At 39.4% G+C, this 288358-nt stretch overlaps 1 protein-coding gene across 3 annotated transcripts; it reads left to right on the forward strand.

The window, feature by feature from the left end:
* The first annotated feature begins 16757 nt into the window (after positions 1 to 16757).
* On the forward strand, positions 16758 to 160071 carry GPD2 (glycerol-3-phosphate dehydrogenase 2). 3 transcript variants are annotated; one of them, XM_043576761.1, is made up of 17 exons: positions 16758 to 16959; positions 52781 to 52890; positions 75438 to 75609; positions 88034 to 88158; positions 89478 to 89575; positions 90656 to 90819; positions 121883 to 122047; positions 122877 to 123021; positions 130170 to 130363; positions 143502 to 143636; positions 143929 to 144104; positions 144626 to 144757; positions 145678 to 145836; positions 153142 to 153254; positions 153338 to 153416; positions 153607 to 153705; positions 156709 to 160071. In XM_043576761.1, exons 2-17 carry the CDS (start codon positions 52789 to 52791, stop codon positions 156832 to 156834), a joined length of 2184 nt encoding a protein of 727 aa, XP_043432696.1. In that variant the 5' UTR covers positions 16758 to 16959; positions 52781 to 52788; the 3' UTR covers positions 156835 to 160071. The 3 variants fall into 3 exon arrangements, with proteins under 3 accessions (XP_043432696.1, XP_043432695.1, XP_043432697.1); XM_043576760.1 differs by lacking the exon at positions 16758 to 16959 and adding an exon at positions 17426 to 17608; XM_043576762.1 differs by lacking the exon at positions 16758 to 16959 and adding an exon at positions 50558 to 50636.
* The last annotated feature ends 128287 nt before the right edge of the window (positions 160072 to 288358 follow it).

Genomic DNA, 288358 nt, shown 5'->3' on the forward strand with positions numbered 1-288358 from the left:
AAAGTAAGTTAGATTAAAAAGCAAGTTGCAGAAAAATGTTAATAACAAAGGAAGCAAAAATAGTGACAGGCATGTACAAATATTAAAAGTTTGAAATATTATATCATGAATCATAAAGTGACAACCAGGAGATTTGCACACAGACTTCTTTTCTCCAGTCAACCAAATGGACTGTGAAGTATTAAAGCTGATACTGAAGCTTAGTTTCACGAAGAGGTAGCATTTCTTTCCAGTTTTAAGGAGAGAAGGATCAGCATTCCAGATCTTTCTCTATTACTGTTGGCTTTACATCTCTATGTCTGGGGCAGCCGGGTGGCTCAGCTGAGTGTCTCACCCTTCATTTCAGCTCAGGGTCATGGTGTCGAGCCCCTGCTTTGGGCTCCACACTCAGCTCAGGATTCTCTATCTTTCTCCCTCTCCCTCTGCTCCTCTCCCCACTCATGCTATCTCTCTCTCAAACTAAAAAAAAAAAAAAAAAAAAGAAAAAAAAAGTCTCTATATATGAGTGACATAAAGTCTCCTTACTGATTGATCTGATCTGGATCTCTTTCACTTCTCATATTTTCCCTTCTATTTTTCTTGTTTTCTTTACCTGTTTTGTCTTTTAATATCATGATTGTTCCCCTTATCATCAACAAGTTCAAAGAGATAGAAGAATGTGCATAATTTTGCAATATAAGAAAGGGAGATTAGTCTCCTACCATCGCCTTGAGTTTTACCTAAGTAGTTTTATGGTGAAATGAGCATCAAGACAAGTAATTTTGAGCATCAATCAAAAACTCTTAAGTGCTCTGTGGTTAATTCTGTCTTTTCTTGTTGTTGTTAATCAAAATTGATCATTGCCTTATTTAGAATAAAACTTAGAGGATGAAGACTAGACTTACATTCTATGTTTATTTATTTTATTTAAGTTTATTTATTTGGGGGAGGGGGGCAGAGAGAGAGGAAGAGAGAGAATCCCAATCAGGGTCCGTGCTGTCAGCACAGAGCCCAATGAAGGGCTCCATCCCACAAACCATGAGATCATGACCTGAGCCGAAATCAAGAATTGGACGCTAAACTGACTGAGCCACCCAGGTGCCCCTATGTGTTGCATTTTTAAGGTCTAACAAACTTTGAACCTTTTCTGGAATTATATTTGAAACACAAAGAATTGTGAGATACAAAAATGTTACTTGATCCAACATATATTTTTCCCTTTGGGCTTATTTTAAATCCCATCATAACTATTTGAAATAATTATTTAATTGATGAAACTTTGGACATCCTAACAAATGTTCACATTTGATTGCAATATACTTGCATCCAGCCAGATTCCTATAAGAAACTAACACAATAAAATCTGTAACTCAATAAGATGTATTTCTACCAATTTTGCCCCTCTTAAAATATCAACTAATAATGCTAAATAAAAGCTCCATCATTTTCCCTATTTGCTTTTAGTTTCAGCTGCATAATTTTACAATTTAAAAGGTTGGTCAATAGAAACTGACAAGAGACATAAAACCAAGCCAATTTTATTTCATTTAGCATCTATTGATCATACTTCAAGCTGTTTAAATATTTCTGCAACCTCCCATAAAGTCATTTATACCTAGAAAAGAGTTAGAAATGGATATATAAGCTGAAGGGGATAACTAGGGTACTGTTAATAGATCATTCAGATCTCATTTTTCCTCATTATATTTCCTGGAATGTTAGTGAAGGGGTCTTCTTTGCCACAGGTTTATCCTTTGGGGAATTTGTTTTCCCTCAGATCACTCAAGTAATTCTAGAAGGATCAAGGATTCTTGTTGCATCTTCTCAGTATCCAGTATTATCTGGATTCTAGATCCCCCAAAAAGCCAAGTGGATGGGACTTCTACTTTTTAAGGGAAATTTTTCCTATGTTGGATATACCAGATTATTAACTGACTGTTAACCCATAGAACAAGGTTTATCAACATTAAATGTGCATACCAATTGTCCAGGAAATTTGTTAAAATTCAGATTTTGTATAGTAGGTCTGGAGTGAGGTCTGAGATTCTGCATTTATTTTTCTTTTTTTCTTTTTCTTTTTTTTTTTTTTTTTAACATTTATTTATTTTTGAGAGACAGAGAGAGGCAGAGCATGAGCAGGGGAGAGGGAGAGAGAGAGAGAGATACAGAATCCGAAGCAGGCTCCAGGCTCTGAGCTGTCAGCACAGAGCCCAACGTGGGGCCCAAACTCACGAACTGTGAGACCATGACCTGAGCTGAAGTTGGACGCTTAACCCACTGAGCCACCCAGGTGCCCTGAGATTCTGCATTTCTAACAAGGACCTGGGTGATGCTTTTGCTCCTTATATAGGAACCACCCTTTGAGCAGCAAGGATCTATAGAATAGTTTTTCATCATAACACCGTTGAAGACTACCTTTATTTGAATTAGCCAGGGGTGGTGGTTCTGGTTAGAATGCAGATTCTTAGTCCTCAACCTGTTTTTACAGAGACAAAATCTATGTAGATACCCTTTACTCCTAGGAACAAACGTTTTTAAATAAGTGCTCCAGGTTATTTTTACATACATTCAGGTAAAACAACAGCAAATCTGCATTAAGTATCTTATAGTTCTGTACAAGTCCTGGGAGCAGAGAGAAGGTTGAGTATGGTGGAAGACTAGGCTAAGTGGTAACAATGGTTTGCCTTCCTTGAAGACTTGTCCAGTGTGGATCATGAAAATGTGCATGGTAGTATTTCAGAAGGTGCTCCAACTCCTTAGAGTAGTCTTCAGAGTTGAAAGAAAAAAATCCAACCTTATCCTTTATATCACCTACCTTAGTTAAACAGCAAAGTTCTCTTTTAAAACTAGCTGTCCTTATAATCTATTTAGCCCACAAGATACGTTGCATTAGAGTATAACCTTGAAACAACTTGAAGCCAATGAACTTCTTATAGATGTCTTTCTATCACTTTTCTTCCCATCTCTTTTCTGCTTATTCTTTAATACCCAGCTCTGGTATCCTTTCCATCTACTTGCAAGCTCTCCTTGGGCAAGCTAGTAACAGATGTTAAAAAGTTTTAAAAATGTTCATCATCTTTGACTCAATAATTCCACTTAAAAGATATATCCTTAGAATCAGTTGGACAAGGTTACAAAGATATTCAAAGCAACGTTAACTATAATACAAACTGAAAGTCATCTTTGAACGGGAGGTTGGCTCAATAAATTATAATAGATCTTCCCATCAAAATGCTATGCCACCAGTAAAAATGATGATATAGATTCATGTTTATTGTCATAAAAAGATGTTCTTGATATTTTGTGAAATAAAAGAGGATTTAAAGAACATATGTTAATAGTAGTGATAATACTTAAGATAGCTACCATATATAGTTCATATGACCTGGTCTAAGTGTTCAGTATGGAAAACTCTTAATAAATATTCATTGGTTGAATGCATATGTTCAGTATTTTGTATACACCAGGAATTGCTCTAAGAATTATAGTTCTTTCAAATCATTATTTTTATAATAATCCACTAAGGTAGTATCATTACCCATGTATTATAGAAAAGAAAACTGATGCTCAGTGAGACTAAGTAGATTTTCTGAAGTAATATTTTCTGAAGTAATATTCTGAAGGTAATATTGCAAGATCTGGCTTTGAATGATTTGATTCAACCAATGTCTTCACACATGTTTTGTTTTTTGTTATATTAAAAAGTTGTCCATATATATCCGAGAAAACGTTGTTAAAGTGTTTATAGCAAGCTATCAACAATGGTTCATTATGATCTGTAGGGAGGGTTATGGCGATCTTTTTCTCTTTTGTCTATATATTTTCATGGTTCCAAACTGAACATAATATTTTATTATTTCTGTAATAAACTACCTACATTAACAAGAGCCTGGTGGTTGGTTTCACCACCATCACTAACAAACAGACTTCTTGGAATTTTTCTTTCTGGAAAGGTTTTGCCATGCTATGCCAAAACCTAGTTCTTCTACTTTTTGCTCTTTTCATTCTTTTATAATAATTATTGTTTCAATGCCATTCTTTCCAACGTGACCAAGTTGGAGAATGTAATTTATCTATCTTTGTAATTTAAGGTCCATATGGTGCCTGGGGACCGGACATATATCCAAAGAGATTCATATATTTGAAAAAGAACCTTAAAATAGTAAAATCACTGTTTGTCATTTTATTTTTCATTGCCCCTTTCCTTGTCCAGTAAATATTATGTTTGTTCCTAGTTTCTGCCATGGCAGAGTGAGTCTCCACTGCCCTTAATCTCCTACTGCTAAGAGCAGTAGCCACTAAGTGTGAAAAATCAAAACAAAGCACTTTCCCATCTCCCTGATGGAGTAAAAGCAGTGAAGCCCAAATAATGCTTAGTTACCAAAAGCCACGCCAGGTGTCTAATCGAAAGGGTATTGATTTTAGCTAGTAAATAGCCCTTAATATAGTTGGGACCTGGGATGAATATGCAGCCGGTAATTAGCTAATAAAGCAAACAAGGGCTGGCGAGAACGTGGCGCAGTTGGATAAACAGCAGCCTGTCATCCAGGAAGCTTGGTAGGCCTAATACCTCCTCGTACAGAGGACTCAAGTTACCTTTAGGACTCTGTGCCTCGTGTTTTCAGCCATTAAATAAGGAAAAAACTATAAACCTATCACAGGGTATGAGATATAACTAAAAGCAGTTGTAAATGTTTCGCAAATATTACATGCAATTGAAATGCTTCCTGAAGACAGATGTTGCAATTTAATAATCTTAAGTGGGAAGGTTTAATAACTATTTTAGATCATTAGGATAATGTTTAGTGCCCTAGGATAATTATTAAACAATTCGAGTTTGCTAAATCATCTGATACTCCGGAGAAGCCCATAGCTTGATTAATTCCCACATAATCTGCCAAGTGCTCAGTGAAACTGCAAAGTGGCAGAGGCTAGTTAGGAAAAAAGAAGAGCGAGAGTGAGAAAAGAACTAAGTTAGCCACATCCCACCTTGAGAAAGAGGAAAATCCAGGATGCAGGGTCAGAGGGCTAAGGTGTAAGGAAAAGGGTTAAGGTACAAAGAATCTAAACCAGAGATGGTGGGTCAGAGGCCGAGAGTCAATCCCGGTATCCCGATGCGTTGTAGCAGGCCTGCACAGAGGCGTTGTTTCTTTGTTTCTAGTTATGGTTGCAAATATTTTCCTAAGTGGCAAAAGCATTTTACATAAAGATTCCAGATTTCCAGTGTCTTTTGGAAATTCAGAGTACCTTATCTAGTAACACCGGACTGCATTCCCATGTGACAGTAATGGACAAAAACTGAGTAAAGGCTGCTGCTTTCATTTTTTTCTGAAGATTTTGATTATGAAAATCTCAAGGCCTACTGAAAAGTAAAAAGAAAAATAGATATTTTTTCAAGTACTGCTATATTCACCGATTGTTAATGTTTTGCCATATTTATTATGGAATTAAAAACATATCTAAACATTTATATTTTTGCTGAACCATCTTTTTTTAAGTCTTTTTTTTAATTTTTATTTATTTATTTATTTTTTTATGAAATTTATTGACAAATTGGTTTCCATACAACACCCAGTGCTCATCCCAAAAGGTGCCCTCCTCAATACCCATCACCCACCCTCTCCTCCCTCCCACCCCCCATCAACCCTCAGTTTGTTCTCAGTTTTTAACAGTCTCTTATGCTTTGGCTCTCTCCCATTCTAGCCTCTTTTTTTTTTTTTTTTCCTTCCCCTCCCCCATGGGTTCCTGTTAAGTTTCTCAGGATCCACATAAGAGTGAAACCATATGGTATCTGTCTTTCTCTGTATGGCTTATTTCACTTAGCATCACACTCTCCAGTTCCATCCACGTTGCTACAAAAGGCCATATTTCATTTTTTTCTCATTGCCACGTAATATTCCATTGTGTATATAAACCACAATTTCTTTATCCATTCATCCGTTGATGGACATTTAGGCTCTTTCCATAATTTGGCTATTGTTGAGAGTGCTGCTATGAACATTGGGGTACAAGTGGCCCTATGCATCAGTACTCCTGTATCCCTTGGATAAATTCCTAGCAGTGCTATTGCTGGGTCATAGGGTAGGTCTATTTTTAATTTTCTGAGGAACCTCCACACTGCTTTCCAGAGCGGCTGCACCAATTTGCATTCCCACCAACAGTGCAAGAGGGTTCCCGTTTCTCCACATCCTCTCCAGCATCTATAGTCTCCTGATTTGTTCATTTTGGCCACTCTGACTGGCGTGAGGTGATACCTGAGTGTGGTTTTGATTTGTATTTCCCTGATAAGGAGCGACGCTGAACATCTTTTCATGTGCCTGTTGGCCATCCGGATGTCTTCTTTAGAGAAGTGTCTATTCATGTTTTCTGCCCATTTCTTCACTGGGTTATTTGTTTTTCGGGTGTGGAGTTTGGTGAGCTCTTTATAGATTTTGGATACTAGCCCTTTGTCCGATATGTCATTTGCGAATATCTTTTCCCATTCCGTTGGTTGCCTTTTAGTTTTGTTGGTTGTTTCCTTTGCTGTGCAGAAGCTTTTTATCTTCATAAGGTCCCAGTAATTCACTTTTGCTTTTAATTCCCTTGCCTTTGGGGATGTGTCGAGTAAGAGATTGCTACGGCTGAGGTCAGAGAGGTCTTTTCCTGCTTTCTCCTCTAAGGTTTTGATGGTTTCCTGTCTCACATTCAGGTCCTTTATCCATTTTGAGTTTATTTTTGTGAATGGTGTGAGAAAGTGGTCTAGTTTCAACCTTCTGCATGTTGCTCTCCAGTTCTCCCAGCACCATTTGTTAAAGAGGCTGTCTTTTTTCCATTGGATGTTCTTTCCTGCTTTGTCAAAGATGAGTTGGCCATACGTTTGTGGGTCTAGTTCTGGGGTTTCTATTCTATTCCATTGGTCTATGTGTCTGTTTTTGTGCCATTAAAAGTCTTTTTAATGTTTATTTATTTTTGAGAAAGAGAGGGAGAAAGACAGTACAAGCAGGGGAGGAGCAGAGAGAGAGGGAGACACAGAATCCACAGCAGGCTCCAGGCTCTGAGTTGTCAGCACAGAACCCTATGCAGGGTTTGAACCCGTGAACCATGATTTCATGACCTGAGCCAAAGTCAATCACTTAACCAACTGAGCCACCCAGGTGCCCCTTGCTGAACCATCTTAAAGTGGATATATTACTTCATCCCAAATACTTCAGCGTGCATTTCCAAAAATAAAGACGGTTTCCTACACAACTGCAATATGATTATCATACTGAAAAAAAAAATTCGTAATTCCCTAATGTCATTGTAACTCAGTCAATATTCAAATTTCTTTATTGTCCCCCAAATGTCATTTACACTCATTTTCTTTTCAAGCCAGGATCCAATGAAAAGACAGTCATTGCATTTGGTTATGTCACATTAGTCACTTTTACACTACATCAGGCTCTCCCCCACCTCCATTCTTTTCTTCTATGACATCGTCTGAGTGAAGGTGTCAGTTGCCTTGTGAACTGGAGTTCATATCTAAAGGCTTGGTTAATTCAGGTTAAACATATGGAGCAAAAATAATTCAAAGGTCATGATGTGGTCTTCATATTGCATCACACAGGGGATCACGTAACTTCTCTCGTCCTAGTTGGTAACGCCAAGTTTGAGCACTGGGTTGAGGCAGTGGGCTAACCTCTTTTGATGTGGTTAGCTCTCTCCAAGTTACCACAGACTCCACCACACCTGATTCACCGTGTATCTAGGCCAGATTCATTTCATCTTGCCTGGGAGGTGTATGCAAACTTCGACCTGAAGACTATCAACTGCTACAATCTGGACTGTGATAAGAGCATAGAGCACTTTGCTCCCGGAACAGCAGGCTAGTGCCTGGTGCAAAGGAGACTGAAGCAGCCTGTCATCCAGGAAGCTTTCCTAGGTCTAATGCCTCCTCGTACAGGGCATTCGGGACAAGTATCTGCTAATTGACTAATGCTAGAAACAGTATGAAAAACCTGAAAGGACAAGGAAAAATTCAGCAACACATGCTCTTGTATGGCATGTACTTTGGAGAAGCCTTATGCCTTTTGATAGGGTCCAGCACATTGCAGAGCTTTCCGACCCTCGGGGATGATTCTTTATCTGAACTGGACCGGAATGTACAATTCCAGGGGAGAAATAGGAACAAGCAGAAAGGGTGAATTTAAAATTCTGTGGAACTCAAGGGTTTTGGTTAGCTGGGCATCACATTTATGAAGGGCCCTGGTGCAGGCTGGCTTTTGGAAGCAGTTACTGAGACAGAGTAAGCCATGCAGGTTATTATTTGGGATACTTGTGGAAAGAAGAATACAGAAGCAGGATTGGGCAGAGGGAGAAGTAAATGTTGACGAGAGCCCAACAAAGCCTTAGTCGCCTCCCCCCTCCCCTCTCCCCCTCCCCCTCGCCACTTCTGGCCCCTCGGGTAGTTCTGGAGTGCCAGCAGCCCATCAGAGTTATCTCCCAATTATCCAGCAGAGTCTTTATACCCCTCGTCACTCAGTCACAGGATAAGCACTAGCCCAGGAAAGGAATGACCTTGAATGAGGTAGTTCTCTGCAGTAGAGGCAGATTCTGAACGAGGTGGCCAAAGATGCTTCCAGCGGCTGGCATACTGAGTTTTACTTGGAGGAAGACCTGGATGGTGCAACAATCTGTCACCCACAGACCCCACATTTAAAATGTTGCTCTTATCTCTAAATGAGTTATATGGACAGTTACTGAAGTCCTTTTGCTATGCATGAGTTGGCTAATTGTAACATTCACATTATACTATAATTAAAAAAAAAAAACTTGTTCTGGCAGTTTTTTACTTACTAGACAGCTCAAAAAATATAAAATGGTCCCAGCATCTCTCAAATTTTAGAAGGCTCTGGTATCAGTTGGATGTACCACAGGGTGGAAAATGGAGTCCATTTACATGGTTGTAAATTGCTTTGTCATCCTTTTTTTTTTTTTTAAGTTTATTTATTTTGAGAGAGAGTGAGAGGGAGAGAAAGAAAGAGAAGTTACTCACAAGTGGGGGAGGGGCAGAGAGAAAGGGAGAAAATCCCAAGCAGGCACCTCACTGTCAGCGTGGAGCCAGATGCAGGGCTCAAATTCACAAACTGTAAGATCATGACTTGAACTGAAATCAAAAGCCAGACGCTTAGCCAACTGAGCCATCCAGGGGCCCTTGCTTTGGCATCTTGAATAAAAAACACCCTGAAGGGTCAGCTCCACGAGGATAGATTGGCATTAGTGCCAAAGAGAAATAAATGAAGGAAGCTGTATGAGTTTCCTGTAGCTGCTGTAACAAATTACATAAGCTTGTTGGTTTAAAACAATAGGAATATATTCTTCCACAGTTCTGGAAGCCAGAAGATCAAAATCAGTGTCACTTGACTGAAGTCAGTAGTCAGCAGGGCGTCACTCTCTCCAATGTATCTAAGGGAGAGTTAATTACTTGCTTCTTCTAGCTCTGGTGGCTGCTGGCTTTTCTTAGCGTGTCTGCATTACTCCAGTCGGCATCCATGATCACACTGTGTTTTACTCTTCTATCTCTGTAAAACCTTTCCATTACTCCAATCTTTTTTTTTTAATTTTTTTAGATATTTCTTTCTTTCTTTCTTTTCTTTTCTTTCTTTTCTTTTCTTTCTTTCTTTCTTTCTTTCTTTCTTTCTTTCTTTCTTTCTTTCTTTCTTTCCTTCCTTCCTTCTTCTTCTTTCTTTCTTTCTTTCTTTCTTTCTTTCTTTCTTTCTTTCTTTCTTTCTTTCTTTCTTTCTTTCTTTCTTTCTTTCTTTCTTTTGAGTGCAAGAGGGGAAGGGGCAGAGAGAGAGGGAGACACAGAATCCAAAGCAGCCTCTGGGCTCTGAGCCGTCAGCACAGAGCCTGCCTCAGGGCTTGAACTCATGAACTGATTCTAACCAAAGTCAGACACTTAACAGACTGAGCGACTCAAGCACACCCACCCTTATAAGATTACTTCAATCTTATAGGGATACGCAGGATTGCACTTGGAGTCCGCTCTGATAATTCAGAATAATGTCTCCATCTCAAGATTCTTAATTAAATCTGCAACATCTCCTCACCACACCCTCCACCCCCAGCCCCAGCCTGTAGCATTCACAGGTTCCAGGGAGGCCACTATTCTGTCTACTACAGGATAGCTTTTAATTGTTTGCTTTGGGTCCATAAGCCTCGGAACTATTTGCTTTTCATCTGGCCCAAGAGCAAGCGCGTAGTAAATTGTATCTAGGGTGGGGCACCAGGGTGGCTCAGTTGGTGAGTTCAAGCCTCTCATTGGACCACTCCTAACAGTGCAGAGCCTACTTGGGACCCTCTCCCTCCCTCTCTGTGCACTGCTTGAGAGTGCACTCTTGCTCTCTCTTAAAATGAATAAATAAACTTAAAAAATAAACTGTGTCTAGTGAGTATAATGATGGAGAAGCTAGAATTTCACCCTGCAGCACTTTGAGACTCACTGTGGGAAGGCGATCTTTGTGAGAGCAGGGACTTCTGCTCTGTTTCAAAACCACAAGAGACCCAGGTTGACAATGAAGAGTGCATACTCAGAAAAGATTGTCTTCCTCCACATTTGATTATTGAAAAATATTTCTGGAACACACATACTTTAAATATACCAGAAACATATTTTTTAGATGTCCTAACACCAGTTTCTGGCTTCTTATCACATATCAGGTTATCTCAGTTCTCAGAAACCTGACCAGAGTTAAAAGTTAGAAAGGGAGGGGTGCCTGGGTGGCGCAGTCGGTTAAGCGTCCGACTTCAGCCAGGTCACGATCTCGCGGTCCGGGAGTTCTAGCCACACGTCAGGCTCTGGGCTGATGGCTTGGAGCCTGTTTCCAATTCTGTGTCTCCCTCTCTCTCTGCCCCTCCCCCGTTCATGCTCTGTCTCTCTCTGTCCCACAAATAAATAAAAAAAACGTTGAAAAAAAATTTTAAAAAAAAGTTAGAAAGGGAAAGGGATTATCTGTTTACAGCATGGTCTAGAGAATTTTAAAACAGCAGACTTTCCACCGAATGGGCAAATTTCCTCTTGGTGGGGGTTACGTGGAAACATTCTCTCCTGTTTTATGCCCCCTTGAAGAGCTATTTCAAAAATAAACTTCAGTATGTAACCCAATGATAACAGAAGAAAGGTTCTCTACTTTCCTATCATTCCTTTTTCAGCTTTGCGTGATGCTCTTGCTGATAGAGGAAGAATGGAGATTTGCTTTTGAGGCCAATGTATTTGCTGAGGGAACAGCACCTGTTACTCTCTGGCTGGTACCCTTGTGTGAAGTACCTTCCTCTTGGCTTTACAGAAATTAGGTCATTGCCCACGTGTTTCGGGCTGCTGAATTAAGACACAACATTCTCATTTTAAAGCTAATCATGCACAGACATAAACGCTGTCCACAGCTATGGTTGTTCTACTATTGCTGTTTAGATTGATCCTTTAAAAAAAAAATCACATGACAACATTACAGTGGTTAAATTTATTTGAATCATCTACTGCTGAGATCCAAGCCGCTTCCAGATTATGTAACAGGTATTCAGAATGTGGAACTCAACAAATCTCTGGTTTCTCAGGCTGCTTACCCTTGGCTCAGCTGCCTCTGTCACTGAGTCATCAACAGATTTACTCTGAGGAACCCAGTATTCCATTTTGTTTCAGCTCCCACATCAGAACCTAATACTTATTCATGTTCTCTGCATGAGTTTCTTGGGACATTTCTGTTTACCCACAACCTTCCTGCCGCTATTAAATAGGAGGCTATGTGCCAGAGTCAACATTATTCAATTTACATCATCAACATTTGAAAAAGCTTGTTTTCAGTGCTGCTCTGTCCTAGGAACACAGTGGATGCCTGCCTGAGGAAGGAGTTCACATTTCCTTCACCCTCAAGGCCTTTAAATCTAAGTAAGTTTCCTGGTGCCACTTTATACTGATGCTTTAAAAATTTATTTTAAAAATACTTTCCCAGATTCTTATAAAGCAGAAATAAAACTTCAAGTACCCATTTAAAAGTATATTTAGTATTTTTATTTCATCTTTTCAAGGATCATATATTTTCACCTTATTCTTGATCCTAACTCTTTGAGAATCACTGACATGGGAAGATTTTTTTGTCGGCTATTTTTAGATGTCTATAATTCTGCTTTTAAAAATTCAAATAACAAGTAGGCAGAGATCTGCTAAGTGAGCTGCTCTAATCACAAAGCCCCAACATCACTGCTCTGGTCCTGGCTAAGGATTTGTTTTAAGATTTTTGTGGACAGCATTGTTCATCGTTTAGAAACTCTGTATTAGTTTTGTTTTCTTTGTAAGAGGTAAACTCGTAGTGGTTGTTTAATGCTTGGTTATCTCCTTAATGTTTGTAACTATTGTAACAATGGGTAGGATTATAGGTGCATGCAGTATGTCCCAAATCATGTACATGACAGCTTGTCCCCAATTTATGATGGTTTGATTTAAGGATTTTTTTTTTTTTTTGACTTTGGGGCAAAAGCAAGAAACATTCAGCAGAAACCATACTTTGAATTTTTGAATTTGGATTTTGCCTTGGACTAGAGGTGTGTGGTCCAGCCCTCTTTCTTGATGCTGGACACCAGCGGTGGGCTATCACTCTCCTTTAGCAGCGCCATCTGAAGGGTGAACGACTGATACACCTACCGCCATTCTGTACCCAGAAGACCATTCTGGGTTTCCCTTTCAGTACCATTTTCATTACATTACATGAGATTTTCAACACCTTATTACAAAATAAGCTTTGTGCTGGATGATTCTGCCCACCTATAGGCTAATGTAAGTGTTCTGAGCACCTGTAAAGTAGATTAGGCTAAGCTCTGATGTTTTGTAGGTGAGGTGTATTAAATGCATTTTCAACTTCTGATATTTTCCAGCTGTGTTGGGTTTATCAAGCCATAACTCCATCCTAATTTGGGGAAGATCTGTACTAAAATAATATAACTGAAGAAATATGTGAGCATACAGTGATCAAAGCTCAGAATAAAGGTGTCTTGGCCCAATTTTGAAGCAAGAGTCAGAATGCCTCTGATTTACACCCTTAGGGAAGAGAAGTGAAATTGGTGATACTTTTGTTGGCAACTATACATCAGGCCTTTTGCATAGATTATCCCACTAAATCCCAGTGTGGCCATTTGCTAGCTGTGTTATCTTGGGCATGTTACTTAACAATTTTGTGCCTCAATTTCCCTATTTTATAAAAATAAAACAAAACAAAATCAAGAAGCCAAAAACTCAGACTTATTCCAATTTAATCTTATTAAAGATTACATGGACCTTGTTAAGCCTAGTGCCTGGCACAGAATAAACACCATGTGAATGTTCACTATTAACGTACCCACTGATAAAGAAACTGAGGTTCTGGGAGACCGGAGAACTTAGGTTAAAGAACTTGGAAGAGAGTGGACTTGAAGCCCATGCACTGTTCTGTATACCACGTAGTTTCTCATTTTAATCTTGGCTCTATTGTTTAGCTATTGTTTAGGTAAGTCACTTCATATTGTGGGGCCTTGATTTCATTGTTTGTAAAACAAAAGTGTGAGAGTTAATAACATTTATGGCCCCTTGCAATCCTTATATTCCATAAATGTTATCATAAACTTTGGTGACCTGTGACCACTTGAGGAAAATTTGTTTCTCTGTAGAAATGGGCAGGAACTGAAACAGTTGACCCTCAGCATATAGAGATGGTTGTAAAAGGTGGACAACAGTATCACCAGTGGAAGGTTCCTCCATGTTGGGGAAAGTTCACCCCCAGCGGTTGTGTTTAAGATGTCTTCGCAGCAGATAGGCTACTCTCCAGCGTTGGGAAAGGAAGAACTTGTTCCTTTTGTTACACGTGAATCCAGGAAATAACCTAAATTCATCTGATAACACTAAAATGCAAGATAAATTAATGGGGGGGGGGGCAAACTCAGGCTTTGGTAAAACAGGAACAATTGAAAAAGGGAACGCCTTTCAGACTTTGGTAGCCATGTGAGTGAGACCGAACACCCATGGCAGTCCTGAAGTTTTCTTAGGCACCCAAGAAAAGAGTTAGGTGGCACCAAAGTTATTTGACACCCTTAATCTGAAAGACGGTAAACACAAGTTCCTTCCAAATGCTGAGTCATGCTTGTGATGACACAGAGAAACACCTAAGACTCCCAACTTTCCTGAGATACTGGTCTTTAGTAGATTGCTTCCTGCTGAAATAATTACTTCATGTTTTTAGATTTACATATGGGGAGTGCTTCCCCTCCTACACCCTCACTAAGTTGTTTTTGGTTTTGTTTTTTCCCCCTTTTTTAGCCCTCAACCTGTTTTTTTTGGTTTTGTTTTAATTCCATGAGCAAAAAGAAGATGTGGCAAGTATATATGTGTGTAGGCAAGGTTGTTGTTGTTTTTTTTTTTAACATATATATTGTTGGTGGATCTAATGCAATAATAATTCCTAAATTAATGATTATTCCCCTCCTCCCCAAAAAATTACCTTTATAGTAAAAAGAAATTGCTTAAGCATCTTGAAATTTACACTCCTGTCAGATAACCTAATCAGCAACTGAACTTTCAGTGGAATTCTTGTCCACTGAATTGTCCACTAATAAGTCAGACAAAGGGGCAGACATAGGCAGAAAGCTACTTTGGGTACTCATAACTAGTATATTAAGTTTTAAAGCGATATGTATAAGGCTAAAAGGAACAATTTATTTTAATATTGTATTCGTCTAGAAAATATTGATGGAATAAACAGGATAATTTTGGGTTTTGTAAGTTTCTGTGAGTCTTAAAGCAGAATAGCGTAAACCTCTGCATTTGGAAATTATCTAGTGTTTATCTTTAAAAATGAACAATGTTTTGCCACTTTTGTCGTGAACAAGTGGATGCCTAATTTATGCTGAATACTTACAAATTACCATGTTTTATGCAGTAATTGGAAGAAACTTTTATAACAATTTTCTATTTTGGGGCACCTGGGTGGCTAGGTTGGTTAAGCGTCTGACTCTTGATTTCTGTTCAGGTCCTGATTTCACAGTTTGTAGGATGGAGCCCCTGCATGGGGCTGTGAGCTGACAGTGCAGAGCCTGCTTGGGATTCTCTCTCCCTCTCTCTGCCCCTCCCCTGCTGACATTAATTCTCTCAAATTAAAAAACATTTAAAAAATAACAGTTTTTTTAATTTTAAAATTATTTTTTCAAGGCTGTGGTTGAGATTAGATATATTTAGAGAGGATGGAGATATGGAGCCAGAGGTGGGTTGTTTAGAAAAAGAAGGTCCAGAGTGACCGGTAGGCTCATGATGGTAAGTTTCTTGTCTCTCCTTGCCTAAGCCCTCCCATATCCACCTTTTCCTTTGGTGCTTTTCCTGAAATCCAGCAGATGCCTAGTGTCCTTCTGCTCTCCTTTGGTCACTCTTGGCCCCAGTTTTGGCAAATGAAATTATGTCCGATGCTTCTGACTTTTCTCAGCTCCTCAAAATCCTCTCCCTTCTCCCCTGTTCTATGCCATGAGTTTGACTTTGGTTCTGGCCATTAGGGATGGCCATGGGTTATTGAGAACCGAATCCCCACTGGCTTGTTAGCTAGCAAGGTGACCAGGATTTTGGGGGGGGGAAATAAACAGTAGACATAATAGAGTCTGGAACAAATCGTTCATCTAAACGTTCCTTTCAAATCAGTAAACACTTATCAAACATCTATTGTGTCATAGGCAATGTGGTAGATACAAGGGTACAGAAGGAAATAGGTGGTCTCCATTTTCCAAGAACTGAACTGTTCTGGGAGAATTCGTGGGAAGGAAACACAGGACTGACACTTCAGTTCAACCAGATTATTGCCTTTCTGGGTAACCTGTTGCTTTTCTAGATAAATGATATAGAATTGGGATTTGAACAAAATGTGGAAACAGTGCTTTGTTACACGGGTTCTCTGTAATACCTGAGGGGAATGTTTAAGCAGTTGTTCACAAGCTTTAGTGTGCAAGAGAATCACTGGAAGAGCTTGTTAAATCAGATAGCTAGGTGCCAGCCCCAGAGTTTAGGGATCAAGTAGTTGGGAGTGAAGCCGAGAATTTGTATTTCCATTCAGTTCTTGGATGCTGCTGCTGGCTCCCACCACTGCCCTTTCAGAGCCACAGTTTTAAACGTAAGGATTTCCAGGTTCCATCTACGCTCGGTGTGGGAGTGGGAACCTGGGATTGATCGTTTTATACCCGCCTTCCCATTCTAATATGCATCCAAGGTTGAGAACCATTTGGACAGGCTGGTTTCCTGACATTTACTGTGAGCTTGGGACCCAATGAATCTACACATTACTTTATGCCAATTACTATAGTTATGACTTAATTAAATTATGACTTAAAGAAATTAGTAAATGACTTAATAAGTAATTGGCTTTAAAAAACCCAGCACTGCGATTTGGGTTCAAACTAATTTGGCTGCCTTCCTTTGGAAGGTCTTTCCAACCCTCCCCTGGGTATTTTCCAACACCACGGTAGAAACCTTCTTTGCAAAACTCCCAGAGTTTGTTGGAGGAAAGGTCTTAAGGATATGGGGTCCATTTGAGCCCCATGCGCGTCCTCCCTGGGTCCACTTGGGCTTGCTTAGCTCTGGTGGTTCCAAGTAAGCTGGGCATGCTCAGTGGGCAGGGTCGGTTTTAGGGGGTGCATCTGGGAAGCCTGCTGCTCCGCTGCCGGGGCTCTGCGCCTCCCCCCACCTGTATGAGGCCGGGCCTGAGGCGCCTTCGCTCGGCATCCCCCCCCTCTCCCACCTCCCGGCGCCCGCAGGGGCTTGGCCTTCCCTGCGGGTTCCTGCGCTGACATTCAGCGGGCAGGTCGGGAGGTCGAGAGCGTGCGGAGGGGGTCCGCGCGAGGGCTTTGGGCTCTGACGGCCGGGTCCCAGGGGTCCGCCCGCTTCCTAGAAGCGTTTCTAGGCCCAGGGAAGCCTTTCTGCCGAGGAGGGGAAGCCAGATCCGGGGGCGGACGACGAGAAATCAGGTAAGCCAGCCCGCCGGCGTGCAGGCGGGCTGGTGTCTCCTCTCTCGCGGGCAGGTGGCCAGGGCCGAGGCAACCGGGCACCTCCCCCACCGTCCCCGGGCCTAGCCCAGCCCAGGCTTTCCGGCCCGCGAGCAAGGCGGGGCGCGGGGCGGGAGCCGCAGCCCGGGGCGAGGGCCAACGCCTCGGCGCGCCGCCGCCCCACCCGGCGGGCCCCGCGGCCCCGCGGCCCCGCCAGGTCACGTTCCTCGGGCAGCGGGGACCTCGGTCGCCCGCCGCCCGCTGGTTCGCGACGCTTCCCCCCCTCGCCTCGACCCCGGCTCCCGCCTCCACTTCCGCGTTTCCCTGCAGGGCCGAGCGGCCCGGGCGGGAGGAATCCGGGCGGGACGCGGCCGCCGCGCCACCCCCAGGGGAGGGAGGAGGAGCGGCAGCGGGGCGGGGCGGGGCGGGGGGGGGAGGGGGGGAGGAAGTCGCCGGGGAGGCGGGGCCGCGGCGGGGTGCACTGGCCCGGGCTGCCCGGGAGTGACAGCCACGCGCGCCGCGCCGCGAGGATCAGGGCCGAGTCTCTGATTCGGGGGGAGGCAGAGACTCCGCCCCGCCGGGAGGAACTGGGGGCTCCTGCGCTCCCCTCGCGCGACAGGACCGATCTCAGGTGTGTGCTTCCTGGGAGACCCCCTTCCCGCGCCCCCGGGGTCGTGGCGGAGAGCAATCCCGTTCTGACCCGGGCGAGTCCTCTAGGACTCCGGCGTTGGCTGGGGGGTGGGAGAGAGTTTAGGGTTCCTCCCCAGCAACAGAAGGGGGACTCATTCTCGAGTAGGGGTTAGTATTTACATTTTGGCGGGCGGCGGGGTGTAATACATTTGGGGCGAGGGTTGGTATCTCATGGAAAGTTTGCGGCAAACTTTTGGCTTGTGGATGCCGCTCTCCTCCTGAGGATTGGCGCTCCCTTCTGAAGCAAGGGAGGAAAAGATTCTAGAAGGGGGGCTGAGGCTCCGTTGAGGACCTTAGCTGCTGGAGTGTGACAGTCCCAGGAGGAAATGGAAAGTGTACACCGATGAGCCTAAAACAGCCCCCTCAGCTTCTCTGAGCAAAAATAGATTTGCAGAGTGCTTTGGCAGAAAGGTAGAGAGAGCCCTGTGAATGAAGTGCTGCTCTCAGCAGTTGGTGTCTACGCTGCCTTCAACCTTCTGCACGGGAGCATTCACTTGCTAACAGCCTTCCTTGAGAGTTTCAGAGTAACTTACAACCAAATTCTCACAGCCTTCGTGACACGGGCCAACCCACATTACACATCCCATTATACCTATCATGAGAGGCAGCGGTAGACACAGCTAACAGTTAATTTGGTCAGCTTATAAATAGTTTTGTATAATTAGGTGAGGGAAGGGCTGGTGACTTACACCATTTGTTGCGTAAAACAAAACTGTTAGAATTTTGCATATGTTTCAAGTTTGATGTGCAGTGTATTTTTGGACTGTGGACGGTAATGGCAATTGCCACACTGGGGCCAGGCCCTTCCTGCCTGCTTCTGACTACTGTGGTCCCTGAGTTCTACAGGGTCAGCTGGGTGCCATTGCCCAATGGATACTATGTGCAGCCTGGGGAACTTTATGCTGTGGATGTTGAAACGCCTTTGTGTTCCTCGTAAGGACATGTGTCAAGTTACAATACTGTCTTGATTTTTAAAAATCAACTTTTCAAATAAAGCAGTGTTACCTTAGTAAAAACCGGATAAGAGGTGGTGTTTTGAGTTTGACAAACAACATTGTGGGAGCTGTCCATTCTGGTATCTCACACAGTCATTTTGTAAAGAAACTGAGCATTATTAAAGCTATCCTTTGTTTTCCCTCTCTCTGATTTATTTATTTTTTTATTTTTTTAATGTTTATTTATTTTTGAGAGACAGAGTGTGAGCAAGGGAGGGGCAGAGAGAGAGGGAGACACAGAATCTGAAGCAGGCTCCAGACTCTTAGCTGTCAGCACAGAGCCCCATGTGGGGCTCAAACTCACAGACCACGAGATCATGACCTCAGTCGAAGTCTGACACGTTTAACCGACTGAGCCACCCAGGTGCCCCTCCCTCTCTCTGATGTATTAAAAGATGTATTGAGGGCTTAGTAATGGGCAAGAAGGCCACAGTGTTACCGATTGTCATGGGTTTTATCCCCTCCCCCTTTAGTTCTTGTAACTATTTAATCTCATTATAGCTATTTAAAGAGGTTCAATTATCATTGTAAGTAAATCATATTGGCAAACTATTATAACTTTGAAATTATTCTGTCCAGTTATTTGTTTTCTGTCTCTCATCACGAGAATGTAAATTCCATGAGAAGAGTTGGTCTGCTTCACACAGATTCCTATTTCTAGTGCCTAGAATGGTGACTAACTAGTAACAAGTGCTAAATAAATATTTTCTCAATGAATGACTGAACTGTGGGACAAACTCTAGCTGAGTGTAGTGGGGGGAAGAAAACAAGACTTCGGCCTTTGGTAACCTGCTCAAACCCACGGAGCCTCAATTGTCTCATTGGCACAGTGTGGATAATATATGATATAACATATGTAAAATTGCTAGTGATGTACCTGTTAGGGGGTAGACTTCAAAATATTAGCTTCCTTCCTTCTTACACGTTTTTCTTTTTGTATTCAAAAGGGAAAGAATTGGGCAAAGAATAGAAAATTTAGCTCTTGCTGCTTGTGCTTGAATTATCCAGGCATTATCTCCTTTCCTGTGGTGTGGGTGCTTAAGGGGGAAGGTGGTTAGTGGGAATCCCTTATTACAGAAGGAAACAGTTTTCCAGATAAGTATCCAATTTCTCCTCTTTATTTAAAAAAAATTTTTTTTTAACGTTTATTTATTTTTGAGACAGAGAGAGACAGAGCATGAACGGGGGAGGGGCAGAGAGAGAGGGAGACACAGAATCGGAAGAAGGCTCCAGGCTCTGAGCCATCAGCCCAGAGCCCGACGCAGGGCTGGAACTCACGGACCGCGAGATCGTGACCTGGCTGAAGTCGGACGCTTAACCGACTGAGCCACCCAGGCGCCCCTCCTCTTTATTTTTTTAATGTGATAACGTTTCTGCTTAGGTTTTTCAAAACTTGAGTCTTTCTGCTTGTCAACACCAGAACTCACAAGGGTGTCCCTAAGTGCGGAAACAGCACTTCAGAGAGTACATCGGAAATAAAACACATTTGACCTTGAACAACTTGGGTTTGAATGGTGTATGTCCATTTTTATGCAGATTTTTTCGATAAATACAGTATACTACTGTGAATGGATTTTTTCTTTATGATTTCCTTCTTTGAAAAGTTTATTGATTTTGAGAGCGAGAAAAAGAGTGAGCACACACGCACGTGAACGGAGGAGGGGCAGAGAGAGAGGGAGAGAGAGAAGGCCAAGCAGGCCGCATGCTCAGCACAGAGCCCAGCATGGACTCGATCCCACGACCGTGAGATCGTGACCTGAGCCAAAATCAAGTGTCAGAAGGGTCTGATGCTTAACCAACTGAGCCATCCAGGCACCCCTTTTTTAAAATTTTCTTAATAACATTTTCTTTTCTTTAGCTTACTTTATTATAAGAATACAGTATATATTACATATAACATACAAAATATGTGTTTATCAACTCTGTTATCAGTAAAGCTTCTAGTCAACAGTAGGCTATTAATAGTCAAGGTTTGGGGAAGTCAGAAGTTACATGTGGATTTTCAATTGTGCAGGGGGTCAGCACCCCTGACTCCTGCATTGTTCAGAGGTCAAATGTACATTTAGCTCTTGACTTCTTGAATGCAGTTTTTTGTAGGCTTGTGTAGCATTATTACATAGTAACAAGTGCTAGAAAAAGAAAAACTATGGTTTTCTTGCTTTTGAGTTTGTTTAACAAGGTAAAATATATGGATGTAAAACAGTTAAGGACCAGCATAAGATCTCTTATAATCATATACCCATTGAGAGAATGTTGGCTTTAACTGAGTGGTTATGGAGGGGAGATATTAATGTGGGCTCAAATAGTTGAGACAGTTTTGTGGTGAAGAGAATGTCACTTTAGCTACAGAGAGACCTCAAGTTTCCTGAAGATTACAGCAAAAAAGAGGTCAGCATTGTATCACGAATGTTTGCTATTTTGTATTTCAGCATATTGAAAAAGCCAGCACAACCCTAAGCTTTCAAAAATGAACTTTCTGTGGAAAAGTATTAAAAGCCCACAGTAAAATTCTGTATGTGCACTAAATAACACTTTTCACTGTATCTCTGAAGTTTTAAAGCCTAGGATTGGAGTTAAGAATTGTAACTCGTCATTCTTGCCACTTTTAACCCACTCGCACAAAAATGTATCACGTGGCCTGCCTGTTACTCTTTCCAGTTGTATATAATGGGATATATTTTTTATCTGATGTTTCCAGAGAAAATTACTGGTCATGAGTTGTGGGATCTCCACAACTGGCTAATTTCAGGAGTGTTGTTTAATGAGATAGGGAAGGACTGAATGGAACTAGACTAAGAAGAAGAAGATGATGATGATAATTTAATGTTTTTTATTTAATTTTGAGAGACAGAGAAAGACTGAGTGTGAGCGGGGGAGGGGCAGACAGCGAGGGAGACACAGAAACCAAAGCAGGCTCCAAGCTCTGAGCTGCCAGCACAGAGCCCGATGAGGGGCTTGGACTCATGAATCTTGAGATCATGACCCGAGCTTGAGCCGAAGTCGGACTCTCAACCGACTGAGCCACCCAGGTGCCCCAAGAAGATTGTTATTGATGTGTTTCTAGATGCTCATCCATATACTTAGATAATTCCATCAAAATTCATCACCTTTGAGGTAAGAAGAAAACTCAGAGGTTGTGTTCTAGAGGAAGAAGCAGCTAATAAATTTAGGGCATGGTGTACATTTCCTTGTTGACATGATGGGGGAAAGAAAAGGAGGAGGGAGAGATGATCATATTCAACTTCAGTGAGAAAGACCAGGGCTAAGGCAAGCCAAGACATCTCTAGCAACTTCAGAGTAGACCTCTTCCTGTATTATCTGACCAGGGATTGATCTCTGGAACTTTTCAGGAAAAGGAAACGCGGCAGCCGACGCTTTGAATACCTGAGGATGTTTAGGTAATGATTGTGGTCAGAGTTTGTCCAGAACTCTGATTCTGTGTCCTGACATGAATGAGACCATGTTTTTTGTTTTTTTGCGTTTTTTTTTTTTTTTTTTTTTTTGGTTTGTTTGTTTTTTCTTGTTTTCCAGGATTTTCATCTTTTGTTGCGAGTTCCTACTGCCTCTTTGGGTTAAATATTTCTTCCTAGATCATATCTGTGCTCTTGTTTCCCGTTTTTCAGCTGAAATTTTTATGTTGGTTCTTTCAAAATCAGATTTCTGACTTATGCATCAGACAAAACATGGTTTCCAATTTTAATTAGGTCAAGCTGGCATTTGGTCAGTTCACTAAAATTAGTAGGAGAAAACTAATTAATGGAAAATGTTTCCCCCCTACCTAAAAATTTATTGTGATGTATGTATTAGCAAAATTTTAAATCATTATTTGGGAACATTTATTTATTTTTCTGGCAAAATGAAATTATTACTGATTTACTTTATTTTTTCATGGTGAGATCTGTTAAAGTGTGGGTGCTTTTTAAACAATGACTTAAATTTAGGTTGTTCAAGCTTCATATTCTTTAGTGTTATGTCCTCTGCGGAAGCTCATATTTGATTGCCCACTTATATCCTACTATAAAAAGGTTTTATAATAGAGAGAGGGAAACAAACCCCACAAACTATAACAGAGAAGTTGTTTTCTGAAATGGATTTTCTAGAATTTGCTACTATCAAACGAGATGGCCTCCCAGTATGACTTGGTGACTTATGCTTAGAGAGCTTTATTACTTACCTTGTATCCACAAGTGGCTGCTAAGGCCAGATGGTTATATGAAGATGAACAAAAGTTTCTGTTCAAAGTAAACATTTTAGGAAATTTTTAGCTAAGATTTTATACCACTAGTATTTTAATAAGACACAACACACTTCTAAATGTATTTGATAAGTGATGAAAATAATATAGCTTAGGGTATTAGGTTCTTAGAAGCCATTTTCCTTTTATTTAAACTGGATAAAGAAAGGATGTTTGTTTCATTGTGGTAATGTCAAAACTGTTTGGATCATATCACTTTCTGCTCTACTCTTCCATGGGTTATTCTGACTTATTGGATCAAATTCCAAATATTTGTCTTTGAATTCATAGATCTCTCTAAATGTGTTCCAATATTAAGGTTGTATCCTTACCTTCCCTCTGATCCAGCCACTATGGACTCCTTGGAATTGCCTAAATCTGTCCTACTTCCATTGCTGCCTCCATATGAATGCTCTTCTCTGTACTTCACCATTTTGAAATCTTACCAACCCTTGAATGTCCTGACCACTGGCTACGAGGTTCATGGTGCTTTCCCTCGCTGCCCCAGTCAGAAGTGTTTTGTACATTTCCTAATCCTGCAACTACTTTTTTTTTTTTTTTTATGCCACTGTTAAGTCTTCCGTTTTCTCCTGTATTAGCTAATGATTTGAAAACGTATCATTACCTTTTCTGCAGATCTTACAGACCAAGGACTGGATCTTACACAGTTTTATAGACTTCACAGGCCCAGCCCCAGTGCCTTGCACGTGGGGAATGCCTAGTAAATAGTTGTTAAATAAGTGATTGCCTTATATAATGCACTTATCCTTTAGTTACTTAGGAAACGTGATAGAAATGAGTTGGGTATGATTGGACAGAAGATAACACAGGTAGGTGGAGTTCAGGTAATCAGTTAAACTAGATAGTTTCAACTTTCTCTTCTTCAGGCCTCCTATTTTTTCTTTACACATTTGGCACTTAAAAAAAATTTATTTTTAATGTTTTTATTTATTTTTGAGACAGAAAGAAACAGAGCATGAGCAGGGGAGGGGCAGAGAGAGAGGGAGACACAGAATCCGAAGCAGGCTCCAGGCTCTGAGCTGTCAGCACAGAGCCCGACGCGGGGCTCAAACTCACAGACCGCGAGATCATGACCTGAGCTGAAGTCGGACGCCCAAACGACTGAGCCACCCAGGCGCCCCGGCACTTTTGATATCCCAAAATAACGTATTTAGGAGGAGGAAAGGAAATCACTCTAGGTGAACCAACGTTATAAAAGCAATCCCTGAGGAAAACAAGTGGAGGAATCTGCAAAGGAGGTCATTTAGTATCCACTGAGTGCTCTCTTCTTTTCATCAATCTCCCCCTTCTCTCCCACCTGCTCACCTCATCTAGTTTCTTAAAAAAGAAGCTGGAAAATTAATTTATAAAAAGATGATTGATAAAATTAATTTGTCACCTTATCAAAAGTCTCTGGATTCTAAAGAGACAAAACATTGAGTACCGTTTATGTAAGCTAGGGGAAGGAATCTTTGGGGAGCGCTGTTTACCTGAGCATCCCTGAAATCATTGTATAGCCACTTCAGTGTGGCTTTGGTCAGTTTCTGCCACCTTCAGTTTCTTTCTCTGTAAAAGGAGGTGGGCTGCATGAATTTAAAGCCCATAACAGCATAAAGTATCTTAGTACTCTTCTAAGGTGAGGCCAGTCTTGGCTAGTGGATGCTGTTCACTGCTGGACCCTTGACCTAACTTTTGCTCTTCTCCAAATTTGGGATCTCCTTACTCCCAGCCTCTCCGGCTGTATTTGTTTTGACCTCCAATGCAGCGCTCACATGTGGAGGATGCTGCCCTCTTTGCATCCCGGCCCCTGACTTACCCTCATAGGATTTGTTGCAACACATGTACTTTTACTTCCTTCTTCCATCATGTTTGCTAGTGTTAACCCCTTTCCCTCCTCCTAATGCACCACGAAGTAGCTGGGATATTTATCTAAAAAAACATAGATTTATGGAATTGTAAAATAGGAAAAGGGTTAGAGGTAACCCAACTCTGTCTTTTTATTATGAATAATAAATAGTAGTGTTAGGTATCATTTATTGAGCAATCACCATTTTCTAGGTTCTGGTCTAAGCACTTTGCTTACATTATTTCATATAGCAACAGCAAACTCTTTTAGATCAGTGATGAAGCACAGTTCCAGAGAACTTCAGTGACCCACCCAAAGCCACAGTTTTCTGGCGTGACCGAAACTCCCTTGAAAACTGTGCAAAGAAATAATGAACCCAGGGATAATCCTTCTGGTATTTCTGTAATGTATTTCCTGCTTTTGGCTACTTTGGATTCTGCTGCTTGACTCATTGAACTTTGCCTTTTAACACTTTCCACTTCCTAATATTTTACCCTGTGGTTCAGCAGTTTTCACCAGTGATGCTGAACTTGTTCAAACATTGAAGGCATAGCACCATATGCCTGCCTAAAGTAATATTCCTCTTGATCTGATTTCTAGGAACCCATGACACTGTTAAAATCTTCTTAGTGTTAATGGATGTGGAAACAGCCTGCAACTTGGTGCTCCTCTTCTTTTCCCACTCCTGCACCTGGGTTTGTGAATGCTACTGGGAAAATGAACGCAGTCATGCAAATTGGAGGTCCATACAAACTCACATTCTCCAGTTTTTGCCATGAGGCAAGTTCTTTTACCCGTTTTTAGACCACATCTTTCCCCATTTCCTGCCATGGTTTTACCAAACTTCAGCATCTTCTTTGAGCCTTTTACCCGACCTGTGCATTTCTTTATCAGATGATTGTTGGTGGTTAGGGGCAAACTAAACTGTTGGAAGGATCTGAAAGTAGATAAAAACACAAGCACAACAGATGTTTGTTTCTTGATCGTATCATAGTCTTGATCCGTGAATGGCTTTCCTCCACTTGATTGTTTAGACACCACACCCTGGAATCTTTCGTTGTGTGACTGCCATTCCTTAGGGCTTTGTTTTCAACTGTATCCATTTAGTGGAAGGAGAAAGAGAAGAAGCATATCCACTTTCTAAACACTTAGTCTCGTAATGAATATGTCACTTCACCTCACATACCATTGGCCAGAAATCAGGTGCATGGTCACACCAGCAAAGGGAGATTGGCAAATGTAGTCTAGCTGGGAGCAGAAGAGATTGTGGGCTTTTTGTGAAGTAAGCTGTTTCCTTCACAGTGCTTTGCATCCTATTATACTGAGAAAGCAGAGATATCATGTCAACTCATAATATTTCAGTCTCTCTTCCACATCTTCCCTGTAACTGAATCCATCGACTCCATCATTAACTACCAAGTCAGAGGTAGAGTTATTCAAAGTGGGTTCTTTCGCCAATACTCAGATCACCTGTCCCTTTCACTACCTTCCTCTATAAAATTTGTCTCTGTTCATCTATATTTTAAATATTTACAAGATGGGGCGCCTGGGTGGCTCAGTCAGTTGGGCGTCCGACTTCGGCTCAGGTCATGATCTCGTGGTCTGTGGGTTTGAGCCCCGCGTCGGGCTCTGTGCTGACAGCTCAGAGCCTGGAAACTGCTTTGGATTCTGTGTTTTTCTTTCTCTCTTTGCCCCTCCCCCACTGATGCTCTGTCTGTCTGTCTCTCTCTCTGTCAAAAATAAACATTAAAAATTTTTTTAAATATTCTTGTAAGAATACTCAAGATTCTCCCATCACAAAAACAATTAAGACTAAAACCCAAAACTTCCTTTACTCTGTACTCCCCTCTAGCTACGTGCTCATTTTCTCTTTCAAGCTGTTTTTCCCAACACTATTTTGTATGTGTTGTTTTTCTATCTCTTCACCTTCCATTCACTCCACAGCTGTTGGAAGTTTGGCTTCTACCTTAGATGAATCTGCTATTGTATGATTATTGGTGTCCCTCTTACTAGCAGGTCAACGGGACCTCATTACTTGAAATGTCTGTGATTCTGCTCATTCTCTCCTTTGTGAAGTTGAATTTTGTCTAGGCCAGTATGACAACTTGTTTTTCTTTTGGACGTCTCCTTGATCTCTTTCCAGGTTCTTCCCCTTGACATTGGAGTTTCTAGGGCCTGTCCTCACTTGTAGAAGCTCCCGGAACCACCACATTCATCCATATCCCTGATTTTAGTAATTCTTTAATCAACACATCCAGCCAAACCTCTTCCCTAGATTTAGACTCTAGACATTTCCACTTGGATGCCGCACGGTCAAGCTAGGACTCATCATCTCCCCCCACCTTCATCCTAATGCTGTTTCTCCTCTCATTGAAGAGTACCGCCATCCCTTCCCCCCTCCATATCATCCATTCATTTGTTAAATGTACCCCTCACCTACCACATGCCAGGCATTTTCCCACAAGTTGAGATTACAGTGGCGTACAAAACAGGTACGATCTCTGCTTTGTAGAGTTTCATTTTAGGGTGGGGAGAAGAAGATAATAACGATTAAATATAGAAGAGATGTATGAGATGATGAGAGCTATGTGATTATTTTGAATTTGGATGGCTTGGGAAGGCCTCTCTGAGGAGCTGACATTTGAGCTGGCTCCTGAATGACCAGAAGGAGTTAGCCGTGCAAAGATGAGGCACAGAGCATGCCAGGCTGAGAAGACAGCTGGTGCCCAAACTCTAATTGGATTCTTGATGAATCTGATGGCAGAAGAAGGTAAATAAACCTGAACTGTAATGGGTGAGAGTGAGAGGCGGCCATACGAGTTACCTGTGGCTACTTTTACAAATTATAGCAAATTCATTGGCTAAAAACAACAGAAAATAGATTCTCAGGAGGCCGGAAGTTCAGAATCAGTATCGCCAGTCTGAAATCAGAGTGTTGGCAGGTTGTGCTCTCTTCCAAGGTTCCAGGGGACAGTCTGTTCTTTTCCTCCGGGACGGTGGCTGTAGGCATTCATTCACTTGTGGCTGTATCACTGCAATCTCTGTTTCTAGGGTCACATTGCATTCTCTTCTCCCATGTACCTCACATTTCCCTTTGCTTCTCTCTCTCTCTCTCTCTCTCTCTTTTAAATAATGTTTATTTATTTTTGAGAGGGAAAGACAGAGACAGAGTGCGAGCAGGGCAGTGGCAGAGAGAGAGGGATACACAGAATCTGAAGCAGGCTCCAGGTTCCGAGCCCAATGCAGGGCTCGAACCCACTGAGTGCGAGCGTTGGAGGCTTAACCAGCTGAGCCACCCAAGTGCTCCCCCTTTGGTATCCTCTTATAAAGGTATATATGTCTGCATTTGGGATCTACCCTAATAATTCAGGATAATTTCACTATCTCAAGATCCTTTGTTGTTATTATTTTTTAAAATTTTTTATTTAAGAAGTAACACAGACTTAGTTTAGAGAAATTGGAAAATAACTAAAAATTACAAAGGAAAAAATATAAATCTCTGCCATTCCACAATTCAGAGATAAATACTCACTAGTAACATTTTTTTTTTTTAGTTTTGCCTTTTTAACTTCCAAGACACTTTTTAAAAAAAAAAATATGAAATTTATTGTCAGATTGGTTTCCATACAACATCCAGTGCTCATCCCAACAGGTGCCCTCCTCAATGCCCATCACCCACTTTCCCCTCCCTCCCACCCTCACTAGTAATATTTTATAGTATTTTCTTATACACACACAATGGGTTATGGTTTGTGTATAATTTTGTAGCCTGCTTAAGAATTTGTTATGAAAAATTTCAAGCATATTTTGAAACATATTTAGAGATAAAAATAGTAAGATGAACTCCCACATATGCATCACCTTGATTAAATATCAAAAATTTGCTACCTTTGTTTCGTCCTATCCTGCTTGTTTTTCTTTTCCTTTGCCATAGGACTCCAACACAAATCCTAAATATCATGTTATTTTTACCCTCATTGAGGTCACTATGCATCTCTAACTATATGGATATTTTCTTACTACTACTCACAATGCCATTATTATAGCTAATGAAATTCACAGTAATCCTTCAATATCTAAAACTGATTCAAATAGAGATTTCCCTCATTAGTCTGTTTTTTTACATGTAATGTTTGGGGAAACAGTTAATCTATAAAATAATTATTTTACCTGTATGTTTGAGTCTTTCATTTGGTCACATTTGTAGTCTTTTTTGTTGTGGTTGTTGTATAAGATAACACTCCTAGGTTCCAGGGTCTGAGATATGGGTAGGTTTTGGGCACCACTATTCAACCTCCCATAGTATCCAAAGAGTATCTTTATTTTTTATTTATTTATTTTTATTTTTTATTTTTTTCTGAAATTTATTGACAAATTGGTTTCCATACAACACCCAGTGCTCATCCCAAAAGGTGCCCTCCTCAATACCCATCACCCACCCTCTCCTCCCTCCCACCCCCCATCAACCCTCAGTTTGTTCTCAGTTTTTAACAGTCTCTTGTGCCAAAGAGTATCTTTAAAAAGTAACCAAGGGTCAGGTCTCATAGGGCTTTAGAAGCCAGGATAAGACATTTAGATTTTATTCTGTGGTGAGATAGGTCATTGAAAGGTTATGTGCTGATAAATGAAATAATGTGGTTTTGCTATAAAGCACTGTCTGTCAACTTCCCCCCCCCCCCCATTATATCTCTCCAAGAAGAAAAAATAAATTGAAATTAATTAACTAAAAATTTAAATAAATTGCTCCCTAGCAAGAGAGTATTCCATAATATTAAGGAATAAGAATTTGTTGGAAGGTGCCTGGATGGCTCAATCGGTTAAGTGTCCAACTCTTGATTTAGGCTCAGGTCATGATCTCACAGTTAATGGGATCGAGCCCTGAGTTAGGCCCTCAGCTGACAGCATGGAGCCTGCTTAGGATTATTCTGGGTAGAGCTGAGCTTTGGAGGACCACAAATCACTGTAATGTGAGATTTTTTTTTTTTTTTTAAATTTTCATTCCCAAGACCAGTTTTGTCCCTTTGTGGGTGTTTTTGCTCCCATTGAGAATGCATGTTATTGAAGACTGTTCAGACAGCTAAAGGTAGGTAGACTGGATTGTGGTAGGTGGGGAAGGAGAGGATGGAAGAAGGACTCTAGGTAGGAGTGAATTTTGGTTGTCCAACTGAGAAATTATAGTTGTATGGTCTTTTAGCATTCCTGGACCCAGTTTCAGTTTGTGTGTAGAGGTTTCTTCCAACACAATACCAGGCAATTCTATCACTATCTACCTGGAGATAGCATCAGATTCCATGGGTTAAGGGCTGGGCATACAAGACTGCCCTCCGTGCCTCATTTCAGTACCACTTGTAAATCCCACACTGTTAACTGTGCTTCTGACCGACTGGCTAAAGAGTGGAGGTTCTAACGACCTCCCTGTTAGGTGTGATTAATTTGCTAGAGTGGCTCACAGGTCATATGAATGACCAAATACATATATATTATAAATTATTGTATTGCAAATGGACAAGCATCATGTTAAAGATGGAAAGAAGTGAATGGATTTAGGATTTGTTTTTGAGATAGAGTTAGTTGACTGAACTTGCTGATAGATAATTATCTAGAGACAGGAGACAAGAATCTGGACAAAGGCTTACATTTTTTACTTGTGCACCTGGGCCATAAACTGGGAAGGGACGATTTGGGAGAGAAGAAAGCTTGATGGAAGATACAAAGTATTCTGTTTTGGCTGTGTTAAGTGTGAGGCACTTATTAGACATTCCTTTGGAGGTGTAAGTTAGACAATTGGATAAATGGAGTTTGGATAAATGGAAGGGTTTTGGCCGAAGATACAGAGTTAGGAGTTATTTGCATATAGTTTGTATCAGATACTTGATGGAATTACCTATTAGGAATGTATAGTTAGAGAGAGGGGCCATTGGAGTCCTATGTTATTTAGAAGAGAAGGAGTTGCCAATGGGGTAGGAGGGAAACCAGGAGAGTGTGGTGTCCCTGGCGTTAAGAGTTTAAATTATTTTTATAAGGCAATGTTTCTACTATGTCAGAGAGTTCGCGTTTAGTAAAATTAGGTCATTTGTGATTTTGACCATTTGACATATAGTTTAAGTAGAGAGGCTGGGACAGAAACTCATTGAATTGTGTTGTGGAAGCAGAGTGCTTACAGACAACTCTTCCAAAAATTTCTGTTGCGAAGAGAAGCAGAGGAATGGAAAAGTTCTTTGAAGGAGATATTGGTTAGGGGAAGATTTGTTAGGACCAGAGAGTTGAAATAGAGATGAAATGATGGAATGATGAAGTAGAGAGGAAAAACTGATGAAGGCAGGAGAGAGTGATGGTTAATTGTTGGAGTACAATGCTTGAAGAACCAGGAAGGGAGGAGATCCAAGGCACAAATGTAGAGGTTGGTCCTTACTAGGAACAGAGTCATTTCATTTATAGTAAAAGAATGTGGAAAGAATGGGTACAGAGGCCGATATGTCATGGTTTAGGTAGTGGGAAATTCTTTGTTAATCACTTCTACTTTCCCAAGGGAGTGTGATGATGTTGGAGAAGGGAGGGGTAAGATGGATTTTGGAAAAAAAGGAGAATTGAAATAGCTATATTGAAACATCCTGGGGAAATATAATAGGATTACTGGTCAATGTGGATTGCCCATTAGAGATTTACAGCTGCGATTTTTTTTTTCCAGTCATGAATTTAAATTGAGGCTAGTTGTGGTTGTGTTTTTCTCTAGGCAGTTTCTTTAGCTGTTAGATGGGGGTGTAGAACAGGCAAATAGTTGCGTTTAACCAACTTGGGGATTTGCCAGGCAAGAATCAGAAAGAGAGGAACAAGTACTTGTAAGGGAGAGGTTACAGTCAAGGACCTTGACCCAAAGCTGGACTGAAAGGGAAGTGAGGGTGTAACTGATAGTGGAAAAAACTGAAGGGACCATGGACTGGAAAGCCAGATAATGCCAGGAAGATGTTGGAGTGGAAATAGAGGAGTAGATGAGCTGGAGAAAGAGAAGGTAGCGTTCACAGTGTGAGATTCTTGAAGCTGACATCTCAGAGCTGTTGCAGGTAATCATGATGCCAAAACCAGAGGTTATGGCAGTGTGAGTGGGTGGCTGAGGCAGGGTCAAAGAGAAGATCATCAGAGATGCAGCGATGTAGAAACTAGGGCTTCATGTAGATGTAGAGGACAGCAAGAATGAGCACAGGTATGTTTGGAAAGGAAACAGCCAGGTACTAAGGTCAGGGAATAAAGGGAAACTGCAGTAGATAGGTAAGTGATAGCAAGGGATAATGAGTGGTAAAGTCTCAGGACATGAACTTCAAAACTGATAAGATTTGAAAGAGGATAGAGAAGTTGGAAGGTGACTTGGAGAGACACTTAATCCATCTTCAGGCTGGGGGATGTGATAGGATCAGAGGTGTTACTCAAAGTATTTACAACTTTAATGGAATGGGTCTAACATTTGCAAGCCTTTGGTCTGGAGCAGCCCCATGGGGGGCTTTGGTGAAGACAGACATTAACTTAAATTGTGTAATCATTGCAAGGTCCCAGGGGAGGGGCAGTTATTACCCAGTTCAGAGATGTTTTGGTATTTTAGCCATGGGTGCAGCCATCCCTGTTCATAGTGGTTGAACATCAGACTTAAATGTGAGAGTATTAACAACCTCTTCTTTATGGGATGCTGGGAAAATGGTGTTAATAGGCTTCAGCCTTCAAAATTCAGGTTAAATCTTGCTTTCTGCATGTTTTTAGAACATTCAGAGAAGGAGACATTATGGACTTTGCTAAGGATAGATTTTGAGTTCTAGAGGACAGTATGGAAAGGAGGGAGGGCTGCTGACAAGGTGAGAAATGGGGCAGTCTGGACTTCTGGTAATGACCAAAGTGTAGAGGATTGTGGAGCATGCTGGGATTGGTCCCCTAGTATCTTGGGGGCAGCTGGGTGCAGACCCTGTGGCAAGGGTGAGGAAAAGCCTCCTCAGAGTATCTGTAGCTCAAGGGCATCTCCTGATACTGTGGTAGCCAATTGTAGTACAAAGGCCTCCTTGGGGCCTGAGGACTGCTGACAAATGGCTGGGAGTCACAAATGGCTTTTCAGTCATCTCAGCCAAGATGGAGGTCTAACCCCTGGGGGAGGTGCTTTCCATTATGTGGCAGAAGCTAAGGAGTGCTGCTTCTGAGGGTAATCATCTTAGCAGTCTTTCCTCCAAAATGAATTTAGTCTTGGTGATCTCTGCTCCATTGTCACTGTCTTTGGTTTAATTTGGACCCTTAGGACTTTGTGTCAGGATATTTACATCCAGTCTCCTGATTTCCCTGCTCACAGACTGACATCCTTTTAGTTTATCTCTAAACACTGCTCCAGGGAACTTGGAATGGGAGAATGGTCTTTTAAATTCAAATGTGATTCTGTCTATTCCTACTAGGAATGTTGTTAAGGACTAATATAACCTGTATAAATTGACAAGCACAATCTTTATAACATAGTGTACAGCCAATAAATGTGCTTAAAAGCCTTCCTTGGCAATCTGTTGCCTACTGGACAAAAGCCAAAATCCTTTGAGTGGCATATAAGATCTCTAGAGATGTACCCCTGCTTGTCCATTCAGTCTCCTCACCTCCTCACTTATGACTGCATACCATCCTGTGCTCTCGGCGTATCACATGCCCTTATTCTTGAAAATACAGTATTCATTCACACCATCATGTCTTTGCTCATGTTCACCTAGGACCCGGCGAACCTTCAACATTTGAGCTTATTATTGCTTTCTCTACAGACCTGCCCTGATGATGTTCAGTCTCATGGGCAATTACTCTGTTAGCCCCTTGTCCAAGCTTGATTTGTATCACTTGTATTTGTTTTAGAATCTTCTCTAAGCTCTGAGTTCTTAAAGATGGAAACTATAAATTATTCATCTTTATTTACTCGCAGTTTAATATAGTAGGTGCCCAACGAATGTTGGTTGAATAAATGAAAATTCAATACATACTTGAGTTTACATGTGGCCTTTCTGTTGTGAGATCTACATCATATTTTGTCTGTCCTCTTTTTCTTTACTTCATCAGTGGAGGCAAATTTTCTGCTGGAGCAGAAGATGAATTGGTGACCATGTAGTTGGCTAGGATGGGAAGCAGATGTAATCCTGTATTCTTTTTCTTTTACCCAGTGAATGTTATTTATTTGAGTTGTCCCATGATTCTGTTCACTACTGTCATTGTTTTATGCTGAGTTGCAATTATTGATTTTTTTAACAACACACTCAAAGGAATACAAACATCGAATAAATGTGGTTTTGTGGTTGTGTTACGTATGATTGGTCGGGCAGTTTTCAGTGCCCACTTACAACTGCACGACTGGTGTGTAGAGACTTTTGGAACCTTGGTTAAAATGCCCAGTTCCTTTGAGGTCTCTTCAAACCTTGGTTTCCTTATCCTACATGAACTAGCTGATTAACTATACGTAACAAAGAATAAAGAGAATGTAAACCAGACATGAAGAGTAACAGCCTAGTGAGAGAAGAGTGGGAAGGACACTGTGTGAAGTATGAAATGAGGTGGTAGGAATGAGTCACTCTTTAGTGTAGGTGGGCAGGAATGGTTGGGGGATGGGAAGGGCAAAGGTGTATGGGGGGTGGAGGAGTATGGGGGCAATAGGGGGGGATTCTGGGGGCATGGGTAAAGGTGGTTTGGGGGACACAGTAGATCATTGGGCATGGCTGGCATGCATTGAATGAATGATCAAAAAAGACCCATTTGGGCACTTAAGATGAGATGACTGACCCTTAGTCCCAGATTTGTGCTGCAAGGTTAACCAAAGTCATGGTCTATGTGTTTACATCCTGAGATCCAGGGCATCATGCTGGAAGGGATACATTCTTGAGAAATATCTTTGTTCTTTGAAAAAAATACTGACTCAGAGAGCTGACTGTTTTGATGGCATTTTATTTTATATTAGTATTTTCTCTAAGGTAGGTGGTGTTCAGGGTTTGTGATGGGGCCAGAGAGCAATTTCTCACCCTCTCTGAACTAAAAATAAATACCAAGAAATATTCTAAATAGAGGACCAAAAAAAAAAGAAAAAAAAGACCAAAACAAAACAAAAGCACTCTTGTGGGTCAGAGTTGTCCCAGTGACTTGGGTTAACTTAGGTCACAAACCTTTGATCAAGCCTTTTACAGGGAATGTTTTAAATGCATCAGCTGAACTCTGGAGATAACCGTAAGAACACTGGACTCCACATGATTAGAGCCTGATCTAAAATGAAAGAGCCACTGCCTCCCTGTGGCCTCTGTAATAGGCACCGTTGGCCTGGAGTTAGATCTGTGTTAGATGTTAGGCTTTCTAGGGTTTTATTTATTTATTTATTTTAAAGTTCTGGGTTTTTTTTTGTTTTTTTGTTTTTTTTTTGAGAGAGAGAGACAAAGCATGAATGGGGGAGGGGCAGAGAGAGAGAGAGAGAGAGAGAGAGAGAGAGAGGGAGACACAGAATCCGAAGTAGGCTCCGGCTCTGAGCTATCAGCACAGAGCCCGACGCGGGGCTCAAACTCACAGACTGTGAGATCATGACCTGAGCCGAAGTTGGACACTTAACCGACTGAGTCCCCCAGGCGCCCGTCTAGAGTTTTATTTTTGATAGAATACTCCACAAATAACAGTATATGTTCTGTTCGAGAGAACGTTTATTTGGGGAAGGGATGCTAGAGAGATGCCCGAAGAGGCCTGCCTACAGTGTTTTCAGGGCAGTGATGTGATTCATTTCCCTAGTCGGTGAGTCTTAAGTGCCCTTGCTTGATCAGAGCCAAGTGTCACATAGGCTACACAGGGCTATGACCCCATGTAGATTGGCTGTTTTTGTCCTCTTCTCTAACTAGTCTTTTCTGTCACCGTAATTTGGCCTTGCTCATGTGGGAAACTATAGGTGCTCAGTAATCTTATATATTAGCAAGTGAGAGCTGTTGACCACAGATGTGTTTTTACATCTTATTTACATTATCTCAAATTCTCAGTCTAAATAGATGAGATTTTTATGGATGAGAAGCTCAGGCTCACAATCAGGCACACAGCTCTTAAGTGGCTCAATTCAGACTAGGGCTGTCTGTCTCTGATGGCCCCGACACCAGCTGCCTTCAGAGAATTCAGAGAATGTTCTCCTGCCTGGTCAGTGGTAGCATTTGAATATTCCAGGGACTAGAAGGATCTCAGCCATGCACAGAGCAGTATTCCTGCATGTGGTTACTGAATTGTTACGGGATGGGGAGAGGTGGGAAAGGTTGGCGCTGCCTAGGGTGGTCTGGCCTCTCTCTGTGTCTGTGGCCTTCCTTCAGGGCCTGGCACAGTAGAGATCCTTCAGGTATGTTGTTGGCTGAAGAGATTCCACACTTACAGAATTGAACCCTGGGCCACACCGAGTTCTAGTAAGTCGGATCAGCTCTGCGGTCATTGGTTTGATTAGTTGTTGAGATTTCTGATGTTGTCTTGAACTTTAAATCCCCGAGAGATGTAATATGAAAAAAACTAAAAATTCAAGACTAGTTTAGGTGTGGTTTCACCCAGGCTTAAATAGTTACAGTGTCAGATGCTCAAGGCAAATCCATTCTGGTTAGGATGGAGTCTGTTCTTCAGAGTGAGGCAGACAATTCTGTGACGTTTTCCAGTTCTTGCTTCAAGATTCCTAATAAACTGTAAAGGCAACGTATCCTTTTACTTTCTGTGCATGAGTCTTTCACTCTAATTCATTAAAGATGAGAAAAGTTGTACAACAGGAATCACTCAAGTAATGGTCAGATGATACGGAATTTAGTCAAATGTCAGCTATCTGTTTGCATGGTGCTCTTTCAAGTTGTCTTTCTTTCTTAATTTTTTTTTTTTTTTTTTTTTGCTTCTCTCTTCTCTCACATATACCTGCGTAATTTTTTGTCTTAATACAAGAAAAATACACGCTCATCCTAGAAAATTTAAAAATGATGCACACAAGGAAGAAAATAAAAATGAATTACAACCCTCCCGTTCAAGAATGAGAGTTTAAACATTTTCAGATATATGCTTCTAGCCTTTGTGTGTGTGCACGCACACTTGGGCTTTATTTATTTTTTTGCGCGTATACTTTAAAACAGAAATACATACACAAACAGGTTCTGTTTTATCTACTTTTGTCCTCTTCATAATTAATTTTTACTTGCTCATAACCTCATCTCCATAAGGGGTGTAATTAATCTAGAAATAATTAATTTGTAAGCAGTAAAGAAATTCTAGAATATTTAACTTATTTAGGCTGTCCTCTTGTTTCTAGAACTTTCTTCACTTTATTATAATTATTACCATCATAAACATGTTGCTTTTTCAAGTCGGAATCAGGTAAGGAGATGTTGATGGCAGTCATTAAGTTGGCTTGGTAAATGGCCTACACCCACTGTCTAGTCTAGATGGGGAAAATGGCAGGAGGCCCTGGAGAGCTAAAGGCCAGGGTCATGGGATCTACCAGTGTCATGAGAAAGGAAATGTACAGGCTATGTCAGTCTTTTATATGGGGAAACCAAAGTCCAGGGAAGTCAGGTGGCTTTGTTTATGTGAGATTGTCATAGGGGTTGGCTGCCCCAGAATACAGTCTGGAAAACACCACCGTGCTGCTGGCCGCTGCCACACTATTGACCCAGAGGTTGGCATAAGTACACTGGGTGAGGTCAGGCCTGAAGGTTGCTACATTGATATCAGAACCTGGAGTTTTGACAGCAATCCTATTAGAAATGCTATTTTGAGTTACTTGCCTTCTGACTGCCTCATGGTAAGGACACAGGCTCAACCTGTGGACTGAATTTTTTGGATTAACTTTAAGTTTTACTTAACATTATCTCAAAATTTATGGGTGAGAAGAGGCTGTTGAATATAAATTGCTAATGTGCTCTGCTGATTTCCATCAGCTATGTGATTTGACTGACAACAGTGCGAGCCTAGCCCGCTGGGGTCTGGTGAATTACATCTGCTCAGCCAGAGTGTTTCTTGAGCTGGAATTGAAATGCATGGCCCTTTAGTTTCTAGTGTGATGCCAACACTCAGGCAATTGACTTTTGCTCTTCAGGCTCCAGCAGGGGGAATATTATGAAATAAAATGGGGAGAGGCCAGGCATCCTCAAGATTCAAACCCATAAATATAAATAACTGTAATTAATCATATGCAGTCTCTCTTGTCTATTAAATCTATACTCGGTGGGTCAGTAAGTTTCACAGAGCTCTTTAGCTTCCTGCCTGTGGTTGGTGGCAGATATTCCGGGTGCCTTGGCTTGTTGAGCTGTGACCCAGGGGTCTTTTCCAACATGGGTCCAAAATCAGTTCAAGATATAATGAGTTGTGGGGGGAAAGAGTCACCTGCAAAAATACCCTAGCCCAACGGGGAATAGAAATATAAAAAAAGACGTGTGAGGTTGGCATTTGAGAGGCTCTCTCAGTTGACCCTCTCTGTTCTTTGTTACCAGCTTGTTAGACTGAGTGGAATCGAGCCATCTTTCAAGTGTGTAAATTCAGTAGATATTTATATTCAGTATTATCCCTGAAGTATTTGTTTTCCTTTTGCAGAATACTGTTTTTGATTATGGTTTACATTTTTGACTATTGTCTCATGTGATTTGTTAACTCTTCCTTCCGTTCTCCTGATTTTGTCCTTTTTTCATACTTTATCTACTCATTATGAACATGGCTAGTGGTGTCCCTAAGAGGAAATGACTGTTTTGCTCTTATTGCCCTAAAAAGGCATCCTCTGCAGTGTCGCTAGAATTAGGCTTCCCTCCTCCCTCCCTGTAAATTCCATTGTATCATTGCACTGATTAAGACCCTCCACTGATTTTTTCTATTTGTGTCTTGTCAAAATAAACACCTTGTTAGGAGGAAAGTCATATGTGACTCAGCACACATGGCCTGCTGACCTCATTTGGAACCCATTGCCCACATCATTCACTGTGCTGCAGCCACAGCGGAGTTTCAGTTTCCAGCAGAGGTCAAGCTTGCACATGCTAAGTGTCTTTGCATGCGTGTCCCCTCTGTGCGGAAGGCCCTTCTCTCAGATCCCTGGGTGGTTGGCTCTTCCCCCTCAATTACATTTTTGCTAAATCACCTCCATGAACATTCTATCTAGAATAGATTCCTCCTACCCCAGTCACTCTCTCACCTGATATTCCATCTTCTTTTCTCTACAGCTCTTGTCAGTTTCAAAATACTCAATTTTACTCACATGTTTATTTTTTGTTTCTCCCAATCCCTGAGAATGGAGAAACCACCAGCCCCTAGAGCGCTTCAGAGGATACAGCAGGCATTCAGTCAATCCTGGTTGAATGCATGTTGGAGGAATGAATGCCCCTTTTTTCATCTTTCCTACCTGGGTAGGTCCTTCCGTGGTGCTTTCCTGAAAATTTGCCGAATGCTTGCTTTTGTGTCTTAGAGTGTACAATTTTTTTTTTATGTTTTACTCACCAACAATAAATGTGCTTTTCATAAGCCAATTTCTAACAAGGAATTTTTAAGTTTTTTTAGGAGTGGCAAATAGATTCTTTTTTGGCCCATTTATCTGTAAACTTTTCTGTGAATCCAAGAGAGCACAGAAAAATGTTCTAATTGTTTCCAGAGCAGAAGCCAACAGCTTTGCCACATTTTGTTTTTTCAAGATAATGTGGATTTAATTCAGATGAGGCAGAACTGAAGTAAGAATTTTCTTTTTCTGATCTTGGACTATGTGCTTATATCTGATTGGAAATTCTTAAGTTTTATAACAGACTAGTGCAGTTTGACTCAGTCCATACTGTGCGCAGCAAACTTCAGAAATTATCTGGTGAACAACGCTGACCTAGAACTTAGGAAAGAAGGAGGGGGAAGGGCCCTTGTATAGATAGATGGAGCCAGAATGTTGAAAATCCAAATGTGGAAATGCTTACTGAAGTTGCTCCTTTTCCTTTCTCAGAGATACTTATTGGTATTTTAAGCATAGTTTTAACTAATTCGGCTCTCATTTTTCTGACCACAGTGAAATAACAAGGTAGACGTGAGCTGGAGAGGGGCTCCTGGGTGGTTCAGTCAGTTAAGCGTTTGACTCTTAATTCCGGCTCAGGTCATGATCTCACAGTTCCCGAGATGGAGCCCCGCGTTGGGCTCTGTGCTGACAGCTCAGGGCCTGCTTGGGGTTCTCTTTCTCTCTCCCTCTCTCTCTGCCCCTCCCCTACTCTCTCTCTCTCTCTCTCTCTCTCTCTCTCTCTCTCTCAAAATAAATAAACTTAAAAACAATCAAAACAAACAAGTGAGCTAGAGAGCTCAAAGATCTGTAGGGAAAATTACCATCAGCCTGATAGTTTGGAAGAAGCAGAAAAACTTTATAAACAGAAGAATTCAAATGGGAACAAGTCTGGCTTTGGACGCTTAGTAAAGAGGTTAATGGTGTTGTTCCTTTTACTGTTCCTCAGAGCATCGCCCTTACAGTTTAGTCTAATGTACGTAGGGATGGCTGTAAGTCATCAATAATTGAATTCATGGTTAATACATTTTTTAAGAAGACAAAGTGTGACTTGCATTTTTGAAATATTTTAATTCAAAATAGTTTAGACTTTTTAAATTTTATTTATTAAAAAATTTTTGTTTAATGTTTGTTTATTTTTGAGACAGAGAGAGACAGAGCATGAACGGGGAGGGTCAGAGAGAGAGGGAGACACAGAATCCGAAGCAGGTTCCAGGCTCCTAGCTGTCAGCACAGAGCCTGACGCGAGGCTTGAACTCGCAGACTGTGAGATCATGACGTGAGCCAAAGTTGGACGCTTAACCGACTGAGCCACCCAGGTGCCCCTATTTTATTTTTTTTTTAAACTGTGAACTCCACTCAAAGCTCTTAGAAGACAAGGATTTTCATGTTTGTTCTCAGTTCTATGTTCAGTGCCTGGAACACGTTAGGTGATCGGTCAATAATTACTGAATGGAAGAATGAATGCAAGCCTTAATCATTCCAAGAGAGCTAAATACATAGGAGATTAAACTAGTACCGCCTTTAATGCATGACAGTGTTTTCTTCTCCTGTAGCTATTGAATGAAGAACAGACAAAATAATACACATTTAAAGTTAAAATAGCTCTGCACATTTTCAAAAAGACTTCATTTATAGGTGGAGCGAGGATCAGTAAATTCAAATGACTTGCCTGAAATCACAAAGCAAATTACTGGTAGAGACAGAATAGCAAGGAAAGTCTCCTCAATCTCACCTTCTGGAACATACCTGGTGATTTTCTTTTTTTTTTCTTTTTTTTTTTTTTCTGGTGTTTCTAGGATTAAAAGAGTATAGAGGTTTGTTTTTGTGTTTTTGTTTGTCTATTCTCACTTTTCTTTCTTTCTTTCTTTCTTTCTTTCTTTCTTTCTTTCTTTCTTTCTTTCTTTCTTCTTTCTTAGCAATAGCAACTTTAGAGAGAATACTGAGAAGAACGCTTTATCTTCTCTGGTGCCTTTTATTAAATTTTAGACTGTCAAATGCTAGGGTATTAGCTGAGTAATGTTGGTACACGGTATTTCATGCACAGTGACTACTCTTGTTTATAGTCTAGTACTTGAATGCTTTCCACTTAAGAGTGTGTGCCAGTCCTTTTAAAGAAGAAAAGAAAAAATCTAAAAAGGAGAGGCTTGAAGAGGATGCCTCATTCAAATAGGGAGAATAGAATCTTATGACCAAGACTGTTTTAGCCAAGAAGACTGATGTGGAAATACAGATTGCTTATTCTTTTTGCATAGGTGAAAGAAGACTGACTATTTTGCTTTTCCTTTTTGGGGGGCGAGGGAATGGGCATTTACAAAATGTCATATTACTTGTATTCCATACATTTTAAAGAAATTTTCGTTAGAAATATGAACTCTGCAGTCTGTCTTTCCTGTTGTCCAATTTGTATTTCTTTTATGGTCAGACGTTTCTAGGGAATGTGATCACTAAGCTAAATAATACAATATATAATTATTTTGACTATAGTATATCTTCAGTTTCCTTTGCATCTAAGATTTGTGTGTGTGTAATTTGTTGATAGTTACATTTATACATGTAGTGGATTAGTAGACACACTGGGGAGTGAATTTTAAATGCAAATTTCAGCAGGCTGCAGGGAAAAAATGGCTATAGGATGTAAAAAGTGGTTGGCTTTATTTCCTGGGGATCTTCTCAAGCTTAAGGAAGCAGAATAACTGACTTCCTACCCCAACATTCTTGGTCTCTATTATAACTCCCTGCCATGTCTTGTGCGTTAATAGAGCTGTAATCGAGCTGTAATCAAATTTAGAACTGTTTTTTTTTTACAATGTAAGTAAATTAAATTAACTGAAATTATTGTGCTATAACTAATTATCATAAAAATGATCAGTCATAGTTTTTTTTTTTTTTATGAGCTCAGGGTTTCATAAGCTATCTTCAACAACTACTTCTTAAAATGTGTTTCTCATGACATGCATAATGCAATTGCAACAGGAACTTGTGAAAGAATTGGTACATTTTCTTTCCATTGGGTGATAAAAATAATGAACAAAAGCTAAGTAAATCAATTGGCATCAACACTTTGAAGTAAAAAAAAGTCAACTTTTCAAAGTTTTCCATATCTATGCTATTAAAAAAGAGTTTTCACAGTTAGGATCTTGAGGGTTTTTTTCTTTTTTCTTTTTGGGAGGGGTAATTGGCAATGTTGAGAGAACAGTTTTATTTATTTATTTTTTTAATATAATTTATTGTCAAGTTGGCTAACATACAGTGTTCACAGTGTGCTCTTGGTTTGGGGGTAGATTCCCATGGTCCATCGCTTCCATACAACACTCAGTGCTCATCCCAGCAAGGGCCCTCCCCAATGCCCAGCACCCATTTTTCCCTTCTCCTCCACCTTCCCATCAACCCTCAGTTTGTTCTCTGTATTCAACAGTCTCTTATGGTTTGCCTCCCTCCCTCTCTGTTTGTAACAATTTTTCCCCCTTTTCTTCCCCGATGGTCTTCTGTTAAGTTTCTCAGGATCCACATATGAATGAAAACATGTGATATCTGTCTTTCTCTAATCTTGAGTCTTTAAGATTTTTTGAATCTTCAAAGAAAAGTAACCACACTCAGTGTATAGTTTATCCTAATTCATAATGCTGTATTTAATAAAAAATATAAGATATTGGAGAAACAGCAAAAGAGATCTCTGGTTGAGATCCAGGCAAATAGAAACACAATTATCCGAAGCACTTCTTTCTCTGAACATTCTGTTTCACTGAAATTTTCTTAAGGTGTATTTCTTTTGACTATAGAGTTTAAGTTCATTATCATCTGTATATATTTTTAAAAACTTTTCATTTGAAATAGTGCCATGTACTATTTTATAGCACCTAAGTCCTTTTAATATACATTTATTTATATGGTGAGGTAGATGCTTTTTTATGAAGCATTTTGGTATGTGTATTCAACAGCCATGATTGTGATTACTTTATAAGGCTTTGTTATAGTTACAATAAATCTGAATGAGAGGCGTGATATATTTTAATGTAAAAACAGATATTTTGAACTCTATTGTTTGGCATGCAATTTGTTTCATAACGAAGGGTTGTTTTTTTTTTCTTAATTACTGAAGTAGATTTTATAAGAGCAAATAAAATCTAAAAAAGGGTTTATGCTGCCAAAGGAATTTGAACCATTTTTCTAACTCAACAATAGCATTAGTAAAGGAGCAGAAATACTGAGGGAAGCACAGGACTACTGTGGTCTGTTTGCCGAAAGAACTTTTTTGTTCTTTGATTCACTGGTAACTTTCTTTCTTCCTCAAGGCAGAATTAAAGTGTTTGTAAGTGTCTACTGTACTCTTTTTAAGTGAGGATTTCATATTATTGATATGTAAATGCAAGTTTTTAAATTTCATACTAGGCACGTTATCTACTAAGTTTCTAAACCAGACTTGTGTCTTTGTAAGGGGTGGGCATTTTGGGGGAACTAATTCTCCAGATTTTCACTTAGGAGGGTATTTTATGTTTTTCAAGATTACCTTAAATGACATATAGGGTGAACAAAGAAAATTAAAGATAGGATTTTACAACTATAAACACAAATCCATTGACATGTCTAGGATGGTAAAGAATATAGATTAATTTTAGTTTTCAAATGAATTTAAAAGACAAAACAAGTTCACTTGCATGAGCTAACTATCGTTCTTTATGATTTTTAAAAGGAATTCTATGGAAAGCAAATCATTCCATTATGAATTAAACGAAGATCATTTGCATTTAATGAATATAAGTCTGTTACTGGGTGAGAAGGGCTTTATTGATTTCTTATAATTCTATAGTGAACCTCATGGAAATAAGGGAAAGGGGTCAAATGTGTGACTATATTATTGGTGTGCATTTTTGAATCGGCAGAAAACATAAATACATAATATGGAAGTTGCCTTGGAAACATTTTTTTTTTTTAAACAATTGAGTCTTACATAATAAATGAGGACTAGAGTGCCAGTTTATAATCTTGTGTTGCTCCTCCTTCCTTTCTATATGTTTTCCCCTTTAGACAACTTTGCAAAATAGCTTTAATTGGTATGGCTTTACATATTAAGTTAAACAAAAATTGCAATTGCACACCAGAAGGATTCATGTAAGAATGTTTGAGACAAGTTTTTTTGTAAACAGAGACTTTTCACTGGCTCACTTTAAATGGTTGCTGACCTTGTTTTCTCTCTCTCTCCCTCTCTCTTTTTTTTTTTTTTTTTGTTCTTTTCTTTGTGCCTTTTGCTTACATTTCTTAATCTCTGATCTGAACCCCTGGAGCCAGCCGAACCCTTTTCTGTGCCAGCTCCTCCTTTGTCAAGCCTCCAGGCTCCTGCCCTCCCGTGAGCCTGCGGAATGGTCCTGGGCTAACCTCTTTCTCGGTCATCTGGAGCTGTGTGTTTGCTCCTAGGATGACGTAACTGACCCAGAGGGTCCCAGGGAGACTAGTGGGAAGCGTTTCCAAAGTACTTTCTGGCTGGAAGCGAGGTGAACCAATATAAACATTGCGTTTGCCTTCTTTCAGTTTCTTTTCCCTTTCTGATTTTCTCTTTTGTCTTCATTGAAATAGTCTTCCTTTGTTAAGATTTTCCTCCATCTTTTGGGTTGAGCCCCTCTGGCTTGGGATTTCCTGGGGGAACTGATTGGAAATTGAAAAATTCCCTAAGGCGTTCTAGTGTCAAAGCTGGGGTTTGGATGCTCTGGCAACAATGTGTGATTGTGTTGCTTTAGCTTCCTCATCAGCTATAATCCAAAATTTTGCACATCCAGAATCTGAAGATTCATTATATTTCTAACTTTCATGCTGACTTTTACTTGGTTCTTTCATTTATTTTGTTTTATCAAGAGAATACTGTTCTTAGTGACTTCAGAAAACCCTTTATGTTTGTCCTTTGATATTCTGTTCAGTGTTATGTATTTTTTAAAACTCTAGGGGGTCATTGTTACTCTTGTGTCTGTGGCTTTTAAAATATGTATAAATATAACATAATATTTTACACACACGCACACATATTCACTTATTTCCATTGGGATAGTCTTCTGCGGATAAACTTTGGGTCCATTTCCTATCCAGTCTTGGCCCAAAATCTTTTTTGAAAACCTTGAAAGCAACCAAAAAAGGACCAATTCATTTTCAGCTTACGGACTAAGGCTCCTCTCTGTTTCCAGAGAACAGGCTGATGGGCCTGTGATGTTGATTATTTTGTTCATTTGTGTCTGACAGCTTTCAAAAAGCATGCTTGAGGGCTGACTCTGTTTCTGTGGGGTTCCCACGCCACCATGTAAAAAGTATGTGCCTCCAAAGGCCTCTCGTTTGGCCGGGGAGGATGCCTTTGCAGGCCGAGTGCTGATCTTTATCCGCACTGTCGAGCCCGCCTTGGGGAAAGAGAAGGTAGTGCGTGGTGTGCTTTGATTGTTACTTGTCTGTTAAGCGCTTTATCAACATACACTTGGTGTGCCTGAACCGGGATATACTTTCTTTCTTTCTTCTTTTTTTTTTTTTTTTTTTACCGTTTATTTATTTTTGAGACAGGGAGAGACAGAGCGTGAACGGGGGAAGGTCAGAGAGAGAGGGAGACACAGAATCCGAAGCAGGCTCCAGGCTCCTAGCTGTCAGCACAGAGCCTGACGTGGGGCTCGAACTCACAGACCGTGAGATCATGACCTGAGCCGAAGTCGGATGCTTAACCGACTGAGCCACCCAGGCGCCCCTGGGATATACTTTCTTAAAGGGAATTCTATAAAACATCTGATATATCATTGATCGGAATAATAAAGATTTTGCTTTGTTTGAAACGTGTCCTATTCAAAACACCAAGAAATCTTGGCTTTTATAGTTAGAACTGGACGGCTGGGTGGGAAGGTGCTTTTGTGGTCACTTATTTTGCTGTGGACTTGCTCCCAAGTTCGATGATGATAGACTTCCTCGGATGCGGTCCTACACCCGTATTTTGTAGGATGTATACACCCTTCTCCTGTAAGTCACTGAATTTGTATGCAGGTGGATCTTAAGGCCTGGTCTTCTGAATTGTGCGGTTGTGCCTTCTGTGGGTTTGAAAAAGTGACATGACTCAGAATAGATGGAGTGGTTTTCCATGCACGTGTAGGATAGATGACTGCACAATTCAAGTAGAAGCTTCTTTGCTACCTTTGCTACCTTTGGACCTCCAGATGCTTAGGCTTAGAGAAGTAGCACCTGCCATAGGTGGTCAGAGGGGCATAGAATGCCCTTACATCTTGCAAGGGAGTGCATGTCCCCAGGACTGCACAGCTTGTGGTTGAAATTACTCTTCTGAAAATGATCTTTTCTGTGCATCCGGCCCCCACCCCCACCCATTTAAAAGAAGGGAGAGCATGGAGATAGAAAAGGAAATTGTTATTTCTACACAAGTGGCCAGAGAATAGGAGAATTTTTGTAAAAGTGAAGAGACCCAGGGCTCCTTCCACAGATGAGTGATAAATCCATTTAGATTTTTTTTAAGTTTATTTATTTATTTTAAGAAAGAGAGAGAGAGAGAGAGAGAGAGAGAGAGAGAGAGAGAGCACGCACATGCAGAGGAGGGACAGAGAGAGTGGGAGAGACAGAATCACAACCAGGCTCCAGGCTTTCAGCTTAGAGCCCCACGCAGGGCTCAAACCCGTGAACAGCAAGATCATGACTTGAGTTAAGAGTCAGACGCTTAACCGACTGAGCCACTCAGGTGCCCTTGGATGGATTTTTATTTAAGCTAAATTCAGAAAGAAGCTGTGACAGGGAAAAAGAGTTTGAGAACTCTATTTGGAGAATTCAAGGGCCAAGAAGTGTGGTCTTGTTCCAGAATAACTTTGTGGGTGGTTGCTGAGAGGCTGCCCTCTCAGCCTTTTTCTTTTCTTTTTAAACATTTATTCATTTTTGAGAGACAGAACACAAGCGGGGGAGGGGCAGAGAGAGAGGGAGACAGAATCCGAAGCAGACTCCAGGCTCCGAGCTGTCAGCAAAGAACCCGATGTGGGGCTTGAACTCACAGACCGTGAGATCATGACCTGAGCCAAAGTCAGACGCCTAACCAACTGAGCCACCCAGTCACTCCTACACCTCAGCCTTTTTCAGTGGGTACTTCTTTCTTGTTTTTAAGTCTCAAAGTGTGTGGTGAAATTATTCAAATGCGTGATCCAAGCGGGATAGTAACCTTGCTTCAGAATGGGAGGAGGCAGAAGTGGCGAGCCCCCAAGGACTCAGGATGGTCATCGTTGAAGTCTTTCCATAATGAGAGTCCTGAAGGACAGCTAAGAACTCGCTTGTGCCAGATAAGTTGCAGGGTTAGCTAGAAGGATGGGTCAGGAAACTATGAGAAGTGGCAAACCCGGTTTTTGTTTGGCTAGAAGTCAGCACATTTTATTGTGTCGCAGTGACCTGTTGTCAGGGGTAGGCATAAGGTTCCCTAAGCCATACCTTTAGCTCTGATTACTCTTGTGAGTTTGGGACCATCTGTCAAGTTAGTGTTTTCATTTTCTTCGGATAAATACCGAGAAGTGAAATGGCTGGATCATACGGTAGTCTTAGGTTTAACTTTTTTTCCCTCTATGGTTAATATTTTAAGGAACATCTGTACTGTTTTCTATAGTGGCTGCACCAATTTACATTCTCACCAGTGGTGCATGAGTGTTCCTTTTGTCCACACTGCCAACACTTGTGCTCTCTCTCCCTCTCTCCCTCCTCACCTGTGTGCGTGTGTGTGTTGATATCTAATCCTGGTTTTTATTTGCATTTCCCTGGTGATGAGTGATGTTGAATACCTTTCCGTGTACCTGTTGGCCATCGGTAGGTCTTCTTCAGAAAAATGTCTATTCAGCCCCTTTGCCTGTTTTGTTTTTTGTTTTTCCAGTTGAATTGTTTGTTTTGCAGTCAACTTGCATGACTTCTTCATCTATTTTGCATATCAACCCTTATCAGATATATAATTTGCAAATTTGTATGTTCTCCCATTCTGCTGGATGCCTTTTCATTTTGTTGATGGTTTCTTTTGCTGTGCAGAAGCTTTTTAGTTTGATGTAGTCCCACTTGTTTATGTCTGCTTTTGTTGCCTTTGCTTTTGGTGTCAAATCCAAAAAAATCATTGCCAAGACCAATGCCAAGGAGCTTACCCTCTATGTTTTCTTCTAGGAGTATTACGGATTGAGGTCTTATATTTAGATCTTTAATCCATTTTGAGTTTATTTTGGAGTATGGTGTAGATAGTGGTCCAATTTCTTTCTTTCTTTCTTTCTTTCTTTCTTTCTTTCTTTCTTTCTTTCTTTCTTTCTTTCTTTTTTTGCATGTGGCTGTCCAGTTTTCACAACACTGAAGAGACTATCCTTTCCCCATTGTATATTCTTGGCTCCTTTTGAAAATTAATTGACCATGTATATGTGCATGGGTTTATTTCTGGGCTCCCTATTGATCTATAGGTCTGTTTATAGTGTCAGTACCATACTCTTGATTAATATAGCTTTGAAATATAGTTTGAAATCGGGAATTATGATGATTCCAGTTTTGTTCTTTCTTAAGATTGCTATTCAGGGTCTATCCGAGTATTAATAACACTCAATATAGCGCAACTAGTTGTAATACAGAGTTACAAGACCGACTTTGATATTTAATTCTCCAAATTGACTGTAAGCACCTGAGGGCAGTTCATTAACTCACTGATCTATTTAGTTGACTACCTTTTGTTTAGGGTTTTTTGTTTTTGTTTTGTTTTAATTTTTTTAATGTTTACTTATTTTTGAAAGAGAGAGGGACAGAGCACAGGAGGGAAGGAGCAGAGGCAGAGGGAGGCACAGAATCCGAAGCAGGCTCCAGGCTCTGAGCTGTCAGCACAGAGCCTGATGCGGGGCTCAAACCCACAAACTGTAAGATAGTGACCTGAGCTGAAGTCAGACGCTCAACGGACTGAGCCACCCAGGCATCCCTGTTCAGGGGTTTTTGAGTTGGGTTGCTGTTCTCCTTGCAAGAATTGGAGGACTGGCATTTACTTGTCTGTACAAATGCAAGAGTTGGTCCTGAGTCAATGTATACGCAATTTAATTCATAGGCTATTAAGTATAGACACCAGGCTGCAATAACTGAGTGAATTTTATTTCCGGATGATTTTTCTACCTTTGGTTTCTCACACTTTTGGTCGTGAAAGGTGAAGATTTATCGGTATTTTTGTTCCCTTTCTTTGATGATTTTCTGGTTGGGGCTTTTGCTTGGATGGAAACAATCTTTCCCCTTTGTAATCACTGTGAAAACTTGTCTCCTTATAATGGAATGCAAGTGGGCACAAGTAGTCCACAGCATATGGTTTATATTTATCTGGTTTTAAATTTCTTTTGTTCAACAGTAAAACAAAGTTCTTAACATTATGTGACAGAAGGTTACCATAGATATTTTGCCAAAGCCTTCTTCATTGCCTAGGGAAACTCTAACGCCAAGGACTGTATACATGGGGTGAGTGTTTGAGAAAGAGGGTCTTCTTTTAGGAATAACAGTAAAACACGGTGTGGCCCTTGGGGAGAAGTTGCTTTTCTGAGAGCAAAAGGCAGGGCAGAACCAATCAGTGGTTAAGAGTATAGACTAAGTTGTGGTTTTGTCATTCACTGGTTGGTGACCTTGGGCAAATCCCTTACTCCTTCTGAGCCACAACTGCCTCTTTTATGAAATTAGGGTGTTGTGAGGGTGATATGAGCTGATGTGTGTAAAATTAAAAGCACCGTGCCTATTACCTAGGAGATACTCAATAAATGTCAACTGTTATCATTATAACATTGATGAGGATGAGGAGAATAATCTTAGGAGAGCCAGGTGAAATTGATTTTGTGCTTTTGTTTTTTAATTACATGTAAGTGTGATTTATTCATCACAACTAGCTAGATGATCTGAGGGGGATTTGATCCCAGTAGAAATAATGATCCCCTAAGCATTGGTTATTTTATGAAATTACTGGGAAAAAGAAAATATTGATTATATTCCATATGATCACTAACTCTGAAAAATAGTATATTAATGCAGTTTTCATGAGTATTAGTGGCTCATTGAGAAAACTCATGAAAATATCTCCATTGGTCTGTTTTGGTTTCAGAAGTCAAATTGAAGCTCTCTACGAAGGTGAGCAGGGAATACAGGGACGCACAGAATTGTAAAATCTTACAAACCTACACAGTTTGTAAGACTCCAAACTGAACTGGCTGAGTGAACACCTCCACTGAGACATTTTCTTTGACTGTGTTATATAACATGCCTCTGTTGGCTATGTTGGTGTGTGGTACCCTTTGTGAGGTCATCAATGACATTATCCATTCAGAAGCAATGATACTGAGTTAAAGTCAATCAGCTACAAAACTCACATCCAACGGACCACCAGGCTGCTGTCTCTATGGGGAGGGCACATGCATTGTTTAGGTAAATAGAACTAGGTCTCTATTCTCGGTCCCTCCTTGTCAGGGGAACCCAGTTAGCTTGAGTCCTACCTAGTCTCTCTCTAGGCTGCTGGGGTTTCCATTGTCGTGTGATAGGCACCCATGTGAACATACAAAGGCACTAAGAATCGTGGTGGGCTGTAACAAATGAGTGCCTTCCAAATTGGCTTAGTTGAGGTTTTCAGTTATCAGAGCAACCTTGGATGTAAGGTTTTGCTTAGAGTTGGCTGATGAATGGCGGCCCCTAGCCATCGTGTACAAGTTGTTTGGCATAACTTGGGAAAGAGGGCATGTTTGACAAAGAGAACTCCAGCAGTAGAGAAACATATGCCTGTGAAATATTTTCTCTGATGACAATCTTAATAAAAAAAAGATGGGTCTTAGGATTTATTACTTTGTCAGAAGGAGTGAGATCAGAGGAAAAATAAAATTTTCAGAAATGCCAACTTTCATTTTAGTATGTAATTTATAGTATTCCAAAATAAATTTTCTATAGAATTGCAGTTATCCACTTCACTGAAATTCTTTGATTTAACGTAGTTATGCTAATAGATTCTATTCATCCTATACGGACCCAAACATTTTAACGGTGACATAACTTACGTTGAGATATCTATATGTTCTTTACCATCCCTAGGTTAAAACTGACTTTATATTAAATACTTTCCTGAGTCATAAGATACCTGTAGAGCGTAAGGTATGTTGTCCAGACAGGTCTGACCTCCACCCATTCAGGAAAGTAGGGTGGTGCCTTCCTGTAAGGTGTGGGTTTGCCAGCTACTATGGTGGATGAAAGTCTTAGATCAAATTGCTCACTATCAACTCTAAGTTAGAACTATTACTACCTCTTCTCCTTCTTCCTCTTCTTCTCCTTCTTCTTCTTCTCCTTCTTTTTATGTGATCACACAGTGTTATCTTTTTTTTTTTTTTAGTTTAGCAAAATAAAAGCTGGCAAGAGTTCTTTTAGTGGAATTTTCATTTTTATGCCCTTTTTGTGTGTGTTGTTTCTGACAAAGTTAAAGTATATTGAAGCCCTCAAAAACACTTTAAAAAATTTAATGAGTCCCATGGCACAATATGTGTGTGTGTATGTGTGTGTGTGTATGTATATGTATATACGTACATATGTATATATGTATTTCAAGGTGAGAAGAAAGTCAAGGAGCTAATGCAATATAAGACTTTATTCAGAAATATATAGTAAGCATGAAGACTGCTTCATATGAAGGGGCTCCCCTTGAAATTGTGGTGCCATGCAACCTGGCTAGAAGAAAACTTTTTTTGTTAAGTTCCCATAGTGAAAGGAATTATGGCAATCACTAGCAATGATCTTCTGCCATTTTGTGAAAGGATCAGGCATGGTTTCTTTTCACTTTAAATTTTTTTTTTTTAATTTTTATTTTAGAAGGAGAGAGAGAGCACAAGCCCGGGGGTGGGGGGGGAGCGGAGAGAGAGAGAGAAAATCTTAAGCAGACTCTGTGCTCAGTGTGGAATCCTACACAGGGCTCAATCCTAAGACCCTGGGATCATGACCTGAGCTGAAATCAAGAGGAGGACACTCAACTGACTCAACCACCCAGGGGCCCCTCCGTTGACTTTTTCCCTGTCAGGTGTAGACTCTTTTAGTGACAAGGACTGTGTTGGCTCTTGGCTCTAGTGAGAGCTTCCTTAGGAGGACAAAGCTCAGGAAGGGAGTTGTGCTGCAGTTTGAGTTAAAACCATGCCAAAGAACCTGAAGTAAATGTGAAGCTCACTCTGGACTAGTGTCAGACCTCCCCCAGTTTTCCCTGTGGAGGGGATTAGCAGTGGAACAAATCTGCAAGTACAGATACACAATACCATTTCTTGTCACGGCTCTCTTGACTTTATGCTGTGTAAATATCCTCGGTTGTCTCTTAATTTGCTCTCCTCTTTAATTCCTGTTGGAAGGCCACTCTTACGTGGTCAGTTCCCTGGTCTCCTTTTTTTTGAGTGTTGTTTTTGGCCCATTATAACTTCCTTATTTTCTGTTTTGTTTTCTAGTTTAGCACAGTTTCAGAATTGCAAGTCTCTTTTTATTATGGGGATTGTTATCTAATAAAAATCCTAATTCACTTCTTTCTGTTTCCTTTTTGTTTTTCTTTGTAGGCTAAGAAATGGCATTTCAAAAGGCAGTGAAAGGGACTATTCTTGTTGGAGGAGGTGCTCTTGCAAGTGTTCTAGGCCTCTCTCAGTTTGCTCATTACAGAAGGAAACAAGTAAGTAATTATGCATGTATTGATTACAATATTAAACTTAAATCTGTTAAAGAACTACGTATGGGGCATGTGTATGTTAATGGTTTTGTGTAGAAATTGCGGTCTCAACTTGATCTGAAAGGCACTAATTTGGAACACTACCTTAATGGGCCGTGAGAACTATGGTGTTATCTCATTTTTTAAAAAGTGAATTTCTCTATCAGAAAGCATTATATTATTTAGCCACTGTTGTGGCTCTTTGGTTTTAAAAGAGTGCCTCATTTCCAAGCCCCAGGCTTTGTTCATTTTAGGCTTTCCTTGTCCAATTCATCCAAATGTCTGGATACCTTCTGTGTTCCTGCCAAAAGTTTGTCTTATTAGAAGGCAGGCAGGCATCTGAGACAGGAAATGGAAAAGAGTCTATACAAAGGGCCCAGCTTTGAATCTTGGTTTTACTCCTTAAAGGTTTTCTTACTTAGGTAGTATCACTTGATGGTAGATAAAATTTTTAATGGGAGAAAGCCATGAAATGAGATTGGTGTGAAGTTTCCAAATAATTTGAAGGGTTCAGTTTATTTTCATTTTATTTTTAATTTTTTTTTTCCCTTTGCACTACAACTATGCCAAATTGATGCCAGGAAATAATTTTGATGACTGGTTTTGTTCCTTTTAGGCTTGAAATGCTGGTAGTCACCCTAGTAATTAGTATTAGTCTCCTGTTCTCCCTTCCCCATGTCACCGGGGCATTTTATGATACCAGCTTGGTAGTGCATTCTCGATTCAAAGATGAAGGTAAAAGAATTTGGGAAGCTGTTTGCAGCGAGACTGTTAACTACTCATTTTTTGCATTTTTGCGAGAGCCTTGACGCCATGGATTGTCTTGCCCTTGTCTTTTTCTTTGTGTTCCAAGACAATGGAGCCCGCCACAGTCCTTAGAATCCAGGTCCTGAATGAGAAATACTACTTTAAAAACACATATATATTTTTTTTTAATTTTTTTTCAACGTTTATTTATTTTTGGGACAGAGAGAGACAGAGCATGAACGGGGGAGGGGCAGAGAGAGAGGGAGACACAGAATCGGAAACAGGCTCCAGGCTCTGAGCCATCAGCCCAGAGCCTGACGCGGGGCTCGAACTCCCGGACCGCGAGATCGTGACCTGGCTGAAGTCGGATGCTTAACCGACTGCGCCACCCAGGCGCCCCAAAAACACATATTAAGAAGAATCAACTTGGGATGCCTGGGTGGCTCAGTCGGTTGGACGTCCGACTTCCGCTCAGGTCATGATCTCGCGGCCCGTGAGTTCGAGCCCCGCGTCGGGCTCTGTGCTGACAGCTCAGAGCCTGGAGCCTGTTTCCGATTCTGTGTCTCCCTCTCTCTCTGCCCCTCCCCCATTCATGCTCTGTCTCTCTCTGTCTCAAAAATGAATAAACGTTAAAAAAAAAAAAATTAAAAAAAAAGAAGAATCAACTTGTTGGCTTATAGTTAAAAACAAAAAACAAAACAAAACAGACACAGGCACAAAGGCTCATTTTTAGTGCTTCTTCCTAAAGACAGAATTGAATAGGTTGTGTTAGTCTTTTTCATTCTTACCTGTGAGCACATTGCCCGTGAGGCTTCCCCAGGTGTATGCCTTGCAGGTATTATTGACTGACTTGCTAGGAAGCACGTCGTCACTCATGGATCACGCCTGATGCGCTATTTCTTTAGTTTTTTTTTTTTTTTTTTTTTACTTCTTCTACGTTTATTTATTTTTGGGACAGAGAGAGACAGAGCATGAACGGGGGAGGGGCAGAGAGAGAGGGAGACACAGAATTGGAAACAGGCTCCAGGCTCTGAGCCATCAGCCCAGAGCCTGACGTGGGGCTTGAACTCACGGACCACGAGATCGTGACCTGGCTGAAGTCGGACGCTTAACCGACTGCGCCACCCAGGCGCCCCATTTTTTTTTTACTTCTATAAAGTTTATTTATTTATTTTGAGGGAGACAGAGGCAGCATGAGTGGGGGAGGGGTAGAAAGAGGGAGAGAGAGAGAGAGGATTCCAAAGCAGGCTCCACGCTGCTGGCGCAGAGCCAGATGTGGGGCTTGAACTTATGAAACCGTGAGACCGTGACCTGAGCTGAAACCAAGAGTCAGATGCTTAACTGACTGAGCTACCCAGGCGCCCCCGATGCACTATTTCTTGCATGCAAGGAATGCCCCTCGGATGACTGCCCTGGCTAAGCTCATTACTGTCAACACACCCGACTTGGTGCTGTTTGTGGGGGAGGCCTTAGTAGGCAATGAGGCCGTGGACCAGCTAGGCAAATTCAACAGAGCCTTGGCTGACCATTCTATGGCTCAAACGCCTCGGCTCATTGATGGCATCGTCCTTACCAAATTTGATACCATTGATGAAAAGGTGGGAGCTGCTATTTCTATGACCTACGTCACAAGCAAATCCATCGTCTTTGTGGGCACTGGCCAGTCTCAATGCTGTGACCTACGCAGTCTCAACGCTAAGGCTGTGGTGGCTGCCCTCATGAAGGCTCAGTTGCCTCGGTTGCTTAAAAATAAGTGTGAAAAGATGCTGCTTCTGCTGAAGCTGTTTCAGAAGTGCAGTTCTGTTTGGGACATGGGCTTTAATGGATTGGGTTACTTCTGCCATCTTTACCAGGGCCATCGGAAATGACACTGGCAAATGCCAGCACCAGAGGTCACAATATCTAATATAATGTTGCCAAATTTGTACATGATTTATCTCTGTAACCCACAGCGAGCATGTTCTACTTCAGAGTTTATAACTTAACTTTGTGCTTGGGTAATACTGTCTCATATGTTTTGTTTGTTTGCTTTTTCTTTTTTTTTTAATTTTTTAATGTTTATTTACTTTTGAGAGAGAGAAAGAGACAGAGTACGAGTGGGGTAACGGCACAGAGGGAGGGAGACACAGAATCCGAAGCAGGCTCCAGGCTCTGAGCTGTCAGCACAGAGTCCAAAGCGGGGCTCGAACTCACAAGCCACAAGATCATGACCTGAGTTGAAGTCAGACGCCTAACCGACTGAGCCACCCAGGTGCCCCTGTTTGTTTGCTTTTTCTTAATCTCACAGAGTGAACAGTCGATACTGCCTCTAATCAATCCAGGTAGGAGTGAATTTTAGTCAGTAAAATCAAGGCAAAACAAGGGTCTTTTGATTTCTGGGTCATTTTGCCATTTTCTCCTTCCTAAGTTAGACATCCTGACCACCCTAATAGCGAAATGAAACAGATACCAGCGGTTTCAAGTCATTTATAATTTTAATCTGACAAGTTCTTTTGAGAAGAATCACCATGGGCATATTCAATCAATGAGTTGCATGAGACTTTCACCCAAGCATGTGCATTCTTTTGTGGTGATTCTTGTCCCTTAAAGCCACTACCATGAGCATATTTTTGGGTAGCAGGTTGGTATGTAGCCCTAGGGATTAGGAAAAAAAAAAAGGGAGAGAGAGAGAGGGGAGGGGAGGGGGGAGGGGAGACAACTCATTTGAGCCACTGACATAAAATGACCAGGGGCCTCAGCTGTCCTTTCTCAGAAAATATCTGCCAATCAGAGCCATTCTGGAGGCTTTTCAATGGTCAAGAAAAAATCTGCCCCTTAATACCCATTATTTGGCTACATTGTGTAGAAGCTGTCTCCTTAAAAATGCTCCATTTTTCCGCAGAGCAATAAAATGCTTAAAGTATGGGCTTGTGTTTTTATATTTTTTTCAGTCTTCTAAGATGATTCTAACTGATAAATTGTTCTCCTTTAAGAATAAGTTGGTGTTGAAAGTACAAGATACTGAAGTATAAGAAAGCCATCTGTCGAGTTCAAGTCCAGGCACATTTTGCTGGCATTCCCGCACCTACTGTTGTGTCTCCTCTGACTCCTAACCGGTGCTCATTTGATAGCTGGAGCACGAAGCTTCCTACCTTAAATACCCGTTCTGAAAACAAACGGGTTGATTGTAAAAGTTGGTCAATTGTTAAAGCACATTTGACTAAGACAGTGCTGTGTCTAAGTGTTTACGTGCCAGGCCAGCTCATACAAAGCCTTTGAAATCAATTCTACAGTTAAATACCTTGTATTTGCGAGGGGGATAATAGAAGGAAAGCTCTTATACATTCAGTTTTTGGGTTTTTTTTATTAAACAGAAAACACTATGAAATCAAATAAGATCTTGTTCACTTACCTTTTAGCCACTTACTTGAATAAAAGCTATTGTAGGTGAGGAGATAGAGACCTTTAGGAGACTCTGGCATTTCTGGAGGCAAGTTGAGGGTTAGAGGTGATAGTAATGATTGTTTGATCTCACTTCATAGTATGGCTTTCCCTTATATGAGCATATTGTGAAAATTTATATTTTGTTTTTCAGTGATCAGGTGTATCCATTGTTGACCCAAGGGAAACCTAGAGACTTTTTTCCTTGTGAGATAAATAGGTCAGAGTTAGAAGGGATGAATATCATGACTTAAGGAGATATCATTAATTATTATTATATTATTATTATTATTATTATTATTATTTTCTTTTGAAGGTGGAGCAACCTAAATTTTCCTATTCCAGTGAGGAAGCTGAGGGGGGAAAAGGGATGAACGGTGGTTGACATTTTTTGACCATGTATCCCTGCAGGAAAGGAGTTTTGTGGCCACAAATGGCATCCACTTTTCAGGCTCGCTTCAGTTACGCATGTAGGGTTTTTTTGAGTGGTCTTGGAGAGGCTTCCTATTCGTTTCATTTTCCTCCTTCTATTTCCTCATCCACAAATAGGTGATTAAGTTTCCACAAAGTCTTGGTTTTCCTCTCCCCAGACCAGCTATATTCCAAGGACCAGGAGGCTGAGGAGTGGGTCTAAATCTCTTACCACTTGAATCCCCACCAGGGTGCGGCAAGCAAGCACCTCTGCAGTGGTGTGCTGAGTTTTGAGAGCAAGTTATTTACCATTCACTATTTACTAGAGGTCTGTTTAATAATAAACTTTTGATTGGAAGGGACTTGGAAGACATCCAGTCTTCCTCTGGGGACAGGATGCTCTTCTAGTGATTCCTTTATCTCTAGTGAAGGGAAAGTGTTACTTCATGGGTGAGTCTCCTTTTCTAATTTCAAGCCAATGGGAGACCAGAATGGATGGAGAGGGGAGTTGAAATTAGGAGAGAAGGCCTTGGGTACTTTCAGAGCCAGTAAACCGTAGCGAGGAGCGGAAGTAGAGAGTGTTAAAGTTGGGGCTGCATATGAGGGTTCCTCAGGGAGGTGGGAAGAAGGCGGGTGGCCGGGGAGAATGGGGCAAAAACAGGGTAGGTGTGCAAAGATTTGACTGAGGGTTGCCCCAGGCTTTTGCCTTTCATTATAGACCAAAGGAATTTTTGAAACTTTTTTTTTTTTAAACTCAACGTTTATTTCATACCTTCTAGGTCTAACTGGAAACACTGGTGTGATGGTGTGGGCTTCTTTCTAACCCCAGTGGTGTGGTTGATGTAACAAAGATCTATTTAGGTCTGAGGTCTATTTAGGTCTGGGCCCTCTCACGTAATACATACTCAGTTTGTTCCTTCCATTACCCACTCTGAAGGTGTAGTGGGCTTTGTGAGCCAGCTCTGAGGTGAGGCCTGAAAACCACTGAGAGCTTTCTCAAAGCCCGGATGCGAAAGTTTTCTTTTTTTTCTTTTTTCTTTTTTTTTTTTCCTGTACCTTGCATAGGCAGGGAATGGGCTTCAGGGTATGGAAATCAAGGTCTCTTTTCAGTTTGAGGAATGATTGTATTGGAATCAGGGAACATAGAGATTCTCGTTGATTTTATTTCCTTCCATTCGTGAGCGATATAACATACGGGACGAGAGTACGATCTTGACAAAGATTGCCTGTATCCAACACTTAGCTCTACTGAAAAGCTAAGAGACTATGGACAGTTTTCTTAAGTTCTCTGGACCTCATTTAACTTTGTCTGTAAAATAGGGAGAACAAAGGTACTTTCCTCCCAAGATTGTTGAAGAGCAATAAAGCCTGAAAGAGTTTCTGGAACATAGTAGGCTTTCAAAAAGTGTGAGCTAGTATTGGATTCCCGGGTGATACGAATATGAAGTGTGGCTGTAAGCAGCAAGAACGGTGTTCCTGTTACTGGCGATCCTTGCATTCAGGGCTACCTTGTTAAGACTTCTGAGATCTGCAGCAATGGTGTGTCCTTCCTCTGAGGTTGTAAGCGAATGGCTAGAAAGCAGGTGTACAAATACCTTCTGTTTTCTCTTTGCCTTGCTTCCTGATCTGACAATGAACCAATAACCAGGTGGACAATCCCAGTTATTGACTTAAACTCTTTTTCTTTTTTTTTTTTTTTTTAAATTTTTTTTTTTCAACGTTTATTTATTTTTGGGACAGAGAGAGACAGAGCATGAACGGGGGAGGGGCAGAGAGAGAGGGAGACACAGAATCGGAAACAGGCTCCAGGCTCTGAGCCATCAGCCCAGAGCCTGACGCGGGGCTCGAACTCCCGGACCGTGAGATCGTGACCTGGCTGAAGTCGGACGCTCAACCGACTGCGCCACCCAGGCACCCCGACTTAAACTCTTTTTCTGTTTTCTGTTGTAAGGAACAAATTCCTTGAAGTTCCTGCTGTTTCTTCTCTTTTTTTTTTCCCCTTAGGCTTTTATGAGTTATGACAGGCTTGATTTATATGGCTGATATGTTTCTAAAAAGTTATGTGACTATAGCATTTTTGATAAATTAATTTTACATAGTGCAATGCTATTTTTTGGAATTCTATGGTGAAACATATGAAAAACAATATTTTTAACAAGGTCCATTTTGGGAGGGGGGCGGAGGGACAATTCTCTTGTATCATTTTAGCTTGAAGTGGAATGTAATTAGGCTTATTATTTTCCAAAGTCATTGATGTAGTACTAGTAATTATTGACAGGATCTTTATGCTTTGCAAAATAGCCTCTCACTTTGTAGGAGTTAGTAATTTACTATATACTTGTGAATGGCTTACAAAATACTAGAATTCACTGCTATGTGCATGAATTAAGGGAACATGAAGAAATGATTGTGGCGATGGGTTATGTGAGTTGAATTACAGGTAAAACTATATTACCTCCATTGTTAGTATCATCAAAACTCAGAAGGAAAAATACATGCGCTAATGAGAGGCAAAGTGATGTATGAACAGTTAAAATCCATAGGAATTTTGAGCACATTTTTTTAATTCGTAATTTCGGTCTCTTCTCGATACATTATTTGTAAGAGATTCTAATAAAGCAGAGCCTTTTGACTTATATACCAGCCACTCCAAATATAAAAGATGGGATTGGAGAAGGAGTAAAAATAGAATGATCATCTCTAGTGAAAGCAAGACCAATGTTGGGACTTATTTTAATGGACCCCCTGATTGAACAGATATTTAGCTTCCTGAATTTGTCTGTTACACAAGTGTGGAGGGGTTTTGGTGAGCCTGTTCATGTGCACAGTTTATGCAAGTTTTCAGAACTCCTGTTTCTTCATAAAGTAGGTTAATGTCATTTAATCCTAGGTTTTCTTTTTCCCCCCTGCCAAGCACTAAGTCAGTGTATACAAGCCAGTGATCATGATACCTGTCACAAAGCAGGTCTTTAGTATCTGTCTAGTACTTTCCCTTCCCCTGATATAGGATATGAACATATGAAACAGATCTAGCCCTATTAGGCGTAGCAAGAATGCTGTAACACTAGATTTATTTACATAGCTGAGCTTTTGTTTGGCTTAATGTGGCTTCTATTAACTGCTGGAGAGAGAAGCTGGTAGAGGGTAGAGAAACATGAAGTTCAGATGAATATCTGTTGAAGAGAAATAAAAATCATAAGCAAATGCTGGTGAAGGATGTAGAGCAGTAGGTAGCCTCATCTATTGCTGGTGAGAATACAAAATGGTACAGCTATTTTGGAGGACAGTTTGGCAGTTTCTTACAAAACAAAACATATTCTTCCCGTATGATCCAGCAATCACTGTCATTGATATTTTCCCAAAAGACTTGGAAAGTATGTTCACACAAAAACCTGCACAGGAGTGTGTCTAACAGCTTTATTCATAATTACTAAGACTTGGAAGCAAGCAAGATGTCCTTTAGTAGGTGAAGATCCAGATAAACAAACTGTGGTGCATCCAGACAATGGACTATTATTCAATACTAAAAAGAAATGAACTATTGTGCCACAAAGAGACATGGAAGAAAGAATGATAATGGAAGAGCTCCACTATGGAGTCTCCAAAACTATTGGAGTCAGTTAAAAGATCAGGGATTGCCCCCAGGGTGTGTGGGGAAGATGAATAGGCAGAACACAGAGGATTTTTAGGACAGTGAAACTACTCGGTATGATATTATAATGATGGATATGTGTTATCATGTATTTGTACAACCCCATAAAATGTACAACATTAAGGGTGAACTCTTTTTTTTTTTTTTTTTTTTTTTAGTTTTTAATTTTTTTTTTTTTTTTTTTTGAGACAGAGAGAGAGAGAGGGGGAGAGAGAGAGAATGAGCAGGGGAGGGGCAGAGACAGAGAGGGGGACAGAGGATCCAAAGCAGGCTCTGTGCTGACAACTGAGAACCCTATGTGGAGCTCAAAATCACAAACCATAAGATCATGACCTGAGCACTCAGGCACCCCAAGAGTGAACTCTTAAGTAAACTGTCAACTTCGGATGATTCTAATGTGTCAATGTAAGTTTATTCTTGGAAAAAAAAAAAAAAAAAAAAAAAAAAAGCAAGCACCATTCTGGTGAATGTTGTTGATAAAGGCAAAGTATGTATGAGGGCAGAAGGTATATGGAAAACCCTTGGATCTTTTTCTCAATTTTGTTGTAATTCTAAAACTGCTGTACAGAATAAAGCCTATAAAATAAACAAACACACAGATAAAATTTAAAATCATAAGCACAGTACTTAAGATGTGATGTCAGCTAAGAAATTTTGAATTATAAAAAATTCCACTCACATTACTTTTCAGTAGCATCTTTGGATGTAACAGTTTATTTACTTTTTGAGCATGCTTAATATCTTTAAGAATCTAACCTCAGTTATAAATATTCTTCTGGTTCCTAAGCTAAAGAGTATCTGTGGCTTTGAAATCAGTATAATCTTCCTGAGCACTGATGTAGCTGAAATTATTACATGACACGTTTGCTATATGCTTACCAGATTGATCTTAACTTAGTCAATTCTAGCTACAAGACTTGTTTGTTCTAATAACCATCTCCAGAGGCATTTTCATGGGTTCATAAACAGCCTTTTTCTTAAAAAGATCTTACGGAGTTCTGTAATGGCAACTGTTCTTTAAACAGTCTTCATTTTTGTTGACTTTAATGTTTAGGTGGGGAACGATAGTGTTAGATACCGAATGAAAAATGCATATTAAGGAGGAGAATGGATTAGTGGTTAAGTAACAGGCTCCTTGGTCCCATCTGCCTGCTTAAAGAGCTATGGCTTCAGCATTATATCAAACATAAAGGTAGAAATGTCTTTGCACTGTGGCTTAGTGGGGCTTGTGTTTGATGATCTGTCCTTCCAGCTTCATTTTTTCTTTTATTGTTTTAAAATATGATTCATTGTCAAAGTGACTAACATACAGTGTATGCAGTGTGCTCTTGGTTTTGGGGGTAGATTCCCGTGATTCACTGCTTACATACAACACCCAGTCCTCATCCCAACAAGTGCCCCCCTCAATGCCCATCACTCATTTTCCTCTCTGCCCGACCCCTCCATCCACCCTCAGTTTGTTCTCTGTATTTAAGAGTCTCTTATCATTTGCCTCCCACCCTCTCTGTTTGTAACTGTTTTTTCCCCTTCCCTTCCCCCATGGTCTTCCGTTAAGTTTCTCAGGATCCACATATGAGTGAAAACATATGGTATCTGTCTTTCTCTGATTGAGTTATTTCACTCAGCATAATACCCTCCGGTTCCATCCACGTTGCTACAAATGGCATGATTTCATTCTTTCTCATTGCCAAGTAGTATTCCATTGTATATATACACCACATCTTCTTTATCCATTCATCAGTTGATTGTCCTTCGAGCTTTATATGTACGGACTTATTTTTCTGTAAACGATGGGTCTTTATCCACGAGGGGAGTATTCTGAACTATGTATAGACTGTATGCAGGGTAGGTGAGTTGTGAATCTTGGGTTGTAATGCTAAACATATCTCATAGTTGTGTATTAATTTGAGCAAGCTAATGATGTAATAAACAACTGCCGGAGCTCACTGGGTTATCACCATGAGGGTTTATTTCTTCCTCATAGTACAGTTCAGTGAAGACAGATGGGGGACCTGCTTGTGGCAATCATTCAGAGATCTATGTGGCTCTGGCATATTATAGTACTTTTTGACCCACTGGATCATTTCCACCCAATGCTAAGGGAGGGTGGGAGGGAAATGCAATCCAGCAGTGTTCTCTGGAGGAAGAGAAAAAATTTTAAGCATCTAGCCATTACATCTGTGTCCTGACTTTAGCTTCTAATTTGATTGACAAGCAAGCTGCATTTCTTTTGATGAGAGTTTTATTGTTAGAGTATAGGCCAAAGACTCTACCGTTCACTTGCTTCTCTTATTGAGAACTCTGTGTATAGATTCCTGGAAGAACTGTTTTTCTCCTAGAAACACAATGAAATGTGTTGGGGTTGCCTCTGATAGCTAAAGCGTGATGAGGACTATGAGTACACTGTATCTTCCATAAGGCCAGTTTGAACTATTCTTACCTCCTCTATATGGTTAACCGTTTCTTCAGAGGCATGTTTCATCAGAGCACTAAAATTATGCAGACAGAGCTGGAAATGTTCTTTGAAGAGCATCCTATCATCTTCCTTATAATTTTGGTTTTTATTTAACACTTAGCTCTCAACACGGGGCCATGGCAATATCTCTGAGTTATAACTCACATCAGGCCTTCGAGGAGTTTGCAATGCTATTTTATTGCTGGCATACAAAATCAGCGAGGTTAACTGTACTGCTAGAGGTCACACAGTGAGTCAACGACTGAGCTATGATTAGCGTTGACAGCTGGTGAGCTTCTAGGCTGTTGCTAACTGAGCAACATTGACATTCATTCTGATTTGACTTTGCATTTCATTTTCAACTATTTATTCATTTTGAGGCCTCTTTAAGAAACTTTTTAGGATATTGTGGAACTGAGGAAACTTTCTATAAATGCTTTGGGGAGAGTCCCTTCACTCCCTTTCCTTCTCCCTATATTCTAGCTTAATAGTTAAATTATGTTTGTGTTAGGACAGCTTCCTCTAGGTAGAGTTTGGGCAGATTAAGAAGAAAATCGGCGATGTTGATTTTACTCGCTTCCCTTATTTTGCAATTTGTGGTTTTTCAACAAAGACATTCTTAGATCTAATTATATGCTTGTGAGTAGAAACTAGAAATGTTATAAAAAAGTGTATATTTGAAGAACTAATCCACAAGAGAAATGGAAAGTGTGCATCACAAATTTGACCCAGAACTATTTTGAACATCAAGGTAAAATGTAGCTGAGGGCCATCTGGGTTGTAAAGCTGAGAAATGATCATTTGTCTCATTGGGTCAGAGTTTGATTCACCTGAGGGATTGGGGAAGGATGAACCCCCTGTCCACTTCCAGATGTATGTGTTGGGGAGCTTTTTAAGAAAAAGTGCTATTTCATGGAACCCTGGATGTCAACTTGACTGCCCAGTGCAGCTGGCCACGGGCTAGGCAGACTCTCTAAGACTTCTGATTTCACTGATGGTCATTGATGGCTCCCTGCTCTATGGTGCCCAAGAGGCTGGTGGATCAAGGGACCCAGATAAGCTACACGTACAAAGAGAGCCTAGCACAGCTGAGGTCATGGAATATGGAGTCAAACCTGGGATCAAATTCTGATTCTCTCCGTTACCTGCACAAGGAATAACTAACCTCACTTTCCTTAGTGGTCAAAGGATGCCTCTGTTCTGTGGTAATTGTTAGACCTGTAGAAGCTAGCTCATTAGAGTGTGAGGACCGGTAGCAGCCGGGCAGACCCCAGGACTGGCTCTTCCCCCTCTGTCCAGCCTGAGCCCAGGCTTTCTCTCCAAATCCTCTGGTTCTTAGCACAGCTGTTAGAATTGAAGAGCAGTATCAAGTTGAGACAACTTCAAATACATTTTTTCTGAAATATTTATTTGAAAACCAGTAACACATATCCCCCCAAAACCTCAGATCATGTAATCAGTTATGATGTGAGTTTACCTGAAGTAGATTCAGACAGAGCCAAAGGGTTTTCCCGCTTTTTCAGCTGTAAAAAAGTTATACAGCTTGAGGTGCCTGGGTGGCTCAGTCAGTGAAACGTCCGATTTGATTTTGGCTCAGGTCGTGATCTCACGGTTCCTGAGTTTGAGCCCCCTGTTGGGCTGTGTGCTGATAGTGCTGAGCCTACTAGGGATTCGGGCTCACTCTCTCTCTGCCCCTTCCCCATTTGCTCTCTCTCTCTCTCTCTCTCTCAAAATAAATAAAAATAAACTTAAGAAAAAGTTTTGCAATTTAATAGTTTGGATATATCATGAGCTGTTCAGAGAGCTTCTCTGTGATATCTCAAATGAATGGCAGCCACTTAAAGGCGGGGTAACACCTTGCAGGTGCACTACCACTCCCATCTCAGCCATCCCCAGAAGGAAGGACTTGTTTTTTCTTCTCTGGTCCCCAGTGGAGAGGACAGTCTACCCATTAGCAACTGTTCCCACAGAGTAATCATGAGTCCCTCACTGAGTATGCTCACAGTGAGAAATGCTGCTCACTGTCATGTAAGTACAAGAAAAGACATCACTGTTCGCAGTCCCAAAGTGAATCAGGAGGTGAAGGCCATTAAAACATGTTATGATTCCCCGTAAGGAGATGCAGGTTGTGTTTCCTTTCCAGGAAAATACAAATATTGTTGGTCTTTTTCAGTGACAACAAAAGGCCAGGCAGTTTCCCTTAACTCTAACAGTTCCGTTACCAAGATGTGATTGAATCACACGATACGGGGGGGGGGGGGGGGGGGGGGGGGGGAGAGAGAGAGAGAGATAGTTGCCGTATAAAGTGATTTGCATGAAACCCTACTTTATACTCCAATTATTACTGCACGTGATTACAGGACAGCCTGGTTGTTAATTGCGTGTGGTCTTTGAATATGCACTTCTTTCAGAAATAGACACTAATTATTAGATCTTGTTTTCGGTCTCACCTGAAGTTGCAAATGTCTAGGATTTTTTTTTTTTTTTAATTTGCAAGTCTAATGGTGCACAGACATAGTAAAACTGATCGCGTTTTGAATCCTGTTCTGTTCTGTGGGATATAAACTCTCAAAGATGATGAACTTAACTTTCAGTTCTCTGTTCACAGGTGCCAATCTCTTGACAAAAACTATGTGTTTGCTATCAAAATTCTGGAGGAATTTCATCTTTTTACAGTGTAGATGAAAATTTGCTTATAAATTTTAAAAAAGTCCACTTCCCCATAGATGATCATGATTAAATATCAGAAATAACAATATCAGAGTAATAGTAAATATTTTCCCAGTTCCACTAGGGTAAGAATTTTTTGTTTGGGAGCTGTGGTTAGAATTCTACTGGGCAAAAGGAAGTTTGTTTTGTGTCTTGGACTCTCCTTTCTTCTGGATTCAGTGGCTGAATTAGGCATTCGATCTTGAATCAAATTATTGGCCTATCCTATCTTTAGACCAGGGTCGGCAAACTTCTATGTGTACGGGGGCCAGATTGGTGAGATAAAAGCATGAAATCAGTGAGTGGGGGGCCCTGGACTAATAAGAACACACAATCCCTGCCTGAGGGCAGCAGCTGCTGTGCAGTTTTGGCAGCTTCATCTCAGAAATCCTCATTTATGTATAAAATACAGGAACTTTTAAATATTGGATGTGTAATACATGTTTTTAAGAAAGCAGTGTGCTGAGCAAAGAAATGCATTAGCATGACTTCTGGTTTTAGCACGTGCCGTTCTCACTTCGTTTCCTGGCATTGTAATCCAACTAATGCCCATTAGCCATTCTTGACTTGATGTAGCTATGATTTCCAGAAAACCTCGGGTCTGGATTAGGCATGCCTCCTGTGGCTCTTGTAGCCTCTTCTCTACTTAAATCTGCCTGTTCAGCAATATTATGATTGCCTCTTTACCTTTTTGTTTTGGCCTCCATTCTATAGAATCTCTGAAGACCTCTATTACATATTGACTGCATGAGTAAGTGGTGTGGCTGAGGTGTCCTGTGGGAGTTTTGGTCTCTCAGATAACTTAGGGCATGTTGCCATTCCGAGATTTCTCCCAGAATCTCTGAGTCAGTCTTTTAGTGGAGCTTATCCTCCAGATTCCTGCTCAAACAAATTGCCTTCGAAAGAGCTGGTCTGGGAAGATGTGGAGCACAAATACAGTAAAACCTTGGTTTTTGTTCTGTAAACACACTTGTAATCCAAAGCACTTGTATATCAAAGTGAATTTCCCCATAAGAAATAATGGAAACTCAGATGATTCATTTGCACAACCCAAAAATATTCATGTAAAAGTGATTACAGTACTGGAATCTAATACAAAATAATAAAATACAAAATATAAAGAAAAATGAACACAGTACCCTATACTTACCTTTGAAAACCTTCCTGGCTGGTGTGACGGGGACAAGAGAGGAGGGTTATTGTGTAGGATGACTTTCATGTCACTAACGGTATTAATAAACTCTTGTCATATACTGTATTTAATGTAACTGGCAATAAGGTAGCCAAGGAAAGGGTCTATATCTGCAGGCAGCCTGACCTAGAATGAAGCAAAGCATTCCTAAGCTACTCGTGTATGGAAAAGCAAAGGACTGTCGCTAGGTGCTTTGAAGTGACAAAAAATATGCTAGTGACAGTTGTGGGCACCTTCCAGCGTTCTGAAAAATCACTGATTTCTGCCAAGCATTGCACAGCCTGAGACCCAGACTCTGAGCATGGGAGACAATCACCCACAATCCCACAGAGGGGGAGAGAGAGAGAGGGAGAGAGAGAAAGAACCATTGGCTCAGTTGTGATCATGTGACATTCGGAGGCATGTGCTACTCGTATCGCAAGTTAAAATGTATTAGAAATGTTTGCTTATCAAGTTAAAAATGTATTAGAGGGGCGCCTGGGTGGCGCAGTCGGTTAAGCGTCCGACTTCAGCCAGGTCACGATCTCGCGGTCCGTGAGTTTGAGCCCCGCGTCGGGCTCTGGGCTGATGGCTCGGAGCCTGGAGCCTGTTTCCGATTCTGTGTCTCCCTCTCTTTCTGCCCCTCCCCCGTTCATGCTCTGTCTCTCTCTGTCCCAAAAATAAATAAAAAATGTTGAAAAAAAAAATTAAAAAAAAAAAAAGTAAATAGAGACGCCTGGGTGGTTCAGTCGGTTGAGCGTCCGACTTCAGCTCAGGTCACGATCTCACAGTCTGTGGGTTCGAGCCCCGCATCAGGCTCTGGGCTGATGGCTCAGAGCCTGGAGCACACTTCCGATTCTGTGTCTCCCTCTCTCTCCGCCCCTCCCCCGTTCATGCTCTGTCTCTCTCTGTCCCAAAAATAAATAAACGTTGAAAAAAAAGTTTAAAAAAAAATGTATTAGAAATGTTTGCTTATCTTGTGGAACACTCTCAGAACAACGTCTTTGCAGTCCAAGGTTTTACTGTACCTCTGTTCTTAAAGGGTGTTGTGACTTACACTGCTGTTTTATTCTGGCTGCTTTTCTCTTCTTTATTTCCCCTCAGTCCAGATATTCTAGAGAAGGTGGAGTGCGGATGTGTTTTTGAGACTCAACGCCATGTGAAGCCATATGAGTCTTTCTCTTGTCATAATTATGACAAGTAGGGCCTTAGGCTATGTTTACTGCCTCTGAAATAAACTTGGTGCTTCACTTCTCAGTTGCAACACTTCCCAGCTTTTATGGGAAAAAAAAAAATCAACAAAAATAAAATGTTGCTTTAAATGTAGTGTCAGAAATTAAATAAATTCCCCTCAATAGTGCTGTATCTTTAACAAAAATGTTTTTGGAAGAACTCTTCAGGAACACATCCACGAAAAAATCATACCATAAAACCAAAAACTTCCTGCATTTGGCAACTGGTGGTATCTCATCCTATTACAACTAACAAGTCTGTTTATTTTTTTTTCTCACATTATATGCTGTCAGTGTGGTGTAGCAATATAAAACTTGGTCTGTGGGCACACTGCGGGGGCTGGTTCCCAGCCCTTCTGTATACGAGCTGTATTAATCCTGGGCCGATGACTTAACTTTTCTTTGTCTAGTTACTTCTTCTGTAAAATGGCCATCACAAGAGTACTTAACTCATAGGGTTAATAGAGGATTAAATGAATAGAAAAAAAGCAAAACGCTTATAATAGTGCCTGGCATAAATACTATATACATACTCACTTTTTCTTTAATTGAAGAATAATTGACATATAGTATGATATCAGTTTCAGGTGTACAACATAGTGATTCAGTATTTATATACATTACAAAATGGTCACCACAGTAAGTCTAGTTATCATCCATCACCATACAAAGTTGTTACAAATTATTGACTATATTCCCTATGCTGTATGTTACATCCCTGTGTCTTATTTATTTGATAACTGGAAGATTGTACTTCTTAATCCCCTTCACCTCTTTTTGCCCATATCTCCTATACCCCTCCCCTCTGGCAACCATCAGTTTTTTCTCTGTATCTAGGAGTCGTTTTTCTGTTTTGTTTGTTCCTTTGTTTTGTTTTTTAGATTCCACATGTAAGTGATGTTCTATAGTACATAAGTCTTTGACTTATTTCTCTTACTATGATATTCTCAAGGCCCATCTGTTTTGTCATAAATGGCAAGATTTTGTCTTTTCTATGGCTGAGTACTATATATATATATATATATATATATATATATATATATGTAATCGAATGTATAATGTATGTAATGGAATATTATGTATATTTTACATATATGAAATATATGTAATGTAATATTACACATATTACATATGTATGTGTAATGAAATATTTAACATATATGTAATATGATATTACATATATATATACACACACATGCAATACATCTCCTTTATCCATTCAATTAATGTTTTCATTTTCTTCAGATGGATACCCAGAAGTGGAAATTGCTGTATCATGTGATATTCCTATTTTTAATATTTTGAGGAATCTCTTTACTGTTTTCCATAGTGGCTGCACTAATTTACGTTCCCACCAGCAGTGTATGAGGGTTCCCTTCCCCCACATCCTTGCCAACAGTTGTTATTTCTTGTCTTTTTTGATACTAGGCATTCTGACAGGTATTGTGGTATCTCATTGTGGTTTTGATTTACATTTCCCTGATGGTTAGTGATGTTGAGCATCTTTTCATGTGTCTGTTGGCTATGTACATGTCTACTTACTTTTTTTGAAGGTCAAGTTTATTGAGATATTGTTTGGGGCATAACTTACATTATGCATTATAATTCACCCTTTATAATATACACTTCTAATAGTTTTGGCAAGCACATAGAATCATATAACCACGACATTTCTAGCCTCAAAACTTCTGTCATGCTCTTTGGAGTTGGTGTATCACTGCACCAGCCCCACACCCTGACAGTCACTGAACTATTTTCTGACCCTATCCTTTTGCTTTTACAGAAGGTCATGTAAATGGAATCATGTCAGCTGTAGACTTCTGAGTCTAACTTCTTTCACTTACACAGGGATGGGAAGACTCTCCTGTAAAGGCCCAGGTAGTCAGTGTTTCAGGTCTGCAGGCCATACTGTCTCTGTTTCAACTTCTCTACTTTGCTACTGTAGTCATGGACTATACACGAGTGATTGGGTGTGGCTGGGTTCCAGTAAAACTTTGTTTATTAAAACAGATGGCAGACACGTTTGGGTGGAAAACCATGATCTGCCGACTCCTAACCAGCAGAATGCATCTGAGATTAATGTTGTTAGGTCTATCAGTAGTTTGTTCTTTTGACTGGCAGTTATTACTCATTGCATAGACACATCGCAATTTGTTTAGCCATTCACCAGTTGTGAATAAAGGCACTGTAAGCATTCGCTGCAGGTTTTTGTGTGAACACAGACTTTGATTTCTCTTGAGTAATTACCTAGGAGAGGATTGCTGGGTTGTATGGTAAGTGTGCGTTTACTTTTATGAGAAACTCAAGTTTCCCAAAATGGCTGTCTCATTTTCTATTTCCTCCAGCAATATAAGAGAGTTCCAATCATGTTGTACATTCACCTGCACTTGGTATTGTCCGCGTTTTTCCTTTTTTTGGTTAAGTTCAACCTACTTTAAAAGACTGTGAAGAATCTTAGAAACTACAAGTTGCTTACATATAACCTAAATGAAATTGGAAGCTCTTGAGGGCTTTTAATGTCATGGAAATGACATTATTTGGGCTTTAAAATGACTACACCAGCTGCAGTATGGAGACTGACTTGGAAGGCTTGGTGAATATGTGAAGACCTGTGGGAGGATATCATATTAGTATAGAGGAAACGGAAGATACCTTGACTTGAAAAGTGGTAGTGAAGGGGCACCTGGGTGGCTCAGTCGGTTAATTGTCCTACTCTGACTCAGGTCATGATCTCACGATTCGTGAGTTCGAACCCCACATCAGCTGTCTGCTGTCAAACCCTCTGTCTCCCTCTCTCTCTGACGCTGCCTGCTTGCTCTCTCTTTCTCTCTCTCCCTCTCACACACACACAAATAAATAAACATTAAAAAAAAAAAGAGGGGTACCTGGGTGGCTCAGTCGGTTGAGTGTCCGACTTCGGCTCAGGTCATGATCTCATGGTCTGTGAGTTCGAGCCTCGTGTCGGGCTCTGTGCTGACAGCTCAGAGCCTGGAACCTGTTTCAGATTCTGTGTCTCCCTCTCTCTCTGATCCTCCCCTGCTCATGCTCTGTCTCTCTGTCAAAAATAAATAAAAACATTAAAAAAACTTAAAAAAATAAAAAGAAGAAGACAAGTGGAAGTGAAGATGAAGTGACTGGGCCTGAGAATTTTTTTAGGAGGCGAAAGTGACAGTACTCAGTGATTGATCAAAAACGGGACTGAAGAGAGTGGCACAAACAACTAGATGCAAAATGGTTCCTTCTGATGAACACTGACAGGAAAGAGGGTTTGGGGAGATAAAATCATCAGTTCAAACTTGAGATATATGTGAGGCATCCAAATGGAGGTACCGGATAGGTAGTTTGATATCTGGGTTCTGGGATAGGGGAGTATAATTGGAAGTCATATGACTGTATGGAGGCAGAAGAAATTCTCTAGAGATTCTCTAGAGAAAGGCCTAAGGGGAACGTCAGTATTTAATGTTAGGGAGTACAGGGACCTCCAGAGGAAACTAGGAGAGAGTGGTTGAGAGAGGCTGGAGAGAGAGCTCAGTTCAGTTCGTTGTCTCCCAGTGAACAGAAAATTGTGTGCCGAGGTGACAGCTAACACGAGGGATAAAATGTGCTCACTGGATTTCACAGCAAAGTGGACATGAGTCAGTCTTTGGTGGTGGTGGTATGTGTGTGAAAATGCAGATTAGAATGAATAGAGGAGTTGGCTGAGAGAGTAGGAGGTGAGGCGGTAGAAAAAGCAAGGGTATACGGGTCTTTCCAGAATTTTTAGGGTGGTAAAAGCATATGTAAGAAACTTTTTTTTTTTTTTTTAACTTTTAAGGTGAGGCAGGATAGAGCCTACTGGGGGGAAGGATGAGACAAGGGACAAAATGGAGCAACAGTGCAGTTTGAGGAGTGCAAAGGCCACAAAACAGGTGGAGTGCCCATCAGAGCTGGCTTGCTTGCTGAGGAAATTCAGTTGAGTTTAATATTCATAGTTATGACTTGTTGGCAGAGTAAACAGGGGGCTTTTAGTATTACCAAGTTCTAATGACTTATATCATGATATAGTCCTTAAATTTATTTCTCGAGTATTTCTATAAAACTTACCAAGCAGAAAATGTCAGGAATTTTTTTGTTGTTGTTGTTGATGTTTTTGATGTGTGAAAATGCTCTGGCAGTTTAGTTACTTGTCAGTCTTATGTCCACGTCCTACCCATCTGCCATGGCCCAGTTGAATCCTCAAATGAAAGACCCTCCCTCCCTCATCAGGATGGTTATGGCCTGGTGCTTCTTTGCTTTACTTTGGCATTTGTTCTTCCTACATACTTTTATATATGTATATCGTGCATATATATATATATATATATATATATATATATATATATTTCTTCTCTTTCTTCCTTTTTCTTGCTCTTCTCTTGTTCTTGTCTTTCCTCCTCCTTCTTTGATGATAGAAGGCAAAGCCCATGACAGAAAGATATCGTGTTCCCCACAGAACCATAGCGGTTACATTTCTTTAGTTACCTTAAATGTACGGAAATGTGACATGGGGAAATGGCTATTAGTAGATAATAAGAGGAGTTATATAAAGGAGAGTAAGATTTTTGCGACTTGCATCTGAATTATGGCCTGAAAATTATGACACCTGGTTATAATCTTTTGTTTTCATGATACTTCGCAAAATATGTTTTGAAAGCTCCCTTTTATATGCCATTAAAGGATTAAATTATTTAATGACAGTAATAACAACAACCTTATGGTGGTACTTTATAGTTTACCAACTACGCTCATATCATTAATCCATTCAGACTGAGGACAACTCAGAGATACAGAGCTAGAGACATCACAGGAGTTTTATCCCATTCTACAAATGAAGAAACCAAGGCCCAGAGAGATAATGTGTCGAAAGTCACATACTGGTACACAAGAGTGCTAAGACCTGAGCTAGGACCCTCTGAGCCAGGTTTCCTTCAATGTACCCTGTGGCTTCTAGCTTTATTTTTGTAGAAATCCAATCAGCCCGACAATAACTAAATTCAAGTTTAAGCCCGACAGTAACTAAATTCAAGTTTAAAAGAAACAGCTTGGTTTATTTTATTTAAATGAATTAAAAAAATCGTCTATCAGAACAATATCTTGGGTGGAATTAGGATCACCTTCTCTTGAACAAGCTCGGGCCTTGTGGTTCCGAGCTTCGTATGTGGTCCCTTCAGCAGAATCGGGAAGACATTGCCAGCATCACACTGATGCTGTGATTTAGAGGAAGGAAAAATACAAATCACATACCTGTGGATAAGTAACTGTTAACAGCAGCACTGGCCAGCACTATTCATTATAGTGATCAAACCTAGTATTCACATTTTACTTATCTATTTTTCTAGGCTTTTCACTGTAACTTCTGGTAGCTACTTTTTTTTTTTTTTAAGACCATCATTTTTTATTAAGGATAACAACGTTCATTCTAATGAAAGAAAAACTAGAAAAAGGGAAGGTCATTATCTTTCGCGGGGAGGTTAGAGCTGACACTAATTATTTTATTGTTAAAGCTTTCAAAAATTGAAATAGTGTATATTAAATATATACAATCTATAATTTTATATTAAAACATTTTAAGGGGAAACCTCTGACTAAAATCCTTAAAAAATATTATTTCCATTGACCATAGCTGATTATTATTATTTTTTTTTAACACTTATTCATTTTTAAGAGACAGAGAGAGACAGAGCATAAGTCGGGGAGGAGCAGAGAGAGAGGGAGACACAGAATCTGAAGCAGGCTCCAGGCTCTGAGCTGTCAGCACAGGGACTGATGCGGGATTGAACTCATGGACCGCAAGATCATGACCTGTGCCGAAGTCGGATGCTTAACCGACTGAGTCAGCCAGGCACCCCAGCCATAACTGATTATTTAAACATGACAACAACTTCTATTAAACAGAAGTTTAATTAAAACTGTTAATTAAAAACAGTTCGTTTTTAATTATAGTGACCTAAACTCATAGACGTCCAAGCTCTAGAATTTATTTTTGTCAGAGGAATCCAGGAATAAAGAACATATACTTTTAAGAAATTGCAGAAGGGCATAAAGTGCTTTTTTCCTCCTCCTTTCAACACTTTTAAATGTTATCTGAATGAATTATTGCTACGGGATAAAACATTTCCTTATGTTCTCCTATAAATTATCTTAGACTAGGTATTTGGGAATTGTTGTACAGTGTAGGGGAATAGTTGAACTTGGCTAGTTATAAAACCAAAACAAGCAGTTGAGATATTGAGTCTGGAATCAGGTGTTCCATGCCGGGGACTTATTTAAAAAAATACCACCTTGGGGCGCCTGGGTGGCTCAGTCGGTTAAGCGTCCGACTTCCGCTCAGGTCATGATCTCACAGTTCGTGGGTTCGAGCTCCACATCTGGCTCTGTGCTGACAGCTCAGAGCCTGGAGCCTGCTTTGGGTTCTGTAATTCCCCCTCTCTCTGCCCCTCCTCCACTTGCACTCTGTCTCTCTCTGTCTCTCAAAAATGAATAAAAGTTGAAAAAATTTAAAAAAAATACCGCCTGGATTTTAAGGACTTTTCTATAAGGCAGTTGGTCCTGTAACTCCACGTGGACTGTGGACTATGGTCTTGCTTTGGTGTTGCTTGTCTCCATTACAAATCTCTTCTTTTAGTATACCGTGGGGTGTATTACATTGGCTTTGCACATGAAAAACTCACAGTGGGCTGTGGACTTTTACACCAGGTGAACCTGGCCTACGTGCAAGCAGCAGAGTGCGTTTCAGAACCTGTTAACAGGGAGCCTCCCTCCCGAGAAGCTCAGCTACTGAGTTTGCAGAACACGGCGGAATTTGATATCCTCGTCATCGGAGGTGGAGCAACGGGATGTGGCTGTGCCCTGGATGCTGTCACCAGAGGTGAGTCCCAGCGTGGATGGGTATATTACAGGTAAAGGTTTCGTCTGCCTCCACTCTCGCCCCCCTACAGGCAAGCCTGCGGCACGCGGTGCATGCTAGTAAAGTCCCATTTCTGCTGTACTTCCTGATTTTCCATCTTTTGTGAGGCACCTTTGTATTTTTTGAATATAGGCACTTGCACAATTTGAAAATTAAACATAGCTTGTGCTTTACACGTAAATGAATTTATTTAAAAAGAAGACTTTAAGTTCCTTTGAATTCATTAATTTGATGTTCTGGCTATTTCTTTCTAATCACGTAAAGTAAATACATTTTAATGAAATAAAAATATTCGTATATCATCCGAAATCACATGTATGTCAGTGAAGGGTAGAAAAGATTTATTAAAATGAGTTAATCTATTAAAATAATTCTTCTTATTCTTGTATCTCTTAAAAGTGTTTTTTCCAGTGAAATATGGACTTCAGTTTGGGAGACTCGAGTTTATGTGACTTTATGATGGAAAAGACTTGCTAACCTGTAGTTCTCTTAGGTATCTTATTAGTCAGCATTAGGAAAGACATGATGAAATGTTCTTTAAAATGGAAGCATGGGGTGCCTGGGTGGCTCATTCATTGGTTAAGCATCTGACTCTTGATTTCGGCTGAGGTCACGATCTCACGGTTGGTGAGATCGAGCCCCGTGTCAGGCCCTGCACTGAGAGCATGGAGCCCGCTTGGGATTCTCCCCTTCTCTCTGCCCCTCCCCTGCTAGTGTGCATGCACAGGCTCTCTCTCTCACACTAAATAAAGAAACTTAAAAAAAAAAAAAATGGAAACATGACATATAAAGAGTGAAATTTTAGTATGGAACACCAATGCTGTTCCATATGATATATTTAATAAAATAATTTGATTTTTGCCTGTGGGTATTATTAGTGTGGAGTTTTGGGTCACGGAAATCTGGGCACATATCCTGGCTCAGCAGCTTTATCAGATGTATTTATAGATGTGACTACACGCATGCATTTACTTGGGCAAATTCCTTCATTTCTGGAGGGTTCCTTGTCTTCCAAATAAGGAAAAAATACCTTCTTTGAATGATTGTTGGGAGCATTAAATGTGTAATCATGAAGATGCCTTAAAATAGTGCTTGTCACACAAAATAGAAGCTCAATAAATTATAGGTAGTACTTATAGCTGCCATCATCATCATCATCATCATTATTTTAAGCAGGCTCCACATCCAATGTGGGATTGAATTCATGACCTGAGGTTAAGAGTTGCATGCTCTACCCACCGAGCCATCCAGGCACCCCCTATAGCTGCCCTTATTAACATGGAGGCAAAAGACTTTTAGAACCAGTCCTCCTGGAGAAAGTTCTTTGTGGCATCCTTAGATGTATCCAATTGGGCTGGGCACTGCTGCAAGGAATTTTGAGTCTGGATTTTTTTAGTTACTGTGTAAGGCTCAATATTTATTGCAGTTTCGTACTCGATGGTAATAATTTATAACATGGAATAATTCTTCTCAGCTTAAGTTACTGCCATAGCCATCTTAGACTTAGTTACCTTTCATACCTGGTGGAATTTACTCTTACGTGTATGGTATTCATTGTACTTAATGGCTGAAGAATTCATCCCAAAGATAGTCTAGTTAATTATTCTTTAGGTTTCAAGTTTTTTGTTTGTTGTTGTTTTATTTTGTGTTTCTATTTAAAGTAAAACCGTTTGAGTCAAATACTGACCAAGCTCTGAGAATAAAAAGATTCATACGCCGTGGTTTTGTCCGCCAGGAGCATATGATTTGTTAGTATTTGCTGAACAGTTAACATTTTCTCTTTGGTCAGGGAAGGATATTCGGTAGTGATCTGGACATGAACTGGTGCATTAATAGATGACGTGGGTAATGGTGATGATGGTGATGATGGTGAGGAGGATGATTTGGAGAAGAGAAGGATCCCTAGAGCCTGAATGTTGACCAGATTTTAAATTTTTGTAGTTAGTAGCAGCTAAGAATTACTGTCTTTAAAAACAATTGAGTATCTTATTATATGTATATGAAATTTTGTAGCTGTGGAATATTCCTTATAAAAGAGGTGGAGAAACCTTAGTTTGTATTTCTTTTATTATGCTGGTAGCCGTTGGGGGGTAGGATTTATAATTAAACTGTATAGACATACTGAAGTTAATCTGTATTTATCCTTTTACTACAATTCCTGATCATATCAGTAGCCCTCTGAAGTGTGAAATAATCATGGGCATTTGGTTAATGAATTGTGCATTGTTGCTGTTCATTCATGGAATTTGCTCTTTTATTATATTTGATGCTTCACTTAACAACAAATTTTGCTTTCTCTGCATTTGATATGTTTTTACCAAATTATTCCTGATTGTATCCATTAATCTTTAGTCACATTTGACAAAAATAAATTACTGTGATCTTTTAAAGTTACCAGTAATAATTAGATTTTTCAGGACATCAAAGTTTTGGGGAACCACTGGATGTTAAAGGGCTTGTATAGAAATGTTTGCACAAGCTTTGTGATAAAATACTGTGCCCAAATGCAATTTTGGTAATGGATAAAAGACTATAGAAGGCAGAGAAGAAGTCATGAAGTCTTCCTAATGAACATTTATTTGCATTCTTACCCTCTGCATTTTCTGGGGAATCGATTTTCAGTTGTTGCATTTGGGAATATGATTTTATAAACATAATATGCACAGTTCTTGTCACGTTCTGCTGTCAGTCTCTAGGAGCAATAGAAATCACTTCTCTGTTTAACACCGTGTCTAGTATCTGGGCAGGTGAAGGCCCTCTGCCCCCAGACAGAGCTGGAACCAGAAGAATCTGATAAATAGAATCACTCCTTTGGGTTTTTCAAGTTTTTTTTTTTCCCCCAGTTCTTTTTGTTCTTTTATGTGACTTTACCTACATGTATCAGGGATCACCTAGTACATTTCTGGTTTAAAATCGAATTTATAAAGTTAGCCTTTATGGCTTTTAATTAAAATTCCAGAGAAGGCTGCCTCTTGCTGGAGGGAAACATTAATTGTAGTTCTCTTTTTCAGAACTGTGTATTTACTTTTAGTTTACGAATGGTATCTGGCTGGTAGTTCCTGAATTCTCACTACGGTTCTTGCACGTCTAGCACAGGATAGCCCTGTGATTAAGGACACAGGTTATGCAATTAGAATGAAGTGGGATTGAGTTCTTGGCTTCATCACTTGCTAGTTTTGTGAGCTTTGACAAGTGTCTCAACCTTATAGAGAGCCACAAGGTTCTCAGACATTAATGAAAGACACCAGTAACACTTTTCCGTACAAGTGAAGGTTTGTGAAAGGGAGGAAGTGTGTACATTGTAGAGAAAGTACACAAGAGGCAGGGCCTGGGAAGACAGTGCATTCTGGGAATTACACGTTGGCCACCCTCACCCTTTCTGCTTCTACCCCCTTCTACTGCCACGAGGGAAGAGGAAATCCTATTTTAGGACAGTAGATTTGTGACCTATGGAAGTTTGCTGTTTCCTGAACACTACTGGTTGGACCAGATTGCACATTCCTACTAAAATTTGTTGGTAATTTAGTGTAATTTTAATTAATGTACTGATTTTCTTTGACAGGAGTTGGGGGCGGGACTTGAAAAACTGGGCTAAAGTTTGTCTGGAAAAATAATAAGCCTATGAGATTCACCAGATTAATTCTGAAAAAAGAATAATGATAAAGGATTAGATAGAGATCTATCAGATATTAAAGTGTATTATAAAGCTACTTTAATTAAAATAGTTTGCCAAAGGGCTAGAGAGATAAGTGGAACCAAGCGCCTAGAAATAGATCTAAATACATAAAATTTAGAATATGATAAGGGCAGAATTTCAAATCTGTCATTATTGGTTATTTAATAAGTGGTGTGAGAGTATCCATTTCCCCTGATTTTTATACATATTTAAATATATATATGTATTTATGTATATACACGCATACATATATACGCACACATATACATATATGTATATATATTCTATTTGTCATATTCCATGTGGGCCAAGGATTTAACAATAAAATGCCATAAAACTATTAGAAGAAAGTATATGTAAATATTTTTAAAAATGCCGTAAGGAAGGTATTTTTAAGCAGGACACCAAAAAGGCCATTTTCCTTTTGGAAAATCTTGCTAAATCTGATTTCATAAAAATTAAAATTTATCTATGGCAAAAATCTAAAGAACACATGTGAGTTTGGGAAAATATAACCTATGAGACAGAGTTTGTTTCATATTGTGTTGAACTTTTCCATATCCTTTTGCTCTAGTATGCCTATAATAAGCAGCATGTATCTGGATTCTTTTAGTTTTTTTTTTTTTTTTTAAGGTTTATTTACATAATCTCTACACCCAAAATGGGACTCTAACTCACAACCCCAAGATCAGGAGTCACATGCTTTTCTGAATGAGCCAGCCAGGCACCCCTGGATTTTTTTTTTTTTTTAATGCTTAATAGGTAGAATCTACCTTTATTTTTTATTAAGTTTTTTAATTTTAATTCCTGTTAGAATCTATCTTTAACCAGGTGAATTTAGTCCATTGAAAGAGTCTATCTATTTAAGCATAGATAAAAAAGTGGAATTTGATTCAGTTCCATTTACTGGGATACCATGTGCATTTATTTTGTACTTTTGACTTACATTTTTTAACTTTGCTTCTTTTCCTCCCTTCCTTTCCTTCACATTAAATCATTTTGGTATCGCTGTGTGTTTCTGCACCTTAAACTGTATACATAAAGTTGTTTCTACCCTCGAGTCCCATCAGAGAGACTTTTCCCAGGGCCCTGTTGAGGCTCCTGCTCTGTGCTGATGCTGGACGTCCTGCAGACCAACTGCTGAGCCAGCTGGGGGTGCTTTGGCTTGGGTGATGCTCTCTGCATCCGACTTCCTGCCTCCCAGATAACTCCCTGCAGGTAGTCCACAGCCCCGGGCAGTGGTCACTGAAGCCTCTCCACCGCTCTTCATAATGGATAAAGCCCTTCTTCAGTTCTCAGCATTCAGCTGGTTCGTCTGGCTTCCTTACCTCTCCCTGCAAGGGAGACCTGTATTCCTCTTGCCCTTCAGGAACTGAAATCTGGGTGGCCTTTTCCTGTTTCTAGACCCAGAGCCCAGCAAGGCAGGGGCTTTTGGCCTAACTACTCTGCTCTGAGTTTCTGTTATGTTTCTGATCCATAGTGTGTTTATTTTTGAGTCAACCACATTCTTTAAAAATATATATAGAGAAATTATTTTTGCTGTATTTAGAGAAGAGGAGGAGTTCAAAGCTGAACTCATAATGCCATATTGATTAAAATTTTACTTACAGCAATTTATAACAACAAAAACCTGAGGTCTGGTTTAATAAATTGGGTACATTCAGTTATCCAAGAAGTTTATAAGTATTTACAGAGAAGATGGCTAATATGTATCATAAATTGGAAAACAAGTTGTGAAGAATGAGTTTGTTAATTGTATTTGTGTTTAAAGCAAAAAGATACATAGCTTGTATACTTTCATAAGCATACAAAGTTTCTGGTAGTATGGATGGGACATGTTTATAGTTAACACTGGTTACATCTGGATTGTGTAACTAGGAAACCATTGGTATATTAGTTTCTCTTTTCATCCCTCTAAATTGTTTGGATATACCTCCTCTCTCTCTCTTTTTTTTAAAAACTTTTTTTTAATGTTTATTTATTTTTGAGAGAGAGAGAGAGAGACAGAGCATGAGTTGGGGAGGGGCAGAGAGAGAGAGGGAGACACAGAATCCGAAGCAGGCTCCAGGCTCTGAGCTGTCAGCACAGAGCCCGACGCGGGGCTTGAACTCACGGACCGTGAGATCATGACCTGAGCCGAAGTCGGACGCTCAACCGACTGAGCCACCCATGCGCCCCTATACCTCCTCTCTTTGAACATTGGCGGTTTTTATAATAAAAAAGTAAAAAGAAGAAGCAACCAGGCAACTCACATATTCCCTCATAACTGTATTATTCTGATTAATGTTATGGCTGAATGCATTTTTGTGACCCTACAATCTGTGTGTACTTAAGGAACACACATGTTATCCCCATTAATAGTTTATGTTTCCTGATGTAAAAATAGCAATAAGTATTAAATAATCAATCCAGTATTCTTTAATTCTGTAAAATGCTAACGTTCATTGTTGGAAAAAAACTAGGCCAAAAGCATAGTATTCAGACTATAAGGATTAAGAAGTCAGGATTACTTTGTAACTGTAGAGGGGAGTGTTATTTATTTATTTTTTTTTTTTGGAAATTGATCCTTCATATGAAATGTTCAGCCTTTGGGATAGTCCTTTGTCTTATTAGTGGCATTGGCTTTCTGAAGTCCAGAGGTAAATGCCCAAAGCTTTTCTAAAGAAAGAGAAACTTTCCTTTCCTTAAATGACATCATTTTATCCTTCATGGGGCATGTGGCTTTAATACATATGCTCTGGTACTAACGTACAGATGTCTAAATTTTTTGACTGGTGTGTTGTGTTGGTGCTTCTGCTATGCATTTCACAGGGATTAATCTCTCCTTTCTATTTAAAAATATCTAAATAATGCCATATCTGAAAATGTATTCTAATGAAATAATTAAAAATGCAGAGTTTAAATGAAAATATGTCGCAGTACTATCTGTGATAATGTAGGTATAAAATAACCCAAATGTTCAAAAATAGGGAATTGGATATAAATCATTGTAAATATTTAATGCAATACTATTCATACATTAAAAATGAAACGATAGAAAAATACATATTGACATGAAGAGATGTTTACAATAAATAACATTGAATGAAAAAAATGGAATATGTCCTATTTTTGTAAAAATGTACATATGTGATTATAGACATGCATAGAAAATGTGAACGTTTAAATGTTCACAAATGTCAACTGTGGTTATCTCTAAGCCGTGCGATTACAGGAGAGTTTTATTTTGTTCTCTTTACTTCTCCGCACTTATTATACTGAGCATGTTTTCATGCATAATAAGATAATCAGTAAAAGGTATTAAAGTATACTTCTGTTCTATATCATGTTGTGAAAGTTAAATGTCGCACCATTCTTCCCCTTAGAAGGTAATTACTCCTCTGTTCATCCAACTGTCTTGGGCCACAAACTGGTTTAGTTAGAAGTGGTTGGTAGCTAGACATTCTCACTCAGGTCGGAAAAGGCAAAGCTGTAAAGAGCCTTCTTTAGTTCAAGTCCCCTGCCCCGTGTCCCCTGTAATTTGAACTTGCTCAGGGATGGGCTGAAGATGACAGAAAGGCAGATTTCAGTTGCCTTTATTCTTCCACTGTGGCTAATCTTGTTAGTCCACCTGAGATTCTCAGAGTAATTTCATCCCAAATATTAATACTTCACCACTGTCATGAAATCCCTGTGAATATGTATTAAAAGCAATCAATGTTAAAACAAAAAACAAAATAACAGTACCACTCGTAAGTGTTCTGGTTTATCTCCTCAGGGATAGAGCTCACTGCTGTCCTTAACAAGTAACTGCCAAAAAGAAAAGAAACGAACAAACAAACAAAAAACAAAGACTATTTTCATAAAACCTTGAACTAGTTTAGTTGAATGACTGTAAATGCATAGAGAGGTCTGCCCTCCATCGCACTGGCATGTGGGGAGGTCATTCTTTCTACTTGGAGGAAAGATCTTCCCGAGCTCCTCAAATCCGCAGCCAGCAGTTGATTGAAGCGTGGGTACATTATTTTGGATGTCCTTCAAACTTAGTTATCTTACCTGAGAACACTAAATGTTAGCATTGAATATCACTTAAAAATACTGTTCGTTCACCTTAAGAAAGTACAAAAGTACTCTCTTTTCACTTCCTTGCTTTAAAGTATCAGAAAACTAAGCCCTTAAAAGTTCAGATCCATAATTTTTGAGGGGAGGAAAATTTTGGAGTTTTGAGAGGTGCACAGAAAGGAACATATTAGATAACAGGACTGTGTAAGACTGTAAGGCTTTTTAAAATTCCATGATCTTTGCTGTAGTCAGTCAGTTAAAAATATATTTATGGGAAGCTGTTAGAACTTCTAATAATGTCTTGAGTTTGCATCAGTTTCCTCCTCCCTCATTCCATTGTTCTCATCCCACAAAAATGAGAAAACATTTAGTGTATAATAGCAGTTGAAAATCTAAAAATTTTTTCTTTTTTTCTTTTTTTTCCCAAATATCTGAGGGTTTGTATGTGTGTGTGTGGTTCTGAAAACTTTTGGTAATACTTTTAGGTTACATGGTGCTTTAATACATCAATATAGCTGGAACTTTAGGGGTTAAATTTTTCTGGGATTTTTTTTTTTCTTTTTTTTTTCCTCTGGAAGAAGCTGTATCATTTCACTCCAGAAATTCTGGTGGGTTGATGGTATGACACTAGAAATAATAGGACAAGCAAAACAGCCTGGTTTGACAGAGAAGCCCGTTTTAACTTTTGTTGGTATTCACTAGGGTTTCTCACATAAATACATGTGAATAACTTTTTTAAAATGTCCAATACTTGCAAAAGCAGTTTTGAGGCTTTAAAGTGTTAGCTCTCACTTACATATCCTGAAATATCCTCCTGAGATGGCTTGCTAATTCCTAGAGTAGCTTCCCTGCCTCACACTCTGTCAGTTTGGGAAAGAAAAAAAAAAAAATCCAGCCTGATGACACAAGCCCATAAAATTCTCTCTTCACATCGCTCTCCGCTACCATTTCTGCCTTGTGAGGCTGGCCTCTTCATTGCCCTGCTCCTCCTCTATGACACATGTCCCCTAAGTGGTCTACCTCCAGTTCTTCTCTCCCTCCAGACCGACCCTCCACCCCCACAGAGAGATCTTTCTAGAACATTAATCTGATAGCTTAGCTTCAAACACTTTGATGGTTCCCCTGATAGATAGCACAATGGTATTTCTCAAAAGACTATCTGAGAATTTCTGGAAAAAAAAATTAACTATTATTCTTTTTTTATGATAAGAAAAAAAGAATCAACCAGCATGCTTTTCCTCAAAATGCATAATTTGTGACTGAGTACAGCCATCCGGTTCATTGTTCTGTGGCATTGATGCCAAATCTCGTACCTTCTAACAAAGCATTTGCTTCTCAAACCAATATGTGACTTGAAGCCATGTTCTCAGAGGCATTTTCCTTTCGAGGAGACTCAGATAATACTTTGCTTGTGAGAAAGAGTGGCCCAGAGGACAGAGTCCAAATCTCCAGTGTAGACGAAAGGCCCTTTTACTATTCCTGCCTTTTACTGTTCCTCCCGCTGGATCTCCTTCCCGTTGTCCACAGCCCCTGAGTGACAAGCAGCCTCAAACTTAGCGGGTCATCTCAAGCGCTTGTCTTTCTCTGGCTTAGGCCATTTCTCGCCGGTGATAATTCCCTCTCCTCTATCCATGTACCGTAAACTTGGCTTTTCCTGAAGACCCCAGGCCCAGGGACAATTAAAAACTTACACTGAGGCTACAGTTATTATACACACAGGGAATCGTGCCATCAATGAACTACCCCAAAATTTAGTGGCTTAAAGCAATATTTGCTATCACACAATTTCAGTGGGTCAGGGATCTGGGGGTGTGCCTTCACCTGAGTTCTCTGGCTCTGTGTCTCAAACAGGTTGCTGTCCTTCCTAGCAACTCATGTAGTTGTTGGCATGATTCAGTTCCTCCCTGGCTGTTGGACCGAGGCCTCGATTTCTTGTGACCTGTTGCCGGCGGGGGGCTCCTTTCGTCTGTGGTCTCAAAACACGACGGCTTGTTTCATCCTAGTTAGCCAGAGAGGGGAAGAGAGAGCGTGGGCAAGAGAGAGAACAGAAATCACAGTCTTTTGTAACCTAATCACAGAAGTGGTATGCCATTATTGCTGCATTTTTCTTCGCTAGAAGCAAGGCACCAGGTCCAGCCCACACTCCAGGGCATTCCATGCTAGGAAGTGGGGATTACTGCGGACTGTCTATGATGTCGTCTCCCACAGTCTACAGGATACCTTTGGGCACGCCCAAATGGGAAGCATGGCTGATGGGAAGGTTCCCTCTGTATTACGTCCCTGTGTGCCATGGTGTGGGCATCTTGGTGTCATGACTGGGATTCCAAGGTTAAGTGGGAGCGATAGTGTAAAGAATCTGGCTCTTAAATGCCATTTAAAAGTGAACTCCCTTGGGGCGCCTGGGTGGCTCAGTCCGTTGAGCGTCCGACTTCGGCTCAGGTCATGATCTCGCGGTTCGTGAGTTCAAGCCCCGTGTCGGGCTCTGTGCTGACAGCTCAGAGCCTGGAGCCTGCTTCGGATTCTGTGTCTCCCTCTCTCTCTCTGACCCTCCCCCGTTCATGCTCTGTCTCTCTCTGTCTCAGAAATAAATAAACGTTAAAAAATAAAAATAAAAAAAAAAGTGAACTCCCTCATCTAATCTTCAGTTGAAGGAAAAAACAGTCTATTTTAGTGCTGGAAGAAGATCTCTCCGTTGGACTTACTAAGGAAAGGTGAAAAATCTCACCAAGGGAGAGCATTCTTAAGAGATTACAAATGGAATCTTGACTATGCAGTTTTAGGTTTATGTCCCGATTTTAACTTCTAACCCAGAGTAAGATAAGAGTCCTCTGTATTTTCAAATCTAGCACCTATAAAACTGCTACACTTTATTTACCTCTCTCTGGGCTGGGAGCTGCTTGACAGCTTGGTCCATGCCTAATTCATTTCATTTTTAAAAAATGTTTGTTTATTTATTTGAGAGAGAGAGAGAGAGAGAGAGAGAGAGAGAGAGAGAGAGAGAGAGAAGGAGCAGGGGAGCGGCAGAGAGAGGGAAACAGAATCCCAAGCAGGCTCCACACTGTCAGCACAGAGCCCGATGTGGGGCTCAAACTCACGAACCATGAGATCGTGACCTGAGCTTAAATCAAGTGTCAGATGCTTAACCTACTGAGCCAGCCAGGTGCCCCCACACCTAATTATTTCTAATGCCAACACTTCAACTGGCACTTAGGATCTCAGTATTCTTTTAAAATGCATGTACTAACTTGATATATTTTTCTGTTGTTGTTTTTTAATACATCCAGTACTGAATTTACTAAGCATATTGGATAGAGTTTCCATGGTTGAGAAGTTGACAGATCTTTGTCTGGCATAATGCTTCACAAAGATGAAGTCTGTAATCTCTACTAATTTCTGTGTTATTTTGCTAGTTAGTTAGAGCATTAGCAGTTTTGCCCTTGAATCAAAGTTCTCTACTTTCCCTCCGTGGTTTCCAAATATTTTGTCCTTTTGAGTCAAGGGAATTGCCCTGATTTTATGATGACATTTGGGTAAGATATTTAAACTGTTAAAAGTTATAAAAACGACCCTTTGGTATTAAATGTAATAAATGGCTCTGAATTGAATACATGCACAGATTCTCTTATCTGAGCTTCGTGAGCCCACACTGCTCCATTACATATTCTCATTGTAATTGAATTCTATGACATTCTCTCAACTCCTAAGAGTATGCCAGGCCAGGAGAACTCCTCATGGCTTGGTGCTGATGTATACTTTGGGCCTTTTGAAGTGTGGGGGTTTCATCTCTACCTGTATGTGGCACCTGTAGTACTGTTGGTCTTACCCAATGTGGAAGAAGCAGGGGAGTCTCTGTAAGAAAAGAAAAGAAAACAAACAAAAGCTAGTTTCATCCCTCAGATATTTATCACAACTCTCAAAGAAAGGGGCAGAGACATGACTCCTAGAACCCAACCTATCTTTGCTCAGCCTCACCTTTACCAAGAATATTGTCTTTTCTTTCCTCGTGGATACTCTGCACTGGGTATATTTGTCCTGGGTGTATTTGTATTTTTCTTTGTAATTCCATAATACTGTGCTTGCATGTCTTAGACCATAAATCCCTCAAGGCCAGAGGTTATTCTCTTCCCTCCTTTTCTCTTTTGATACCTTTGGTCTCTTTTCCCATTTTATACCCACTCGAACAGCATTCCAGAAATAGTAGCCAACACATAAGAGGTCTGGTCTAGACTTATGCATGATGTGTTAGAGTAGAGTGGAGATGACGGGCTGGAACATGTGAAAGGCTTGGAGTGAGGCACGAAGGTGAGTTCCTCAAGGCTTCCAAACAGCACTGCCTTAACTCCACGTGGGTCAGGATGGGTGCCCGGCTCTCCTCTGACCCTCTCAGTGCCCCAGAGTATGTTACTGCCATGAAATTGTATCGTCATATTTTCTAGTTGTGATTCCTTCACAGTTTAATATGCTTCTAGTTCTGGCTTGACTTTTCCCCCAGGACGAGGCTAAAATCTCTTCATTATAATATAGACAGTGTACTGCACTTTGAATACAAATTTATCCATGTTCAGAGTAATTTTTCTTGTGATTGTCTCTACCCTGGAGAAGTGCCTTTAATGAATTACATACAAATTGTGTAATTTAAGAAGTTAATTTGGTTTTCTGGTTACACAGGACTAAAAACAGCCCTTGTAGAAAGAGATGATTTCTCATCAGGGACCAGCAGCAGAAGCACTAAATTGATCCATGGTGGTGTGAGATATCTTCAGAAGGCTATCATGAAGTTGGATATTGAGCAGGTAATTGTGTATGCTGGTTGTTAAACAAAAAATTGCGACTATGCTTTTTTTCTACCCAATTAAATCAGGGTGTTTTTTTGTTTTTTTTTTTTTTTTGTTTTTTTTTTTTTTTATGGCTTTTAACATTTCTTCCTGTTGGAAATACCTATTTAGTGTGTATTCTGCTGGAGTATCTTTCAGGAGGGGTGTGTCATTTCTTTCCTGTAGCATCATGTTTATGGGTGATCAGGGGCTTTTTCTACACAGGCATGTCAAAATAGCAGATTTACAAAATCACTTTTGGATATGTTGCCTCTTAACAATTGCGATTGTTTCTTTGTTCTTTCATTTGTTTGTTTTGCCAATGGCTACCAAATTGCTACTTTCTGGGCAGTGTTGTAATACAGGAGTGTTCAGCTGGTCCTCTTAACTGTAATTGCAATCACACGCTCGTATTGTCACTGACATATTCCTAAGGAGAAGATGTTCTGAGTCATGCTTTTCTTATGTCACACTTTATTGTGTCCAGTCTGCCACCATTTGAAAACTGCCAAGGCAGTGTGGAAGATGACATTTCCCAGAGGGGTAAAAAAAAAAAAAAAAAAAAATCAGCTGAACTCCCTATCTGCTTCTGGTACATGAAAAACAGAGCAGTGCTAACTTGACATTGTCAGTTTTGAATGTGTCCTCTATTCTTACGTGTCTCTTCGGCATCATGATGGATGCAAAGAAAAGAGCATAAGACTTCGAATCAGATGACTTGTGATGTGTTCCAGATTATTTATTCCATTTCTATGAGCCTCAGTTTTCTCATTTTTAAGTTAGTGTTATAGTAATAATAATGCTAGCTCTTTAGAGACGCATAACGAGGACGGAAGGAGTAAAGACAAACGCTTTTCTGTAATCTGTGAAATACTGTGCAACTCCTAAGTATTATTTCTGCTTGTGTTAGTGGAGGCAGGAAGGGAATATTTAGCATGAATTTGAACAATCTGTTATTTCTTACATGGGGAAATATTATAGAGGACTGAGAAAGCGGACAATACAGAGAATGCAAGATAAATTGTTACAATAATCTTGTAACTCAAGTCGGGAAAATATCTTACACCTGGGAACTCTGACAGCATGTTTTTCTCCTATGCAAATACAGTTAAGGTTTCTAAAAAATCTTTCAGGTTGACAGCATGATGTATTATTAGAACTTTGATTAGGAGGGAGCGATCCTCACTCAGAGGTAGAGAGGTTTCTGTGTATCAATCAGTTGGCAGGGTGTCTATTTGCCATTTGAAAATATTATGATCTGTTACTGCCAAACTAATTTTCTCTGTTTTGCTTTTCAGTATAGGATGGTAAAAGAAGCCCTTCACGAGCGTGCCAACCTACTAGAAATTGCTCCCCATTTATCAGCTCCGTTGCCTATAATGCTTCCTGTTTACAAGTAAGCCTTTTGATATCACCTATATACTATTTGCTTAATTGAGGTCAATAGAAGAACACAGTTTTAATGGAAATAGTTCCTCAGTGTGTATTTCTTAATGTACTTTTAATTGGTCCTAATCTTTAATCCTTTTCAAACATTTGCCTTTGTTGTGTTTAAAAGTGTGGCTTTTCCTAAATTGCCCTTTTCTGACCCAACTCTAAGGGCTAGATCTTGAAGGCCAAGGCGGTTGTCCTCTATATTTATAATTAGTATTTCTTCCCCCAGTTTACTGAGAGTCTAAAGACGAGCGACTGCGTTTGTACCAGGGAACAGAAGAGGGTCATTTGCACACTAAAATGCGCAGCTAAAAAGTACCTTGCTGCAAAATCTGAACCTAATATGTACCAACTCCAAGCCTAAACCGTTTTGGCTCATTTTAAATTTCCAAGTTAGCCAAAACCGAAGTTTGGTTCAGAGGTGTCGGATGGTAAGCTATAACACCCAATTTTCCTGATTTTGTTAGAGCTCGTCCATTAAGTCACCTTAAATTGGAATATAGGTAATATGAGACAGTGGATTATGTAACTGCTAGCCACATGAGGGTTGGGGTGCCTAGAAACAGATTTTATCATTTTCATCCATATTTTGTCATAGATTGCTTAGGACATCTCAAGCCAGTGATTCTCTCCCCTGGTTGAACATTAGAGTCACCCAGACCCCCAACTCTCATCTCTAGACCCGTGAGGTCCCGGTATCTGTATGTATGTTTATGTTTGTGTTATGTTTATGAGGCCCAGGTATCTGTATGTATGTTTATGTTGATGAGAATTCTCCCCAGAGAATTCTCATCTGCAGCCAGGTCGAGAAGCACTGTCTTAGGGATGATTCATTTAGAGTCTCACTGATTCATTTCCTTATATAATTCAGCTTGGTTGGTGTCAAAAACAGTTTTGTAGTTCCTCCTGTTTCCTTTGCAGCAAATACACCTCTAGATATACTTTGCTTTTCTTAAATGCAAAGTATATTGTAACTTACAGTGACATTCTAGAATGTTCTACCCTGTGTCTCAAGAAACCTTTCCCTCTATTTATGCCATAGGTGGTGGCAACTACCTTATTACTGGGTAGGAATCAAGCTATATGATCTGGTTGCAGGAAGCAATTGCCTGAAAAGCAGTTATGTCCTCAGCAAATCGAGAGCCCTTGAACATTTTCCAATGCTCCAGAAGGACAAACTGGTAGGAGCAATCGTCTATTACGACGGTATGTGATTTTTCTTTTTACAAGGCACTTCTCTCTTACTCATGACCCTTACAGTATGTTCTTAATGAGATAGTTTCGCATTATTAATTTTAATGCTGGTCTTCTACAACATACAAACACATATGCGTGTGGGCACACACACACACACAAACACACACCCACCACTTTGTCTAATATTAGCTGAAACACTACTCGTGGTGTTTTGATTTTAACATTTTTCAGTTTTTGAGTATTCTTTTTCTTCTTCGATTTCTACTTTGTCTCATGGTTGGTTTGGTTCATTTTCCATCATTATGAATTTGGGCCGCACCCTCATGCCATTTAATTTGTTCCACGTTTGCCAGTGAATACTTGCCTTATGAATATATTATAATGTTGAAAGCAGCTGAATATCTGTTAGGTTTTCTAGATGAAACCTCTATTTTCAAGGGGTTATAAACCTAGAGAAAAATGCCCTCTGGGCTGAAATTGACATGTTTGTATTTTGCACAGGACACAATTCTTGAACATATAATTTATGTGATGAGGTAGATGAACATTGCATCTGTTAAACCAAAGCCTCAGTTTTTATTGCTTATTTTTTTGTTGTTAAATGTTTTCTAACAGAAACATTATCTAATATCCATTTGCCATGTGTTCCTTGTTCATTCTTTGTGTGTGTGGGTGGGTATGGGTATATGTGAACAATATAATTTTATACACTTTTATTTGAAGGACTTAACCACTTAATATGTCTCCAGATGGACCACAATGCAACACAAAACAAAACAGGAAAAGCCATTTGTGAAATGGTACTATGATTTTAAAGGGTGTATGGAATCGCAGAATAGTCCAGGGATGGATGTCTATTTATAAAATAAATAGCTGGACACAGATAATTGTACACGTTCAAAAAGTCTTGGAAAGTTTGTGTCACAAAAGACAGCTTGGGCTCTATAGCTCAGTGGGTTGGTTTTTTTTTTTTTTTTTTTTAACCCCATTATGTGACCTTTGTATTTCATCTTACATATCTAAACTCTTAGCATGAAGAAATGTTCATTGTTGTTGTTTTCTGTTCTTTTTGTTTGTATGTTTTCAGGGGACTTTGATATTTACACTTTATATTATAGGATATCCTCAAGCCTACCCCCACCTTTTTCCTTCTTCTCAGTGTTAGATTTCTGAATCAATTTAGCTGTCTGTCATGCTTCATGTATGAATGCAGAATGTATATGTGCAGAGGGGGCAACAGGGACAAACTCAAGAAAATGTCCTAGGAGCAACAATATTGGAAAAATGTTAAGGGTCTTAGACAAACATTAAAAGCTAGAGAATTCACAATTTACAGTGCCTTCCAGCATCTAAGCACCACGGGGGGGTGGCACTTAACTACTTTTTGGTGCCCTTGTTGAGCCTACATGTTAAAGGACAACCTTAACTGTGAATTTGCTTTCTCTACATCAGACGCTTAACGCTAATCCATTGTAGTTTAGTGGGTGATTATATTAAAGAGGTTTTGGGTCCAGGAGGAGTAAGAAGGCATTCTGCAAATGGCATCCTTCCCATCCTGACAAGGAAGTGTTTGTGCCCTTTGCCTCTTATTACCCATCCCTCCTGGCTAAACCCTCTCAAATACTTGGTCATTTTCTTTACCATGTGATGTATCAAACACTAACTAGTTTTATTTTTTAGCCTGTGCATATCTGAATCTCCTTGAGAGGACTATAAGTGGATGTCACATCTGAATTTGTGGCATCCTGTTTTTCGTTGGTTTGATATTGTTATGATTTTTACAGATTCTTATTGATTCTACATAGAGGAACCAAGGGAAATTTATGTCACATGTGCAGAAGAAACATCATCTAATTAGAAGCAAGAGAAGAATTTCTTTAATCTAAAATTGGGTTTTAGGGCACCTGGGTGGCTCAGTCAGTTAAGTGCCTGGCTCTTGATTTCTACTCAGGTCATGCTCTCATGGTTCGTGAGATCGAGCCCCTGTGTTGAGAAGCCTTCTTGGGATTCTCTCTTTCCCTCCCTTGCACTTTCTGTCACTCTCTCAAAATAAATAAATAAACAAATAAAATAAAATAAAATAAAATAATAAAATATAATAAAATTGGATTTCATACCTTGTTTATAGGTTGCAAAATTATGAGTTTGGCAAGAATTATTGAAAAATATAAAAATTATTATTTAAAATAATTTCAAATTGGTATTTGAAAGTTGACTATAAAAATCTTAAATCTTGAAGGGATAAAATAATTATATTCTAGTCATTTGAGATTATTTATATTTATATTTATATTTATATTTATATTTATATTTATATCCTTGTTCTGAAATAATACAGGTCCAGCTATGTCCTGTATTTGAGGTGAGGCAAAACAAGAATGTGCAACAAAGTATAGTTTTATGGTTTCACAACTGTATTCACTGACAGAGCAACTCCTGTTTTACCTAATGGTGTGATGAGCAAATTAAATATCAATGAGGAAGTAAGGTAGAAAGGAGCATATAAGTAAGGGCATTACATGTAGTAAGTGTGTGCTCAGAGAAAGGAAGGAATGCCCTACCCCTTGACCAAAAAGGAACATCATCATCCTGTCACCAAAGTATTTCAGAGAGGAAAAGGTACCGGAACATTTACTATTGCAAATGAGGTCTATACATTGTAATTTATAAGGTAAAACTTTCTTAACAAGAAAAGAAAAAATCTTCTTTATAACTGACCATTGTGAGAATGTAATAAGTTACCCAAATAACGTCAAAATGAATTTGGGCTGCTGGAAATAACTTTTTTTTTTCTTTTTTACTGAAAAATAATTTATTGCAGTGCAATTCACATAACATAAAATTAACCACTTTAAAGTGAGCAGAAATAATAATTTTTATAACTCCCAACTTGGGAGAATCTTGATTATGAAAAAGTGGCAAAAGTAATTAAATTGAACTTCTCAATGCTACAAGAAGTTAGGCTAACTAAACACTCTTATTAGTAATTCATTATACAGTTATTTCAGCACCAATGAAAAGTAAAATATAACAGTACGAAAATATAGTCAAACCAGTAAACATTGCCATTACCTTAGACCAGTGGCTGAGAAAGTCTTTAAAGTTCCTACAAGGCTGGATGTTAGAGCCTTGAGGTGTTCCCTCTGACATACAAAATGTACAAAGATCAACATAGTTTTTCTTAATTATTCGTAGGAATAGTTCATCCTAAATAAATAGTGATGGCCATTGCATTTGAGTAAGGCAAAATGTATTCCTCCACAAAAGTCAATACGGGTAATAAAATAAATTCCACATACTTTCAAATGTAGTAATTATAGCGGTTATTATGTGCTTGGCATAGGTATGATCCATTGCCATATTTTGTTGTTAAGTGCTGAAAAACAAACTCACCCATATGGAGGAATAAGTACCATCTTTTTCAGTGCAAAGTAAATGTCAAATTTCTCAGTGAAATTTATATGAAATGAAAGTTGGGATTGGAAGGGACAGATCAGGTTATATTTTCTTCATCTATTCTGTTAGAGAAAACACACAGTCAACTCACTGGTTTTATGACTGAGACATAATCCTGGTGGTGCTTACCTGTTTCTTGCCTTCTGCTACCAGAGAGCCATCGGCTGATGCCGGCCATGGTCATTACCTCTAGTAAGGGGGTACCAGGTAGTATGGCGGCTGCTCCAACTCTCCTAAGTCAGCCAGAAGTATTTAAGGCATGACACTCGTGAGCAACTCGGCATGCCATGAGATAGGAATCAGCGCAGGAGGGGGTGCCGGTTTCTTCAGGAACTTATTTTGCCTTCCTCTGTCAACTTTACTTCAGTCTATCTGTTTCCAGAGTATGTTCTTTGCTGCCATTCTAGTTGGACTCCAGTTATCCAATCCAGTGCACAGAACATGAGATATAATTAAAAAATCATTAAATATTTAAAACCATTAAATACAGCCATTAAGCTTCTATAAGATGAGACTGGAGAACAAAATTATGGCTTTAAATTCTTCCTTGTGAGCATCAAGGCACTGACAGAGAGAGATGTCTGTTATTTCATACCCAATGATGCCCTTAAGTATTCCTTATGCACATATGAAAATCGCAACCTACAGGAAATTACATTAGCTTTCCTAATGTAAATAAAAGTCGGTTATATCCATGTTTCAAAGGGGGAATTAAAGCCCAGGTTTCACTAGAATATTCATTTTTATTCCAGCCTAAAACTCAACAGCATACAAATAGATGAATTCAGCTCGTGAGAGAGCAAAGCCAATTTAATCTCTGGCTCCCCTGAGGTAAATGTAGTTCACGGTCCTGCCCCCACCCCAACCTCAGCTATAATCCCTGGCTCCTGGAGGTAAAAATGCACTGAAGTGAGGAAAATTCTGCAGCAGGATATAATGATCCAAAATGACAGGGACAATAATGACAATGAATTTCATGTCTCCCAGTCATGAGCTGGAGATGCTTGACTAGGCTGACTTCTACAATTAAATTGTTACAGGTACAGCAGGAGATGCAGTTAGCTGTGCGCTTTGGGGAACGATGCCTCTGGCAAAAGGCATATTGTGGAATCCAGACTCTTTTGTTAGGAACAAACTATTACTCCTCTAGGCAGGCACCCTCAGTTGTATGCTTAAATAAAAGAAATCCTGGGTTAAAGGCAAGTCTTTTAAGGTGTTGATTTTATCTACTTGGAAACCTTAAAAAAAAAAAAATCAATTACCCAATAACACAAAGGTGATTTGTTTCTTCTTTTTTGGTCTTATGCTTTTGTTTTTGTTTTTCCTTTGAGTCCCTGGAACATAAGTCAAACCTAAAGATGGTGCCTTTAATTCTCATTTACCCTATTTGCAAATACAGCTGTTGAACCGATTGGGTGTTACCAACTTTAATCTGACAGACACATTAATTTCTTCAGAGTAATAGAAATAGGTTGAATAAATAACCAAATAATGGGATTTACAAACAAAATAGAGTCCTGTTCTGTGAGTTTGGGCTATGTGCTCCTTAATATAATCCTTGTAGGGTTTCTCCGATGACCTCTAAAGTTGATGGTGTGAGACTTCTGGGGCGCACAAGACCATCTCCTGGGTGTAGAAGAACATATTAGAACGTCTGCTTGGATATTTTGCTATCAAATGCCTTATAAATGTCTGTCTTTACATATGGTCCGAATGTCTGTAATATGTAAGTTCAAGTACTTCTATATATAAGTACAATATTGCAGGTATTTAATTTATCAATAAATTACTTACTGGGGCTACATGCTGATGTTTACTTTGGGTGGGGAATACTGGACTTAATTTTTCTTCTTTGAACCACTGGGTTAGTAATTTGTCATCATTTTAAGTCTTTGATAACTGAGTAATTTGAATGTTTTCAAGATAGATGTATCAGCTAGAGGAAAAATTCCCCCAGAAGAGGAAACATCACCAAATCCATTCCTTCATTTCTCAAGGTCCAATTTCTGTGAACTTTGATTGAGGGTTCTAAAAACTATTGACAAAAAGGGAGTATTCTCTTGGGAACCTCAACATTATCAAAATTTGGCATGATACATTAAAACTTGTTTCTTGCTTTTATTTTTATTTCCATCTTAAAAAAATATAATAAATTTATTTAAAAATGTAAAGTAGTTGTATTTGCCAATAATTCTCAAGGCTCCTAACCTCTTTTTAAGATCCTTATTATTGTACACACTGAGGTATAAAATTATGTAAATATTATGTAAATATTGATGCATATAAAAGAATATAGTTAACACATATACGTATGTGTATGTGTATACGTATATATGTATATATATGTATACACATGTATTCATATATATACATCTCTCTATATATGTATATGTACACACCTATATGTATATACACATCTATATATACTAACTTTCACACCCTTATAGATGTGTAATATATATATATACATATATATATATAGAGAGAGAGAGAGAGAGAGAGAGATGTATACACACACACACACACACACACACACACACACCCGGGAATCCACAAGTGACCTTAAAACCAAGAATATTATCAATACATTGAGGCTATTTGTGACTTCGAATTGTGAATACACCCCATTTCATCCTCTTGGCTCTTTCCTAGAAATTACTGCTATTATGAATTTTATTATTGGAAGTCTTTTTTTTTTTATTACCCTCTGTCATCTTTTTTTGTCTTATGCAAATGTATTTGAAAATAATCTGTTGGTTAGTTTTGCTTTTAGTATAAGATGATGTATTTTGTAAGTTGATATAAACACTTTGGAAAACAAACACTTCTAATAAAGTTAAGCATACACACACCTTGTGATTCAGTAATTCTGTTATTAAATGTGTGCCCCAGAGAAACTCTGACACATGTCCACAGGGAGATATGTACAGAAAAGTTCACTGAAGCACAGGGTACAATTTCAAAAGGGAAATAATTCAAATATCCGTCAAGAGACCAATGAATAAATAACCTGTGTATTCACATAATGGAGTAAAACAGCATTGGAAGTGAATGAACTCAGCTAAACTGAACAACGTGGATGAGTCTTAGAAAACTAATGTCGAAAAGGGCATGATAACTTGTCCCACAAATATAAGAATCACAGTTATACTTGAAAACTGCTTTCCAAAGTGTCATAGTGTAGTTGAAACACTCAGCAATATGTAAGTACATGACTTAGGTTTACAAACTTTATTGAGCTTTGAGTCCCACCTTACAAATCTATGAATTTAGGCTTATAATACCTCATTCACAGTGTGTTTTGAGATCTAAATGAATTAATAAATATAACATAACTTCATAAGTATAAAACATTATTTAAATATTGCTTTATTTGGGTCGATTTTATGGATATTCTACAATATCCATAGTCTATAATATCCATAAAATTCACCAAATTTCTACTTTTCATGTCATAAAGTGAAGCATCAGTTGTACCAATATCTCTTTATATATATATAAATTTGGAGATTCTTCCAGAAAAAAATTTGCAAAACATTCTTAGGAGAAAGGAAAACTTTATGCAAATAGATATGTACCAGGTGAGTATATAACCTTTGAAATTCAAGGGTTAAAAAGCACAACATTTTAAAAGAACTTACTCTACAATTATCCATCTCTTAGACATTGATCTAAAACATATTTCATATTTCTTCTTGTGCATATGTAGTTTATGCTTACAGGTTAAATAATTTTTATCCTGATTTTCTGTTGCCATCTTTTCCATTGTACTTCTCCTCTTGTTATCTGTGAGTTAGATAAACGAAACTGGCATCATTGCTCATATAGCAGGCATATTATTTTGCCCCTGAATTCTGCCTTTTTGCTATTCAGTGTATCTGGATACCAACCAATGCTAAATGAAGTTTGACATGTACCCCTAAGAAACAAAAGTTATAAATTGTGGCTTCAAAGGAAACCTTGAATAAATAGGACACATTTGTGTCCACCCAGGCTAACATCTAACATATGCTTTAGCTTCCTGATGATGAGACAGAGCAAAATAGCCCCGAGGAAAGTTTGCAATTGTTTATTGCTCACTTGACCAGCATGTATTAAATACCAAGCTTTCGTCCCCTTATAATTAGTTTTTAAGAAAATCAGAAGCACACAAAAGTAGATTTAATCAGGTGTAGCATACTGAGACAGTAATCATCCCTTTTCTACTTTGTATATACAAGCTTGAAAACAGTGCTAAAATTTATAATAATAGGCTATGTATGCATATAACTTGTTTGAGCAGATAGTTCTGGTGGGTTCATGGTAAGCTATCTGCCCCACACTCTGTTGCCCAACTGACCCTTTGTCTTCTACATGGAAGTATTGTTGACACACAACGTTACATTCATTTCAAGTGTATCTTAGTTGGCTTTTTTTTAGAAAAGATGTAGGATCAATGGCAAAAGCTAATGTATCAAAAATCTCCATGCCCTCTTCCTCCCTGTTTACTCGTTCATCCAAAAAAAAAAATATATTATATATGTAATATATATAATATATATATATGTTATATAAGTTATATAACTTATCATTTATATATAATTTTTCTACTATTTTCCAGACATTATATCTGGCATTAGGGCCAAATGCATTAAAGACAAAAGAGTTCTGAGATTTCAGGTTTTGAGAGAGTTCACTGCATATATGCCAAATATTGTGCCCAACACATGGTTTCTACGGCCAACAGTGTTTTACATTTGTGTAGCAGAATATGGTTTTCAGAACATTTTTTTTTTTTCTCATAAATGATCTTGGTTGACCCAGCTCAGTTATGTATGCTAGAATGGGATATCATGGTTCCTATTTTGTGGGGGAAAGGGAATCATTGATAAGTATCTGGATCAGTATTTTAAATATGTGAGGATGTGAAAGTTTGTTTTGTTTTGTTTATTTGTTTGGAAGAAACAGAAAAGAAAAGAAAAAGAACTTTCCAAAATGTAGATTGATAACATTATGGCTTTTTAAAAGTTTTTTTTTTAATGTTCATTATTTTTGAGACAGAGAGAGACAGGGCATGAACGGGGGAGGGGCAGAGAGAGAGGGAGACACAGAATCTGAAGCAGGCTCCAGGCTCTGAGCTGTCAGCACAGAGCCCGACGCGGGGCTCGAACTCACGGACCATGAAATCATGACCTGAGCCGAAGTCGGACGCCCAACCAACTGAGCCACCCAGGCGCCCCACATTATGGCTTTTTTACCTACCATTAGGTGTTAAGTATGTCACACACTTTAACAAAAAACTTTGACAAAAAGTTAGGAGGGTTTTCTGCTTTTGCTTTAGAGACATTAGTAAAACATATGCCAAGAAATGTATAGTTCAGTTTGTAGTTCAACAAAGCATACACAGTTTTGTTAAGAGTTCTAACATAATGTAGAAGTAATAAGCATGATAAAATGGACTTCCAGTTTGGACCTTTACAAACTCATGGCTAAACTTCATCTGTACTCTTATATACTCTCCCCTGCCCTCCAGAGAACAAATATTTTTCATCCATGAATATTTTAGTCCGTATCCTTTTGTAAAAAAAAAAAAAAGATTGAAGTATAATTGATATACAGTGTTGTATTAGTTTCAGGTGTACAACATATTGATTCAACAATTCTGTACCTTATTCAGCGCTCACCACTGGTAACTGTAGTCACCATCTGTCACATGCAACATAATTATAACATTATTGACTATGTTGCTGTAAGTACAGCATTTCATCTCCATGACTCGTTTCATAACCCCAAGTGTGCACCTCTTAAATCCGTTGTTAAAGACTTTAAAAAAAATACAACCACATCTAAAATGTTTTAAAAATAATTTCTTAATATCTGATATCCGTTCATGTTCACATGTTCCCTATAGTCTTATAACTTTAATCGGCTCCTGATTTAAAAATCAACCCATAAAACAAACAAAATCCTAGTTAAGGTTCACGTATGCCAATAAAGAAAGTCCTCTTATAACTAATAGGTTTCCCCTCCATTCCTTTGTTTTCTCCTTCATTTAATGGTACTTCTGTATTTTCTGTACAGGTAGCAGTTAGGCTTGTTCCAGTCATCTGTTGCTGCATAAGAAACAACACCCAAACTTAGTGGCTTAAAATGTTAATGGACCCTCTCACAGTTGTGAGGATGGGGAACTCAGCTGGGTGTTTCCCACTTGGGATCCCTCATATAGTTGCAATGAGATGGTCGTTGAGGCAGGAGCACTAAGAGCTTTCTTACTTACACGTCTGGCTCCTGGGCTGAGAAGACTGGTCAGCTGAGAGCTGGCCCAGCATCTCTCTCTCACCGTGGCTTTTCCATGTGGCTAGCTTGGACTTTCTCATGGGGTAGTGACACTTCTTCCATGGTGACTGGCTTACCGCAGTGAGCATACCAAGGGACCAATGCATAAATGCAAGACTCTTCAGACCTAGCCTTGGAAATCACACAGTGTCGCTTCCACCACACTCTGCTATTAAAGTGAATCACAGGGACAGCCCAGATTTAAGGGATAGGACATTACAAAAGTAATAGCAGCATAATTTATTGGGGAGAGGAGAGCCATCTTTGATGACTAGCTACAAAGAAGCTGGATCAGATTGTTTTGTCAAAAATACTTTTTAAGCAGCGGTGTGAATTTCCATGACACGTCTTCCTGCTGCTTCTTTTGTTGTTGTTGTTGTTGTTGTTGTTGTTGTTTAATTCGGTCATTATCATCATTGCCTAGGTCAGCACCAGTATCTTATTAGAGGTTCAGGGTACTTTTCCAGCTGCCTTTCCAACTTCATTTATTATTATTTGGATTACTTATAATTTCCCTGCCTTACCTCTTTGCCTACCTTGAGGCACATTTTGTATAAAACGTCTATGTTTAATGTGTGTCAATTGATTAGTGATGCCCAGATTCCCTATCTCTGGCCTATGGGCACCTTCTCAAGTTGGCTCCTAAGCTGTTTTAACATGCTGTCAGTGGCCTATGATGACTTCTCTGCCATCTGCTATGACAAGATATTTCAGACTCATCCTGAAGCTTTTCTGCCCTAGACCCCAGGAAGCATAAAGTTTTGAAAAGATGAATTTAAAATGCTTCTCGGACCCACATTTGATGGAATTAAATTTTATACCCACGTTAGCTCTTAGAACCAAATACATCCGTCAGTACGGCCTTAGCCATCAGTAAGCCATATTTTCAAGTTGTTTTTCTTTTGTGAAAGAAAAGTGAAATCTTATTTCCTTTCTTTGGACACCACAAAACAATGCCATATCCATTAGTTTTATCTGCATGGAGAGCTTAAAATTAGGCTGTCTCAAATGCTATCATTATCATTATGTAAAATATGCTCTATTTGTTTAAATTCGCTAAAACCTAGTTCATATCATCTGCTTGTGTTGAATGCCAATCTGTTTGGTCAGGCTAAATGTTCATGTTAATTATAGTCTTTTAAGTAGATGGGACTGTTTGATCCTAAACATGAAATTATATATTTCTCAGTAAAATTTTACTGTTATATTCTTTATATTGATGGGACACTTTAAAATGCTTGGGCACGGAACTAATTACTTGTAGCTTACAGTTAAGATGTAAAAGTTAGGAGGGTTTTCTGCTTTTGCTTTAGAGACATTAGCAAAACATATGCCAAGAAATGTATAGTTCAGTGTGCTATATATTGAAGCTTACAGTAACTGTCCAGTGCAGTTGTCTCGAACAATTCTTCAGAAATACAATCCAATAGATCACATCTGGAAAGAAGGGGCGGGGGGAGAGAAATAACCATCATTGGCACTTGGAGAAATAAATAGGAAATAAAAAGCTGAAATGATTGGTCTTCAGGAACTGATTTTCCTGCTATTTGATTGCATGACAGTGTAATGTCTCACATGGCTGTTGGCAGAGCCCCTAGATGCCCACTGATCTACCCACTTACCGTGTTTTGTAGCATTCTTTCAAGGGGATCCAAAGTCTTTGCCAACATAAATGTTTAGAAAAAGAAAGAGAGAGAAACAGCAGTCAAGTCCGTTTTGGAGCTGTTCTGCACCCAACACACACAGCTTTCTTAGTGTAGTGGAAAGCCAAGCTTATGTCCAGCTTACAAGAAATAGCAGTAATAAAAACGTCTCTGCAATAAAAAAAGTCCCACAGTTTAGTTTCAACTGCCAATTCTATAGCCAAGCCCTGGTGACATAATATAGAAAAACTGAAAAAAAAAAAGTCAATGGTACATAGTTTTTATAAATAAAACTAACACCTTAGTAGATTATATTCTCTGGAACCAAATAGAACACTATATTAGAATGTGAATTTCAAATGGGTTTCATTATTACTATTAATACTTACTCATATCACACTCTATATTAGTAAAGCACCCCTTAGATCATTATACCCGCCCACAGAAAACATGAACCACACAACACCTACTTTTCTTTTTATACTTAGCTCTGCACATTAAACACACACACACACACACACACACACACACACACACACACACACACAACTGACTTCCCATGCAGTTCTATAACTACTGCTCCTTTACTATCCAAAACCAAAGAGGTATCCTTGCATTCATTGGAAAAGTAGTACCAATATGCAATTTGCTATCCATTCAGAAGAATAAGGCTTTGGGAAGAAAATGATGAAAGAACACAATAAGCAGGTGAACAACTAGCAGATTAAGAACAAAATCGAATAACTTGTACTTCATGTATTTTGCTTTTTGTACTTTATGTCAGAGATGATTAATATATAACTCTCAATTCACTTGGGATAGGTAATCACAAAGCCTCTCAGTAAACCAGAAACTTCATCATATTTTTCAGGAGTTTTAAATCCTTCTACATTTTAACCTGAGAGATACAATAATGAACACACTTGGTGATTCATGCAGGGTTACTTAACTTCAGAAAGGACAAAGTTTGAAAGATACCTGAGAAGAGGCTTCAGAAAGTTCTCTTGATAATATTCTGTATACAGAACCCTGTGAGCTACCTCAAATCTGTTTTGGTAAAAGATGAGGTGCAAATACATTATTGTTGAAAAAAGTAATCTGAATAACTCAGGAGAAATTCACTATTTCTACCCCCTTAAAGGAATAAAATAAACCCAAATTCTCTTTTTCAACAGCAGCCTCTGCAAACAGTATGTTAAAAAGTAAGTAATAGTACATGCTAGTTATTAGAAATACATAAAGCAAGATTAATGTATATTTTTATGTTTACCCTCTATCTTCAACTTGCATGTTTCTTTTTTCATTCACATCTTTTGGTAAGACTAGTGTCTTCATGATCCTTAAGCATGAATAAAGAGAGAAAAACATTTCTCCACTGAGTCATGTCTGGTTTCTTTTCAGTAGCAAAAGACCCTATTTAAAAGAAGCTCCGTGTAAAAATTATCAATAAACATACTGAAATATATACTTTAGAATGATATTTAAAACACATAAATACGTAAATGATATTAAATACCTCACTCAGTAGGCTTTGATTCTTTTAATTTGCTACATTTGTTGCTTAATGTAACCTTGGTCCTTCTCCTCACCCCTCCCCAAATGTGAATAGAATTGATTCACCCCCCAAATTTTAATTTAGAAAACACTTACCTACATTCCTCCCCTTTGTGTTATTAAGTGTCTTTTGTTCAGCAAGCCTGTGGCTGTATCCAGGTGCTATTGGGGGCTCTCTGTGTGCTGGGTGGGTCTATGCTTGACGCCCCCCACCTCTACTCTAGTGCTCCCCAAGCAGCAGATTTTGAGTGGGTACTTTTCCCTCATTATTTGTACTTTTTGAGGTACAAGTTTCAGACTATTTCCCTCTCTTTAAAAAAAAAAAAAACTTTTCATGTTTTATTTTTGAGAGAGTCAGAGTGCAAGAGAGGGAGGGGCAGAGAGAGAGGGAGACACAGAATCTCAAGCAGGCTTCAGGCTTTGAGCTGTCATTACAGAGCCCGATGCGGGACTCGAACCCAGGAAGAGTGAGGTCATGACCTGAACCGAAGTTGGACACTTAACTGACTGAGCCACCTAGGCACCCCAGACTATTTCCCCCTCTTAATTCACTTTGAATTTTGGCATTTTAACTATTTTTCACAGATACTGAACTGGAAATTTTAGAAACAGCGGAAAAACCAGATCCTATCAGCTCTTTTATTGAAATTATTCTGCTGGCTGCAGATATTAGAGAGCAGTGCTGCCCAGAAACCAGAGGAAACCAAGTCACAGAAATTCCAAGCATAACCATCCAAGTGATAGGAACTTAGAAGGCTATTGAGCGGTAGAGAGCTTGCAGGAAGAAAATCTTCCCTAATTTCCACCTCTACCACCTGCATTTGATATAGAAATGTGTTTTGTATTGAATTGGACAGAGTCACACATTAAAACAAGTTGCCATCAAGGTTTTCCGGACTCACACTAAGGGACGGCTCTAGCACTTGGGAAGGGAGGTGTCCGTGTGTGATGGCAGGGCTCTAGTAGCACGTGGGACCTGAAGTTGTCCCCAGACCTTCAGATCGCTCCTGTCTCCACAAGAAGGGAGGTCTCTGCTTGCGTCCTTCAGCCACTGAGCAAAGAGTGCTTCCTTCCTGGTCAGTAGGTTTGTGACCGCTCCATGGGTTTGTGATTGCTTTCAGTTTTCTTTGTGTCCAGATCGAACCAGGAGTCCTCTAGAAAATTCCGTACTATCGCAACACCAAGGAGCACTTGGATTGATTGCGGCGGTCTCTGTAGGTATGGTTGGTTAATCTACTAAAGGGAAATAAGAGCTGAGCAGTCAGATTTTCCTCCATCAGCTCCTGAGCTATGATATCTTGTGAGGGAATGTTGGAGAATGGCGCGAGAGCTGCAGTTGAATTTGAGTCTCCGGCTCCCAGATTGCTGGCCTTCTTGCCCAGCCTACATCTCACCATTCAGCCTTTTAATCCGTTACAGAATCTGATTCTGTCAGGAGGGCTTCAGGTCTAGATCTTTACCTGGTGTGGATAACTCTGCTCTCGAGAAGTTAGTGACAAGCCCCAGGATGTGAAAAAATGGTTTCCATGTAAATACTGCTGAACTTCCTGATGATTCTTGGGAAGAGCCTGACTGAATGTTAACATGTTACTTCTGAGTTGAAATGTGCCTACTGTAGATCTAGGCTTGCATCATATTACTGCCATGTCTGTGTAGACTCCAAAAATCAGTGTCAGTACTTTCCAAGGTTTTCTTTTCTTTACTTCTGTACTCTCTTCTTCCTTAAGTTTGGCCTTAACATTTTGGTCTTGGGATGTTTTCAATGACTGTAAGGGAAGCAATACCTTGCATGGCAAGTTGAAATAATGTGACTCGTTATTAAGACTCGTATCTTTCTAGACAGGATAGTATTCTTCATTGCATTCTTTATATGACTAGCAATTTTATTTATTTATTTATTTATCTATCTATTCAGCATATCATATATTAGCACCATGTCTATAGGTAATATGATAGGTACTAGAGATACAAGAATTACAGGAAATGCTTCGTTTCCTCAAAAAGCTCTTTGACTGTTAGAGGATACAGACAAGTCAATGGTGATTTCTAGTACTGCGTGAGAAGTTCTGTGAGAGGCATATACCTAAGGTGGGTGTGTGGGGGGGGATCTAGAAAAGCTTCCTTAAGTAATAATTTGCTGAACTTTAAGAATGAGTAGTATAGCCAGGTAAACTCGGTGGGGGAGGCTGTATAAGGGAACATTGTGGCCAAAGGCATGAAGGAATGTGGAATGCAGGAAGCAGTTGAATAGAGCGTGAGCTTCTGTAGGGTGAGTAGAGGTGTGGAGGCGCAAAAAGGGCCTGGATCGTGGAGGACTGGGTATGCCATGCTAAGGAGTTTATTTTGAATTCGTCAGGCAGTGGGCATGCAGTGAATGAAAGCAACATTTGATGCAGGGAACTCAGGGTCTAGGGATGTATCGGAGTGATTTATGGGAAAGTCTTGGGTAAGATTTTATGCTGATGTGAAGGAAAGGAACCCAGGCTGAGAGAGGGTAGAGACACAGGAAAGAGAAAGTATAATACATTGAACAATATTCATCTTTTTGCTCATACTTCCTGGATAACTGCAGTATCCACTGACTAGATTTTCTTATTTATTTATTTATTTATTTATTTATTTATTTATTTATTTTTGATAGCTGTTTTTATGGCTTGGCTTTTTTATTTATAGGTCTACCCTTTTTGGTCTTTTGTTAAATCTTCCTCAATTTGAAAGTGAAATAGTAAACTAATGTCAAATGTTTTCCAAATTCTGTCTTAAGAATAATCCAGGTCTTTCAAAACTTCAGTAATGTGGGCTGTAAAAAAAAAAAAAAAAAAAAAAATCTGTAACTGCCCAACTGGTTTATGTCAACATTTTGGAAAGAATATCAGTCTTTAAAATGGCGTTAGAGATACAAACCCCCATGGGAGTGAAGAATGCCTGGTGCATGCTAATTTTGTACTTATCCAGGTGGAAGAGAGAGAGGAATAGCCAAAGCTATAGATAGAACACAGGGATGTCAATTGCAACCTGGTGTCAGTTTGGGCTTGGCTCTCTTCACTAATCCCATATCAAAATGTTAGTGGTTTACTTATTTATTTCGAACCTGAGTCATATTAAGATCTTATTTGACAAATCTCATTTTGATTTATAGTCTGCGCTTTTGGCATGTGCTTTAATGGCATTAGCCAACTCTAGACACATACTGAATTCATTATGTACCTTATGTATGTAAGTAGTAATACTTCCTTTTAATGAACATACGGTCACATCAAAGTGCTGTGGAGTGGTTTTACAAAAGCGTCTTTGTGCAGCATTCCTCAGAAGTTCGAGACGTGTGTTAAGTGGAAGACTAATATGCTGTATTTCAAGTTATATTTTAATGGAGTAATATATTATAATTTTGCCCTCTCCTTCAGGTGAACAGACTGTTAGAGTCTGTTTGGGTCTTTGATTCTTAGGCTTAAGTGTTTAATTAGAATTCAGCATTTTTGATGTACAAATTTTTGCAAACAGATGAATTAAAAACTCATCAAATAAAATCAACTTTGAATATGTATCTTGAACTAGGATATTGATAAAGGTAGATGAGTGACTCTTTTTCTTATTTGCTCTAAGTGGTAAGAGATTCACAGAACCTGCTTTTATAGCTAGCTCTGTATGTGGCAGCTACACCTTGGCCATGTCTGCTGAAACGTTTCTTGTCCTTGCAGTATGGACTGCCTTCAATGACTTTGAAGAGCAGGGCTTTCCCAAGGCAAGCTGGTAGGAGAAGTGAACCAGGAACGATCTGGCCTGACTATGAGCAGTCTTCCAAAAGGGAGTGACTGTCTGCTGTCTTAGTACTCCTCATCTCAGTCCTTATCAGTGGAGGAGGCAGACTGAGCAGGGAAGCAGTGTTCTCAGTGAAGTGATGACCTGTGGAGTCAAGTGCATAACAGCATCTTGGGGATTCTTTAGGAGAAAGCACAGCATGTGTGCGTTTGTGTGTTTGTTGTGGGGGGAGGGTGGTCTATGGCAGACACTAGGCATCCTCCTGAAATGGAGAGACAGAGGCCAGTTCTTGAGGGAAGAGCTAGGCAGAACGTCAGAGTTCTGGCCATGTAAGTTTGAGATGAGAGCAGAGTTCTAGTCCAGGTAGGAACCTAGGGGTGCAAAGCAGATATTGTGCAGACTTCTTATGCTTGCTGTGTCTGGCAGGGGACACTATAGCCTGCTAAGCACCAGAGATTCCTTGTCTAGGGGTTCCCTGAAGGTAGGTAACAGTTTGTAGGTAGATTCTAATGCTGGAGGGATGAGACTCCTATATTGCCAAGTATGATCAAGACTGACTCAGGATTGACTCAGGGGCTGCTTAAGTCTGAGCCAGGATCTGTCTTTGACAATAGCCACTGACGAGCATTTCCAGGAAGACTTTGAGAATTGCTGGGAATATGGGCAAGAAACCCAACTCACTGAAGTATGGTATTTGACTATTTTTTTCATTATAAAATAAAAGGGAAAACATTAGTAATAGTCTTGATATATCCCAGCCTTGTATTTAAAAGTTGTAAGTAAAGGTAAAAATATATTTTTTCAATGTGACGTGCCATTGTATGATATCTAAATTTATCATTACTATTTTTATATTATACGAGATGACTAGAAGTGTGAGGGTGTGGGTAGTTTTTGTTGGTTGGTTTCATTGGGGTTTTTTGTTTGTTTGTTTTTTCCATTTGAACCTTGCTGTATCTTACCATTCTGTAGCATTTCAGAGACAAGGAGAAGATTTTTTGACATTCGTTGAGGTCTTTTATGGTGAAACAACTGTTTTAATGGTACTATTTAATATTAAATTATGTAATAGTTTGTCAAAAGTGAGCCTGTAACCTATTTTTGAATCATTCATTTTTTAATTTTCTTACATATTTATTGAGTGCAGATTTGAATAAAACTCTCTAGAATATTAGAAATGTCTTCTCAAGTACAGGGTGGCATTGATTAGCTCTGTAGTCATTTTTTTCCCCCTTGAAGGGGACTTTCTGAACAACTTGGTGTGAAAATGTGGACAACACATGACAGGGTAAAGGAAACTTCACCTGAACCAAATGAACCATACATTTGTTATTGGGAGACTAGCTCAGCATAATGGTGGTGCTGGCAGCAAAAATAAACCAACTTCCCTCACTCCCTTCCTTCTATCCTTTCTTTCTCTTCCTCTTTTAAAAATTTACATTTTTTCCAGCTTTATTGAGGTATAAGTAAGAAAATTATAAGGTATTTAAAGTATACAGTGTGATGATTTGATATATGTATACATTGTGAAAGGATACTCATTGTATTGAGTTACAAAATTTTAACTTTTTATTCTCAAAATGTGCAAAGGTATACAAAAGGAGAAGAGAATTTTGGACTTAAACGTACTGTCTCCACCTAGAACAATTGTCAACTCATGGGTAATCTTAACCTATTTTTTTTTCCTTTCCCCTTCTCTCTCTCTCTCTCTCTCTCTCTCTCTCTCTTCTTCTCTCTCTCTCTCTCTCATATTTTTTTCCCTCTAGAGCAGAGGTCAAATCCCTGCCTGCCTCTTATTTTGTGGGCTGAGAATGATTTTTACATTTATAATGGTTAAATTATGTGGCACAAAATTGTATAAAATTTACATTTTAGCATGTTCATTTGTTTGGGTAATGTCCACAACAGAGTTGAGTACATCAATAGAGATCATATAGCCTTTACATAAAAAGCACACCATCCCCAACTTAGAACATTTTAAAGTACAGTTAACTTATAAGGGCATTCTTCTTTTTTTTTAAACATTTATTTAAAAAAAATAAAAAGCCGTTATTACAGCCAACCTAATCAAAGACAATTTTCAGTATCCTCCAGTATATCCATGTTCAAGTTTTATATGAGATGTAGTTTGGCCAGCTAGAAGTTGAAGTATCATTGAAGGACAGAATAATGAAATAAAATGTGTGTGTGTGTGTGTGTGTGTGTGTGTGTGTGTAAAGGGATTTTTTTTAAACTCAGAAATGTGCATTTTCTTTTTTTTTTTTTAACTTTTTTAATGCTTATTTATTCTAAAGAAAGAGAGAGAGAGAGACCGAGTGTGAGTGGAGGAGGGACAGAGAGAGAGGGAGACACAGAATCCGAAGCAGGCTCCAGGCTCTGAGCTGTCAGCACAGAGCCCGACGCCAGGCTTAAACTCACGAACTGTGAGATCGTGACCTGAGCTGAAGTTGGACGCTTAACCCACTGAGCCATCCAGGCGCCCCTGAAATGTGCATTTTCAAATGAGATAATAGAATGCAATTATCTAAGTTATTTTTCTTTTTTTTTTCTTTTTGTTTAATGTTTGTTTATTTTTTGAGACAGAGAGAGAAAGAGCATGAACAGGGAGGGTCAGAGAGAGAGGGAAGTGGGAGACACAGAATCTGAAACAGGCTCCGGGCTCCGAGCTGTCAGCACAGAGCCCGATGCGGGGCTCGAACCTACGGACCGCGAGATCATGACCTGGGCCGAAGTCGGACGCTCAACCGACTGAGCCACCCAGGCGCCCCAGTCTAATTTATTTTTCTAGCCTTTTTAAAAGTATGGGTAGTCATACTGAGTCATTGGCAATTTACAACTCAAGCTATTTTCTCAAAGCAGAATATCTTTTTTCTTACTATGGCTAGTTTATTTTTTCTCCTCCGTGTTTAACTTTACAGAAGAACAAATCTGTTGGCTTTAAAAATATGGCTAGAGCATCTGGCATAGTATTTGATGATTGTATTTGCAATATTGACATCATTTCATTGATAACTGCATTGTGCATAAACTTTGTCTTTTCATCTATCTATTCTACTAGCTGTTAGGAGGTAGTTAAGTGGCAGCAAAGTGAGGGCTATGTCAAGCTCATTCTCACAGCCTTTACACCTCAGTCTTCTGCCTCAGCATATGATCGTGATTGTAAAGGTTGAGAGTATCTATTATTTTCATTTCTCTCAGGGTGGTCAGGCTCTGCTAAGTTGATGATTACTAGCCAAACTCACAGGCTATTGAATTATAAATGGATTATTTTAGACAACAAATAGGTTAGCACCTTCCAACATACCAAGTACCAATTGTCCTTGATGCAGGTAAATTGGTGGTGGTGATAGTTGGGGTGGATAGAATTAAGTCCCTGGTCTTCATTTATTGATTCTTATGGGAAACCAAATACCCCTTGTAGATCAGATGAGTCATAATTAGTGTTGGAAAAAAAAAAATCCAGTAGGGCAAACTTATTTGAATAACCAAACTAAGATCAGAATTTTGCTTAGTAAATACCAAGTTCAAGTAGAAGCTGTTGGATATTCTTACTACAGTTTGAAACAATGCCTGTTAGATATATTTGTCAAATGAGTCTGAGGGTTTGTTTTTATAGTTAAAAAGAGTTCAATTCTTACTTGTCTTCCTCTTTTAGAGTTTCAAGCCCCAAATAAAGTTTCTCAGTAAACACTGAATGTGGGTTACTAAGAGATATTCTGAAAACTGAGGAATATTTATGATTTGGATAACAAATAAAAGACTATCTCAAACAAAAGGGAAGGGAAGGTAAATTTAGTAGAAGGGAATGTTTTTTAACAGTAATAGCTTCATTCTTAGAAGGCTTCCCGGTTGACAAATGCTTCCGCTTATGGATTAATTGGATCATTGCAGTTACTTTAGAAGGTCGGCACAGAGCTTGGTGTTAACCTTATTTTGCAGATGAAAAAACAGATTCTGAGGGGCAAAAGGACCAGGCCCAGAATCAAGTCAGTCTGTGGCACGTGGGTCCTGAACGCAGGTATTCTGAGTCTCCAGCCCCCGGGTTCTCCCTGGGCGCCTAGAATTAGCCTGCTTTTCATGTTAATGTGACAGTGCGCATTCTCTTCAATCAGTACATTGGGGTCTGCTCAGACTGATTTGATAACAATTTGATAAGGTGTGGAATCTTCCTGTGATTAGAGAGAGAAATCTGATAAGATACAGGACTCGCCATGCAACAGATAAAGGTTCTCAAAAGGCTGCTTCCAGTTAGAATTCCCCAGCCGGCCCTCAGCACACGGTTGCATGTATTTATTATGTAGCTCACACTCAGAATGGCCCCTGGGGCCGGTTGAACTATTTCAGCCGGTTTGTAAAAAGTTGTGTGCATAAACTCACACACAAATGAGGAGACGGGCACTGAAAGGTGGCTCCATGTAAGTGAAAGGATTCTTTCACTCACTTTTGCCTGTCCCGTTTCCCATTAAAGGGCTTCTGCTTTGTTACAGAATTAGATTCTCAAGTTTCCAGTTCGTTTCTTTGAAGTTTTATGAGCGCTATGTAGAAAATTGCTAGAGCTGGCAGGAACCTGAGAGATCTCAAAGTTCCATTCTGTGGCTCAAGCGATGAGGAAACTGAGGCAGGGGTTGGGACTTGCCTCGAGTTTTAGGCACAGGCCTCGAGCAAGAGGCAGAAATGCTGGGAAGGCTGAAGACATAGCCTGAAAAATGAGGGACCCAAAATTATTTGTGGCAGCCAACGCCACAGATGCCATCCTGTGCCTGCACTGGTCCACCGAAGACTTTTAGTGCTGATTATTGTGTGTCACATCTTGTTCTGCCATCACCGCAGGCGTCTCTGCCACTGCCACCCCCTAGAAAGGGGTGATGCTGCTGCTGTTTGCCTCCCCCTTCATACTGGATTTCTCATGGTCCCATGCTCTGGGTCACTAGCTCTAGGTTGAAGTCTGTCGAGAGCCTCTGATTGGAGCCAGTTCGGAAGCCTGAGTCTCAGCGGACCTTCTTTCTCTCCTGTGGGAGGTGGAGCCTTGAGCCCCTCTGTGAAACTTACATGGTGGAGAGAAGGGAGTTAGTTGCTGGGAAGCAAAAGCAAACAATATCCAGACGATTAGCTGTAATAGTGGCTAATCGATTAGTGGCTGCTGGAGGAATTAGAACTTGGTTCTTTTGATTTTTCCCAATTTGTAGCAAGTGTTGATCTCCTTTATAAAGACTGGCAGAGACTCCCTACTTTTAAGAGAAAGTGAAGTCAGCTGCATTAAGATTTGGTTATTCTGATATTTTGAAATGCTTATCCTGTCAATGCTGTTTTCCACTGGATTGAAAACCATTTCCCTGTCTTTCTACCCACTGTGGCATACGAAAAAGAATAGTTGTTCCTCAGTGGTAAAAACTGATGAGAGAGAAAAAGAGCAAACCGTATTCACGAAGTGCAGAGATTAGAGATCAGTTGTTACACATTTCAAGGAAAGTTTGTCACAATGAGTGGTAAACCATTTCGAACTAGAAAGTAAACACAGCGTTTTTGTTTTTATTTTTGAAGTATTTTAGGTTGTAGCCATATCTTCCAATTAAGGTGTAAAGCCATCTTGACTTTCCAGGAAATTTTTTTTTTTGTTTTAACCTTTTAATAATAGTTAATATTTGTTGAGAGCCATTATGTTGTAACATACATTAGTTATCTTACTTATTCCTCACATTAACCCCGTGTCAACCCCATTGTCATTCCCCTTGTGTAGATGACCGAATAGAACCTTAGATAAAGCAACTAGCATGAGGTCTCATCGTTGGTAGGGAATGGACTTGACCAGAAGCACACGTTCCTATGAAATACACCTTGCAATCTTCTTAGAACATAGGAGAGACAAGAAGATGTGTGTGGAGTGCTATTCTTGGTGATATGTTAGGAAAACGGCAGAGGAAAGAGAAAGGAAATATGGTTAAGTATTGAAGGGCTTTTTTGGAACTTGTGACTTTTCCAAGTTAGACTGAAAATTTGCTCTTGTGTCTCAGAACCCTGGAGCGGCCGGACCAATCTGTTTTAATTTCTGCTCCCCACAGTGATCCTGAGCTCCATGCCTGCCTGGCACATAGTAGGTGTTTGTGAAACATTGGTAAGAGAAATAAGTCTCAAGCATCCTCAGGACAGTTATTTTGGGTTAATAACTCCCAGACCATAGGGCTCAGGAAATGAAGGCCCTCACCGTCAAAGCTAGATATGCTAAGATAGTGAATCAGTGGCTTTAGTGCATTTCACAAACAACCGAGGAAGATTACCTCTGGTTTTAGGCCACGTATTGTAAGGTCTATAAAAGCCTCTCTATAGTGTGTCTGGCTGACTGACTTTACAACTTCATTTCAATTAATTTTTGTCTCATTACTTCTTTTCTCTTTTTCTCCCTTCAAAGTACAAAAGCCTGTTTTTGGCTTGTCCTAGAGAGAGAATTAATTGCCCTGGGGAGGCACCCAAGGGGAGGGGTCTTCACTGTAAATTGGACGTATAGCGCATTTTTGCACATATATGGATAATGCACACCCAGAGCATTCCGTTTGCAGTTACATGTGGTTATATTTTTGTTCAACTCTAGCTAGATTCCCAAGTGTCTGAAAAGTAGAAAACTTACTCTTCATTAGGTTCCTTTAAAACTTTTTTCAAGAAAGGAAAGTCCTGAGGGTATAGAAACTTTACGTACTTCAATATGTCACGTTAAGGCACTTCACAATGTTTCGTTTACAGGAGGCCAAAGACCACAGATCCACGCTGATTGCTAATTATTCAGATTGTAAATAGCTTGTTCAAGAACTTAGGGTGAGACAAAAGAAACAGGAAGGAACAAAAGGCCCACAATAATGAAAAGGATATTGTGAAGAGAAAGGCTGGGTAGAATTATGATGCAGGTCACATCCTGTGCCTGTATTTAATTGTACCTTTGTATTTAATAATAAAAATGATTACATGCTCCGTGCTAACAGGTGTCCCTTCCGGAGAACGGTAGTGTGGATAAGTGACAGCAAATTACTCCAATTCATAAACTTTGAATATGATGCTTTTATTTTGAGTTTTTCCGGTCTATACTAGAAGACATTTTCTGCAGAAGTATATATCAAACCAAGATGATTTTAACACTTAATTCCTGATAAGTATGTGTAAAATATAGATGAATACTTTGAAGTACGCATGAGAAAAAAAGTTACTTTACAGGCCCTATTTAATGAAACAGGGTTGTGCTAATGCCACATCGCATTTCTGATAGTTTATGCTTCATATAAGCTTTGGATATAATTGCAAATTAGCAGTGATTAAAGTTTATAGTTGGTGGTCTTGCTGTTAGGGCTTAATTGCCTTGTCTGCATGTTCTCTACTTCTTGTTAATCTGGGCTGCCTCTCCTGACTGCCCTGCCTAAAATATAACTCCTGCACCAAGGATTTGCTCTCCCTGCCCCAGATTTTTCCCTCCATTGCCATTGTTGTGATTTCTAATCATCTTATCAGTTGATTTTAGTTGATTTCATCCGTCTTCCCATTAGAGCGTAGTTCCATAATGCAAAAGACTAGGGTAATCCTATTCTCCCTACTCAGTGGACCCCTAAGCCTAGCATCGTGTCTGGCTCACAGTATGTACTCAGTAGTTGTTAAAGGGATCTGCCACCTGCTGTCCTAATCACATACATCAAACCCTCGCTTGCTTTAACTTTACCACTGGCCTTCTCCTTTTGCTTGTGTTTTCACCAGAGATCTTGCGATAGAAGACATCCTGTTTCCACTGTCTGCTGGGCAGCTAGGTAGAGAGACAGTAGTTCCTTGGTTTAGTGGAGACCACAGCTATGGAGGGTAGAGTTGAGTGGTCAGCAGCTGTTCCTAGAATCTCTTGGTCTTGAGCACATTTCCCTTATTTGGGCAGTCTCTGACCTGTGATTTCTATAATCATGTACATTTACTCATTTATTCACTCAGCGCATTTTTGAATATCTACCAGGCAGCAAATGCTGTGATAGGTACTAGGAAAGCAAAATGGAATAAGGTGCACTCTGTTCTTTTAGGAACATGTTATTAGAACCAAGGTTCTCTAGACCTGAAACGGTGCCTCTTTAGGGGTCTGTTGGAGACCTGATTTCTAGCACAGTTTCTGACACATTAAAAGCATTAGTACATATTTGCTCAATAAATGAGTGAGCGTTGAATGCAAATATTTAGAAAATAGTTTGTGGTGTAAAAAGTGTAGGTTCAAAGTGTCACGGAAGCAGAGAGTAGAGAAGGCTATTGGGCCTGAGAGGAGTCAGGGAAGGTTTCATGAAGAAAAGATGAAAGTTGAATAGGCTACCAGGTAGGATAGGATGTCTCATGGAGTAGGGGCAACATAAGCAAAAAGAACAGCAGAGGCGTTTGAAAATGGCACTAGAGTCAGCCCAGAGATTTAGAGTCCGTGTGAGGAGGTCATGGGCTTTGAGGCTCTTGGAACCATTAATTCCCTTATTCAGGTACCTCTTGCTCTAACTAGCTCTGTGGCACAGCCTAATCACCTTACTGCCATTTATTTTATACCATTTCTATGGGAAAATGAGTTGTGTTCAAAAATCACCATCTTAGAAGGCAGTTTTGAAGATAGAACCTATTTTTAATCAGGATTAATTTTATTAGAAAATTGCCTACACTGCCTGTATAAATTATCTATTGCCACAATTCCACATAACAAACAACCATAAACCCCCAAGAGTATAAAAACAGTTAGGATTTATTGTTCATTCACTGGGGTGGACCTCTAGGTGGTTCTTCTGATCTTGTCTGGGGTTGGCTCAGGGATTCTTCTGGTTTCCCCAGAATTTGCACTAGTGTCTAGAGGTGTTGACTGCCAACCGATGCAGAATGGCCTTGGCTGAGATGATTGGGGGCAACTTGCCACATGCCTCTCATCGCCCTCCTGGTACCAGCAGCCTAGCCTGGGTGTGTCTTTTGGCTTTGTAGAGCCTCCTTTTTAAAATCACATCGATTAGTATCCCATTGACCGAAACAATTTCACGTGGCTGAGTCCAGGGTTAGAGTGGGAGATGACACTGAAGATTCATAGCAAAGGGTTACAGGGAGGTATGAGGAATTTTTTGCAATATACTGCATAGCCCACAAAAGCCATTCGAATCAAGATTTTACTGTAATTCTAGAACTAATGGAAGAATATAATTTCCAGTTTTATTTTTCTGATTTCCTTTATAAAGTACCTGCCGTTTGGTCTTCATTCATGCCCTTTCTCCTTTTCGACATGCTGGGCCAAAGTGAGAGAGGCCAGAAATGAGGAGTAGGTTGAAGTGAAATCTTGAAAGGGGTAGGTAGCTATTGAGGACTAGCCATTACATGCACTGTATAATTTCAGAGGTGCTACCCAGCTCCTCTCCTTGTCTAGGACCCTGAAGCCCTGAGGAGTCCCCCTAAACATATGACCTTGTCCTTACAAGTCCAGAGCCATTCTCCACCATATGTGGTAAGGTGCATCCTCCCTTAGCTGCTTCACGAGCCTCCCTGATCCCTGCCATGCCCCACACAAATAATCACTTTTATAAATAACGCACTTTTGGAAATTGCATTGTTGCCACAATTGACTGTCAAAAGTATGTTCTCATGTTGAGTTTTCCTTTTCAATTTTATTCATCATATGAATTTAAGCCAGATTTTGTAATCCCCTCACACACACCCACCCACACATGCACGCACACACACACACACGCACACACACACACACACACACCCCTTTTCTACTCTGCTTCTACCTGCACTCTTCCCATCAGAAAGGGAAATTTTAAGTATAATCATTATATTAAATCAGCTCAAGTTTAGTAGGTTAGCCTTTGAATTGTCTTTGGCAGACTGCTAAGGAGAAGGTGCCCAAGAGGTCATTGTGACACCGTCAGTCTGAGAGAATGAATCAGGCTCTGTGGATTTTGTTAGGAATGGGATTTGAGCTTTAAAGAAGTGTTCTTTCTTTCAAGCATCCTTTCTCCTCCTGCCAGAAGTAGTCATATGATTGCCCAAGACCCAGATCAGGCATAGGGAGATGGAAGGAAATATTCTCAACATTTCAACAGTGGCAGGTTTTATTGATGTTGAAGTCATGGACAGGTGTTATTTTAGTCAAGAGCTTTTTTTTTTTTTTTTTTTTTTTCCCTAAAGGCTAGACTTTCTATACAGATTTCTGGGTCCATAGTTAGGTCTGTGCGTTGTAAACGGCCATTTTAAACAGACGCTGTATTAAAAGAAGATTATATGTAGAATTTCAGGACATCATAGAATTTTAGATCTGAACAACCAGGAAAATGCCAGGAAATTTGTTACCTAGGGTTTTTGCGTATTTATTCATTCTTCACATCCTTTACACATTCAGGGATTATATCTTTTTTTTTTTTTTCCAGCTATTTTGCATGTTCACTTAGTTGCTAAAGTCTGAAGCCCTCTGAGGAGAGCGATGTTGCTAGTCTCCAAAATATTTACATTTGAGGTCTATCTTTTCCATGATCACATTCTAAAACACTTTTCACGTAAAATACCTCTCACTATCCCGTATGCAGGGCCATGGAGAATTAAGGCAAAATCATTCTCTGCCGCCACTGACCTTCATTCTTTGGGGTAGGTTGATTTAATATTGTGTTTTTCTAAACAAGGGAAAACAGTTACACCTTCCACCTCTTAGGAGCTTCCTCTCATACGAGTTGTAAGTTCAGTATGTGCACATATGTGAGATTTCAAGCGCAAAAGGAGAATAGAGTAGGAAACAGATTTTCACAGTCCCCGTCTGGGCCCTTGCGTCAGTGCCAATGTAAAGCTATTCACTGATCCGTGAGTAGTATCATGTTGCCTGGCTCTCAGGAAGCGGATTGGAAAATCCAAGCTTAATAAGCAGATCAATGGGGTGGGGGAGTTGAGATGATTGTATCACATTCCAGTGACATGCAGTGTTGTCAAAAACGTTGTCTCCAGACACAAAATTACAGGAGGCATATAGATACCTTTCAAAATGTCAGCAAAGGGGGTTGGAGGGGGAATTTAGTTAAGAATAGTGGAAATTTACCATTTCTTCCAGGAAGCATACACTGAGAGCATCTGGGTATCTCAGGATAAAGGGTGAATTGAATGTGCGTTGGGGAGGAGAGCTACCAGGAATCCAAGGAGGTACATGAATTAACTGAATGTCTGCAGAGAAGGGAACTTCTGGGTGGAGATGTGAGCTCCCGGGGCCCGGAGGAAAGTCCAACTGCTGACTCCTCGGTTTTTAAGAACTTACAGTAGCTGTGTTTGCACTCCCCTGCAGAGCCAGGGGAAATATGTGGGGTCAGTCTTAAGGGAATCATTCATCACCATTTCTCCTCCTGTCACACTTATTCAACTTAAATATAAGGACTAGTTTGGGTTGAAGTTCAGATTTTCCACATTTCTGGGGTTTATCTGCTCTCAAATTTCTTGCCACCAACTTATTGATGTCTGAAGTTTCTTTAACACGAGACAAAAACAATCCATTGTTAGATACACAACTATAACTCTCTAAAGAATATTTATATATATATATATATACACATATATATAAAGACTATTTTCTTTATTTTTAAAGACTATTTATATAAATCTATGAGACTGTAAATCTAAGGCTATAAATTAACCTGTTTATTTAACTCACAGAATGGAATTTGGCTAAACTTAATACTTACTGGATACCTGTTCTGTGCTTGGCACTAACGAGGGGAAAAAAAAAGAAAACAAGATGAATGAGAAAGGCTTTCTTCCTTGCCGTGAGTGGGATGAAGAGGTGGGAAATTGTCTGGTGACTACAGTGGGAAGTGAGCTCTGGGAGAAGAGCGACCACCCTGTGTCTCTTCACCAGTGTGTTCTCTGCATTTATGTCAGTCCCTGACTCATAATCAAGGCTTATTATTTCTTTAAGTTGGTGGATACATGGCTGAACATAATATCATAAGGGCTACTAAAAATGTATATACAAGATATGATATTGACTCAGAATAAGGGATGAACAACTTTGCCTTGGAGGGACTCAGATATGGTGAGACTTCAGGGGGATATTTGAACCAGGTCACAAGGGATGAAGAGGAGTTTTCCAGAGCTTCCAGAATAGAATTTCAGCCAGAAGAATTAGTGTGGACAAACGCAAGAAGGTGTTAAATGGCATGAATGTTGAGGGAGTTGCAAAAATGTAACAATCCTAAGTAGTAAGTATAATGGGAGTGGAAGAATTATGGCAGGTGAGGATCATCCCAGGAAGGGCCGTCCTTCATAAGTAAGTGCCATGCTGATTTGGGGCAGGGGCTACTGGGTAGCAGGGTGGATGGGCATGGGAGATAAGGACCAAAGAAGCTTCTTTCCTCCTCACACTTTGAACGGACGATCTTGTTTACCTTAAAAGTCTCAGGATTTGGAAATTAATTGAGGCATTTCTTAGTATAGAAGCAACAGAGCTTGATCAAGTATACCAATGCTGTTCCAGTGAGACTTTATATTTTGATAAGGTATTAAAAGAGAGATTTTGTGTGTTCAAAGCTTAGAGTTTTGTTACTGGATGATTGTGTAATAGATACACTGCTTTATGAAGTAATCTGTCAGTTAACAAATGGGTTTTCTGCCTGGTCCCTTTCAATAGTGACTTCTGTGTAGGATTTAAGAGAGTTAATATACACATGGCTTTCCAGAGACTTGTCCAGTGTGTAAATCAAGGCACACCTGGTGGGGTGTGAGGCTTGCTACCTTACAAACAGGGCTTGGATTTCTTGTACTGCCCATAGGGTGTTTCACTGTTAGGTACATAAATCTCCCAGAAGGATTGGATAGGATGGGTACTCTCTTTAATTTAGAGAGAAGATCTATAATGGAATTCTCAGTGTCTTTGGTCTGTTTGCATGCATTTAACTTGGTGGAACATATTCCAATTTTCAATGAGCCCTACATTAATAGAAGTTGGTTTCTTAGACTTAACTTTAAATGTGTCTGCTATTTTAATAGCAACTTTAGAGTCAAACTGAGTTGAAATTGATACAAATGCTACCAGTCTTTCTTCCCACTGAATTCAGCTACCGCTGCTGTTGTTTTCCTTTCTTCCTCTACTTTCATTTTTTAATTTTGGGATGAAATAGCCCCTTATTCTGCATGTTGAAGTTTAATGTATGTTCTCTACTGATAGAGGACTTAATGGAGAGGGAAAGGCTCTTGGCTGATTGTATTAGTTCAGCAGTTTTAGAATAAGATGTTTGTGGGGAGGGGTGGCAGAATCTTCAGTCATTGATTCTCTCTTTATAACTTTGCCCTTTTAGCTGGAACAGATTACCTGTGCAGGGCTTCTGGCCCTGCACAGGCGGAATCACAAGGAAGAAACTTTACATAAACCATTTATACTAAATGTTTGGTATGCTGGCAACATAAATCAACAACAATATCCATTACAAATTCATCCCTTTATCAGTATTATCTTGATAGAACTGATCCCAGTGTGTGGGAATTTGAACCCTGATTCAATACATCTAGCCCTGAGTAATTAATTATTCAGGGCACAGAGAACCTGGCCCCTGCAATGTAGAGTAATTCTTCCTGGTCAGCGTGAACTCCACTGGCAATAATAAATAGAAAACGTCTCTAGTGATGCCAGTATTTTAAAGTGATTAATCATCTTCCCCCACCCCCCCCCTTCACCTCCCTCTTAGTTTTCTTTAACTAGGATTTTTCAGCAATAAATCTTTAACAATACAGGTAGGAATTGTTCCGTAATTAAATTTTGCCCTGCTTAATTTCTTACCTTTTATGTGTGATTAAAAAAAAAAATGTTACATTTTAAGGAGCTCTGATCAAGAGTCAAACCAAGAAAAATCCTTTTATAGAATGCATAGAGATGCTCTATGGGGGATTAAGCTCTTGATTTTGAATATTAGATAGAGCACATACTCATAAAAATTGTTAATCAACACCAGTTGGGGTGTCAAATATTCTGAGGTTTTGAATTGCTTCACTTTCGTGCATACGGGTTGTCTGTATTAGGAAAAGTCTGACATGTACATATGTTCCCGAGCTGCGAGAATAATTACTTACTTCTTAACTTTCAGCTAATTGATGTGAGCTCCGTACGAAAGGGGTATTTTTTGCCCTTTCGGCGGTATACAAAAGTGCACTTGGTGAAATGGCAGGTAAATGCCTGGCCGAGAACGACCATGTATTTTTAAATCATGCCCTATAGAGCTGACCAGCCATCATGTAGATTCTGGGTGACAGGGACAGATGTGACATATCTGTTGTGACACACTTCTGTTCCACCAGTCTGTGGCTCGAGGTGACTCCTGTCCCTCCTCTGATGCTTTCCCCTGCTGTAGGACAACACAACGATGCACGGATGAACCTTGCCATTGCCCTCACTGCTGCCAGGTACGGGGCTGCCACAGCCAATTACATGGAGGTCGTGAGCTTGCTCAAGAAGACAGACCCGCACACGGGGAAAGAGCGAGTGAGCGGTGCACGGTGTAAGGACGTGCTCACAGGTACGCCGAGGCCCTAGCGGGAAGGTCTTTCTTAGCATCTTGCCTCGCCGATGTAATGGCTGAATCATAATTTTTCTGTCACTTCTCTTTTATTTAAGCCAGATTTCAGAGTCATATTAATTATATTCCTTATTGTCAACAATGACTGGTTTAACATGAAAATTTTCCCTTGTGGTACTTGGCAATTTTTCCCCTTTGTGTTAAATAACAATAATGATAATGATAATAATAAATGCCCACAAAATTCCCACAGCTAGGAAGGTATTCTGTTTTCTGGACAAAAACATGTTATTAATAAAATTAAATAAGCGTGCCAAGTTTCAAAGTAAGTGACACAGGCAGTGCATTTATACATTGTTAGAGTCAATCACTTTACCTTTGGTTGGATTTTCCATTCTTGTCCTGGTTCTGTGGCCACGTAGGCAGAGCTTCACAATCACCTCGTTTCCTTGAACAAAACCAACACTGAGACCTATGTTGTCTCACGGCAGCGCTGTTGACACATTTGAGTTTTAGGGAGAAAGCGGATTATTTACTCACCCAGCTTTCTTCACGTTTGGCGCTCAGATGCTGGGCACTTCGCAAAATAGACTGAGAACCGAGATGACGAAGCGGCACGTTCTTTCTTCGATTTGGACTTGTGTTGGGTAGACCGACTCGGATGCAAGCCCTTTCTGTGGCTTTTCAGTAACTCTGGCTGCTCGTGTCCCTTCGTGTGGTGCACAGTGTACTTCGCCATAGGTTAAGTTTATAGGTAAATTAATAACCCAAAGCATCGGTGAGCAGGGAAACAAATGGGGTGTGTGATTGATGCTGCTTTCTTTCACAGGGCAGGAATTTGATGTGAGAGCCAAATGCGTTATCAATGCTACCGGACCTTTCACAGACACCGTGCGCAAAATGGATGATAAGAACGCCGCAGCTATCTGCCAGCCGAGCGCTGGTGTCCACATTGTGATGCCTGGTTATTACAGGTAACTGTGTGCCAACTCGGCACCCTTGCAAGGGGGACAGGAAATCGGCTGCATTTATTCTTTCAGCACACTTTTTTTTTTTTTTTTAAGCTTCTTCATTTATTTTTGAGAGAGAGAGAATGAGAGTGAGAGAGAGAGAGCACGAGCTGGGAAGGGGCAGAGAGAGAGAGGGAGACACAGAATCCGAAGCAGGCTCCAGGCTCCAAGCTGCCAGCACAGAGCCCGATGCGGGGCTTGAACCCACAAACCATGAGATCGTGACCTGAGCTGAATTCCAAAGCTTAGCCAACAGAGCCACCCAGGTGCCCCTCAGCCCACTTTTCTTACTGGATGGGCTAGCTTGCTGTTCAAAATGAGAAATAAACAAAGGAACTCTTCCAAAACACAAAATACAATCCAGACTTGGGAATTTCTTAGCTTTTACGGCAATACTCACTTCTAGGGGTTAATGATTTGGGATCTATTGTACTTTCTTCAGTGTACTCACCTTCAGAAAATACGCCTTAGTACTTTTGAATGTTAATTAAAATATTAAGGGTAAATTTTGTAAAAAAAAAAAAAAAATTCCACGAAGGGCATATTTTAATTAAAACACTAAAAAAATAATTTTATAAATACTCAAATTGGCTTATGGAGAATCTGAACATGAGGACCTCTCGTGTACTCTTATGTTTATGACTTTTGAAATGCTTTGTGAAAACTGTCACAGCAAGTCAAATTGGATGTGATTTCTGATCTCTCATATTAACAAAGATAATTGTCAGTGGAGAAATGGGTAGGGAGAGAGATGAAACAAAGATACCTATTCACTGAAATTCATTGAACTTGACTGATGGGCACATTGCACTATTCTTTTTTATTATATTTTTGAAATTCTTAACAAATTAAAAAAGAAACATTTAGAGGGTTTTAGTTAAGAAATTAATTGTAATTGGATCTCATGGACATTTCAAGACTTCTTTGGAAAAAAAATCATGTAACCATGACGAGAGTATGGAATATGTGTACCCTTTTTATCTCCATATGTGGTAAATCCAGTAGGCAAACTAGTAATTTTGTATGGAGTAATGATCTATGCTCCTGGTATTCACTATGATATTTATCTATAGTTGAGAAATATTAGAAACTCCTTAAGTGCTAACCTTAATAGAATGGATAAGTTAATTGTGGCATATCTGCACAAGGGAATATTATATAGTCATTAAAAATTGTAATTATAAATAACTTTAATGTTTTAGGAAAACATTAACGATACCCTGTTAGTTTAGAATGAAGGATGTAAGATTAAATGTGTAATGTGATCTCAACACTGCGTAAATATAGAAAAAAGACTACAAGGAATTACATCAAATACTAATGGTGATTATCTCTAGGTAATACGATTATGGGTAACAGTTAAAGGTGGTAATTTCTAGGTAACGTGGTTAGGATGAGAGTTATCTCTTCCATGTTGTAATACATTTCTGTAAAGTTATATCAGTCTTTTAATATTTGATTAAATGGATGAACAGAATCTGTATTTTGTTTAATATCTACATTCTTCTGGGATGCTATCCTGCTATGTTGTGTGATGCTGCTGTTTCATCAGTTTTTCAATAACCAAATCTTCCCCAAAAGACTCCAGGATACACCTAATTTGTACCAAATTCACTTTTCCCAAGAAAAATATTACACTTCTATTAAAAAAAACATGAAAGTCCATTTTTTATCCACCAACTTCCAAGATTTCTGTCTCATTTTTAAATGTCTATGTGTGATAAGTAGACCATCATTAGTATTTTAATTGAGGACTAAAGAAACCAAGGTGTTTCAGTCTTGATAATAAAACTTTATGTAGCAGTACTTAATAGAGTTTTAAAATCTGGAACCGGAGTTTTGTTAAATGAAAAGGAGAGAAGTAAATACATGTGAATATGCAAATGTTTCTTGTATATAGAGAAGTTTTCAACAATAGTTTCATTCATAATCATATGCATCTATTTTGTATTAGATTAAAAATATGCGAAGACAGCTAGTTTATAAGGGTTTTTTTGGAGGGGTTTTTTTCTTTAATACTTTTAGGCTATGGATATAAGACCTACGCTACAGACACACACATTTGCATATTTGTTTAGATCCTAGTAGATTCAATATATCCTCATGTGTTATTATGTTTCGTGTTTTCTTCACTATTGTCCTGTGATGTCAGAGGATTCATTATTCCCTAATTTAATTCTGCCACTTAATAGATATCATTTGGGGCAGGCCATTTGAATTTTGTAAACCTTAGTTTGCCCATCGTTAAAATGGGGAGCCAGGGGGTAAATTAAGGTGATACCTTGATGTAGTACTTGATGTTCACCACTTTACCTCTTACAGACTATTTGGCCTTGGCAAGCTACTTCTTTCAGCTTCTGGTTCCTTATCTCAAGGTAGTACCTGATTTGTATACATTTTGACAATGATCCTGCGATCCTTTGTATCTATTTTGTTGACTGCTCTTCATGCAGTGTCTAATAGTGACCAGTAAATATTCCTGAATGAATCCTACTAACTTTTTTGTGTTAACTTGACCAAATAGAGATTGTTGCTTTTTTTTAAGTTAAAATTCAATGTAACACCTATAAGGGATATTTTTGATATAGAAAAGTGAAACTATGAAAACAAAACATGATTCTTCATTTTATTGCTCTGCTAACCCATGTATATAAAAATAAATGCGTTCAAGTAATCGCTGTAGAAAATAGAAGGACACAAAAGGAAAAGTGAGAGCCTCTCTCTTCTTCCTCATGCCCCCCTGCCTTATTCCCCATTTCAGTTGTTCTCTGGTAATCAGTAACACTTCCTAGGATTCCTTCTGTAAAACCGTGTGTTCGTACTTGCACAAACGTCTATCCTTTTAAACATTTTACATGAAAGAGGTAATGCTACACCATATAGTTCTGTACTAAACGTTATAATACGCTAATAACAGAGTAGATAGGTGCTTTTAAAGAAATATAAATATATGTCACCTGGATGTAATATTTTCAAAACAGGATGCCTTTCTTAATCCCCAGAATTTGTCATTAGCTTCAGGGCACCTCTCCATAAAGCGTGAAAGTGTGAGTTACAGCTGGGCCTGCTTCAGATGCAGTAAGTGATCTCATGCTACTTTGGGAGGAATTAATGTCCCCATTTTTAGCACCTTGAACTATAACCGCTATACCTCCTGTCAGAAACCTTCCGGGAGTGGTTTGCAGCCCAATTCCTGCTCAGGGTCTGCCGCAGATGAGCTCCTTAGTTTTGGATACTGGCCTGGATTAAGGGTTTATTCCCTTCTAGCCCTGACCTTCAGGCATCCCAGAGGGCTGGTTTTGCTCTCCATATCAATTCACTTCCTTGGGTGGGGCTGGGAGATGTCAGACTGAAATGGCTGCCTGGGCTCATCAGTCAGTCATACTCAGTTATAGCTCGAGGGTTCCACTTGGCCCTCAGGGATGAGTCAGACCTCCTGGGGCTGCCCCATACACTGGGTGGTGGCACCTGAAGGTCTAACATTTCCACTAGAACCTGATCAGTTTAGATATGTAGTGAGTCCTGTAGCCACTGATTTGTTGAGTGTAGGCTGCTACATGTAAGGCAAGGACCATGTGTATGTCGTGTTGGGCTGTTTTGGGAGTATCTTTAAGGCATTTGTTAACCTTGTTATGACCCATGGTAGCAGACTTTTTTGTTTGCATTATTTCAGTTTCCAAAAACCCAGAACACAGAAATCATTTAATTTTAAAGGTGCTGTTTAGTTTACATGAAGAACAAACCTGAAATTTCCATCAGAGTTGCGGTGAGATGCTCTTTTTAAAGCAGCCACAATGCACGATGACTTTACACACATGAAAATAATCATCTCCTCCTTCTACCTATAGGTGTTTTTTTACCCCTGACAAGAAGTCAGGTTTCTGGGGGGTGTTGTTGTGGTGGGGGTGGTGGTTGTTGTTTCTGTATTGCTGTGTGCGTACTGTTAGCTCTAACACTGGTTGCTAAGTAGTTAACAATGAATTGATTTCAGTTGAAATAAGGGTACTTGAGGAAGCCAGTGGTCTGCGTGAGAAAAATGTTCATTATGTTTAATCCTAGACGCACACGTAAATTAGCAGCGTGGTTTTCCTCCTGATGTCAGTGAATCAGACATATTGAGGAAAGACCTACGTGTCCCTGTCCCGTATAGACCATCACTACAGGTGCTCTCCATTTCAAACTTTAGTGTGACCTTGCAGAATTAATCCTTCATAAGAAAACAAACGTTTCCCTAAGGGAGAGTATGAATTAGGTAATTTAGAACTGATGAAAGGTATTTCCAAGTGGATTCTTAAATTTTTATACCATTCATTACTAGCTTTGTCTTCCCTCTGTGCTTGTTAATTTTATGTTTGACACATATGTCTTCACTTAAGCAGTTGATTCTCTACAGGATCCAGTTATGCGTGTGTTGGTAACCATCACCTTCACCCTTTAAACTGCTTTTATTGCATTGGAAGGTTTTAAAGGATTCAGTAGTTGTGCTTTCCTAATAGCATTTCATGTCTAGGTTGTTGAATATAATAATTTTATGCAAAATTTTGTCAGGTTTATTGAGTTACTTAAGTACCTCATATGATATCTGCTCTATAAAATGATCATGCATAAAATATACCAACATATAATTTGTTCCTTAAATGTGAGGAGATGCAGTTTATTCTTTTGTTTCAACATGGTACTGTTTATCAGATTGAAAGCTTGAACTCTGAATGAGTTAATTCCCAGCCCCAAAGTGACTGATTTAATGTAAGGGCATATTAACCCAGGATCAAATCAGTTGCTTACAAACTACGTAATTAACTAGTGTCTTTTAAGATTTTTTTTTAAGAGAGTCTTAGGAGAAACACAAAGAAAAAAATATGAAATATTCGATACTTACAGTTTTCAATATATAAAAATAAAAGTAAAATTATTTCCTTCAACCCTGAATGAAGATGAAATCTTAGCTGAAGGTTTAAATGATTGACCCACTTCTGTGATGCATTTTGCGTATGTTAAGTAGGACTGTGGCCCACTCTCTCCGTGTCTCTCAAGGATCCTGTAGAGAGTGGTTCTTTCCACAAAGGCTCTGTAGAAATGGCAGCATCTCCGGTACTCAGTCACGGCTCAGTCAGTTAAGCATCTGACTTCAGCTTAGGTCACGACCCCACGGTTGGTGAGTTCGAGCCCCATGTCGGGCCCTGTGCTGACAGCTCAGAGCCTGGAGCCTGCTTTGGATTCTGTGTCTCCCCCTCTCTCTGCCCCTCCCCTGCGTGCTTGCTCTCTCTCCCTCACAAAAAATAAACATTAAAAAAAAAAAAAAGAAATGGCAGCATTTCATGGGACTCATGGGTCTTTGCAACAAAAGCCTTACACTCTTTGTGGTTTACATAAAGAAGATGCACATGCTAAGCTGACTATAGATTTCTTTTTTTTTTTTTTCAAGTAATTTTGTAGCTCTTTTTTTTTTTTTTGAACAAGTTGTATGCCCAACATGAGGTTTAACTAAAGACCCCAAGATCAAGAGTCACGTGCTCTACCCACTGAGCCAGCCAGGTATCCCTAGATTTCTTTTTCATGAAATAAATTATTGTTGTTTACTTTTAAGCACTTGTTAGGCCCTCACCCTTATACAATTGAATCAATATGAGTTTTTTTTTTTTAAGTTTTTTCAGAGCAATGATAAACATAAAAAGTTTACGCTTTTTTAAAATTTACGGGTATAGGAGGGACTTCTTGAAATTTATTTAAACCAAATGGAATTGTGTTTTCTATTTAAGAAATTTCAGGGGCGCCTGGGTGGCGCAGTTGGTTAAGCGTCCGACTTCAGCCAGGTCACGATCTCGCGGTCCGTGAGTTCGAGCCCCGCGTCGGGCTCTGGGCTGATGGCTCAGAGCCTGGAGCCTGTTTCCGATTCTGTGTCTCCCTCTCTCTCTGACCCTCCCCTGTTCATGCTCTGTCTCTCTCTGTCCCAAAAATAAATAAACGTTGAAAAAAAAATTTTAAAAAGAAATTTCATTAATAGAAGCTGAAAATGCCTTTAACATTGGCTTGCTATGAGAATTCAGTCATACTGAAACAGCTCTCTGAAGATTGGTAGGGCCTAACTGTTTGAACATGACACTTTAAGATCATCCCACCCCTTTTTCAACTTCTCCAAATTTCTTTGAATGGTTCATGAATGCATGAAAACAATAGTTTCTGATTTAATGAGACAACTGGACAGGTTTTGTTAATATTTCTAGTTGCTTATTATTTCTGGTGTGTTTTATAATTTGGTTTTAAAATATTAAGTATGTGTTAGTGAAAATTATTGACTCATTATTTGGGAAGATTTTATGTAATCTGTCAAAAGAGGCATCTTCGAACCTTGATTTAATAGCATAATACATTAGCCTCCTATGTCTGTTTAAAGATTGTCGTTGCTAAGATATTCCTCTCCCTTTTTTGACCTTGCCCTCATTCACTGTTATTTATGTAATAGTAGAAAACCCAGCCCTTTTCTCATTGATGCACTTCTTGAGATTTCTATCAAATTGAAGTAAAGTAAGAAATTTCATATTTGGTGAAGTGGTGTAAGTTCATCTAGGTACAAAGAAGTAAAGAACTTTTCTGATCACATTTTAGTTGCTAGAAACTTAGAGCCTTCACTTTTCTCACGTACTTCTGAGACCTTCCACTGAAAGATGTGTCAAATGTCAAATGTCCAAGGAAAATACTTTTCATTGACTTGAAAAAAGGTTGAAGAGCAATCCTTAATTCACCATCACAAAAAGAATTATAGACACTTATCCCCACTGACATTATCTGATGTGAATGGTCCAAAGAATATAAAAACGCAAACAATTGGAAAGTGAAGTCCACTTTCTTAATTAACCTTGCGTTGTTGAGATGGGGAGGGCTGGTTGCGCTGTGAGTTTTATTATCACACGTGCTCCCTTCTTTTTCTGTTACCAATATTATTTTTTTTTTTCTTTTAGGAATTTCTAGGCTAGAGTATTGGCAGTTAAAGTAATAGTTCATGTGTTTCTTGTTTGCTTCTATGAGAACTAGTGAATAGTTCTCATAGACTGCAGATTAAGGATTAAACTTCTGCTAATTTCAGAAATCTGTAACCCTTCTTTTTACATCAGCCCAGAGAGCATGGGACTGCTTGACCCAGCAACCAGCGATGGGCGAGTAATTTTCTTCTTACCCTGGCAAAAGATGACAATAGCCGGCACTACCGACACTCCAACGGATGTTACACACCATCCCATCCCTTCGGAAGAAGATATCAATTTCATTTTGAACGAAGTGCGTAACTACCTGAGTTGTGATGTTGAAGGTAACTTATGCATTCCTTTGAGTTTGTTTTCCTTCTTTTCTATCTCCCGGCCCATCCCAGCTCTTACTGGTAACTGCCACATCTAAGGTCTGAGTCCTCTTCACACCTGACTCTTCTGTACTGATCACTTCTTCTGGAAGATTTATGGGGACCAAATTATACCACAATGCGAAGCAGCTGCTTGGTCCCCCCCTGCTTTCTACATCCACACGAACCTCACACAGTCATTTTCTGACCATCTCTGATGGCTGTACACAAGCCATATGTGAGCTCTAAACACTCGTGCTCTCTGAGAAGAGCATGAAATGTTTGCATTGCAATTTAATTTCTAGAGTTCAGGAAGATCTGATTTACAGATACAGGATATCCTTAGGAAATAATGAATCAAAAAATGAGAGGATAGAGCTATATAATCTGAGAGCTTCGTGAGCTTTTCTATATGAAAAGTAGTGTTGACAGTGGATTTAACTAAGTAGGATAGGTATGCTTTTTAATTTTTTTTAATTTATTTTTTAATTTTTTTAAATGTGTATTTATTTTTGAGAGAGAGAGAGACAGATGTGAGCAGGGGAGGGGCAGAGAGAGAGAGGGAGACACAAGAATCCAAAGCAGGCTCCAGGCTCTGAGCTGTCAGCACAGAGCCCGATGCGGGGCTCGGACTCACAGACCATGGGATCACGACCTGAGGAGAATTTGGAAGATTAACTGACTGAGCCACCCAGGTGCCCCAGTATGCTTTTTTTTTTAATTGAAAGAGCCAAAGTTAACTTCTTTTTCATGCTAACCAGGGCATACTTACTTTAATTTGGATGTTAATAGTATTTTCTCCACTGCATATATATAATGAATATGTTTTATCCCAGCTAGTTCCTGAAGTTTCCTAACATTGTCCTTCTCTATTTCCTATCTCAGTTAATAGCCTTATCATCCAGTCACCCAAGCCAGAAATAGCATGCTGGCCTTTTTTTTTTTTTTTTTTTAATAGTCTTAATTTATTTTAAATGCTTATTTATTTTGAGAGAGAGCAAGGGAGAGGCAGAGAGAGAGGAGAGAGAGAATCCCAAGGAGGCTCCACCCTGTCAGCACAGATCCCAATGCAGGGCGTCAACTCACCAACCGTGAGATCATGACCTTAGCCAAAATCAAGAGTTGGACACTTAATGGACTGAGCCACCCAGGCGCCCCTCTCGTCTTCGGGGATCCTTCTCTTTGCACATTCAGTCCAGTTCCTATCTGTGCTCACTCTGCAGTACCCTGTAAATCCCCTCTCACTTCATTGTCCTGGTCACGCCTGTGTCACTTCTCAAGCAGCTGCACTGGCCTTCTAACTGGCTTCCCAAGGTCAGGTCCCCGTTCCCACCCTGTCTCACCCTTCCATCAGCACCCTCTTTCTGAAACACCATTCTCACCATCACTTCCCTGCTCAAAAACATCCCTTGGATGTTCCTCATTGACTTTCAGAGAAATTCTAAGCTATCTGGCTTGGCTCTAAACTATCTCTAAGGCTCTCCACAACTTGTCTTTGCAGGTTTATATTCAGTACTCCACCTTTGTGCCTTCTGTGGTCTTATCACCTCCAAATCAGTTCGTGCACTTTGCAACCTCATGCTTTGTTTAGGATGAAACCTTGCTCTGGGATGCCCTTTTCCCCACCTTCTCATTTTGACAAAATACTATTTCCACTTTGGAAACCACCAAACTTTTGTAGAACGGTGGTCTAGTATATCACAATGTTATATATAGGCAGGAGTCTAAGGTGTATTCTCACTTGCAGTTCCTTGAGGGTAAGGATTCTTTATTCAGCCGCAAAGCTTGTTGTCTATCTGGTATGCCCCTCAATACGGGGTTGAAATGAAATAAATTAGTAATAGGTGTTTTCAGGGTTTTTGATGCTGGTAGCAGTTTGAAAATCTTTTTATATTCAGGTAGAAATTTTTAGATTTTGAAAAATATATAGTCTTCATCTTTTTGTGTCAGGAATCTTCTATAATGTTGGCTTCAGTGGAGGACATACAAAGCCACAATTTTCTTCTTGATGTGACTCACTAAAGTCCATGAATCCTTTTTCCCCAAGGGATTTTTTATCATCATGCGATCACACATTTATAAACAAGCAAACTTCCTTTAAAAAAAAAAAAATTGTTCAGGGGACTCTCCTGGTTTAATTGAATGATCCATATTGTATAGAGGTAGTTTCTTCTGATTTCAAGTAATGGATACATTTTAATTTTGAGTGACGTCTCTTTGGGATCTACAATAATGGTACAGGTATATTACACACTCATAACTGAAATTTGTGTGACTGATGTCTGTATTCTCACACACTCATATACACGCACACAGTTATTTGGGAAATGGTCATGCCTTATTTAATATCCATATTTAAGTATTCAAAATGCAATGTAATTTTAGCTAGATACTTTCTGTTGAAATCTAGGAGGACTTTCATCTGGATATGATTGTATTTTTTTTTTTTTAACGTTTATTCATTTTTGAAAGACAGAGACGGAGCATGAGCGGGGTAGGAGCAGAGAGAGAGGGAAACACAGAATCTGAGGCAGGCTCCAGGCTCTGAACTGTCAGCACAGAGCCCAAGGCGGGGCTCTAATTCACAAACCGTAAGATCTTGACCTGAACCGAAGTCAAGACGCTTAACCGACTGAGCCATCCAGGTGCCGCTGTATATGATTGTATTTTAATGTATAAATGATTATTGTTAACGAATCCTGCTACATTTTGCATTCACCTGAGTACCATATTAGCTAAAAGTGGATTGATATTGGGCCCTAAGAGCAGGAAGTTTGGGTTGTTGGAGCAAGAAATAAAATTAATTCAAGAGCAGAGAGCTCTTTGTTGACAGTTTCCAGCTTCTTAAAGTTCAAATGCAGTAAGATGAGAAATCTAACTGCTTATATGTGCTGTGAGGCTGAATATACTGGAAACAGGTGCAGATTCCAAAAGGCCGCTGTGCCCGTTTTGTAGGTGGGGATTTCCACCAGTGAAATGAGCCTTTGGGCTGTAGCAGAGACTGAATCGTGTACCCCCTCCACCCCCCACTTTCTTCTGTGAATGGACAGAGGACTTAGCAATACCTTCCGGGGCTTCGTTGGTCTGTAACTTCTTATCACTTAGCATGCCTTTTGTTAGTCAGGGTACTTGGTAAAAGTAACAAAGAGGGTTTTTTTTGCCAGTTGTGATTTTTGGTAAAAGTGGCTGAAATTAATATCTAAACGGTGTACATCCGGCCTTTTCTTCTAGCAGCCTGGGGACTCTTGAGATTAAAAATTCTCTAAGCAGCAAATACCTGGTGTGAAAGCAAAGGTGACAGCCGTTTCACATACTTCATTTATTTCCCTGTGCACACCATCTATCACACCTTTCCGACTTACCAACTTATTCTTTTTAAAACAATTAATTCATAATGATTCCTTATAGTTTGTTTTCATCTTTGTTTCTAGTTGACCGAAGGTCTCATATGTGAGGCGTTACCCTCAGTCTGGATAGAACGCAGTTTGCTAATATATGTCTATGTCTTGAAGTGGAGACGTTCAAGTTTGTTATTTTTTCCAAGGAATTCTGGTGCAATTCGATGTCTCTTCCATCCTGATGAAATGGAAGAGAGAAACTCAGCTTCAGACACTACCCAGTTATTTGGCCACAGGCTGGTGCTGTGCACATATTTTGATCCCTCCGTTTGTCTGTAATGGGTAATGCATGCTTTATTTTTTAAAACTCTGCAATTCCTGAGCACTTTTCTACATGCAAGACACTCTACTGAGCACGCCGCCCTCATTTTTCCTTTGGTTCCTCATGACAACCTTACGAGATGTACCCTGCAGGTCCTGTTTTACAGACGCAGAAACCGAGGCCCCATGACTTGAGGCTTCCTAGCCCCCAGTTTGTTCGTGTTGGAGCCACGATGAGGCCAAGTCAGTCCAGCTGCAATGCTTGCACTGCTAAGTACCGCACGGTACTCTCGCTGGTAGTCCCGGGTTTTATGATGTGGTATTATATCCACCAGGGAGTGGATTAAGTCTCTCAATTCATTTCCTGGAAGCTGCTAGACACTTGCAGAATGATAATGACCTTTGCTCTAGACTGGCCTTATTTGGATCTGAATGTTAAGCTAGAAGAGGAGTCATATCTCATAACTAATCCCTTGGGCCAAGCGGTCTTCTCTACAGACCTAAAAAATAAAAAAAGTTTGTTTAGATCCTAGAGCCGTGGTTGTGACATGTTTTGCAGTCACCAGGGTTGACATAATCAGCTTAAAAGGATTTATTAAATGGATGAATAAGTAAACTTCTGACAACGGTTTCCGAGCCTCCCCAAATGGCTATATCCTTAAGGAAGGGGGAAAAAAAAAGTGTCAAATCTTAACACTCCGTGCTGTTCTCAGCAGCTGCCACATTTCTGCAAAACGCGTCGCAACAATTCTGAAAAGCATTTTGCCTGTTGGGAATAAGACCATGTCTTCTTTTACAATTTCGAGAGCTTTCCATTCACAGGCTGAATTTTCTAGATGACTTGTTTGTTCTTTTCTGAAATGGGGCATTGACAGTTGTGCGGTGCCTAGCGGGGTTAGGAAGAAAAACGATCTTTTGAAAAATGTATCATTAAGTCTGCCATGTAGAGGTTAATCAGAAGGATGCAGTGGGGGAACCAAGCTCTGACTCAAAGGGATCGAGCGAGACAGAAGATTTGCCGAGCGCTTTATTCACGTAGTCTTTCTGGAGTGCTCCTTCAGGCAGCGTCTTTAGTTGTACACAGGTTCCCACACACGCAATTAGTAGTGTTTATAGATTGCCGGTTATTCAATTAACAACCAAGCTGGCCGTATCAACTCGCTGCAGACCTGCCTTTTCACTGCCAGAGATTGTACCAGGGTTATCAACTTACACAGGCTTGGACGTCTTCCAGCTGTTTAATTATAGTGTCACACGCTTTGCTTTTTCTAGTTTCATTAGTTTATAAATGTAATATGGTATCTTATTTCTGTGATTAACACTTCATTTCAGCAGGTTAAACATGCTGGTAGAGACGTATTGATTTCTGACACTATTTCCCCTGTGTTCATTTAGATATTTTCACATGCTTTTTATTGATTCTTTTGGAAAGCGGCAAACATGAGAAAGAACGCCCCAGAACGTGTGGCTAAATAACTCACGTGAAGCAAAACCACACATTTAGCTCTTAATGGTCACATCCTGTGGGCTTCATTGTCTATTAATTTTTAAAACAAACCCTTGTCTTGCCAAGGTTTTAAGAGTAAAAATATTCATTATAATTTGAAGCAATTACACAGCACTTAGTCGTTTCAGCCAGCTGTGAAAAATGTCTATTTAACTTTATTACTGAGAGTTTACTCTTTATATATTATACATGCTAAAACCTGCATTGGGATTGCAATAAAAATAATTCTCAAACACGATGGTAAAAGGACTATTTTATTTTGACAACACCTTTTTTGAAAATAGTGCCAAGTACTTTTATACACCGTGGAGGTACGTGGGTTTTGTAACATCTGGGCATTTGGCACTTAAAAAATCAACCGAGTGCCATCTGGGTGAATCGGTCTAACAAGTGGTGTTTAATGAGGACTTTTCCCAACTTTAACAGTAGTGTTGTTTCCTGTCATCTTGTTTTATTAAAGCACTCATTTATGTTAAAAGAGACTACCCGATTGTTTAAATATATAGTCATTAGGTACTTTATTTACAGCCTGGGATATTGGCTCCGAGGCCCAAATATATTATTTCTTTTGATTTTTGTAACGTCACCTGTTCTTGCTTGACATGAGAAGTTCAGAATGTTTTAATATGCCGCTTCATATTTATTGATCACTATACGTGACCCATACTTGATGGAGTATTTGGGGTGCTGGGAAATACTAGAATTGACATTGCTGAAGACTTTCAACCTGGTGGCAAAAATGAAACAGTAATGAAATATGGTCTAGCTCTCCTGGTAGTAGGAGAACAAAAAAAATCAAGATGAATTTGTGAGCTCTGACGCATAAAGGCCTTGGTTCGAGTTATCTTCTTCACATATCATACCTTGGAGAATTTAAAGTAGGGTGATATCCACTGCTTACTCTTGGCTGCAACCTGAATGACAAAAAGGATTTCTGGGTAAGAACTTGAGGGTAGGAATGCTTAATTTAGTAAAAATATTTTTCATTTCTCATTAACTCATGAAATGAGTAGGAGAGAAGGATACTCTGAAAGGATAAACGTGGAACATGTTGGGACAGTAAAGTATTTGCGGGGAAAGCACACTATTATAGCAGATTGTATTCTCCTGAGCCAAGGAAATGCAGTCACATTTCACCGAAAGGATGCTCAATTAGAGTTGTGGGCAAGGTGGCCCTGTGGAAGGTCCCCAGCTTGATGATCTCCCAGGACCAGGCTGAGATCTACTTATTACTTGGGGATTTTTATTCTAGAGCCGCCTTGTGTAATGGCATGGCCTGTGCATATGCATATCATGTGGAAATTTCATTTTTAATTAGTTAAAATTAAATAAAATTTGAAATTCAGTTCCTCAGTCACACGAGCCACATTTCAGGTGCTTAATAGCCTCATGCAGCTGGTGGCTAGCGAATTGGACCTTGTGGATAGAGGACCTTTCCAGCACTGCAGAAAGTCTAAGGAACAGTGCTGCTGTACAGAATCTAGAAGTATTTATATACACTTTTAGAGAAGGAAATACTCGATTTAAGAGAGTTGCTGAGTCTGTATTTTTTTGTTATATAAAATAAATTTATCATCTTGTTAAAAAAAAAAAACCCAAAAAACCTCCAGCAGTAAGAAGGCTCAAGAGGTGATGAACTCAGTGATTCTGCGATGTCTAAGGCACAGGGCCCTTATTTCTCTTCACCCTCCCACCCTCCAAGTTGGCTTTATCCTGCGGTTGTTTCCTCTATGGTTACAATATGGCTGTAGCAGTTTCAGGCAGAATTAAAAGGTATCTTAACGATTCTCTATTCTGTCTACTGCTTGTGAATCTCTTTCATCAGACAACTTTAATTAGGGTTTGTTTAACAAAGTGCAAGGTTTCCACTGTGGGTGAATAGGTGATAAGGAGAGAAATATGTTAGTTCAGTTGGTTGCTGTCTTTTATACAAGAGGTTAGAATTCATGTTTTGTGTGTTTAACTATGCTCTGCCCTATGGACATAGATTATACCGATGTCCCTGACCAGTCATTACTTAATTCCAGTGGTGGAGAGGTACAACCACTTTATCCTTCAGCAGGAAATAGCATTTTGCATAATCCACAAAAATCATTAGATCTTAAGTTTGGGAGAAAACTTGGGGCACCTGGGTGGCTTAGTCAGTTGAACATCTGACTTTGGTTCACGCCATGATCTCACAGTTTGTGGGTTCGAGTCCCACGTTGGGCTCTGTGCTGATGGCTTGGAGCCTGGAGCCTGCTTTGGATTCTGTGTCTCCCTCTCTCTCTGCCCCTCCCTGCCTTTCTCTCCCTCTCTCAAAACTAAATAAACATTACAAAAATTTAAAAAAATAATAAAATAAAAAGCTTGGGAGAAAACTGATAGATAGCCTGATCCAACCACTCTCTGGTCTAATACTGTAAAAATCCTGCAGCCATAAAGACTGATTCATATTTTAAATATGATTTAAAATTTGATTATTTATCTTACATGTATCTTTTAAAATAAAATTAATCCTGGGGCGCCTAGGTGGCTCAATCAGTTAAGCATCTGACTTCGGCTTGGGTCATGATCTCAAGGTTTGTGGGTTTGAGCCTCGCGTCAGGCTCTGTGCTGACAACTCAGAGCCTGGAGCCTGCTTTCGATTCTGTGTCTCCCTCTCTCTCTGCCCCTCCCCCACTCTCCCTCTGTCTCTCTCTCTCTCCTTCAAAAATAAACATTAAAAAAATCTTTTTAAATCAATTTAATCCCAACTTTATCTGATATAAGTCTGAGGTTAAAAAGCTGAACGCTAAGATATAAAGTAAATTAAGTTTCCTAACACATTATGAACTCCTTTGGTAGTGTTTTCTTTTTTTGAGTATCAACATCAAGAGTAAGGATTAAAAATGATGTCAGTATACACATTGTTTTATTTAATATTCCTCTATGAATGAAAACTTGGATATTTTAGTTTGGCCTTTTTGTTTTCAACAACGCAATTTTACAGATGTGTTTTCCTGGCTGATATACCAGAAAAGGCAAAGAAAAAAGAAAAAAAAAAGGTAAAGCATTTGCACAAAGAAGATTTGCATATGTTACAGATTTACTCTAGAGAGTCTCATTTTCCATCAAATAATTTTAAAACCAGTCAGAGGACTTTAAAAGTTGGAGCCAAATTCCTGATCAGTGTGGCTACCTAAGGAATTTCACAGACACACGCTGCAGACTTTGTGGTGACCACAGTGACGTTGTATGTGGTTGGCTAAGGTTTATTTTTGACTCAGAGGGCTATTTGAACTCTAATGGAAAATAGCGGTAATTTCCTAGTTAGGGTTTTTGTAAAGATTAAAACATTGCATGATTTGTGTTGAGGTTACACAAGACTTTTGTGGAATTGCGTGAAGCAAGAATTAACCCTCATTCCATGGAAGTCATCAGGATTAAACCTAATGAAGAAATTACATATATCAGAGGAGCAGGTTTAGAAATGGAATCCCAGCATTCAGACTCCCTTAGGTCTCCAGTTAACAAGATTGGAAGCCTTGGGCTTTCTGCATCAGTATGTATGTATGTATGATGTATGTGTGTATGTATGTATGTATGTATGTATGTATGATGTTTCTTCTTTCTTTTGCATCCCATGTTTAGCTATGGATTTGATTAACCACCACTGTAGACGTGTACGGGTGCCTCTTCTTTCAGATTATAGTCGTGTTAAGATTGTGACCCTCAAAAAATAAAAAAAATGAAATAAAAAAAAAAAAGAGAGTGTGGCCCTCAAGGAGCTGTATTAAATCATGCCAAATTTACCTAGTTGAATTTGTCTTTACCAGAAATCTGTTTTTTTCCATTTGAGATAAATATGGAGGGATTATCTGTCATTCAGTATAACTTGTTTTTAATTTTTTTAATGTTTATTCTTGAGAGAGAGAGAGAGAGGAGGGGCAGAGAGAGAGGGAGACACAGAATCCAAAGCAGGCTCTAGGCTCCGAGCTGTCAGCACAGAGCCTGATGGGGGGCTTGAACTCATGGACTGTGAGATCATGACCTGAGCCGAAGTTGGACGCTTAACTGACTGAGCCACCCAGTTGCCGCTCAGTAGAACTTGTTTTTAGGGTCTTTCTCCTGTACTTGGTTAGGCACTTTGTAAACAATAATAATAATAATAATAATAATAATAATAATAATAAAATAATAATTAGACTATTCCAATCATTTCAAGGAGTCTTTGTAGCTCTTTACATAAAGAGTCTGCTGGATATTTTCTAAATACTTTTCAGGTAGTGCTGTGTATCAACACAGGAGGTTCACTGTACAAGGGCACGCTACCAAGCATTGAGTGGGATCTAAAATCACACTGTCCAGTGCTCATAAAAATATGCTCCCCTGAATGAGAGATTTTAATTTGAACTAAGGCTGGGGATGGCATGGGCTGTAGGGGCCCTGAGACTTCTGTATTATATGTAAAATTCTGTCTTAATCTTCTGAGACTTGAAGTTTGTCAATTTTTCCTTTTGTCTTGATTTTTTTAAAAAATATGATTAAATATAAGCATCTGACTTCGGCTTGGGTCATGATCTCAAGGTTTGTGGGTTTGAGCCTCGCGTCAGGCTCTGTGCTGACAACTCAGAGCCTGGATATATATATATATATTATATTACAAAATTATATTACAAAATATATATTTTATATATATATATATATATATATATTACAAAATTTGTCAGTTTGACCATTTTTAAGTATACAGTTCTGTGGCATTAAATATATGCATCTTTTTGTGCAGTTATCACCTCATCAATCTCCAGAACTTTTTTATCCTCCCTAACTCTGTACCCATTAAACGTTCACTCCCCATATACAACCTCCCCACCCCCTGCTAATCACCATTCTACTTACTGTCTGTATGAGTTCAACTACTCTAGGTATCTCATATGAATGGAAGCATACAATATTTGTTCTTTTGTGAATGACTTATTATACTTAGCATGTCTTCAAGGTAGCATGTGTCAGGATTTCCTTACTTTTTAAAACTTAATAATATTGCACTGCATGTCCAGACCACATGTTATTAGCATTTTTTAAATGCTTACTTACTTTTGAGAGAGGGAGAGAGAGAGTGGGTGCACAAATGGGGTTGGGGCAGAGAGAGAGGGGGATAGAGTTTCTGAAGTGGGCTCTGTGCTGACAGCAGTTTCTGATGTGGGGCTCGAACTCACGAACCATAAGATCATGACCTGAACTGAAGTTGGACACTTAACCAGCTGAGCCACCCAGGTGCCCCTAGACCACATGTTATTTATCCATTCATCTATTAGTGGTCACTTGGGTTACTTCCATATTTCAATAATTATGAATGATGCTGCTATGAATGTGGAGGTGTACAAATTTTCCCTGCTTTCAGTTCCCTGGGGTATGTATGTACCCAGAATTATAATTGCTAGATCATGTGGTGATTGTATGTTGAACTTTTTGAGGAAATGCCATGCACTTACTCTTAGTTGACTGCAGCATCTTACCTTCTCATCGGCAATGCCCAAGGCTATCCCACTTTCTCCCACAATTCTCACCAACATTTGTTATTTTCTGTTTTTTGTTATTGGTTACAATAGCCATCCCCATGGACGTGAAGTTGTGTCTCCTTGTGGTTTTCATTTGCATTTCTAGTGGTTGGTGATGTTGAGCATCATTTTATGTGTTCATTGGCCAGTTGGAGATCTTTGGAGAAATATGTTTGAACATCCTTTGCCCAGATTTCATCACATTGTCTTTTTTAGTTATTGAGTTTTAAGAGTTCTTATATATTCTGATTACTAACACCTTGACAGAGATAGAATTTACAAAATTTTTTTTTCCTATTACATGGGTTACCCTTTCATTCTGTTGATAATGTCTTTTGATGCACAAAAGTTTTTAATTTTGAGAAATCTGTTTTATCTCTCTCTTTTATTTTCTTTTTTAGCCTGTGCCTTTGGGATCATATACAAGAAATCATTGCTAAGCTCCCTGTCATGTAGACCTGTATATATATTTTTTTCTAAATGCTGTATCATTCTAGCTTTTATGTATAGATCTTAGATCCATTTTGAGCTTATCCTTCTGCACGTGGATACCCAGTTTTCCCATTGTCTTGATGTTTGAAAGTCAACTTTTCAATAGCTAGGAATTAGATGAAGGAGGTAACACCTGATCCCAAGTCATGGTAGAAGTAAAATTGCACTTACTCTTCTTAAAGCATTTTTGTTGTTGTTGTTGTTAAGTTTATTTATTATTTTGAGAGAGAGAGAGCACGGGGAAGGGACAGAGAGAGTGGGAGAGAGAGAATCCCAAGCAGACTCCACACTGTTAGTGCAGAGCCCAATGGGGGGCTCAATACAGTGGCTCAGTGTGATACCATGAATCATGAGGTCATTGAGAGAGAGAGAGAGAGAGAGAGAGAGAGAGAGAGAGAGAGAGGAAGGGGCAGAGAGAATGGGAGAGAGAGAATCCCAAGCAGACTCTGCACTGTTAGTGCAGAGCCCAATGGGGGGCTCAATATGGTGGCTCGATGTGATCCCATGAACCTTGAGATCATGACCTGAGCCAAAACCAAGAGTCAGACACTTAATCAACTGAGCCACCCAGGAACCTCCACCCCCCCCCCCCCCACTTACTCTTCCATTATCCAGGAATAATTTAAGTGGTTTATGAAAGTAAGTGCAGAAGGACCAGGTAAGCATTCACTCCCTCATAGTCTATATCATTTGGCAGCTGTTGGACTGGTACATGAAGTCATCTCCTTGATGTGTAGAGTGGAGAAGAAAGGGGCTAAGCCCTTCCTAAAGCTGATCTGGGTAAAGAAGAGTGGATTCTGAAAACTCTGCCCTTGGGTCTCTGCCCATGCCCCTCACGGTGCATGAGAACCACAACTAGGCTACTCTCCTTAGCCATCTTTAAGTTCAGTAATGAGTGCTCTGCAACAGCTGTCTAATTCTATTGTAAATTCCATGAATTCTTGGTACAGAGTGGTGATTGTATTTTGATAGAGACAGTAAGAGAAATTCCATGGTATCTTGAATATTTAAAGACCTTCCATACACTGTAACACAAATATTGCGTGCCTATACTGGGAGGAGCCAGTATACCTGTTTTTGTGACAGTTAAAAAGATAATGGGATGAGAGAAGAAAAAGGGCATGAAGACTGTCAAAAGTTGAAAGATGGTGGGTACATTTAGTGGGTAAGAATATGAACTTTATAATCGGGAAGAACTGGGTTCTGATGTTCTACCATTTATAAAATGTTTGCTTTGGGCAAAGTTTAACAACTTTTTCAGGTTCTTTTTTTGTTTGTTTTTTGTTTTTCTCATCTGTATGGTGAGAATAATAATAACTGATGTTATGGGTCTTTGTGAGATGAAATGAAATGAAAAGTACATATCAAGTGCTTTGACAAGGCTAAGCCTACTCTAAATGCTCAATAAGAAGTTAGCATTGATGAGGGGAGATAATATCCTGTTACAGGCTTGTTTGTTTACTAAGGATCTTTGTCCTGAGAAGAGATAGCTAGATATATTCTAGGAGGAAATGTAACAAGTCATAAATCTACTGGTTTGTCTTTGTTTCTACTTTGTTGTTGTTTCTTTCAGCTATTTTAGATTGCCCCCCCCCCCACCCCGCTGAGGGCTGCTAACGTGTTTCTTTTGTTTCCTTTTTGGTACCAGTGTCCCCCCTCCGTCCCTCCCCAACTCCCCCCCCCCCCCCCACCGTGATTTCAGGTTCTTCGCTTTTTTTTTTCATGGAGATTATCTTTGTCACAAAATAATTCTTCGAGTTTTTGCCGTACTTATCCACTCACTCAGTTGTTATCTTTAAGGGCTACTTCTCCCAGTGTATATCCCTGTGTTCCTTTTACTGAATTCTGCCCTGCTTATTAACTATGCCATAGCTTTGTTGAGCTATCTTTGAGGAATCCTATCAACCTTTACCATTGATTCTTCCCAGTGAGAAGAGGGGATGTCCTGGCAGCATGGAGTGGTATCCGTCCCCTTGTCACAGATCCCAAGTCTGCAGACACTCAGTCCATCTCCAGAAATCATGTTGTGGATATCAGTGAGAGCGGCCTCATCACTATAGCAGGTATGGGATATTACCTTTGTTTGGGATGTGCTTCAGATAGGATCACGAGTTAAATTGTCACACCAGAATCTCCCTTGATGCTAATGAACAGGGATATATATATATATATATATATATATATATATATATATATATATTTTATGATTCTGAGTAAAGTCTTACACATTGCTGCGCCATATTGGTTATAAACAACAGGTGAATCTTGAATCTTGGTGGTAATAAGTTGGTAAATGGGTAAGTCTGAGGAAAATAAGGGGTGGTAGCCTAATGAATTCTTCATCGAATTATGTAGGTGGGAAGTGGACAACATATCGCTCTATGGCAGAAGATACCATAAATGCTGCTATCAAGACTCACAATCTGAAAGCAGGGCCAAGCAGAACAGTTGGGCTTTTCCTTCAAGGAGGCAAAGATTGGAGCCCCACACTCTATATTCGGCTTGTCCAGGATTACGGCCTTGAAAGTGAGGTGGGTGTGCATCGTCCTACCCTTTACCTGCGCTCACCGTTGCCACTAACAGAACTGGCAACCAGGAGGCCTCCCGGATTTAGAATTTCCTTTTGCTGGGTCTGTTTCTGTCTGCGTAACGATGGAAGTGAACTAAGGAAAAGAGCTGAAAAGGCAGTGCCCATACGAGTTTCTATTTTAAAATCCGGAGTTTCTTTGGTTTGTTCTCCACAGACAGAGCCTCCCACATTTTTCTGTCTCGAGCCTGAGGAAGGCGGTTCTTCACAAGTGATATTGCGGGCAGAGTGAAGCCGAAGCTTCATCTGTCACTGATACAGTGATACATGTGTGGCAGAGTTAGTGCTGGCCTAAGCATTCAGAGCCCAAGTGGTTTCCTCCCACAAAATCAAAACCTAATACCCTCCTGGAACTATTAGTTACCGGCTGTGAAAAACTGACAGGATAAGCGTGTGCAGTTTTTGCTCTGTGCCGAGAAGTATTGGTATTCAAGGTACCCGCCTGTTGGGGTTTTGTTTCCCTAGGTTGCACAGCATCTGGCCGCCACCTATGGGGACAAGGCTTTTGAGGTGGCCAAAATGGCAAGTGTAACCGGAAAAAGGTGGCCTATAGTGGGAGTGCGTCTTGTGTCAGAATTTCCATACATTGAAGCAGAGGTACGTGAATGGCCGTGTGGGAATTTCTGGTCTGCCCTGGGATCCCCCTCACCTGCTCATTTTCCATCTCCTTTAAAACTTCTGTGTAGCTACGTTTTAATCCCCACTTGCCAGCCCAAACCGTTATAGCGACGTGTCTTCCTGGCACAGATCCTTTCATTTATAAACTTAAATTCTGAACTGATACTGAAATGGTAACAATCAAAAGAATAATAGACAACACGGTATGGATTTGTTCCTCCTCCACAGACCCATCCCACCCGAGCCTTCTTACCTCACAGCTGTTTGCCCCATCTGTAAATCTGTAACTCTTCGAGTTGTTTCCACTCGTGTGCTGCCTGATGACATATCCTGATATGGCCCTTCACTTCTCAAAGATTGAAGCTTCGTTTCTCATCAGATTTTTACAGTTTGTGAAGCCAGAGGCCGCGCCTTATTTATGATTCATTGTACTTTAAAACATGAATGTCCAGTAAGCCTTTGCTTGTTGATTGGATGCAGGCCTTCCATCATCTGCATACTCTGAGGCAGAAAACTTTGGACAGCTAAGGAGAGGAGACCATACTGTTTAATATTCTTTGCCTTGCTGGTGACATAAATTAGCATCCATATTAAGCACTAGCAAAGAGGAGAGTGATTACTGTGGATGGTAAATGAGAAAGGATGCAGTCTGCATGTTTGGGCCAGGTTCAATTCGGTAGGAAGGCATTAAGTCTTTTCCACTTTGTCCCAATTTGTGAACCTCCTTTGGCAGGATGGGGAACCTGTATGATGTCGTCATTTGTCTCATGCCTGCTAGAGAACCAGAGTATATAAAGAGCAACGTCACTTCTCTAAGTGTGAATTTTCTTAAGTGAAATTTTATGTCTTCTTTTTAAGAAAAAGCCTAAACTAATAATTTTGCTTTAATTTAAATTCAGGTGAAATACGGGATTAAGGAGTATGCCTGCACGGCAGTGGATATGATTTCACGGCGTACTCGCCTGGCTTTCCTAAATGTCCAGGCCGCAGAGGAAGCCCTTCCCAGGATTGTCGAACTGATGGGCAGAGAACTGAATTGGGATGATTATAAAAAAGAGGTATTATATAGTGGTTTTTAAAACCCTAGTTCCTATTATAAAGATTTTTATTTTGGGGTGCCTGGGTGGTTCGGTGGATTAAGCATCCCACTTTGGCTCAGGTCACGGCCTCACGGTTCATGAGTTCAAGCCCTGCATTGGGCTTTGTGCTCAGAGCCTGGAGCCTGCTTCGGACTCTGTGTCTCCCTGTCTTTCGCGCCCCCCCCCCTCCCCACTCACTCTCTGTCTGTCTGTCTCTCTCTCAAAATTAAATAAACATTAAAATTTTTTTTAATAAAGACTTTTTTTTTATTTTATTATTTTATTTTAGAAAGAGGGAGAAGAGTGCAAGTAGGGGAAAGGGACAGAGAGAGAGACAGAATCTCAGGCAGGTTCCATGCTCAGCACAGAGCCTGACACGCACCTGGGATCATGACCTGAGCCAAGATCAAGAGTTGGATGCTCAACGGACTGAGCCACCCAGGTGCCCCACCACAGCCCCTGTTATAGCATGTGATGTCTTGGTCTGTTCATAGAGGCTAACATGGTTTTCAATGGTAACTTTAGATTTCTTGCCAATTAATATGTGGGAGTGTGTTTTAATATTGCTAGGTCTTAGGAAATGGCAAAGATATTCTGGTTTCAAAATGTGTTGGTTGATTCTGGAAAATCCCTTACAGAGAAAAATACTCTTAAATTTGGTGGTCATAATTCCTGAAGAAGTAGGATAATAATGATTGTGGGTAGAACTTTTTCTGGTTTCCACTGAAAACACTTTTAGAATGTATTCTATAGTGAAATTCACACTTTTGCAAATTGGCCTTTGGTAGGAAATAGCGGTTTTACTGCCTGACCACTAAATACTTATTGATTTGTGTCATTTGGAATTTTATATCCAGATTGAAGAAAGAAAGCCAGTGATGCTCACACGCCCCCATGTACTACCCTGGACTTGTTGTGATAAATGGAAGATTATCAGGTGTTTTAGTTAAACCCAGCTAGTATAATATGCAGAGGCATTTTTGTGTATTTAATAAAAAAATACACTTTCTGTACTCATTGGTTCAGTCCCTTTCCCCTAAGCCTTCCTTGAACCCATTTCATTTAAGCTTGTTGTTGCAACTTTGCTGTAGTAGCTGTGATCACACTTCCCTATGGTTTCCATGTTGTTGCTCAGTACAATATACTCGTGAGTTCTCGGTCCTCCTGTTACCCATGCAGTTAGTGACATTGACAGAGTTGATTCCTCCCTCCTTCCCAAACTACTTTCTGGAACCCTATCTGTCTTAGTCTGTAATAGTCTGCTTTTACAGAATACCACCCCCTGGGAGGACTAAACAATGGGCATTTATTTCTCTCGATTCTGAAGGCTGGAAGTCTGGTTTGGAGTGCTCTTCCTGGCCTTCGGAGAGCTGCCTTCTTGCTGTGTCCTCACATGGAGGACAAGGAGGGAGAAAGGGGAACCCCATCCTCAAGACTCATCTAAACCTAATCACCTCCCCCAAACCCCATCTCCGAGCACCATCACATTTGGAATTAGGCTTTCAACCTATGGCTTTTGGGGTAACTGTTTAGTACATAACCCCATCTCTTGGATCTCTTCCTACCTCCCCCAAACCACGACCACCACTACTACTAACCTCTCCATGTCAAAAAAGCTATTCCACATTCTGGTTGCATAAGCCTAAATCTTAGTATCACACTTGATCTAAATCCATCAGCAAACCATATCATATTTATCTTTAAGTAATGGCTTGAATTCAGTGCCCCCTTAACCCGTTCAGTTGCTAGAACCCTGATTCCAGCCACTAGCATTTCTTCCATGGTTTATTATAATTGCTTCCCTCCCACAAAACGGTGTTCTTACTTTAGCAACTCCTGTGCTTCTATTAAAATATACGCCAGATCATTGGCTGTGTCAGTCCAAATGAAGTTCAGAGGGGAGGTCTGAACTGAAGATATAAAAAGATATAAATTGGAGTTGGCATTTAAGCCATCATGCTGGATGAGATCAAATAGGGAGTTTGTGTAGTTAGATAACAGCAAGCTGTCCAGAGATGGCCCTGGAGCTCTCCAGAGTTTCAAAGTTGGGTAGATTGGGGCACCCGGGTGGCTCAGTCAGTTAAACATCTGACACTTGATTTTGGCCGATGTCATGATTTCACAGTTTGTGGCCTCGAGCCCTGCATGAGGCTCTGTGCTGACTGCATGGAACTTGTTTTGGATTTTCTGTCTCCCTTTCTCTCTGCCCCTCTCCCACTCTCTCTCTCAAAAACAAATAAACATTAAAAAAAATTATAAAGAGGTGCCTGGGTGGGTCAGTCAGTTAAGTATCTAGTTTCGGCTCAGGTCATGATCTTATAGTTCATGAATTTGACCCCGAGTCGGCTCTGTGTTGGTGGTGCGGAGTCTGTTTGGGATTCTCTCTCTCTCTCTCTCTCTCTCTCTCTCTCTCTCTCTCTCTCTCTTTCTCTGCCCTTTCCCCACTGGTCCTCTCTCTCTCTGTCTCTTTCAAACTAAATAAATAAAAAAAGGTAAAAAAAAAGAAAAAGTGGGGCGCCTGGGTGGCGCAGTCGGTTAAGCATCCGACTTCAGCCAGGTCACGATCTCGCGGTCCATGAGTTCGAGCCCCGCATCGGGCTCTGGGCTGATGGCTCAGAGCCTGGAGCCTGTTTCCGATTCTGTGTCTCCCTCGCTCTCTGCCCCTCCCCCGTTCATGCTCTGTCTCTCTCTGTCTCAAAAATAAATAAACGTTAAAAAAAAAAAAATTAAAAAAAAAAAAAAAGAAAAAGTTGGGCAGATATGGAAGACTCCCTAAGAAAGGGAAAGTGATAGCTAGCAAGGTTGGAGAAGGTGCGAAAAGACTAAAAACAGAGTTGCGGCCCAGAAGGAAGGGAAGAAAATATTTCAAAAAGAGAAAAGTAATCCACTATATCAAATGATGCTGATAGACTAAGATGAGGACCAATCATTAACAATTCCTGTGCTGAAACACCCTCTCTTTTACTAAGGGTAAAGCCAAAGTCATTACAGCAGTTTACAAGATCATTGTGATCTGGCCACCACCTCTCTGAACCCTCTGGTCTCATCATTCATTTGCTCGCCTGCAACCCACAAATTAAGTTGCTTTTCCTTATTCACGCCCTGCTGATCCCTCTCCGTGCAATGTTCCTTCCTAGATACTCTCATGGTCTATCCCTGTACTTCCTGCTGGTCTCTGCTACAAAGAGGCCTTCCTTAACTGGCTTCAATGAAAGAGTACTACCTACCCTTCTGAATGGCATTTTCTCTCCCTCTCCCTATTTTATCTTTCTCTTGGGCACCTATTCCCATTTGAAATACCACGTATTTAGTTTATTTATTTGTTGTCTGCCTCTCATCCAGGAAATAAGCTTTCCAAAGGAGAGGAACTGATCTGCTTTGTTTCTGTAACCTCAGTAACCAGCCACGGTAGGGCCTGAATAAATAACTGTTGAGTGAATGAACATAACAGAGCATCTGTGTCATAGGCCACAGGTGTAAGAAAGGATTGGACATAGGTGCTGTCCTTAAAGTGTTCTCATTCTGGGCCGCCCGGGTGGCTCAGTTGGTTAAGCGCCTGACTTCAGCTCAGGGCATGATCTCACGGTTCGTGGGGTTTGAGCCCCACGTCTCACTGTGTGCTGACATCTCAGAGCCTGGAGCCTGCTTCAGATTCTGTGTCTCCTTCTCTCTCTGCCCCTTCCCTGCTCACTCTCTCTGTCTCTCTCTCTCTCTCAAAAATAAATAAACATTAAAAAAAAAAAAAAAGCATTCTCATTCTGGTGTATATTCCCAAAGGTGGTTACATATCACAATCCCCTGGGAATGTAGCAAAAAAGAACAGATTCTGAGACTTGACTAGACTCTCAGAGTCAAGGTCTCCAGGGGGGAAGCTGTGGCCCTACATTTAAAAAATTTCCCATAGTAAATTTTTTAATAATAAATGTTTTCTTTTAAATTCGTTTTGTTTCATTTTTCTTAATGTTTATTTTTGAGAGAGAGAGAGAGAGTAGTGGAGGGGCAGAGAGAGAGGGAGACAGAGGATCTGAAGCAGGCTCTGTGCTGTCAGCGTGGATGTGGGGCTTGCACTCACGCACCATGAGATTGTGACCTGAGCCAACTTTTAACCAACTGAGCCACCCGGGCACCCCATTTCCTGTCATTTAAATGCGATGTCTCTAGCGTACTGATGGTGGAAATCAGTGGCTGAAGAGTTCCTGAACTCGAGTGCAAGTCGGCCAGAGATAACCTTTACCCCCATTTTGTAGTTGAGAAAACAGGCTCAGGGAGCAAGTTCAGTCAGAGTTCATACAACTAGTAAGTCGCGGAACTGGGACCGAAACCAGGCGTACACTCTCTCTCCACCTTGTTCTGTTGCCTCTGCATTGGCAGGACTGATTGTAGCTCTTCCAGTTTTGAGTTTTAATTTGTTCGACTAAAGCTACATGCAGAGACGATGCAAGACTGAAACTTGCTCCTTTGCTAATGCCAATCATTTTTACCGTATAGGAGGACTGAGGATAATGTGTTCCTGTAAAAATTATGGTTGGAAAGATTTGAATATGCAGGAAGATATCTTGTGCCAGGAATTCAGGCTGTAGGAGGTAGGAAGGAGGAAGAAAATTCTGTAAACTGGTTGTGTTTGGCCTTCCCTCCTGAGGAAACTAGATTTAACTTCAGTTCAAGTTTTATGTGTAAATTCGTGTACTCAGAGATATTCTCCCATCCCCCTCAATAAAGTAACAGAAATAAAAGACCTAAAGTTATTGTCTAGTATCTGAGCCGTAGGAGTATTAATGAGACCTGTAGACAGTCTAGAGAGAACAAAAGAGAGGGAGAAAAAGAATTAAAGGTTAGAAAGCTGGACTTCTGAGAAAAGGTTAAAAGCATTGGGATTATTTAACCTGCAAAAGTGAAAGTGGAACAAGGTGATAAATAACTCTCTGTAGATGAATTGTGGTTGTTTTTATCAGTCAATACTTAATGAGTGACTCATATACTGAGCATGATACCAAATACTTTAGGGGAATAATAAATAGCTCATAGTTTCAAGGATCTTGGGATCTAACTGAGTGGTTGCAACAAATATATACATCAGAAATGTGCCTTTCTTCCAAAATGTAGAGAACACGGTCATTCAAGATCAAATCCAAACAAATTGGAAGAATGGGTTAGGGAAGAAGACATTGTCTAGGGGAGTTAAGGATTGGTAGAGGAACTGGTGGGGACATTTGGAAAATGGGACATGGCCAAATGTGTTCCACAAGGTATGAATCAAAAGATGACCAAGTGGGCAAAAGAGTTTGGGAAATTCTGAGTTAAACCCATGAAAGCATTTTCATTAGTGCAGATAATTTGGTGCCTTCAGAATGCTTCTATGCCTTGCCACTTTCCAAAAGGGAACTTATCCAGAGACAGACCCAACTCTCGCCCTTTGGAAGGGCCGGTGGGAGGGATACTAGTACTACTTAGGATGTGTTTTGGGAAACGCTGACCTACTATTTGGTAAGGTAGATTTTATACCTTCAGAGAAAACACACATTACATCGAGAGACTTTGAAGAGAAGGCCAGTTAAGTCAATGGAGAGTGCCTCACAAAAAGAAATTCTTTCAAATTTGATCCTAATGAGGAGGAAAAAGGGGAAGTCAATGAAGAAATGGAGTGATGCAGAACAAAGGCAGCTGATAAACACCAGATTTAAAACAGATGGAAGACAAGTGCTCTGCAGTGAGAGGGTATCCAGGACTAATGCAGACGTATGAATAGTGTCAGGAATTGGCTAAATGTTGGGAAAAAATGCTAAGGACACCCGAAATGAATTTTACAAATGGAAAAGAATGCATGTAAGACCTAAGCTAGACCATTGTTTCAATATAAAAACAATGCACAGAAATCAATTGCATTCCTATACACCAATAATGAAGCGACAGAAAGAGAAATCCAGGAATCGATCCCATTTACAGTTGCACCAAAAACCATAAAATACCTAGGAATAAATCTAACCAAAGAGGGGAAAAATCTATATGCTGAAAACCATAGAAAGCTTATGAAAGAAATTGGAGAAGACACAAAAAAATGGAAAAAGATTCCATGCCCCTGGATAGGAAGAACAAATATTGTTAAAATGTCGATACTACCCAAAGCGATCGTTGTTTCAAGTGCCCAGCACCATATTCTTGACTGCTGGAGAAAAGGGAGAACAGTTCAACTCATAGTTTAATACCAAATTCCTTTCCTTCTTTTTTTTGTCAAGGAGAATGATTTTCAGTGTGAAGAGAGCAAAATAAATATTGGTAAGAGGAAATAGATATTCAAATAGGAGGCTGCTCTAAATGAGTTTACATGCCAGGCCAGAAAAAATTCTATCTCTGGGTACTCAGAGAATTTGCAGATGGGATTATTTAACTAGCGTTGAGCTGTAAAATATTGTGGCAGATAAGAACAGAACCAGAAGACAGAAGGTGGGCAAATGTAGTACAAAATCCAAAAAGGGAAAGGAAAGAAAAAGACGGTTTGTAAGCTGGAAGCCAGCAGGAGAATGACATGACAAAGTAAGAAAGACAGCATTCTCGACAATTGTTCCTATCTGCTGAGGCTAGGGACATTGCAAAGTGTCAGAGCAACCGTTCCAAGAGCTTGTTTGTTGTCATGACTCTAACTTCCACCCAACTATCAGCCTCCTTGTTAACAAACCTTCAGAGGAGCTGATCCCATGATGCCCGTCGGTGACGCTGTGTGCCACATTATAGTAGTTGTTTGTCACTTGGATAGCGTTTTCACTTTTAATTGCTTTAGTTGTCATCAAATCACAAGGAGTTGGTTCTATAGATTTTGTTAGACAATACTGTGTAAGAATATCCTGCAGTAAGAAGAAACAAAATAGTAAAACAAAATAGTAACAGCATGAGTGATTCTCGGAATTATTATGCTATGTGAAAGCAGTCAAGCACAAAAAAACTGCATACTATTTGGACCCTTTTACGTGAAATTCTAGAAAAGGCGAAAAGAACTCTGGAGACAGAAAGCAGATCAGTGATTGCCTGAGGCTTGCAGGTCAACTGAAAAAGGGCCTGAGAGGCTTCCTAGGGGGATAGAAATGTTCTGTACCTTGATCGTGGTAGAGTATACACCAAACTGTATATGTAAAATAGGTACACTTTATTGAATATAAATTATACTTCAGTAACACTGGCAGAAATAAAAAAAAAAATTGTGCCGGTCAGAAAAGTGAGAAAGAAACAAAAACGAAAAAATCAATAATTCTTTCCATAAATCTTTGAACTTCGTGTATGTCTGTGTTTTAGGAGGAACTTGAAACAGCCAGGAAGTTTCTGTATTATGAAATGGGCTATAAATCTCGATCAGAACAGTTAACAGATCGCTCTGAAATTAGCCTACTGCCTTCAGACATCGACAGGTACTTCTAATAAGTTTCTATATCTCTCTACTTGACTTGACCTACGTGGGTATATTTTTCCAATGTTCAGTGTTGTGTTCCAGGTACAAGAAGAGATTTCATAAGTTTGATGCAGACCAAAAGGGCTTTATTACTATTGTTGATGTTCAGCGTGTGTTAGAGGTAATATGTTTTTGTTTCCATATCCTTGCTAGCAGAAAAACGTAAATGTTATATTAGATTATTTTTTCCTCATCTAGTGCTTTCTGTAAGTAATTTTGTCTTATAGTTTTTGAAAAGTTGATAGTATTAATAAAAGGGTATGCATAATTTTTAACTAAACCTCATCACGTCATGCTTTCTTTTTATTTAGAGTATCAATGTCCAAATGGATGAAAATACACTACATGAAATTCTGAATGAAGTAGATTTAAACAAAAATGGACAGGTTGAACTCAATGAGTTTTTGCAGGTGAGCTGTGGTGAAGGGAAACAAGTTTATTTGCTTTTTATATTTTGGTTGTGAGTGGCTGTTCGAGAAAGGATTCTTAAGTTCACACAGTTGTCACTTCATTCTGAAAAAAGGAAAGCTTGAAGCCAGCAAAGGCTGCTATGTCTGCCCTCAAGGATCCAGCTCTTTCTTTCTTTCTTTCTTTCTTTCTTTCTTTCTTTCTTTCTTTCTTTCTCTCTTCCTCTAAGAAAGTCTGTTGTGTTAAGCAATTTAGATTCAATCCAAGTTAATTACGGCTTAAAGGACTAAATAAAAAGTATGCTTTTTAGAGAAATATACCATGGAACACCACTGACAAACCATTCGTTACCTGCTTCAAAAGAGGCAAACGCAATATTTCTAATGTGGAAAGTAATTTTTTTTATGAAGTTAAAAAAAAACAACTCATAGTTGTATTGATTTGAGAATGCTCACTAGAGCACTGGAAATGTAATTATCATATTCTTACATTATATAGAGAACCTGAAAAGAAAAGAAAGGAAACCTGTATTCTGGGGTCAGGACCACATAATTCAAACATTTCTATTTCCAGCGTTCCACCTTCTCAAGGCTCAATTATTCAATCGTAGCCATGAAGGAAGTAAATTTTGTTATTCTAATTTCAAACCCGATGCTACACATCATTCCTTAAAAGTTCTTTAAAAGAGAGAAATTTAACAAACCCATGCATTATTTGTAGCTGTCCATAGGACTCTGATCATATGAAGAATACATTGTTTTCCAAGCAGCCAGGTTTTTTTCTGCAGTGCTTCTTGGGCAGGTATTTCAAATGAATGCCAGGTCTTGCTCGCACCCTGGCAATGATGAATGCTGAACATGAAATAAATTAATGCTGGGGATTTTGGTCAATGTCAGCCCTTTCTTCACTGTGTCAAGTTAAACAAACAATATCAAGGCAAAGGAAATGGTAATTGTCTCTCTGGAGATGAGCTGCAGATAAGAGCATTGTTGAATCTAAATGCAGAAAATTTTCACAGGTTGTGTCCAGCATTACAAAAAAGAATGTTTAGTTTTTTAGCTTACTATTTAACTAAGTGCACATTTGAAATGGAGTTTAAAATATAACCTGGGGAATTAGAAACCATATAATATATTTTTTGTCTGTTTTTTTTTTTCCTTGAGAATATTGTATTGTTTGTCTCAGAATTTTAGAAAACTTTTCTTCAAAGAAATAGCTTATGCTTCAATTCATGTGTGTTGTAAATAAACAACAGCATTTAGGGTTGAAAGATCTGGAGTTTTAGAAACAATGAGAATCTAATTTTATGGATATGCTATGTGGTTTGGGTTTTAAGTAATTTTCTTGAGTGCAATAGAGTCAAACACATAGAAAATAATTTAAACCATCTGCAGGTTTCCTTGTAGAGTTTTTAAATAATTATTTCTTGTCCAATTCTAAATGAAAGAGACTATTCATGCTTCTACTAAGTACAAATACACAGTGTAATTTTCAACTTAAAAAATGCTGACCGTATTTCTCATGAAATATATTCACACCCAAATGTTATTTTTTTCTCATAGTATGGTTTCAAGATACTTGTAATGTTTAAAGAAAACTTTGAATTTTTAAAGGTTCGTACATCATATAATATTTATGGGTAAAGAAAAAACCAACTCTATCAGTTTTATTAGCTCCGATAAACTTAGAAGGTCTTCATGGAACCAGAGACAAAACAATAAACAATAAATTGTTCTGTCTTTAGATGTCAGCATTCTTTATGCTATATACCATTTGTCAAATGTAAAGTATGTTTTTCAGGGTTTTGTTTTGAATAAAATATTTTCTTTTCTGATGATAAAGAACCCATGTTTGTCCCATTAAACATCTTTTTGAATATAGATATGTTTTTCAATAATCCCCTAGGAAGGATCACTATAGATATTCCATGGCTACATGACTTTATTTTTGGGTTTTGGGCTCTAATGACGCTCTACATGTAGGAGTCCATTTCTAATAAGCAATGGCTTGTGAAACAGCTTTTAATAAGGTCATGAAATTCTGATCCAGCCCCTTGGCAGATGCCTCTGACTCTTATTCAGAGCCATTTTTAAGAAATGTATCTCTGTAGGCTAAAGACTATAAACCCTAAAAATATTTGAGAATATATATATATATATATATATACACATATATATATATGTATATGTGTGTATACACACACACACACACACATATATATATTCATTTCCTGATGAATGGCTAAATCCATTCTTTTTCAAATAAATAAATAAAAAAGATTGGGGAAGTGAGATCAAGAAAAGCAAATAGTTAAAACCACATCAACTTGAAAAGGAAAAAAAAAATCCCCGTGCTCATAATTGCAAAGTGCCTTCCAGATTAAAGGCCTTTGCCCGCTGACTGCATGTAATTTCAAGACTAATTCTGATTTTATCCATTGGATAAAAATGAATTAACTAAAATCTGGGCTGTGGAGTGCTTTTAATTCTTAAGGTAGATCTCTGGGTCCATTTCAAGGACTTAAATGTAAATTACTTTAAAAAGTCTATAAGGAATTTGGATTTAAGGGACTTGAAGTTGTCAAGTACAGTAACACTAAAAAAGAGTAGTTAAATATAGGTCATGGTTTGTCTTTGTTCAATCGCTGAGATTCCTTTTTAAGATTTTTAAATGAAATTAAAGATCCAATATTTGAGTTGTTCAAAAAAATATGGGCCCTGACCACATTAAAGGGGCAAAAAGTGATGCATTTGATTTGCATTTTAAAGGCAGCCCGATTTGCCAGATAGGCATAGTGTTTGCAGCGGTGGTGAAATACCTTCCCCTTTCCTCCTGTTTGAAATGTTCAAGAATTGTATTCTTGTGATTTGAGCTGTAATACCTACTATGGTTTTGGACGGAGCACTTAGTCACGTCTGCCTGCTGCAAAGGGAACCATTAAAATGCTGTGAAGAAGGGAGTAAGCGTGCCTGCCTCCTGAATCTGTTGCATGTTTTGTCTTTAAGCTGATGAGTGCTATTCAGAAAGGAAGGGTGTCTGGAAGCCGGCTTGCTATACTCATGAAAACTGCAGAAGAGAACCTCGATAGAAGAGTCCCCATTCCAGTGGACCGAAGTTGTGGAGGATTGTGAGTCTGGGCAGTAAATCCACAGCCAACAAACACGGGAGCAACAAATCATCATGTAAAACCAGAGATGACTTAACACCACTCCAAAATAGTGGATATGGATAGCTGCCTTTTTTTTTTTTTTTTTTTTTTTAACACTGGGAAACATTCCAATGCTTTAGGATGTTGGTGTATACCCTTTATTTGTATTCGCCATTCAATATAGCTTCTAAAGAGTGCATTTTATCTTTTTTCTCATTTTCAACGCACATGGATTTAGTGTTTTGCATCCATTTTGTAACCTCTTAGACCAGACATACTCCCTTTTTTGTTTGTCTACTCATTTATTCTGAATCACTCCTAGAGGCCAAATATTTTGGCAGAACTTGAAAAAAAGAAGCTGGAAAAATTTTGCGATGTGCACAAAGCTCTGGACATTAAGCACGTAGATAGTATTTGTTCCTAAAAGAAATCGAGCAGGGAGTGACCTATTGAAACAATAGTGTTTCTGGAGACTGCTCAGCTCCTCCTTCCTCGAGACCGTCTGCCTTCCTCATCCGAACAGTATCGTGCAACTTTATATCTAGAGTATGACTGGCAAAACTGGAGAGGGGAGACAGCGTTTAGATCTGGTTACAGGAGCAAGTCTCAAAGAGAAACTCTGAAAGCTTCCAGAATCACAGGTGTCAGATAAGGATAGCACTGACATTTGCTGGGAGTTACAGTGATAGTTTCGTGTCAGCAATTCGCTTTTTCTCCCCAGTCACTGCTGGTTTTTCTTTGACTCTTAGAGTTGCCAGCAAGATTCTTGCTTTTCTTATTTTAAAACCAGCATTTAAGTGGCAAGTTGGATGTAATGGGATGAGACTAAATTTCTCAACTCTTTACAGTGGTAATCAAGTTAAGGATTAAAAATCTGCGTTTGTATATCCACGTATGACAGCACAGTTTTCAATCCCCAAATCCTAGGCTGTGGAGCATGTGCTGTTGTCAAACATGGCCAAGTTTGCTTAATTTATTGCATCATTTTGGGGGAGTAATTTTAAACAGAGAGCAAAAGAGGATAGAAATAGCCTTTAGTTAACTTTAATTATAATTATTTGTAAAAAGGCACAGCGCTGCAATATTCAAGGTCATTTTGGTTGCTTAAAACCTTTCTCTTTCAGTACGCAATGGGAAAGTCCTCAACCAAAAAGAAAAATAAAAGGAATAAAACCACGCACAACACACGCCCACACACACATACCCCGCACGCATAGAGACACAAAACAAAAACAAAACTAAATCTGCGTTGAATTTAACAAAAAAAAATGCATTGAATTTAAAGGGCCAATTTGGTATGCTTTTGCAATACTTCAGTAGCATTTTAACCAATCATCTGAATATTTATCCTCTTGTGAAGCTAACGATCTTCTTTTTTATTTTCTAAGATCAGGTTGTGTATACGATCGGGAATATAACCCTTTATTTAATGGCAGACTTCAGTTGCGCAGACTTCAGGTCTTAGTTTTTTTTTTAACTGGTACACAAAACACTTTCGTGCTGTCATTTCTGTCAACGTCGTAGAAAACCTTTATGCCTCATTCAAGTCGGGTATGAGCCTGGATGTCATAATACAAACACTGGAGTTTCGCTCACCTAAGCCCCCGCCCCACTTCAAACCATTCATTTATTTTTAAATGAAGTTTAGACTTGCCACAAGCAAACCTCAAATAAAACCCAAAGCAAGGGATGCTTCCAGGTATCACTGTGAACATTTTTCTTTCAAGGTGTGAGTTTTTTACACTACCTTAAAAAACATAATAATGATGGGAGCACATGGTTTTGTAACGTAGTGTCTTTGTTTTTGTTTTTGTTTTGTTTTTTTACCAAGAGAATAAACTTCACTGTTTAGAACCCGCTGACACTCGATAGAAAAGCTGTCTGTCCTTCAAAACACGGCCGATGATGTACCACAATACAGTACATTCGTGCTCTCTCTCTCTCTTTCTCTCTTTCTAGTTAGATCAAGATAGCAATGACTTGTGCCCTCCCCGAATCCATTACAGTAGGACCGGCTCTCTAGCCTGACTGGCCTGGGAAGAGCTGTATCTGTAAAACAGGCCTGGTGTGTGCACGCTTTGCTCTGAGTGAAGTTCCTTTAAGGACAAAGAAAAGCGCACTTTGCTTCCTTGGAGCGTGTCTGCTTTTGCTTAAAATCTGCTAATTCTAAAACATACGCTCCTTCACCAATCCCAGAGTCTCGTCTTGGAAGTGAACTGGTTCCAAGTCTTTACTGTGAATAAAGCAGCCCCGCATTTTTGTGTCAGTTCTTAATTAAACCTGGGTAGCTTCTTTACCTGATCTCAGGAAAGGGGAAAAGAAATGGAGAAAAAAGCCCTTTCAAAACCTGTTCCGAGCACAAAAGAATGTTCCTTTTCTTTTCGTGGTATTAGATGATTCTGTTGGGGCGGGGATGGGGTGTGCAGAGACTGTCTTTGTCAAATGATTTATTTCAGCCTTTAAGGGGATTCAGGTGAAGGAACCCCCCATCTGTGGTGGAGAGCTGGACGCTCCTTTAAGTAGCCCCATTCCACAGTCATAACAATAGTGATGATGCTGCATTATTTGTGACGGCAAGGTTGCCTCACATCTGCCGTGCTGTTTGCAGTATTCTCGCTTTCAATCAGTTTATACTAAGTGTAACTTTACGATTTCTACTCTTAAATGCACGCTCCCTATTCTGCTTCCGTTTCTAGCTCTGTTTCGTCTTTTCCAAAATATGCAGCTTACTCTTTTGTACAACAACGAAACTTTCATTCTGACTTTTAGTGAACGTCCTGTAGGGATAATCATTGGTCTTGTTTCCTTTTCTATGTGTATTCCTAAAGATTTTTGGCCTACGAATGTAATAATATTGAAATCAGTGACGCTGTAACTTGCACTGCTCGCATTACGTCAGCCCCTTTCAGGGAACGAAGCAGCCGTACCGTCAAGTGTAAGCCCCTTGCTGGAGTGGATACACGCACTGCATGCTTCCGATGTGGCATTTTCATGTCCTGTGTTGGGTCGTTGTTCTAGACTGGACTGTTAAATACTATGTTTGAGGCTGGGTTGTCATTTTTATAACTGTCTGGGTGTTTTATCGCCATTATTTATTACTTTTGATATCCAGAAAGAGCTGCATGCATTTGTAGAGCAATAAGAGGATGTATGCAACGTGCCTTGTTTTTAACCGAATAAGAACCGAAAGCATGAATCAATAAAACTGATTAAAATGGTCCATTTGCTGGCGTCTGCGTGTCACTTACAGTCAGAGAAATAACTTTGATGGGCGTTGAAGTTTAAAAAAAAGTTTGAAAATATTTCCACAAACCAATTTTTTAACGGCACATACACATTAATTCTCCTAGCTTAGACTTTGGTTATTTTATCTCAAAACTGAATCCCTGCATAGACAGATATAATTTTATGAGACTGCCAGAATTATTTGTATTAATTTGTTGCTGGAGCCCTTAGGGCACAACTTCTGTATTTGTGCAAGCCCATTCTAAAATTGCATTCATCCCATTACAACTCTGTTGAATTCTTTTCTTTTTTTTTTGTTCCTTTCTTCCCCCCTCCCCACCCCCCTTTTTTTGGGTCAACCAGAGCTTTTCAGCCTGAGCGTTCCCAGGCACACTGATGAATTTTATCATAACGAAAATCAATAGAAATGAATGGGAAAGATTACATAATCCATTTTGATCATCTTACATGTCAAGTTCGTGCAGTGCTGCCCAGTGTTGATAAATGCTCTGACAGAAAAAATGCTATATATTTTCATTGTCAGTAAATCAGTAAAGCTGTTATCAGTTTTAGCACAAATTTTATAATGCCCGTGTTATTTTATAGGTTTTAATTTACACGTGGATATGGAGCATATTCCCCATTTGTGGTTTAGATGCACTGCCTCCTGGTTTTACATGCTCAAAGGCATGTGAGTTTCTGAAGGTTCTTTGAAATTGTACGGAATACCCGAAAGCGATGGCTCCCAGACAGACTTGTAACAATGACCTGTTTGTTCAGTGCCTGGAAAAAAAGATATATATATATTGCAGCTCAAAACATTGTTCAGTGATGCAGCTTATCAAATTTTATAGCACTTTAAAATTTGTCAACATAAAATTTGTCAAAATACATTGCTCCCAGTTTTCAAAATGTATAAAATTTATGGTAATCAAAAAAAAAAAAAGGGAAACAGATACTAGCATCAACATTTGCAATCTTTGTCAACACCGCATTATCACCGGTGTCAGATTTCACCTGATGCCATTTGACTTGTAAAGGAAGGAGAAACATAAGTTTTTAAATTGATGTGGCACCCTCATAATCGATGTGGCATTCTCATACAGAGAATTTCTGTATAGGAGATGGAGTTGATGACCCTTTTGTGCCTGTATGTTGTATCTTAGGTCTCTAGCCACCAACCTTGTGAAATGCACGCATATAACATGAGGCGTGTGAGCTAGTATGATGCCAGAGATAGTCCCGCAAGGTCCCGTGCTAAGAAATTTTTGGACCCTTTGCAAAAAAGGGTCCAAACAAACCAAAAACTACCAAACCAAAAAACAAACAAAAAACCAAAAACAAACAAAAAACAAAACAAAAAACTACAAACAAAAAACAAACCAAAAACTACCTTTGCGTTTCGTTTAATACCCGATCCAGAATAGTGAGATTTATTTGATCTGAGCAAAATACTGCTTTAGCAAAATCATCGGGGCCGCGTTCATCCTCCGCATTTGGCACTGAGTCACGTTGCTCGGTAAACCCTACTACCATCGGTTCCCCTGTTAGTTTCCCGAATTCACATTGGAGTTGGATGTTAAGGTATGTATCCTGGAGTTGTAGATGGTATATCATGTTTCAGCGAAGAGAGAGGAGGGTTGAGTCTCATAGTATTATTAGACTGGATATTATTAGAGCCCGGCACATGCCACAACTGGTTCCACCAGCTTCTAAGCCATTCAAGCCCATTGTTGCATGTCTGTAAGCAGAATATGTCTGTTCTCATTTTCCAGGTACAGCGGCTCCTGTACAGCCCAGGTTCACCTCCTCATGGCTGCAGCTAGCTTTCCTTCAGTGTGGTGTCCCAAGGAGTGGGAGGCGTGAAAAAAAAAATTTTTTTTTTGGCCCTGATGCCTATAAAAAATAGTTTTGATTAAGGAGACCCTTGAATTGGGAAGCCGCTTTTCCCTGGTCACCAGGTTTATTTGTTATAACCTTATAAAACTGGGTCTGACTTTTTCATAATCTTGAAAAAATTCAACTTCGGCATATCTGATTCTGCTTCAAAGGCCACTTTCCTCTGTTTGTCTAAGTGATCTAAACGTAACGAGCTTGATCAACATATCACTTTTCTTTAACCTGACCTTAATGCCCTCCTCTGAGCACCCAGTTCCCTCTTTGCTACCTCCTTCCTTCCAGGGTCTTAGAGTAAACAGCTGCTGCTCCCTCTTAATTTGTTGCCTGTTAGATTTTTCTCTGCTTAAAATAATTTTTTGTTGTTGTTGTTCATCCTCAGCATTAATTGATTTACAATTCATTTTTATGCATCCAGAGTTTTTCCTATCCAAGTTAAGAAGCTGTAAATCTTAGATCCATTGAAATGACAGTGAGAAATATTTCATTTTATCCCATGAATCATTTGCCATCCTTATTGCAGAAAAATGGCAAAATTATGGTGTACCATGTTTTCATAAATTACTCTGCCTCCCCCCACCCCAATTCATTTCATTATTTGTTTGGAAAGACTGTAAGAGTCAGAATCCCGATACTTGTGGTAAACAATTCTGATTTTACAGCGGGCTAATCAAAATTTCATAACAGCACAAATTATTTCCTCTGGCACCGCGAAGAATTTAATTCATGTACAAAATATATCATCTATTTTATAACTAAAAAATAGCTTGATATTAAAGTACACTCTGTGATCTGCTAGTATAACAAAAGGGAAAGAGTACTGAATTCCTTAAATAATGTATATAATTTTCCTTGGGTTTCATATGTCAAAGTAGTCATTTATGTCCTGAAAGGTGTGTGCTTTGCACTATGTGTTTGAACACTATTAAAAAATCATAGCTTCTTCCCAAAAGGACAAATCATAGATTTGCATTTCACTTATGACCTGGAATGAAATATCTTATATGGAGACTCACTCCCCCTGCCCTTAGGAACAGCCTCAAAAGTAAAGATTGAAAATATTTCTAAAGGTAAATATTTTTTAAACGCAATAAAGGAAATCAGTTACCATCATGTTATACCATGGCCAAACAGACAGATTTGTCTGCTGTCCTTAATCTCTATTTATTATCAGATCTTTTAAGGAACTCCAGTCAGTTATTTATACAGTTGAAAAAGTCAAGTTTATCCTGATAAATATATTCGTCATAGCGAGCTGCTTAACTGTTTTCAAAATGGGCCATTTTTTAAATGGAGCTTATCCAGCTTGATCCATGCTTTAAGCAGCACTGAACCATTAAATAAAAACCTGGGACAAAATGCCTTTGAAAAGGGTTAATTAGCTTTAATATTGATTTATTCCATATAGGACGCTAATAGACTAGAACATTTATTTCTGTTTTGGATCATTAAAAACTGGCTTTAGTTCTTGAACAATTTGTTTCTAATAAATAAAAATTAGGCCAATTAGGGAAGTTTTAGTGTAACCTACAATACATGATGCACTTTTTAAGAAAACAAAAATCTGATCACCGTTTCACAATTTATTGCAATTCCGTCAGAAACACCATCCTCAAGATGCTCATGAGATCATTAAGCTCAAGACCGAAGTATTTCTACCTGAACCCTAAAAAGGGTGAGGTGTAGAGGGAGTTAATGTGTGGACTGAAAGTCTCCCGAAAGCTAAATTGGCATGTGCTATTGGGTGTCATTTTTCTCTGACAGTAGTATTTGTTCTCATCTTTTCCATTACTTACTTAGCTTCCTCCATTCGTTGGCTTTACCCTTGGAAAATATTACTACATCGCAGAAGTTTACCTCCGCAAAGGTACTCCTCTATCTGCAGGGGATACCTCCCCTGCTGGGCTTAGTTTTTGTTCTAATGCTGCCCTCTAATGGATACCAAATTATTTCATTAGACCCGGAACAAAAGTAAATTTTCAGCTTCATAGAGCTCTTCCTGCCCTAGCCCATCACTCTCTGAGATTGTGGTCTCTTCGGTCCCCCTGTGCTGGTGTTGGTATAGAAGACACTCCAGTCAACGGGGAGGACTCGCCTTGGCCAAGGTTGCCTCCCTCGTCCGGGCAGCAGAGGGCCAGTGATGCTGATGTGTGTGCCCTATCGAACTTTCCTTTTTTCCTGGCCAGCAATGGGAAAGAATTGATGTTCTGGGGGACTTAAAAATGAGGAATAAAAACAGTGTAAGTGCTGTATTAAGATGATATGCTGTATGTTTTATCAGCCACTGGCACCTAGTTCAAAAGACAAAAAAATTAGCAGCAGTGGTTTGGGAATAGGCCTGTGCATGGGGTGGATATCAAATCCATACATGAAGAATATCACCACTTTTCACATGCTGCTTTCTGACACCCATTGCTAGAGCTGAAAACTATCTCTATTGTCCAGTTTGATTGCTTGAATCAAACTGATTTACAGCAAATCCATCTGAGCTTTGATAAATCTATTACAGTTTCATTTCACTGATTTCATTAACGTGAATAAAACCAGCCATGCTTTCTGCATAACTGCCTTTTAATGGCTTGGCCCTGTCACCTGCCTGAATATTAATCCCCCTGACTTATTGCTCCACAGAGGGAATGAGTAATGGGTATTTGAATGTGATCAGCACAGTACAATGCAATTAAGGAAGCAGTACTGTTCTGTGCCTTTAATCCTGAACTAATTTGAATTGCAGTTTGATAGCACAGTGAATCCTGCATAATTATGTAGGGTGCATATTAAACTCTGTGACAAACCGGAGAAGCTTTTAACCATCACAGCTATGGTAGACAGGGGAAGGCCAGAGGCAGAGAGCCCACTATGGGACTGCGAGCTCAATTAATAGAAAACCTTCAGCAGGGAAAGCTTGGAGAGCAACAGATCTCGGAACAAAAATACAAAGTATTGACCTGTTTCAAGTCAATTTTATTTTACCGGTATTTGGACTTTCAGGGCTTCTTTTGAGTTTGCAAGGTAGGAAAAGGAAAAACTATTACTTAACAAAACTTTGTATTCTCTCAGTGCTTTGAGCAGTTAGAAAAACAGCGGCGGTAATAATAATTCACAGCTTCTTAGCTATTCACTTACTTGGTCCTCTACAGTTCCGCAAAGGGTGCAGGCAGTCAAACCAGGAACAAAACATAGAATCGGCCGGTTAGAAAAAGAAAAAAAATACATTCACAGGTGCACGCACACACACACACACAAATAGAACCGTTTAGAATATTCCCACTTAACATAGCCTCTTTCCCCAAAAGTTTAGAAATCATTTTATCAAAAGTCAGATTCCCTGGGATGTATATATTGTATGGTGGTAGAGTATTTGCTATATAGGTGCTTATATTACTCTATATGTGTGCTAAGGGTTAAAAAAAAAAAAACACCTCACTTTGGATCTTTTGTGAATATATTGGTAACTAATTTGCACAATTTCTTAGGAGTTTTTTGTTTGTTTTTGTTTTATTCCAAAAATATATCAACTTCTGGCTGTTGCAGAAAATGAAGTGTCAGAAATAAAGACAGTGTTACCCTGTTCGTTTCACACCTGAGCAGAAATAAGAAAATGAGATATATTAACTTATGTCCTGGGTTGGGCCTGCAGTGGGAAATGACCATAAAAGGTCAGAAATGACTAATTTGCTGCTGTTAGGGCATTTAGGGTAAACAATCGATACCATACTTTTAATGCACATTATTATCTAAATAAAAATAAGATCTTGATTCTGTTGAGCTATTTTTGTATAGCACTCTAACGTCACTTTGCCAAAGAGCTCTGTGGATGGAATAGAAGATAATAAATTAGAAGACGCTTTCACTTAAATAGCAGGAGATGGGACAATTACATTCAGAGAAGATATGTGCTAGAGAAACCCCATCACTGTTACTACAATGCATTCAATACTTGTTTAAACTTAGGAATGTATTTTTGTTTCACCTACTTATTTATTAATGATACAGGTGATGGTAGGTCAACTTACTGATGGGTTAGAAAATTTAGGCACATGGAGACATATGTTAGAGGAAAATATCCAGCACTATGTATTCAAAAATAATGAGTAAATCAGAAGGTGTTTTGTTGTGTTGTGTTGTGTTGTGTTTTTTGGTGTTTTTTTTTTTGTTTTTTTGTTGTTTTTTGTTTTTTTGTGGTTTTTTTTTGCTACTCGATCGGGAATGTGGGTTGAATCCGACAAATTGTTGTTCAAAATAGACTAAATGCAAAACGCATCAACCAAAATGGAGTTGGGGGAGGGAGTGACTTCCCTAAGGGTGTACAATAATATTAGCAGGATTACAGACCTTTAATTTTTTCAATCTAATTGAATCCAATAGAATTACTGTAGGTTCTTAAGAGTCACCGAATCCTGCTGGGCTACTCTAATCTAAATATTGCTAGTTAACCTTGTTTTTCAAAAATACATTGGAAAAAGCTAAATGGAGCCTCTTTCCATAATCAGTTTACATTATGTTGCACACTAACTGTTGATTACATTTTCCAGAGATGGATTATTTCCCTTATGCTACCTGAAATGATTTTTTCAACAAGAGTATTCAACTCTGACTTAAATAAAATAATTTGGTTTTTAAAGCCTCAAAAATACATCATAAGTGAGAATAGATACGAGTATAAAGAAACTTGGAAAAAAACACCCAGAATGAATACAGGAACACTCTCTAATAGACTGTTTTTCTAAACCAAGCCAAGTAATTGAATATATGGCACTCTAGAAAAATGAAGTATTTGCAAGGCTACACGGCACACAGCATACGCTCTGTTATTGAAACTGCTGTAAATCAATAAAAAAAATACAAATTATGTTTGAAGTCACTCTTTTAAGAGTTTAACATTCGATTTGCCACATCTTAATAGGTTATCTTTGCGAAGACTTCTGCGATTCTTACTTTATTTCCCCCATTTGGGCTAAAAGTATAACAATGGCATTAAGAACCTGTTGTTGCTGTTGGCCGAATCAAATATGTCCTGATAATCTTTGTTCACTTATCTGTTTAGAGGTTTTATGTGTTTTGTTTTTTTTTTTAAGAAATGTTAATTATGGCTTCTCCTTCGTAACGTGACAGGTACTTTTTATTAATCCAGCACTATAAAAATAATCATAAAAACCCCCTACTTTACCCTTCCCTCCACGTTCCCCCACCCTCATTATTGTTGTTGTTGTTGTTTTTAATCATAAAACAATTCTAGGCAGCAAGAGTAGTATGTTGCTTGGGCTGAGGCTGGGCTGTTAGCTAAATTAAGCCATTGTGACTCAAAATCCTCCTTTAATAAGGTTCATGCTGTCTACAACTTCATCATTTTCTGCTGAATGATAATTACTTTATTCAATCATGTTCAAGGTTTTAGTGAAAGCTAGCATTGATTGATTAACTTCAATTACCATGCTTACATTTGCATAGATAAAAACTGCTTTTCAATTTGTGAGTGGCACGCCAGTGGAAACCCTGCGCTGATATTTGCATTTCAATGTGAACAGTGAAGAATAAAGGTGGAAGAGAGGTCTGATCAGTGCTAAGCCCTTTCTGCTTCAGTGCTTAAGCATTTTTCCATAAACACTCTTGTTATGATGTTAGTTTGTTCAAACCACTCTGAGGTAACTGATGGAGGCTCCTGTTTACAAGCTTTCGTGACAATTGAACAGTATGGATTAGGGGAAGGGACTCCCACAGTAGCTTGAATGCCGGCCACCAAGTTAAAGAGAGTGAAACCCCTTCCTGCAGCCTGTCACGGAAGCTCCCAGATGCTGGCAATGCTTTGATCAACCTCCTCCGTGACCTGTGGGCTCGAACTTGGGTCTGACTTACAATGGCTGGTACTTTTTGCCTTGAGTAGCCTGCCGGTCTAGGACCAAATGTTGAGTTTTTATCAGTTGGGTTTTCTGTTTAAAGGCAAGGGAGGGTCCGAAGTGAAATGAATAAGTCCTTTTCATTCTTACCAAATAGGCCCCACAACAAATATTTACTTATACTGGATTCACTGAATGTTATCACCACGTGTAGTTTAGTAGCCTGACTTCTAGCATGTGTATAAGACAAGGCCTGCCCTGTTTTCCTTACCCTTTGATGGCTCAGAGATATACAGGTTTCGTGTCTTTTTTTTTTTTTTTTTCTGCATGTCACTGTTTAATAAAGGCTATATTATCCTTACGCCAATCCTGGGTAGTTCAGCCTTTATAAGACCACAGAACTCATAACCAGAGAGCCTTTTCTTCAACCAATATGACTTTCTCTTTTTCCGTTTCAAGACGGGCAATTAAGTGGACCACTTTGCCAGTATAAAGTTCAATAACTTTTTGTGTGGGTTAATATTTTGATTCTAAACAGTTTTGACACATAGCGACCCTCAGTAAGTGTTTTGGTTTGTAGTCTCTTTGAAAGCTAAAACTCCTACACAGCCCAGGATGTTTCTACTCAAGGACTAGATAGATTTCCCTAAAAGAATAATCTCAATCTTTAGATCATTAGGACAAGGAAATAAATGTCATTGAAAATATATCATCAGATCTGGCGTGCCTAGCTGGCTCAGTCAGAAGAGCATGTGATTCTTGATCTTGAGGTCATGTTCTGAGTTTGAGCCCCACATTGGGTGTAGAGATTACTAAAAATAAATAAATAAATGTATATCTCATCATCTACCTGCAGAGTTGACATGGGCATGCAGACTTCCATCAAGTAAAACTTAAAGTGCATAGGAAATTGCTTACACAGTTTACATACTAACGCATGTATTGTTTCTATGATCAAGTTTACAATAATATAAAGGCCAGGAGCACCTGGGTGGCTCAGTTGGTTAAGTGTCTGACTTTGGCTCAGGTCATGATTTCATAGTTCGTGGGTTCAAGCCATGTGCTGTCAGCACAGAGCCTGGAGCCAGTTTGGGATTCTGTGTCTCCCTCTCTACTCTCTGCTCTTCCCCCGCTCATGCTCTGTTTCTCTCTCTCTCTCAAACATACAATAAACATTAAAAAAATAAAATAATTTGAAGGCCAAATCTCATGTTTTACCAAGGTTTATCTTTGCGATATGAAAAACAAAACAAAACAGAACAACAACATCAACAAAAACAAAAAACAACCCTGGTGGCTTCATATAAAATTTAAGGAATATTCAAAGAGAGGATGAAATATGTCTTGCCCAAATCTTACTTGTTACTTTCATTTTGATCTGAAATTATATTATAATTATGCTATGTGTTATAATGTTGCACCGGTCTCCCGTGCCCCAGCCTAAGTACTGGGATGTGCTGCCCTATGCAATGTGTTGATCGCTGGTCCTGCCCTTTTTGACAGTGGCCCATGATTCCAACCCAAAGTTTAGCACCAGGCAAATAGGCAACTGCACCAACTGGGCCTCCCCAAGTGTAGAACCCAGGACCATTGCCATTAATGTTGGCCTCTGTATAATATCAAAGGGAAGCCAGATGGTAAATTCTGCCAAATGTATAAATATTGTTTGTGAGCTCCTGGGCTGGTATAGTGAATGGATACGTCAAATAGGTGATTTCTCAATAGATATGGCGATTAATAAATTTTTAAACAGAACTTCTTCAGGAAAGGAGTTCTTTAGATCATAAAGGGAATCAAGTAGAGATTAACAAAGCAATATTTGGATTGGCATTTGTGACAAGCAAGGGATTCGTGTTCCAACTGAAGTTGTTTTGTCCCATTTCCTGGGAAGGGAGGGTAAAAATGACATAGGACTAAACAGGTTGATTTTCATTAAGGATAAAGGATTCATGACAAGAAAACAAATTGAAAAAAAAATCTCAGATTCTTAAATATAATGGTAAAGAGGTTCTATCAATTCAAACAGTTCAGCCTGAAATATTATCCACCAAAATGTATAGAGTTCTCTTTATAGTCAGTTTTGTAACTGGCATGTAAAAGAATGCTATTTTGGAAAGTTAATTTTAGTTGGGATGGATAATTAAGTGCAGAAAAATGAAGCCGCCTTGGAAGTTAGTGAGAGTGTGTTATCAAACGAGCACATGATACATACGGGCATAATAGAAGTTGACAAACCCATACCTGTCAGAATGTAAATGGGTGAAATAAACCACTACCAATAGTTTAAAAGACCTTAAACAGTAGATAGGAGTGAGCAAATCACAAGAGATTGTCGTCAAATGTTTGTGGGTTAAACAAATATGAATTAGATTCTGTGAACACGTATTTGAGGAAATAGTGCCAAAAATGAGTGAATGATCTAGAATGCAGTGTATTATTTTCATCCCGAAGAAAATATTCAATATTTTGCCTCATAAAGAACTACCCATTTTTCCATTTTTAAAACTAATTAGTGATCGTTCAACATTTAAAATTTGAAATGCGTCTGCTTTTAAATTAAGGGAGCTTAACACAACATTCCAGAAAGAGAGCACATCTTTCTGTTTAGTTTGGCCACGTGACCGCATTCATTTTTTCATCTCCCCTCCTCAGCGCCTTCTGGGCCTCAAAGTCTGGTCTCATAAAACCCTTAGTCTTGTGGGTCACCCCATGACATGCTCCTCCATCCGGAACACTCTGGAGAAGTTTTTCCAGCATTGAGAATCGGAGACGTGAATTCCAGTGTGTTTGTATACCCACTGTCTGAATTTTGGCAGCTCTTTCCAGAAACTAGAAGTGGGATTAACCAGAATCGTGCTCATTCTGCCCTGCTCTTCAGTTGCTAGGTCCCCTCTTGTTTTCCATCTCTAGCGCTCTCTTCCTTCTCCTTTGTTTCCATTTTCTTACACCAGTACCTTCCTCTTTCTCTCCAGAAGTTACTTTTTTTTATCTGGCTGATATTTGGTAACAGGAACCCACTGCATTGCTACTGAGCAATTGTTCTTTCTATAGTGTCCCCGCTTAAAAAAAGTCCATAAAAGCCAGACAGTTCCAGTTCCCTTCTAAACATTTAAAATTTTATGATTATTCATGCACAGCAATGTTACATTTAGAGGCTAATATTTTCAAAATCTTAAAGAAAATTAATAACTCTCATAGTTGAAACAAGTTAAAGCTTAAGAATATCTTGGTGATCCCCTGGTGGTGGATGTAACTCCTCCTATAAATTGTTCGACATGTGGGCGTACTAAGTAGTCGTTGCGGATTGCGGTCACCCTGGAAATGCTTCAGAACTCAAAGTCCAGTTATGTGGAAATGGAATGAAAATTTCTTTTTTTTTTTCTTTTTAAATTTTATTTGAATCCAACTTAGTTACCATACAGTGCAATAATGGTTTCAGGAGTAGAATTTAGTGATTCATCCCTGACGTGACACCCAGTGCTCATCCCAACAAGTGCCTCCTTAATGCCCACCATCCATCTAGCCCAGCCCCACCCACTTCCCCTCTAACAACACTCAGTTTGTTCTCTGTATTAATGGTATCAAAATCCTTAACGTACGCATACTTACTGACATCTAACAAAAGAAACCAAAAGCAGCAGCGAAACACCGCAGATGAAACTTCAGAAAAATTTGTGTTTAACTTTTTTTTTTTTTTCCTGGTTGTCCCCGGTCCCCCAGATGAAAGCGGTGTGATCTCTTGAAGTGATTTCAGTAGAAATTCAAATAGTCGTTCGTTTTAGCCAGGACTTAGGGGGAAACAGTTACAACTCCCCCTCCCACCTTTCAACCCTATTCTTTGGTTTTTCCTTCTCCAGTCTAGACTCAACTTTGTGAGGAGGGAAAGTGGGATGGATATCTAAAGCAATTGCTCAGAGCAAGGGAAATAGGTTTGAAAGTGATAGGGTAGTAGACGTGCTTCCTCCCGATTTATGAACATCAATATATTAAATGGAAAAACTCAGCATCAGGAAATCTGATTTCTCTCTCTTTTTTGGCATTGCCCTCCCATGCTCTCCACCTTAACAGCCTCACTATCTACCCATAAAATCACGGGAAGACTGAAAAGTTATACTTGGGGTTTATACAACTGTTTTTGAAAACTCCCTGATCCCTTCCACCTGTAGTATGGAAAGGTCATTTTCTGGTCTGGCCACTTGCTTTTCAGGGTCACTGTTACAATTCATCAGATACCGTAAAGCGAATTTTTCCTGACATTCGAATGATTTTGAAAGAGAGAGAACGCACTTTTTTGTTCATTTACCCAGCATTAAGATAATTATTTTCCTCTTATCCTTGGAAGAATGTAAGCTTTTAAGAAAGAAATCCAAAAACCACGGGATAGTCAAATGAAGGAATTTTTATGGCAGTGCCAGAAAAAAATTTCCTCCTTCTGTCCATATACCAGATCATTTTTTAAAAATGACATTCAAATGACAATCACATGGCACTGTCTTTGCTCGAGTTGCTATGCACGATGGTGCTAAACTCTGTATTATAATATATGTTGCAGATGGTACCTACAGTGCATTTATGTAGAGATTTTGTCCACCCCTCCAAAAAGATATATTTACTTAAATGATTCAAAACAGATGGATAGACAAATCTGTCTTCGATATTTAATACTAATATATTAATGTGCAAATGACTTATAACAATAGGTTTGTTTTCTAGAGCCTAATGCAATGGTTGCCATAAGAACACAAATTATGTGTACATTTTAATGCATCTATGCTTCATAATTATGCATGGTTGTGTGCTGTTATAATTGACATAAAATATAAAACAGGTCAAAGAGCAGCTATTAAAACTATTTTTCATTTTGCTTCTTGACAGCCGGCAACATTGGTGCCTGGTACATTTAATAGGACCATACATGGAATGTACAGATAGTTATAGAACCGCAGCCACATTAAAGGGCTCCAGAATTTGTAACCTAATTATTTCAAACATTGTTTTAAGGCCAATGATTTTATTTGGAAGTTTCCTATTTTGAGACCACATAAGAGAAGGACTTTCAAATAGAAATAAATGAGGGAATGAGGGAAGGGTATTGTGTATGTGTGTGTGTGTGTGTGTGAGAGAGAGAGAGAGAGAGAGAGGGAGAGAAGGAGGAGAGTAGGACTTTTATTTGAATATAACATGGCCTGAAATATTTTTTTTTCCCTGCTTCGGCACAATGAAGAGGTAGTCGGCACCCATCTTTTGTACTGATAACGAAACTTCTATTCTGTGGAGCTCTAGAGTTTTCTTTGTTGCTTTCATTTTCTAGCATATTTAAGAATCATTTGGCTAAATTCTCATCTCTGAAAGCATTGCATAGGAATAGACTCCAGTTTTCTCATTACTTCATCTACTTGCCACCCTGTGAGGGAACTGAGCATTAATATCCTCACCTTAGCGGCGAGGGAAGAGAGGCGAAGGGAGGTTAAGTGACTTGCCCAAGGGCACTCAGCACGCCTTCAGAAGGCTGGAATTGGAACTCTGAACACCTGCGTCTCAGGCATGAGCTCAGGCCCTGCTCCCGCTGCCTCAAAAATTTGTAATTCTTCTGAGGGCCAATACCATCTTCATTTTCCTGTCATAAAACTCCAGGGAGCTGTGGGTGAAAGAAATATAACCTGCACAAGATCAACCAATGGCAATGCAAATTTGACTTCTAAAGAGTTTCTGATACTGTACTTCTCACATGCATAGATGTTCGGAAGTGTAAAACACCATGTGGAATTTACGCTCAAAGAATAAGGATTCCTTCCTGCCATTGTGATCTGTCAACAGAGCTGGTATACAGTTCTCCCTTGTGTCAGAATTGTCCATGTGGAGAGGTTATTTTTTTATTTTTTTAATTTTTTTTAACAATTTTTTTTAATGTTTATTTACTTTTGAGAGAAAGAGAGAGAGAGAGAGCTGGGGAAGGGGCAGAGAGAGGGAGACACAGAATCAAAGCAGGCTCCAGGCTCTGAGCCATCAGCCCAGAGCATGACGCGGGGCTCGAACTCACGGACTGTGAGATCGTGACCTGAGCTGAAGTCGGACGCCCAACCGACTGAGCCACCCAGGCGCCCCGAGATTATTTTTTTTTAAACAGGTGGGGAAGGACACTTGTTCCTCAGTTACAGTAACCAAGACCTCATACTTTTTTTATTGTGTGTTTTAAGGATGTTTCTTTTCTAGAAGCATTTTGAATAGTTACAATATTAAATAATGAAGTTAATAGGAGATTGAGAGAAACTGGAATGGAATGAGGGATAGGGAGGAAATACAGGCTACAAGAAACTCTTCGTATGGGTTGCCATGTTTTTCCATCCCAGTCTCCTCTGGTTCTACCCCAGTCCATTCATGCACCGGCCCCGGCCCCCACTCCCCTGGAAGGCCTGCAGCTCTTAAAAGACGTTGTAAGCACTCAGTTCCCTTGGACTGCCAGACCCTATGGATTTCCAAAGCCCTAATGCCCATCAGATCTTTGCTGTTTTGTTTATTTAGGCTGCTTCAAAGTGCTTCTCTGTATGTTAAGTTCATGTCTCCTCTGAGGGCAGGGGCAAGGTGCATGCAGATAGAAACCGCATACCAGGGGCGCCTGGGTGGCGCAGTCGGTTAAGCATCCAACTTCAGCCAGGTCATGATCTCACGGTCCATGAGTTCGAGCCCCGCGTCAGGCTCTGGGCTGATGGCTCAGAGCCTGGAGCCTGTTTCCGATTCTGTGTCTCCCTCTCTCTCTGCCCCTCCCCCGTTCATGCTCTGTCTCTCTCTGTCCCAAAAATAAGTAAACGTTGAAAAAAAAAAAATTTTAAAGAAACCGCATACCAATGGATGGGATTAAAAACTGGGGGAGGGCGTTACCTTTTTGAAAAAGATTTGTGAATAATTTATTCTTTAATTTTTCCAAATCAATAAAATCCCATGTTGCAGTAAAAAAAAAAATTTCTTTCTTAGTGTTTGTTTATTTTTGAGACAGAGAGAGACAGAGCATGAACGGGGGAGGGTCAGAGAGAGAGGAAGACACAGAATCGGAAACAGGCTCCAGGCACCAAGCTGTCAGCAAAGAGCCCGACACGGGGCTGGAACTCACAGACCGCGAGATCATGACCTGAGCCGAGGTCGGCCGCTCAACCGACTGAACCACCCAGGCGCTCCCCATGTTCATTTAAAGGCACCTGATCATATTGCCCACATCAGGGAGGAAAGTACAGAATAAACAAGCACCACCAATAAGGGTCACAGTAGCAACCTCTGTTCTTTGTGGCTTAATATGGGTCAGTGTTTTACCTAGATTAACTCATTTTATCTTCATAAACATTCTGCAGTTAGGGACTGTCACTACCCCTTTTTACAGGTGAAGAAGCTGAGGCACAAGGAGATTGAGACCTTTGCTCAAGGTCACAAATGTGGTAAGTGGCAGAGCTAGGGTGCATGTGTGTCTTTTGTTCTCCTCGGTCTAGAGAGACGAGAAATGGTGGGCAGTCGTCCACAGGCCGCCGGATCCAAGGCATGAAAAGTCTAGTCTTCAGTAATATTTGCTTAGCATACCCCAAACAACTCACACTAATTTACCGGAGAACACCAACTAATAAAAAATGGTAAGTGTCAGCAAGGCATAGGATGAAAATGAAAGCAGAACTACTGTGACCTTCCATATGAAGCATCTGTGCATCTTCCAAAGGCACGTACTTGGTTGTACTGGAAATATAAGCACTTATGACCTGATGCTGTTCTTCCGTTAGGAATATCTAGGCCTTATTTTTATTTGTAAAGAGGCCCATCCCGATACCTGTTTTTAAAAAAAAAAAAAAAAATCCATGTTTTAATTTACATCCAAGTTAGCACACAGGGCAATAATGATTTCAGGAGTAGATTCCAGTGATTCATCCCCTACATGTAACACCCAGCGTCCATCCCAACAAGCGTCCTCCTTAATGCCCCTGGCCCATTTAGCCATCCCCCCCCCCACAACCCCTCCAGCAACCCTCAGGTTGTTCTCTATATTTAAGAGTCTCTTAGGTTTTGTCCTCCTCCCTGTTTTAAATGTTTATTTATTTTTGAGAGATAGAAAGACAAAGTACGAGTGGGGGAGGGGCAGAGAGAGAGGGAGACACAGAATCCGAAGCAGGTTCCTGGCTCCGAGCTGTCAGCACAGAGCCCCATTTGGGGGCTCCAACTAACGAGCAGAGAGATCATGACCTGAGCTGAAGTCAGATGCTTAACCAACTGAACCACTTAGGCACCCCATTATTTTTGCTTCCCTTCCCTTATGATCATCTGTTTTGTAGATACCCTTTTGACTATGAAGGTCACAGGAATGAGGAAGCAATGTCTGGTTTATTTTTGGAGGGTAATTGGGTTCTTTCCTCCTCCTCTTTTTTTTTTTTTTTTTAAGAGAGAGAAGACTCAAGTGAGTGAGAGGCAAAGAGGGGGAGAAAGAGAGAACTCATAAGGGCAGAAAGAGAGAGAGAGAAGGAGAGAAACAGGGCTCATCTGAAACGGGGTCTGAGCTCACCCTATGTGGGACTCAAAATCACGAACCATGAGATCATGACCTGAGCCAAAGTCAGATGCTTAACGACTGAGCCACCCAGGTACCCACATTCTTTCCCCTTTTGATAAGTTGCTGTTACGGGAAGGACTGTGTCAGAGCTCTGCATTTATTGTGGAGGTGTTGCTCTGGTCCTATGCCTGTTGTGTTTATCTTGACGTGTGATAGTGACCTTTGTGTCTTATTTCCATATGAGGTAGCTGAATCTTGATACAACATTTCACGCAGTCCTGGAAATGTATTTTACTGCTTGGAAACCTCCTACTTGGGAAGTCCGTGCAGTTGTGCCAATGGGACATTGCCATTTTCCCAGGGGGGGCCAATTTTCCATAAAATAGTCCTAGTCATTGTAATACGAAATGCCAAAAGTTATAAATATTGTCTGCATCAACTAAAGAGTCAAGGGTTCATGACTGAATCATCAAAATTAATGTAACTCTGTATGAAAGTCTCCCAAGTCCCAAAGGTATATACAACCAAAACCTTGCTGTGTATCTAGAGCTGGAGAAATCGTTATAGTGTTTTTCAAACACTGGCAACCCAACAAGGGGAATAAAACTGCTTTCTCCCTCCATCTCCTTTTTACCCTTGGTCATTCGCCAAGTTCAAACAACTCTATTTACATATATTTTCCCCATCTGTCCCATCATCTTCACTCAGGTTTGGTTCCGGCTTCCATTGTTTCCACCTGATGGAATTCTGCTGTCTCCTACATTATTTTCTCTGACTCCCAACAGCCACGAATACCTCAGCACCACACCCCCGCTGTCATTCTGATTGGATCCTCCCCATTGTGGCCATTCCTTTATTTCTAAAAATCTACTTATGTCTCTTTCGTCCTAAGAAGCTATGGTGACTCAAGGTGAGAAGACCTCTCATGACGTGGAGCTATGATTCCAAGCACTTGTCACCTTTGCCCTCCCCCTTTGTGACACAGAATTGCTCACCACTGGGTCATGCTCTTGCCTGGAGAGCGGCTTATCTCTATGCATGTGATGTCCTTACAGCTGTAAAGACAGCCCCCTTTTCACTCTACTTCTCTGCTACATAAACTCCTGCATTTTAAACCTGACTTTAATGTTATGTCTCTCTAAAGTTCTCCACTTTTCCTCAACTTCCTGTCCTGGGAAGAATAACTAAATTCTCCCTTCTCTGGACCCCCATCAAGCCCTGATTACGCCTCCATTAAAATAATTATCATGTATTATTACTTTTTTGTTTCTCTGACCACGCCAATGGAAAACCATCCCCTTCTGGTCAGGGATTTGGCTTATTCATCTACTTATGCCCAGTGAAGAGCCTTGCATGCAGTGGACAGGCAATAAATATGCACAAAACTAAGACAAATTCTGGTAGCCTCCTGGATTACCAGGTGCCTGTTTAGCAGTATGACTGAGCACAGTCCTGGCTGTTGTATGCACAGGCTTCTTTTCTGTGCAGCAATGGTGAGAGAGGCCAGTGGGTCACATTCTGGGCATGGTGAAGGGTATCCATGGAGACCAGAGGGATTTGCCCTTGGGAACATTTGGCTTGGGAAGGGGCATGCTTCCTGGCTCTCTGTGTTCTTTCAACACTCCTCAGAACTCTAAACTCCTTTGGAATTTGCACACAGGAGGTTCTGGAGGATCTGTATAGTGTTTCTACTTCTCAGCTTTTCATGACGAGACTGCGGGGGCAAGGTTGGAAAGAAGGCAAACATCCCTTTTCTTGCATAAGCATATGCTGGGAACCCTCCCTGGCCTCTAGACAAGGGAAAGAGCCAGGCTAAATGTGTAACGCTAAATGACTTGAGGGAAAAGAAAGAAAATAGATGGCACATTTTATAAAACTGAAACTCGTAGGATGTCTAGGAATTCAAAACACTTTTATTGCCTTACAAAACTTAACATGGCATTGGTTCTATGTATGTCTATTTTTCCGGTAATGTAAATGGGAATAAAGGGCACTTCTTGTCTCGCAGTGCTGGGCATCCCACTTGTTATTAGTAACACAGGCTTACATTGTAGCCCACATTGTGCCTAATTACAACTAGTCTTTATAAGCAACTAAGGAAGTCGGAGGGATGTTGTCAGATCAGATTTCTACTTGAGAACAGTACTGGGGTGCAGTGGGGGGCCCATAAATTTCGTTTCTCCAAATGTCAAAGTCACTCACATAAGAAAGAGAAGGAATGAAATGGAAGCTTCTGGGTGCTGTATGATGTCATTCTACCTGACTCTCACTTGGGGACATTCATTCACCCTTGTTCCTTGGTGAGCACGTTTTCTCATTCCCAATCTCTCTCCCCCATTAAAATAAAGCCAAGCCAACCTCACTTGAGTTAGAAATGAAAGCAGGGAAGGAAAGGTTGAAAGAAGTGCGCATTCGGATGGTTTTTGAATTTTATAAGAATTATCTTGTCACAAATTTTAATGATTTATCATTAAAATATTATTTAAAAAATGTTATCCAAAAAGCCTAAGAAGAATGCTACAGTCATCTGAAATACCACTGTTTGGAGATAACCACATCTAATATTTTGGTGACCATCTCTTCAATATATCACTTTTCTATATATATATATATAGAAGGGTATACTATATTTTCCATATGTATATATATACACATACACATATATATGTATATATATACACATATGGAAAATATAGTATACCCTTGTGCCAAACATGCTGTTTTTATCATGGGTACTTATCATTTACTTTATTATTTTTCTCTACGTTTTACATGTTCACTGCAATGTGTACGGCTACCTATTACAATACATTCTCATGAATTACTTGTTCCTACTCTTTGACACTAGGCAAGTAGTAGCTACTGGTTCTTTAGCTTGAATGTTAAATGTTTCTCATGCATTTATTGACCATTTGGATTAAATCCCATTTGAATTATCTATTTTTATTCTTTGTCCAGTGTGGTGTTTTTTCATGTTTATTTTTGAGAGAGAGAGAGAGAGAGTGCATGTGCAAGTGGGGAGGGTGGCAGAGAGAGAGGGGGACAGAGGATCTGAAGCAGGCTCTGTGCTGACAGCAGAGAGTCCGATGTGAGGCTCAAAGTCATGAGCCAGGAGATCATGACCCAAGTCAAAGTCGGACGCTTAACTGACTGAGCCACCCAGGGGCCCCTATCCTTTGCCCATTTCTTCTTTTCTTTCTTTTTTTTTTTTTAAGTTTATTTATTTATTTTGAGAGAGAGAGAGAGAGAGTGAGCAGCATGAGCAGAGGAGGGGCAGAGAGAAGGAGAGAGAGAATCCCAAGCAGGCTCCATGCTGTCAGCACGTGGAGCCCAACTTGGGACTTGATCTTAAGAACTGTGAGACCGTGACCTCAGCCAAAATCAAGAGTCCCACACTTAACCAACTGAACCACCCAGGCACTCCTGCCTTTTTTTTAAATTGGGGTTAATAATTAAAAAATATTAACTTGAAACAGATTAGCTTTTTTATACTGGAGGAGTGTTGGCAACACTGACTCCATCTTTGCCCCTCCAGCGCGCCTCAGGGCCGTGTGACCCAGGCCCCTTGGAAGTTAACGTACACCCTGACCTGATGTGGGAGGGCGTGTTCTTATCCTCCCTTCCCACAGGAGGCTCTACTTTAGTTAACTAATGGACTTAACCGGCACACAGATGGTGCCAATTTAGATAACTACCATTTGCCCTCACAGCAGCGATCCCCTCACTCTATAAAAGCGGTGTGTGAAGGTGCAGCCAGGGCTGGAGTTTAGCCGCAAGTCACCTGGGTTGTCCGTCCCACCTCTCCCACCTCCATCCGTAAGTTACTCTGAACAAAACTCTGTAAATGTGTGGAGTCTCACGAGCATCTTGGTTTGCTTTTTGGTCTCAAAGTGCCTTCTCAGTCTGGAGGATACTTTCCTGACCCACGTCCACCTTCTTACAAATGCATTTGAGAATTGTCTTTTCTTTTTTTTTTTTATTAGAAGTATATTTTAGTTTTATGAAATTGAATATATCTTTCACAGTTGGTAGGCCCCGTGTCCTTGTGATATGGCTCTTCAACCCTTAGTTAATAGATACATTAATTTTCTCTAAGCGTGTTCTTGTTTTCTGCTTTACATCTTAGTCTTTAATTCATCTGGAGTTTATTTTTGTGTATGTGGTGAGGTAGGGATCCATCTCTATTTTTTTTCAGATGAGTAGCCAGTCATGACAGTACTATTTATCAACTTAAAACACATATCTCACAGTGAAATAAAATATACTGGGATGTTTTGTACATTGGGATTTATTTCTTCACTCTCTATTCAATTCCAGTGATCTATTTTTCTGTTCTGAAGAAAATACTCATTTGGATATAATGGCTTTATATGTTTTATTATCTAGAAAAGTGGGTCCTCCTTCACTACTCTTTTTCATAATTAACTCTAGCATTCTCAAGGTATCTACTCTTCCAAAGAAATTTAGTTAGAAGAAGCTCTTTTGGGATTCTAACTGGAATTGCATGAGATGTATAAATTAACTTTGGGAAAATTAACATTTTGGTGGTACGTTCTTCCCTTCAAAATAATTTTAATGATGTGAGCCCTTCATGTGAAGTTATATAACCTTTCTCTGGCCCATCTTTGTAATTTTCTATGAAAGAATTAAAACCAGAAAACTAAATACGCTTCTTTCCAAAGCCATTGAACATTTGAGAAAAAACCCTGACCCCTGTACCTCTCAGCTACGACAACAGTCTGGTCAGAGGAAATTATATCAGGTAGAGGAGAAAAGCGATATGCTCAAGAATTAAGCATAAATCTTGTCTACTTTTAAATCTTTTAAATCTAATTCTAAACTTCTACTCAAAAACCTTAACTTCGTTTAGCAAAAGCCACATTCCCCTCAAAACTATTTTGGGTCTGATGACTTTCTGACTTTAGCATTCATAGCATGGAAAAGTTAAGTTTCAGATACTCTGCTTTGTATGGTTTCTTCATTGGACAGCTTGAAACATAACATTTTTATGATTCTTTTCCATTATAGAAGTATTATATGGTCATTGCAAAAATCTAAACATTATGGAAATACCCTAGTCATGGAAAAAATAACCACAGCTTGATCATTTTTCTAGATTTTTTAACTCAATATGGGATTAGACAGTATTTTCTATATCTAGCATTTCAATTACCTACATACTTCATATATATTTTATGTCGATACAAATAGATATTTCTGATTTTTAATGGCTATATGCTATTCCACTATGTGCTAGAAGCCGTAACTTATTTGCTCAATCTTCTCATGTTGTATATTAGATTCTTTCCAAATATATGCTAAAATAAATATTTTTATGTGCTTGTGTAAATATTTTTAGAAAAATTAGTGGAAGTGAAAATATTTTACCAAGGACGGACATGTTTAAAAAATTTTTTTTAAATGTTTATTTATTTTTGAGAGAAAGAGAGAGACAGAGCTCAAGAGGGGAAGAGCCAGAGAGAGAGAGGGAGACACAGTTTATTTATTTTTGAGAGAGAGAGAGAGAGAGAGAGGGAGGGAGAGCCAGAGAAAGAGGGAGACAAAGAATCTGAAGTAGGCTCCAGGCTTTGAGCTGTCAGCACAGAGCCCGATGCTGGGCTCGAACTCACGAACTGTGGGATCATGACCTGAGCCGAAGTTGGACACTTAACTGACTGAGCCACCCACGCACCACAGAATGGACACATTTAAATTTTAATTTAATTTGTATTACCATTTGATGGGCACCCCCAGCAACAGTGTATTATAATGCTGTTTTACAGCATCATTATTTCTTGGAGGTTTTTTTTAAAACTCCAGAACTTTTTACTCATCCATCCTTCACATAGTTGGAAATGTTTGCCACAGATGATAGGACAAGGGCATGGCTGAGTCCATTCCCTTCTCAGTCACTCCTTCTAGAGGTTACACTCTTAGGAATTCCCCAGGATGGTACTGGAAACATCCTTGTTGATATTCAAAATTCTGTCCTCATTACTCAAAGAAAATACAATGGCCCCTCCATTTTCAGGCTTAAGCTTGAGGTTGTTTTTCTACCTGGGTGATGATTTTGAGCTTTTTCAAGTCCTACTACTTTGTTTGTTGAGGTCAAATATTTTCATTCGTGAGATGGCTGAAAGATAGCTCAAACTCTGTCTGTCCATAAGGAATTCCTGTTCCCCTCAAATTTGTTAATCTTCCAAATCTCCTCCCTTTTGGTGAATGACCCCGTTATCACTACCAGCATCAGCTGCTGTAGCCTGAAATAAAGCAGTTTTTTTTGTTTCCTCTTTTCCTTCTTCTCCACCATTCGACCAGGCCATAGCTGATCAGGTCTGCCCCCAAGTAGGTCTCAAGTTTGTCTTCTCTCCATCTGCATTAGCCCTTCCCTCAAACCCTCTGATAGCTTGCCATTCTGTTTAGAATCAAATTCATAGACTTTAAAATGCCCTCTGTGATTTTTTTCCTTATACAATTTCCCCCCTCGCTCCCTGGCCTTGTTTGTATTTATCAACCATGTCAAGTTTTTTCTCTCCTCGGGGCTGACTTGCTGTTCCCTCTACCTGGTTCACAGTTTCTCTGCTTTCTGCATGACTGGCTCCGCCTCAGCATTCAGGTCACTGATCAAATGTCACATCTTCAGAGAGGCCTTGTCTGACCACTCCATCTAGAATGGCCCCTCCCCATCCTGCACTTACCACCAGCTGAGAGTTTTTTGTGCATTTATGTTTAAATTGCTTGTGTCCTTTTTTTCCCTAATCCCTGATTGTAAGGTCTATGGTATCGGGACCTCGTCTTAGTTGTTCACCCGTGTATGTGTCCTGTGCCTGTAATAGCATCTGGCTCCCAGAAAGCATCCTCCAAATAGTGATTTCATGACTGAATTCCTGAGGCCAGGCTAGGGGTCATGGCTCTAACGGAAGACTTGTCTTCCCTACGTCTCTGCTTGAAACTCCTCCGATACAATGAGGCACAGGGACTCGAATATGCTAAGTCTGTCTGATGGCCGGGGCCTTGATGCCATTGTTGGGTTGGTTTGTGTGGCAGAGAAAGTAAGCTAGATCCAGGATCTAGACCTCCTACCCCAAACAGTAGTCTAATAGTCTCATGACAGCATTGTGAAGATGAGACTATTTCAGGTCTTTATAGAAAAATCTGGACTTTTTGTATTTTTAAGGGGGTTAAACTTAACTTGGGTATTTTTGCCTAATTCTTTTGGTTGTTTTCATCAAGACATAATGTTCATACAGTGAAATGAGCCAAGTACACAATTCAGTGAGATTTTATAGATCTATACCCCAAGGTACCATTCTAGATCAAGATACAGGAAACTTCCGCTATTCTAGAAGGTATCCTCATGCCCCTGCTCTGTCAATACCCATTTACCAGAGGTAACCAATACTCAGACTTCTATCACCAAAGATTAAAATGGAAGTTCAAATAAATAGAATCGTAGGTACCTACTGTGTGTGTGTCTTACTTCTTTCACTTAACTTCATGTCTGTAAGATTCATCCAGGTGGCTACCTGCTGCAAGGTGCATACTCTTCTTTATTTGCTAATGGTAGCCTGGGATTACTTTGAGTTCATTCCAAAGCACAACTTTAACTTTTGCAGTTCAAGCTTCTTAAAAACCTGAAGTGGATGTTTGGTAGCAGTCTCAGTTAAGGGCTTTGCGTGCCATTCTTATGGAACGTACCAGGATAGAGTTGAGCTAGGCAATTATCTTCATCCAACTGAAAGAGTTGGTCACAGATACATTAGATGAGCATCTTGAGTCAAACTTGAACATGCAGTCAACCTGAACAAAACGAGCTCAGTCACAGAGGGCCAGATTTCTTAATTAGTTCTCAGTGGCAAGAACATTTTATGTTTCCAAAAGTCAAGTACGAATTCTACAAGTGACACAATTCAAGAAGACTTCATAAGGGTGAATTAAACCTGGCCTCCCACTGTTATCTTCGGCATCTGAAGGCATATTCATTTATTTCGCACTGTTAGTGCTCTTAGAAGCACCTACACGCCATAATAAAAAAGCAATGGCTAACTTTATTGCGGTATTATTGAATTAAGTGATACAGTGCCGCCCCTCTGCTTGACCTTTATCAGGTTGCTGCCTCCTCTCTTTCTTTATCTTTTTCTCCATCCTCCCTTTCCTCTGGTTTCTGTCAAAAGGAAAATATTAATTACATGAATCCACCTTAACACATCTTCTTCAAAAAATCCTTTTACACAAACATATTTTTTAAAGTAGGAAGAATGTTAAAAAGGCAAGAAATAAAATATAAATATATTTTTGTTTTTATTTGTTTGGTTTAGTTTCATTTGATGTAGGGTAAATTATTTGTAGTTTGGAGACTGTATTTATAAACGTTAGGAACAGAATGTGGTGGTACAATGTGTTGACACTTCTTTTTTTTATTACTATTGCTGTTAATAATGAATGCAAGCCGCCTCTTCCAAAGTGCCAACACACATCTCCTGAAACTTTGCTGAGGAGATAATCATCCATTGATGGTTCGCGTTGTAAGGGACCAAACCTTTCCGTCTCCAGTTATACCTATGGGGTCTCCATAGTCTCAGATTTCCTTCAGCCCAAGCTCATTTCGATAAATTGAAAAATTGCTATTATTTGTTGTAGTAGGGTTATCCTAATAGCCGTGGCATCTCCTGTGCATGATAAAGGAAGAATCACAGATAAAGAAAATTTAAGGAGCATTACATGTTGCTCCCAATTTCCTATTTTTTCTCAAGATTGGAATATCTTAGTACTTGGTTTTCAGATGATTGGGGTTTAGCTTCAGTTTGGAGTCTCATAATTTAATTGAATTATGCAGACAAGTTACATTTCTCTGCATTGAAAATATCAATTCCTCTAAAGCTGATAGGTCAGATGACCCAAATAGTTTGATTTCCTCTTAAGTATTGAAACCCAGTCATTCTTGTAGAGGGTTTGAGACCAAAGACAAATAAAATTTTTAGGGAGAAGCAAAAGTCGTAGTTATATTTTTCATTAGTACTTATTTGACAATAAATTCAGAAAAGACTTTGGCATTTATTGAAAAAACCGTTAACATTATCTTGAGATATTTTTCCATTGCAAAGCATCTCACTTTGAGACACCAAAGAGCTCATAAGATTGCTTAAACATCTTTTGTCAACCCAGGTGGAAATGTGAATGAAAAAGTTGAGCTCGAGGGAGCTCTTCCCCACTTAGCGGGTTGCAGAACAAAATAATTATAGGTATCCATTACAAATCCTACTTTGCATCTAGAAAAGAAAGTAGCATGTCAAAATAAAGCTGCATATTTCCCTTCTGGTTTCATCTCAGCTTTCTCTCCTTGCCATCTGTTTGGTAAATGTGACTGTGTTTGATATCCCTCTACCTCCAAGCCTTAACTGTGTGCTCGATTTCCTGCTCCTTGTAAATACAATTCTTCCCAGCAGATCGTGCCTTCCACCCCATGAGAATCAGATAAGCAAGCCAGAAGAAGGCTGGTGGGCTTCTAGTGCCCCAAACTGGACAAGTTGAACATCACACAAGAATAACTGCAATTGATTAATGTAATTTGATGTATAAAAATCTATGAACCTATGGTGATGCTTTAAGAAAAGCAAACAACAACAGCAACAATAACAACAAATCCCCCCAATGCTACTGTTAGAAATGACTTTAACATCAACTCTTTACTCTGACTTGCAGTAATTCAAGGGAATGAGTCAAGCATTTACCTTCCCTTTCCACTAGGCTTTGTCTCTCACGGTAACCAAGTAGCTACAGCTAATGAGGGAATCTCTTCCTTACAAAACAACACAAGCTAACAAGTTTAGAAGAAATGATATAAAACATGTCAACAGTAAGAAAAGCAGAATATTAGTAATTTTAAAACCTAGAACACATTGAATTATGGATATATGGGTGTTCATTATACAGTTCTCATATTTTCCATGCATATGAAAATTTTCATAATTAAAAAGCAACATTGCCTTTATGCCAATAAGCAGAAAATTAAATGATAAAGATGGTAACTTGGATTAAAGAGACATATACATTTTTTTAATTTTTTTTTTGTTTGTTTGTTTGTTTGAGAGAGAGACAGAATGAGAGTGGGTTAGGGGCAGAGAGAGAGGGAGACACAGAATCCGAAGCAGGCTCCGGGCTCTGAGCTGTCAGCACAGAGCCCGACGCGGGGCTCGAATTCATGAGCTGTGAGATCATGACCTGAGCGGAAGTCAGACGCTCAACTGACTGAGCCACCTAGGCACCCCGAGAGATATAATTTTATAAAACATCCTCCTGATACTCAGAAACCACAATTAAAACGACCAGCCCGATTTTAAAAAGTTTCTTCAGGGGAAGAAGGAGGGATAAAGGCTGAGACAAAACCCGCTTTCCCCCAATCCAGTAAATCAAGGAAACACTATTCATGATTGCAATCGCTTCAAAACACTATTTCAGCAGCAAAGGACAAATATGTCTGGACAGGCATTTCTCCACGGGTTAACAAACTCAACAGAATCCACAGAAATAAAGGATCTCTCAATGATATCTTAGACTTGTACCCCTCTTTTATGAGGATAAGACCAAACTGAAGGCCTGTATTTTTAATCCTCTGTTTGGTCTGTATCTGTAGCAGGAACCACAGATACAGCCAAGGGTCTAGTGCCTTGCAAAATGTTTGCTGGAAGGTAGCTACAGTTCAACATTGTTAACATCTCACTTTTAGACTTTATATTGAGTGTAAAATACATGTATAGTATGTATACAAGTTTTAAAAACTGTTGCAAATGAAAAAGAGTATAACATAGTCTCAAAAAAGACAACCTAATTCTTATATATGCAACGTTGCTTAGTGAGTCCAAAATTTATGCAGAATTCTAGATTAAGGGCACGAGGGGGGATTTTGTTACAAAGGAAAGCATAGAGTTATAATCTTTCCTTAAAAATTTAATCAACTCTGTGATTATCTTAAGCATGTTTTGACCGCCTTTCAGAGCTCTTATATTAGTAGTTTTTGAGTTCTCTAACCTGTTTAAATCTTTACAAATGCAACAGTTTAAGTTTGTTGTTTCCCCCCCACCCCCAATATTCTATTTCCTCTGTATTATTTAATAACCGATCCAGGTCTTTTCCATTGGTAGATGGTATTTTTGAATCACATTGTGGGCACATCAGTGACTGTTGCTTTACTGTTTTTTTCCCATTGGTCCATCTTATAGTGTTTTAATGATTTAAGCGTCTAACATTTTAACGTCTAATAAAGCAAGTAAGCTCCTTCTCTTTATTTGCCCAGATGAATTTTTAAGTCCTTTTGATGATGTCTCTCAAAATGATGTTAGTGTTTTCAAATTTGGTTTGCACTAAATCTGTTCATTGATTTGGGGAATGACAGATACTAAAGATGTAAAACCTTTTTTTTTTTTTTTTTTTTTTTAGATAGAAATGTATGTGTTGACCTGTAAGGACTGACATGTATGTATGTAACTATATCCACATATATTTAGATACATTTGTTTGAAAACGTATGTAGACATGTATTTAGATATTTATATGCTCCTATGACATTTGCCAAGGCTGAAATCCCATCTCAATATCTTCATTAGGGAAAATGAATGTGGGGAAAAAAATACAAAATATCGTTCTGCTCACATCATACACATTTAACTATTTGTTTAATTAGGAGTTTGTACTTTAATTGAATCAACTGGTGATTATTAACAAATGAAATTTGCACTTGGATTTCAAAGGCATATTTGAATGTCACTAATCTTGCAGTGTCTCCCTGGCTGAGAGATTTAAGAGCTCTGAATTTAAAGAAACATGAGCCTTAGGTTTTTCCTCTGACACTTCAACTAGCTACATGACTCTCCTGTGATAGGTAAACTTAAGGTAGCATCTCTAAGCCCCAGTTGCCTAACCATAAAATAGGGATAATAACATTGCCCACCTCTTAGAGTACTCATGGGGATGAAGATGGGGTGATGTGTGTAAAATACTGATCCCAGCTCCTGGCTCACAGTATGTGCCCCCGAACTGTTAGTGATAACCCCAGTCTGGAATAAGCAACCACCAGAACTTGAAGGTAAATCACAGGCCTTCTCCTAAAGAACACACATTAGTGAAATACAACTAGAAGAAAAACAGCTTCAATTAGTTTCACTTCTTTCCTACTTTGAATCTTCACTAGGAATAACTGTCAAATTCTCTGTGTTCCCTTTGTGCTCCTTCTGTGCCTTTGCTTAAATCTTCCTGTACCACTGTCCTTCCCCTCCGCCCCCCGCCACCCCCCCCCCCCCCCAAGACTCAGGCTCTTGTTTTCTTCTGGTCTTGTATTCATCTTTGGCCCCATCCAATGTTGCCTACCCAGGGGACAGAAGGATAACGCCTCATGAAATTGGTTGAAGCCTGGGTGATAGGAATCATAAAACTACCACTGTTGCCATTCTGGCTTCTCTTCCTGTACTCCACCTTTTGTTTTCATTTTATAAACTCTAGTAGCGTGAATGCACTTGAAACTATACCTCTAGCATCTACTAAATGTCATAGCCTCATTTTAAATGCATATATGACAGCTCTAGACGAAATAGGCTAATGACTAGAGGAAACGTAATTTATTAATTTTTTTTAATTGGGAGAATAGCATGTACCAGGCATGTGATTCAGGAAATAACAGACATATGAAACAGGGTTCCACTTATATACCTACTTGGGAAATACTGTGTGAGCTTTTGTTAATCCCATATCTTTATCACTATTATTATGAATGGAACATACTGACTGAGCCGGAGTTCTTGTCTGTTAATGTAATAGCTATTTAATTCACACGTTAAGAAATTAAAACACATTATTGTCTTCTGATTGACATTAGAAAACTTCAGTTTGGACAGTGAATAAGCCTACAAGATCAACATTAAGAGGATTCTCTTTAGCAAATGTATAAAAGTGGACGGATGTGGAGAGATTTTCCGTGATTACACAGGTATTTGTTTTCCTTACCACTGAAAACAGACTCTTTTCTTTTTAAACATATTGCATTATTTCATTTAGGATGCTAGAGTCAATAAAGTTTTAATTTGACTATTTTAAAATAAGATCTATTCCTGATTGCAAAAATTAAAAAAAAAACCTTAAGAATTACTTTAACTTCTTAATTTACATTAGAGTTTTCAGTTCCTTAAATCAAATTGGTCAAAACTGCACCATTTTCTATAAACTGACAGAAACATCTAAGTGCCATAAAACTCAGAATTCTCAACCACTCTTTTATTGAGCAGTGCTCCTTAAGCGGTGACATCCATTGTCAAAGGCCTCTTCCAAAAAGTACAGCAATTTTTGAAAGAGAAACAAGATTGTCTTTTTAAGCAATGTAACCCCTGTGCAATTTTCTTTTTTCTTTTTTTTTTTTTTGACCCTTTTTATTTCCTGAAGGTTTTAAGTAAAGACCTCCAATTTAAAACCTATTATTCCTTAGGAGCCACTTTCCCCCCTCCCCCAATGCTAACCTTGCTGTAATCTCTGCCCTGTTATTTTCTGACTTTTTCACTTTGCTTAGCACTGAGCTGTACTTAGGATATCACCAGAATATGTGTGTGTGTGACATACATGCAACAGTTAGAGCAGACAAGTAATTTAAAATATATTAAATATCAACCCTTTTTTTGTTTTTATACCATCACAATCCAAAAGATTCTTTCTTTCTTTCTTTTTTTTTTAACTGTATAGAGTTTCACAAAGCTAAGTTTAAATGATGAGGTTATCTCAGAAATCATTATTAACTGTTATTTTATATCCTCAAGTGCATGGCCTTGTATTAATAGTGTAAGAGGATCATAACAACGGAGAGAAGAGTTGTTTCTTGTTCTTGGAGAGCGTGTTTAGTTTTATTCAAATAGATACATGCAGTCCGGAAAGTAAACTCCGACCACGCCGCATTCTGGTCATCGTTGCCTTGTTGGGAAGGCTTATTGGAGGGGAAGACTATCAGTGTTTGAAAGCAGTTATCTTCTGCACAAAAACTCTCCAAGGGGAACATAGCTGTACATAGTTTTAAGGGAATCAATTTTCAGTTCTTAATATTCCATATGCTCTTTTCCCCAGACTTCCTGACCAATTGCCGATGGTCTAGTTGGTCCTTGCTTGCATCCCTCTTGCCCTTATTCATACTTCCCAAAGGAAAGCTTATTGCCTGTCTGGAATTTTACAATGGTGCTCTGTCATAAGTACAAACCCCGATACCAAATGAGGGTCGAGGGGACAATTTCTTTAACAAAGGCCTCATAAGCAACCACGTTAACATTTTTTATTAAGTTTTTATTTAATTCCAGTATAGGTAACGTATGATGTTATAATCGTCTCAGGCATACAGTACAGTGATTCAACACCTCCATACATCACCTGGATGTAGATCATGACAAGTGCCCTCCTTAATCTTCATTACCCATTTCACCCGTCCCGCCCCGAACCATCAGTTTGTTTTTGAGAGTTAAAAGTCTGTTTCTTGCTGTCTCTCTCTCTCTCTCTCTCTTTTCCCCTTTCTTTGTTTTGATTCTTAAATTCCACATATAAGTGAAATAATTCGGTATTTGTCTTTCTCTGACTGACTTATTTCACGTAGCATAATACTCTCTAGCTCCATCTATGTCGTTACAGCAATGCACATTAATTACTTAGATGGATCTAAAATAAAATTGTACTTCTTAGGATTAGTGTATCAACATTTATACTGTATTTTTGAGGTTTTGATAAATTACTTACTAATAACAAAAATAATAGCAAATAAACCCAGAAGAAATATTTCAACCATATGCATTATGTGCATTATAATATTATTTTAACCTGAGTGTTGTGATCACAGGAAATTTTTTTAAAACTGTATTATTTTATGTATATAGATAGATAAAATTGCAGAGAATCATGATAAGACAATCAATAAGAGATTTTCAATCATAAAATATGTTACTTTAGGATAACATTTCATAAGGAAAGTGAAATGTAAATGCTTTCCACTAAAAATGTCTTAGGAAATGTTTTAGGAAAAAAAGAAACAACATACAATTTCCAACTATTTATTTTTTAGTGGATAATTATGGGTAACTGATTGTTATGATATTTGTATTTCATCAGAAACATCTGAAAGAATAGAATATTTTATCTTTAAAATATCAATATTCAGCACATGCCAGAAATGACATCTTTTGCAATTAATTAATCATATGAAAAAATATTATATGTCAAAAGTGTTCTAGAGTGTGCATAATTAAATTTCCTTTGGCAACACTAGAATGAAATGTTTGAAAACCTCTGTCCTTAAAAAAACAAAAATGTTTCTGCTCGGTAGTGAACTCATGTCTCCTAATACTAAGAACGACTGGCTCTAGCAATATATTACCATAACCTCATGATAAAACAAGAGAAAGGTCTTGTCATGGAATGTTTCAGGGGTCCACAGCTGATCTAAGTGCGTATCTAAAGATTTGGGAGAATAATTCATCAATGGGTTTGGAGGACATGGATTACTTTTCTACTTTTAGTAATTTCAGCAGGATGTAATAAACCGCTTTCTGTATAAATACAGATTTATCCTGCTGGTTCTTGCCAGTTGTGGGTTGCTAGTTTCCTGTTGCCACTTTTAGTTTTAGAGTGACAGCCTCGCTCAATTTGTCCATCACAACAATACCACTTTTGGGGGTCAAATGAGCTGGCACTGTGGACAAGCCTGAAAGCAGGGTGTTACTGGAGTCCGGTTGTGGACTAGAAAATGCAACTTTCCAAATCTCTCCACTGAAAACAAAAGTCATGGTCAGCCTGCTGCTCAACATCCTATCATGTCAATTTGTAGAAACAAATCAAAACCACAGATGCTTGCTGAGAAGGAAATCAACAATAAATGGCATCTCTAAAGAAATGGGAATATATATATTATATATAATATATATACATATACACACATACACACACATATGCACACATATACACATATATACATATATATATACATATATATACATATACACATATATATATTCATGTATATGCACACACACATTTACTTCTTAGCCATCTTGGACAATAGGTGTAATTCTAAAGTTTCAGAAGAAGAATGAAAACTCTTGCCTTTGTGCAAAAGTTACAAGATAAATGGGTAATCCTTTAAGATTAACAATACTCTTTAAAGTTCAAGGGGAAAAAAAATCTGGCTCAACACGAAAGGTAGAGAGTCAGTTGCCAGAGTTAATATTTCTCACAAAATGGAAGAACCAGAAAAGAGAAGTTTCTGGAATTTGGAACCATATGATATACTTTTTTTGAGGCTTGAACTGGCTACCTGCATGAAAACATCCACGATTTTGTTTGGCAATGTGGGAGCGAGAAAGGTTAAATATTGACAATTGTTAAATATTTCAAAAGAAATGAAGACCTCTTATTGTAGAAAGAATACAAGAAGTTACTTATGTCACAAGGAATGATGCTAGCTGCAAGATGGCAAATGGGCCAGAAGAGGCCACAGAAAGAACAGGAAGGCTGTCTAGGAGGGGTGACAGTAGGTTCGTCTAGGGTGGTGGTGATGGTAGAGAATGGGAGACATGGAAAAACTCCAAAGCTATTTGGGAGCTAAAATTGAAAGAAATTGATGATGAGTAGTGAAAGGGGTGTTAGAAGGAAGGATGTGTCAGAAGTTACTTTTAGGATTTTGGCTTGAGAATCTTTAAGGTAGTCAAGAATGCTTTAAAAAGATGTCTTCCCTGAGAGGTAGCCTAAACATTCTTGTAAACGTGGTTAAATCAGTAGATGCATCAGTAAGTCTTCCGAGTAAAGATACCTTCAAGGGGTGTGCATCTGAATGTTTGCAAATGATGTCCCATCCTCTCAATAGGAGGCTTTACAGTGAAGCGTTCTTTTCTGTTGTGGTGGTTTATTTATTTATTTTGAGAGGGAGGGAGAGAATCCCAAGCAGGCTCCACGCTGCCAGCAGAGAGCACAATGTAGGGCTTGAACTCCTGAAACTGTGAGGTCATGACCTGAGCTGAAACCAAGAGTTTGATGCTTAACTGACTGAGCCACCCAGACGCCCCTAGAGCGTAGAGCTCTAAGGGCACTGCATAAGGAAGTAGAAAGAGGAGGGAATTGTGAAATGAACAAACGCGAGTTGCAACGTAGTTTCTGCAGTATGACCTTATTTAAATGAGGCCCTGCAGCACTGTATTTGCGCATGAACATCTATCACGTCTGTAACTGTCTAGAAAAATTCTTAAAGGAGACCTCTTTACGAACTTTTAAGACTTGTGACCTCTTAAAGGTGTTAAGAGCGGTCCTATAGGGGAGGAGAGAGGAATGGGGTTTAGTGAAAAGAACTTATTTTTGTTATCCTTTATGCCTCTGTACTGTTTGATTTTTTTTTTTTTAATCACGTAAACATATAAATCTGCAGTTAAGAAAGGAAGAAGTTGGAGGTGAAGGTGAATGTTGGCTGAACCTACTGTGGCCATCGTTTCACAATCTATGTAAATCCAACTATAATGCTGTACCACCCCACACCTGTACCGGTGTCAAAAGTCAGTTTTTCTCAGTGAAACTGGAAAAAAAAAATAGTGATATAAAGTTGCCTTATTCTTTGTGGTGAAAGACATTATGCTAAATGCCTTGGATAACTAGTAGAAGTAAGTAGCCATGCACGCTGGGAATGTCAGAGGAGGTGTGCAAACAAATCATATCATTCCTTCTTACCAGCATCTTGGGGGAGTGGGAAAAGGTCTGTAATCAGGCAGCAGATGTGGATGCTGGATATCACAGGATTTGGGCCAACTGGTCCCCCAGGTTCTCAGTTTCTTCTCTGCAACATTAAGAGGTTAGGCAAAATCAGAATGGTGAGCAATTAGCAATGGCCCTTATTCTCCAAACCTTCACTTTTTGTAGGTTTTTTTTTTTTTTTTTTTTTTAACTCATCATGCCTTTCTTTCTGCTAAGACCACATCTACTGACAATCAGACCTGGCTCCCAAATAAACAGATACTTGTCATCACAGATTACCGGCAAAGGCATTATAGATTGTTCAAAAGAGACTTGGTGATTCATTGGAACCATGGGCCTTGACAAATTTGAACTAAATCCCTGTACCGCCAGTAACTAAACTGAGTACTCTTAGGCAAGGGAATTAATCTCTCTGAGATTCTAGTCCTTCCTCTGTAAAATGGGGACAATAAGTCCTATACCTGCCCTCTGCTGGTCCGTAGTCAGCACGCAGTCAATCTTGTCATTTCCCTTAAAATTTTGCACCTCCAATATTGTATGACTTGAATCGGAGATTAAACGATGAGAAGCCTTCCACTAATTTGCGTATCGTTCTTTACCTATTTTTGTTCTCACTTTTAGCCTTGCGAGGAGCTGCCTCCCCTCAGCGCCTCAGACCGAAGATGCTTACATGGGCCCAAATCTACTTCTCCAAGGCGGTTAGTTTGGCAAAAAAATGGACTCTCCTGAGCAAAGCGTGAGTCTGGTTGCATCAGGCAAAGCCTGTAGACGCGGCCGTGGAGATAACCTTCTCGGTGCGCTCAGTTTCAGGGGTGTGGTTCTTCGTATTCAACGAGGGAATCACGGTGGGGTGGTTTTTGGCCCGAAGTGCAATTTAACTCCTCTGCTGATCTTTAGCGCTGAACGGGCGTGGTCTTTTGCAGGAATTGAGAAGCCGATTAAGCGGCTGGGTCTCTGCTCCCGTTCCCACTTCGGTAACCCTGTGAGCACGAGGAGGTGGTTTGTGTGATGTAATTTGATTTGTTAGAGTGTGAGTGGTTTATAACCATCATTTGCGAGTAAATTACTTAGCCGTATTCTTCTTTATGACTGGCTGAAGAAACTTACTTGATGGTATAATATAATTTATTCCTGCGAATAAGTGAGTGACCTTCACATCTCAGTCTGTCTCCTGTGACTTATGGGTCTTTTTTCACGCAGGGAAATGGTCTGTGTTTTACCACCGCCCACCATTTTCCACATTCTGTTTCACTAATTGTGTACATAAATAAGCTAGCCTTCTGAGATGCTGACGAAAATTATATTAACATACTAAATATCCAAATAATGCTGCTTGGTGTATATAACAAAACATCTTTCTTCTAGAGGCCTGCAAGGGACATGCAAACTTTTTTTTTTTTTTCCCCTGTGTTGACCATCTTCTTATGTGGATTGAATCAAACGATACTAGTCCTATCCTACAGATGGGAAAACGAAGGCTCCAAAAATAAAAGATAAAAAAAAAAAAAAAAAAAAAAAAAAAAAAAAAGAAGGAAAGAAAAAAGAAGCTAGAGATGACCAGTGATGCAGGGGCAAATCACAGAACGCGGAGCAGGAAAGGAATCAGCGAGAGCGACATCTGCAATGTTTGCCATATCGGATTTAAGTGTGCGGGCAGATTGCGTCATGTTTGACACACAGTGAGCACTGGTATTTGCTGAGCTTCAAACAGGCTCCAGGCGTTGTTCTAAGTATTTCGCGTGAACTTTAGCACTTAGTCCTGGTGACGATCCTTTGAGGTGGGCATTATTATGAATGCCTTCATTTTGCACGTGAGCACAGAAAAAGTGAAGTAATTTGCCCAGGGTCACGTGGGGCAGATACAAAGTGTACAATGAGGGTATGCTCCGTCTTTCTTGGCTTCTTACTGAAAGGGGCATAAAGAAACTTCACATTCGCTCGGTTTAGTGTTCCTGTAGCTGTGGTCATTGTACCCTTCTATATCCCGGATCCTCAATAAAAATGGTAGATGGCAACTTCCTAGACTCTTTATTTTTTTGAGGGGGGGGGGCGGATTTGCACAGTAATTTGCTATGTTAGCAAGTGCCCACGTGATTTCCGGGCCCAGTGAATTTTGAGAACGTCTGACTTGTTTTCCAGATGTACGGTGTGCAGTCAGAGGTGATGTCACCGGACAGCGGTGAAGTGTGATGGGGTCGGGAGAAAGATCAGCACCTGGTAGGGGAGGTTCACCTGCCTACTCCAAACCTCAGTCCTTCTCATCTGATCTTTTATGTTTTAGAGATTTTCAATATGATTTCATATGAAGGGTCATGCAGATTGGAAAAAAAAAAAGATTTGGAAAGTCAGCCTGGTGCAATCTCCTCTCACTCCTTGCTCCCACTTCACAGATGCAGAAGCTGACTCTCAGGTGCTGGAGGGGGTTTTTCAAGATAATCCAGTTGAAAGGGAATGGTGGGACCCGAACCCTTGGCTTCCTAACATTGGGCTAATGCCTCGTCCACTATAGACACTAACTAGTACTAGTTGCTAACTCTCAGAATAATAACACGTCTTAAAAATCAAGATAAGGAACGTGTACATGTATATTCGGTAAATTTCCCGGAAAGACCCAATGCAACCAGGACATAAAGGTTTTGCAGGTGGTCAACGTGTGTACGGTCAGCAAGGGGTGGGGCACAGTTTGCTTGAGAAGCCACAAGTGTTCTTTTGGAGCCCTGAAGGAATTTGTACTCTAAGGGAATCGTTCTGTGATTTCTGGGTTTGACAGAAGAAAAAAGAATTTGGGAGAAGAAGGAAAAAAGCCAGTATAAAATGGATTTTGAGGATGTAAACGTGGATCAAAACGGGAGTCTCACAGTTTGCAAATGTAGGTGTGAGAAAGAAAAAGAAAATGTGGGGCACCTGGGTGGCTCAGCTGGGTAAACATCCGACTCTTGATACTGGCTCAGGTCATGATCTCATAGTTGGTGAGATAGAACCCCACGTCGGGCTCCACACTGACAACGCACAGCCTGCTTGGGATTCTCTCTCTTTCTCTCTGACCCTCTCCCCTGCTTGTGCGTGTTCTCTCTCTTTCAAAATAAACATTTTTTTAAAATGTGAGCACCATTTTAAATATCAGGTTAGAAGATCTGCTAAGGAGGAAAGTGAGACCTTCAGAAGAAAAAAGCAGTAACCCAAATCCAACTGGATAGTGAGGGTGATAGCCACTCCCAAGGACGAAATCTCCTCACTAGTTTGAGAACCTCACTGTGTTGGTAACAACCTCATAGCGTCGGTGCCTTAGCAGGGGCTCATCAGGAAGTGTATTGCTTTCCTACCTGGAAGAAAATCTGCTCAGACTCATGCAATCAATCAAGCATGCCTCATTTCTGCCCCTTCACAGGGAAATCAATAAGAGAACCACAATGGATATTGAGGATGGATTTCTAAGGACTTTGCAGAACCCTGAAGGATTTTGAGTTATTCTTCCATTTGGTGCTCCTGGCTTTAAAGAGAAAAGCAGACATGTTATATGAACAGTTGGCTGTATTGATGGTGTCAAGAAAAGGGTGGGGTTTTCTGGACTATAGCTTAAATTTTCAGATGGACAGCCTCCTGAGAAAGTGTAAAATATTTCTAAAAATTATATGCACAATTGAGTGAAAAAGAATTCAACATGAAATTCTAGAATCTTGCCCAGACAGAACTGCAGAACAAAATACGGAGGTAATCACATACTTGAATATACTTTATAAATTCCAGCCCAACCTATGGAGCCTTCCAATTGTACAAGCAACACTCAGCAACTCTTAAAGAGAGAAAGCAGTAAAGAGAATTAGAGATAATGTGTGTGGAGTAGGATGCTATATGGCAGTGCTAGAGAATAGATACACAGTGAACTTACATTTGTAACACAGGAAGGAAAAGATAATACCACCGTTGTCACTGACATTTTCTTGAACAATGACTGATTTATAGCAAAGGAATTTCCTTGCTAAGTATGGAATCTATAAAACCAGAAGTAGAATCATGGCAGATAACAACTGGGTGAGATTAAAGGAAAAAAAAAAAGAGCGAGAGAAAGAAGCCATGTGATTTTTAAAAACCTATCAGAATTGTTTTATTTAACAGAGATTTGAAAAAGATGTTAATAACTGTTTTAACTTCTGTTGTTAATCAAAGGGCCCGGAAAGCATAGGCTATCACTGAGGCTTAGGTGAACAAGTGATCAAAAGGAAGTAAAACTGTTTAGCTCAGATTTTACTTTTCTCTTCGGAATTTTGGTGACGGACTTTTAGTGAGAAAATGAAGAACAGAGAAATTGAAGCCCATGGAAAGGGAATAGATGGTAAAGGAACATGTAAGTGTTTAAAATGAATTTAAGCCAAGCCGAGATCACTGCTTCTTAACCCTCGCTTCATGTTGTAATTGCAAGAGAAGTCTTTAGAAATACTTCCAGAGACTCTGATTTAATTGGTATGAGGTGTGGACCCAGGCACGGGAATTTTTTTAGAAACCTCCTTGGGGGATTCTAGTATGCAGCCATCTTTGAGAGCCATTGCCCTGGGTAAATTAATTATACACAAGAATTCATAAACAACTTACAGGTGTTACAGGTGGAGAACAGAAGAGGTGTCAGAGACTGGAGATGTTATTTTTAAAAATGCAGAAAATGTGGACTCTGGAAACTATAGAAAAACAAGCCTGACACTCTTCCTCAATATACTCTGGAAAAAATGTTCTGTGAGCACCTAGGAAAGTAATGATTACTTGGAATCAGCATGGGCTTCCCAGGGACAAATCATAAGAAACTTATCGTGTGTGTGTGTGTGTGTGTGTATTATAGGGGTGAATCGGTGCCTTGATTTCAGCAAGGCATTTGACAACATGCCTTACAATACATTTGCACAGAAGTTTTCCCGGTGCAACCTGCAAAGCCCTAGGTGTCCGTGGAGATACCTCAGGAGTTTCTCAAAAGCACTTGCTACAGAGAAGGCAGAGCAGTTGCTAAAGGAGCCTGGGCCCCTCATTCCACCACCCACTTGAACCAGAGAAACTCTGCTTCTATCCATTTGGTATTTCATTATTTGGGGGCAGATTTTATGTAAACAAAGCTTTATTGCTAAGAAACAATTTGGACACTACTATTTTAGATGACAAATGCAGACACTAAAGTCACATGTCATAAGGTAATATTCATTCATTAAACAGATATGATGCTAGCTTGTTGGCAACCCGAAGGAGGATCATCATAATCTGCTCTCTTTTCAATAAAAACGCTGCCAAAACATTGAAGGTGGGCTTACAAAAGTGTGCTTGGAATGCAGGTAGGAATCATAGGTAATCATCTAGATATTAGAATCAAGAATAAAATAATCTTATCAGGTGAGGACAAAAGACCAAAACTACGAAATGATAATTTTTTAGGGATGTCTTACAAATGTATAACAAAACACTAGAGACTGGGTGACTTAAACAACAGACATTTATTTCTCATAGTTTTGGAGGTTACAAAGTCCAAGATCAAGGTGCCAGTAGATTTGGTTCTTGGTGTGGGCTGTCGTCCCGTCTTGCAGTCAGTTGCCTTCTTGCCACATGGTCACATAGTGTGCTTGGGTGTCTCTCCCTCTTCTAGTAAGTGCACTAATTCTACCATAAGGGTCTCATCCCACGACCTCAACTAAACCTCATTATCTCCCAAGGGCTGGCTCAGTTGGTTAAGCGTCTGACTTCGGCTCTGGTCATGATATCCCTGTTCATGGGTTCGAGTCCTGCATCTGGCTCTGTGCTGACAGCTCAGAGCCCAGAGCCTGCTTTGGATTCTGTGTCTCCCTCTCTCTCTACCCCTCCCCCACTCACACTCTTTCTCTCAAAAATAAATAAAACACTAAAAAAAAAAAAAAATGTAAACCTCATTACGTCCCAAAGGCCCTGCCTCCAAATACCATTACATTGGAAATTAGGGCTTCAACATATGGATTTGGGGAGATACAAATTTACCATCCTTAACAAGGCACAAATATAAACATTCTTGGTAGATCATAGAAAAAATATAATTTGCATAAACACAGGACTTCACAGCTATTCAGATGTAAAAGTCCTGGAGTTTTAAATGATCATAATCTAAAATGAATAAGAGGAATGAGGTGGCTACTGAAGAAAGTGAGTACAATATCATTTAATCCAGTTTTTTTTTCCATGTTACAACAGCCATAATGATTGACAGATTATCCTCAGCTCACCCAGCATGCAATTGTAAGAATCCAACTCATCCTCTACATCTCTGGACTTACAATTTAATTTTTCCCTAGTTCTGGGATCCCCCAGGGGACACCTTACATATACTTGCAAAACTCACTTGCAATAGCTCACATTTTCCAGGATTACTGTCTGGATTAAGGGGGTTAGGTTGTGTGAAAGCATTTAGTAAGCAGTAAAGTTTTATACAAAAAAAAATAATAAGGGTGGTAGAGAGTGGGCAGTCTCTTTGTGCAGGAGATGCTCAGCTGCCCTGCCCTCACAGCACTAAATTGCTCCTTCCCCCGGTGACTGTCCCCTAGCTGCCATCCCTCTCTGGGGATTGCCTTTGGAGAGCCTCACCCAAGGTCACCTTCCTTTCTTGTGGGCAGCCCTCGTCCAATGGCCGCTCTGTATGGGAAGGTGGGAGGAGGGTATAAATGCTTCAATCCTTGGTCCACTTGGGACCATTCTAAGCATCATTTCAGTTCTAGGCCTTTCCTTGGGGTTGGCTGAGTCCTCTGTTGTGACTCTAGCACACCTCCTTTCTCCCTCTGCCTCATCCTACTTCCTTCTACCCAAGGTTATTAATCTGAAGAGCATATTCTCAGATGCTTTCTTCATGCTAATCATTGTCTCAAACTCTACTTCCTGGGGACCCAGTGACATTTTCCAATGAGATAAAAGGGAAGGCAGCTTTCGGATGTAATTTTCCCTTTCCTTTATCTTTAAGTATTTAGTGCATGTGGACGCGAGAGAATGTAGTAATTCATTGATTCATTTCTCAAATGAACATTCATTTGACATGCATTATTACATCCTCTGGACAAATAGAACACTTGACCCTGAGGGTTAGTTTCAGATCAAGTTGGGAAGAAAGGATCCAGTGAAGACATTCAGATGTCAGTAAAGATCAGCTTCCTGGTAAATTGCAAGTTGCCGATAGTAAGTGCTTGGAAAGCTTAACAGGAGGCAGCAATAATGTGACCTGGAATGTTTTGTGACGTTTTTGCATCAGAGACTCAGAGAGTTTTGGAGTTGGAGATGATGGTAGAAATGTTCTAGTTTTAGAACTCTGTTAAAAATGACATAATTGAGTCCCAGAAAGACCAAGGGACTTTCCCCCAAATCACAACACTAAAGTCATAGCTGAACCTTGAAGAAGGGGGTGAGATTTAGACAACAGATCAGTCACCCTGGGTTTTCATGGTCTTAGACTTCTTTAGAATAGTCGCTAATTTTGGAGCTGTCCACACTCTGCAAAGTTCTGATCTTCTTTGTCCCAAGATGTCAGCAATTACTGGTGTATGCTCAACATTGTCCACGTAGACATTCTGGGATCTGTGTGTGTTTGACCAAAGCATGGTACCCCAGGAATGGGTCTGAGGGCCCTAGCCCTGCTTTTTATATTCACTGACCATGACTGCCATGTCTGGTGCATCCTGCCCATGAACCTGCCATCTGTCCCTCAGTTTCCAGTTTGTGGGGGCTCAGCTAAAACTGCTCTGAAGCAAAAGTCACAAATCACCTCTTTACGTGATCCTGATGTCATTTGAAACATTATATTATAGTTCCTCTCTTCTGCATTCCTTCCTTCCTTTGATGTAGTGTGATTTAAGTATCTCCAACAGCTCGGTGATATAGTTTACAACAGTAGTATTTCAGACTGACTTTTCATGAGAAACTTAGAAGGTGACTCATAATTATAGCGATCATTCCATTCTAGCTGAGATTCAGAGATATCAGACAAAGGCCATGGAAGAAGACCTGTGTGTCTTCTTATTGACCAAGGGCCCTAGCCAATCTTGTGGAATAGTGTACAATTGGAAAAGCTGAGAAACTCTGCAGGGCACTTGAGAGACACTCAGCCAGACTTCAGTGATGCTATGTTAGAAGCAATTAGAACTTTTTATAACAGTTGGTGATTTGAAGTTGTTGATGACTGTACCGGCTTTGGGCTACAGAGGTTAACTCTTAATGTGGGAAGGTATGTGATCGCTTTAATTGAAAAAGTCCTAAGCGGTCATTTATTAAGGTATCCTTTACCTTATCTTGCAGTCATGATTTACAACGTGAAACAGCAACTCCACAAAGCTAAAATTAGAGAAAAAAATCTTTTCCTACAACCCTATCATTATAACAAATGCAATTTTGGGGCGCCTGGGTGGCTTAGTCGGTTGAGTGTCCGACTATGGCTCAGGTCATGATCTCACAGCCTGTGAGTTCGAGCCCCGCATTGGGCTCTGTGCTGACAGCTCAGAGACTGGAGCCTGCTTGGGATTCTGTGTCTCCCTTTCTCTGTGCCCCTAACCCACTCGCATTCTGTCTCTGTCTCTCTCAAAAACAAATAAACATTAAAAAAATGATAACAAATGTAATTTTTATGTATCCCTTCTAAGCTTTTTACATATTCAGTTAGACAATAATGGAGAGATGCCATTCTTTTCCCTTTACTCGCAAATGTGCATTTTCTATACTTGTTTTCTATTGAGTGGTTATGGCATGATTAGCTTAATCATTCCCTCAGAATTAATATAATCATTCTCCTGGTTTTGAGAATTGAGTTGTTTTTACTTTTCACAATTCTAAACTATACTGTAAATGAACATCCTCATTATACAACCTTTTCCCCATATTGCATTATGTCTTGAAGAATAATTCTCCAAAGTGGAATTACTGGTTTAAGAACTACAAATGCTGTGATTCTGTCTTTGTTTGTTTCTTTCTTTATTTTTGAGAGAGCGACAGAGAGAGCACGAGTGGCAGAGGGATAGAAAGAGAGAGACGCAGAATTCGAAGCAGGCTCCAGGCTCTGAGCTGTTGGCGCAGAGCCGAGGCGGGGCTTGAACCCATGAATTGTGAGATCATCACCTGAGCCGAAGTTGGACACTTAACTAACTGAGCCACCCGGGCACCCCTCAAACGTTGTGATTCTTAAAATATATTTGGGCTCTCAGTGAGCTGCATCCATTTACAATTCCACTGAGTATTACTTTATCAGGTAGGAAAATTCTCATTGTAGTTTTTATTTGCATTTCCCATTAATCCCACAGAGAATTGAACACTAGTAAAAGTTCTCCTAGTGAAAGCTCTACAGTCTGTTGAATGTATAAGTCAGGGTGGTGTGAATAATTTAATAGCGTAGTGAAAGGTTGTAGGGAGGGGTTCGTACAACATCTGTCCAGCGTGGTGCTGGTGCCCTGTGACCCAAGGCAGGAGCACTGCCAGCACTGGGCAACAACGTCCCCAGCATCGAGTGTGGAGACACTGAGGCAATGCCCAAGTCTACTGAGAGACACTTTCAGGTCCAAGTGCAGGAGGCCAAGCTATAGCGTGAGGCCGGTCCACAACCAACTGGTCCACCATGGATACAACCAATTGACGGGGAGACCTTGATAGACACTGAAACCTAATGTGCACATATGCACACAGTTGGAAGGGGTATGGGAACTTTTGATGGGAGAGGAGGTAAAACATTAGGATGGGAAGAAGCAAAGAATGTGCTTGTTACTATAAATATGACCCACTTTTGTTTTATCATCCCAGGCCAGTTGTGTTTAAGTTAATGTACATTAAAGAAGAAATGCCTCTAGAAATTTTCTATTAAATCTGATGACAATTTTTCTTTAAAACATGTTTCAAATTACAATATTGGGAAGTCATTTCCTCTCCAATTTTACATTTAACCAAAATAAGAAATGTGTATTTTTCAAGGGATTTCTCAGCATGTATTGAAAAATCATTTCCTGTATCAAATTAAAATAATAAACACATTGATTTAAAAATATTTATGGAAGGGGCACCTGGCTAGCTCATTCAGTTGAACATTCGACTCTTGATTTCGGCTCAGGTCATGATCTCACAATTTGGGAGATCGAACCTCCTGTCCAGCTTTGGGCTGACAGCACGGAGCCTGCTTGGGATTCTCTCTCTCCCTCTACCTCTGCCCCTCCCCGGCTCATGCTCTTTCTCTCTTTCAAAATAAATAAATAAACATTAAAAAATCTTTTTTGAAGATTTATTCTGTGTAAGGCATTAAGTGGGTCAGAGAATAGTAAAGAATAATTCATTTCTACTCTTCGATAATAAAAAATGATCAAGTTGCTGACATGATTGTAATTAGGGAGACAACTTCTTTCATTTTAGAGAGATGAGATACCACATGAGCTCTTTGTTTTTGCATGTACATTTTAGTTATTTAAATAACTGGTTTGAATAAAATTCTTAATTTTCTACCATGCTTATATAGAAAGAGTTATGGTATTGACGACTTTCTGGGGTTTCGGTTCTGTTCAAGTTGCTGGAGTCCTACTTCTTAGGAATACTCACCAGATAATTTCTACTTTTCATGTGTGCTGATAATGCTGGGCTGGGTATTGATGTATTCTTGTTTCAATAACTGCCATCCTTATTAAAATTACTAAGTGGAATCTAGTCACCAGAAGACTCAGCTATCAAAGCAATTACACCAAAGGAATCACAGCAGAATCTGGACTCAGTTTTAACCAATTTATTTTTCTAGTCTCTTTTTAATCTGGATGCCTAACTTCCAGAGGCAGTCTCTCCAAGAAAGAGGGTTGAAATCAGGAACGATCTAATATTGAATTAAATGACTTAGATCTCATTTCTAGAATACGGGCCTCCCCAGAATAAGGATTGTAGAGGGCCCCTTCACTCAGATGCTGAAATGTGTTCACCTCAGAGTTTTCTCCTACAGGATATGGAAAACATCCACATATACCTTTACCTATATTACCTGGTATTAACAACCCCGAGAGCAAATTCAGCTTAATGTTTTAATTTAGATCGTGTAACATAGTTGGCACACGGATATTACTTCTTATGAATTAGTAATTAAAATTTTCTTCTAAAATGTATACTATTGTGACTTTTAATATTCTGCTTTCTGAAGAGAGAAAAATGTAAATCAGATGAGGAGCAGTTACAATGCCATGTTCAGCTACTGGCTGGGAGAGGAATGAAGAGGGAAATGAAAAAAAGATGTACCAAGACTTCTAGTCCTTAGATTTAATTAAAAGCTGCTCTTTTTGTTTGCCTTTTTGGCATGGCTGCAGATTAATATTTTTTTTTCATTTTTCTATAAAATTAAAAATGCCCATTGTTGCTTTTTTTAGTGGATGGAAAAAAAGTTTTTACATCAGTCTCTGAAATAATACCTCAAACCAATAACCAAACCAATAACCAGTCACTTTGAAAAAGAAAAAAAGAAACCTTCAGCAAACTAAAATTAAAATTCCTAAAAAGCTGTCATTTGACTTATCTTCGTTATTGAGAATATTTCCAGTGACCAATTCTTTCATTTTACAAATACCCAATTTATTTATTAGCAGGAAAGGTTTAGATAAAGTGAGTAGAGACTTTTATTCTTTTTAAAAAACATTTATTTATTTTTAAGAGACAGACACAGTGTGAGGGGGGAGGTGCAGAGAGAGACGGGGACAGAATCTGAAGCAGGCTCCAGGCTCTGAGCTGTCGTGCAGAGCCCGACGCGGGGCTCGAACCCACCAACAGTGAGATCATGACCTGAACTGAAGTCGGACGCTTAACCGACTGAACCAGCCAGGCACCCCTGAGTAGAAACTTTTCTTATGCAAGCCTCCAGTTAAAATGCTGGTTTTCTTAACCTCATTTTCACGTCCATTCATTTCTACCCAATATGAAGCTCCCTGCACTTTGGTTTGCTCATTATTGTGTTTGTTGCTGCAGTAGCTGTCGAGCTTCCACTCTTAGATATGCACACGATAGGGCCCAGGAACAGGAGACTTAATAAAACAAGTAAGTACTGGCAACGTTGGCAACAGACAAAATAACATCCTCATGATGTTTAGCTTGTTGAAGTGATGCTAATGGAGGGGATTTTTGTTAATACAAATATATTAAAAGAAACACTAAGAGATTATACCATACATCTAGAAGGATTTATAGAGATTACCTGGTTCAAGGCTCTCGTTTTACAAACAAGGACATTGAAGCTCAGACCTCACAGACAATGATAGCTCAACTGGGAGAGGATCCACATTTTACCGCCTTCTAATCTTTTGTTACAACAAGAGTTACTTGTATAAAGGGGCTACTCTGACCACCCTCCATAGACGCAGGCATCACCCTCTGTCATTTCTAGGCATTCTGAACTGGCAAATAAACAACTTCATGTGTCCACCAATTGGCTTGAGTTTAAGGTTTTTTTTTGTTTTAAAATATAGGACTTCTTATTATTCAGGTACAATGAGACCAACAGTTCAGAGGATGACGGCCACTGAAGAGATAGTTTGTTATAATTCCCTGGGGAGCAGGGCCACTTGGGGGAAGTACCAGGATCCATCAGCAGGCAGGGGGAGCAGGGGGAGAGCATGGGCAAGAGACTTTATCGTGGTTTCTGTGGGAAGGAGTGAGTGAGGCAGGGCAAGCAGGGTTAGGACTGGCTAGTTGGAATAATTTCAGCAGGCTTTGGGGTATAGGGGCTCTCTTGAGTTATCTGGTACCTGGCCCCCACGTGATTAGGACAGGAATATTGATGTGGAATGTAAAAAACTCTATAGAGAAGGCGTGGGGAGGATGTGGGCTCCACACTTGTTGGTTTACATGTGAAAGTCTTGCTTGTAGGCGATTCCTTTGCTATCTCTAGCAATTAACTCACCCTGGGGAGGGCAGTAGTTCCCTGGCCAGCAAGGCTGTAGATGCCAAGGTATCCAGAATGCAGAAAATAAGAAAACATGTTTAATACAGTCTCTCTTTTGGGGCACCTGGGTGGCTCAGTTGGTTGAGGGTCCGACTCTTGATTTCAGCTCAGGTCATGATCGCAGGTCCTGGGATTGAGCCCCGTGTCAGGCTCTGTGCTGAGCGTGGAGCCTGTTTAAGATTCTCTCTCTCTCTCTCTCTCTCTCTCTCTCTCTCTCTCTCTTTCCCTCCCTCTCTCTCTCTCTCCATCTCTGTCCCTCTTCCTTGCTTGTGCTGCCTCTCATAAATAAATGAATGAATGAATGAATGAATAAATTCTCTTATTTTAATGCTTATTTATCTTTGAGAGAGAGAGAGAGAGCACGAGCAGGGGAGGGGCAGAGAGAGAGGGAGACACAGAATCGGAAGCAGGCTCCAGGTTCCGAGCTGTCAGCACAGAGACCAACGTGGGGCTCGAACTCACGACTGTGAGATCATGACCTGAGCCAAAGCCAGACCCTCAACCGACGGAGCCACCCAGGAGTCCCAATTCCCTCTTTCAAAGAACATGCATTTTATTCTTTTTGGGGATAGGGCCGCCATTTAAGAGAACCAGTTTTGATTATCAACATTATAACTGTCTGTGACAAAGTTTTTAGTTTAGTTTGTTTTTACATAAGCCAGAGTTTCATCATATAATCTTGTCTCTCTTTAGACAAGATAACTAAATATTTCCGGAGTTGCATGTCATTTGAACCGTGGCAATAACTTGAGCTCTCCAAATGAAAAGTGATAATATAAATCTCCAAAATACACATATTTCCGTGACTAGTAATTACATTCTCACCCTTAGGAGGATGAATTTGTTAATTTACTTGAAGAAAAATAGTTCTCTGTGTGGGAAAACCCCTAAGTATACTACATATTACAACAGGTTATATTTAAAAAGTATACTTCTAAGTTCATGTTTTCAAAGTCAGAAAAATCTTTGTTTTGGAAACAGTTTCAACAAATGGAAGGTGGGGTCCTGGTTATCCACCTTTACCATATTTAACCCAGATGTAGCTCAACTTTTAATTCAAGGGTCCCAGAATATAATTAGCTAAAATTTTGAGAGTGGGAATAGCTTTTAGTGTGGGAGAAAGATGAATGTACTTGTGGAAAATATGCCTCTTTGTGAAACGGGCATCGTTAGGTTTTATACTCTCTTACCACCTCCGCCGCAAGCCCCGACTCACCCTAATGCAAACCCCAACTCAAGCTAATCCACACAGCATGAGCACAACCACATACGTCGTTCTCTCACATCCCTAGGCATCCGGTCCCTCCTGTTCCTCCTCCCCCAGAAACGTATGCATTCATCTGCACAGTGCTACAAAAACGCATTTTACTTTTCCTTCTAAATCAATACCAGCGTGGTTTAGCACAGCTAGATGCTAGCGGGAAAGCAACCTTCTCAAACTAGATCACATTAGGATATAAAACACTGCTAATCATCTCCTCACGTTCCCAAAGTATTTGAGTTTTAAAAAGAGGATACTTGTGTCCTAGGTGGAACTATAATGGAGGGCAGGAGTGAGGTCTGTATCTTTGGCAATATGACAATGTCAAATGTATATGGGGGTGATAATATTTTTGGCAGAGAGCTATCAGGTGGGCATATCAGCTCAGTGTGCACAGGTCCTCTCCTGAGGCCCCCCTCTTAAAATAACACTGCAGCATTCATTGTTAAAGGTACTGAGAAGTTCTGTAGTAAAGACCAGTTTAACTATGATTGGGTCAGCTCCCTAATACCATTTGTCTTTCTCACAGTCTCTTCCCTTCTACTAATTCTAAAAATACACATGAGCGAGCTCATTGTTTGGACTTGCTTTAAAGAAAGACTGTACAAAATTTCATCAAATGATTCATTAAACTGACAATTATTATTTTCCTCTCTTCTTAATATTCACACTTTACCTTTTGCTGGTGTTTTTATAAACTTCTTGTACTGAAGAAACAACCAAAAACCTAAAACCAAAAACAAAACAAAACAAAACAAAAAAAACACAAAAAACCAAAACCCTCAAAACCAGAAAAAAACAAACAAACCACCTTTGCATTCAGAAACATAAGATTTCTACCTAATTTGAAATTTCTGCCAATAATTTCACCAGATGAATGCGCCAAATACGTGAATATTTTTAGTTCTATGAGCTAAACAGCAGATACAGATCTGTGATTGAAGATAAACAATCTGTCAGCTAAATATTTTAAAATCACAAATATGCTTTCCTCCTAATATACAGCATTAAATCGTTTTTGAAACTCAGGTTGATTTTGTCCCTAAAGTCTTTTTTTTTTTTTTTTCCCTCCCTCCATGGATAGTTAACTAGTTTGTTTAAAAGGATGTTAACCTTTTCAAGTAGCCACTGCATATTGTGGTGGGAAATGCTGGCTTCTGTGGACATCCTCCTGACGGCTAGTTTACAATAGCCTGTCATTTTGACCTGGGTCTCGGGCGCTTATCATACGTATCTCGGCTCTTGTCAAAGGAATGCATTTTAAAAGGAAGCCATTTATAACTCCAAAACAATATTAATTCCTTCTCCTCATCATTGTCATTCTCTACGTGATGAGTAAAGATCTTAGCGATGCTTCCTTAATTTGACACAGGATCATTCTAAAATCCTAAATCACATCATGGGAACTGGAACTATATTGTATTGAGTCACTTTATACTTTTTTTTTTAAATATTTGTTTGACAAGATGGGCCATTGATTAAATACTATGGTTCAGTTATTTCTAAAACAATAAGAAAATAAAATAGCCTCTCTTTGCCAGGTCTGTTTAATAAGAGTCATTTAAATTGCAAAAGAGCTGCCCTCAAGAGACTCCTGCCAGTTCTATTTTAACGAGAGCACAAGACAACGCTAAAGAAAACTAGGACAAATTTTGGGAAGTTTTGTACAAAATCACAAAAATCAGATGTTGTCTTAGTCGGCTTGGGCTGCTATAACAAAATAGCATAGATTGGGTGGCCCATAAACAAAAATTTATTTCTCACAGTTCTGGTGGCCGGGAAGTCCAAGGTCAAGGCACCAGCATATCAAGTGCCTGGTGAAGGCCTGCTTGCGGGTGCATAGACAGCCATCTTCTCCCTGTGTCCTCGTGTGGCGCATGGCGGAGGGGATGAGGGGCCTCTCTGGGGTCTCTCTTATAAGGGCATTAATCCCATTCAGCAGGGCTCCCCCCTCATGACCTAGTCACCTCTCAAAGGCCCCACCTCTACATACCCTGCCACTGAGAATCAGGTTTCAACATACAAATATTGAGGGACACAGACATCCAGTCTACAGCAAATGCAAAATTAAAAGTTGTATAAATCGAACTGTCAATCTTTTCTGCAAAGCCATCTACAGCTTTTTATTTCATTTAAAAGTAATTTTTTATTAAAAAAAATTTTTTTTAATGTTTTTACTTATTTTTGAGATGGACACAGAGCATGAGCAGGGGAGGGGTGGAGAGAGAGGGAGACACAGAATCGAGGCAGTCTCCAGGCTCTGAGCTGTCAGCACAGAGCCCGATGTGGGGCTTGAACTCACGACTGTGAGATCATGACCTGAGCTGAAGTCGGACGCCCAACCGACTGAGCCACCCAGGTGCCCCTAAAAGTAATTTTTAAGCTCTTTGTCACTGAGACTGAAAGTGTACTTTACTGGGATCTTTGAATTTAAGAAATTTATAATTTGTTTTTATTTTTACCAAAATTTCATTGTATGTTTGTTTTTAGCTCCACAAATTCTTACCCTGAAAGTGAGAAATTCTTATCTTAAAGTTGATTCTATTATCTGTTCTAGATTGTGGGTTGGTAGTTTGACCTGGTCTTTGGGATTCACACCACAAATCTATGATCTTAGGGCTGGAGACAATGTGATAATATGGGCATTCCCATCATCTTGCTGTACCACACGTTCACTTTATACTCAGTTTGTGTAAAGAATTTGTGAGTGCAACCATTTTTAGGTGTGCCCTTACCTGCACTTTGGCCTCTTGGACTCAACCTCTATGTAAAAACCGCCTATGCCCAAAGGAGATATGTGGCTGAGGTTAAGAATTCAGGATATGTAGTCGGTGTACCTGGGCTCAAACCCCAATTTTTCAGCGGTCCAGGCATGTGCTGAGGCAGGTTATTTAACCTGTCTGTGTTTGAGATCTTTCATCTGCAAAAATGAAGTAATAATAAGGCAAAGCCTCCTCCACTACTGTAAGTTGAGTCTAAAAATGTAACCCCGTGGGGGGGCACCTGGGTGGCTCAGTCAGTTGAGCGCCACTTGGGTTCAGGTCATGATCTCACGGTTCGTGAGCACCTCCTGGGGCTGTGCTGACAGCTCAGAGCCTGGAGCCTGCTTCGAATCCTGTGTCTCCCTCTCTCTCTGCCCCTTCCCCACTCGTGCTCTGTGTGTGTGTGTGTGTGTGTGTGTGTGTGTGTCTCTCAAAAATAAAATAAACATAAAAAAATGAAAAATGTAACCCAGTGAAATGCAAGGGCTCATTTTTTGTGAGATCAAGAACATGAGGAGGAGGGCAGATGCATGAAGAGTTCCTGGAACAGGCAGAATGGGGCCGATTTTTCCTTCAGGCTTACCGCCCTCCTCCGTCTCTTGGTATATGCCCTCTCATTCGCCCATGTCGAGAACACAATCAGACGTGTACCATGGATCTCTGAGGACTGGGCGACTGTTCACAGCCTGTTGAATTAACAGCTTCTCAGAGAAGCAGAAACATATTTTACTACCAGTCTCCTGGTTGCCTTTTGTGTCCTCAAGCATGGCTGCATGAAATAGATTGAATAAGGGGTAACCAAGAGTGGAGGTTTTCTTTTTACACATCATTGACTATTTCCTTCTCTTCCCCCTCTGTCCTTTCAGGGAGAAATGATAGGCCTTGGCGCTTTAATTATTATGTAGATTAGAATAATCTAGCCTGCCCCGGTGCACACCAATTTAAAAACTTCTTTCTTAATTGTCCTATTTCTTTCTTTATCTCTAAAATTATTTTTGTCAAAGTTCAGATCTATTGTAATGGCAGGTCTGTATTGAAAACATCCCGAGTTAACATAAATCCTTAAAATGCTAGTAGCAATCATAATAAAATGAAAACTGTAATTTGATTAACACCCATATCCTGGAATGTAACATATTTATATTTCATTTGATATTCCCAATGATCCTCATAGACATTAATGCATTTTAGTGAACAAATTGAGTTTCAAAACGTTGCATCAGCATCTCAATTTGCACAAGGATATTTGACCCCATGCTCGCATTCTTCTCGTTACAGACATTGGATGGTGGTGCAGTCATAAATTCTCACCTTCTTGTTTCTTCATGTGAGGCTGATTTGAAGACATCCTTGCAAATATCTCTCAAAACATTATGACTGGTGTCTTTTGTTTACCTGTTCTCAAGGCTTCCAGATAGAGGTCAACGTTGTCTCAATCCAAGGTATAGTGATTTTCCAAATGTGATTTCAGACACACATTTATAGACTCTTGAAGATTTTGCAAATGTGCTTGGTTGTTTAGCTGCAAGATGGTAACTTGTTGACTCATACTACTGAACAGTCCCTTGAAGCCAAAAGAAGGGCAACAATTTGCTGTGACTGTTTGGACATGTTTTTGCCAAACCAGAAATTTTTTTGGATCTTGCCTGGTAGGAATCTGATTGGGTTGTAGAATCATCAGAGCTAATCCATTGACAAATTTTTCTCTTTTGCAATAAAAATAAAATACTTCCTCGGGAGACGTTTTATGTAGTCATTCATCGTTGGGCTACAGTCTTCTCTCCACTCCCCTATTTCCTGCTGTTCAAGCTTTGTGGACAATAAGTGCAGATGAGAGGGTACAGCAACATCCGCCTTGGGTGATAATTCTGTGGGATGCACTTGTACTGATGTTGGTAGGAAGAGGAATCCATTTTTCATGATTGAAAATAGCTGTTTTTTCTCTTCATCGAAAATGACAATTGTGCGTCACAGGAAAGTGGGAGCTTGGAATGAAGAAAGTGTCAGGATAAATTTAGCTTTTGTCTTTCTTCCGATCTCAATTTGGATATCATTTGCAAGATGAGCACTGTTCAACCCTCAGGACCAAGGAGATTGTGAAAGGGGTGGGAAGCAGCCCAGGTGCACTGGGCAGTGAACAATCAGATGCAATTCAATCAACGGCTGTTTTTGTCTATCCTTGCAGGAGGGCTTTTTATTCTCTTTCTTCCCTGCCCCTATTTTTTTTTTTTTTTTTTTTTTTTTGGTCATGCTGTGTGATAAATAATAAGAACAACGGACTGGACACCAAGATTCTGGCCTCTCAGTTCAACCTGATAAATTACTGCTCTAATCATACCATTTCTTGTCCTCCTGCTGTGTTTTTTTAAACTTCTTTTTGGCAGTTATAATGCATAGAAAGCAAACATGCAATCTATCTGGGGTCTAACAGAGTACTTAATACATATGTATATGCATATACATACATATGTGTGTAGATACATATATACACATACACACATACACACAAAAAATTACTGACATTTGTGCAGGAGATCTGAATATCTAGGGACAGATTCTTTGCACTTTGTAGGATAGATTGAGATCAAATACTTAATCATCAATAAGCTACTGAGTTTGGAGAAAGTTTAGTACAGATAAAGATAGCCTCGATATATGCATTCCAATGCTCTGAATTTCTTTTTAAATTTCTAGTCTTTTCTCAGGAAGGTGAGAAACAGTGGTAATGCTGGCTGCAGAGGGTAAAGAATGATGTGTGTTTGTGTAAGTAATGCTGGGGGTGAGAATGAGCACGCAGTTGAATGATGGGTTGATGGCTGGTGGTTAGCAACTATTAATCTTTTACACGACTTAATATCATAAAATGTGCAGGCTTGTCAGAGACTTGGGAAAAAATGGGGGTATTACAGTTCTAGCCCATTATCACATCAGTGGTGACTTAAACATAGGGCTACTAGTAAATATTTTAACAATTATATCCGCATGGGTATCCTTCAGAAATCATTGCGATGCTAATACTTCTATATCGTTCTAAAAAGTAGCCGACTTGGTTATTGACTATTCTTTCAGGTTTGCCCAGAATCTCTTTTAAGTGAACAACATCTTCACTTTTTAAAAAATGTCTAATGTTTGTTTTTAATGTCTTTCTAAGTTAAGGATGGCATACTATGTTACACATTGCAAATGCACAAAAATGGATCATTTGAATAAAAATAATTATGATTTCTTCAGTAAGAATCTTCTAGAGATTTAATAACGATTTTCATTTGAAGAGTTCTTTTGATTAGTGTGCATACCCAACAATCTGCTAAGGCAGATAGGATGTTTCATTTTCCAGGGGGAAGCCTGTGGTTTGGGGAAGTGACTAAGGTTCTAGAGTGAGTCAGAGTCAGGACACAAGGCCAGGAACCCACGAATTCCCTCCAGACTTAGCTCCACCCTACAAGTGAACAAAAGGATATTCACCCTTGAATAATGACCTTCCAATTAACTTCACAAACATCAGTTCATTGAACATTCACAGCTGCTCAGTGAGAGAAATATTATCTCCATTTTACAGATAAAGAAACACGAGCTCAGGAATGAAGTTTCCAGGTTTGTTGGCTTGGAAAGTATTGGCAGGCAAAACTGTGAAGGGTAGTTTCTGACTCCTAGCTTTTGGAATACTATGGCATAATAGAGACTTGCCACCTTTCAAAGAAGACTGCTTTACCCCCCCTTTTACTCCTTGTGACAGGATATTATACGATTCATGTTTTGGCCCAAGGCATGCGGAAATAAAGGTCAAATTCTGGTCAAGCCATCCAGCTTCTCTACTGAGGAGATTAAAAAGAAGGTAAACTTCCGATTGCTAAGAAGATAATATTACTGAAGCTGGAGTTGGCAGAGAGCGTGGGTAAGGGAATGCGGGAAATGGATATTGTAATCAAGTCAAAGTGTGTCGTCGGATGAATGTAGCTACTATTAATGATGCAAGAAAATCGGCATGTGACTTGTGTCAGAAGATTTGAGAAGAAAGTGTCTTTTCTCCTCACTTACTGAGTTGCAGTCTCGTGCATACCTTTCATAGGAGGTAGCTAAATTTATTTTTGTTTCAATTCCATGTATCTTCAGAGTGGTTCGTTCCTAATTTCCTTGCATTTGAAAAAAAAAAAATAAAAGAACCATCTGCTAAAGTTTTAGCTTGTTCATTGGATTTATTCATTCCTTTCCCCTTTTTAGATGGTATTTGAGTAGATAAATAAGACCAAGGAAAATGGAAGATTACAAGTATGCAAACTCAGAATAAACCGGCTTTATGATGAAGTTCATCTTTGGCTTTGAGCTTCTTTACAGCCTGGGCAAAAAGTGACAAGTTCATTGAATTTTAATGGAAATACTTTCCAGAGCTTTCTAAAAGGAACTCTCAGTGCTCTAATGGAAATGATATTCAAAAACATTCTTCCGAGGTACAACCGTATCCCTGACTCTCCTAGCCATCTTTAATGAAATCGGAGGGCTTAATATTAAAGTATGACTCAATGCAAGCACATCTGGGGGCCTAAGTAAGTGATCAAAACATCTGGTGGTCTGTGATAGTCCAAGGCCAGAATTGGAGGGAGTACCGGTCGAGAGGAGTGTAAGCTAGGATGTCTTTAAGACAACCTTACCTCAAGTTCATGCATCTCAGGCAAGCTTTTGTAAGGAAAAAGCAGAGATGGAGGCCATGCTCTCTAAGTGTGGACGGGTTGAGAGATACCACTGAGATGCAGTGAGGAAAGAGCCAGAACACAAAGCTCCTGGCCTCGTGACAGCAGGTCTGGGCAGAGAGGTTATCCAGCAGCACAGGCCAGCTGACCCCATGGCCTGCAGCCACAGTTCCAGTTATTGGACCAACTTTCCACATCCCCAGTCCTTGGCTGTCACATTCTGTATCTCTGGCACCCCCGCTCCACCGCTCCACCGCTCCACCAGCTTTTTTGGCCCTTGCTGTCCTTCCCAGCGCTGCCTCTTGGATCACAGACTGAACCAAGAGCCAACTCCTATCTTTCCAGGACCAACTCTCACTTGCACTTGGCTGATTCGATCTTGCCAAGCTTTGTGAAGGGCCAGACAGGACAAAAGTCAGGTCTGGTGCTGGTCTAGCGTATCATCTTGGCCACTGATCAAACTTGTATGCTGTAGAAACCAAACAAGTTATTTAGCCCTGAAGTGATCTCATAAAAGGCAAGAAGGCCGTCTTCTGGGGAAAATGTCTCGGCAGAACTGACTCATTTTGCGTATACACGGCTGATCCAGATCTCAAATCCATGCCACGATTCCCTAGCTCAGGGTTGTATTTTCAACTAACCCACCCCAGGCTATTAGCCTTTTGCCGTTTGAAATTCACACTGTCATAAATCCATAGGATGTTAGAGCATCTTCATGGTAATACAGACTAAAGGCTGTTAATATGTACAGAAAGCCTGTGATTGAGACATGCTCCCCCAAATGTGCCCAGAGTGCTTAAAAAATAATAATAATAAAGCAAAACTTAATGAGTAACTTGTAAAATTCTTAAGATTTTATTCTCGGCTCTGTAATCTGGATTTCTAGGTTTTCTTTTAAAATTAGATGTGCCACATTTGGACTCTCCTTCCCATATTCTGCAAACAGCTTGGAATGTGAATGGCTTTGACCCCTTTTAGACCAGCCATTCATTCTCTAGTTCCCTCTGCCGATGATCTCCTACTGTCTTCCTGACAAAGGGTCCAAGTGTCAGTTGCTGTTCATCATACCGCCTCCAGTATCAGTTAGCCCGGCCTTCACTTATATCACCTTCCCAGTCCTTGCAACCACTGGGTGTGGGCTACTCACACATCACTTGCCACGTACACGTTACCACTGAGGGATCGAAGGCCCACGAAATGGTCCTAAACTTAGTAGTGAGGATTAGATCTGCTAGGCCCAGCTTTAAGTTCAGGAGTATTTCTTTCTGTTCTCGTTTTTCTTACTTTCCACATCATGTTTTAAAACCAAGGAGTATAATAATGAACATTATGTGTTAGATAGTTACCTGTTACCTCAAATCAAATGTACTTATATGCCTGATTTTCTTCATAATTGGTTATCTGTAGACAATTTCAGGATTCTTAATATGTACATTGTTTTCCTTATAACATCATCCTTCAGAATTCTACCTTTCCTTCCCCCTCCCCCCCCCCCCCCCCCACGGATGTTAGAAATTTCCTCCCCAGTTACAACTCTTAGGTGTTATTTTTGGCCACAGGATTTATAAAGTTCCATTGCATCTCTTGAACTAATGTGTTTTGATGAGATGGAGTTTTATCTCTAAAGTCCATATGATTTTAAAACAAGCCAGACGTTTCATTTAAAATTCGTAACTTCATTTAAAAAACCCAGGAGAATAGATTTCTTAACATCATTCACACAAAATGTACAGAGTATTACATGTATGGATTCTTTTGCCAGTGTTGCTCAAGTGCCTATTTGTCTATGCCTGCCCTGTGTAGTAGCCTTGAACGTGTTGTTACTCAAAGACAATCTGAAATTTACCTGAAGGGAAGAAGCATGCAATTCAGCATATAGAGTTGAGGTTGGGGATTGAAATGAGGTTTCAAGAAATTCATGGACATGGGGACAAGAGCTTGAGTGCCTCAGGTGAAGAAGACTGTAGGTAGACTTTGAATGACTCCGGTCCATACTTCCCTTGCCCTCCCTTCCTCTTTTTCTTCTTTCCCCTTCTCTCTCTCTCTCTCTCTCTCTTCTCTCTGTGCCCCTACTTTCTCTCTCTCTCTCTCTCTCTCTCTCTCTCTCTCTTTCTCCCATACACACACACACACACACACACACACACACATACACGCAGGAACTAAGAAAGAAGGTGCAGACTCTTTCAAATATATAAAGCAAGGGAAGGCTCATTCATGAAAAATACTCCATTACCCATTTCTGTATTTTTCTCTTTCATGTTTTTGTTTGCTAAGTAGACACAGCCCTAGCTCCTTCCAAAGTGGCCCCAAGCAACAGAGAGAATGTATTTTAAGCTCTTTTTCGTTATGCATTAACTTTTATATTTTGTCTTTTTTTGAAATAGTATTTTTTAAATAGAATACTTAGGAAAGAAGAAATGGTAAAGAAAATTATTATTGGAAAAAAAAAGCCTGCAAAAATATCTAAATCGTACATTATCTTGCTGGTGCAATCCGAGTCCTGCCGCAGACTTCCCAAAGCATATTGGCTCCGGCTTTCTGGGGAAGGTGCTCTGGGTGTCTTTTAAAAAGCACACATGCTGCTCCATGTGGTGTGGCAGCTGCTAAGGTAATGATGCATTTTTAGTGAAAAAAAATACCATAAATAAACATACAAAAAATCATATGAAACCCTCTCCAACTAAGCATGAAATTTGGCAGCAAGTTAAGAATGTAAAAAAAAAAAAAAATCATAACCGATAAGATAATATACCAGTCCAACCAGCCATTTCCAAATTGTAGTTCTACCTACATTTTTATGCACATATTTATATAACACATATCACTATTATATTTACCTTTCCAATGTGCCCAAGAATTTAATCCATGATTTCCAATGCTAATATATTCCAAGGGTGTGTGGAGGACTGAAGATTAAATGCCTCTGCCACTATGTAAAATTAATAATGAATCAACTAATTTTATAATTTACTACTTTTTTTTGTTTCATTAAATTAAATGAAGGCTTCACTCTTTTTTTCCTGATAACTACAAGACATCATTAAAAAATAAATACATTTTCCTATTTTCTTCTGATGACTAGCTGTTTGTAAGGTATACATTAAAAAGATCTGAGGTGCTTTATTTGTATGGAGGAGTCTGAATCTCTGTACTGATTCCTCTTTATCTGAAATGACTCAACTAAAGTTGGTAATTGATTCATAAGGGAGTTCAAAGCCATACTGAATGTCTATTAGCAAAGGAAAAAGACGAAGAACTTACTGTTTGAATATAAGCACTGAAAAGATCTCACAACTGACCAGGTACACAAAAATTAATACCACACAAAAGAAAGCACATCTAGATTGAAAGGATCAACACACCAAGTTTAACAAGTAGGACTAGCAAGGTGAAATGACTCAAACAATAAAGTGAATACATTTGAAAGCCATATATCAATCAATTACTTTAACAGAACTTCAGGCGGTAGAACAACTAAATTGACTTCAAAACTGGGTAATCTATACGAGGCCTAAGAGGGTTACTTGGAACTTTGACAACAATTATTTATTTCTGAATCTATCTTGCCATCTTTGTGAAACTGTTTTAGTAAGTACAGTGGCAAATCATCAACTTGGGGAGTTACTAGGAATATTTATCAAGAAGAAGGATGAACAGATGAATGAAAGAGGAGAAGGTAAGTGAACAGGAGGAATGGGTTGGAGAATTAGGAATAAAAAAGAAGAACAAATTCTATTTGGCTTAATTCCAATGGCCTTCCTTCCTTCCTTCCTTCCTTCCTTCCTTCCTTCTTTGTACTTTGATATTCCCCCTCCTCACCTTCCCATTGGCTATGAGGTGTGCCAGATATAAAGTCTGCAAAAATATACACCCACTAATATTGCATGTGTACATATGGGAATGAATTGCATAGTGAAATGATATAGTGATATATAGTGATAGGATACTTAATTGGCTGGCTGACATGTATTAGAGACACCAACATTTGAGAAAAGTTAATCAAGTTATCCAAAATTTTATAGGCAGAACATTTGGAAAAATATATTTTATATCAGCTTATATGAAAGATTTTGTTTAATGACTTAATATGGTGTTTACTTTGAATTACATTTGGAGGTTCACCATAATCTTTTCAGTGTTAGGGCTTGTGCAAGTCTGAATGTAATCTTATTTTGTGTTTCTTTATGATGCATCCTGAAATAAATATCTCATTTAAATAATACTGGGCTATAATAGTGAAGCTTTTCAGTGTTTCTGGTAACAAGGCAATTGTTACCAGATTGCATAGCTCCTAGATCAGACTTACTGAAAAGGAGTCAAAGTATAGTATGTGTGTGAATTCACATATATGGGCATACACATATATGGAAAAATCTTTTGGGGGGACAGTTCTAAAATAGTTCTCTCTGATTTTTTAGGTTTTGACTTTCTCATATTTGACTGTGATTATAACAGGTCTATTAAAGAGAAATAAAACTATGTCCCATATAATAAGATGATATTCCTGTGGTGAAATAAATACTTAGAAATCCTCCCCCTGCCCCCAAATTCTCTTTGTAGCTCTGGACTAATTGAGAAACAACAAGAAAGTAATTTTCATTCTGACGATGTGAAGTGGAAAACCCAAACCAAGATCTTGATCATAATGTCTTTAAATATAGTTTTTTCCCCCCTCCCGACTCTAATTTCATTTCATAAGTGTGGATATATTGGAATTTATTCTTTGAAAACTTCATATTGCCTAAGTCTCACCTTCAGAGAACTTAATTAGTCTGAGCGGGACCTGAACATCGGGGTTTTTAAAAAGTTCCACAGGTGATTTTTATGTGCGGCCAGTGTTGAAAACCACTGCGTTGGTTGGAATCTGAGCATCAACCTTGAGGTCAATTACACTCTGACCAGGTTCAATATTAAACAATGGCATGTATGAGTCAAGTCTAAGGTTCATCTTTCTGGTATTTCCCTGTCCCTCAACCATTCTTCACGTTTAATTATTTGTTGCGGTTCAAACTTTAAACTGGAGAAGATCATTAATCATAGATATAATTTAGTGACAGCAGGGTCATGTCCCACTAACTAAGTACACCTTGTTCGCCTCAAAATGCTAATCGCTTCTCTGCAACATTAATGAGGGACAATTGATATTGAGCCTAACAATCGCGTATGGTCTAGTTGCTGTTCTATTGAAATAAAGTACTTTATTAGGTTACGGCAAAATACAGCAAACTATAATTACGCAAGTTCCTGAATTATATAACACCATATTCATGAAACTTTGGCAATAGAGCAACAGGGGAATTTTCCTGATTTTCAAGATTTTCTGGAAAAGTGATTACAATTATAAGAGTTATTGCCTTGTATCTTTCCTGCAATCAGACATCCCATTCTTAGAAGGGACTGATACTTCAGTTACCTCTGCTGTCAGCTACGAGGTCATCGAAGGAGAGGACCCTCATTCTTTTTCTCTGGACCTCAGCTGCTGCTTTCCATTCATTCATTTATTCATTTAGCATTGCCAAGTTTGAAAGAAAAGTCCTCACATTCTCAAAGCCAAGTGAAAAGAGTGGAGTAAGTTTGTATTGAATGTCATCATGCTTAAACATAGCTTCTCTAAATCACCATTAGAATTGACAACTTACAAAGAGTACTATTATTGGGATTTTTTCTACATGCAATTACTAAACATGTTATTGGCACAGGTTTTCAGACTTTCTGGGACACCAGGGTCCTTTTCATTTCTCCTGCTTGCCCTCCTTGTCTCTCTATAGGCACCTGTTTCAACCCTGATAGAAATGATGTCTAATTTTTGCATGATTTACCAAGATTGTTCATGGATAACAAAGATGAGTCCCTTAGTACATTTCAGTTCCAGGAAACATGATTGCCTTTAAGAAGACAGCACAAAATGTATTGATTCAGTTCAGTCTTAAAGATCAATTGATAAATAATAGATGATAAAAATCCACTTGAGAGTAAGTAAAAGGGTCAGGTCATAATTTATTGAGAAATTCCCCATTCCCCAACTGAGATGAACTTGAATCATCTTAATTGTAGAAATAGCTTTCAATTGGCATCTATTATTAGTTGGTGGGCGTGTGTGGGGGTTGTGTAATTGTGAAATTGGCTGGTAAAGTAGATTATGAACATTTTATAAGCAGAGACTGCATCCTATTTATGTATGTGTACCCAGTGCCAACTACTGAACCTGGTACACGACAGTAGATATCTAGTAGAATTCTATTAAATTATTTATAATAGAATGAATGAAAGCATGCGCAGTTGAAATGCTTTTATAATAGCTAGCAAAACATGATATTTGCTCTCTAAAATACTCCTTGGCTCAAGTGAGAAAGGACGGTCGTAGGTTTTAAATTTTCTCTAAAGTTCTAATTAACTTCAAAATATCCAAAAAAGGAATGTATTTTTTAAAATTTAAAAATAAATTGGGGAATAAAATAAGTTAGGTTTGGGGAATCTGGGAAGGAGATAAGTATATGTTTTTAGTACATTTAGTCAGGAAAGAAATGATTGGAATATACAAAAATCTAAGTAGACTATTAAACTGAATTATCCCTCCTTTCTGAGTTGATCGATTCTGTAGGAAAATTTTCAAGAGGAAGAGAAAGGGATGGAGTCAAATATACAGGGGGAGGGAGAGGAGAAGAGCTTTCTGAAGTGTTCTGAATGATGGCTGTGTTTGAAAGGCCCACTTTCAAACGAGACAAGACCATCTTTTTAGCCCCACAGGATGCCACTGTCAGTTGCGATTGAAAACCCGTTTGAAACCAGTGGATCAATCTGGTGTTTTTCAGCTCTGGTTTGAATGAAGCTATTTATTTCTGAGTGTGTTTCATCATCTTCACTGAAGACTAGATGTTGTGGGGGCAGCATTCAGCATCTTTTTTGATGGCCAGAATGTCTTACAGGAAAATGCAGAATCTGTGTTTTGACATCAACTCAGGCTTAACACAAATGCACCGCAAAAAAATCTCCTAAGAAGAGAAACACCATGTTCAAGAGGTTCAGATGGGAGCAGGCACCGTGAGTTATGCAAGACCCGAAGTCTACAAGAATATTTCTTGTTTTCAGGAGGCTGGGAGTCTGCAGCCAATTGTCTCTTATGTTGACATGCAATTAAGTAAAAGCTCATCACAAAACAAGTCTGCTTTCCATTCCGTGGTGGATATGACAATAGCACATACGTAAGACCAAACCTAGGGACAGTTTGGGGGAACTATGGAGTTTGTCCTCTATACCTGTGATCCTGGTAGTCTTTGAGATTCTTTCCAGCAGGATGAATTTCATGGTGGCATCTCATTCCATTGTTTTCTTGATTTTAGCTAGTTAGGAAAAACTTCTGATTTTTCTCCCTCCAGTGTACAGTTACAAAAACAGAATATTGAAAATGCCATATTGGTTTATTTATACCAGCCCCTAATAGATCCTAATTTTTTTTCTAAAGAATTCTAGGCTTTCTGAATGCACAGGCACATGAGCTATTTAGAAAATGATATAATAGGCAACATTCCCAAAGTAAATCATTTTGGTTTGCTTAATCACTGAAGGAACATGATCTCTTCCCGAGTTCATTAATGCATTGTCTTATACTGAGTCATGTCTGAACTAGGGCATTCATGTACAGAAACATAAAGAGAATTGTTTTAGAAGGATAAGTCACAGACTTTGTTCTCAATGAAATGTGAGGCGAATATGATATTTGGATGTTTTACCTTTTATATAAGTTTTAGTTTTTTATTGCTGCCGTAACAAAGTACTATAAAGTTAGTGACTTAAAGCAACATCCATTTATTATCCCACAGTTTTGTAGTTCACAAGTCTGGAGAAAGATTTCACTGGCTTTCTTTTCTAGGTTTCACAGGCTGAAATCAAGGTGGCAGGATTATGTTCCTTTCTGAAGGTTCTGCAGAAGAATCTGCTTCTTTTTTTTTTTCATTTTAATTTTTTTAATGTTTATTTATTTTTGAGACAGAGAGAGAGCATGAGCGGGGGGGGGGGGGGGGACGGAGAGAGGGAAACAAAGAATCCAAAGCAGGTTCCAGACTCTGAGCTGTCAGCACAGAGCCCGAAACAGAGCTCGAACTCACGAACCTTGAGATCATGAAATGAGCCGAAGTTGGAAGTCTAACCAACTGAGCCACCCAGGAGCCCCAGGAGAATCTGCTTCTAAGCAGTGACAGGTTTTTGGCAGAATTTCGTATCATGTGGTTGCAAGTAAGGACTGAGGTCTCTGTTTTCCTAACTGGCTGCTGTCCTGGGATTGTTCTCAGCTTCCAAACATTGCCTGCATTCGTTATCTCGTGGCCCCCTTTTTCCATGCTTAAACACAGCAATGGCAGGTAGAATCCTCTTCTTGCATCGAATCACTGATCTTGCCCTCTGCACTCTTTTGTCTTCATTTTTGCTTTTATTTCTTTAAAAAAAATAGCATTTATTTATTTTGGGGGGGGGGAGGGGCAGAGAGAGAGAGAGGTGAGACACAGAATCCGAAGCAGGTTCCAGGCTCTGAGCTGTCAGCACAGAGCCTGACTTGGGGATCTAACTCAAACTCACCAAAAGCGACATGACCTGAGCTGAAGTTGAATGGTTAACCCACGGATCCACCCAGTGGCCCGTCCCTGCTTTTATTTTTTTTTTTTTTAATTTTTTTTAATGTTTTTTTTTATTTATTTTTGGGACAGAGAGAGACAGAGCATGAACGGGGTAGGGGCACAGAGAGAGGGAGACACAGAATCGGAAACAGGCTCCAGGCTCCGAGCCATCAGCCCAGAGCCTGACGCGGGGCTCGAACTCACGGACCGCGAGATCGTGACCTGGCTGAAGTCGGACGCTCAACCGACTGCGCCACCCAGGCGCCCCCCGTCCCTGCTTTTAAAGGCTTGTGTTGTTGCATTGGATCCTCCCAGGTAATCTTAGAGAATCTCCTTATTTTTATATCAACTGATAGTAACCTTAATTCCATCTGCAAAGTCCTTTCATAGTAGTACCTAGATTACCTGTGGGAGTGGGGGTGGGGGATGGGATGGGCATCTTGGAGAACTTCCTTAGACTTTTGCCTACTAGAGTACATACATACAAAAAGCAAGAGAGTGATTTTCTGTAACAAAGCCAACCATAGAAATTATGCCAGTACCTTATTCCATTGCCACATACAACTAGAATTCTTCCAACTCTGCTTAAAAGCCAACTTTGGCATCTCACTCGGAAGGAAAGGCAAAGTCCTCATGATGGTCTATAGAGCTGTGCAGGAAGGATCTGACCAGCACTGCCTCTCACCTGTGCTCTGCCTCTGTTCTCTCACCCAATACTCTAGTCCAGTCCAGACTCCCAGGACTCCCTGCTGTTGTCCCAGGCTTGGCTGCCACCTCTTGGCTTTGTACTTGCTATAATCTCTCCTTCCCATGTCAATATCACTTTCTCTCTACCCTAACTGAAGTCATGATTCAAATGTGACTTTCTCAGTATGGGTATTCCTGGCCATCCTTCTTACAACTGAAAGCATTGTTCACCCCATACGCTTTCTGTCCCTCTTCCCCACCATTGCCTCCCCTTCCCTCCAGCAGTTATCAACTGCTAATCAGTTAGTTATTTATTTGACAGGCTTTATAAGGCAGGAATTTTCGGCTGTCTTGTTCTCTGGTATATCCCAGTCTTTAGAATAGTATTTGGCATATGGTAAGCACTCAGTAATAATTTGTTAAAATAATGCTGAATTAATTAAAATAATGAGCCAGATTCTCATTCTCTGAATTGCTAATTCTTTATCCAGTGAGAAAGTGTATATCTTTGTGAGTTGCTTAAGTTCATTATCTGCTCTGTTCCCTGCCCTATTTTATCAATAAAATAACGAAATAAACTTCTTCACCTCCTCCTATTTCTAAATATTTTCTTCTGTGTATATTTTTCCTCTCAGTTTATCATGAATAATTTTTTTATGCTTATTTATTTATTTTTTGAGAGAGAGAGAGCGTGCACAAGCAGGGGAGGGACAGAGAGAGAGAGAGGGAGACACAGAATCTGAAGCTGGCTTCAGACTCTGATCTGTCAGCTTAGAGCCCGATGCTGGGCTCGAACCCACGAACCATGAGATCATGACATAAGATGAAGCTGGATGCCTAACCGACTGAGCCACCCAAGCACCTCAATCATGAATAATTCTTAACTTCAAGTTGTAGAAAACTTATAAAAGATTTAATAAGTGGCCCCCAAAAGGTAATGGCATATCTGTTTCTATATTCAATATACTCCAATTGTCACCCGTTTCTCTTTCTTTTAATTTAATAATATCAATGTGCTACATTAAATGCACTTTATATGCTTAAAAAGAATTTTTTTTTAACGTTTATTCATTTTTGAGAGACAGAGACAGGGCAGGAGCGAGGAAGGGGCAGAGAGAGGGAGACACAGAATCTGAAACAGGCTCCAGGCTCTGAGCTGTCAGCACAGAGCCCGACGTGGGGCTTGAACTACTGTCAGATCCTGACCTGAGCCCAAGTCGGATGCTCAACCGACTGAGCCACCCAGGCGCCCCTACATACTTTTTATAAAACCTTCCTTAGCATGTAATACATCTGGTCCAATGTGAAGAAAGAAATGTTACAAAGCAATCGATGGCTGCTTTAAGCATTGGCAGTTCAGGCAGTTCGGTGCCTTTCTGTAACTGCGGCACTTTGTTTTGTCCTGGTAACTAGCTGCATGCATTCTGTCTCATTCGTCCTGGGTTTTCTCCCATGATGTCTGCCGGTATGCAGTAACAGTTAAATGTAGATGTTCTGCAGTTTCTGTCTGTCACTGTCTTGTGCTCTCATGCTGACTTCTCGCTTGGCAGCCTCGTGAAGTCCAGTGACGTCAGCTATTCACTCTATACTGTCTTCTTCCAAACCTGTATGTCCAGGCCCACACCATCATGAGCTCCAGATCTGTGCATTAGTGAAAGCACTTCGAACTCCATGTGTCAAAAAGAAGCTCACCTACCCCACTCTGCTCCTATTCCTTTGTTATTCTATCTCTCGTAATCCTACCTCCAGCCTTTCAGTCACCAAATTTAGAAACCACAAAAACGTGTTTGACATCTCCTCTGGGCCCTTTCTTCCCACACATCTGATCACATACGAACCCCCTGGGATTCTGCTGAAATAACTTTCCAATCGATTCCCTTCTTTCCATTGCGATAGCTTCTTTACTAATGCAGGTACTTACCTAGACGACTACTATACCAGTCTCCTAACCAATCTATTAGCTGCTAGTTTCTACCTCATTCTCTACTTTTCGTATTTGTGCTATAGAATTTTTCCAAAACATAGATCAAAGCATGGCAGCACGCTGAATTAAAAAAGCATCGTAAGTTTTAGCATGGTACTCAAGACCTTCCCAATTGGAGCCCAAACTCATTGAAAACCAAACCCACCCCTCAATCCCAGAAAAGATCCAGAATCTCTGTATCCTCAACTCTGCTGCATGTTTGTTCGTTTCCTTTGCTTCTCTGGTCAATCTGTATGCACAGAATCTTTGACATCACAGAACATCCACACTACCCCTCATAATCACAGCTAACACCATCAACTTACTTTCCTATCAGCACAGCGCAGCTGTGCAATGCGACGGGTTTCTTAAACGACTAAATAGGTACATCCAACAATGTTGGAGGTGTGGAAAAAGCTTTCACTCTCCTTTTGGGCTTTGTTAATGATGACAGCTCAGCTGATCGTGTTTTCTGAGAACAAGGAGAATCCTGATAGAGGGAACCCTCTCCCTCCCGGCAGATCATCACAAGAGGTAATTTGGGACAGCTTTCCTTGCTGGGGATAGTTAGGGTAGAAGGGCTTCTGACCCTGTCACTGCTGCTAATTTTAAGCATCATTCTCTCCCCTTTATGTTCATGACAGCCTAAGTGTCATCACTGTCTCCTGCGCTGAGCCCTCTGAACTCATGTTATGATGGGGTTGTTCCTAAGAGGTCATTGTCCCAACCAACATCTTTCATTCCGTTTCTTCTTCTCATCTTCAAAATAAACACTATGGACTGGTTTATTATATACACATTATTTTATTGATTCAGGTTAAGTCCTTCAAATATACAGATGAGTGTGGCAGCAAAGAGAACAAACAGTCACGCATCCAACTCTAAATAAAATCTGGACATTTTGCCAATAGTTGCTTCAGAATTGAAGAAGTGAAACATTACAGATATAGTGGAAGCTCCTTGTATAACCTTATCCAGTCCTTTTTCCCCTTCTTCCCTGAGGTAACCCCTTCCACAGAACTTGGTATTTATTATTTCTAGTCATGTTTTTATTCTATTTCTACATATGTATGAATCCTAAATAAAAACTTTGCATGTTTTCAAACATGACTCTCTACATATAATTCTGCTTTTTTTTTTACTCAGTGCTGTTCTCGGATTTTATTCCTATGAACACATATAGCTCCGGGTTATTCATAGAAATCCAATGTACTATTTCATTGTATGTATTTCATTAGTCATTTTTTAAAATTTATTTTTTTTAATTTTTTAATAATTATTTATTTTTGAGGGAGAGAGAGAGACAGAGTGTGGGTGGGGGAGGGGCAGAGAGAGAGGGAGACATAGAATCGGAAGCAGGCTCCAGGCTCTAAGCTGTCAGTACAGACCCCGACGTGGGGCTCAAACCCATGAACCGTGAGATCATGACCTGAGCCGAGGTTGGATGCTTAACCAACTGAGCCACCCAGGTGCCCCAGTCATTCTTTTTTTTTAAGTCAATTGCATAGTTTTAATATTACCAGCTATATTATAATTAATATTTTTGCCTATGTCTCATTTTGTGCATGTATCAGACTTCCTCTTCGATGTATTTTATGGGAGCAGTTGTTATGTTGCATGATTTGTACAAAATCTAACCACCTAGATCCCAAAAGACAGCACCCCCAAAATGGTGGGCGTGAGTTCTTCACACTCTACAGTCTCATCACCACTTAAAATTGTCCAACTTCTAAATTGTGGTCAATGAGAACTATATCAACTTTACTGTTGTTTTAAGTATTGCAGTTGAGTTCAGTAGATGGATTGGCCATTTTGGTTTCTTTTCTGTGAATTTCCTGTTCATCTCCTCTCCCTTAAAAAAGTTTTTTTTTCCATTTATTTTTTTTTGCATTTTCTAATTTTTTGGATATTAATCTTTTATCAGTTACATGAAAGGTAAATATATTCTCATAGGTTGGGCTTGCCCTTTCATTTTTAAAATACTACCTTTTCAAGCAGTTTTAAGTTGATAGAAAAATAGCACAGAAAATACAGAGTTCCTATATACCCCATCTCTACCAGCATAGTTTCTCCTAGTATTAACAGGTTGCTTTATTGTGGAATATTTGTTACGTTTGATGAGCCAATATTGATAAATTATTATCGACCAAAATCTATAGTGTACATCAGGGTTCACTCTCTGTGATGTAAAATTCTATGCATTTTGACAACTGCATAATCTCACGTGTCTCCCATTGTAGTAGCATACAGAATGGTTTTCCTGCCCTAAAATGCCCTGTGTTTCTCCTCCCTTTATCCCTCCCTTCTTCCTCACCACTGAATCCCTGGCAATCACCGGGCTTTTTACCATCTCCACAGTTTGGCCTTTCCAGAATGTCATATTGTTAGAGTGATACAATATGTTGTCTTGTCAGATTAGCTTTTCCACTTAGCAATATGCTTTTAAGAGTCCTCTGTATTTCTGTGGCTTGGTAGCTCATTTCTTTTTATCACGGAACAATATTCCGTTTTACAAATGTACCATATTTTGTTTATCAATTTAGCCATTAAAGGACATCTTGGTTGCTTTGATTTGGGGCAGTTTTGAATGTGTGTTAGAAATATTGCTGTGTAGGGCGCCTGGGTGGCGCAGTCGGTTAAGCGTCCGACTTCAGCCAGGTCACGATCTCGAGGTCTGTGAGTTCGAGCCCCGCGTCAGGCTCTGCGCTGATGGCTCGGAGCCTGGAGCCTGTTTCCGATTCTGTGTCTCCCTCTCTCTGCCCCTCCCCCGTTCATGCTCTGTCTCTCTCTGTCCCAAAAATAAATAAAAATGTTGAAAAAAAAATTAAAAAAAAAAAAGAAATATTGCTGTGTAAACTTTTGCATGGTTCTGAATTTTCAGGCGATTTGGTTAAATATCTAGGAGTGCAATCGCTGAATCGTATGGCCCATCTATGGTTAATTTTGTAAGGGCTGCCAAACTATCTTCCAAACAATGAATGAGAGTTCCTGCTGCTCCACTTTGCCCTTCCACATTTGATGTCAGTGTTTTTGGCTTCTGACAGGTGTTTTGCATTAACCTTGTTTCTTATTTTCTGCATTTTATAATGCTTTAGACCTTGAGGCCTTACTGACAGGGAGAGACTTCTCCTCCCAGGACTAGCTAACTCCTAGAGGCAGCAAATAATTGCCTTGTGATCACATCTTTCATATGCAAACCAACCAATCCGAAAGCCATAACCCCGACCATCTTTATAAAACTTTCACATGCCAAATCAATATTCTTCTGACATCATCAACCCAGGGCCCTGGTACCAGACCACTCATGACAGCCTCTACACCCCAAGCCTGCTGAAATCATTCAAACTAACCAATCCTGCCCCTGATTATCTTGCCACACCAGTTTTTTCCTGTGAGAACCATGATAAAGGCTCCTGCCCATGCTTTTCTCTGGCCCTCTCTGCCTCGTGCTTGAAAATATGCACCCCCTGCATGGCCCTCGGTAGTGTGCTGTGCCTCCTGCTTCTAGGGATCTGTGAGTATAGAAACTTCTTTCACGGAAGTCATCTCTGTGTCTACTTGTCCTACCATAGCTAATTAAACAAATCCTAGGTACATTTAAAACATATGTAGTGGTGTCTCATTATTGTTTTAATTTGCACTTCCCTGATGATATATAATGTTGAACATATTTCCACATGCTTATTTGCCATCTGTATATTTACTTTGGTGAGTTATCTGTTCGGATATTTCACCCATTTTAAAAACTCAGTTGTTTTCTTATAGGTGAGTTTGAGTTTTTTTGTTTTGTTTTGTTTTGTTTTATATAGTTTGATTATAAGTCCTTTATCAGTTATGTGCTTTGCACAGAATTTTTTCCCAGTCTGTGGCTTGTCTTTTCATTTTCTCAACAGAACCTGTGGTAGCACAGAAGTTTTTTTTAACTTTAATGAAGTTCAGTTTTTTCTTTCATGCATTGTGTTTTTGGTGTTGTATCTAAAATGTCATTGTCAAACCTGGATTTTCTTTTCCAAATTCTCGACATTTTATAGTTTTGCATTTACATTTAGACTTATGATCCATTTGTGTTAATTTTTATGAGAGGTGTAAGGTCTGTATCTAGATGATGATGATGATGATGATGATGATTTTCTTGCACATGGATGTTCAGTTGCCCCAGAACCATTGGCAGAAAAGACTATCCTTTCTCCATTGAAATGCCTTTGCTCCTCTGTCAAAGATATGTTGGCAATATCTGTGTAGGTTTACTTCTGGACTCTCTATTTTGTTCCATTAAAATGTTTGTTTATTCTTCACTAACACCATACTGTCTTGGGCACTGTTGCTTTATAGTAAGTTTTAAAATTGGATAGTGTCAATCCTTCAATTTTTATTTTTCAGAGTTATGTTGGCAATTCTGGCTCTTTTGACTTTCTATGTAAACTTTAGAATTGGCTTTTCAATATCTACAAAATATCTGCATGGGATTTTTATTGTGGTTGCATTTAATCTGTAAATCAAGGTAGGAATAATTAACATTCAATAAATTTGGGTCTTCCTATCCATAAACATGGAATATGTATTTATTTAGATCCTCTTTGTTTGGGCTTTTTTTTCCCTCAGAGTTTTATAATTTTTCTTATATAGATCTGGTTCATATTCTGTTAGATTTATACGTAAGTATTTAATTTGGGGTGGTGCTAATGTAAATGCTGTTATGTTTTGATTCCAAATTCCAATTGTCCATTGCTGGTATATAGGACATATAAGAAATAGTTGCCTTTTGTATATGAACTTTGTATTCTGAAACTTTGCAATAATTGTTTATTAGTTCCAACCATATTTGTTGTTGTTGTTGTTGAATCCTTTGGATTTTCTGCATAGACAATCAAGTCATCTGCAAAAAAAGATGGTTTTCTTTCTCCCATCTCAATTTGTATGCCTTTTTTTTTTTTTTTTCATTTCTCGACTCTGAATTAGCAAAGATTTCCAGTATGATGTTGAATAGGAATGACTCAGGAAATTGTATCATGAATTAGTATTGGATTTTGTCAAGTGCTTTTTCGGCATCTGTTGATAATTATCATATGATTTTTCTTCTTTATACTGTTCTTTAGATCACATCAATTGAGTTTTTGAATGTTGAACGAGACTTGCACACCTGGAATTAATATGACTTGGTCATGGTATCTAGTTCTTTTTACATATTGTTGGATTAAATTTGCCATTATTTAATGTTTATTTATTTATTTTGAGAGAGAGAGAGAGGGAGAGAGAGCATGTGAGCATGGGAGAGGCAGAGAGAGAGAGGGGGAGAGAGAATCTCAAGCAGGCTCAGTGCTGTCAGCACAGAGCCTGATGCAGGGTTCAGTCTCATGACTATGCATCATGATCTGAGCCAAAATCAAGAGTCCAATGCTTAACTGACTGAGCCACCCAGACACCTCTGCTCTTTTTTTTTTTTTAAGAATTTCTGCATATATGTGCACGATGTCATGAGAGACATTGGTCTGTAATTTTGCTCCTTTTTATTGTATTTTAACATTAGAGTAATTCAGGCCTCATAAAATGAGTTAGGGTGTTTTCTCTGCTTTGTTTTCTGGAAGAGTTTGTAGAGAATTGGTATTGTTTCTTCTTTAAATGATTGAATTCACCAGTGAAACCATCTGGGCCTGGTGCCTTCTGTTTTGGAATATTATTAATTGTTGCTTCAACTTCTTTAATAGATACAGGTTTATTCAGAATATTTATTTATCTTTGTATGAGTTTTTGTAGACTTTGTCTTTCATGGAATTTGTCCATTTCATTTAAGTTATTAAATTTGTGAGACATAGACTTGTTCATAATATTCTTTATCATCCTTTTTAATGTCCATGGAATCAGTGGTGATGGCTCCTTTTTCATTTGTGATATTAGCAATTTGTGTTTTCTCGCTTTGTAACCTTGTTTCATGTGGCTAGAAATTTACCAATGCTATTGATTTGAACGTAAGTATTTAATTTTCAAATCTTTTCAGTAGGAGTGTATTGGTAAGTATATTGGCTTTTATCATTCAATTAAAATTACTTCTTAATATCCTGTACATAAAAACTAAATTGTAAAAATAACTAGATCCTACACACCTTCCATAAAATAGTATGGGAAAGGGTGAAGGGAAGGAGAGGAAACATTTATATACATACAAATACTTTTATAAGAAGCTATTACTATTCTCATTTTTCAACTAGTCATGAGGCCTTAAATAGTATTTCAGACTTCATTTCTCCTCTTCATGTTTTCCTTGTTTTCATTCACTGCTTCAGCCGGTTTGTATTCTTTACCTGATGATTGTACTTAGCTATTCATTCTTAAAATTGTTTTTGCCATTAGAGGTTTCAGCACTATTTAATTGAAGTAAACATCCATTAATTTCCTTCCTTGCTATGAAAGTATAAATAGATACCTCGAAGATTTGTGTGGCAGCTACTAGATATTTCCTTGATAATCCCAATCAATCTTCCCATCCCTAGTGGTTTTAAAATGTCTGCAAATTCTTCCTTTAGCAAATATAATTCTTTGCTCCTTGAATATGGGCTGGCTTTAGTGACTCACTTTTATGAATATAATGTTGCAGAAATGACAGAGATCAAAGAAGGTGACACTTCTTCCATCTGAATTTCAGCCCTCAGTTTTTGAGCCACATTAACTGAAGCTGAATAGAACAGAGACAGATGTCCCAGCTAAGCTCTGCCCAAATTTCAGATTTGTAAACAAAACAAATATTGTCATTTTATAGCACTGTATTTTGAGATGGTTTATTACTCAGTAATAGAAGACATGTTTTCGTACTTGGAAGTAGGTTGTTGTCATAACATAAACTTAAAATATGTTGCAGTGACCGTGGAATTGGGTTATAAATGGTATCTGGAGGGGTCAGGAGGATAATGTTAGTGAAAGCTTAAACCCCTTGAAGGGATTGTTAGCAGAAGACTGATGACCCATGGAAGGGCTATGGGTGAGGCTTAGCAGAAAGTGAGGAAAATATTATTGTAAGCCAGGAAAAATGAGGCTCCTGCTTTGTGGTGGTGGAAAGTTTAGCAATATTTTTGCCTGCAGTAATATGGAAAAGAGAAAATACACTCAATGAAGTGGATGATCTAGCTAAGGATAATTTTAAGCACAGTATTGAAGGTATTTCCTGTTTTTTTTTTTCTAGCCGCTTACAGTAAAATATTAGAAGAAAGAGAGATTAGCCAAAGGAAGAAATGTTAAGGATCCAAAATTTACTTTATTTAAAAAATAAAAACAAGCTGTTTTTTTATTCTCGTCTTTCCAGATGGCAAACAATGCTAAATGAAAAGAAATAGCTTCTGGGTAGATATGAAATATAAGTTCCTGTCAGGAATATAGTCTAAAGATTAAGCATGGGGCAGAAGTTTAAAACCCTTCGATAGAACCTGAAAAAGATTTAATCTGGTACCTCAAACAGACCAACGTCTCTATAATAATAGAGGCGTAACATCATGGAAAGGCCACATACAGCTCTCCCAATTCCAGACCCATTCGATGTACCAGGATGCAACCAGCTTCAACCACCAGCCATATAAGTGATTGAGCTCTGAGTTGATTCCAGCCTAGGCTTTGAACCATCTTAGCGGACTCCGCAGAGCAGAGGTAATGTTTCCCTAAGCCTGCCCAGTTGAAGATTTTTGGGCAAACTAGATGTTATTATTTCTTGAAGTCCCTGATTTGGGAGTAGCTTGCTACATAGTGATACACAATCAGAGCACCAGGAAGTATAGCAGCCCTGTGCTTTGCTTGTTGATTCCCTGGCATGACATGCCTCAGCTTTCAGTTCAACGGAGGAATTATTACTCAAGATTACGATTATTATTATTATTATTATGCATTCTGGTGGAAACATTCTTTGTTGGTAACTATGACTTCTAAACTAGCAGCAGCAAAGGTGTAGAGATGTGAAGCGACTTGCTCTCTAGTGGACTATTTAGGGTTATCAGTGCTATTTCTATTTCTGTCCCTTGGTTATTGGTCTCATGCATGCTGGTAATGTGAGAAATGGCAACTTTTTGTGGCACAGAACATGAAGTGCCTCTTGTGGGACCCAGTTTGCCAGATTTAGCAAATAATAATATAGGATTCCAAGTTTCATCCGAATTTCCCATAAGCAAAGAATATGTTTTTAGTATAAGGATGTTTCATGCAACATTTGGGTTATACTATACTAAAACAATTTATTCATGACCTGATATTCAAATTTAACTGAGTGTCCTGTATTTTATCTCAAAATCCTATGTAGAATAAACAAATTTCTTTATTCAGCCTAACTTCACAAAACGTTACCCCCAGCTGGCTATTCCACCATTCTATAAAGCCAACTGCTCTGGACAATGAGGTACATGCTAAATTTAGTGAAATCTATCAATATATCCTCGTTACCTCACTTCTTTTACTGTAAGATTATTCATCAAAATAATATTACAAAATACATTTGGCAGAGAATAAGACATTCTTTGAGTAGATGGATGGAGACAAGCTCAGAAGAATTCTGAATAGTCAACAAAAATCTTTATTTGGGAATGTTTATTCCAAGAAAGGTAACTAACTTCCTTTTGAGAATCACTCTTGTCCAATATGGTAAGTCTGCCTCTAGCCTGGGTGATCTCCCTGGGCTATGGCTCCATATCAGCAGCTCAAACAGGACCCACAAAGTATAAGTAAATTGAAAGAAGAAATGGCTCAGACTCATTGTGTCCACTTATGCTGCACTGTCTTCTCCTCTTCAAATAAATCCTATGCCCTAATGGGTGTTTTTCTACAAAGTGTTCACTGAAGAAAAAAAAATTTTAGCCTACTTTAAAGATGCTGAATGGGCGCCTGGGTGGCTCAGCCAGTTAAGCATCTGACTTCGGCTCAGCTAATGATCTCATGGTTTGTGAGTTTGAGCCCCGAGTTGTGTTCTGTGGTGTCAGTTCAGAGCCTGGAGCCTGCTTTGGATTCTGTGTCTCCCTCTCTGCCCTTCCCCCACTCACGCTCGCTCTCTCTGTCTCTCAAACTATGAATAAATGTTAAAAAAAAAAATTAAAAAAAAGATACTGCTGTCCATTGTGGACTATGGTGACCTCACGGCCCCACAGAGGATTGCTCTGAAGGACAGTGGGAAAGGCAGAGACTCTCAGGTCCAGAGTTAGAAGCAGTTCTTCTGGCTGTCCTATTTTTCTGGAGGAATACATGGTCAAGAGGTATGGATCTACGCTGTTTAGGAAACAGTAGGTAATGATCTGTATATAGGGTCAGGGACCTCAACTGAACACGACCGTAGATGGGGAAGTTATTGTCAAGGTGGCGTGAGGAAGAAGTATGTGGATGTTTCTATGAGTAAGGCTTTTAATGATTAGGTAGAGACTTGTTTTGTATATCTTATTTACCTCTGCCATATGACCCCTCAGTGCTTACTTGAATAAAGATAAATAAATTAGCAAAAATGTGGGGATAAGGGGTTATGAATGTTGTCTTAGCTAGAGTAGGTTCAGCAGTGTTAGCAAACAGACCCTCAAATTTACAATGGCCCAAACATAATGAAGATGTACTTGTCATACTCATCACCATCCAAGGCACATTTTTTTTTGGTAGGTAAGTGGCTCAGTCCCATAAAAGACTTCCATGTTTACTGGAATGTATGCTAACTTTTTCTAGTGAATATGTAAAAGAATATGGTCAGGGCAGTCTATTTAAACAGCAACAGAATGCTATAGTTACCAAGCAAATAGAGAGAGAATCAAATGTTGCCTAGAGTCCTACAAAATTTTTATTCAGTAGTAGCGACACTCTGGAAATTATTTCTGATGTTTTGAATTTTTTAATCTTTTCAAATATCCCATTAGTATAGTATTGGAAAGTATTTCTAGAACACCGAGAGACACTGAAACCATTCATAGACATTGGTAGAATGATTTGTTAATACACCCATCTTATCGGCTAGACTGTGCATTCCCCTAGGACAAAGACCATTTTATTTGTCTTTGATTATCATTCTTCAGATAGTGCCCCGTGGAGTGAAGGTTCAATGAAATTAAGTGCATTCATCCCAAAGAAATGATGTATTCCTTTTAGGGAATGTATGTAAATGGACTCAATGACAAAGCATCAGACTGAGAAGATTCGAGCTAATATTGAAAACAGAATCTTGAAGTCTTGACTTTTGTGTCCTCAACACCTGCCACAAAAGCAGTGCTGCGTTTGTTTCTTAGCTGAGTTAAATCTGGTCAGGGTTTAGGAGATTTTGCTTCCTGATGGATATCTAGTTCACGATAGAAAAGCACCCCGTGTCCAGGTGGGGTGTATGAAGAGTAACATGAAAAACAAAGAAAATAAAATCTACTTGGTACAACTGTCTTTTTATAAGATGCGGAAAAAGTGCTTTAAACCACACTGTATTAGGAAACTGCTAAAAAAAAAAATGGAAAGAAAAAAGAGCTTACCATATGCATTAGGCAAATTCAATTTGCACATAAATTAGAAACTTGAGTAGCAACAATTTGAAGAGTGGGAAAGAAAAGCTACTGTATCAGCAGGTTTACCATCTAGGCAGTTTGGTATCTTGACTGAGTTATAAATAATGAAACCTCAATCTGTTCTTCAAATATATTTTATGAATAGTTTAGAATTTTTAGAGCACGCGTCATAGGTTCAGAAATAAAGTCTAATTAACTAAAGGGGAATGTACTAGCACAAAAACATTCTGACTTCATAAAAAAAATTCTTCGATGTGCTGATTAAAATGGGTCACGCTCACACCTACAAAATACTGCTAATTTTTAAAGATGTATTTAGCTTCAGGTTACAGGCTTGTCATGAACTACGCATGCCATTCTGAGAGAGGCTTTTCTTTTATGGCTTTCATATGACATGGTCAATATTTTCTTAGTTCCTGTTTATTTGTCAGAAGTACAGACAGACAGATTTTACACTTTTCAGAAACAGATTCTAATCTCTTCTCTGATGTTATTTCTGAGAGAAATCCTGTATAAAGTGTGACTTAAAAATCCCTGACATTTAAAATTCTTATAGAGAGGGCCGCATGGGGATCAAGCCACCGCTGGGCTAAGTGACTTACTATTGTTCTAGAGGAGTAGTAAATAGCATGAGTCACATTTCTGTTTTCAGTTATCTTCCATTGAGAGAATTGCAACTTCCTATGCTGAAGAAAATGCTAGAAGAGAATTATGATGATTTATGCCCGAGGCGACATGGAGACTCTGGCTACGGGAGATATTGCTGGCTGTTCACCAAAATCTTTTGTTCTTCTTCCTAAACACGTGGCTAGACTATATTTCCCAGCCTTTCTTGCAGTTAGATGTGGGCATTTGTCTTCATCTAACCAATGGAATGTGAGTGGCATCTCCAAGTGAGACACCTAAAAACTCCCTTGTGGGCCCTGTTTTCTTTCCCCTTCTGCCTGCTCAGTGTAGATGACAAGACTGTAGGAGATAGGGGTGCCACAAGATGGAAAGATTATTCTAAGTGAATCACCATCTGGAGGACAATTCTCAGTTGGTAAAGGGTATGTATTTCTTGGGCTCTAAGGGAATGAAAAATAAATTTCCATTGTGTTTGAGTATGTATATAGTGTTTGAACATATATTATTAATAACATATATTAATATGTGAGGGGCGCCTGGGTGGCTCAGTGGGTTAAGCATCCAGCTCTTGATTTTGGCTCAGTTCATGATCTCAGGGTTCACAGGTTCGAGCCCCGAGTCACGCTCTGCACTGACAGTGCAGAGCCTGTTTGGAATTCTCTCTCCTTCTCCCTCTTCTTCTGCCCCTCCCCCTCTCCCACTTGGGCACATACTCGCTCTCTTTCTCAAAACAAATAAGTAAATTAAAAAAAAATAATATACATACGTGTTACATATGTATATATATTTATACCATTTTTAGTATGAGCCTATCCTAATATACCTAGTTACAATAATTTTCTCATGTCTTAATTCATTGGCGGATAGGGAGTAAACATAGACTGGAAAAAAACCCACCCTTACAGGCTGGGTGACACCATGTCCTTGCTTGTAAAGCAAACTCTGCAGGTTTAACTGGGGGTTCTTTACTAAATGCATAACAAGGGCAAACGTGAGCTTTGGTCAGGTAGCGGATGCCGTTCGGGGCACTGGGAGGTTGGGATGTGCCCTGGAACACACTGTGACTTAGTAGCAATGGTTTCTAGATTCCTAGGTTCCAGTGGTCTGTTTTATGTCCTAGGATTTCCAGGTTTTTAAAGCTTTGGCTCCGTCATACCGTAATGTAAAAACCCATTCCAAAAGCAACAAGGAGAACAGTTTCTCTTTTGTGGAAAACTCTTACACATCTCCATTTGTAGGCAATGTTTTTGTTTTAGTGTATTTTTTTTGTTGCTGTCACTGATATGCTAATGATATGCTATTGCTATCTGGAACGCATTCAGCTACACACCAGTGATTTCATTTTTGTGCAGAGAAGCAAAAACCTGAGACTTTAGCAATGATTCCAGTCTTTTGCTCAGTGAAGAAAGGCCGGGAGGCACAGATTTAGATACGCATATACAAAAAAAAAAAAAAAAAAGAAAGAAAAGAAAAGAAAAAAAAAAGGAGACGAAAAGAATGGTGATAATCTTATTAACCTTGAGTTTTTCATCTCCTTTGAGTCTTCGTGTTGCAGAGTGAGAATTCTGGCAGGTGGTGGCCAAACTTTAATTCTGTTAATTTCCTACCACCCCAGTACTCTTTAAGGAAACTAAAGACAGACACCACCGATATGGATACAAATAAGAAACTGAAATTTAAAAAAAAAAATGTTTAAAACAGTGTGCTGTTAACCAAAATGAAAATTATTCTGTATTGCTACTAATACTTGTTAAAGAGTTAAAATGCATGACCATGTGACAGACATATATGTGTGTGTGCATATATGGTTGTGTGTGTGTGTATGGGATTCCCCTGCTTTCTGAAATTTCACACTACACTACTTTACTTTTAGGGAAGACCTACATCAGTAACTGCTAACCAAAAGAAACCCAAAAAGTATTCTTGCTTTTAGGAAAAATTCCATTACTATTCTAATGTAGGTCTACTATAGAAACGAAGCGGCTAATGCCTGCATCCTTCATCCTTTAACATCTAATTTCTAAAATAATCCTCAGAGGGGCGCCTGGGTGGCTCAGGTCATGATCTCACGGTTCATGGGTTTGAGCTCCGCATTGGGCTCTGTGCTGAACGCTTGCCCAGAGCCTAGAGCCTCCTTCGGATTCTGTGTCTCCTTCCCTCTCTGCCCCTCCTCCGCTTGCATTCTGTCTCTCAAAAATAAATAAATGTAAAAAATAAATAAATAAAATAATCCTCAGAGAAAATTCCATATTTTGGAAGAATAAGACACTGCACATATTCGTGTGTTCCACTAATCATCCCTCAAGAAGCAGCTGAAAATATTTTCATATCAATCTGAGAGACATTTCATGAGGGGCGCCTCGGTGGCTCAGTCGGTTAAGCTTCCGACCCTTTTTAAAATTTTTCTTTTTTAATGTTTATTTACTTTTTGAGAGAGAGACAGAGTGAGAGCAGAGGAGGGGCAGAGAGAGAGGGAGACACCAAATCTGAAAACAGGCTCTAGGCTCTGAGCTGTCAGCACAGAGCCTGATGCAAGGCGCAAACTTACGAATCATGAGATCATGACCTAAGCCAAAGTCGGGTGCTTAATCAACTGAGCCACCAAGGCGCCCCTAAACTTCCCACTATTGATTTCGGCTCAGGTCATCATCTCACAGTCTGTGGGTTTGAGCTCTGTGCTGAAGGCATGGAGACTGCTTCGGATTCTCTGTCTTCCTCTCTCTCTACCCCTCCCCTCTTTTACAATAAATATGTAACCTTAAAAAAAAAAAAGACTTTGCTTGAAAGCCAACCATATGCCTCAAAGACACTGTGCTAACTGGTGGAGAAACAGGTGTGAATAAGACATACAGCATGTCTTCAACCCGTAGAGAGGCTCTCTTTGATTAATCACAAGTGAATGTTAATTGCATTCTACCTTATTGAGGACAAGTGATAGCTTTCCTGTGATTTTCCTTGCACATCTGTAAACTAAATACTGCTATTCATACAACTATCGGGAAGTTGTACAAACCACGTTTTTGGAATTAGAAAGTTGGGTTCAGATTCCTGGTGTCAACACATATAGCTCTATGTTGGGCGAGTTCCGGGCAGGCATGTTAATTTTACTTGTCTCAGGTTCCTCATCTGCAAATGTATACAATACCTGAAACTAACATACATAAGTGACTTAGCAAGCACTGCATACATGGAAAGTGATTGTAAACAGTAGTGCTAGAGGAAGGAGGAATACTATCCACAAACAACGTTGGAGCATTGGGCAAATAGCGGAAAAAATTACTTCAGTTTTAGTACAAGTTGTACATGTCGCATTTTCAACATATGTAATTTCATTTACTCTTCACAGATCTCCTTTGGGGGTCAAAGAACTCAGCGTTTCCAGAGAGGAAGCTGAGTTTCAGAGTGGTTACCCAAGATCATCCAATCAATAAATGGCAGGCACGGAGATTTTGACCCAAATGTGTGTGATCCCACCACACCCCAGAGCCCTACTGAAAAGTTAAATTGTTAAGCAATGGCAAAGGTTATCAGGAGTGAAAACACACAAATCAGTCTGAAAAAAAGAAAAGACAGATATCAATGAACCATCCAAGTTAAGACGGAAACTGCATCTTTAAAGTCAGCTTCTTTAAAGGTCAGTTTCCACTTAAGGACCATATTACGTATATTCCCCGGCAAGCAGAGCTGAAGACCTAGAGACTCTCTGAAAGTGTGTGCGCCGTCCAACCTGTATCATCGTGTGTGTGGTCCTCAGTAGAGCTTTCCTCTAGTCTTTGACACGACACAGCTCTTCGATGCAGATAGCGTATGCTGCTATTCATGGGTGCTATTTGCACGTAAGTATCCGACCACATGGTGACTGGGGGTTAATAATCCCACTACTTACAGTTTGCAAGTGTATTGCTTTGCAAGACTTCGAGTGAAAGAGGGCATAGTTGTGGGTGGGGACCATGGCTGGGAATATGCCTTGGGGGAAAATGGCTTCCTTTGGGTGATCTACAAGCAGCTTTGCCATATGATCAGAAAGCCTTCTTTCCCTTCTTATCTTTCTATTGTCCCTGAATTAAAATATTCCCCTTAACTGGTCACCAGTCTGTTCCCCAACACCAACCCCTCACACCATTTCACTCAGGACTGAGAAAACTCCACTCACCCCCTCGATGAAAGAAAGGGTTTCTGCATTTAATAAAGAGGGTCAATTATTCTTTAGGAGATGGTTTTCAGATCGAGGAAGGGACCTAACACTCAAATAATTAAGAAATGGTGTTAGGTGAATGGAGCATGATGTTTTAGGTTTTTACTCCCTGAGATTTTAGTAATATTTAAAGTCCTTTGGAATATTTTATAGGAAAACAAATTTACTGCTTACTGCCTGCATTCACTGAAATTGCGAAAAACAAAGACAAGAGTATATAACAATTGTCTAAAAGGGATTATTAGATCTTTTCTAAAGGATATTTGGGAATCCCTAAACTGTGAAAGTGGTCCTTATGTTTCATAAGGCAGCCACTCACTAGTTATTTACCTCAAGCTAGAGATTTCTTAAAATTCCTTGTAAAATTGGACAGGTGCAAGTTGAGACAAGTGGCATTTAGCAATTTGACTGTGGAGCACATTTCCAAGACTAAAACTGATGGCAAATGTGTATACGTGATGTTTTAGAGAGTGCTATCCAACTGAGCTTTTCGGGATGAAGCAAATATTTTCTACCTACACCATCCAACATGGCGGCCACTAGCCTCATGTGGCTGGCATGATTTTAATTAAACTTAATTCAAATATTCAGCTTTTGGCTACTGTGTTGGATACTGCAGCCCGAGACTACTGGTGCTATTTTATCATTGCTTTTCAGTGATTTAAGGAGATTAATATGATTGAGGGATCAGGGCTTTAAACTCTAGGAGACGATGCTAGCAGCCATTTTACCCTGCAGTTAGTGGCACCTACTCTGTGGATTTCCTTTTAGATCGAGACTTATTAATAATTCTGTAGTAGGCCAAGAAACTGTTCTTTGTTTAAATATGGCCATTTAAGAAAATTGTTGCTACATTTTCTAGCTGACTTAAATACTTTAACCTATCATTCATTTTTTTTTTTTTTCAGGGATAAATTTGTTTTCAGATATATCCAATGATGGGGAGTCATGCCTCATGGGTCTGACAGGTTTCACATGAGAGCATGTTGACATATTTATTGGCTACCAATGGGTATAATAAAATGGGCAAAATGAACAGAGGATAAGGTAGTTCATGTAGCATGTAGTCCCATTATTTTGCAATATAAAAAACCCTCATCTTATTGCGGATCAAAGAGCATTTCACAAATTCCCCAAACAAACATAAATAAGAAAAGAACCATAAAACTACATAACTCCATGAAATAATGTTCAGCAGCATTGGGAAATGTAATGGTTCAGCATTAAGTCATTAGATTGAACAGAATCAGTGCATGAAGAAGTCAAAAGTTTTAAGAACCCAATCGTCTGCCTGTATTTGTAATTCTTTTTCATCCCTACACGGAGAGACCTGTCTGCCCAAGAAGCAGCAAACTGTACATATTCTGGAGACACCAAAGGCTGTACTTGAGAAATGTGCCAGTCCCACTGCTCTGAGAAAATTCCTGCCTCGAAGGGGATTTGGATCTGAATCGCCTGAATCACTGTTAACAATCTGAGATGAATAGAAGAAGAAAAATCAAGGAAACAAATTTCTTGGGAATGGAGTAATCCACACACAGATGTGGATCCATATCCAGCAAAGAATTCAACAATGACAACAACAGCAACACACACACACACACACACACACACACACACAGAGGAGTATTAAATTGAGAAAAATAGTTTCTTAGACTTCTCATAACAATTGAATTTGATGGTATAATCAAAAGAATGGAGACAATTATTTCTCACATTTTGACAGAAATTTATTAGTTGATTTCCCCCAATAAGACTTTTCTTTTTTGTCTTTAAAAAAAATTTTAATATTGATTTATTTTTGAGAGAGAGAAAGAGACAGAGCATGAGTGGGGGAGGAGCAGGGAGAGAGGGAGACACAGAATCCAAAGCAGGGTCCTGACTCTGAGCTGTCAGCACAGAGCCTGATGCGGGGCTCAAACCCACGAACTGTGAGATCATGACCTGAGCTGAAGTCGGACACTTACCAACTGAGCCACCCAGGCGCCACACCTGCCCCCACCCCCTGCCATAAGACTTTTCTAAAACCTTTTTTAAAAGGTACTTGGGAATAAATCATAAATAGGTGGAATTAATTAGCGTATGTTATATGAGGGGCGCCTGGGTGGCTCAGTCGGTTGAGCGGCCGACTTTGGCTCAGGTCATGATCTCATGGTCCGTGAGTTCGAGCCCCGCGTCCGGCTCTCTGCTGACAGCTCAGAGCCTGGAGCCTGTTTCGGATTCTGTGTCTCCCCCTCTCTCTGACCCTCCCCCGTTCATGCTCTCTCTCTGTCTCCAAAATAAATAAACGTTAAAAAAAAATTAAAAAAAAATAAAGCATGTTATATGAAATACAAAATGGAAAGAAATATCTGAATAATTCAGTTCATGAGCAGTTTTTTCTGCAATCTCTACATAGTCACCTTTATTTATTTCATTAACATTAGGCGTTCACGCACCATCACATACATACAGCAACCTTACAGATATACTGGTGAGTATGGCTGTGGCATCTCAGCATAGGAATCAACGTTACCTTATATTTTCATCTTTGTTTCCTTGTAATTTGTATTTGAACTCATCCATCTTGCAAACTTGCAACTCCATACCCATTATATACTAATAGTCCCTCCTCTCTTCTCTTAGCCAACCTTTTTATTTTTTGTTTCTATACTTTCAACTACTTTACATATTTCATATGAATGGAATCATACAGCCTTTGTGCTTTTGTGACTGGCTTATCTCACTTAACATTAATGTCCTAGCATGGACGAATTTCCTTTTTTAAGGCTTCGTAAAAATATTCCATTGTATACCATTGTATTCCAAATGTATACCACATTTTCTTTATACATTCATCTGTTCATGAGTATCTGGGGTGCTTACACCTCTTGGTTATTGTGAATATTATTATATTCACAATATATTATATTATATTATATATATTGTATATTATATAATATATATTATATATTATATAATATTATATATGATATATTATATATGATATATTATATGATATATACAATATATCATATGTATATATCATACATATGATACATACATATCATATTGTATATATCATATAATATATCATATATATTATATATATATAATGAATATATTATAATGCCACAATGAATGTGGATGTGCAAATATCTTTTTGAGAGCCTGCTTTGAATAGTCTTGGATATATACCCAGAAGTGGATGATTTGATCATATGGTAATTCTATGCTTCATTTTCTGAGGGATTGTCATACTGTTTTCCATAAAGAATGCACCATTTTACATGTTCACCAACAGTGCACGAGGGCTCCAATTTCTCCACGTCCTTGCCAACACTTATTATTTTCTGTTCTTTTGCTAGTGGCCAACATAATGGGTGTGACATGATATTTTATTGTGATTTTGATTTGTATTCCTCTTATGATTAATGATGTTGAACATCTTTTTTTAAAGAATGACTTATTTTATTGTTATTATTATTTAGAGAGAGTGCAAGCAAAGGAGAGGGAATGAAGGAGAAAGAGAGAGAGAGAGACAGAGAGAGAGAGACTCTTAAGCAGGCTCCATGCTCAGCATGGAACCCAATGTGGGGCTTGATCTTGATATTACGACCCTATGATTATGACCTGAGCTAACAACAAGAGTGCGATGCTCAACTGACTGAGCCACCCGAACATTTTTTCATATGTACCATTTATTTATCTTCTTTGGAGAAATGTCTATTCAATTCATTTGCCCATTTTTTAATCAGTTTATTCTTTTGCATTTGAGTTGTAGGAAGTCCTCATATACTCTAGATATTAATCCCTTATCAGATATGTGATTTGCAAATATTCTCTCTTATCCTAAAAGTTGTCTTTTTGCTTTGTTGATTGTTTCCTTTGATGTGCAGAAGTTGTAAGTTCGATATCTCATTTGTCTATTTTTGCTTTGTTTCCAGTGCCTTTGCTGTCAGGCCCAAGAAATCATTGCCAACCCCAATGTCTTGAAGCTCTATTTTCTTCGGGAGTTTTGGGTCTTACATTTGGGTCTTGAATCTGTTGTGAGTTAATTTTTGTATATGATGTAAGGGTCCAAATAAATTTTTTGCCTGTGGATATCCGGTTTTACCAATATTATTGGTTGAAGACACTGTTCTTTTGCCATTGTGTAGTTTTGGAACCCATCTCAAAAATCATTTGGTCATGTATGCAAGGGTTTATTTCTGTGCTTTCTCTTCTGTTTCCCTGGTTTATGTAGCTGTCATGACGCCAATACCACATCATCTTGATTATTGTTGCTTGTGGTATGTTTTGAAATAAGGAAGTATGGGTCTTCCAAGTTGTTCTTTTTCAAGATTGTTTTAGCTATTTAAAGACCCTTGAGTTTCCTTATAAACTTTAGGATTTTTTTTCTAGTTCTACAAAAAAAAATGTTATGATTGTGATATGTCTATGTCTACAAAAAAATGTCTATGATTGCAGTGAATCATAGATCACTTTAGGTAGTACGGGTCTTTAAACAATATTTAACTATGTTAAGTCTTTCCATCCAGAGGCATAGGATATCTTCCCATTTATTTGCATCTTCTTCAGTTCCTTTCAGCAATGTTTTACTGTTTTCAATGTGTAAGTCTTTTGCCTCCTTGGTTAACTGTTTTCCTGAGTATTTTACCCTTTGATGCTATAGTAAATGGGATTGTTTTCTTAACTTCCTTTTGAATCGTCCTCCTCTGAATTCTTATGTAAGCCACTTAGTGTTCTAACATAAAAACAAGAACTGACCACCTTAGTTCTTTATCACCAAGGCAAGAAGTCAGAACAAAGCACATTATTTTATCGCCTGTTGGTCTCCTGCTCCTGCAGTACTGGATACTTTGACTTTAACAAGGGAAAGACATTTAAAAAAATATTCCATGGAGGTTGTTGCATACTGGAAGGCAAACACTAATATCATCACTTTCTGTTAAAAACTGTATTAAGAGTCAGGAATCTAATTAGAAAATTGGTTTTCATTATAACATGGGGAAAACATAAACTTTCTGAAAAACATGATATTGAATCAACCATGCTATAGCAACAAAAATTATAAACGAATATGTAAAATAGTGAAACATATAAATGTATACTTCACACTCATGCTGCATCTATGCATATCAAACTGTTATGTTAACTTTTTTTGAACTAAGACTGCAAGCTTATTTTAAATGCATACAGAAATTTCTAACAAGAAACACATCCCAGGATTTATATATATATATTTATATAAGTCCTTACTGAGTTTCTACTACATTCCACTGAATAAGATAGACTACGTATCTATTTCTAGTGCAGTTTGTTCAGTATTGATGGCAGAGAGAGAAAAATAACCAGCAAATAAATTATCTGAATAAGACAGATTATAACTTCAGATTGTAAATTCCGTGACAGAAATAATGTAGGGGTTTTAGATAAAGAGAGACTGCAGGAGGGGGAGGTAATTGGTTTGGGTGGATAGCAACTGTTTTTCTTAGAATCCTAGAGGAGACAGGAAGTAAAGAAAGGAATGGTCATGCCAAGATCTGGGGACAGGATGGTCATCTGTATAGGGGAATGAAAAAAATTGCAAATCTCTAGGCATCATGACATTGACATGCTCTGAGCCCAAATGAGTTCAGTGTTGAGCAGGAGTTAAGTAAGGGAAAATAATGGTAGGAGTTGAGATTAGAATGAAAGGCAGCAGTCATTTTTTCCAGGGATTTGTAGACCATAATGAAGAGATTGAATTTTAAGTGTCATCAGAAGCCACTGAAATATTCCCTTCCTTGGGAATGAAATAATAGGAGCTCTATGTTCAAAAGAGATGTTGGTTACTGAACAGAGAATAAAGACATGAAAGTAAGAGAGGAAGCAGTTAGACTGGTCCAGTAATCCAGGCAAGAGCTGATCGTGGCTTGGATGAGGCTGGGCCATAGATCTCACAAGATGGCAGCCTGTCCAAATAACATATGGCAAAATCAATGAATAGAAAAAGTCAGAAACATATGTGATTTATTGGGCATCACAGTGCTTTACTAAATGAACCTCATGACTTTCCTTTGAGTTAAACTTTTACATATTGCATCCTAAAAATGATTACCAAATAATTATCAAACCTGTGTTTATAGGGAAATAAGAGAAAATCCACTTAGAACAGACAACTTAAAAAGACTTCTATTGCTTTGTGAGCAGACAAGTTATTCTTTCCACCTAAACCAACGGAAACAAATATTTTTACAGGAAATTGATTTAATTGATGCTATTGTTAGCCATCGCAAATACATTTGGTTCATGCCACAGTTCCCAGAAATGTATAAATGGGTTCAGAATGTTGTGCAGGCACCAGAAAATAAACCTCCAAGCTATTTACTACCTCCATGATATATAAAGTTTGCAGTTTTGATTTTGTGTGATTATGTTCAGCAATGGTGACCTTTAGAGGCAACAATATTGAAGTGTAATGAGGAGATGTTTGATCACTGATATACAATGAAGAGTTGGTGCTACTTTCCCATTTCTTCCTGGAATTCGTGAAATTCAACTGACAGGCTTTAACCTTTAGACTGCTGAAGTTATAAAATGTATAGGGATTTAGGCTGTTTATACAACACGTTAGATATATGAAATTTTTAGACACTGCAGCTCCTCTTATCATCTGGTAAAGTGGTTTTGTATATTTAATAATATCAGTCACTGGTAACCACAACAGGCTGCACTCAGGTATATCACAAAGTATATGAAGTACAAGCTGATGAAAGTACGAGTGGGGGGCCCACGAGTAAAATAAATAGGAAGTGGGTCTTCTCCCCAGATCCGGTGTTTTCAAAACTGATGAACAAGCCTCCTCTACTCTTTCCTTCCCATCTAGACTAGCAGAGACGTTAATAAAAGATAACCCTGGGCTTGCTTGCTAAAAATTCACTGAACTCAAAAATGCTTTAAGTGAAAGAAGGGCAAGTGTGAGTTGCTAATGGATTAGAGGCTCTGATTAGCCAGATGAAGTCCCCTTCGGAGGTGTCATCGGTGATGAGAATCTTGGCGAGGCAGAAAGGAAACCAATGAGAACAGAAGCTCGGGATCTGTGGCCCCAAAACTGTTTGAGTTAATTTATAATAGCCAAGCAGTGTCCCCCAAGGAAGTTATTCCTAATTCTTGTTTAGAAAACCTGTTACTAAATCATTTGTTTCTTGGCTGATGCTACAAACATTAATAATACAATCAGTCTTTCCTGAATAACTATAGGGTTTTAGTTTTCTGGTTAGGAATTTATAGAGTATAGAATATATATGTGCCACTTCTAAGTAAGCTCATGTTTAGAAGCCTGTGTATTAGTGATTGGGACTTAATTCGTAAGGGGAAATAACTTACCCTAGGTATTAGTTTAATAACTCATATATAAAAGAAGCAAATGATTAGAAAATTAAATACAGAAATTATTCTGGAAATTTATGAGGATAAGAAATTTTCACCAAAATGAAATTATTCTGGACATTTATGAGAATAAGAAATTTTCACCAAGACTCAGTGTTCACGAGTCTTGCCTAGATGATGGCTCTATGGCAACAGAACACATTTATTAAATACTGGCTACATTTAAAGATTCCAGAGGTAAGTCAACCAGCATGGTCATCAATTTCTAGGACAGTTTTTGTTTTGTTTTGTTTTTTGTTTTTTGTTTTGTTTTGGTTTGGTTTTTTGAGGACAATTTCTAATCTTATTCCTTTTATACTCTTAGTTTCTGTACAGAATCTGGCAGATAGACACTGAATAAATTTTTACTGAACGAGTGGAGGGATGACAAAAGATTAAGACTAGCAAAGAAGAATTAAACACCTTAACAAATGACATGATTAAAGAACTGACAGTTTGTATTTCACGTATAAAAAAAGAGGCAATGTGAATAATGTAGCATGTTTCCAAAAGAAAATCAAGCTCATTGAGTGTTTAGAAGAAATGGAGCCACAAAGATGCCTTTGAAATCTCATTCAGTTGGATCGAGAGATGTTTGCAAAGGAGGTGAAATTAGAAGTAAGACTTCAGTGTAATTAGAAGAAAGACTTAGTGATTTGCAGGGCATGGAGGGAATTTCCTTGGGGTGTTTTTCATATCCTGGGATTGGCAGCCTTTTAAAACATATAAGATTTTAGGATCCCATATTAAAAAAAAAAGAACTCACCTACTGAAACCTGAACAACATGTGCTTCCATATATTTCCGATACCCGGTAAGAAGTCAAAACCAATTGCTGACCATTGGGAATGTAAATGTCTCTGAAAGTAGTTATTCCTGTCTTATCCCAAGGGACCTGAGAATCAACTGGCAAGGAAGAGCCTTGAAAATGTATCTTCCACTGTCCTCCCATGACTCCAGCAAAAATGTACCTCACCCATGGGAAAAATGCTTGTTTGTCCTATGGGAATGAATATCTTACAGTCTTAACTTGGTAGAAAGCCATTATGCTTCCAATTACATCCACCGTGAATGACTGTCTGGAGAAGTGGTTTTCAAACTGTGCTGTAAGGGGAAAACCCATCGGTTCCTTGAGAGGTGCTGCAGTGGGGGTTGGGGTTGAGGGGGTGAGTGAGAAGAATTGCTCCTGACTTTCTTTGGCTAGAGAGTTTCCACTTCATAAAGTTGCATTTGACAACATAGTTCTGGTGCTGAAATGAAAGTTGGAACGGGGCTCCTGGATGGCTCAGCTGGTTGAACATGGGACTGTTGATCTCAGCTCAGGTCATGATCTCCTGATTCATGGGATGGAGCCCGACATCAGGCTCTGTGCTTCCAGCATGGAGCCTGCTTGGGATTCTTTCTCTCTCTCTTTCTGCCCCTCTCCCACTTACACTCTCTCTCTCTCTCTCTCTGTGTCTCTCAAAATAAATAAATAACCCTAAAAAAACAAAGAACATGTTAGTATATAAAGAAGTATCTATTTGGATTCAATTTGGGGGCGGAGGGGTATATGCAAGGCTATTTCGGTACAGATTATTCCCCATAGCCTGATTTCTGTTTAACATTTCACATTTCAGATGACGCTTGAAGTATCAGAATCTGCAAGTTCAGAAAATACAGCAAGAGCAAGGTTTGATCCTGGTTTTGGGGATTGCGTATAATCTGGAAGGCCCTCTTAGGAATATAATACAGAATTATAAAAACAGAATTCCTAGGGCCAGATCATTGGAAGGGCCCATGCAACTGAGAGGGCCTGAATCCTCATCAGCTTTATGGTAAAACCTCCCCCGACTGAGATCCATAGAAAGAAAGAGTGGTAATAGGAGTCTGTGTGTTTTCACATACTTTATTTATGGCAATTCCAGGGAAGCACAACAGCTCTACAAAAGCTACCAGCTTTAATTTTTTTTTTTTTAATCTAAAGATTAGAGGAAGAAATTCACTAAACACGAAATATATTTTTAAATGACCACAAATCATAAGTCATAGCTCTTTAGCAAGGAATTACACGAAAGAGGAGGGAAATGTCCACATGATACCGCATACTAATGACAACAGGAGCAGATTTAAGGGCTTTGGGGCCGTATGATGATGTCCTGAGGTCTGTCTCAAGGTCTGACACTGTTAGAATTCACTAAAGTCAGGCCAGGGCAAAAAAGCAACCCACTTCATGACGCTCTGATTTGATGAAACTATCTAAATTCAGTGTCTTTGGAGCTTCCAGTTTCTGAGCCTTCTATAATATTACTAGCTATTACTTTATAAAAATTGAGATTTTGGCTATCTGAATGAGGTATAAAGTAGAAATGCTCAAAGTGACATCATAATTATTTTACAGCTCATGATGGTTTATTTTACTCATAAGTATGGTAGGTGAAATCACCTTGATCCTTTATTATTTGAATTAAGGTGTATTGAGGACTTAGTTTCTACCAAACACTTTACATATATTATCTCAATAGGTACTTCTATTGTCCCACTTTACAGATGAGGAAACTGAGGGATTAAGAGGTTAAATATTCACCTGTGGTGGTTCAGGGTTTTGAACAGTCTGACTTCAGTGCCTACTTTCTCTCTCATTCATATTGTTGTTTTTTTTTTGTGCTTTATGAAATTTATTGAAAAATTGGTTTCCATACAACACCCAGTGCTCGTCCCAAAAGGTGCCCTCCTCAATACCCATCACCCACCCTTCATTCATATTGTTTTTAAGTTTATTTATTTTAAGAGAGAGAGAGAACATGAGTGGGGTAGAGGCAGAGAGAGAGACACACACACAGAATCCCAAGCAGGCTCCTCACTGTCAGCACAGAGCCTGATGTGGGGCTCGAACCCACGAACTGCAAGATCATGACCTGAGCCAGAACCAAGAGTCAGATGCTTAACCAACTGTCACCCAGGCTCGCCCAGTATGCTATATTATTAACAAGGCAATTGATAGTATATTAATTTCACTCTCTCTCTCTCTCTCTCTCTCTGTGGTGGTTCAGGGTTTTGAACAGTCTGACTTCAGTGCCTACCTTCTCTCTCATTCGTATTGTTTTATAGTTTTATTCATATTGTTTTATAGTAATTAATTGATAGCATATTAGTCAGCAAAGGCTGCCATGACAAAATACTATAGACTGAGTGGCTTGAGTCCTAAGTTTGTTTTCTCACAGTTCTGGAGACCAGAAATCCAAAATCAAGGTGTTGGCAGGGTTGGTGAAGGAGTCTGGTGATCTTGGGTTGCAGATGGCTGCTTTTCTAGTGTGTGCTCACATGACCTCTCCTTTGTGCTTACACAAAGAGAGAGAGAACCCTCCTGTCTCTCCCCTTGTAAGGACATTAATCCTATCAGAACTGGCTCTATCCATATGACTCCATTTAACCATGATCACTTCCTTAGAGGCCCCATCTCGAAATATAGCAGCACTTATGGTTGGAGCTTCAAAATATATGTTTTGAGGGGACACAAACACTCATCCCTAACAGATAATATCACCTTAGTTTTACAAAACAGCTGTTCTCCAAATTAATTACATCCTGGTCAACTGTATAAGAATGATCATCTGCACACTGCGTTCTTTCTTCAACTCACATGGAGGCTACTTCTAACTTTCATCCATCCCACTCTTCCCTCCAGAGCATCTCCACTGTCCTGGACATAAGTCTCCAACTGCTGACTGCTGGGGATACCATGACCACGTGATCTCAACCCATTCAGCTTCTTATGCCTTTTGTAGCAGGGAGCAGAAAGAGATATAGAGGGGCGCCTGGGTGGCGCAGTCGGTTAAGCTGCCGACTTCAGCCAGGTCACGATCTCGCGGTCTGTGAGTTCGAGCCCCGCGTCGGGCTCTGGGCTGATGGCTCAGAGCCTGGAGCCTGTTTCCGATTCTGTGTCTCCCTCTCTCTCTGCCCCTCCCCCGTTCATGCTCTGTCTCTCTCTGTCCCAAAAATAAATAAAAAACGTTGAAAAAAAAATTAAAAAAAAAAAAAGAGATATAGAGTCCTCAAGGACACTCTTTCCCCCTATTTTCCTTTATCTTTGATGTCTCATGGTTCAGATAGTTCCACTTCAGATTAATGTGTCTCATATGTACTCACCCTCTACCACATTTTCTACTTCCTTGTGCTCTTTTTTATATCTTTAGCTGATTTTTTTTAAATAGAAAAAGAATGAGAGCACAAGTGGAAGAAAGGGCGGAAGGGAGTGAATGTTAAGCAGGCTCCACGTTCAGCACAAAGCTCAACTTGAGGCTCGATCCCATGACCATGGGCTTATGACCTCAGCTGAAATCAAGAGCCAGATTCTCAACCTGCTGAGCCACCCAGGTGTCCCTCTTTAGCTTCTTTTTTTAATGAAAAATATCATTTCCTATATTCCTTTTACCTGCAACTCATAAAACAAGGAAAGCAAATCAAAACAAAATGCAACATGGATACTAATTATGATGGACAAGGGGATAGTCTTTGCTAAGGATAGACTACTTCAAGGAAAAGTAAGGCCTTAGATCCAGACCAAAGGTCTCAAAACAGAATGACTCAAAATTCTTCTTCAACTACATTTCCTGTGGTTCGCACTAGCTAAGGTAGCCGTTAGTGGAGATGCTGATTAGATAACCAATAAGCTAAGTCCCAAGGTCCTGAGATTTGGGGACCCTGAGCAAGTCACATAATCTGGTGGTAGTCTCACATTTTTTATCTGTGAAATGAAAGGTTGCATTAAATGACCCTGAAGATTCTTCTAGGGTTAAAATCCAATGTTTCTCAGCTATGTAGATCTCAGGGCAGGCTTTTGTGACTCTATTTGTTCTCTCTTGTTCATTTGTATAGAAAAAGTTTGGGGAGCAAATACTACTTGCCCCGGGAGCAGATTCAAAGTTTGGGAGTTGGAACAGATGAAGAGTCAAGGATGAAGCTGAAACTCTCAACATTTTTTCTTATATTGGAGCATCTTGGCCTTGGGGCCATTCATTTCCCTCTTGAAAGAGTCTCCTTTCTTGTCTCCTATGAAACCCAGCTTCTTGGTTGTATGTGAGCATTCTGTCTGTTTTCTCAGGGGCTTATCTTTTTCCTCTTGCCCCTTGAATAAGATATGCTTTAGAACTTTTCCTTAGGTTTATATTACCTGCCCCGCATACTTGCACAGCAAACTCCGTTCCTTCACATTCTCAAGTCAGAGGATTAATATGAGGGTTTATCAGTGGGGTGATAACAGCCTCTTCTAGTTGAGTCCCCTCCCAGTCACTGGGCTGGTAGACCTCACCCATCTTCCTAGAAGATATCTCTAGATCCAGTCAGGTAATAAATCCCCATGATCTCAATTCTGTAAAGCCTTTTAAATCTCTTTCTTCCTAGCCTAATTCTTATTAGGTCTATGGAACTTCTCAAGGGAACTTTGCAAACAGTTTCTGAATCATTCCCTTGCTTCCAATTAGTATCATAGGCTACTATGAAGAGACCGTCCCTCAAACTGCTATGGTCACATGAGTCCCTTTCTCATGAGCTGTCAGTGGATTTTGCTCCCTGTCCCTCTGTCCCTCTAGTAGACTACAATCCTTAGCATGGCTTTGAAGGCGACTCATAACCTGATTCCAAAGTAACTTGCCAGAGTCCCATCTCACACTGCTCCCTTAACCCAGCCCAAGCGCCAGCCACAGACTCCATGCCAGTCCTCGGAAGCCCCCTGTTCTGCCATCTGGATGCCATTCATTCTGTTCCCTGCACCCAGAACCACTTTCACTTTTTTATCAGAGTTAGAACAAATATTATTTTCTTCACGGATTTTCTTCAACTGCAGAATTGCAGAATTCTTCAACTGTCCATCTTTTGAATTTCTTATAACTTTCAGCATTTTCCCCCAGTTAAGAGAGTGATTTATGTCCAGTGCAGAATTTCTAGAAAACACAGAAAAACAATGGATAAGACCAACACCTTTTGAGAGACAATAATGTTTACACTTGGATGAGCATATGTACTTTCCATATTTTCCTAAGCAAGTTTGTGTGCAAAAGTAATATACAGTCTCATTTTTAATCTGTGTAGATTACTTTTGTATATATCTGGAAACTTTTCTTAAAAGATGTTTTTGGTAATATTATATTCAATAACACTTTAGCTTTTAAAAATCTTCTTAATGTAAACATTTACAACATTCTGCTTTAAATTATTTTTGGCTCCAGGCCTATTTTATGTACTAAAATTTTACCTAGGTACCTATAATACCTATACCCTACATAATTATTTGTGTTTTGGACATTGATTAAATTAAGTAATTCAGTCCCAGAGAGAGAATATGGAAATGTTCACCCTTGCGCTCAGTAAATGAGCATAAGTGTTCTAGAAATCTAAGTTCTTAGAGAAGTTACCTCTACTGATCTACCCTCCCATGTACCTTGCTCCTCTCTCTGGCATAAAAGTTTTGGTCTCAATATTGTGCTAAGGCTTCTTCCCTGACACTTCCAATTTCAAATTTTTATAGAGTCAAAATGGCACAAGGGAAAGCCAAGATATAAACAAAATCTCCTGGCAAAGAATGGAAAATTTTCATATTTATTTGTTCACTCATATTGATTTGAATAAGGATTTTCTTTCTTATTGGGCCATTTTCTTTTACCAGTAAAGATGCCCAATAGTCGTGTAATAACTGAGATGAGAGCTGAGACCTCATTCACTTTAAGTTTTGGTTTTAGCCATTTCAAAACTATTGCTTAATTCCTGCTTTTATTCCTGCTTTTACAACCAATGCATTACAGGAAAAAGGTTACCTTTGTATAGCAAGCTAAATCAAATATTGCAATGTGGACTTTAATATTGCTGATTTCTATTGCTGGTGAGGGCTATTTAGTGTTTTATCAGATGAGATTCTGCATTTTAGTTTTGTACTAAATTTGTACTTGTTTTAAGGGGGAAAAATTCTCTTTATTGTGACACTTATCTACTTTAACTGGGACACCTTTTTCAACTGAAGTGACCTTACATGAGATGGACTTTGATTTTGGGAACTATAAGTTAATGTCTCATAAAACTTCATGAACAATAAAAATTAACATTTACATATTTTCAAAACATTTAAAAACTTGCCTATACAGGTGACTTTAAAAAAATAATGTTTATTTGTTTTTAAATGTTCTTTCTAACATTTATTTATTTTTGAGAGAGACAGAGACAGAGTGCGAGATGGAGAGGGGCAGAGAGAGAGGGAGACATAGAATCTGAAGCAGGTTCCAGGCTCTGACATGTCAGCAAAGGGCCTGACGTGGGACTCAAACTCATGAATTGAGAGATCATGACCTGAGCTGAAGTTGGCCGCCTAACCAACTGAGCCACCCAGGCGCCCCAATGTTTATTTATTTTTGAGAAAGAGAGAAAATGCACAAGCAGGGGAGTGGGACAGAGGATCCACATCAGGCTCTGAGTTGACATCAGAGAGCCCGATGCAGGGCTCAAACTCACGAACCGTAAGATCATGACCTGAACCGAAGTCAAATGTCTAACTGACTGAGCCACCCAGGCGCCCCTACTGGTGACTTTTTAAAAGAACTTACAAATTTTGCCGTATTTGATATGTATTAAAAATTATATTTTATGTATTATAAATATGATATTATGCATTTGAAGTCATACAACCACTCAAAGCATGAGCACATCTTTATTTTAGTTAGTGAAAATGGTATTGGTAACTTTTTGAGGAACTCAGTCCTGGCTAAATAGATTTTGCTCAAATTACCTTCAAACTCAGACACATTTAAAAAACCAGAAATGAAACACGATGAAAAGAACTTGATGGAAATTAAGATAAATCTATTTCAAACTACTTTAATAGGATACTTGACATTATAATTTCCTAAGGCCTTTTACCTGACACCATTTTTTTTTTTTTACCGGATTAGGAAAAAAAAAAGATGTAAGATACATTTATGTTTGCCATTGTGATTAATTTCTTCTACTTATTCAACAAATACTTATTATGTATCCATTAAGCACTAGGTACTACACTAATTTCTGGGGTTATGTAACAAAGAACCAGATATATATAATTCTTGTCATTACAGAACTTAAAATCAAGAGATAGAGATAGACGCTACTTGTATCACTGAAAGAAAAAATAAAAACTACAAAACTTTAAACAGCCATAGTCTGGTTTGGACTGCCCATATAGAGAGAAAGCCATGGACTTAGGTGTTTTGGAAAAAAAAAAATTATTTCATTATGATTTTTATTCCACCTCAAGCAAATTCTCATGAATGATGTGAAAAGAGACAAAGGCAATTTGTTAAAATTATTTTCTCTGAGGGGTGCCAGGGGTGGCTCGGTCAGTTGAGCGTCTGACTCTTGATCTTGGCTTAGGTCATGATCTCACAGCTTGTGAGTTCAAGCCCCATGCACCGAGAGTACAGAGCCGGTTTGGGATTCTCTCTCTTCCTCTCTTTCTGCCCTTCCCTCTCCCTGGCTTAAAAATAAATAAAGTTAGGGGCGCCTGGGTGGCGCAGTCGGTTAAGCGTCCGACTTCAGCCAGGTCACGATCTCGCGGTCCGTGAGTTCGAGCCCCGCATCAGGCTCTGGGCTGATGATGGCTCAGAGCCTGGAGCCTGTTTCCGATTCTGTGTCTCCCTCTCTCTCTGCCCCTCCCCCGTTCATGCTCTGTCTCTCTCTGTCCCAAAAATAAATAAACGTTGAAAAAAAAAATTAAAAAAATAAATAAATAAAGTTAAAAGTGTTTTTTTCTTTGATATACAGATGTTTGTGCCTCTGTGTAAGCATTCTCTCTCTCTCTCTCTCTCTCTCTTTTTCTATCAAACACACACACACACACACGTATATTTGTATTTCATAACTTTTAGCACCAAATTTTGGAACTGAAAGAAATTATTTATTCCAACTCTGTCATTTATATAGTGGAAGTAAATGCAGTTTGGTGATGTGATAGGACTTTCCCATGTCATTTGGTATTGACCAAAAGTAGCAGGGGTCAGGGTTGAACCAGTTTAGCCGAAGCCTGGCCATGGTTTGGAATATTCGTGCTCTTTGATATTTCTGGGGTCACTGTGTCACTGCAGAGCTTCTGTCAGCGGTCAAGTTCTACTATTGCTGCTTGAGGTGCCTGGACATGGAGACCCTCTCCTCACTTGTCCTCTGCATCTTTACTGGTCCGTTTTCCATTTGTGCTTGTCCTTCTGTTGCTTCATACACAGCCTCACTTCTTGCTCTGGGAGCCCTCTGACATCCAGGTGAGTTCGCCAGACACATCACCCCTCAGCTTATTTCAGTCAGGAAATCCCACTGGTTGAAAACAGAGGTGCCAGGACCTATGGAAAGATAGGTCAAAAGATGAAACCATTTAGTGTTGTTAGAGAAAGCTACCTTCCATCACTTGAGAGATGGGTAGTCCTTTCTCTAGATACTCATTTGTAGCAACTGAGGTAGTTTTCTTTCATATATACCAACAAAAGATGTAAACATACATATCTTGGTAGAAATTAAATGTTTTGTATTTATTTATTTATTTATTTATGAGAAAGCGAAAGAGTGCATGTGAGCGGGGGAGGGGCAGAGGGAGAGGGAAAGAGAATATTCAGCAGTCTCCATACTCACCACGTAGCCGGACACTGGGCTCGAGCCCATGACTGGGATCCTGACCTGAGCCGAAATCAAGAGTTGCATGCTTAACCAACTGAACCACCCAGGTGCCCCTACATGTTTTGTATTTTAAATAATGTCTTTTATTCTTTAAGTTAGAAGAGAAATCTAAGCATGGCATAGTAGCCATCATATATAAACTCCTCTGAGTCATAGTCAGGGTTTAAAAAAAATGCACAAAGGTAGTAGTTCATTAAAAGAAAGGTCTAAGTGGGGGCGCCTGGGTGGCTCAGTCGGTTAAGTGTCAGACTTTGGCTCAGGTCATGATCTCACGGTTTGTGAGTTCGAGCCCTGCGTCGGGCTCTGTGCTGACAGCTCAGAGCCTGGAGCCTGCTTCGGATTCTGTGCATCCCCCTCTCTGCCCCTCCCCTGCCCATGCTCTGTCTCTCTCTCTCTCAATGGTAAATAAGCATTAAAAAAGAAAAAAAAGAAAGGTCTAAGTGAAAGAGAATGCTTTTTTTTTTCTTTTGCCTTTAGCGGGAAATGGTACTAATTATAGCTTTTATAGGCCAATGACTATATCCTTGACTATTACTAATTGAAACTCTCCGCATTCAATAGAAAGAACAATAGGCAGTGTGCTTAAAGGCAGAAATGATTGGACTGCTGTACCTGTTCTTGTTCTCTTATAAACAAGTTTGCTTTAAGGAAATGTTCCAGTATTATCTTAGTGTTGGAGAACATTGCCAAGGCTTTTGCTATCGTTCATAGATTATATGACCATGCTAGATTCGAGTGGTGAGAATTCCTTTGGCTCCCGCTCGCATCTCTGTAACAGTTGGCCGGGGTGGAGAGGGAGTGAGAAAAACAAGCACACATCAGTTTCCTCCCTTCCACTTCATCCCCACCCAAGATGTTACCTAAAATATTCCACACACAAAAGACTTGAAATGCAAAGAAGGAAATCATACCCGAAGTTTCAACTGTCAACTTCTTCTGCTTAGGAGATCCTTAATAAAACCTCCTGTCAAGATTTGTAAAACCTCTGACAAAATCACTGGTCTAGAGTTGCAAACAAAGTATTAATCAAGGCAGCCCCACTGTGGCTTAATAATCTCAATGACAGACACTTCTTGGCAATCAAGTTTCCTCTGATGATCATCTAATCAGACAGCACTGATTCTCTCACCATCGCTTTGGTTGAGTTTATAGAGGACTCATCCAGAACCAAACAAACTCAACGGCACCTTGAAAACCAAAGGAGCGTGCACAGCGAAGTGCTTCAACCTCTGAATCGTGGTATCGAGTAGCAGTAAATAAAATAAATTCAGTAACAACTTCTGTGAGAGCCGAGAAGTCTCAAAAATTTTTGGTCAGAGAACACGTTATTAAAAAGGCAACATTGGAGGAGTCCAGCATGTTGGAGCCTGAAACCTGACTTCCCCTCCACGGGAAGGGGTGGGTATTGATTTGGTTAATTTCTAATGATCATTCATAATAACTTACAAAAGAGTTTGAATAATGAAACAATGTAAAAAGAAATTTGGTTCCAAAAATAAGCCTTTCTGAGACAGAAAATGTCTTAAAAACCTGCAGTATTTAGAAGCTTAATTAGTACACTGGGTCATTATGACATCTAGCTCGTTTCATTACCCTCCTAATGTATTATTAGTTGGCAGTTAAATACTGTCTGCTGGGACCTAAGAGTTTTTCCTCTTGTCTTTCTGGTCATACTTATTGCCTCGGCCGACAGCTTACCTGTAGTGAGGAAGAAATGGAACACCAATTAGAAAGCTTTCAGCCCAGCACCCATGGAAAAGCCAAAAGCTGATAAAGGTCAGCGTGAAATTTGAATGACAGGGCTAAAGTCTTTTACTCATAATTTTGTGTTTGCAATAGAATTCAGAGCAATTCACAGCCTTAAAGGCCTTAAGTGAGAACAGCAATTAATTGTAATGAATAATCTGACAAATCTGGTTGACATATGGCTGCTAATGCCCTCCTTTCTAGTGGGAGCAGTGGAGGGATTAGATTAACTCAAATGAAATCTGGGACCGCCATGCCATCTGCATGTTCAGTAGGAAACGGTACACGTTAAATGGTGAGTGGGTAGATATCTGTCTTGTACTCATCTCTCTCTGAGCCCTTGGCAGATCTGGGAATAGCAGTTTTATTACTGCACCAGCTGCCTGTCAATAGAGGAATACGGAAAGGAATAGAGTACAACCTAGCAAGCTAATATACCAAGAAGCTGTTAAAAATTAACTAGATACAATTAACATGGATTTCTAAATTTCTGTTTATACAATGCATATTTATATTTTGATTTTTGGTTCACCCTGTTGAACACTCCCTGATTAAACAATATCATTTCCACACGCACCATCTATCTGCCCTGCGCGGAGATACAGAAGGCGGGGGGAGCCTGAATGTCACAGGTTCTTGGGAGTGAATAAAACCAACTTCCACTTTTCCGTTATATTGAGGGTCAGGTAGAGAATGATTAGATGCAATCCACCGATAATCCCTGGACCTCATTGAGAGAGTCTCTCCTTCTTTCAAAGTTGGCCTCCCCCGTTTTAACTCCCGGGTTAACAAGTAGTGAATTGGGGTGCATTACTCCTTCCCCTCTTCGGTCTCCGTGCTTCCTCTGATGAAGGAGGCGACAATCAGAGATGCGGCTAAACGCAAAAGTGAGTTCACAGCATCGCGATTGATTTCAGCAGAATCCTGTGTTTTCTGTTTCTGTGAGACGAGGAGGAGGCCAACGAGCACTTAGCCTTCTCACCGGCGTTTAATGTGTTCCATCCTAAAGCCCAATCTCTTCTTGATCTGGCTGCCTCGCTGAGTGGAGTTTACTTTTTATTTTACTTGAACACCTTGTATTAAACTCCCAGGCTAAACTGTTATTTGAACAAACAACCCATGTGCAGACCTTCCCTTCGGGGTGGGAGTTAAATCCCAGCCCAACTCTCTCACTCCCATTTAGGTCCCAGTGGCCACCGCCAGTTATTAGTCGCTGGAGAATACAGATCCCGCAACCTCATTCTGCCTCTTCTCTTTATAGGCTTTTCCCTTGATCAAATTAAATCCATACAAACCTTGTGTGCTTGGAAAGAAAACAAATGAAAATTCTCTTCCCAAGCTCTCGTCACTCACCGTTTCATAGAGGCTTCCATGGGGCACAATGGTCTCTGATATGCTCCTTCGTGTCGGAACCACCAGGGCACGTCTGCTGGACAGGGGAGTAAAACTGAAGCACCAGCCCATTAGCTAGTTGAGTTTATTATATTTTTTCATGTTTACTTATTTTTGAGAGAGAGACAGAGTGTGAGCGGGGGAAGGGCAGAGAGAGAGGGAGACAGAATCCAAAGCAGGCTCCAGGCTCAGAGCTGTCAGCACAGAGCTCAATGTGGGGCTTGAACTCAGGAACCGTGAGATCACGACCTGAGCTGAAGTCGGTCACTTAACGACTGAGCCACCCAGGCGTCCCTTGCTGGTTTACTTGTAATCTCCCAACAAGTCAGTGCTACTTGGTGGCGCTCAGGTTGGTACACAATCACTTTGTCCAAAACGACCATTTCTCATAAAGGATGAAACACAACTCGTCTTCCTGAAAGCGATTATGAGAAAAGTTGGAACACTAAGAGAGATGAAACATCAGCCTTAATAGCCAGTTTTTAATACATTTAGTACATTTTAATACATTCTCGTCAGTGGCTAAGTATGGAGGCAGTCGGATGACAGTGGAAACAATCACCGCCCTGTTTTAGGCAAACTTAATCTTTATCCAGTGCTGTGTAGTCTCAGACAAGACACTTAATCTCTCTGAGCTTTGGTCTTCTCCTCTGTAGAATGAATTTGTTCAACTATGTGGTATTGTTATAGGGAGTAGATATTTTCCATTCCTCTTTAATGTGAACTGGCTGGTGTTGGGTTGCCTACAACTAATATGGGGTTGCCATTTCTCTGTTCTCTAAGGAGTCCAATTACCATGTCTAATCCGTTTTAGTATTTTATAAATATTAAACGTGTGTAAAATACCGTATCTAGTAATGACATATACTAAAAATCAGCTTCAGAACTTCATTTGTGGTATTTGTGGTAATTACTATATATCCAAACTTATAAAGTTGTAAAGTACCTTTAGGCAGTCTGTCCGTCTGCTTCCAAGCAAGATACTGCCTACCAAAGCAGAAAGAAGGATGCTGCTTCAAAGGGGATTAAAGCTATTTTACAGCCTTTATTGTTAACACATTCAATGCTTAAAAAAATCCTTAATATGAAGTTTTTGATACCCTAAATGTAAGCTAAGCCTTCATTTTTTTGCCCACAAGAATAATAAAGGTGCTGGTTTCATAATGCTTGACTTGTACTGTATGTTTATGCAAATATTACCATAGAAACATACACTGCCCTTAACAACTAGAAGCTAAAGCATCATAAGAAATCTTTATTCTGTTATCATTTTGAGATTTTTTTTAAGCAACTGTCCCAAGTTGCTAATTATATATGCCGTGATTGAAAGTTGAACCATTCCTCAACTGTGAAATGAAACATATAGGTTAAGCCCCAAGTCTTTATAATTTTCTTCCCAGCAAAAATAATTCTGGTATAGAATTTGAAATGTATGAACACTTCATGGGTAACGTTCAGGGGGAATGTTTAAAACATTTCATTTGAGCTAGGCACGGAACAATTGAGACATATACCCCATCTTGGAAAAACTTGGTGTGGCCATCCATATGTTTACTGGTTGAATATTGTGATGTTTCATGTGAAGGCTGAAGTTATTCAAATAGTGATGGTATTTGTGGTTTCAATATGCTAACTGTGGGACCTCTGAACTTTTGGCACAGCAGTGGGTCTCAAAATTGTAATCCAGAATCAGCAGCTTCAGCCACACATGGGAATCTGCTGGAAAGGCAAGTTCTCTGGCTCCACCCCCTGGGTCACGGGATCTATCTCTGAATCAGAAATTCTGTGTGTAGGGCCAGCAATTCTGTGTTTTAACCAGCGCTTGCGATGATTCTGATACATGCCCAAGCTTGAGAATCAGTTCTTTAGAGGAGAATTCTTTGATTACCTGCTTCAGTATAGAGTGGCTCTCACAGATAGAACATTCTCTTCTATTAGAAAAAGAAGGAGCAAAAGAAAGTGAGAACAAGTAAACAAGTAAATACTTCTACTTAGAAGAGTAAAGGATAAGGAAGGGAAGACTGAAAGGCTACGGAAAAGAAAACTTGATCCTATAGGGTGGTCCAACTCTGCAAAATGCCTTAAAGGGCTACTCACTGTCAGGGGTCCGCGTATACCCAGCCTAGTCTACAATTCACCTTTCTAGAAGGTGAGCAAATGCTTTTTTTAAGGTCCTTTTCAAGTTTTATTTTATTTGCTTTACTATTTTAAATTTCTCACCTTAATCCCTGCTAGGGATGGTTTATTTATTTTTTTTTCTCGGCTAAGTGCATGTTTGGGTCACCACCTTCTGTATACGGGTATTTAGGAAGTTTTGTCACTCCCCACGTGTCACCTGTTCATGACTCTTGGTGTCAGCTCAGGTCATGATTTGCGGTTTCATGAGTTCAAGCCCCACATCAGGCTCTGCACTGTCAGTGGGATTCTCTGTCTCCCTCTCTGCCCCTCCCCCATTCATGCTGTCTCTATCTCTCTCAAAAATAAATTTTGGAAAAAGAACAAAAAAGTTAAAGATAGAATTACCCTATGACCCAGTAATCACACTACTGGGTGTTTACCCAACGAATGCAAAAACACTAATTCAAAAGGATACATGCACCCCTATGTCCATTGCAGCATTATTTACAATGGCCAAATTATGGGAGCAGGCTAAGTGTCCCTCAATAGATGAATGGGTAAAAAAGGCATGATATTATGTATATAATTATATATAAGTAATGAAATACCATTCAGCCATAAAGAAGAATGAGATCTTGCCATTTGCAGCAACATGGATGGATCTAGAGAGGTTAATGCTAAGTGAAATAAGTCAGAGAAAGACAAATGCCATATGATTTCACTCATATGTGGCATTTAAGAAACAAAACAAATGAACAAAAAAAAGAGAGAGAATAACTGAACATTTAGACACACACACACACAAATCAAGAAATAGACTCTTAACTCTAGAGAACACACTGATGGTTCCCAGAGGGGAGGTGGGGGAGATTGGTGATGGGGACTAAAAGTACACTTATCGTGATGAGCACTGGGTAGTGGAACTGTTGAATCACTACACTGTGCACCTGAAACTAATATAACACTGTATGTTAACTCTACTGGAATTAACATAAAGATTCCTTCCACCTACACTTAGATTCTCTGCCAACCCCGTATCTTTTTTACCTATCTAGGAGATATTTCTTTCATCACACTTGGAAACAAGTTCCCCAAGCATTTTGCCCTTGTTTTCAGAAGAAACCTCTGTGATTTGTCATTTAATTGTTCATCTGACTCTCAGAGACCCCTTAATGGCAAACAAAAAGGAATTACGAAGATGGGAAGCTATGATTATATCTCCCTTTAGTCCTTTTCAAGAGCCTAGTCTTGAAAGGCACTCAGTAATTCTTTGTTAAATGGTTTCTAATCATTTGTTCTATATAGCTTTCCCTCACTGGTCAATTCTCCATCTTTAGCCGCACTGACTATATTTTTATTTGAAGGAAGGGTTGCTTCATGATTCTTATACGATACAGTTCTGTCTATATAGAATTTATATATGCAGGATCAGGCTGGATTTGGGAAAATCTACTGCCAAACTGATAGATCATGATCAAACTCTTATCACCTACAGCCCCTTGAAACTAACTCCCCTGTCTTATAACCTAGGTTATGGAAGTATTCTCAGTATGTTTTATTCTATATATGCAGCTTTGGACACTTTCTTAAGATGTTAAAATGCTACCCCTCTCACTTTGTGTCATTCACCACTTTAATGAGCCTACCTACTCTTTTACGCCCAGTTAATTGATAAAGAGGTTAAAGTGGTTGAATCATCCACCGCCTGGGCACCGCCTGCCATGACATTTCATACCGCCCTTGGGGTTGTAGAATCAGGTCACATTTTTTAAAGCAATTTCGTGTAGAATGTGATCAAGCTTACTAGATTTACGTACAGTTCTTTATACTACCAGGTTTGTTGCACGAAATCATTGGAGACACTTCAGTCTGTTATTTGTTGCTCTTTACAAAGGCATTGTATTGCCCTTGTGGGGGTTTAATATAGGATTTTACAATTTGTGGCTGTGTATTTGATAGAAATTTAGAGAGATTCTCTTTCCCTACATGCTAAGATATAGAATTTCTTTCTAAATTACAGCGATTCTCAACCTATGAGTGTTCAAAGATAAGACTTTCTGTAAGACAGACTTCTCCTTGTAGAAGATAGCACTATTTGTCAACAGTGCTTGGTAAAACCCATTGACTCTATGCTTAATGCACCCGGCCTCTTTCAAGAGTTTCCTACCTCTGAGTTTCCTTTCATGAATTTCACACTAACTGTATTCGTAAAGATGGAAGAAAGAGAAGCTTTTTAGTCTTTTATTTTTCTGTGTGGGCCATCTATTATCAATCTCTTACCCATTTAAAGAAGGAGTCACATTTTCTTTCTTTTTTCCCACTCACCTCTTGAAACCTCCAACTTCACTTGACCCCGCCATAAAGTCCTAGAGAAAGTACATAGGAGTTTGAAAGGCAAGCAGTCCTACAGCATTCTAATCCACTTCAATTTTGCAGCACAATGAATACTGACAGTATAATAGAGACTTTAAAAACAAAGGTGAAGCAAACTATGAATGCTATAAGAATTTTTAATTCCACTAAACTCAGCAGGTGTATGGAAGCGTTTTCTTGCATATTAGGCCTATCAAGTCATTACAAATTGAGGAATTTAATCTGCATGTATAACTCTTTGAGCCCACGTCAGATTTTTAAAACATGATTTAAAAACTTGATTTTTAAACATATAAGACTATTTTACATGTCTGTGCTCCTTATAGACATCTACATATTCAAGTAATATGCTTTAGACTAATCGGGTTTATATTAAAAAAATCCAACTGCAACTTATAAAGTTCATTTTTTTTCTTGGATGGCTATAATAAATATATCAGATCAAAGAATTGCATCCTTTTATTTTAATAACTGTCACCTGGGTTAAGAATTATGCTTAGTTTAGAAATGCAAACAATACTACTACTTCTAAATTTATTTTGTTAATGAAGCCACTACATAAATTTAGCACTTTTTTTTATTAATTGCTCACACTGAAAAGGGCTAAATTCAGAATAACTCTCTGTTTCAAAGACCTAATTGCCAAGGACCTAGCCTTAATATTAACTAGGATAATTATTATGCAAAGCATACCCACCCAGAATGTTTGCATAGCTATCACAAGCGCTTTCATAAATGATGCTTTAATTAGTCTTAATTAGAATTTGTTTAAGTCAGCAGGGAATGCAGGGCCCGTGAAATGATGTATGTAATAAGCATCAGGCTCACTTTTTACTTGGGGAATAGAGCTGACAAAATCACATCACGTTAAATTGATTCAGTCAGAATTAAAATTCTTATGGTATTAATTAAATGGGGGATCTCATTAGCAGGCTGCAGGGTGACGGAACGACTCTTTGGCGACCAGATGTGAGGAAAGAAGCACTAAAGGAGAGTACCATCAGACCAGAAAGTCTTCTTATTTAACTTAGGTACATGCATGCTAACATTCAGCTTGGGCCACGGTTGTCCATATATATAATGTGAGAGATACCAGGAACTCAGGACAATCTTTTTTTGAATTCATTTGACTTCAAGCTTCTGCACCTCAGTTAAAAAAAAAAAAAGTCTGAGCATTGAGAAACATCATTTTTTTTTAATGTTTATTTATTTTTGACAGAGAGAGAGAGAGAGAGAGAGACAGAGCATGAGCGGGGGAGGGGCAGAGAGAGAGGGAGACAGAGAATCCGAAGCAGGCTCCAGGCTCTGAGCTGTCAGCGCAGAGCCCGACGCGGGGCTCGAACTCACGGACTGTGAGATCATGACCTGAGCCGAAGTTGGACGCTCAACCGACTGAACCACCCAGGCACCCCAAGAAACATCATTTTTATTTGATAAACTACCAACCCCAACTTGGGAATCCATAAGTCATTAAAATGGATAAGTATGATTTTTCTTAGTTAAGTACATGTGTTTCTTAGTGGGCATGATATTAATTGAGAAGTTATATCCAGGGTTCTTTCTTCATTTCTTCTCATTGGCTCTATGACAACATTAAAAACATAACTTCTGTTTAGTCAAATAAATGGTAGGGTATCAATTAGTGCCTTCCCAGAGCCACTGGTGAGTTTTCTTTTTTCTGCTATCCCATAATGAAAGAAGGCACACCTTGTTATTTTTAAAACAGTTCTCAGTTTGCAAGTCTGGTCATGGACGGATGATATTTATTTCCAATTAACATATGTTTTGTGAATGGTAAGGGGCATATACTGTGGCTGTGCACATTTTTGGTCAAAATTAACAATTTAAGGCTTTGGCTTGATTTCTTTCAGCATTTGTAAAAATGAATATTTTTTCTTATAAATGCTGAATGAGTAGAAAAATACTGAGGCTCAACCTTCCTATTCAAAGACATTGAGTTAGACAGCTGATATTTAACTACAGAGGAAGTGAGTCTTAATTATCATCCATAGGAAATCACGAGTGTTTTTGGATTCATAGCTAGATCTTTAAAGAAAAATCAGAAAGCTAATTTAATAACTGGAGGAATATTAAAAGTTGTACTCCCTCACATTTTGTTTTAAATAGATAAATTAGTAAATAAGAGTGTAACAACAGCTACTGTCAGCTACCATATATTTGGGGTAAATCGTTTTGATTTCCTTTTATTTTAAAAATGGATAGGGGAAAAAGAAAAAGAAAAAGAAAAAAAAAGAGGTTAGAGTGGGAGAGAGCCAAAGCATAAGAGACTGTTAAAAACTGAGAACAAACTGAGGGTTGATGGGGGGTGGGAGGGAGGAGGGGGGGTGATGGGTATTGAGGAGGGCACCTTTTGGGATGAGCACTGGGTGTTGTATGGAAACCAATCTGTCAATAAATTTCATATATTGAAAAAAAATGGATAGGTGGGAAATAGCATATTGTATTTCCATATGCAAATGATGGGAAATACCACTAGAAATGTCCAGGAGAACGTAGACCAGGGGTAAAGTATTTCGTGGGAAGAGATACATCCTTGCTTCCAAGTAGGACTACAAGTTTCAGACTCAAACATCAGTTTTCTTTCTCCAGTAATTCTTACTTTCATGGAAGTAATTTCATGTTGTGTTATTTCCTGTTGCATTTAGACTTTTTTCTCTCAAAATGATGTATCAGGATTTAAAGGCGCAGTATACATTGTTAAAAAAAAAAAGCTTAGGATTGTCTCACTCTGCTTTGAAATGTTTTGTATGTTTTATATTTTGACTTCCTATTCCACCCCTTTCTGACAGGTTGTTGAGAGTTTAAGTAAGACATAACAACAATGACCAGCCATTCAAATCCTGAGAACATTTAAAAAAGTCAAAACATACTGTGCCAATGCCTTTTCAGCAGAGTGTAACAAATGGAAATACACTTCTGTAGCCATTTACTTTTTAAAACCTCGTTCTGGAATTGATTTAACAAAGGCCAAAATTGATCTAACATTGGACCATTTCTCTCGGACAACACGAAGAAAGAAAATGCAAGTTCATTTTGAGGTGATCTTTTTTGCAACGTTACTGTTATGCAGAATAAACATATATGCAAACGATATCCAAATTGAGATCGGAAGAAAGATATATTTTGCATATCAGCAATTGAGTAAACATACATATTAAGATAATCTACAGATGGTCAGCCTTGAAATGAATTCTGTTTGAAGGGTGCTTGGGTGGCTCAGTCAGTCAGGTGTCCAACTTTGGCTCAGGTCATGATCCCATGGTTCGTGGGTTCCAGCTTCGCTTTGGGCTCCATGCTGACAGCTCAGAGCCTGGAGCTTGCTTCAGATTCTGTGTCTCCTCTCCCTCTTTTTCTCTGTCCCTCCCCTGCTTGTTCTCTGTCTCTGTCTCTTTCTGTTATTCTCAAAAATATTAAACATTAAAAAAAAAAAGAAATGAATTCTGTTTGAGATCTTAGGAGTTTATGTGAGATCTGTGTGTTTCAATGTTCTTCTATCGGCTCTTTTTTTTTTTTTTTTTTTTAAGATGTCCAAAACAATAATCCTAGTTTGGAGCTATAATCATGCACGAGAGAACCACCACAACCACCACAACAGCAAATTCCCACATATCCTATTTAGGAAACTGGCTTTCTCATGGCTATTTTTCTTCTTGGAAAAAAAAAAAAAGCAACAACAACAGCTTATAATTATGCCTGGAGCCAACTCCTGTGTTCCTTGCCTTTAGCAACAGGGAAACTTATACTGAAGCATTTTACAGCCTAAAGAAATACACTTAAATGATTACATAACCATTCAGAAAAAGAAATTAATAACTCTGAGCCTTCTAAATGCACAGAAAAGGGACAGCCTTTGTGGAATGCAATGGTTTTGATTTAGGTAAGGCCAGCTGACCAATATTCAATTCCATTTGTAAAATTAATAGCTCCTCCATGAATTGAATGGATTGAACTTAGAAACATCTCCGTGCTGCCTCATGAGGACATGGTGAAGGGTATGGTATTTAGAATCACAGGCTTACGTTTGGACACTGGCTCTTCCCCCACTAGGTTTGAGACATGTGGGGCATCATGAAATCTATCTACCTCTCCTGAAGAATGTATGCTCATCTTGTCCCCTAAGCTGTACTCCATGAGGGCAGGAACAAGATATGTCAAGCTTTATCAGAGCCCCAAATATAATGTTGCTCAATAAATTTTTGTTGCAGGAATAAGAGAATAAATCAAATTACCTCACATATAATGACAAAAGAAAAACATAGTTTTACATTTACCAATTCTCAGATCATTTCTGGAGAGGAGTTTGTGATAAAGGAGAGAGGAGAGGGGTGCCTGGTTGGCTCAGTTGGTTAGGCATCTGACTTTGGCTCAGGTCACGATCTCATGGTTTGTGGATTTGAGCCCTGCATCAGGCTCTCTCCTGTCAGCACAGAGCCCGCTTTGGATCCTCTGTCCCCTCCCCCCCATCCCCATTTGTGCACTCTTTCTCAAAAATAAATATACATTAAGAAAAAATACGAAGGTCTCACAAAAGAGTCCAGCAAGTCCCGAAAGAAGAAAGAAAGAAAGAAAGAAAGAAAGAAAGAAAGAAAGAAAGAAAGAAAAGGAGAGAGGAGAGACAAAGGCAATCAATCAATCAATCAACAGTAAACACTATTTTGCAGCAATGGGTGAAACAAAAATGGATATCAATAGTGAATGCATTAAGCCTAGAGGGAAATGTTGCTTGTTAGTTAATGTTGTCTTATTTGGGACCAGGAACAGCATCAGAACTCTTGTTATAACATGAGAAAACAACAGGAAATTTAGAATACTGAGAAATTTATCTTGCTCATGAAATACTGTTGGGAGTATTTCATTTATTTGAACGTTCTTCTCAAGATTTTTCTGGATATAAATGTACTCTTTTGAGATGGCATGGCTAAATTACACATTAAGTTGAGTTACTAGACCCAAACCAGACCAGGCAACATGATTTTTTGAAAGCTGGGAGAAAAAGAAAAATCATGCATGCATGTTTTTGGAAACTATAGCAGGTAAGAGTGGGAAGGGGCATTTTGTTTTGGTGGATTAAGGCTAAATCAGAAATCATGATATTGTCTTTGGGATCCCAGGTTAAGTTCCTTATTTGCCACCACTTGCATTATTGTTAAGTGGTTATAAACAACCGCTGTCCTTGAACTCCCAGGGAGGTTGTAAAAGCAGTTCGGTGATGCTTTAAATAGCATTCATGTTCTTAGGATAAGGGCCAAATAAGATGGCCAGGAAGACAAGGAATCTCTATAGGAACCTAACTACATTTCATTGCCATTTATTAGAAGAGGAGCTTTTTATTTCCTGGTATCACAGTCCCTACCAGCTGTTATATTCTGGGCTCCTAACATCTCAGTCAAGTCTTAGGTATGTTGAATTACTCATTTCCGTTTTTATCTCCCAAACTTGTCCTTAAGCATGCAATTTTTTCATCGAGTGTTATAAACACATCTTTGGATGAGCCGAAATTTTAGGCAGAATGTTGGTTGTGACACAGTGACTGAATGTTTGATGTTTGACTGCAGATAGCCTTCATTCCCCACCTCTCCCCCTCGCCCTTCTACCCCATATCCAGACAGGCTATACAAGTGCCGACCCTTTCTGCTTTGGCGCTGGAGGAAAGTTCCAACCACACCAGCCCCAGCCAAGACACATAGGAGCCTCAATTCAGCCTGATTCCTTAAATGACTTTAATAAAACCCCGGCGCAGACTTCTTTCTCTGCTCTCTTAAGTCACTTTCAGGGTAGCTTGGTTGCCAGCCCTCCTTTCCCTTTGTGTTCCCTCTTGGGGACATGGCGTCATCCGTTTCAACTTTCCCCACCAGACCTCGGCCGGCCGGCTGGCCCGTTGAGCTCGTCCTGTCGGGGAGAGGTGATAGCAACACCAGTCGAATCTGGGTCCTTGCCACAGACAGAGATTCAGCTAAAAATGGAGAAGAAGGATCTGTTTGTTTGTTTGTTTTAATGCACTGTGCTTTTTCTCTGTGATTTCTTTTAGACCCTGGATGCCCTGTGGACCAACAGCTCTGTAATAGACCAAAAAGGACTAGATATTGATATGATTAAGAGTATCAACAGCGGGGCAGAGGTTAGGAGGAAAACTTGAAGGGCTATCAAATCCCATTTCTTCAGGGCACAAGTTGATCTCCAGCTGGGATCAGAAATTTTCCCTAGTGATGTAGCACTGCCTAATTAGCTGCATTAGGGAAGACTCAGCCTTTCTCCGAGCGCTAGCCTCAGTTGGAGACAGGAAACTCACCTACTTCAGTGGTAAGGCTGTAACACTTAATTAATTAATGGTGGCGGCGTATTTATGATCTAGGGATAAAAGGGCGATAGGAGTGAAAGTACCGCTATATTCCTTCCTATTGCTACTGGGAAACATGACTCACGTTGGCAAATTAGTGGATCCAAGTTGAAATATATTTTTTCCCCAACGATTGATGGTTTATGAGTACCTTCAGCATTTCTTTCTTCCCTATTAATTCTAAAAACTTGGGTCAGTTTTGTGAAATATGTCTTACGTTTGCTGTTGAATTTGAGGTTCATGGAATAAAGCTCCAAGGTATAAGCATATTACAGCAATCACTGTTGTTTGCTATAACGGTGGGTGTGGAGGGGCAAATGGAGGAAGATTCTTATTCGGTGATGAACATTGTCCTTGTCCATATAGATAAGGGCTCAACGTAATGATGGGTGACTGAAGGAAGTTAGAACACAGGTCTAACTAACCCAGAACACCTTCCTCTTGGTATAGTGCATAGGAGCAAAGGGCTCAGCTCAACTACTGAAGAAATAAAGGTGAACAGAGATAGACCTGATCCAAGCTCTGTATTAATAATAAAGACAGGAAAGAAAGTCAAATCATTAGGAAACACTGAAGCGAGAAATAAGATAGTAGTTCTGGCACATAGAAGTATGAGTAGGATGACAATAAAATCTAAAGAACAAAATGATGTATATGCTTTGAAAAGGTGGACCGCTTATATGATCTTTCTCACTACGTCATAGTGATCTTAAATGGGGAAAAACAGTATGAAAGTTCTTTCCCGGGGCACTGGGTGGCTCAGTCAGTTGAGCACCCGACTTCGGTCCAGGTCATGATCGCGCGGTTCATGAGTTCAAGCCCCGCATTGAGCTCGCTGCTGTCAGTGTAGAGCCCGCTTCAGATCCTCTGTCCCCCTCTCTCTGCCCCTCCCCCACTTGTGCTCGCTCAAAAATAAATAAACATTAAAAAAATAAAGTTCTTTCTCCTTTTAAGATTCCCCCCAAGTATCTTGCCTCTGCTGTGTGAACTCTTCTCCAAATCTCAGCTGTTCTATGACTGCACCCTGAATGCAGAAAGAGAACTGTGTTTTTTGCTCACTTTTTTTCTCACAGGAATATAGCATGGAAAATACATTTGCACTGGGCTACTTTACTGGGTTTTAAACTCCCTGATACTAGTAAGGGACTTGGCAGTCAGAGGGGCCCCCAAAATGCGTCGATCTACAGTGTGAAGCACAATTGATAAAGATTCAGCAGAAGGCTTTAGAGAAAATGATAAGTATGAAAAGAAAACCATTTTCTAAAGTGCCAAAAGCAATTACCACATGCACTTTGACCCTTCTCAATTTTGTAAGTAGTAGTAGGAAAGACATGCCTGAACAAAAGCTTTGCAGAGTGAAGACTTGGGTCAGATAAGGAATTCAGCTAGAGGATAACCAACTATCAAGATGCTTTCTGGGTATTAGGAAATAGGATATTCGTTCATAAGATGGCTTCATAATGCTCACTGTCCTTTGGCAGTTCAGGGAGCAGTTAAGGCTTTTGCAAGACAGCGCTGTTAATTTAAAAAAGGAGATTTCTTGCCCTCGTTTCCATTTCTAAGCCCGAATCTTCATAAAACATGAAACAGGTGGTGTAATAATCTGGCTCGTCCAGTCAAAACCCTCCTTTAACTTAACGGTAAGAGTTCCCAGTATAGAGGCCCTGTTATCAAGCGAGATACTGACCCTTAAGCACCAACCATTTCTTTCTGCATAGATACGATTTAGAATCATTTCCTATTTATGTTTGCACTTGTCTCAGTCTCTGTGTTTGTCTACATATTGTTCATTATGAAAAAAGTATAAAACATTTGTATATGTAACATATTATGCATTTATGAGAATATCATGGATATGCATACACATATGTCTCTTTGGCCCAGTTAAAATTCAGGAAATGATTCCCACATCTTGAACAAAGTATGTATGTTGGAGGTCATTTGTGAAGTTTAGCACAGAGCAGACTTTGTATAGTGAGAATTTTCTATGTTTGGGAAAGAGAGCAAGAAAATACAGTGAAATAACCAACCAACCAACCAACCATTCCATGGGTAATTCCCCCAAATCCTTTCAGACCAACTGGTTGTTAACCTGAGCCTCATATTTACTGTTTGAAACTACTTGGGATGGCACCACTTAATGCAGTATTATCAGTATGCCGTCTTATTGCCAAATCACGTAGGAGGTAAAAAAACCCACAAAAATCCGAGAGCATAAGGCAAGATTAAAAAGTGGCATAGGGGGGCGCCTGGGTGGCGCAGTCGGTTAAGCGTCCGACTTCAGCCAGGTCACGATCTCGCGGTCCCGGAGTTCGAGCCCCGCGTCGGGCTCTGGGCTGATGGCTCAAAGCCTGGAGCCTGTTTCCGATTCTGTGTCTCCCTCTCTCTCTGCCCCTCCCCCGTTCATGCTCTGTCTCTCTCTGTCCCAAAAATAAATAAACGTTAAAAAAAAAAAATTAAAAAAAAAAAAGTGGCATAGGCTAGAGCCTATATACTAACTGACTTTCTTTGTGGTTAAAACCTACGAGACACCCTTAAATCGGGTTAATAGCACTCGCACTTGAGAGCTGCGTGGTCCTATATGCCGCGTGGGTTTTGGTGGGGGAAGGGGCAGGACCTTCATGAAATAATCAGTGCCACGAAGGAGTGAAAGCAGGAATGTGACACATTTGGAAGAAAGACAAATAAGAACATAGGGTCTCTGATCTTAATAAAAGGGGGAAAAAGCTGGTGGTGTCCACTGAGAAAACACTTCTGTATGATTGTTTGTTTACTAAGCCCATGTCTGCCTATGAGAATGGGGTAACTAGTAAATAATGTCCTTCGGCACCCTAAGAAACCTGTAGTCATCGATCTATGAATTAATCGTCAAATATTCGTGAAGGAAAGACATGGTTCTTACCTGCATGGATATTAGAATCTAGTTAGGGAGAGAAGATACATGCATGAATAGTTCGAGTCTCCAAGGCATTATGTGATACCTTCTAGGCGAACCTCAAGTTTTCAAATGAGTTCACACTGAAATCCGTGCATGGATTCCATGATGTCAGCAGCTCCACTTTTTCCTTCCCTTCCCCAGTGAATCAGGGCATAAACTCAGCCATCTTTCCTCACATGAGAGCCCGCAGAGAGTTGCTCAAGTGTGCTCACAAGTTGTCCATTCATGTTTTCTCCTCTAGCTTCCTCAGTGAGCCGGTAAGACTCTGGAAAAATAATCTCACCTCTTCAGTGGCTTCCAGTGCCCTCCATGAGATGACTCGACTTTGGAATGCCACCATGACTCCTTCTTAGAGTTCAACGACTGTAGGGAGGTTTGCAGAATAGCTGAGGAGAAGACACAGTGCCTAATGTCAGCCCTAGACGCTTCTGGACACTACTTTAGTCCTAAGTATCATAAAACCATGCTTAAAAGTCTCTCCTTAAACTTCGGGTTCAAACTGCTGGGAAGGGGAGGAAGGGTTCTGAGACCACACGGACTTAGACTTGGTGCCATTGCCCTTATGATTTATTATAATTTTTTTTTACCTATTTCTGTGTCCCAGGTATCAGGCCTCCTCCTTATTGTTTTGATCCAAAATAAAAACCTCATGCATACTGAGCCATGCAAATATCATATGGCCTAATTGGAATGGGGCTGTATGTCCACGTCTCCTCTGCCCCTGCTGTGCTGTGGATCAGCTGTGACCCGAACTATCCCGATGTAAGATAGGAATTCAGGGGACTGGAAACGTTCTCTGGTCTCGGGTGGTCAGAGAAGAAAAGGAATAACAGGTGGCACTTGATTTTTGCTGGAAGGATAATTAGAGTCCTGTAGAAGGGAAGGAAAAGGAAGATCAAAGCCACTTACCAAGTAAAACAGTGGTGTAACGGATGTTGGGGTTCCAATTCTTTTCCTGCTTCAGGACCCAGGCACCCATTTCCACAGCTGCCGGGAGTGTTGGCTGCTGAAATTCACAGCTGAGTCCTTGTCCTGGAACTGACCTCAGCTCAAGGAACCCGTGTCACCCAATGTCATAGCCCCTTTGAAGGGACAAGCTGTACCCAATGATGAGTTAATGTGAAGGTACCCAGGCCAGTCTCTTCTACTCAACGTGAGACACCCCTAGGCATCAGCCTGGCTCCAGAGCTCCCCGAGGGTTTGGTTGAGGTCCCTGCTGCCACAGCATCACCATTCAACTTCTTCCTCTGCCTTCTTTCTGATCCTTCGATCACTGCCTTACAGATGTTCCCCAGAGCACTTTCCCTTAAAATCCCTGCTTCACAGTCTATTTTACAGGAAACCCACCCAAGACAAAAGAGAAATAAAAGAAGATTTTCAGGGGACAGTGAATTTATCAAGCTAGCTGAGTGAAAGTTTCATTGGGGTAGTAGCGTGGGACCTGAGACTGGAAGAGAAGGTTTACAGGGAGGCCCTTGAATGCCAGGCTATCGTGTTAGGCGTTTATCTAAGGGTAACCAGGTCAGTAAATAGGTGGCCCCTGGGCTCACAGCAGCTTCCCCATTCTGTACCTGGAGTGTGCTATCTTCCCCCACTGCATTCCAGCTGATTAGAAAGTCCTTCTCTAGTTTGAGAATCAGTCTGATTCATATGTCGTGAAGCCTACACCCATCCCAGCCATACAGTTTTAGAAGCAATTTAATATCATTCTAGATTCTAATAGAAACTTCTTACTCATTGAGACTTGAGACACGTTTGTTAATCAAGAGTATTTTTCCAATAGTCGTTTGATACACAAACTTTAATGTTACCCTGACGTGGAAATTAAAGGTGTCGAGAACAAAAGAATGCATGTAGGTACTGAATATATGTCCACCACTAAGAAATTTCTTTTGGAAGACCCCTTGCTTGAGAATGTATTGAAATAGGCCTACCTTTTTTTTTTTGTTTTTTTTTTTTAGGCTAATCTTTTAAAAATAATGTCATCAGATGGGATAACACACATATAGGGTGAATAAATAAGAGGATTTTTAAAATATACTGAATGATGATATACGGTTTGACATAAAATATCACCTTTTCAATTTTGATTCTTCCCCAATATCACTGCCACGTACATTGCAGCATCATGAAGGTCTGTGAAGTCTTACCAAACACATCTTCATCATGGTCAGTGAGGGTCTGCGCGTTGACTCACGTATCGCGTGTTACTTGAGTAGTGTGACTGCACCACCTCGACTGGGATGCACATTATTATTCAGAGTTCCACCTTTGGCCCTCAAAAGAGACAGGGTCAGTCTATCTTTAAATAATTTTGTAACAATGTTTCTCTCGTAAGTGGGATTTCAACCAAAGAAACAAAAGCAAAAATATTTACAACTGCATTCAAATTTCCGTGGCCTGAAAGACATTTTATGCATGGCGAATTTTCATCTTTCCCTGTCGTGGAACTGTAGCTGGAGGAAACAATGGTAAAAGGGTCAGTCAGCAGCTTCCATTTCCTTAGAACATATGTCATGGTTTTATCTCTTGCTTCCTATTGTACATGTGGTCTGAAATGCAGAAGGAATCCTGGCAGATCGTCAAGAAAAATCACTGTTTAAAAAGAAAAGGGGGGGGCATGAAAAGAATATTCTCCTTTATCAGAGACAGCCCAGGAGGTATGTTATATGGGTGGGTGGTGTGCTTGCACGCGTGAGAGAGTCAGAGACAGAGACAGAGACAGGGAGAATAAAAGTGCAATCTCTGAGATGTTTCCACTGGTCCTCATCACATGAGTTGACGTAAAAAGATGAACAAAGTACCCAGTGATCTTTGAGCAGCATTTTGTCTTTGAGTCAGAATTTCAAATAGGACTTCATTTTTAATTTATATTGTCAGGGGCCCCATGATTTCCAACATTAAACACCCCATTTCTTCAAATGTAGCTATTGTGAGTGTGTCCATACCTAGGGCAAAGAGATGTTATTAGAATTCATAAACTAAAAACCTTCTACTTTGCATTATATATACTCCACCTGCACTTTTCTGTACAAATACTAATTCAATCCTAAATCTTAAGTCACTTTTAAAATATATATATATATGTATACATATATACATATATGTACATGTATACATATATATATAAAACAGTTTGATAAATATGATTCAGTACCAGGTCTTAACAAAGGAAAGCAAACAAATAATGATGAAGGTTGTATTACTACTGGAAGACTTAATTATAACAACAAACCTATCAGTGAATAATTCAAAACACATAGCATTTTAGGCAGCGTCAAAGGTCTCTATATATTTAGTGGCCTTAAGGGCATCTTTGTATGACAGAATTGGACAGTAAGCACCGTTAATGACACTGGTGGTTAGAAAGACTCAATTATTTTGTATCTACTGTGTTCAAGAAAGCAGGAATTGTAAGGTATTTTAGAAAATTCTAAACAAACTTCTTAGAGAAAAGCCATTTGGTGCTTAAAAACACAAATACTTAATATCTGGAAAACTCACCAAAGCAGAAAGACGGGATATCCAAGAAATCTAAATAGCAGAGGCAATATTGTCCAGAAATACATACTAAAATCAACGGCATATGCACTTTCCATATCTCTGCAGTTATCCAGGAGCACAGATAATATAATTAACAAGATACACGCATGCACGCAGGCACACACAGCCCAGCAATATAGCGTCGACTCAAGAAGAAAACATATGCTTTAGGAGTGCTCACTGCATCTCAATGTTTGCCATTTGAGACAATGACCTGTTCTCTCTAAAAAGCAACTATTAGAGTATTACACTGAAATTGATGATTTCGTACTCAAAAAATCCCTTCTTGTCCAAAATATTAAGTGGAAGAGGCCATCTTTTGCTAAAGTTCTAAAACCTGTGTGATTAAGTCCATCCTATTTTACTTAAAAAAAAAAATGTTTATTTATTGAGAGAGAGAGAGAGAGAGAGAGAGGGAATGAGCAGAGGAGGGGCAAAGGGAGAGGGAGAGGGAGAGACAGAATCCCAAGCTGGCTCTGTGCTGAGAGTGTAAGCCTGACGCAGGGCTGGATCTCATGACCTGAACCATGAGATCATGACCTGAGCCGAATCAAGAGTTGGCAGCCTAACCTACTGAGACACCCAGGTGCCCCCCATTTTAGTTTTTAAGAAAAAACCAAACATTTATTGACCAGGGTTTTCTGCCTGAATATGCTGTGACTCTCTGGAAGAAACCAAGTCTGCTTCGTTAGCATCTAGGTTTATCCCTTCAAAATCGGCCATCATATGTTGTGGTTTTATCTTTTTTTTTAATTAAAAAAATTTTTTTTTTAACATTTATTTATTTTTGAGACAGAGAGAGACAGAGCATGAACGGGGGAGGGTCAGCGAGAGGGAGAATCTGAAACAGGCTCCAGGCTCTGAGCTGTCAGCACAGAGCCCGACTCGGGGCTTGAACTCACTGACCGGGAGATCGTGATCTGAGCCGAAGTCGGCCGCTTAAACGACTGAGCCACCCAGGCGCCCCTATCTTTTTTTTTTTTTTTAATTTCATTCTGTAGTGAAAGGTCAGTATGTTTTTTAAAATAATATTTTACAGGAATATAGAGTAATAATGGCACTTAGAAAAGTATAGATGTTCAGGAGGAAACGCGGTAGTCGTTAAAAAAAATGAACACGAGGAGTTGCTTTTTCCTTAAATGTGCAAAATATCACAGGGAAGTTTGGGACTCTGCGGGCTCATGCTCACACTGTGGATTCAGCTTGCGAGGACGGCTTCTTCCTCTTCTTTTCTCATTCCCGTTTACCACCTCCTCGTTTGCACTCTGTTTTACTTTTTCCAGAACAGCAGCATGACAAAGACTTGCTTTTAGTCTTCGAAAAAACTACTAGCAACAAAAAGATGGGACTAACCTTTCCCATTCCGGGCAATTCTTCCGCCCGGCAGATATTTTAAGACTTCACAGAAATTGGGTACTCTTTTTCCTTTCCTTTTTTTTTTTTTTTCGAAATCTAGTCCAAACCTACTAAAACATTCACCATGCCTGCTGCCTAATGCATTTATTCATGCCCTCTATATATTCTCCTCTATAACCTCTTCCTTTGTGTCTTCATTTTAATAATATTGCTTATGTGAAAACTGCTGGGTAAATTATTCAATTTTTTCCTATTATCCAGTATATCTGCAATAAAACTGATAAACTATCTCTGTAAATACATTTATAATAATTTAAGTTAGTCTTCGCTGCTTATTTGTCTGCCTGCCTGCCTGTCTCTCTTTATCTAGCTCTTACACACCCTTCTCAAGCCTTTGGCCAGGGTAGACTTGAAGTACTTTGTGTCTGTTTGTTACATAATGAAGACAAGCTGCTAAGTAGATGCAAATGCTAATTCTGTAGTTACTTTTCATTTCACATGAAATTTCATTAGTGTTAAGTATGGAAAATTAATTACTCCTTAATCACAAGTCCACAGAACTTAATCACCAACTACAAATAACTATGTTAAAGGGTAATGCTATGGATTAACCATAAATCAACAAAGCAGGCAAATTTTGCATTAAGGCCAAAATTTAGGTGGGTACTCATGACCTCTAGGCGCTAAATAAAAAAATAGGTACGATCTCTGCGCTAGAGCAGTGTTTTTTCAAGGATTTAGTTTTTCAGTCACTATACACACACACACACACACACACACACACACACACATACACTCAGAAGATAAAATAATCTCTCAAATTGTTTACAGTTTACTAGGGACACTGGAAAGAGATGAACACTTTAAGTCTCTTCACAGGTGTTTTGAAACCATAAGAGGAGGAACAGCTAACTGACCCTTTGTGTGGTCATGGGACCAGAGAAAGTTAAGCAGAAACCCTAATATATTTACCCATATCATATCATCCCTTGTTTATCTTTTCTCCACTCTCTTCAGTAGGACTTGTTTTTTTTGTTTTGTTTTTTTTTTGTTTGTTTTTTTAATGATCAAATCAGTGATGTGCTGCAGTCTTCATACTGGTTGGAAGCTGGGGAGAGCCCATTCTTAGCATCTCTTCCCAACTCTGAATTTTGTTACATCATGTTAATTCGTCACTTGAAATTGTTGATGGTAACAGTGTTTACACCATGGGAATTGGCATATGCTACTAAGCAGACCTTTAAAAAAAAACATTCCTCCAAAAAGCAAGTTGTTAAACATTTACCAGCACACCACCTGGCCAGGAAATGTAGCATTCCTTGAATCTACTGGAAAACTGAGTGGGGGATAATGAGACAGGACGCTTTTTCCAATATCTGTAAGGTATGGTCCATGATAAAGCAAAGGTTAGAATTATAAATAAGACAGTATCCTTGCTTTCTTAGAAATCACAATAAGGGGAATAAGATAAGTCATCAATCTATCTGAAGACCAAATCAATTTAAAAAGTTTAAGAGAGGAAGGCTAGAAAGACTGCTCCAAAAATACATTTCAGTGGATGTGATTGGTCTATGGATTGTTGGGTCATTAGGATCCCATACTTACTGTCACGTAAAGTCTGTGGATCATTCAGGCAAGAATGTTTTCTTGGAGGATGAAGTTTCTCAGAGAGTTTTCATCAACTTGTCATCCATCTGTGGAGATTCTATCCAATGCCAGCAATAGAAACAGATAGTGTAGGGACGCCTGGGTGGCTCAGTCGGTTAAGCACCCAACTTTTGATTTGGGCTCAGGTCATGATCTCATCATTTGTGAGATCAAGCCCCACACTGACAGTGCAGGGCCTGCTTGGGATTGTCTCTTTTCCTCTCTCTCTGCCCCATCCCACCACTCTCAAAATAAATAAATAAACTTAAAAAAAGAGAAAGAAACAGATAGTGTAACATAGTGTTTAAGAATGTTGGTATAGGCTTCTGAGTGCCTTGGTTCAAATACTCCATTATTATACAATGCTGGGAAAGTTACATTAATTCTCTGCTTCATACTCCTCTTTCTGAAAGTTAGAATAGTACTTATACTCAAATCATAGAATTTTTTGAAGATGAATTGAAGATGTGAAAGCACTCAGGACCTGCCTGGCATATCCTGTATGGACAAATGTTGTCCATTGTCTTTATCAACACATATTCACAAGGACAGTAGCTTCCACGAAGTGGATTAGGCATGATCAGATCCTATCATTATGAATACTTTCAGAACTTCCAGAAGTCATTGCTAATCCTTGAGCTTGACAAATACGAAGATTAGCCATAGCATATTGGGTATTTGCCCAATTTCTCTGCAATTATCCCTGAATATCTGTGATACTATCTTCACCTTTTTCTAGCATTATGAACAAATTCAGTAGATATGAATTCACTTGTATTGTTACATTTACCTATTCAATGAGAGGGGAAAGTCACAGATCTGGAAATACAATGAAGCTGACCTCATAACATGATATAAAGATAAGGTTGACATATTTTTGGAAAGACATAAGAACTTAAAAAAAGACCTAGAACTTGTCCTTTACCTCACTGGTCATGGAGTTATTCACCACCTGCCAGTTCTTATGAAGTCTTTGTTGAAAAACAAGAGAGAAAAAGTGACCCTTCAACACAGAATGTTTACTTCATTTCCAGATCTGCTTCTTGTATTCTGGGAATCCCACTGTGAGGCCTGCTCACAGATACAGATGTGGCCGGAGCTGGAGTCATTGCTGAGACATAATGTAGGCATTCGTGGTGATTAGTGAATCATTTATAAAATTCCTTGGAAGTGAAAAACCTGCTCCATAGGGCCTAAATCCATAAGACCCAAGAACCATAAATCACCTCTATAAAGAGCCTATACATACTCCACATACATATTATACACACATTTGTGGAGTGAAGGTTGGGTAGAGCATGGGAAGAACATAAAGTGACCAGGGTTCTTGTATGCAGTTAACAAAATCGTGGATTATTGTGCAAACCCTTAAGGATATACTTAGATGCCATGGTATAGATACTGGCGTAACAATCAGGACCTATGTTTTGATCCCAGCGCTACCACTGATTTGCTAAGGTGTTGTGCAAATCACTGGATTTGGGTTTCCTTTTTTTAAGGTATTGGCTTAGACACATGGTTTTAAAACCGTTCTGAGAAGCCCTTGGTGCCCCAACAGAGGGATCTTGGGGATGGCATTCAGAGGGCGGCAATATCAGCACTCAGGAGTCCAGGCTACCTCTCCCTGACCACCACTTCCATCATTTTACAGATTAAATATTTACAAGTTTTTTTAAATACTTGCTGTGCATTATATATATATATATATATATATATATATATATATATATATCACTGGTGGGGCTCCTGGGTGGCTCAGTTGGTTAGGTGACTGACTTCGGCTCAGGTCATGATCTCACAGATCTCACATAGTAAATAAATGTTAAAAAAATTTAAAAATATATCATTGGTTAAAAGTTGAAAACCATTGAACTGGTTCAGTTTTAAAGGTTCGAGACTCTTCTTTACAGTTTCCCATCACTAGTTTAGGAGGTGATTCTTCATGTAATACTAAAATTAGCTCATACTACTTAGGTTACCTAGACTTATAATTATTTAGTACCTAGATGACTATATAGAACTCTGATGACATGAAAAAAACAGGGGGTGAACATTCAGTAGGGTTGAGATCTTTTCAATACTTTAATTTTTTTTTTTAACGTTTATTTATTATTGAGAGACAGAAAGACACAGAGCGTGAGCAGGGGAGGGGTAGAGAGAGGAGGAGACACAGAATCCAAAGTAGGCTTCAGGCTCTGAGCTGTCAGCACAGAGCCCGCCGTGGGGCTCAAACTCATGATCTGTGAGATTGTGACCTGAGCTGAAGTCAGTCGCCTGACCAACAGCCACCCAGGCGCCCCTAGATCTTTTCAATACTTTAAATGCTACAAGTTTACAAAAGAAAAATATTATCTTCTATTAATTTTAAGGCATCTTTCATTTCATTCCCCTTTTCCATCTGATGTGGTTTATCTCAGAATTCAATACTGGAAAGTACTGTAAGGAACCTATCATTTTACAGAGGAGTGCCTAGGGTTATTCGAAGTTGCTCGAGGAGCTATTCCATCTCCAGGTTCTTTCCATCATAACTTTGGCCAAAGAATAAATATATAATCCACCTGAAGCAACCATATGGAGATTCTTAACCACACTCCCCCCGACCTTTCTCTGTCTGTCTCTCTCTCCCTCTCTCCTTCTTTGCTTTCCTTTCTCTTCTTTCTTCTTTTCTTTTTTTCTTTCTTTCTTTCTTTCTTTCTTTCTTTCTTTCTTTCTTTCTTTCTCTTTTCTTTCTTTCTCTTTTATTTATCTTTCTCCTTTCTTTTCTTTCTTTCTTTCTTTCTTTTCTTTCTTTCTTCTTTCTTTCTTTCTTTCTTTCTTTCATTTACTAAACAATTTTTGAATTTCCACAAAAAGCCCAGCACTCTACTAGTACTGGAAATTTGCAGTTATATAAGCCCTAGTACATATCTTATGAAATAGTCTGGAAGAGGAGACAGACAAGTAAACCACTTATATGAGTATAGAGTGCTAGGTCCTATGGGAGAAATATTCAAACGAGATTTTTAAATCAGAGAAGTAATTGGGAATGGTCATGGAGAAAGTGGCACTTGGAGTTTTACATTTTGAAGAATGAATAGAATTTGGGTAGACCAAAGTGTCTATGGGCTTGTAAATATGTGGCTAGGCAGGCCATGGAGGGAATATTCAAGATAGAAGAAAAAAGACACAGATGCCTCCAACAGGTGCTGCATTGGAGGATCTGCAAGTATCTTAGTACATCTCTATAGAAGGGTGCATTTCAGGAAAGGGTGTTGGGAGATGAGAGCTATAGGGAGCAAAAACATCATAGAGGGTCTGGTAAAGACAGAGTTCACAAGCATGAATTTTACCCTAAAAATGTTATGATGCAAACACATAGCAACTGATCATGGGGATGCCATCATCAGGTCTGTATCATAGAAAATAACCGGCTGGACTGGGTGGAGAGACTGGCAGAAGCCAGTCCCAAGATGGCAGAACCATAAGGATGTGCTTCTAGTAATCTAGAAGAAAGGGACGAGGGTTATAGTGTGTGCTAGAGAGAACTGACATCAGGGGATAAATATTTTTGAAAAATTAATTAACCATTAGCCCTGTCTCTGCTTACAGAGGTTTAAGAAAAATACGTGGTAAAAGACAGATTATTTTGGTCCTCCCAGGGACTCGGGTACTCTTGAAGATAAAGATCGAAATCCTAAATCTGCAATTCCACACTTAACAAACACTCCCACAGATATTTCCATGGCATTAAATGCAGAAAATGTTTCCAGGAGAGTTAAATACAATATTTTTGTTTTCTTTTTACAGAGTAACAGATTGTTATGCTCTGACCTTGAGTTTCCTGTCTCTGGATGTTGGGTATGTTTTTGCCATTTTGGAGTCCATCGGATACTCTATAAGTTTAAAGAGATATACTAAGATAGAAATTAGTATTAGTTCAGGAAAGAGATTCACATCCATCAGATTAATCAAAATAATCAACGTATTTGTTGTTTAGAACTAGTGGGGCACCTGGGGGCTTAGTCAGTTAAGCGTCCCACTTGAGCTCGGGCCATGAGCTCATGGTTCACGGGTTCAAGCCCTGTGTCGGGCTCTGTACAGACAGCTCAGAGCCTGCAGCCTGCTTCAGATGCTGTGTCTCCCTCTCTCTCCAGCCCTCCACTGCTCACGCTCTGTCTCTCTCTTTCTCAAAAATAAAATAAAATGTTAAAAAAATTAGAACTAGCCGTATATGCTACGAACTATAGGGAAATGGGTATGGAGGAGGAAAAGGACTTGTACTGTAAATTTTAACAAAATTTTATTTTGTTAAAACTAGGGGTTATAATGCTCATAGAGAAAAGGATATCTGAACATGCTTTTATTTATTTCGCTGGGAATACTCAGCTTGTATCACAGCCAGTGTCTCTCAAATTGTGGTGCCAAGATCAGCAACATCGGCCTCACCCGGGAACCTCTTAGAAACGCAAATTCAGCAAACCCACTTCAGACGTACTGAAACAGAAACTCTACAGGGCAGAGGAGGTAGTAATCTGAGGTGTAACAAGCCTGCAGGGAGGTTCTGATGCACATCAAAGTTCGAGAAGCACCGTGACAGAGCTGTTATCCTATTGGTTGAGAGCATGGCCTCCGGAATTAGACAGAAATACCTTCAACTTCTGGCTCTTCTACTAAGTAGATGTGATCTTGGGCAATTTACTTACCTTTTCTGGACTTTGGTCTCCTCATTTGTAACATGGGGATAAACATATTTCTTACGGCATCGGGTGGTTGTAGAGATTCAGTGAGGTCACTCATTCATTCATTCATTCTGACTCATTGGGCTTCCTCCCAGGCACTCTTTTAGGCACTGGAGTTTCAATGGTGAATAAAAAAGATAGGTCTCTACTTGGGAGAGGAGGAGATACGCATTCCAGTGCCTTTCATGTTGCGCAGACTCATCACCCAGCCTGTCTGGCTCACAGAAAGCTTTCGACAAACATTATTCATGATGAGTATTAGCTAATTGTGTCTTTGAATCTGAATTCAAAGCTATACCATTTTCAGTGTTCTCTATTCATTGCTTTTGGAAACGTTGTTAAGATCAATAGAGGTGTGGCTGTTAAAAACCAAAAAAAAAAAAAAAAAAATGCTCCAGCTCTTAAAACAGAAAAAAACTTACAGACTATAACTTATGAAAATGGAACTGCCACTAATTTAAAGGCAACACTTCACCCCAAAGAATATGGCGACACACTCCGGGGTTGGTGTTGAGGCCATTCTGAAATACTGCGTTTGTAAAGGATTTAGAATACCCCAAAGTTTCTGTCCTATTGCCTGCTGACCACATTAAAAAATGAACTGTTCCCATATTAAATGATGCTTTTGAAAGCTCTCTGTGTTTGATGGAGGGGAGCAATCTGCTGGGTGTCCAGGAAAAGCGGCTACAACTTTCTTAACAGCCTCTCTCATCTGGTGATGGAGGCCTAATCATTTAAATAAAAAAAGGGCAGAGAAAATGCTGAGAGGCAGTTTGATCTAACTCAACCTTTTCAAATGACTACACTAATTTTAAACATGTGAATTTAAC

The sequence above is a fragment of the Prionailurus bengalensis genome, chromosome C1, assembly GCF_016509475.1.
Source record: "Prionailurus bengalensis isolate Pbe53 chromosome C1, Fcat_Pben_1.1_paternal_pri, whole genome shotgun sequence".
Lineage (NCBI taxonomy): Eukaryota > Metazoa > Chordata > Mammalia > Carnivora > Felidae > Prionailurus > Prionailurus bengalensis.

Excerpts from the sequence above, each read along its gene's own strand:
- GPD2 (XM_043576761.1), top strand. The coding sequence starts at position 52,789 with ATGGCATTTCAAAAGGCAGTGAAAGGGACTATTCTTGTTGGAGGAGGT. Across the intron at positions 153,255-153,337 it reads CTGCCTTCAGACATCGACAG|GTACAAGAAGAGATTTCATA; the intron begins GTACTTCTAATA and ends GTTGTGTTCCAG. Across the intron at positions 153,706-156,708 it reads AACTCAATGAGTTTTTGCAG|CTGATGAGTGCTATTCAGAA; the intron begins GTGAGCTGTGGT and ends TTTGTCTTTAAG.